The sequence below is a fragment of the Oncorhynchus mykiss genome, chromosome 10, assembly GCF_013265735.2.
Source record: "Oncorhynchus mykiss isolate Arlee chromosome 10, USDA_OmykA_1.1, whole genome shotgun sequence".
NCBI lineage: Eukaryota > Metazoa > Chordata > Actinopteri > Salmoniformes > Salmonidae > Oncorhynchus > Oncorhynchus mykiss.
Window position 1 is genome coordinate 19,204,146 of NC_048574.1, and position 288,358 is coordinate 19,492,503.

The 288,358-nt window shown below is 42.5% G+C and overlaps 7 protein-coding genes across 20 annotated transcripts; all 7 read right to left on the reverse strand.

The window, feature by feature from the left end:
• Positions 1 to 207: 207 nt before the first annotated feature.
• On the reverse strand, positions 208 to 114,883 carry arhgef12b (Rho guanine nucleotide exchange factor (GEF) 12b). Of its 4 annotated transcripts, none has more exons than XM_021617667.2 (41): positions 113,720 to 114,883; positions 59,291 to 59,311; positions 58,536 to 58,630; positions 52,323 to 52,382; positions 49,580 to 49,678; positions 48,002 to 48,051; positions 42,438 to 42,495; positions 41,902 to 42,077; positions 39,896 to 39,973; positions 36,588 to 36,707; positions 35,941 to 36,063; positions 35,514 to 35,639; positions 35,288 to 35,386; positions 35,019 to 35,129; positions 34,610 to 34,708; positions 34,098 to 34,140; positions 33,825 to 33,930; positions 33,319 to 33,456; positions 25,466 to 25,498; positions 23,837 to 23,951; positions 23,289 to 23,394; positions 22,163 to 22,396; positions 20,904 to 21,057; positions 16,401 to 16,436; positions 15,525 to 15,682; positions 14,534 to 14,680; positions 14,225 to 14,310; positions 13,873 to 13,998; positions 13,481 to 13,595; positions 13,277 to 13,377; positions 11,414 to 11,491; positions 11,181 to 11,256; positions 10,539 to 10,706; positions 9,719 to 9,806; positions 7,124 to 7,198; positions 5,370 to 5,464; positions 4,816 to 5,124; positions 4,279 to 4,650; positions 3,835 to 4,055; positions 2,620 to 2,692; positions 208 to 2,121 (listed from the first exon to the last, which is right to left on the reverse strand). In XM_021617667.2, exons 1-41 carry the CDS (start codon positions 113,749 to 113,751, stop codon positions 2,111 to 2,113), a joined length of 4,611 nt encoding a protein of 1,536 aa, XP_021473342.2. In that variant the 5' UTR covers positions 113,752 to 114,883; the 3' UTR covers positions 208 to 2,110. The 4 variants fall into 4 exon arrangements, with proteins under 4 accessions (XP_021473342.2, XP_021473341.2, XP_021473343.2 ...); XM_021617666.2 differs by having other exon boundaries at positions 41,902 to 42,101; positions 113,720 to 114,882; XM_021617668.2 differs by having other exon boundaries at positions 4,333 to 4,650; positions 41,902 to 42,101; positions 113,720 to 114,881.
• Positions 114,884 to 116,307: 1,424 nt separating this feature from the next.
• On the reverse strand, positions 116,308 to 119,680 carry tlcd5b (TLC domain containing 5b). The gene is made up of 3 exons (XM_021617671.2): positions 119,225 to 119,680; positions 118,594 to 118,791; positions 116,308 to 118,457 (listed from the first exon to the last, which is right to left on the reverse strand). Exons 2-3 carry the CDS (start codon positions 118,781 to 118,783, stop codon positions 117,925 to 117,927), a joined length of 723 nt encoding a protein of 240 aa, XP_021473346.2. The 5' UTR covers positions 118,784 to 118,791; positions 119,225 to 119,680; the 3' UTR covers positions 116,308 to 117,924.
• A 2,238-nt stretch (positions 119,681 to 121,918) lies between these two features.
• Positions 121,919 to 151,432, reverse strand: pou2f3 (POU class 2 homeobox 3). 3 transcript variants are annotated; one of them, XM_021617672.2, is made up of 15 exons: positions 150,648 to 151,432; positions 143,697 to 143,877; positions 136,794 to 137,789; positions 136,360 to 136,416; positions 131,898 to 131,932; positions 129,663 to 129,764; positions 129,205 to 129,316; positions 128,872 to 128,960; positions 128,304 to 128,480; positions 127,609 to 127,750; positions 124,690 to 124,823; positions 124,098 to 124,262; positions 123,791 to 123,830; positions 123,018 to 123,129; positions 121,919 to 122,777 (listed from the first exon to the last, which is right to left on the reverse strand). In XM_021617672.2, exons 4-15 carry the CDS (start codon positions 136,406 to 136,408, stop codon positions 122,735 to 122,737), a joined length of 1,200 nt encoding a protein of 399 aa, XP_021473347.1. In that variant the 5' UTR covers positions 136,409 to 136,416; positions 136,794 to 137,789; positions 143,697 to 143,877; positions 150,648 to 151,432; the 3' UTR covers positions 121,919 to 122,734. The 3 variants fall into 3 exon arrangements, with proteins under 3 accessions (XP_021473347.1, XP_036845736.1, XP_036845737.1); XM_036989841.1 differs by lacking the exon at positions 150,648 to 151,432 and adding an exon at positions 146,330 to 146,545; XM_036989842.1 differs by lacking the exons at positions 136,794 to 137,789; positions 143,697 to 143,877.
• A 23,588-nt stretch (positions 151,433 to 175,020) lies between these two features.
• LOC110533453 (high affinity cGMP-specific 3',5'-cyclic phosphodiesterase 9A) lies at positions 175,021 to 192,223 on the reverse strand. Of its 7 annotated transcripts, none has more exons than XM_036989846.1 (19): positions 191,001 to 191,309; positions 190,077 to 190,147; positions 189,458 to 189,535; positions 188,079 to 188,122; positions 187,902 to 187,956; positions 187,525 to 187,595; positions 187,263 to 187,350; positions 186,493 to 186,574; positions 186,333 to 186,407; positions 186,033 to 186,119; positions 185,775 to 185,879; positions 185,559 to 185,641; positions 180,545 to 180,701; positions 179,606 to 179,719; positions 179,302 to 179,406; positions 178,627 to 178,755; positions 177,869 to 177,964; positions 177,114 to 177,192; positions 175,021 to 175,489 (listed from the first exon to the last, which is right to left on the reverse strand). In XM_036989846.1, exons 1-18 carry the CDS (start codon positions 191,145 to 191,147, stop codon positions 177,142 to 177,144), a joined length of 1,638 nt encoding a protein of 545 aa, XP_036845741.1. In that variant the 5' UTR covers positions 191,148 to 191,309; the 3' UTR covers positions 175,021 to 175,489; positions 177,114 to 177,141. The 7 variants fall into 7 exon arrangements, with proteins under 7 accessions (XP_036845741.1, XP_036845739.1, XP_021473349.2 ...); XM_036989844.1 differs by having other exon boundaries at positions 175,021 to 175,699; XM_021617674.2 differs by adding an exon at positions 191,563 to 192,223 and having other exon boundaries at positions 175,021 to 177,964; positions 191,001 to 191,088.
• Positions 192,224 to 192,365: 142 nt separating this feature from the next.
• slc37a2 (solute carrier family 37 member 2) lies at positions 192,366 to 217,336 on the reverse strand. Of its 3 annotated transcripts, none has more exons than XM_021617681.2 (18): positions 216,631 to 217,336; positions 215,403 to 215,484; positions 214,295 to 214,385; positions 214,047 to 214,125; positions 213,821 to 213,956; positions 212,637 to 212,713; positions 212,199 to 212,365; positions 211,711 to 211,748; positions 211,232 to 211,348; positions 210,871 to 210,961; positions 210,646 to 210,708; positions 207,111 to 207,196; positions 206,532 to 206,580; positions 206,135 to 206,208; positions 205,685 to 205,763; positions 205,187 to 205,284; positions 204,182 to 204,246; positions 192,366 to 195,129 (listed from the first exon to the last, which is right to left on the reverse strand). In XM_021617681.2, the coding sequence occupies exons 1-18, from the start codon at positions 216,687 to 216,689 to the stop codon at positions 195,114 to 195,116; spliced, it is 1,467 nt and encodes a 488-aa protein (XP_021473356.1). In that variant the 5' UTR covers positions 216,690 to 217,336; the 3' UTR covers positions 192,366 to 195,113. The 3 variants fall into 3 exon arrangements, 2 of the variants coding, with proteins under 2 accessions (XP_021473356.1, XP_021473355.1); XM_021617680.2 differs by having other exon boundaries at positions 211,232 to 211,378; positions 216,631 to 217,335; XR_002474960.2 differs by lacking the exons at positions 192,366 to 195,129; positions 205,685 to 205,763 and having other exon boundaries at positions 211,232 to 211,378.
• Positions 217,337 to 220,136: 2,800 nt separating this feature from the next.
• ccdc15 (coiled-coil domain containing 15) lies at positions 220,137 to 229,707 on the reverse strand. The gene is made up of 10 exons (XM_021617683.2): positions 229,266 to 229,707; positions 229,028 to 229,177; positions 228,520 to 228,708; positions 227,677 to 227,793; positions 226,856 to 227,005; positions 226,370 to 226,489; positions 224,731 to 224,834; positions 222,862 to 223,056; positions 222,203 to 222,351; positions 220,137 to 220,819 (listed from the first exon to the last, which is right to left on the reverse strand). The coding sequence occupies exons 1-10, from the start codon at positions 229,446 to 229,448 to the stop codon at positions 220,644 to 220,646; spliced, it is 1,533 nt and encodes a 510-aa protein (XP_021473358.2). The 5' UTR covers positions 229,449 to 229,707; the 3' UTR covers positions 220,137 to 220,643.
• A 4,557-nt stretch (positions 229,708 to 234,264) lies between these two features.
• On the reverse strand, positions 234,265 to 240,774 carry hepacamb (hepatic and glial cell adhesion molecule b). Its single transcript, XM_021617684.2, has 7 exons — positions 240,547 to 240,774; positions 237,868 to 238,212; positions 237,014 to 237,295; positions 236,200 to 236,293; positions 235,828 to 235,922; positions 235,646 to 235,716; positions 234,265 to 235,387 (listed from the first exon to the last, which is right to left on the reverse strand). The coding sequence occupies exons 1-7, from the start codon at positions 240,632 to 240,634 to the stop codon at positions 235,055 to 235,057; spliced, it is 1,308 nt and encodes a 435-aa protein (XP_021473359.2). The 5' UTR covers positions 240,635 to 240,774; the 3' UTR covers positions 234,265 to 235,054.
• Between the last annotated feature and the right edge of the window lie 47,584 nt (positions 240,775 to 288,358).

A 288,358-nucleotide genomic window follows, 5' to 3' on the forward strand; every position in this document is an offset into this window, starting at 1 on the left:
CCAACATGTCCATGCCAGACTGTTCAAATGACCTTGACCATACCATACAGATACCCATAAAACCCCAAAAAGCAAGCAATGCAAGATGTAGAAGCACAGTGGCTAGGAAATGCTCATAAAATGAAACATAAACATTCGTAACAAGAAGATATACCAAAATATACAGCAGTATTTTCACATCCAAGCACAGAGAATAACGCTCCACCATCAGTGTTTCCAGCAAGCTTCTTTAATGATATTTGAACATTTTAAGTTGTGTAGTTTTGGCCGATATTCCAAAGTCTTATTTCCCTCCCTTTACACAGGAAGATTAACTTTCCTTTCATTTTAATACAATTGATCAGTCAAATGTAAATCTCTCACCTAAAATAACTATTTACGTTTTCAACAGAGCCAGAGACCATAATAATAGTGCTCACAATAATATAATACAAATATAACGTCTAGACAAAAATAATAAAAAGACAGATTACATGTAATATTTTAGGGATATGTTGCAGTCTTATTCTCTCCTGGTTTTAGTAGTTTCTGTCAAAGTAATACATGATTGTATAATGTAGAAAGCAGGAGAGAAATGTTTGTTTTTTTTTCTTTAAAGATTGCTCTTATTTTAAGAGATGCAGTGTTTTTCATAACTGTTAGTCATTTTTTAAAACATTTAAAATAGTCCATAGAAGTCCTTTTCATCCAAGTCTTCCGGCTGGTGAAAGTCATATATTTGTTGTGCCAGTCTTTTCTCAATCCAACCATGAAATTACACAGGTCCTGTGCTCTCACCCCAGAAGCTTATTTATGAGACTTCCTCAGTAGCTCGTACACAAAGGACGATGTACAGTAACGTAGAGAGTTTAGTTCCAGAACCAGAAGAATTGAAGGTATACGGAAACTGGGCAAAGAGCTGGGGGTGTTCCCCGATCCAGGAGGGTCCCTATCAATTAGGAATGGATGAATACTACATGACTTCAGAGGGAAGTCAATAACTCTAATGACAGACTGTCCTCTTGTATTTTGCTATATCACACCACGCGCTTCCCAAGAGCCACAACTCAAGCCAGAGGAGATACAGCCACACCAAAAGGTGAACAAATGGAGCGCTTACCGGTATACTGTTATCACCTCACCACTGGCAGTATATCACTGAAATATCTCTCAAGAAAATTGAGTTTGTCAATTTATTCTTTCACCATCTACTGTGAACAAGACCAAGGCTTCATGCTAAGGATGCGGGTTAGTGAGATCCACTAAATCACTTGAGGACCTATTAAAGGGAGAATCCTAACTTAAGGGAACATTTGACTTAAGTGGAGGTTACAATAGGAATCACCCCTAAGTGATTAAAGAATTACTTCAGGATGTCTTAAGATACCTAATCAAAATCTACAAGGCTTTCAATGTTGTAGGCATGATGGGGGGGGGGGGGGGGGGGTTCACTTAACATAGTATTACGTTTAGAAAAAACAGATTAAACTTGCCATTTTTTTTTCGAGTGGAATTTGATCAATCATGGAATGATTCCAACTGAAGAGGTATGTATATTGACCACCCTCTCCACCCCGCATTCTCACTCTGCTAAGCCTTTGTCATGGTGGTCCTCCAGGTCCAAACCATTAACCACAACACAGTTGTGCTTTAAGTTGGACTATAGCATCACGTACAGTTGTGTTTCTGACCCCCGATGGATATATTGAAAGTGGTGTGTTCCGAATGCTGAATGCACGTGAGCAATGGGAAGATGGCACTCTTATCCACAGGAGGAGAAAGAAGCGGGGGTTGAAAAATAACTTCAATCCCTATCTACTAATATCCTGATGGTGGTGGTAGCCAGTACACTTTGAGCAGCACTTGTGTTAATTTCCGAAGTGGGGTGTTTGGGGGTGGAATGGTCCTAGTGAGAACGCTGTGTGAGTTGTGGCGTTCTTTTCCCTGATTGCCATTTGTGCCGGGGGGGGGGGGGGGGGTCCCCTGATCGTTCCAGTCTCCACTGTGGGCCACAGCAGTATGGGAGGGGTGGGGGGCTGAGGTGGTGGGCCTCCAGAGGACAGGAAGAGGTGTCGTCCTCCGTGTCCCTCCTTCGTCCTCTTGTGGTGGAGGGGAAGGGGCTCTGTCATCACTAACTATTATCTGAAGAGCGAAGCGAGAGAGACAGAAAGAGAAATAATAAACACATATTTTGATTTTGCTTTCCTCATTGTGTTTTTCTCTTTGATATTTTGACCACAAAACCTATACTTATGATAACCAACAACACATCTGGTTTTAAGTTGTGATACGTATTCTGTTTGTTGTCCCGTGTGTACGGTTTACTCAAACTTCAATGCCTGCAGAAATAACTATGTATCGGTGGAGCACAAGATATATCTACGCGTATGTACTCCAAAGCCCTTTCAAGCATCCTGTGCATGTGAACTACTGTTGTATCTGTTCATGATAAGTATCAGAGTGCGTCCCAAATGGCACCTTCTTCCCTATAAATTGCACTACTTTTGACCAGGGCCCAAAGAGCTCTCAAAAGTAGTGCAATTTATAGGGAAGAAGGTGCTGTTTGGGACGCACCCGGATACTTTACTGATAAAGAGTACAGAGTGTCATATGGGATGCAGTATCAATAATTCACAGTACCTTTGTTCTCCTCTGTGTCAGTAGCTGTTTCAGTCAGCCTTTGGCGCAGTTCATTATACTTGGTCTCCACTTCCTGAAAGCAGATTTTTGACAGAAACTTAGCTCTGGTAGAACATATGAACATACAGATGGATAAAATTAGTGTATGGGTGGATGGCCCCATACAGTAAAACAAATATAATAGTATGAGCAAACAGGCAGATTGACAAACAGATGTCTTGATCATGCCGCGTGAGAGACTGCATGATAGACATTGAATAACTTTACCTATAAAGCCCTTCTCATACATTTCACTCAAAGCGCGAGTTCTGGGCCGAAGATGCCCTGGGGCGCACATCAAAGATCAGCTAAGAACATAAAACTGACCTTAGAATTTGAAGCCAGGTCTGATTTATCTGAAATCTTTCAAATACTTTAAAGCTGCAATATGTCAGTTTTTGGAAGATCTGACCAAATTCACATAGAAATATGAGTTATAGATATGTCATTCTCATCGAAAGCACGTCTAAGAAGCGGTAGATCTGTTCTATGTGCGCTATTTCTATGCTTACCATTGTTAAGTTTCGTTTTCACGTCTTTTACTTTCCGTTTTGTACACTAGGTTAAACAGCTGAAAATTTCACAACGGTTTAGATGGTACAATTATTCTTTACACTATACTTGCTTGTTTTGTCACAAACTGAAATTAGGCAAACTATTAGAATATTAGGAACCAGGAAATGGTGCAGCAATTTCTGCATAATGCACTTTTAAGCGCTTACTCTAGCCTGCCTGAAGTGCTAAATGGGCGTGGTTTGCCATTTTGGGACTCTTCTAATTGGTCTCAATCAACCACTTTTAAAGGGATACTTTGGGATTTTGGCAATGAGGCACTTTAACTACTTCCCCAGAGTCAGATGAACTCGTGGATACCATTTTTATTTCTCTGCGTGCTGTTTGACTTAAGTTGCTAACTAGTGCCATGCAAGCAGATAGCACAATAACTGTCAGTCTATGGCTAAGACTGATTAGCATTGGCGCGTGAAACTACCTCTAACCTCCTTCATACTGGACAGAGATATAAAAATGGTATCCACAAGTTCATCGAACTGTGGGGAAGTAGATAAAGGGCATCCTTGTCAAAATCCAGAGGTAATGATTTCAAATAGTATTTGAACCCAGGTCTGATCTATGGGGGGAAACGTCATGTTACTTAAAGGGGGGTTGATTGTGTACCTTCAGGTGCTGCAGGTTGGCCTGGAGCAGGCGGATGTGGGTCATGACCTGGCGTCTGAGTTTGGGGCCGGCACCCCCTGTCTGCGAGGACGAGGAGAGCAGCTTCTTCAGGTCGATGTCCGGGCCCCATTGGGCCCCACCCCCCCCGCCACTCGCCTGACCGTCATTGTCCGTGCTGCTCTCCCCCGAGGCCCCGTAGCCCTCCAGGACCATGTAACTGCCTGGGGAGGGAGGGAAAGAGAAATGGGGAGGGAGGGAGAGGGAGAGACGGTTGGAAATGGGTAAGTTATGCCCACCTGAGTACTTTAACTTCCACAATTAAAAAGGAACCTCAAACATGCTATAAAAACAACAGTATATCCTAACTTCCACTTAAGTAGAATTAGAACTTTGTCTCCTATTGACATCGACAACGATTCATGACTAAGTGAAATACTACTTCACCTAAGGGGTGAATCCCCTGCCGCTTTTCTGCCTTGAATGTCCCAGTTGGCTCACCGTATTCCTCGGAAGTCTCAAAGAAACCTGTGTCCCCAGACGGTAGTTCATTGGACCCCGGGGCCTCCTCCTCCCTCCCTGCCTCGGTCTTCTCCGAGGCGCCGTTCTCCGAGGAGCCAGTAGAGGGTGCTGCTACGCTGCTTGGGGCCGAGATACTGTTGTTGTCCTCTGGGCCCCTCAGGGACGTGGTCCTCAGCAGGCGGCCTCCAGGGGCTCGGCCCTTCCTCTGCTCTTTTTCTTTCCCCTTCTCTTTGTCCTTGTCGCTGCCCTCTGCTCTGCTCGTCATGTGGTTGAGAAGGACCTGCCTCAAGGCTGCCACTGGGATAAGGAGAGAGAGTCAGCGTGGCTACAGGGTCATGTTCATTAGGCTAAGAAGAAACACTCATTTTCAGTTTCCGTTGCAAAACATTTAGTGTGCCATTCAATGTGTCATTCTATCATTGTATGTGACATATTGGTCTAAGGCTAAGGCAGTGAACTCACAGGTTCTTAGGGCCTCCTCGGCTCTGGAGGGTGGCATGCCGAAGGCGTCATCGGGATCCTCGTCGTCGATGGTGATGCCCAGGCGTGACCTCTCCTGGAGGATGGGCAGACTGTCTGCCAGCTCTCCATCCAGAAAAGCTTCAACTTCCTCCTCATCTACCTCCTCCACTTCCTCCTCCTCTTCTTGTTCTTCTCTTCTGTCTGGCAGTGGCGAGTCCTCTTCTTCCTCGTCGTCTGATTTGACACCGTCAAATGGGTTGGTCGATGTGGGTGTGGGTTGCAGACCCGGCAAGGAAGTGACGTCTTTTTCTAGGGGACACAGATACATGGGTAATGAAGGCGTGTTACAGCTGCATGAAGAATAGTCAAACTCACATAGCTTTTCATAGGGTAGATGTTTTTTTTTTATTGTTAGATACTACTACACTGTTGGAGCTAGGAACACAAGCATTTCGCTAAAGCCGCAATAACATCTGCTAAATATGTGTATGTGACCAATAAAATGTGATTTGATTAGATTTTTGAAAATGTATTAAATGTCTAGATATTGATACCTGGGGACTGGGTACATCCCATGGAGGTGCGCTCAAGGTCTTTGTTCAGTTTGGGCACCCCCGTGCTGATAATCTCTACTGCGTCTCGCTCCACACTGCAACACACATGCCAAACGTATGCACGCATACACAAACGTAAATTATAAACTAGGGCGATGTGCCTTTTTTCATTAGAAAGCAGAGTGTATAAAAAAATAAAGGGAACACTTAAACAACACAATGTAACTCCAAGTCAATCACACTTCTGTGAAATCAAACTGTCCACTTAGGAAGCAACACTGATTGACAATAAATGTCACATGCTGTTGTGCAAATGGAATAGACAACAGGTGGAAATTATAGGCATTTAGCAAGACACCCCCAATAAAGGAGTGGTTCTGCAGGTGGTGACCACAGACCACTTCTCAGTTCCTATGCTTCCTGGCAGGTTTTTTTGGTCACTTTTGAATGCTGGCGGTGCTTTCACTCTAGTGGTAGCATGAGACGGAGTCTACAACCCACACAAGTGGCTCAGGTAGTGCAGCTCATCCAGGATGGCACATCAATGCGAGATGTGGCAAGAAGGTTTGCTGTGTCTGTCAGCGTAGTGTCCAGAGCATGGAGGCGCTACCAGGAGACAGGCCAGTACATCAGGAGACGTGGAGGAGGCCGTAGGAGGGCAACAACCCAGCAGCAGGACCGCTACCTCCACCTTTGTGCAAGAGGATCAGGAGGAGCACTGCCAGAGCCCTGCAAAATGACCTCCAGCAGGCCACAAATGTGCATGTGTCTGCTCAAACGGTCAGAAACAGACACCATGAGGGTGGTATGAGGGCCCGACGTCCACAGGTGGGGGTTGTGCTTACAGCCCAACACCGTGCAGGACGTTTGGCATTTGCCAGAGAACACCAAGATTGGCAAATTCGCCACTGGCGCCCTGTGCTCTTCACAGATGAAAGCAAGTTCACACTGATCACGTGACAGACGTGACAGTCTGGAGACGCCGTGGAGATCGTTCTGCTGCCTGCAACATCCTCCAGCATGACCGGTTTGGCGGTGGGTCAGTCATGGTGTGGGGTGGCATTTCTTTGAGGGGTAGCCCTCCATGTGCTCGCCAGAGGTAGCCTGACTGCCATTATGTACCGAGATGAGATCCTCAGACCCCTTGTGAGACCATATGCTGGTGCGGTTGGCCCTGGGTTCCTCCTAATGCAAGTCAATGCTAGACCTCATGTGGCTGGAGTGTGTCAGCAGTTCCTGCAAGAGAAAGGCATTGATGCTATGGACTGGCCCGCCCGTTCCCCAGACCTGAATCCAATTGAGCACATCTGGGACATCATGTCTCGCTCCATCCACCAACGCCACGTTGCACCACAGACTGTCCAGGAGAGATCCCTCAGGAGACCGTCCGCCACCTCATCAGGAGCATGCCCAGGAGTTGTAGGGAGGTCATACAGGCACGTGGAGGCCACACACACTACTGAGCCTCATTTTGACTTGTTTTAAGGACATTACATCAAAGTTGGATCAGCCTGTAGTGTGGTTTTGCACTTTAATTTTGAGTGTGACTCCAAATCCAGACCTCCATGAGTTGATGAATTTGATTTCCATTGATCATTTTTGTGTGATTTTGTTGTCAGCACATTCAACTATGTAAAGAAAAAAGTATTTAATAAGAATATTTAATTCATTCAGATCTAGGATGTGTTATTTTAGTGTTCCCTTTATTTTTTTGAGCAGTGTATATAAAAAGCCAACAAGGCCAGTGAACTCACTCGGTCTGAAGTAAAGGTATGATGTGTGTTTTCGTCTTCATGGTTTCTGCGCTCTGCGTTATCAGACACTGCCACCTAGTGGATGGGAGGAGTTAATGAGAAACAGACCAACCATATAAATAGAAAGTGAGCCCATCCTGTCTTCCTGGGAAGTGCACCATCTACAGTGACTTCAGAAAGTTCTCACACCAATTTACTTTTTCCACATTTTGTTGTTACAAAGCGGGACTAAAATGGATTTAATTTTCATTTTTGGCCAACGATCTACACAAAATCTATAAACTATTTATGAAAAAATATTAATATTTTATCTTGATTAGATAAGTATTCACCACCCTGAGACAATACAAGTTAGAAACACCTTTGGCAGCGAATACAGCTGTGATTCTCTAAGAGATTTGCACACCTGGATTGTACAATATTTGGCCATTCTTTTTAAAATTCTTCAAGCTCTGTCAAGTTGGTTGTTGATCATTGCTAGAAAGCTACTTTCAAGTTTTGCTATAGATTTTCAAGCTAATTTAAGTCAAAACTATAACTAGCTGTATTCCCAAAATGTCATTTCTTTGCCACATGTTTTACAGTATTATTTAAGTGCCTTGTCACAAACAGGATGCATGTTTTGGAATATTTTTATTCTGTACAGGCTTCATTCTTTTCACTCTATCATTTAGGTTAGTATTAAAGGTCCCCAAAGCACACACATCCCTGGGTCGCTCCTCTTTTCACTTCACTGCAGCTAGCGACTGGGACAAGCTGCAACAAACACTCAAACTGGACAGTTTTATCTCAATCTCTTCATTCAAAGACTCAATCATGGACACTCTTACTGACAGTTGTGGCTGCTTTGCATATGATGTACCTTCTTGCCCTTTGTGCTGTTGTCTGTGCCCAAAAATGTTTGTACCATGTTTTGTGCTGCTACCATGTTGTTGTCATGTTCTGTTGCTACCATGCTGTGTTGTAATGTGTTGCTGCCTTGCTACAGTATGTTGTTGTCTTAGGTCTCTCTTTATGTAGTGTTGTCTCTCTTGTCGTGATGGGTTTTGTCATATAAATACATACACATACAACAATTCAAAAGTTTGGGATCACTTAGAAATGTCCTTGTTTTTAAAAGAAAAGCAAATTTTCTGTCCATTAAAATTACATCAAATTGATCAGAAATACAGCGTAGACATTTTTTATGTTGTAAATGACTATTGTAGCTGGAAACAGCAGATAATTAAAAAAAAAATGGAATATCTACATAGGCAAAAAGAAGCCCATTATCAGCAACCATCACTCCTTTGTTCCAATGGCACGTTGTGTTAGCTAATCCAAGTTGATCATTTTAAAAGGTTAATTGATCATTAGAAAACCCTTTTGCAATTATGTTAACACAGCTGAAAACTGATGTTCTGATTAAAGAAGCAATACAACTGGCCTTCTTCAGACTAGCTGAGTATCTGGAGCGTCAGCATTTGTGGGTTCGATTACAGGCTCAAAATGGCCAGAAACAAAGAACTTTCTTCTGAAACTCATCAGTCTATTCTTGTTCCGAGAAATTGCCAAGAAACTGAAGATCTCATACAACGCGGTGTACTACTTCACAGAACAGAGCAAACTGTCTAACCAGAATAGAAAGAGTAGTGGGAGGCCCAGTGCACAACTGAGAAGGCCAGCATCCCGGAGTCGCATCTTCACTGTTGATGTTGAGACTGGTGTTTTGCTGGTACTATTTAATGGAGCTGCGAGTTGAGGACTTGTGAGGCATCTGTTTCTCAAACTAGACACTCTATTGAACTTGTCCCTCATGAGCAGTTTTCTTCCTCTCCGTCAGCTGAGTTAGGAAGGATGCCTGTATCTTTGTAGTGACTGAGTGTAATTAAGAACTTCACCATGCTCAAAGGGATATTCAGCATCAACCAATAGGTGCCCCTCTTTGCGAGGCATTTAAAAATCATTCTGTTTTTTGTGCTTGAATCAGAGCTTGAAATGCACATACTCGTTTGAGGGAACTTACAGATCATTGTATGTGTGGGGTACAGAGATCATGTTAACCAACTTATGTGATTTGTTAAGCACATTTTTAGGTCTGCCATAACAAAGGGGTTGAATATTTGTATTTATTATGGATCCCCATTAACTTCTGCCAAGGGGTCCAGCAAAATGAAGGCAGCTATACAATTTTAAAAACATTACAATACATTCATAACACATAAAGTGTGTGCCCTCAGAAAAACCTGGGAATACTTATTGACTGAATACATTTCATTTAATTGTTATTCATTTCAAGGGGTATTGTGTGTATATCAGTGACAGAAAATCTAAATTTAATCAATTTGAAATTCAGGCTGTGACAACCAAATGTGGAGAAATAAAGTGGTGTGTATACTTTCAGAAGGCATTGTATCTCTTTGAGAGCAACTTAGCTTGGAGCAAATCCAGATTTTTCGGTTGGAGGATTCTGTCCCTGCTTATTCTCCCCTGGAATCACTCATCTGGGATTTCTGGAAAACCTGGGAACTTTTGCAATCCTAGTTCCAGCCAGGTAACAACTGACTGGGATGCTTGAATAAAGTGACTTTGGGATGAACAGACAAACAGACTTACGTTCTTTGCTCGGACACGGTCTGGGCCATCAGCTCGTAGATCTGGGCTCCGTTGTCGGACATAGACAGCACAAAGAAGGACTTGTTGTCTGACAGGAGAAGAGACAATATCATTAGAACATACATTATATTGACAGTCTTTACTATTTTGTCTTTCCTCTCCAAAGTCCACTAGATATAGCCTGGTCCCAGGTCTGTTTGAGCTGTGTAGCCAACTCCAATTTCACGTCAGTAAAACAGAATGTGAGCTATTGCAAGATCAGGCAGGTTCCAAAAAGCTTACGCCAATAGTCACTGTCATGCCAAACATGGTGGTTGGCAAGACTGCACAAACAGATCTGGGACCAGGCTACTACAGACATGTTGCTTGAAGCAATTTGATAAGATATGATTCCAGGAGCCTTTTCAGTGGAATGCAACATTCAGAACAACACAGATGGAAACGTAGCAAATAGAGCAATAACTATTTATATCAGATTAAAAAAAATAATAATAATAATAAAATAAAATAAATAATTCACACTAAATAGCCCCCTTAATAAGCAAATAACAGTTGCTACATACATTTGATGAATTCTTCAAGAATAAAACTTAGAAATGCCTCATGAGCTTAGTTCAACTGTCGTACCCCTTCAAAACCCAAAATATAAGTTTGTGGTTAAAACTATAATGTTGATACAATGGATTGTCAGTCCTTGCATCTATAGCCCCTGTCTACGAATTTGAGGGTGGTTACATTTCTCAAGCCCCATCCCTTAGTGTTTTACTGAAACATAAACGAGGGAAAACGCTTTAATATTGTTAGAACTGAATGGACACACCGGTGGCTACCGAGCGCACCAGCACGGTGTTGAGGTTGATGATGGGGCTGAAGATGTGCTTGGTGTCGGCGGTGCCCGCCAAGTTCTTGCTGTGGCACTTGAGGACCAACCGCTCGTCCTGCTTCTGCAGCAGCACCAGGATATCCTCCAGGAGCAGCGTGTACAGCTCTGAGGGCACAGGAGGAAGTTCAAGGTAATACTTTTGTTTTTATAACCAAATGGCATCACAGACACTGAAATACATTGATAAACATCATTGAAATTCATGACAACATGACTCAAGTTGTTGATTCATTGGTATGGCATGGGGAACATTTTGTTTCTCTCAGTCCTGGCATTTGGTATAGAGAGAAGATGGTTTACAACACACAGAAAATCACTTATACTCAACAGGACAAGCTAGTCCTCATGTGGGCTAAAACTACTATAGCATGTGAACCCCGGGTCTTCTTCTCAGTCTTCTATTGTATGTTGTAGCCTACTTAGCTTTTCAGCATTGGATGAGGACAACTCTAGCGTACCAAAGGGCTAAGCTGAAAATGGAATAACAATTGTCCTAAAGGTAAAAAATAATAATTATTCTCTACATGATCAACATTTCTACACCGCTAAAACACATTCTGTTGAATTATGGGTACGTACCGATGGTCTTGTCTTTGTTGACCTTCCAGGAGAGAGGTCCCTCGTGCACCATCTTCTTCTTGGTCAGGTCTAGACTCTACACACACGCACATGCACACACACACGTCAGAACAGGCACCTTTCTACAGCTTTAAGCCAACGGTGGTTCTTGTCAATGAGAATCTGTCCAATTAACTTCCCTGGTCAAATAAAGGTAAATGCATGTAAATAAATGGAGACACAAGTAGTCTCACCTTGAACTCTGAGATCATTGGGTTCTCACTCTGTTTGAGAGAGGACAGGTCCAGGCGTCTCTGGTAGTCCTCTAACCTCTGTAGGGAGAGGAGCCCACACACTTACCAGCACTGGCTAGACAGTATACAGTTAGTACAGTCATTTAATATGGTGCCTTGCAAAAGTATTCATCCCCCTTGGTGTTTCTCCTATTTGGTTGCATTAAAACCTGTGATTTAAATGTATTTGTATTTCATGTAATGGACATACACAGAATAGTCCAAATTGGTGAAGTGAAATTACTTGTTTAAAAATAATAATAATAAAAATGGAAAAGTGGTGCGTGCATATGTATTCACCCCCTTTGCTATGAAGCCCCTAAATAAGATCTGGTGCAACCAATTACCTTCAGAAGGTGCATAATTACATTGCACACAGGTGGACTTTATTTAAATAAGTGTCACATGATCTCAGTATTTATACACCTGTTCTGAAAGGCCCCAGAGTCTGCAACACCACTAAGCAAGGGGCACCATCAAGCAAGTAGCACCATGAAGACCAAGGAGCTCTCCAAACAGGTCAGGGACAAAGTTGTGTAGAAGTACAGATCAGTGTTGGGTAATAAAAAAATATCAGAAACTTTGAACATCCCACGGAGCACCATTAAATCCATTATTAAAAAATGGAAAGAATATGACACCACAACAAACCTGCCAAGAGAGGGCCGCCCACCAAAACTCATGGACCAGGCAAGAAGGGCATTAATCAGAGCGTCAACAAAGAGACCAAAGATAACCCTCAAGGAGCAGCAAAGCTCCACAGCGGAGATTGGAGTATCTGTCCATAGGACCACTTTAAGCCGTATACTCCTCAGAGCTGGGCTTTACGGAAGAGTTGCCAGAAAAAAGCCATTACTTAAAGAAGAAAATAAGAAACACGTTTGGTGTTTTCCAAAAGGCATGTGGGAGACTCCCCAAACATATGGAAGAAAGGTACTCTGGTCAGATGAGACTAAAATTGAGATTTTTGGACATCAAGGAAAATGCTATGTCTGGCGCAAACCCAACACCTCTAATCACACCGAGAACACCAACCGGCAGGGACCAGGAAACTGGTCAGAATTAAACGAATGATGGATGGTGCTAAATGCAGGGAAATTCTTGAGGGAAACCTGTTTCAGTCTTCCAGAGATTTGAGACTGGGGCGGCGGTTCACCTTCCAGCAGGACAATGGTCCTAAGCATACTGCTAAAGCAACACTTGTGTGGATTAAGGGGAAACATTTAAATGTCTTGGAATGGCCTAGTCAAAGCCCAGACCTCAAGCCAATTGAGAATCTGTGGTATGACTTAAAATTGCTGTACATCAGAGGGACCCATTCAACTTGAATGAGCTGGAGCAGTTTTGCCTTGAAGAATGGGCAAAAATCCCAGTGGCTAGATGTGCCAAGCTTATAGAGACGTACCCCAAGAGACTTGCAGCTGTAATTTCTGCAAAAGCTGTCTCTACAAAGTATTGACTTTGGGGGGGTGAATAGTTATGCACTTATTTCTTGTTTATTTCACAATAAAAAATATTTTGCATCTTCAAAGTGGTAGGCATGTTGTGTAAATCAAATGATTACAAACCCCCCAAAAATATATTTTAATTCCAGGTTATAAGGGGGGTGAATACTTTTGCAAGCCACTGTAGACAGCCATATTAAGGTAGGAAGTGAATCCCATTGGTGCAGTCTGAACTGGCTTCGCTTAATTTAGCTTGCAAGTGTCCCACAGTTTTCAATTGAAACGTGGCTGCACCATGACAACTGTTGGTGTAGCCAGATGTGTGCATGTGTTCACCATGTGTCTAGTCCCAGTGGTTGTCCTCTCCATAGTCAGTTACCTGTTTGTTCTCTGCCTCTTTCACTGTCTGGTTGACATAGTTGAGGATCGTCCTGCAGCACTCCCCGGCCCTCTTCACCTTGTCCCTCTCCTCTGCATCCTCTGTCAGGCAAAAAAACAAACAAGCAGATGATATCAGTCTCATGGAGTGGACCAAATAAATGCACAACAAAACTGTGTTTTATAGTGGTGCTGTCTACTGTACCTGTGTACTTGGCTATGCTCTCCAGCAGTAGCGGATACTTGGTCAGCCTCTGCATCTCCACTGGAATGATATCCTTCAGCTGCAGTCTGCGACACAGACGGTTGCTCTCAGCCTCCTACGGGACGAGAGAGACACACTCGAGTCAGTACTACAGTCACTCACTCCAGATCAAATGGTCAATCTGACGACATCCCAATGATGACGAAAGCCAGTTTTTTTCCTTTAGAGATATCATTGTGTTTCCAAGCCACTATAATGCAAAATCTTCATTAGCGCCAACTGAGAATGCATGGAGTAGAATGCCCGGTCGTCAAGAGAACCTTCAGAACAATATTGTGACACAACATGCAACCCATGATCAGTAGAATATAGTATAGTATACTGTGTCGTACCTGCATAAAGGAGGTGAAGCGCTGGTCTTTCTTCTGCCGGGTCTTGATGAGTTCCAGGGCAAAGGGCTGGTTACTGCAGAAGGTGCCCACCGCCCGCTTGATCTTCTCCTCCTCATCATCACTGAACTACACACATGCACAGAGGGACATGGTAACATGCGCGCCCACATACGCACAGGGGGACATGGAAATGCAGGGACACAGAAAAGGACACAGACACACACACAGCAATGTTAGCAATGGCTTTTGGATATAATACTCCCCCTCTCCTGCAGTGACTGAAAATATATCCCAAAATGCCAATAGGGCTCTGGTCAAAAGTAGTGCACTATAAAGGGAAGTCTTCTCTTACCCAAGCTAGTAGATCGTCTCCTATCAGGTCTATCACTGACGTCTCGTTCTTCTTCCGAATGACCGTCATCTGTTCCGTTATCCACACTGTAGGGAGGAAGAGAAAAGTCAGGGAAAAGAGGACATTTGTTTGAGAATAGGTGTAATTTCAATGATTTAGGAAGTGAAAATTCTAGTTGTGTAAATTAGCATTATCCCTGAGAGAGGAGTTTGACTGTAGCTTTGAAGAGGAAGCCCCGCGGTGAGTATAGCTAGCATTGCACACACACAGAGACACACACACACACACAAACACACACACACAGTGTACCGTGTAGCTGGACAATCTCCTCTAGGTTAGTGAAGATGTGTTTAATGTCTCCAGGAGGCAGGATGCTGTCTCGGGTTAGTTTCTGGCAGAACACGTTATCCAGCACCTTCAACATCCTCAGGTGTGCCCGCTCTGTGTAGAAGAGCTCTGTGGAGACGCACACATTCAGACCCACAGAATTAAACAGAACACGATAGCTGCCATTATCAGCCCATTCTAAAGCTATGCAGGTCTATGACATCAGCCACTAGTACAGGGTTTCCAAAACTCGGTCCTCCAAGGTGTGCGCGTATTGGTTTTTGCCCTAACACTACACAGCTGATTCAAATAATAAACTCATCAAGCTTTGATACTTTGAATCAGCTGTGTAGTGTTAGGGCAAAAACCGAAACGTGCACCCCTTGGGGTCCTGAGGACCGAGTTTGGGAAACGCTGCTCTATCATATCTCTATGGTCAAACCGTCATAAGACAGGCGGAACCCATTGTCTTCTGACAGATGGTGCTATTCTAACGCACCCGCAGACGGCTGTCACGCTACCTGATGCAAGACAATGAGGTGGAACCAAGATTTTCATTTGGGATTGAGGCTTGCAGATTTCCTGGTATATCAGGATCTACGCAACATAGAATTTGGAGACTTTCCTACGGAAACGTCACACAAACCTTAGCGACTTGTGGTTTATTTAGCTAGCGGACCGACCATCGCTGATAATCATGATGAAAGAGTTCACCACTTGACTTGAATGGACACAGTAGGCTTGGTCATAGACATACTCAAATAGTCAATAAGGTTTAGGTGAGGCTGGGGCGGATAGGATATAAAGGTATAAAAATGTAAAGGACAAATTATAATACAGCGCATCATATTTGCCATCTCAAAGCTAAACAGTTAGCATGAAACTACTTTGAATATTCAACAGCTATCTATCTGTATGATTGATCCCCAGGCAGCTGTACAGTATGTGGAGCCAAAATGGCCACCGGCCTCACCGTTGATGACTTCCTGTCTTTTGATCTCCTGTGGAGTCAGGCCCGCCAGGACCTCTCGGCTAACCAGCGCCTGCCAGTTGGGAGGGTCCTGCTCGCACTCAATCTCGTTCCCCTGGTCGTCCTCACTCGGCACATCCCCACAGCCTAACCCGTCCATCCTGACATGAAAACAAGAAGTCTCTGATGGTGACACCTGGATTGTGTTGATTAGGGCATGAAGTAGCAAAATATTTTGCATCGGAACCCTGTTTCAGTTCATTTTCTTAAGTTTGTTTTAATTGAACTTTTATTTATCCGGGAAGTCCCGTTGAGATCAGAAGACCTCTTTTACAAGAGACCTGGTGCTTAATGAACACGGCCCTGGGCCCAATTAAACAACAGTAAAGCGAAACTCTACGATTGAGATTGGGAAAGTTACCGAGTTACTAAGTGCAGATGTCAAGCCTGTAATACATGGTAGAGAGAGGGGGACCAATAACTCAATCAATTATATTCAAAGGTTTTGCCAAAGTTAAGTTCAAGTTTAATCATGTTAATTGTGTTTAATCAATCACAATTGATTCAATTATGTGGGCAACACAAACGTTTTCAATAGCTGGTACTACCGAACAACTGGGGAAAATCAGTTATCATTCATGCCATTCATATGACTACAGAGACAAAAAAACAACAACCGGATCTGTGTTCAAATAGTATTTGAAATTATTTATCCGTACTTGATTGAGCTTGCCTGGCTAAATTGACCAATAGAACAGTCCTTAAACTGCAAACCCTGCCCATATGGCACTCCAGAACAGCTCGATTTCAAATTGTACTTGAACCCAACAACATCAGATGAAATAGACCCCAAAAAAATAAGAATAGGGAAAGACTCACCTCTGGGCTGGTTTGGGTGTGCCTCCCTCTTGAGCCCTGGGGAAAGAAGATCACGGTCCCTGTCAACACACTTTCTGCCATTCACCAAATCCCTCTTTTCAATCCTCCACATCTATCTGAGCAGAGGTCCTAAGGCATAAGTTGGAGAACTCCCCATCTCCAAGTAATACACCATAAGAGGACCTTTCTTTCAATGAGTTTCAATGAGGTCATGAATGATCGGAGAGACAAAGACAGCGATTCAGCAGTGCAGTGCTGTAGCAGCAGCACCCGAACAGAAACGGCTCCGAGGCCTTGAGCAGGACGGCTGGGTATGGGCTGTGTAACCCAACAGCATGGCTGTATGAGACTGCAGACTTTGCGGGCGACTGGTTGCGTCGGGTGAGAACGGATGAGCTTGGCAGTGGACCAACACGGCAGCAAAACATTCTGCCTTGGAAGGCTTTTCCCGGGAGAGCTTGCTCCCTATTCGGAACAATATTTCAGTGATCATGCAATCTCGCTCAGCATAAGATTTAGGGTGCATCCCAGATGCCACCCTATTCCCTATTTAGTGCACTATTTTCGACCAGAGCCCAAAGGGAATTGGGTGCCATTTGGGAGGCAGATTTAGTGTAGATTTGTGTTGACCCAGAGGACAGTCCTGACTCGGATTAAATAAGCCCTTTGAGGTGAAGGGATGGTATATATCAGAGTATCTCAACCCTTGAGCAGATTAGAATATTCACTATGTATTGCTGAAACCATCACATTTGATTACAGCAGATCTGCCCTCTGTATTTCTACGCTGTATATTACTAGCACATTACATGGAGAGGTGCTGTTACCAAGTCAATCAGCCTATCATAGTCACTATAACGTCACTATGTAAACAATAGTATTTTTGAGGGGGGGTAAACGCTGCTGCAAGCAAAGAGGTTATCAGAAATGATAATCATACAATAACTATTTCGTTCCCTTTTTATCCACCGTTTGTAAAATTCACTGACTGTACAAAACATTAAGAACACCTGCTCGTTTCATGACATAGACTGACCAGGTGAATCCAGGTGAAGCTATGATCCCTTATTGATGTCACTTGTTAAATGCACTTCAATCAGTGTAGATGAAGGGGAGGAGACAAGTTAAAGAAGGATTTTTAAGCCTTGAGACAATTGAGACATGGATTGTGTATTTGTGCTATTCAGAGGGTGAATGGGCAAGACAAAAGATTTTAGTGCCTTTGAACGGGGTATGATAGTAGGTGCCAAGCGCAACGGTTTGAGTGTAGAACTGCAACGCTGCTAGGTCTTTCATGCTCAAAAGTTTCCAAAGTGTATCAAGAATGATCCACTACCCAAAGGACATCCAGCCAACTTGACACAACTGTGGAAAGCATTGGAGTCAACATGAGCCAGCATCCCTGTGGAACGCTTTCAACACCTTGTAGACTCCATTCCCAAATTCAATTGTTCTGAGGGCACAAAAGGGTGCAACTCAATAATAGGAAGGTGTTCCTAATGTTTTGTACACTCAGTGTACATCGATGAATGTTCTTGCTTACCTCATAGTTTAGTTTTAAAATGTAACGCTTGCTAAACAAATTAATGTAAAATAGGTTGATTAAGTAAATTGTCCTCAATGGCCTCGTAGCTTGAATTTAGAATGACAATGGCCACAGCCTGAATTAGGTCAAATCAAATTTGATTTGTCACATACACATGGTCAGCAGATGTTAATGCGAGTGTAGCGAAATGCTTGTGCTTCTAGTTCCGACCATGCAGTAATATCTAACAAGTAATCTAACAATTTCACAACAACTACCTTATACACAAGTGTAAAGAAATGAATAAGAATATGTACATACAAATATATGGATGAGCGATGGCTGAACGGCATACGCAAGATGCAGTAGATGGTATAGAGTACAGTATATACATATGAGATGAGCAATGTAGGGTATGTAAATATTATATAAACTGGCATTGTTTAAAGTGGCTAGTGATACATTTATTACATCCAATTTTTTATTATTAAAGTGGCTAGAGATGAGTCAGTATGTTGGCAGCAGCCACTCAATGTTAGTGATGGCTGTTTAACAGTCTGATGGCCTTGAGATAGAAGCTGTTTTTCAGTCTCTTGGTCCCAGCTTTGATGCACCTGTACTGACCTCACCTTCTGGATGATAGCGGGGTGAACAGGCAGTGGAGGAACTTAAAACTTTCCACCTTCTCCACTACTGTCCCGTTGATGTGGATAGCGGGCTGCTCCCTCTGCTGTTTCCTGAAGTCCACGATCATCTCCTTTGTTTTGTTGACATTGAGTGTGAGGTTATTTTCCTGACACCACACTCTGAGGGCCCTCACCTCCTCCCTGTAGGCCGTCTCATTGTTGTTGGTAATCAAGCCTACCACTGTAGTGTCGTCTTTAAACTTGATGATTGAGTTGGAGGCTGTATGGCCACGCAGTCATAGGGGAACAGGGAGTACAGGAGAGGGCTGAGAAGGCACCCTTGTGGTGCCCCAGTGTTGAGGATCAGCGGGGTGGAGATGTTGTTTCTTACCCTCACCACCTGGGGATCGGCCCGTCAGGAAGTCCAGGACCTAGTTGCACAGGGCGGGGTCGAAACCCAGGGTCTCAAGCTTAATGACGAGTTTGGAGGGTACTATGGTGTTAAATTCGATGAACAGCATTCTCACATAGGTATTCCTCTTGTCCAGATGGGTTAGGGCAGTGTGCAGTGTGATTGCGATTGTGTCGTCTGTGGACCTATTGGGGCGGTAAGCAAATTGGAGTGGGTCTAGAGTGTCAGGTAGGGTGGAGGTGATATGGTCCTTGACTAGTCTCTCAAAGCACTACATGATGACGGAAGTGAGTGCTACAGGGCGATAGTCATTTAGCTCAGTTATCTTAGCTTTCTTGGGAACAGGAACAATGGTTGCCCTCTTGAAGCATGTGGGAACAGCAGACTGGGATAAGGATTGATTGAATATGTCCGTAAACACACCAGCCAGCTGGTCTGTGCATGCTCTGATGATGCGGCTAGGGATGCCATCTGGGCCGGCAGCTTTGCGAGGGTGAACACATTTAAATGTTTTACTCACGTTGGCTGCAGTGAAGGAGAGCCCACAGATTTTGGAAGCTGGCCCTGTCGGTGGCACTGTATTGTCCTCAAAGCGAGCAAAGAATTTGTTTAGATTGTCTGGGAGCAAGACATCGTGGTCCGCGACGGGGCTGGTTTTCTTTTTGTAGTCTGTGATTGACTGTAGACGCTGCCACATACATCTTGTGTCTGAGCCATTGAATTGCGACTCTACTTTGTCTCTATACTGACGCTTAGGTTGTTTGATTGCCTTGCGGAGGGAATAGCTACATTGTTTCTATTTGGTCATGTTTCTGGTAGCCTTGCCCTGATTAAAAGCCGTGGTTCGCGCTTTCAGTTTTGCGTGAATGCTGCCATCAATCCACGGTTTCTGGTTGGGGAAGGTTTTAATAGTCACTGTGGGTACAACATCATCGATGCACTTGCTAATAAACTCGCTCACGGAATCAGCGTATTCAGCAATGTTATTGTCCGACGCTATGTGGAACATATCCCAGTCCACGTGATCGAAGCAATCTTGAAGCGTGGAACCCGATTAGTCGGACCAGCGTTGAACAGACCTGAGCATGGGCGTTTCCTGTTTTAGTTTCGGTCTATAGGCTGGGAGCAACAAAATGGAGTCGTGGTCAGATTTTCCGGGGGAGGGCTTTGTATGCGTCTCGGAAATTAGAATAACAATGATCCAGGGTTTTGCCACCCTGGGTCGCGCATTCGATATGCTGATACAATTTAGGGAGCCTTGTTTTCAGATTACCCTTGCTAAAATCCCCAGCTACAATAAATGCAACCTCAGGATATGTGGTTTCCAGTTTACATAGAGTCCAATGAAGTTTGTTCAGGGCCGTCGATGTGTCTGCTTGGGGGGGATATACATGACTGTGATTCTAATCGAAGAGAATTCTCTTGGTAGATAATGAGGTCGGCATTTGATTGTAAGGAATTCTAGGTCAGGTGAACAAAAGGACTTGTATGTTGTTATGATCACACCACGTCTCGTTAATCATAAGGCATACACCCCCACGCTTCTTCTTACCAGAGAGATGTTTGTTTCTGTCGGCGCGATGCGTGAAGAAATCAGGTGGTTGTACCGACTCTGATAACGTATCCCGAGAGAGCCATGTTTCCGTGAAGCAGAGAATATTACAATCTCTGCTGTCTCTCTGGAAGGCAACCCTTGCTCGGATTTCGTCTACCTTGTTGTCAAGAGACTGGACATTGGCAAGTAGTATATTCGGGAGCGGTGCGTGATGTGCCCATCTACGGAGCCTGACCTGAAGACCACTCCGACCACTCCACTCCGTCCGTTTGTTATAACAAGAGGTACACTATCAAAGTGTATCGCCTCTGTGGCCTGTGTGGTCTAACAGAGTCTGCATGGGTTCGAATCCGCCCCGAGACCATGAATTTGTTCCCGCCCTTACCTGTCACTTTCACGCTCCTCCTCCTGTAATTGGTCCAGGGTGCAAGGGCTGAAGTCAAAGTGGGTGCTGGTTAGGTGGACCATCCCGTCCAGGGTGTCGCCCGAGTGGAGCCCGTCGGTGCTCAGTCTGGGTAGGGCAGAAGAGGGAGTGAGTCCTGGAGAGGAGAGAACAAAATAGGAGGAGAGGTCAGGGGTTGTAAGTAAAAAGTATCTCAGAGTAGGAGTGCTGATCTATGATCAGGTCCCCATTGTCCATGTAATCTTATTTTCGTTGTGATCTAAAAGACAAGACCGATCCTAAATCAGCATTTCTACTCTAAGACACTTGATACATATGACCCCAGAGGGAGGCTCTTACATTAGAACAATCCAAGGTTAATGGGCTAATGTCCAGGTGGATTAATAATGTTCCATTAAATTCGACCTAGGCTTATGTCCTTCTCCAGGTGGATTAATGAAGTTCAATTACATTTTAGCAGGGTGAATGTCCCTCTCCATGTGAATTAATAAAGTTATATTCTATGTCCAACCAGAGGCAATATGGTCCTAAGCAATATGGTGAAGGCTCACGTAAGTTTCTTCATTCTGAAGGTCAAACAAGATCTCCATGGAAGAGAAGTGCGTAAGTCAACAGTTGTCTTATCGTGCGGTGGAACAAGCTCAAGACTAGAGATACGCTATAGTCTAAAAGCAGTGCAAAAATAATATCTGCACTACACACAGCAGATGTTTCAAAAAGAAAATAGAGAGGGGTCGTTTCGACAGATCATATGCAGACAAAGCCTAGACGACGTTCTGAAAACAAGGCCTCCCCCCAATTAGGAATAAACAAGAAAAAGCCAAAGAAAGCAATTGTGTTCCAGAAGGCTGGGCCACTGTAAGCCGGGCTAAGCCAGTGTAAAAGAGTCCTGACAACAAAAGGCCAAGGAGAAAACATGTCTGAGAGGAGGGAAGTGGATGACAGAACAAAAGCAAACAGACAACGTGGGGAGGAAAGAAAGCGAGGAAGCCAGCTTGGAGGGAAAACATGAAGACAGAAAGAGAGAGCGAGAAAAGAGGTATGGATTATACTGAATGAGGTGAGTCCACCCATCAAATATATAGCTATTTGAGTATTTGGAAAAGCACTAAAGCGCTATACTGTATGACACAATTCTTTACCTTCTATCATCATTTGAGAGAAGTGGAGAGGAAAAGGCAGATATGAAGAAACAGTAAGGAGGAAAGGCATAGGTTGGGGGAGAGAGGAGGGGTCCTTACCCGAGTCAGAGTCGCGTCCCGTCGGGTCGGAGCCCTGGCTGGCTGGGGCACTGTGGGGGGGCGGTGCGATGTAGGCCAAGGGGTGGGTGGCCGCGTCAGAGCCTGGATCGCTAAATTGGCTGCGGGCACGGATGCCGCCTGCCGAGAATTCTGGTTGCTCGAAGACGCTGAGGGCGGGCTGGGAGAGCTGCTTCTGGGGGCCCCGATGCTTGTTCAACTCCATGGCCTTACTGACTACACACACAGATATAAGCCAAACGAGAGTCAGTAGCTCACACAGCCATGCACAGCCACACTATCTCCAAACCCAGAGCTCAGGGAGAAAGAAGGAGCAGCAGCTATGAAGAGGGAGGGGGCTTGAGACGAACCACAGTGGCTTGGCTGATACAATACAGATATAGATCAACTAGATCTACTAGATTGGCCAATTGGTTGACAACGGCAAAGTAGCAATGTTATGACAAAAGGGTCCATATCTTCCTCATTTCTAAATGGACATCTGATCAAATGAAAAGGAGCAGTATGGAAGTACAGATGTATTTATCTCAATATGAAATCATAAAAAAATGTAAAACATCACACTGATTAATTGCAATACTTATTATACTTGTAAAAATGTTTTAGTCGTGATATATAAATGTCTCCCAAGGCTCTTTGAACATGTAAATGAGTGTGTGTGCAAGTCTAATATGTGTATATCTATGGAGGGAGCAGCACAACGTAATGGGGAGCTGGCCCACACAACTCCAGACAGGCACTTCCTGTTGCGGAAGTCCACAATCTCCTTACAGAACTGGATGTGAGATGTAATGTGTCTGAGCCTGAACACAACACCACTAGCTTCTGTCCTCAGTGCAATACCAGGGCTATACATTCCCTTGAACTAAGTTCAAATATCCACACCTGCATACTACTGGTGATGTATTGGACATGCATATTAGGTAAATGCTAGTGTGGATATTGGCACATAGGGATGTTGTTATTTTTGTATATGAAAAAATGTGTCACTACAGAGCCTGTTACACATCTCACACTAACCATTACCGTTTTTTTTTGCGTTCCAAACTGGCACACTAGGAGGGAACTGTTAAGTGTACTACGTCCATTTGTACTCTTCCACACTTACTTGAAGCTGAGTCCACGCGGCTGGGCCGCCGAGGAGGGCCAAGGATGCTGGGAAAGCGAGGCTTCTTCACCTTCTCCTCCCCCTCTTTCTCAGGTTTGATGCTCTTCTGCTCCACAGAACAAAACACATACAAACTGCCCAGTCAGAGAATTTAAAACGGGGTCACTTTCAGTGGGCAAATGTTGTAGAACGTTGAAGATAGACATGTCATGAATAGAGCTGCCGTGATTCCTTATTATACATATTCTACATGTCAATGAGGCTTCTTTTTTTATGCTATTTTTATCTGGAAGTTGCACAAGATTGTTCCCTACTGAACGCTACCCTGGAAAGCTGCTAACAAGTGAGACACTATGTCACCATGCTTGTTACCAAGAAAAAACTCATACTAAGAAGTAAAACGGTGCCGCTGTGAGAAGAAACTGAATAATTTATGCTACATTAAATTAGAAGTTCCTACAAGCTGTAAAAGATGATGTATTTGTGCTCAAATACATCATTGATGCATCAAGCTGGTTGTGTACAGTATGTGTCTGTGTGTGTTGTACCTTGATCTTGGGCAGGAAGTTGATGCGGACTCGTTTGGGCTCTAGGCTACGTGGTTCCTTTACTTTCACCCCCAGGTGTTTCATATAGGTGAGGATGACATACTGCATAGTAGTGCTGCAACACAATACACTATTTATTCATTGTTTATATTACCATTAACCCAGTACAGCCCAATTTATCATTTATCATTTAAATCATCATATTGATGATATTATTATACTTAGAAAAACAGTTAAGTCATGACACATAAATGTCTCCCAAGGCTCTTTGAAAACAGTAATTCTAATAGGACACGTTATCAATCACTAGAAGCACATGTGAGGAAAATCGAATGAAAAGGTTAGGAAACTGACCTAATCAGTTTTTACTAATCGCCCTGTTCCATTCATATTGTCAGAACAGGGTCGTGTTAATTAGGGCGTGTAAAGGAAAACATTTTGCAACTAAAAACAAAAATATTTTTTTCACAAGACCAGGTAGTCCCTCCCCACATCGGTCTGTTTTCTACCATTTGGTACTAATAAACACCACCCTGGCACAACTCAAAGTGTGTAGTACCACAGATCTCCAACAGATGGAGGCAGATGACACTTTTAAAAACTTGTATTTAACCTTTTATTTAACTAGGCAAGTCATTACGCTATGACGTAATGGCAGACACAATGCGTCCTAAATGGCACCCAATTTGGTAGTGCATAATAGTGCATAATATAGAGAATAGGGTGCTAGTTAGGTTACTGAATATGTGTCCCATGTCACTTCAACAGCTCTTCTCACAGCATGGATAGAAACAACATGCTGATGGAATTCACATATTAGAAATATGCAGCCACAACATGAGCCATTCCCCAAATAGACCACACAACATTGTGCATGCACGCACGCACACACCATCTGTCCTAGCACAGAGAAGAAGACCCCTTAGTCAGAACAGAACGCCGGTTAGCCATATGGGATATGAACCACTATCATATAATCTGTGTGCTAACTACATGCGACTGAAAATAGTGGGAAGAAATGGTTTAGAGTATTAAACCAAGAGAACATAATTCCAATACGCGTGGACTTCCGATCAGGACTGTATACACAAAGCATCTGATAGTAGGTGTGGTGATCTAGGATCAGGTCCCCCCTGTCAATATAATAATAAACATCAACCAAAAGGGGAAATGATCTTAGATCAGCACTCCTACTCCGACAGGTTATGTGAATACAGGCCCAGATAGTGTGGGTGTTGTAATTGAACTCATACACAACCACTGTGTGACCACACACACTCACTTGAATTCATTCAACAATCAACACGCTACTTCCCCAGCAAACGTTCTATACTCTAGTATGAGAACAGACCTATCCTCGTCAAATTCTGACATGAAGTGGTTAGTTACTTTAACATCAGGGGTCGGCAACAGGTGGCCCGCAGGGAATTTTTGGGGCCCTCAAGCAAAACAGGAAATCTGTATCTCAGGTACGAAATAATCATTTTCAAATACAATCTCTTATTGAGCTTAGTTGTGGTCAATATGCAGTGTACAAATTATTATAATTATGTTGCCCCCCCCCCAACCATCCACTGACAAAAATCTAGTTGCCAACCCCGGCTTTAGATAAAAAAAATCCCCCCTTACCACTTCTCCTCTTCTGTGGGCTGTGACGTCAGCCTGGAAGAAGAGAAACAAATAATAGGGTTAAGTGACACACACACACGTGTAAGCGTGCACACACGCACACACACAACAATAAGCAGTTTCACTTCTACTTCAAATAGACACATGTGTAGTCTGCTTGTATAATGGTAATGCAGTTCTATTAGCCCATGTTTAATATCTCAATTAGTCATTATGTGATTCCTCACATCCTATCTCCTCGCCTCCTTCTCAACTGTATTGGAGGAGAAGATCCAAGGTCCCTTTATTCTGACCTTTTTCTCCAATATTTTTTGAGAAGGATGAGAGGAGAGAGGATGTGAAGAATCAAAGAAAGATTAGTTGAGAAACAGCCCATGACTGGCGAGCTTTCTGGCACAAAATGGCTGCCGTGCATCATCCAGGTGGGTGCTACACATTGGTGCTACACATTGGATCTCGTCACGGTATCTCTGTGCATTCAAATTGCCATAGATAAAATACATTTGTGTTCATTGTCCGTAATTTATGCCTGCTCATACCATAACCCCACCGCTGCGATGGGGCATTCTGTTCACAACGTTGACATCAGTAAACCGCACACAACGCTATACACATGGTCTGCAGTTGTGAAGGGGTGTTACTGCGAAATTCTCTAAAACAACATTGAAGGCGGCTTATGGTAGAGAAATTATCAATGAATTCTCTGGCAACAGCTTTGGTAGACATTCATGCAGTCAGCATACTAATTGTATGCTCCCTCAGAACTTGAGACATCTGTGGCATGGTGTTGTGTGACAAACCTGCACATTTTAGAGTGGCCTTTTATTGTCCCCAACACAAGGTGCACCTGTGTAATGATCATGTTATTTAATCAGCGTATTGATATGCCACACCTGTCAGGTGCATGGATTATCTTGGCAAAGGAGAAGTGCTCACTAACAGGGAATACGGTTTTGGTGCATATGGAACAATTCTGGTATCTTTTATTTCAGGTTATGAAACCAACACTTTACATGTTGTATTATTTTTTTGTTCAGTGTAGAATCATTTAGGATCTCTGTGATGCTTAGGTTTTTTTCTGTTATCAAACAAAACTCTAAAAGGCCCAAAATATTCACAAGGCAATTTCAAAAGGCCAAAATCTGCATGTGCTTGCACATGTCAAAACATTGGTAACTAGTAGCTACGGTCTATCCCGGAACGGCTTAAACCTTCACACTGGCATCAACACTAAACAGGTGAGTGCAGGTAAGAGAGACGGTCTTGGGAGAGTGAGATGATATCAGTGGTCTTGAAAGTACAAGTATGTGTCTCTGTCTGTCTCTGTTGTCTGTCTTTGTATGTCTGTCTGTCTGTGTCTGTGTGTTTGAGAGAGAGCGATAATATCTAACTTGTATCTATCTTAATCCCTGTAATCTGTACAGTTTGGCGTGTTTGAGGCCCAGAGAGCAGAGACACGCAATCACTCACTGACCTGGAAATAATTCCCAGAAATGGCACGTGTATGTGGTACAATTTCTTCTCCACACACACGGTAACTGGAACAACAGAGTGGTTCCATGTCATTTCAGTAAGCCATGACACCTAGGGACCGCACAGTTATTCTAATATTTTAATATCCCAACAAACATTAGATTTCGAATAATTGCGGGAGTATTCAGATTTATTTTTAATCATAAGTCTATTTCAACAAGGAAAAGTATTTGTCTAAATTATGTATGTGACATTGCTACACACAAGGACATACCATGACATTAGACATTATTAATTCAATGAAATAAAAAAACGTTTAAATTAATTTGTATGATGTGTGCCCCATAAAATGACATACCATAGTAGCCTACACAGGCTTCACATGTTGTTGTTATTGTCGGCCATTCAAAATGGCACTGTCTACAGTCAGTGGCTCCATGTGTACTAAGCAATGTGGGAGATCTCTAATCAATGCAACATGGAATTACAATGACTTTTTATTTAACCCTTATTTTACCAGGTAGGTTGACTGAAACCACATTCTCATTTACAGCAACGACCTGGGGAATAGTTACAGGGGAGAGGAGGGGGATGAATGAGCCGATTGGAAGCTGGGGATGATTAAGTGGCCATGATGGTATGAGGGCCAGATTGGGAATTTTAGCCAGGACACCTGGGTTAACACCCCTACTCTTACGATAAGTGCCATGGGATCTTTAGTGACCTATTTAACATCCCATCCAAAAGACGGCACCCTACACAGGGCAATGCCCTGGGGCATTGAGATTTTTTATGTTTTTAGACCAGAGGAAAAAGAGTGCCTCCTTCTGTCCCTCCAACACCACTTCCAGCAGCATCTAGTCTCCAATCCAGGACCAACCCTGCTCAGCTTCAGAAGCAAGCCAGCAGTGGAATGCAGGGTGGTATGCTGCTGGACAATTACAGTATTAAGTTAGTTAAATGAGATGGAGAAAGCTATAACTAAAAGAAACTATCAGGTAGGCTGTTGTTTAACAGCCTATCAGGCCAATCTTGATGTGATTGGCCTGACTAAAACATGGCTTAAGCCTGATGAATTTACTGTGTTAAATGAGGCCTCACCTCATGGTTACAATAGTGACCATATCCCCCATGCATCCCGCAAAGGAGGAGGTGTTGCTAACATTTACGATAGCAAATTTCAATTTACAAAAAGTTTTTATCTTTTGAGCTTCTAGTCATGAAATCTATGCAGCCTACTCAATCACTTTTTATAGCTACTGTTTACAGGCCTCCTGGGCCATATACAGTGTTCCTCACTGAGTTCCCTGAATTCCTATCGGACCTTGTAGTCATAGCAGATAATATTAAAATGTTTGGTGATTTTAATATTCACATGGAAAAGTCCACAGACCCACTCCAAAAGGCTTTTGGCGGCATCATCGACTCAGTGGGTTTTGTCCAACATGTCTCTGGACCTACTCACTGTCACAGTCATACTCTGGACCTAGTTTTGTCCCATGGAATAAATGTTGTGGATCTTAATGTTTTTCCTCATAATCCTGGACTATCGGACCACCATTTTATTACGTTTGCAATCGCAACAAATAATCTGCTCAGACCCCAACCAAGGAGCATCAAAAGTTGTGCTATAAATTCTCAGACAACCCAAAGATTCCTTGATGCCCTTCCAGACTCCCTCTGCCTACCCAAGGACGTCAGAGGACACAAATCAGTTAACCACCTAACTGAGAAACTAAATTTAACCTTGCACAATACCCTAGATGCAGTTGCACCCCTAAAAACATTTCTCAAAAGAAACTAGCTCCCTGGTATACAGACAATACCCGAGCTCTGAAGCAAACTTCCAGAAAATTGGAACCGAAATGGTGCCACACCAAACTGGAAGTCTTCCGACTAGCTTGGAAAGTTGGTACCATGCAATATCGAAGAGTCCTCACTGCTGCTCGATCATCTTATTTTTCCAACTTAATTGAGGAAAATAAGAACATTCCGAAATTAATTTTTGATACTGTCGCAAAGCTAACTAAAAAGCCGCAATCGCCAAGAGAGGATGGCTTTCACTTCAGCAGTAATAAATTCATGAACTTCTTTTTCTCTTGAAAAAGCCAAACCTTGACCCAGAAAATATAAAAAACTATCGGCCTATATCGAATCTTCCATTCCTCTCAAAAAAAATTGAAAAATCTGTTGAGCAGCAACTCACTGCCTTCCTGAAGACAAACAATGTATACGAAAAGCTTCAGTCTGGTTTTAGACCCCATCATAGCACTGAGACTGCACTTGTGAAGGTGGTAAAATGACCTTTTAATGGTGTCAGACCGAGGCTCTGCATCTGTCCTTGTGCTCCTAGACCTTAATGCTGCTTTGATACCATCGATCACCACATTCTTTTGGAGGGATTGGAAACCCAAATTGGTCTACACGGACAAGATCTGGCCTGGTTTAGATCTTATCTGTCGGAAAGACATCAGTTTGTCTCTGTGAATGGTTTGTCCTCTGACAATTTAACTGTAAATTTCGGGGGTTCCTCAAGGTTCAGTTTTAGGACCACTATTGTTTTCACTATATATTTTACCTCTTGGGGATGTTATTCGAAAACATAATGTTAACTTTCACTGCTATGCGGATGACACACAGCTGTAGATTTCAATGAAACATGGTGAAGCCCCAAAATTGCCCTCGCTAAAAGCCTGTGTTTCAGACATAAGGAAGTGGATGGCTGCAAACGTTCTACTTTTAAACTCGGACAAAACAGAGATGCTTGTTCTAGGTCCCAAGAAACAAAGAGATATTCTGTTGAATCTGACAATTAATCTTGATGGTTGTACAGTCGTCTCAAATAAAACTGTGAAGGACCTCAGTGTTACTCTGGACCCTGATCTCTCTTTTGACAAACATATCAAGACTGTTTCAAGGACAACTTATTTCCATCTACATAACATTGCAAAAATCAGAAACTTTCTGTCCAAAATTGATGCAGAAAAATTAATCCATGCTTTTGTTACTTCTAGGTTAGATTACTGCAATGCTCTACGTTCCGGCTACCCGGATAAAGCACTAAATAAACTTCAGTTAGTGCTAAATACGGCTGCTAGAATCCTGACTAGAACCAAAAAATGTGATAATATTACTCTAGTGCTAGCCTCCCTACACTGGCTTCCTGTTAAGGCAAGGGCTGATTTCAAGGTTTTACTGCTAACCTACAAAGCATTACATGGGCTTGCTCCTACCCTTCTTTCCGATTTGGTCCTGCCGTACATACCTACACATACGCTACGATCACAAGACCCAGGCCTCCTAATTGTCCCTCGAATTTCTAAGCAAACAGCTGGAGGCAGGGCTTTCTCCAAAAGAGCTCAATTTTTATGGAATGGAGACGCAGACTCGGTCTCAACCTTTAAGTCTTTACTGAAGACTCATCTCTTCAGTAGGTCATATGATTGAGTGTAGTCTGGTCCAGGAGTGTGAAGGTGAACGGAAAGGCTCTGGAGCAACGAACCGCCCTTGCTGTCTCTGCCTGGCCGGTTCCCCTCTCTCCACTGGGATTCTCTGCCTCTAACCCAATTACAGGGGCTGAGTCACTGGCTTACTGGTGCTCTTCCATGCCGTCCCAAGGAGGGGTGCGTCACTTGAGTGGGTTGAGTCACTGACGTGATCTTCCTGTCTGGCTTGGGTTGTGCCGTGGCGGAGATCTTTGTGGGCTATACTCGGCCTTGTCTCAGGATGGTAAGTTGGTGGTTGAAGATATCCCTCTAGTGGTGTGGGGGCTGTGCTTTGGCAAAGTGGGTGGGGTTATATCCTGCCTGTTAGGCCCTGTCCGGGGGTATCATCGGATGGGGCCACAGTGTCTCCTGACCCCTCCTGTCTCAGCCTCCAGTATTTATGCTGCAGTAGTTTATGTGTCGGGGGGCTAGGGTCAGTCTGTTATATCTGGAGTACTTCTCCTGTCTTATCCGGTGTCCTGTGTGAATTTAAGTATGCTCTCTCTAATTCTCTCTTTCTCTCGCTCTTTCTCTCTCTCGGAGGACCTGAGCCCTAGGACCATGCCTCAGGACTACCTGGCATGATGACTCCTTGCTGTCCCCAGTCCACCTGGCCGTGCTGCTGCTCCAGTTTAAACTGTTCTGCCTGTGGCACCTGTCCCAGACCTGCTGTTTTCAACTCTCTAGAGACAGAAAAAGCGGTAGCGATATTCTGAATGATCGGCTATGAAAAGCCAACTGACATTTACTCCTGAGGTGCTGACTTGTTGCACCCTCGACAACTACTGTGATTATTATTATTTCACCATGCTGGTCATGTATGAACATTTGAACATCTTGGCCATGTTCTGTTATAATCTCCACCCGGCACAGCCTGGTTCCTCTCTAGGTTTCTTCCTAGGTTTTGGCCTTTCTAGGGAGTTTTTCCTAGCCACCGTGCTTCTACACCTGCATTGCTTGCTGTTTGGGGTTTTAGGCTGGGTTTCTGTACAGCACTTTGAGATATCAGCTGATGTAAGAAAGGCTATATAAATACATTTGATTTGATTTAATCTGAATGGAATCGTTGTAGACAAAGACAGGAAGTGCAGAAAAGTAGGCTCAATCACTTTTAGCCTAGATAGCTAGCGAGGTAGCTGGCTAACATAGCTGGATATCTTAGCTAGCATCTTTACATCGATTTGATGCAGTCAAGACAGGCACTACCAGATGGGATGACAGATAACCTATGAAATCTATACATTTGTCTAACTAGCAGGAGTCTGTATTGCTACTCTCTCTCTCTCCCGCTCCTGTGTAAAACTCACCGGCATCCAAGTTGAGCAGGCTGCGCAGCAAGTCAGTTCCCAAGTTTAAACAAAGTTGTTTTTATTTTTGTATTATGTATTTCGTCTATCAGGATATTCCCCTAAAATCAGTTGTGGCTTTTGCCAATTTTTTGGGCCTTCCTAATTTCTTCCTCATTATACTTATTGAATATTATCTGAATCCTGTAAATTAAAATAGCCAATTTGGGTGCAATCGATTAGCTTGATTTCTCAGAGACCAAATTATATTTCAACAAAATAATGTTTCAGAAAGGTTATTTGTATCTGTTACAGAAACAGTGTTGTTGGATGTTAAAATCTTATGTCTTGTGCTTTTTGAGGCTGAACGACCCAACACTCCTTTCACCTCTAACCTACAACTTATAACATTACCAGAGTAGATAATCCTTATGGCGCTGATAACATCATCTTCCTGTGATTGTAATTGCATGTGTGTGTACGTGAGTGACAAAGAATGTGTGTGTGTGCAAGAGAGAGAACGAGAGAGAAAGAACGTGCATCGTGCACTACACTTGCCTCCTGTCTATCTCGAAGTGGAAAACAGAGACCTGACTCGTGTCGTGTTATCACTCAATCATCTTGATGATGCTGGTTTGTGTGTGTGTGTCTGATGAGGCAGCACACATGATGGAGCAGTGACTGTCTGTTGAGGAACAGGCTGTCTTACCATAGTGAGCTAGGTTATAGGACTACATCATGGGCTGGATAGAAGCAGTTTATCGTCTTCAGAACTGGATAATAATTGTTTTATTTCCCTCTTAAAAGAATACTATAATTTTCCCTTCCCGCATGGATCATTTCTTTCATAATAACCTTAAACCTGATGAAACTTGTCAATCGAATTTTTCTATAGGCTATTGATATTGTTTGTTCTCTCTTATTATTAGTTCTCTTGCTACACTACATGGCCAAAAGTATGTGGACATCCCTTCAAATGAATAGATTCGGCTATTTCAGTCACACATTGCAGACAGGTGTATAAAATCGAGCACACAGCCATGCAACCTCCATAGGAAACATTGGCAGTAGAATGGCCCGTCCTGAAAAGCTCAGTGACTTTCAAATGTGGCACTGTCATGGGATGCCACTTTTCCAGCAAGTTAGTTTGTCTAATTTCTTCTCTGCTAGCGCTGCCCTGGTCAAGCCTAGTGGTTAGAGCGTTGGACGAGTAACCGCAAGGTTGCAAGATTGAATCCCCGAGCTGACAACGTCAAAATCTGTTGTTCTGACCCTGAAAAAGGTAGTTCCTCGACCGTCATTGAAAATAAGAATTTGTTCTTAACTGAAGAAAAAAAAACTGTGAGTCATGTTTTTGTGAAGTGGAAACGTCTAGGAGCAACAACGGCTCAACTGTGAAGAGGTGGCTCAAGCTCCCAGAATGGAGTGCTGAAGCGCGTAGCACGCACAAATTGTTTGTCCTCGGATGCAAAACTCACTACCGAGTTCCAAACTGTCTCTGGAAGCAACATCAGCACAATAACTGCTTGTCGGGAGCTTCATCATCGTCGATACACGATGTTATCGTAATATCGCCCAAACCTAGTGTGCATGTATTGCAGGGACTTACAGAACCTCCTCTATCTTGGAGATGATGTGTTCGGCACAGGAGCGTTCTCTCTCCAGCGACACGCGGTCTCTCACCCTCTCTGTGTCCAGCTTAGCCAGCTCCCCTTCTGCCAGGGTCAGACCCATGCTGCGCTTCTGCCTGTAGACACACGCACATACGCACACACACACACACACACACACAAACACGCACACACACAAACACGCACACGCACACACACACACAGACAGATCCACACAGACAGATCCACATACACAGACACACGCACAGACAGATACACACAGGCAGAGAGAAGATTTTGCAATTTTATAATTCATGAGGAAATATGACATCAAAGCATCATTATGTGCACATCTTCTTTGAGAAGTGTGAGTTTGTGCACGTGTATGGTATGTGTGTGAGACCGTGTGAGTATGAGTGTTTCTGTCTGAATGTGTGTCTGTGTACGTATGAGTGTTTCTGTCTGAGTGTGTGTGTGTGTGTGTGTGTGTGTGTTTGTGTCTGACCTGAAGTCCTCTAGGTTCCTCTGGATGTCTGGTAGCAGTGTGTCCTGTAACAGCTGTATGTAAGGTCTGTGCAGTTCCTCTGGGATCAGCTCAGGTCTCCGCCGCTCTGGGAACACACAACAGCATGTTTGCCAACACACACACACACTCAGTTTGAAGCAGTCTCCCTTTTTTGGAAACATTCTAATCAATTACACTAGACAATACACTACTGCATTGCTAAAACTGTTGCTAAACTAATACAAGACATGAGAGGAGTGAGTAATAACTCACCTAGTTCAGAGGTCATAGACTCAGGCACAGCTACTTTCAGATTCTGCAAGGGAGAAAAAGAGTTCTCAGCTAAAAAAAAAAAGCTAGAAGAGAGACCTTCTGCAATACAACCACAACAATACCCTTTCCTCTCCTTCATCCACCACACCAGATAAAGAGTGTACATTTAAAATGATCCTAATTATCTGAAAGGAGATTAAAACCCAACAGACAGACTTCTTCCAGCAGAAGCACACCACTTGTGAAGGAACTGTCCAGACACACTCACAAGATGGTGCTGGGGTTTTAAAAAGTTGGTAGTCAATGCCCCAGACACAGACACACACACTGGTGTCACCTATCTATTCTATACCCATGTGTGCCCGTGTCAAATCCCATTTAAAATACTTTAGCTGAGCCAAAAGTTACAGTCTTCTTTGTGTGTGTGTGCCCCTTTACTTGCGCATATGTGTGTGTGTGTGTGAATGCATGTGTGCTTGTACATAATGTGTGTGCACAAGTGTGTGTCTTACCGCTGCTCGGTCCATAAAGAAAGTATGGAAATCCATGAAGATCCGTCTGGTCTCTTTGGAGTTGGTCTGCTTGTACAGGTCAGCATAAAGGTAGCATAGCTGGGAGAGAATCAGAGCCAGTTAGGTCTAAACGACTGACCAAAGCATTCTGGGGTCAAACCACCAAAGTGCTAAAGAGTAACTGCTGTACCCTAATTAGAAAATATCAGCATTCATTAGGGGCTGCAAAATGTGCCCACATTTCTGGAAAACCTGTGAATTTTGGGACAGTTACAGTAATGTTGCATGCCTAGAGCTCAAGCAGTAGCTACTATGGATGTACTTTATGAATGGTGTGAATGAGTGTAAGAGTATGTGTCTGTTAGGCAGGCATTTTGTTTTGGTGTGTGTCTGTGTGTGGTTGACTTACCAGAGGTGCAGGGTCAAACTGAGAGACCACGTGATGGAGGAAGGCGGCCAAGTGAGCGGGCCGAGACTTGAGCAGCTCTATACTCTGGAAACAACTACACTGACCGTTGATCTGAGAGAGAGAGATCAACAGAAAGGTAAAGTTGAGTAAGAGAGAGACATTGAGAAAATGAGACAGAAACAGACAGGAGAGAAATAGAGAGAGAGAGAGAGTATAGAGATACTCAGTCAGCCAATCAGACAGACAGACAAACAGTTGTCTAGCAGTACCTGCTCCTGCTCTGTGTCAAAGTAGTCGTCCTCTGCTCCGATTATCTGTGGGTTGAGACGGGAGAAGGGGCTGCCCACACTGGACTGGAAGTTACAGTTCTGATTCACATACACACACACAGAGAGACAAGGTGTTAGTGCAATGATGGGACTCACATGCACACACACACTCACGAACTGGGTTATTGCAAACAACAAATATACAGTGTGTGTGTGTGAGTCTCACCAGGTCCGCCGTGTCCTCTGCGTCAGGCGAGGGGCAGGAGTTGAGGCTCTCTCGGGGGGTGGTCTTTGGGCTGTGGCAGGGCGTCTCTCTTTGGCACGGATTCTCAGGGAGGGGACTGGGAGACACCTGACATAAAAAGACCCACACACCAGTCACATTTTACATTTGCCAGTCTCTGATTTTGAAGGGGCATTGTGGTATTGATTCCACACTTTCCAGTCCAATTTTCTCAAACAAAAGCATTGAGGAAAATAGGACTTGGAATGTCAGTTTCTTCCTGATTTGACTGAATTGAAATGGAAAACACCCCAACCATGGTTCCAGTACAATGGTATTCTGTTGAGAATACCAGTTCACATATAATTGTCATGGAAGGACAATCTGGTGGTGATAATAACAGACAGGCTAGTTGGCCAGGTTGACTCACAGCGTTATTGGTCCAGGGCCCGTCGCTGCTGCTTTCTCCCTGCGAGGAGGGGGTCTGCTCTCCATCGGCTGCCTCAATGCCCCCCTCCTCCACCTCACCGTCCTGGTGGAAGAGGGAGCCATCCTGAAAACACACAGAATCATGTGTGACAGGCCAGACAGTAACTGGGCTGTCCCTTTGAGAGTGTGTGTCCCATGTCAATAAAGCCCTTGACTTGAGAGAGAGAATGACCGTGTGAGAAAGAGAGACAGAGACAGAGAGACAGAGAGAGAGACAGTGAGAGAGAGCGAGAGAGGTAGAGAGACACAGTGAGAGTGAGAGACAGCGAGAGAGAGCGAGACAGTGAGAGTGAGCGAGACAGTGAGTGAGTGAGAGACAGTGAGTGAGTGAGAGACAGTGAGTGAGTGAGAGACAGTGAGAGAGAGTGAGAGAAACAATGAGAGAGAGTGAGAGAAACAATGAGAGAGAATGAGAGAAACAGAGCGCAGGAGAGACTGTGTGTCTATGAGAGAAAGTGTTTGTGTGTGCTCCTAAGCTTGATTATTTGAATCAGCTGTGCTATGGCAAAAAAACTAAATGTGCACCCCTTGGGGTCTCGAGGACTGAGTTTGGGAAACCCTGGGATACATACGTATGTGTGTGTATACCTGAGGTGTGCCTGTGGCTTTGCTGAGCTGGCTCTGCAGCAGAGGAATGTGTTTCTTGGCCTCCTGGATGTCCTTCAGTAGTTTCGCTGTGGGGTTCCTGCTGTACACCTCCTTCATAGCCTGGACATGACACACAGGACACATTTTAGGAGAGGACACAGGAGGGAGGCTGGGAGGGAGGGAGGTGTGTGTGTGTGTGTGTGTGTGTGTGCACATGTGTATGTGTACGAGTCTGCGTGCATGTATGTGTATGTGTCCAGTTGGCATGGTCCTAGTTCTATTTCATGGTCAGTCATAGGAGGAAGTGAAACTAAGAGGGTGAGATGTAGTCAGTGTTTGAGTGGTTACCATGGTAGAGTATCTGTTTAGTGGTAAGAATGATTGGCTTCGATGGTACAGGGTCGTATTCATTAGGGCACATGGTAGCAAAACATTTTGTAACAGAACACAAAAACAAGCGTTTCTTAATGTTCTGGTTGCCTCTCCCTGTTCAGTTCATTTTCTTCCATTTAGTGCCTGATGAACACGAACCAGAGGAAGAGAAGAAATGGCTCACGAAAGACTTGAGGATTGTGGAAGAACTTGTTTATTTTTGTCCATTCCTCCCTCACCCACCACTGCAACAAGGCTGTGTTCATTCGTCGCAAAACAGAAAACTGCTTGAGTTCTGGGGAGGTACTACCCAAAGACGTTCAATAAGCAACTCTCATCTCACATTCTGTTGCAAAACGTCTTGTTATGGTGTGTCCTAATAAACACGACCCACAAGACTCTAGCTACACCACTAAAAGCTACTTTAAAGTTTTGACAGCTAACCTGTTTAGCATTGAAATGGGAGGCAGGCGCTCACACTCCCCAGAGAGACAAAGCAGCCATCAATAGAGGCCCCACAGGGGACTTAAACACAAACACACTAATGAGAATGAATTAACTTTGCCTTCATTCAATGCTTTCCAGGAAACTCAGTGAGTATTCCACGCTAAACTGGAATGATGCCACTGCTATTGTCACGTTAGTCGTATGAAGGAGACCAAGGCGCAGCGTGGTATGCGTACATTCTCTTTATTAAAAGAATGAACACTGAACAAACTAACAAAATAACAAACAAACCGTGACACTATACAATATAGTGCTGACATGCAACTGCACATAGTCAATGATAAACAATGATAAACAGCTGTCTCTGATTGGGAACCATATCAGGCCAACATAGATATACAAAAACCCATAGACCTACAAAAACCCTAGACATACAAAAAAAACTAGATTACCCACCCTAGTCACACCCTGACCTAACCAAAATATATAGAAAACAGATATCTAAGGTCAGGGCGTGACAGCCATGAATGCTGCTAGGAAATGTAGTTTACGAAAGTTCAGTCAGTAAGGCTGGTCTGAATGGATCATCACTTTTCATTCATCTAACTCATATAATTCATATAATTCACATCGCTTCCTATCTCACTCATCAGCATAGCAGATATTTACAGGGTACAGCCAAAAGAGGAATGGCCACCCCTCAGAGCCTTGTTCCTCTCTAGTTTTCTTCCTAGGTTCCTGCTTCTACACCTGAATTGCTTGCTGTTTGGGGTTTTAGGCTGGGTTTCTGTATAAGCACTTTGTAACATCTGCTGATGTAAAAAGGGTTTAATAAATACATTTGATTTGAATTGATTTGATGTTACCTCATTAGCTTAGCGTCACATCTCTCCTCCTATCCTATTAGCAAGCATTCACCTATTAACTTCAGTCTATGAGCATTGAACACTAAGGTAATTTCACCACAGTTGCTGATTAACCTATGGGCTAACGTGTGCTATTATCACTTTCCTTTTTTTCAACCAATGGGAATGAATCTAGGGGAGTATTTACAGTGAGCTCCAAAAGTATTGGGACAGTAACACGTGCTGTTGTTTTGGCTCTGTACTCCAGCACTTTGGATTTGAAATGATACAATGATTGTGAGGTTAAAGTGCAGACTGCCAGCTTTAATTTGAGGGTATTTTTTATCCATATTGAGTGAACCATTTAGGAATTACAGCACTGTTTGTACATAGTCCCCCCATTTTAGGGGACCAAAAGTATTGTGACAGATTCACTTATATGTGTATTAAAGTGGTAATAGTTAGGTATTTGGTCCTATAATCCTAGCACGCAATGACTACATCAAGCTTGTGACTACAAATGTATTGGATGCATTTGTTTGTTTTGGTTGAGTTTCCGATTATTCTCTGCCCAATATAAATGAATGGTAAATAATGTATTGTGACATTTTTGAGTCACTTTTATTATTTATAAGAATGGAATAGGTTTCTAAACACTTCTACATTTATTTGGATGCTACCATTATTACAGATGATCCTGAATGAATAGTGAATAATTATGAGTGAGCAAGTTACAGACACACAAATACTATAGCCCCAAGACATGCTAACATCGCACCATTACAATAATAGGGGAGGTTAGCATTTTTTTGGGGGGGGGATATGATATTTGTGTGTCTAACTTTCTCACTCATCGTTATTCATGATTCATTCATTGTCATATTCACTGTATAATTTCCAATCCAAAGTGCTGGAGTACAGAGCCAAAACAACAGAAAATGTGTCACTGTCCCAATACTTTCGGAGCTCACTGTATATGTCAACGCAAACCTTGTGTCTCCCACCACAGTCTTCCAACGACCTTCTACCTCCCCACCACCACTAACTGAAGGTCCGTCATCGGATCCCCGTTCTCCCGGGAGGAGGGGGGGTTCAATGCCAGCTGCCCAGCATAGGGCAACCTGTCCTCACCATCTGGCTCTGAGGAGCTTTCCTCTGAGACGAGGCCTACCTCAAACTATTCAATAAAATTCTATATTGTATTCTGTATTTGTTGTTATTCAGTTAAGCCTGTACTTGATTGAACTGAAGCATGTTGCAAATTAACATAATGAATGTGCAGAAACGTGTAATGACATCATTAAGATAAAGCATTTATGGGTGATCCACTTCAATGACGAGCTTTTGATGACAATTTAATGTGTGAATGATTTTAATTTCATCTGGGCCCGTATTCATATAGCGTCTAATAGCAGGCGCGCTGATCTAGGATCAGTTGTACATTTTGATAATGAATAAGATCACATGTACAAGTACCTCATTCTAGATCAGCACTCCTACTTTGTCTGAGATGATTTATGAGTGTAGCTGCATAGAAAAACCGGCATTCACTCTTTCAAATCAAAGAAACAAAGTTTGACTGACTGTCTCATCTCCTCATGAAACCTTCAGAGTATGGTGACACTGTGTTTGTGTGTGTCTTGCCTGTAAATCCTCCTGCTCCTTGGTCAGCATCTTCTGTAAGATGTCCACCTTCTGGCTGTGAAGTGCGTTATTCTCCTCCTGAGGGACCAACCCCAAAAATGAATAATAAGAACTTTGTTCGCTTGGGGACTTCACTGGCGTGCAGCAGAGGGAGAATGGCAGCTTTGGCATAGGTTTAACTGGAAATAGAGGAAACTAGTGAGAAGAGAAAGTGAAAGAGGCAGAGTGAGTGTGGATACTGAGGTGGGAAGGAGAAGGGGGAGTGAAGAACGGAAGTGGAACTGTGGAGAGAGAGCGGGAGAGAGAGGACAACGAGGGTGACAGGAAAACAGAAAGAGAGAGAGAAGACAGAGAGGGGCAGATATAGACAGAGAGGGAGACAGAGGGACCAAGAGAAAAAAAATACATACAGTACCAGTCAAAAGTTAGGACACACCTATTCATTCAAGGATTTTTCTTTATTTGACTATTTTCTGCATTGTAGAATACTAGTGAAGGCATCAAAACTATGAAATAACACATATGGAATCATGTAGTAACAAAAAAGTGTTAAACAAATCAAAATAGATTTTGTATTTGGGATACTTCAAAGTAGCCACACTTTGCCTTGATGACAGCTTAGCACACTCTTGGCATTCTCTCAACCAACAGTCTCAAAGGAGTTCCCACATATGCTGAGCAGTTGTTGGCTGCTTTTCCTTCACTCTGAGGTCCAACTCATCCCAAACCATTTCAATTGGGTTCAGGTCTGGTGATTGTGGCGGCCAGGTCATCTGATGTAGCACTACATCACTTTCCTTCTTGGTCAAATAAACCTTACACAGTCTGGAGGTGTTTTGGGTCATTGTCCTGTTGAAAAACAAATGATAGTCCCACTAAGCGCAAACCAGATGGGATGGAGTGTCGCTGCAGAATGCTGTGGTAGGTATGCTGGTGAAGTGTGCCTTGCCTTCTAAATAAATCACAGACAGTGTCACCAGTAAAGCACCATCACCCTCCTCCTCCATGCTTCACGGTGGGAACCACACATGCAGAGATCATCCGTTCATCTACTCTGCATCTCACAAAGACACAGCGGTTGGAACCAAACATCTCAAATTTGGAATCATCAGACCAAAGGATAGATTTCCACTAATGTCCATTGCTTGTGTTTCTTGCCCCAAGCAAGTATCTTCTTATTATTGGTGTCCCTAAGTAGCGGTTTCTTTGCCGCAATTCAACCACGAAGGCCTGATTCACACAGTCTCCTCTGAACAGTTGATGTTGAGATGTGTCTGTTACTTGAATTCTGTGAAGCATTTATTTGGGCTGCAATTTCTGAGGCTGGTAACTCTAATGAACAGCAGACGTAACTCTGGGTCTTCCTTTCTTGTGGCGGTCCTCATGAGAGACAGTTTCAACATAGCGCTTGCTGGATTTTGCGACTGCACTTGAAGAAACTTTCAAAGTTCATTAAGAAGGAAATAAATTCCACAAATTAACTTTTAACAAGGCACACCTGTTAACTGAAATGCATTCCAGGTGACTACCTCATGAAGCTGGTTGAGAGAATGCCAAGAGTGTTCAAAGCTGTCATCAAGACAAATGGTGGCTACTTTGAATAATGTCAAATATTAAATATATTTTGATTTGTTTAACACTTTTTTGGTTACTACCTGATTCCATATGTGTTATTTAATAGTTTTGATGTCTACAATATTTTTCTGCAATGTAGATAATAGTAAAAATAAAGAAACACCCTGGACTGTGTAGGTGTGTCCAAACTTTTGGCTTGTACTGTATATAAAATGAGAGAGAGAGTGTCTGAAATGGCACCCCACTCCCTATAGAGCACACTACTTATTCTATGGAGTACACACCTTATCCTATAGAGTACACTACTTATTCTATAGAGTACACGCCTTATCCTATAGAGTACACTACTTATTCTATAGAGTGGTATACTATATGGTAAATAGGATGCCATTTCAGTTGCAGACAGAGAACCAATTGGCCGTCTGTCGTACCCAGAGGGGCAGCGGGGAGGTGATGTGGTCCTGGGGGCTGGTGGAGGAGGTGACGCAGCGCTCCCCTGTTCCCCCCGTTGGTCCAGGAGAGTGGGGCGAAGAGAGGAAAGAGGACAGGTCTCCCCCCTCGCCCTCCGACAGCGAGATCTGGGCCAGCCCCGGGGGCCTCCCCAGCACTGTGAGGGCCACATAGGAGCCCGCTGACACATAGAGACAATAGGGGTCACAGCTCTATTACTTGTATGAGTTTTAATTCTTATTATAAAAAATAGATCTTCATGTAATGTCTCTATGTAGCCAACATTCAACTTAAATTGACTGAAAACTTTTCACTCACAATGGCTAGCTTATTATACAGTATGGTCAGACTCATGAGATGATAATAAGACATTATACATCCTTATGACAAGTCTTACAGTGCATTATAAGCGCATATAGCCTACTACAGGTTGACTTTAAGAAAGTAAGTCTCTTGAAGAGCCTGTGATTTTTCATGTCTACGAATAATTGGATATAAAACTGTCACTTGAACTTACATTTTATTAGCTTGACGACTTCTACATGGTTTGAATGTGTTACTAAGGTCCCGTTAACCTGCAACAAAAACATAAACTACACCTCAAATCAACGTCATTCAAATTAAATACAACACTTTCTATAAGAGGACTATGTGTTCTGTCTAAAACGTAGCAAAAAATGACAAAAACAATGCAAATGGGAAGCCCCATATTAGTTCATGTTCAACAGGAGCATGTGTACATACCTCTTTCCAAGCGAAGAAACACCTTATTCATTTCTAAATGTTAATTCAAATCAAATACATTTTTTGTCAAATGCTTCGTAGACAACAGGTGTAGACTAACAGCTGACTTACAGGTCCGTTTTCACCAATACAGAGTTAAAGATAAGATAAAGAATGTCATAAAAAATAGAAAGTGACACAATTAATACATTTCCAGAGAATAACAAATAAAAATATCAAGTAAAAATAACATAGGTATACATAGGGAGTAGAAAATAACGTGGCTATATACAGGGAATACAAGTACAGAGTCGATGTGCAGGGGTACGAGGTAATTGAGGTAGCTATGTACATATAGGTAGGGGTAAAGTGACTAGGCAGAAGGATAGACAATAGACAGTAGCAGCAGCGCATGTGGCGAGTTTGAAAGTGTGTGTGTGGAGTCAGTACAGTATGCATGTGTGTGCATGTTATGTGTGTTTGGGCGTATGTAATATGTGTGTGCGTGTGTGTGAGTCCAGTCTGTGTGCATAGGGTCAGTGCAAGAGAGTTAGTGCAAAAAACGGTTAGTGCAGGTAGTCCGGGTAGCCATTTGATTAGCTATTTAGCACTCTTGTTTAGAAGTCTTATGGCTTGGGGGTAGAAGCTTGTTGGTTCCAGACTTGGTGCATTGGTACCACATGCTGTGTGTTAGGAGAGAGAACAGTCGGTGGCTTAGGTGGCTGGAGCCTTTGACCATTTTTTCCTGCTTCCTCTGACACCGCCTTGTATAGAGGTCCTGGATAGCAGAGATCTCTTTCCCAGTGATGTACTGGGCCGTACACACTACCCTCCATAGCGCCTTGCAATCGGACACCAAGCAGTAGCCATATCGAGTGGTGATGCAGACAGTCAAGATGCTCTCAATGGTGTAGCTGTAGAATTTATTGCAGATATGCCAAATATTTTCATCCAACTGAGGGGGAGAGGCATTGTCCTGCCCTCTTCACCACTGTGTTGCTGTGTGTTGACCATGATAGAGTCTTTGTGATGTGGACATCGAGGAACTTGAAGCTCTTGACCCGCTCCACTACAGACCCGTCGATGTGAATGGGGACGTGCTCGACCCTCTGTTTCCTGTAGTCCACGATCAGCTCCTTTGTTTTATTGACGTTGAGGGAGAAGTTGTTGTTATTGACCTCCTCCCTAAAGGCTGTCTCATCGTCGTTGGTGATCAGGCCTACCAATGTTGGGTTGTCGACAAACTTAATGATAGTGTTGGAGTTGTGCACGTCCATACAGTCATGGGTGAACAGGGAGTAAAGGAGGGCACTAAGCACGTACCCCTGAGAGGCCCCCATGTTGAGGGTCAGCATTGAGGATGTGTTGTTGTCTACCTTTACCACCTGGGGGCAGCCCTTCAGGAAGTCCAGGATCCAGTTAAAGAGGGAGGTGTTCAGTCCCCGGGACCTTAGCTTAGTGGTGAGCTTGGATGGCACTATGGTGTTGAACGCTGAGCTGTAGTCACTGAACAGCATTCTCACATAGGTGTTCCTCTTGTCCAGGTGGGAGAGGGCAGTGTGGATTGCAGTAGAGACTGCATCATCTCTGGATCTGTTGGGGCGATATGCGAATTGGAGTGGCTCCAGGGTGCCTGGCATGATGGTGTTGATGTGAGCCATGACCAGCCTTTCAAGGCATTTCATCTCTACAGATGTGAGTGCTACGGGGAGGCAGTCATTTAGACAGGTTACTTTGGCTTCTTTGGCACAGGGACTATGGTGGTCTACTTGAAACATGTAGGTATTGCGGACTGTGTCAGGGAGAGGTTGAAAATGTCAGTGAAGACACTTGTCAGCTGGTCAGAGCATGCTCTGAGTACATGTCCTGGTAACCCGTCTGGCCCTGCTATGAATCCTAACATCAATACCAACATCAATGCATGACTAACTGAAAATGTTACTGAAGTGAAAGTTTAGATTCACTCCCACAAAATAACAATTCATTTTCTTCACTGACACTATGCACAGCACTAAGCCATCCTGCCCTTTCCAATGACCCATTGGAATGCATTGCCATTATATGGTGTAGCTACTCAGCATCCCAGCAGAGGGCAGTGGTAAAGTATGGAGGGGGCCTAACCCATGACCCACGACCTACTGCAGTAGCCTGTAGGGTTCTCTTGTCTGAGACAGAATTGAGTTTTTCCTAAACACTGATCTTTGGTCAGTTTAGCATTTTCCCCACTAAGGGGCAATCCCCAGTTGCTATAGACACACATGATAACATACGCACTATACACACGTACGCATGGATTTTGTGTTATCGACATGTGGTAGTAGACTAGTGGCCTGAGGGCACACATGTGTTGTGAAATCTGATGTGAAAGGTAATGCAATGTTTTTAATTGTAAAGAACTGCCTTCATTTTACAGGACTAATAGGGATCCATAACAAATACAAATTTTTGTATTTTTGGAATTATAAAATAATTATCTGTACCCATTGATTCTTAAAGAATATAACTTAGAAATGGCTCATTAGTTTAACAGTCGTACCTCCATTTGAATCCTAAATAAGCATGTTTTACTCAAATTTTTGTAAAAATAAATAAATAATGTAAACAAAAACTACATAGCCTCAAAACATGGTTAAAACTATATCTTGCATCCATAGCTCTGTATGAATTTGAGAGTGGCTACATTTCTCCGGCCCCATCCCTCAGATTTTTACCAAAACAGAGGCAGGGATCAGGGTTTGTTATTGTTTAAATTGCGGATTGCCCCTTTAAAGATAAGGATTGGGGAGGGGAGACTGATCCTAGAATGGTAACTTGGGAAAACTTCACCTGGAGAGGTGTCTGTTTTAGAGATAGTGTCAGGATGAAGTTGCCCCCTTCACACTGATCTAGTGTCGGTTTCGCATTTTGGTTTAAATGCATGAGGTAAGATTTTTGGGAAAATAAACTGATCCTAGATCTGAGGCTAAGGGTAATCTCTGGAGAAGTGGCGGGAGACGTGTTAGAAAACGTAATACACGACTAGCAAGTCTCCACCCCTCCAAATGAAAACTCTCAGCCAGTTTCGGGCAAATCTATGTGCCAAATGTCCCCTCCCCTTCCAAAATTTGAAATATGCGAACACCAGCAAAATCATGATTTGTCCAAATGATCAGAGATTAAAAATCTGAGTACCGAAACAAAGTTCCTCGTTAGTCGTCCCGTCCCACAGTCTGTCGACAGATCAGACCTGGATTCAAATATGTTTGGGTATCTGATATATATATTTTTTAATGTTAGTGTATTTGAGTATTTTCAAATACACAGCCAAAAACAAGTCCTTTATTTGAGAATTTTAACAGTTATTTGTAAAAACCAAATAGTCTATAAAATTGTACATGAGAGTATTTTCAAATACACAGCCAAAACAGGTCCTTTATTTGAGAATTTTAACAGTTATTTGTAAAAACCAAATAGTCTATAAAATTGTACATGAGAGTATTTTCAAATACTATTTTCAAATACCTGGGTAAAATGCATGAGAGTGTATTTTTAAGTCAGTCTGAAGTTACATTACACCTTTAGCCAAATACATTTAAACTCAGTTTTTCACAATTCCTGACATTTAATCCTAGTAAACATTCCCTGTTTTAGGTCAGTTAGGATAACCACTTTATTTGAAGAATGTGAAATCTCAGAATAATAGTAGAGAGAATGATTGATTTCAGCTTTATTTATTTCATCACGTTGTCAGAAGTTTACATACACTCAATTAGTAATTAGTAGCATTGTCTTTAAATGGTTTAATTTGGGTCAAACGTTTCGAGTATCCTTCCACAAGCTTCCCACAATAAGTTAGTTGGGTGAATTTTGGCCCATTCCACCTGACAGAGCTGGTGTAACTGAGATTTTCTATGGGATTGAGGTCAGGGCTTTGTGACGGCCCTCCAAAACCTTGACTTTGTTGTCCTTTAGCCATTTTGCCACAACTTTGGAAGTATGCTTGGGGTCATTGTCCATTTGGAAGACCCATTTATACCAAGCTTTAACTTCCTGACTGATGTCTTGACATGTTGCTTTAATATATCCACATTATTTTCCTTCCTCATGATGCCATCAATTTTATGAAGTGCACCAGTCCCTCCTGCAGCAAAGCACCCCAACAACATGATACTGCCACCCCCGTGCTTCACGGTTGGGATGGTGTTCTTCGGCTTGCAAGCCTCCCCTTTTTCCTCCAAACATAACGATGGTCATTATGGCCAAACAGTTATACTTTTGTTTCATCAGACCAAAAAGTACGATCTTTGTCCCCATGTGCAGTTGCAAACCGTAGTCTGGCTTTTTTATGGCGGTTTTGGAGCAGTGGCTTCTTCCTTGCTGAGCGGCCTTTCAGGTTATGTCGATATAGGACTCGTTTTACTGTGGATATAGATACTTTTGTACCCGTTTCCTCCAGCATCTTCACAAGGTCCTTTGCTGTTGTTATGGGATTGATTTGCACTTTTCGCACCAAAGTACATTCATCTCTAGGAGACAGAACGTGTCTCCTTCCTGAGCGGTGTGACGGCTGCGTGGTCCCATGGTGTTTATACTTACGTACTATTGTTTGTACAGATGAACGTGGTACCTTCAGGCGTTTCGAAATTGCTCCCAAGGATGATCCAGACTTGTGGAGGTCTACAATTTTTTTTTCTGAGGTCTTGGCTGAATTCTTTTGATTTTCCCATAATGTCAAGCAAAGAGGCACCGAGTTCGAAGGTAGGCCTTGAAATACATCCACAGGTACACCTCCAATTGACTCAAACGATGTCAATTAGCCTATCAGAAGCTTCTAAAGCCATGACATTTTCTGGAATTTTCCAAACTGTTTAAATGCACAATCAACTTAGTGTATGTAAACTTCTGACCCACTGGAATTCTGATACAGTGAATTATAAGTGAAATAAAAAGTCTGTAAACAATTGTTGGAAAAATTACTTGTGTCATGCACAAAGTAGATGTCCTAATCAACTTGCCAAAACTACAGTTTGTTAACAAGACATTTGTGGAGTGGTTGAAAAACGAGTTTCAATGACTCCAACCTAAGTATATGTAAACTTCCGACTTCAACTGTATGAGTATTTTCAAATACTTTCCTAGTATTTTTCCAAATGAATTACAAATATTCAACTACTTGTCTTTACAAATAAAATATATCTGAATACTTACTTCGAATGTACCGTATGTGAAAGCAATTCAGATATTTGCCATTGTATTTGAACCCAGGTCTGCGACAGATGCTACTGCCATTTATGTTACATGCATCTGTCCACGAGAGATTAGGCTATGGGTAATGTCTAGGAAGAGTGTTATGGGCCCCAGAGAGGGAATGAGCCTCACCTTGATGATCCTATCACCCGTCTGGACACCCGCTCGCATGGCAGCGCCATCTGCGGAAGAGGACAGGACAGGCAAAGGGAGTGAGAATGATAAAAGGTTAGTGATATTACTGTATCTGACTGTATTGTGACACCTCCAGATATAAATCCAATATATTGTATCCTTGCCTTGGCTATCAAGACTGCATGAATATATATTTACATTGTGCTATGCTCCCAATTGAATATATTGTGCTAACGTCAGAGGTTTACACCCCCAAGATATACAATTAAATTACCTTGACATATAATAAATATACAGTTGAAGTCGGAAGTTTACATACACCTTAGCCAAATACATTTAAACTCAGTTTTGCACAATTCCTGACATTTAATCCTAGTAAAAATTCTCTGTCTTAGGTCAGTTAGGATGACCACATTATTTTAAGAATGTGAAATGTCAGAATAATAGTAGAGAGAATGATTTATTTCAGCTTTTATTTATTTCATTACATTCGCAGTGGGTCAGAAGTTTACATACACTCAATTAGTATTTGGTAGCATTGCCTTTCAATTATTTAACTTGGGTCAAATGTTTTAGGTAGCCTTCCACAAGCTTCCCACAATAAGTTGGGAGAATTCTGGCTCAATCCTCCTGACAGGCCAAACAGTTATACTTTTGTTTCACCAGACCAGAGGACATTTCTCCAAAAAGTATGATCTTTGTCCCCATGTGCAGTTGCAAACCGTAGTCTGGCTTTTTTATGGCGGTTTTGGAGCAGTGGCTTCTTCCTTGCTGAGCGGCCTTTCAGGTTATATCGATATAGGACTCGTTTTACTGTGGATATAGATATTTTTATACCCGTTTCCTCCAGCATCTTCACAAGGTCCTTTGCTGTTGTTCTGGGATTGATTTGCACTTTTCGCACCAAAGTGCGTTCATCTCTAGGAGACAGAACACGTCTCCTTCCTGAGAGGTGTGACGGCTGCGTGGTTCCATGGTGTTTATACTTACGTACTATTGTTTGTACAGATGAACGTGGTACCTTCAGGCGTTTGAAAATTGTCCCAAGGATGAACCAGACTTGAGGAGGTCTACAATTTTTTTTCTGAGGTCTTGGCTGATTTCTTTTGATTTTCCCATGATGTGAAGCAAAGAGGCACTAGGTTTGAAGGTAGGCCTTGAAATACATCCACAGGTACACCTCCATTTGACTCAAAGGATGTCAATTAACCTATTAACTTAGTGTATGTAAACTTCTGACCCGCTGGAATTGTGAGACAGTGATTTATAAGTTAAATAATCTGTGAACAATTGTTTGGAAAATTACTTTTGTCATGCACAACTTGCCAAAACTGTAGTTTGTTAACACGAAATGGTTGAAAAACAAGTTTTAATGACTCCAACCTAAGTGTATGTAAACTTCCGACTTCAACTGTACATACATTTTCATATGGGTGGCCCCAGTGGGAATCGCACCAGTGACCCTGCTGTTGCAAGCACCATGCTTTACCAATTAAGCCACACCATACCTCATCATAATTGAATTGACTAAAGAACAGGAAGGTGTAGATTAGAATATGATGGAAAAGGCCTTACCCTCTTTGACCAACTGCACAAATACAGGGTTGTCTCCGCTCACTGTCAACCCGAAGCCATTCTCATCTTTCTGGATGATCACACAACGCTGGACAAGCCCTACACATAGACAGACAGAAGAGAAAGAAATATTGTGTTACACACCATCGCACACACAAACAACACACAGACATACACTCGGGCTGGCACAGTTAGAGGAATCAAGGACAGTGAGTTGGGACAGGGTGTGCGTGATGGGGCACAATATGCAATGTGGGTGTCAAACGGTTTTCCTATATACAGGTATAAGGCAATGTGTCTCCTTGGTGACGGAGGCACTCACTCAATAGATCAGGTCTGTTTTGTGGCTAGTCGTTGTTATAAAATGATGATGATGAAACCTGAGGCTTTTGAAGCTTCTATTGAGTGGCAGCAATGAATGATTGATACCTCAAGGGTATTACCTGGTTTCAAATACTTAATACTACCCAGTTGTGAAAGTACTTCACTCTCTTCTTCAAAGGCCTTTAATAGATGGATGCATTTTGTTAAAGGGATAGTTCTGAAAAATTGCATCTTAGATATTTGTTCCCTGAACTTGAAGGCAGTCTATGAACAAAAAGAGACAAACAAAAGTATAGTGTGGATTGCAATCACTCCTTGTCCATAGACTGCTTTCAAGATAAGGAAACAAATATCGAAATAGTTTTGCTAAACTATCCCTTTAATGATGATATGATGCTTTGATAGGATGTTGTAAATAATGGCATAACACATGACCCTCTAGGAACCCAGTTTGATGCTCACATAAGACATGTTGTTTGTGGAACATTGATATCAGGACACAAGTGGCAACAGCACCCTCTGTCATGTTTGTTTGAACACAGATTGTGAGTTGTTTGACTTTCAAATAGAGAGAGACACACGGATTCACATTCGTAGATTGACATTGATTCACCACACCAGTAAACTTGCAGGTGAGTTTCACTAAGACAATAGTTCATCCAAAACCATATCATCATTATAAACAGCGAGTGCATACTGTAAACAAAGCCAAACGAAAAAGCAGATTAAACCAGTAGTCCAGGTTGCAGGTAGCCTCTCGTACGAACCATCCTGATCTCGCAAGCTTACATTCTGATTCGTTATCTGTGAAGCAAAACAGAATGTAAGCTCTCGAGATCAGGATGGATCATACGAGGCTAGGTTGCAGGAGATACAGTAAGAAATTGTGCAATGTCAAATAATGGCTAATGTTGCAACCCAGCAACAGATGTAATCATCAATGTATTACTCAAATTATTGCAAATGTGTGAGAAAATGTGGTGCTGTCTCACTTTGAAGCACTTTAATGGACAGTTCAGCCACAGTTGTTATTCACATATTTGTTTCCTTACCTTGAAAGCAGTCTATGAACAATGAGACTGCAGTCATTGCTTTGGTTTTGTTAAACTAGACACTGACACTAACTGATGTTATACAGCGTTTTTCTCAACATAGAAAAGTCATGGCTGGGCTGTACAAGTTTTTTTCGGGCCGCCTTTTTCGGGGAAATACTTTTTGGGATGGAAAAACGTTTTCAGTGTAAACTTAATATAACGTATGTAGAAAACATATTGGACCTATATATTTTTAAATAAGATATATTTTTAACTAACAATCACCAAAATAAAAGCAAAACAGTCAGGGAGAATCTACAATTGTAGAAAATTATGCATTCAGGAGTATTTTGGGCATGACATGGGGCCCCCATTGACTTTGTTAAGTCACTCAGATGGCATAAGAACACAGCATAAGCCATAGCAAAATCTGTAGAATTGCAGAAAATTCACTTTAAAACAGCAACATTTTGTCTCTGCGAGCAAGAGGAAGGCCTCCAAAAAAAGGGGTCGATGACCTTGCTAATGGCCCAGGCCCACTGCCACACCCCAGCCAAACCCCTCACCTAAGCCCCATTTTAATGCAGAAAAAAATCCTGCTGTATTAGCAATTTTATAGCCAAAAAACTAAGTAAATTCAATGTCATGCCAAAATCACATCAAAGTCACTTCAAAGTTATTGGGCTACACAATCCCTTTAAAAAATGATCTGGGAATGAAAATGAAAGCATGCTAACCGGGGGACATTGATTTACATTGTTTTTTTGGTTAGAAAATTATAACATTAACAGTTGGGGGCAGTAGCTAGCTTCACAACACCAAAGCATGGATTTCAGTCTTTCCAACCTTGAAAATGTTAATAAATAGGTAATTCGGCTGAACTCTCCCCTCAACATCTCCTGGTAGCATTCCGTCCTCAACCCAAACATCTTCCTTCTCGCTGCTCTGGCCAGGTAACACTAAAACACCCAGACAATGTTTCTCAACACTGTGGGAAAGTTCACTGCCAGGGCAATGAGAGGCAATGGTTCAATAAAGATTAAATAAAAGGAGAACGAAGGGGTGTAGGACTCATGTTAGTATGTTAGTGAACAACAGGGGGTCACATGGCAGAAGAACTGGGGACGTCGCAAAACAAAACAGCCCCCACACACGAACGGGGTGCATCTCAATAGTCTAAAACGGCAACTTCAACTTGACTCCCTTTGTTTGCACTGAACTTAACAGGTGGGATAGGTGCTATTATGGTGAAAAAAAGCCTAGTGCTGGTGAATCGGGTTTTCACCTGTCCACTGTCCTGTTCCCTCAGATCAAATGAAGGAGAGGAGACAAGAAAAAGAGAACACTTAGAGACTTTTGAGACACAGCCATTAAGGCCATCTTACCACAGGGTTCGGAGGGGCTTCCCTCGGCTACTACACAGCCAGACAGCTGCACAGGCGCGTCTAATACAGCACGACACAGTTCACATGGTAACGTAAAAACACAACCAGGACACACAGAGGAGAAAACAGAGCAAAAGACAAGAAAATCTAAAACATTGGGAGGAGAAAAAACATGGCAAAAAAAAGAGTGCGTCTTCTCTACCAGTGTGACTATAGACCTTACCTTACAGTGTGTGAGCAGTCAGTCTGAATTCTGTTGCAATTAGTAATTGTTTTATTGAATGTATGTACAATACCAGTCAAAAGTTTGGACACACCTACTCATTGAAGCGTTTTTCTTTATTTTTACTATTTTCTACATTGTAGAATAATAGTGAAGACATCAAAACTATGAAATAACACATATGGAATCATGTAGTAACCAAAAAAGTGTTATTTTATATTTGAGATTTTTCAAAGTAGTCAACCTTTGCCTTGATGACAGCTTTGCACACTCTTGGCATTCTCTCAACCAGCTTCATGAGGTAATCACCTGGAATGCATTTCAATTAACAGATGTGCCTTTTTAAAAGCTCATTTGTGGAAATTCTTTCCTTCTTAATGCGTTTGAGCCAATCAGTTGTGTTGTGACAAGGTAGGGGTGGTATCCAGAGCATAGCCCTATTTGGTAAAAGACCAAGTCCATATTATGGCAAGAACAGCTCAAATAAGTGAAGAGATACGACAGTCCATCATTGCTTTAAGACATGAAGGTCAGTCAATCAAGAAAAGGTCAAGAACTTGAAGAAAGTTTCTTCAAGTGCAGTAGCATAAACCATCAAGCGCTATGATGAAACTGGCTCTCATGAGGACCGTCACAGGAAAGGAAGACCCAGAATTACCTCTGCTGCAGGGGATAAGTTCATTAGAGTTAACTGCACCTCAGATTGCAGCCCAAATAAATGCTTCACAGAGTTCAAGTAACAGACACATCTGAGGAGGCTGTGTGAATCAGGCCTTCATGGTTGATTTGCTGCAAAGAAACCACTACTAAAGGACCCCAATAATAAGAAGAGATTTGCTTGGGCCAAGAAACACGAGCAATGGACATTAAACCGGTGGAAATCTATCCTTGAGTCTGATGAGTCCAAATATACCATTTTTGGTTCCAACCACCATGTCTTTTCGAGATGCAGAGTATGTGAACGGATGATCTCAGAATGTGTGGTTCCCACCGTGAAGCATGGAGGAGGAGGTGTGATGGTGTGTGTGCGCTTTGCTGGTGACACTGTCTGTGATTTATTTAGAATTCAAGGCACACTTAACCAGCATGGCTACCACAGCATTCTACAGTGACACGCCATCCCATCTGGTTTGCGCTTAGTGAGACTATCATTTGTTTTTCAACAGGATAATGACCCAAAACACACCTCCAGGCTGTGTAAGGTCTATTTTCCCAAGAAGGGGAGTGATGGTGCTGCATCAGATGATGTGGCTTCCACAATCACCCAACCTCAACCCAATTGAGATGGTTTGGGATGAGTTGGACCTCAGAGTGAAGGAAAAGCAGCCAACAAGTGCTCAGCATATGTGGGAACTCCTTCAAAACTGTCGGAAAATAATTCCAGGTGAAGCAGGTTGAGAGAATGCCAGGAGTGTGCAAAGCTGTCATCAAGGCAAAGTGTGGCTACTTTGAAGAATCTAAAATATATTTTGATTTGTTTAACACTTGTTTGGTTACTACATGATTCCATATGTGTTATTTCATAGTTTTGATGCCTTCACTAGTATTCTACAATGTAGAAAATAGTCAAATAAAGAAAAACCCTTGAATGAATAGGTGTGTCCTAACTTTTGACTGGTACTGTATCTATTTATGTATGGACATGTAGATAACGCTTCCTTGAAAACAACTAAACTGAAATAAAGGGAACTGAGGTTAAGAATGATTAAAAAAAAATCAGAATTCAAAAGAAGAAGGATTCTGAGGAAAGCCAAGCCTAAAATGGCTCTCAGACAAAGAAAATGAAGGCATAAAGATAAATGTTTCTTAACTTTCTTTGTATCAGCAAGCCATGTTCTTTCCTCCTTGCGGGACAGTTTACATTAAAACTAACTCTTTAGAACTCCCAGATTAAAGTCTCAGAGACCGGTCAGCATATCATGGACCAGCACAGGTTGAGCTATTGAACGATTGTTTCTTAACCTGTGAGATATACACTACATGACCAAAAGTATGTGGACACTTGCTCGCCAAACATTTCTATTTCAAAATCATGGGCATTAATATGTAGTTGGTCTCCTATTTGCTGCTATAAGCCTCCCCTCTTCTGGGAAGGCTTTCAAATAGAAGTTAGAACATTGCTGTATATATACAGTGCATTCAGAAAGTATTCACACCCCTTCACTTTTTCCACATTTTGTTAAGTTACAACCTTATTCTAAAATTGATTGAATCAGTTTTTCCCCTCATCAATTTACAAACAATACCCCATAATGACAATGCAAAAATAGGTTTGTAGAAAAAAAAACTATCACATTTACATAAGTATTCCGACCCCTTTCTCAGTACTTTGTTGAAGCACCTTTGGCAGCAATTACAGCCTCGGGTCTTCTTAGGTATGACGCTACAAGCTTGGCACACCTGTATTTGGGGAGTTTCTCCCATTCTTCTCTGCAGATCCTCTCAAGCTCAGTCAGGTTGGATGAGGAGTGTCGCTGCACAGCTATTTTCAGGTCTCTCCAGAGATGTTTGATCTGGTTCAAGTCCGGGCTCTGGCTGGGCCCCTCAAGGACATTCAGAGACGTGTCCTGAAGCCACTTCTACGTTGTCTTGGCTGTGTGCTTAGAGTCATTGTCCTGTTGGAAGGTGAACCTTTGTCCCAGTCTGAGGTCCTGACCGCTCTGGAGCAGGTTTTCATCAAGGATCTCTCTGTACTTTGCTCCGTTCATCTTTCCCTCGATCTTGACTAGTCTCCCAGTTACTGCTGCTGAAAAACATCCCCACAGCATGATGCTGCCACCACCATGCTTCACTGTAGGAATGGTGCCAGGTTTCCTCCAGATGTGATGCTTGGCATTCAGGCCAAATAGTTCAATCTTGGTTTCATCAGACCAGAGGATCTTGTTTATCATGGTCTGAGAGCGCTTTAGGTGCCCTTTGGCAAACTCCAAGCGGACTGTAATGTGCCTGTTACTGAGGAGTGGCTTCTGTCTGGCCACTCTACCATAAAGGCTTGATTGGAGGAGGGCTGCAGAGATGGTTGTCCTTCTGGAAGGTCCTCCCATCTTCACAAAGGAACTCTGGAGCTCTGTCAGAGTGACCATCAGGTTCTTGATCATCTCCCTGACCAAGGCCCTTCTCACCCGATTGCTAACTTTGGCCGGGCAGCCAGCTCTAGGGAGAGTTTAGGTGGTTCCAAACTTCTTCCATTTAAGAATGAGGGAGGCCACTGCGGGGACCTTTTTGGGGACCTTCAATGCTGCAGACATTTTTTGGTACCCTTCCCCAGGCTGGTGCCTCGACACAATCCTGTCATCAACCTCACGGCTTGGTTTTTGCTCTGACATGCACTGTCAACTGTGGGACCTTACATTGACAGGTGTGTGCCTTTCCAAATCATGTCCAATCAATTGAATTTACCACAGGTGGACTCCAATCAAGCTGTAGAAACATCTCAAGGATGATCAATGGAAACAGGATGCACCTGAGCTCAATTTTGAGTCTCATAGCAAAGGGCCTGAAAACGTATGTAAATAAGGTATCTGTTCTACATTTTTTATACATTTGCAAAAATATCTAAAAAACTGTTTTCGCTTTGTCATTATGAAGTATTTTGTGTAGATTGATGAGAATAATCAATTTTATAATAAGGCTGAAACCGAACAAAATGTGGAAATAGTCGAGCGGTCTGAATTCTTTCCAAACGCACTGTACCTCCTCTCTATAGGCTGACTCGTCACTGTTGTTTATCAGTTCTACAACTAGGGCTGGGCAATCTGGCCTAAAAATCTAACTTATGGCCAATTCACGATAAATATATTGATAAAAAACCTTAAAAGGTTAAATAACCATTGTTGCGCAATTAAATATCAATTCACTGCATTTCAAACAGTCAGGAATAATATAATGAATTCAAAGCTTGTAAAATTATACCTAAGCTAAATATAAGTCTTCCACAAACATAAGACCCACTCATCATTTCATTATTTTATCAAAATAGTTTAACCTGCTTTTTTGCAATTGTCACTGATCTGGCTTTCAAGTCAGTCTACGAAATTGTCCTTTTTGTTACAAATTAACCATGCACAATGCAGTGCAAATCCACTAATAATGCCCAACATCTGGTAAGTGTCACGCTCTGACCATAGTTCTGTTATTTTATTATTTGTTTTAGTATGGTCAGGGCGTGAGTTGGGTGGGCAGTCTATGTTTGTTTTTCTATGTTTGGTTTCTGTTTTCGGCCTAGTATGGTTCTCAATCAGAGGCAGGTGTCGTTAGTTGTCTCTGATTGAGAATCATACTTAGGTAGCCTGGGTTTCACTTTTGGTTTGTGGGTGTTTGTTTCCGTGTGAGTGTTTGGGCCACACGGTACTGTTTCGGTTTTTGTTTGTTTGTTCGTTCATTCGTTCACTTTATTGTTTTGTATTTCAGTGTTCAGTTGGTTTCATTAAATATTACATCATGAACACTTACCACGCTGCGCTTTGGTCCGATCCTTCTTCCACCTCTGAATGACGTTACAGTAAGAGGCATTACAGAAAATTAACACGGGTTTTTAAATATTTGCATTCTGTAAAGGCTTCCTTCTTTTCACTCTGTCAATTAAATTAGTATTGTGGAGTAACTACAATGTTGATGATCCATCCTCAGTTTTCTCCTATCACAGCCCTTAAACTCTAACTGTTTTAAAGTCACCATTGGCCTCATGGTGAAATCCCTGAGCGGTTTCTTCCTCTCCGGCAACTGAGTTAGGAAGGATGACCGTATCTGTGTATGCTCATTGCACATTCATAAAACACAGACTAGACCGCTAGCACCCTACAGTACGTGGCTAAAATGGGAGGGATTTTGGTGCTGTGCCTTTCTGAAGAGTAGACTACCTCATCACATGACTAGGGCTCAAAGCGCACTATTAACCAGTGTGTGTGTGTGTGTGTGTTTCATCCTCAGACTCCAGCAGCCATGATGTGTGTGCGAGTGTGAAAGTATTATTGCGACTGTGTGTGTTTGAATGTGTGTATGTACATGTGTGTGTGTTTGTGTTTCATCCTGCTGCCACTCCTGTTTCCCCAGCCTAACAGAAGATAAGCATCAGCCTGGTGCTGGCTGTTAATCTGGCTGTCAGCTGGGGAGCCACGGTGCTCCCATTTGACCCCCCCACCCCAGACCAAACATTAACCCCTAGTCTCCAGTGTGGACCTTTAATAACAGGGTCCTTATTCATTAGGTATCAAATGAAAAAAAAGAGGGAGGGAGTACGTGAACTTGGCCAATAAGAAACTATTGTTTTTGTTGCAAAACATTTTCCATTCCCAGGGTCGTATACATTAGTGCACAGCGTAGCAAAACGTTTTGCAACGGAAAACAAAAACAAACGTTTCCTATTGGACACGTCCAGGTAGTCCCGTCCTGCTTTGGTTTGTTGTCTTCCGTTTGGTGTCTAGTAGCTCCCTCCTAGGCTATAGCATGTCACCGCAGCATTTATCACATCGACACGCTGCATAATTTACATTCAATTATCTAATGTGTGTGAGTGAGTGAAGTCTGAAAGGGTCTAATAACAGTGATTGGCTTGAGCTTATATCAGACAATACAGTAACAGTGAAAGAGTTTATTTTCATTTTGAAACAACCCCAATGTGCATTAATGGTCGCTATGAAGTTAGGATTCGCCACTAACAGAAACTCTTTCCACTCCATTCCACTACTTAAGGAGCTGTTAATTACTATCCCCATATAATTTTGTTTATTTGGTCAGTAGCTAATATTGTGTCAAATGATTATTACAGTTATCGCCAGTAACTGACCGACAGTAATATACTGCACCAACCAAGTGGAAAATGAGATTAGACATTGAAATGGATTGAGGTGTGTATTATATTTTGTGCTTGCGCAGTTTGTTCAATGAGTGTATGTTGCAAGTGTGCGCAAGTCCTGTTTTCTGTTGTGTGTTTGTGTGTGCAGGACCTATGTTGTTTGTGTGTGTGTGTATGCTTGTGCGTGCACACTTACCTGTAGGGTCAAACTCATGCGCAGGTGGGACTGTGTTTTTGTCACTCTTGGGTTTCTTGTCTGGGGGGTGGTCCTTGCTGAGAATGCTAGGGGTCCTGGGAACACACAAACACAGATGGCATGGTGAGAAACACACACACACACACACACACAGGACACCAGATTTCGCACGTCTGTGCAGGTTTTTAACCAGGCTTTTAAATTTCAATATTGGTGAAAAATGTATACTTAAAATATCACTCTATTCATGGAACGACCCCATTATATTATACTTTTAATATTATCTGTTACAATACTCTCTCAGACATACTGTATATTAGACACCTGGGACTTAGACCCTTTACCAGACGAAATAGAGAGCCAAATCCCTGCGGCTTAGGAGGAAGACTGCACCATCAGATTCTAGATACGCGAGGTGTCATCTTAACATGCTTATCAGGGTGTCAGGCACGGTATGGCGTCCAAAAGCCTCATAATATCAGGCTAAATCAACTCAAATACAGGGCAGCATCTGAAATGGAACCCTATTCCTTATTTAATACAATACGTTTAACCAGGGCCAGGTCAAAAATAGTACACTAAATAGTAAATAGGGTTCCATTTAGGACGCATACCAGGTGACCCAACTCTTAGGGGCATATAATTTATTTTGTGGTAAGACATTATAGTTTTTGGTTCGTTTGGAGGTCATGATTGTAGTCCTTTGTGATTGACAATGTAGACAAAGATTTGCGAAGCAAGGAAAAAACTCTGACCTGGTTGCTTTTTTGGAAAACCTGTGAAAACAAAGACGAGAAAGGATTAGAATACTATTATACTATTTGTCATTGGTAAAACCCTGTTCTAAGTGTACAGTGCCTTCATACCCCTTAACTTATTCCACATTTTGTTGTGTTACAGCCTAAACTCCAAATGGATTAAATATACTTTTTTTCTTACCCATCTACACACAATACCCCTTAATGACAATGTGAAAACATGTTTAGACATTTTAGCAAATTTATTGAAAAAGAAATACAGAAATATCTCATTTACATTAGTATTCATACCCCTGAGTCAATACATGTTAGAATCACCATCAGACAGCCATTTTCTTTCCATAGATTTTCAAGACGATTTAAGTCAAAACTGTAACTAGGCCACTCAAGAACATTCAATGTCATCTTGGTAAGCAACTCCAGTGTAGATTTGGCCGTGTTTTAGATTATTGTCCTGCTGAAAGGTGAATTTGTCTCATAGTGTTGGTTAGCAGGTTTTCCTCTAGGATTTTACCTGTGCTTAGTTCTATTCCATTTCTTTTAATCCTAAAAAAAACTCCCTAGTCCTTGCCGATGACAAGCATACCCATAACATGATTCAGCCGCCACCATGCTTGAAAAAATGAAGACTGGTACTCAGTGATGTGTTGTGTTGAATTTGCCCCAAACATAATGCTTTGCATTCATTAAATAAAGTACATTTTACTTTAGTGCCTTATTGCAAGCAGGATGCATGTTTTAGAATGTATTTTTTTCTTTTCACTCTGTCATTTAAGTTAGTATTGTGGAGTAACTACAATGTTGTTGACCCATCACTGAGGGACCTTACAGTTAATTGTATGTGCGGGGAACAGAGACGAGGTAGTCATTCAAGAATCATGTTAAACACTATTATTGTACACAGAGTGAGTCCATACAACTTATTTTGTGACTTGTTAAGAACATTTTTACTCCTGAACTTATTTAGGCTTGCCATAACAAAGGGGTTGAATACTTATTGATTCAATACATTTTAGTTTGTTAATTTTGAAACATTTCTAAAAACCTAATTCCACTTTGACATTCAGAATAATTTTTTCAACACAGGTTAAATTTCACAAACTGTATGGAATTGGACCCCTGTGAGGTAAAATGTATTGTAGCTCTATGTAAGGTTCTGTATTTATTTTCATAGTCAATCTTTGTGTTCTGTTTCATTGTGTTCTTGATTAATTGATTTCACCTGTGTTAGTTACTCACCTGGTCTCATCAGCTCCTTATTTAGTTCAGTTCATTCTGTTTGTACCTTTGTGAGCTATTGTTTGTTTTGACTCTACTAAGCCTTATCCTAGCTCGTTTGTGAGAACCAGTTAAAGCCTTCAGTCCTAGTTTTGATTCACCTGCCTGTTTGCCTGCCTGTGACCACAATTCCTGCCTTCTGCGATAAACACCTCCCGCTCTGCGAGTGAATATACACCTTTTTCTCCCCGAGTATTCATTATACTCCAGAAGTGTTAATTCAAGCAAAAAGTTTATTGTTCTAGCAAAAATTTCACAGGCCTGTACCTAGATTAAAACACATTGAAGAGAGAATCTATTGAAAGTGCTTTTTGGTCCAGGAATATCCTTAATCTGGGTATCTGAAACCAGCCCCATGTTCAACCTTATATTCTCCATTTGCTACCATGTTTGTATTGTTATTGCATGCTACGTCAAGAAAATGACACTAGAAACATACATTTTATTAAAATATATGTATATAAATCAACAGTTCCGGGGTAACCTTATTCATTATGATCTAAAAGACAAAACTGATCCTAGATCAGCACTCCTACTCTGAGGCGCTTAATGAAAACATGCCCTGGTCTTCCTTGTCATTTGCATGTTTCTGTGTACTGAGTGACATCATCAGTCAGAGACAGCCAGCTTCTAACCCCCCCACCTCTAAACCCACCTTGCCGTCTGTCTCATGACATGCTGCTAACCAGTAGACTGCACTATCATAGGTACATCTTTCATCATCTGCTTACACATCACAGGATCACAACCACCACCATTACTCGAAGGGACCAAAAATGATGGAACACCAGACCCACTTGAATTAATTTCATAATCAAAAATGCGGTGGTGTGGCGATGCCAACATAAGCCCCATGTCCTCAGGCACTTTCTTGGTCCAAGTTGTTCCACTGGTTGGCATATCAAACATGCAGATCCCTACCCAGATGCCTAAGTCTGAGAGATAGGAGGTGGCTGGGTTCTTCATATAAATAGCACAGGCCCCTCTATCTCCACCTCCTCCCTTCTTCCGCGGGTGGTTTTTGGTTTTGTTGCTGTTCCTTCCCTCAGACAATGGGGCCTGCACTTTGAACAATGGCGCTCACGTCAAAGCCAGCTTACTACATTGCGGCATTGTGGGACAGATTCCCGGAAACAGAGAGCGCTTCTGGCAGGCCTCCCATTTCCTGAATGTGGGAGAAGGGGGGATGAGAGGGGAGATTGGAGAGGAAAAGAGGAGGGGGATGAGTGGGAGTGGGTATCTTTCAAAGAAGGCAGGAGGGGGCAGGATGGGGCAGGATTTGGAGAATCCTGTGTTAGTACCTAGGCTGCAGAGCTCGTACTTGGAAATCTCTTTCGACACAGAAAAAAACAGAGCTCAGTCTAATCATGGACAAAATCCCTAATATATAACATTTACCAAAAACACTGTGATACACCTTTCCACTGCTACCACCTTGGATTTAAGAAAAACACTTCTTAATAATTGAAATGGTAATTATTTAATTCAACCAAATAGCACAGTTGTTAAAGTAAATTAACATAATTCAATTAAAAAAATCGGACATCAACCCAGTCATATTGAACCCCTGCCAAAAAGAGAGACATGGGATTCACTACTGCACTGTCTCGGAACAGGAGGAGTTATTAAACTGGTTATCCTCTGATGTGCCATGGGGAGATTAGGAGGCAGGCCAGAGGATATACTGTCTGGGTGAGGACAGACATCAGTCTCACTGGGTGGTGGCTAAGCAGCTAGTGCAGCTAGCTTTGGGTAAGAAAGGGATTTAGCTGATATTTAGATACTTAAATGCAGACTCATTCAGAGTGGAGAAAAAGAGACCTAATGGGTACGTTGAAAGCCTGCGGGGAACAATGTGCTTGTTAGCTTACAAGGCAGATCAATGGGAAACACAAAGATTCAAGTGTAGTGAAATCGACTGCTAGCCTTTAACAATTAGCTGTTAGCTTTAACAGAGAGTTAAGTCCTGCCGCAAGTAGGTTTTAATTTATTCAGAGTTCATTTTGATCATGTTATAAAATGAATTCCTTAAATTAAATAATCTTTATCAATACTCCATTTATTGTCTACAAGCCAAGCTCACATCATATAGCAAGAGACCGCTCAGAAATGGGCAAGCATTTAGCATTGCTAAATGCTGAAAGGTGGTGGGAAATTGTTTTTACATTGTCTTCGAACAGAGAGAAATTTAACATTAAAAATGACTATGGTAATATGGTTATCTTGAAATAATTGAATGATCCTCTCAATTTATTACATGAAGTTCTAAAGAAAATGGGTCAATTATAAATGCTATAGCTTTGGCAGTGCAGCAATGACAGCCTAAAGAAAGTTTACATGGTAAGCAAAACATTATCACTGATGAGCCACTGCATGTAACATTACAGTTCTGTGGTTGTCACATCCCATTGCCTCCCTCCTGAATCCACTTATACGTTTCTCCTATGAGCAACGTCACCAAAGACGCGTATTACTAAGACAGAGAACACTTCCCATCCTCTTTGATGTTACTGACCTGACACAAGTGAACCAGGTAAAGGAAGGAAAACAGCACCAGAGTTCTACGGAGGGATGCACACAAGGAAGTTCATTTTGTGCCAGACCCACATGTAGAGAGTTGAACACCATTCCTGCATCACCTCAAACATGTCTATCTCACCGGTCTGAGACACATGTAAACGCTTTAACGCTTCACTGCAGTGGAGTCTCTAAAACTGTTACAATAACAAATGGAGTGCCAGAAAGTGCTCTCACTCAGTGGTGCCTGCTAAGCTAAATTAAGCTTTTTGGGAAGTGTGACTGAGGTAACAAGTTTGCCCAAGGGGCCTGGCAAGTGAACACTGCCATTTTATAAGATTTTTTTTCAAAACAATACTGAGAAGAGGGGAGAAAGTGATAAAGTGCATAGAGAGCAACAGCACTGCAGCAGCAGGACTCGAAAAGGGACGTCTTTGGGAACTGGCCTGATCCCTTTCGGTGTAGACAGGCTACAGGGCCAGAGATGCTTAACCCTTTTCCCTTGTGTTGGATCCAAAGCACACGATTTTCAGAGAGAAGCTTGTCGTGAATCACCAGTTCTGGCTACTTCTTTCATTTCACTCTCCGTTCCATATGAGGTCACATTTTGAGGAGGAGTGGCATTTAGAAAGAACATCCAGTTTGGGGGTAAACTTCATGCCTCCTCAAGTATCGCAACTGCTCATCGAAACTGATTCAAGTACACGTTGAGGGTCTCTATGTTACAATAGAAAATGGTCAACTTGAAACATCACATTTGACCTGTACTCAGCCCTAACCATAAAACTAATTGAAGTGGATTTGAGGTGAACTCTGCCAGCCTCGTAAATACCAGAATGATTACCGCTGCGCTATCATGATATCCGTGCAGCAAACATTCATGGAAGCTTTTGGGATCAGGCAGCTTGCGAGGCTAGAACTCTGCTGCTCTGCTCACAAGACAGGTGAACCTGGGCCTGTGAGATAAGACAACTAGTCTCGAACATATTGCCTCCTCCACTGAACACACCAGAGCACAGCACAGTCTGACCAACAGAATATAGCATTTGAAGAGATAAACAGTGGTGAATTTACAAGGGGGGAGAGAGAGAGAAAGTGAGCGAGAGAGAGAGAGAGAGAGAGTACACAGCCATAATATGACATTTGAAATGTCTCTATTCCTTTGAAACTTGAATGTAATGTTCACTGTTCATTTTTGATCGTGTATCTATTTCACATGCTTTGGCAATGTAAACATATGTTTCCCATGCCAATAAAGCCCGTTGAAAAGAGAGAGGGAGAGAGAGAGAGAGAGAGAGAGAGAGAGAGAGAGAGAGAGAGAGAGAGGGAGAGACAAGAAGGACAAGGCAAGGGCCTTCTACACCATCAAAAAGAACATCCTAATTGGGATGTCAAATTGTGTCTGTTTAAAAATACATTAATCAGTTATACAACCCATTGCCCTTTATGTTTGTGAGGTCTGGGGTCCACTCACCAACCAATAATTCACAAAATGGGACAAACACCAAACTGAGATTCATGCACGCAGAATTCTGCAAAGATCCTCTGTGTACAACGTAAAACATGAGCCATTCAATTCTACAACCACCTAAAATGAAGTTATTCCCAAAACTTCCATAACAAAGCCATCACCTACAAAGAGATGAACCTACAGAAGATTCCCCTAAGCAAGCTGGAACTGGAGGACAGCAACACAGTTAGACCCAACCAAATCACGAGAAAACAAAAAGATAATTATTTCCAATGTGTCAAGTAATTAACAAAAAAAAGAATAAAATGGAATGCTATTTGGCCCTAAACAGAGTGTAGTGGCAGAATACCTGACCACTTCGACTGACCCAAAATTAAGGAAATCTTTAACTATGTATAGACTCAGTGAGCATAGCCTGCCGTAGGAAGACCTGGCTCTCAAGAGAAGACAGGCTATGTGCACACTGCCCACAAAATGAGGTGGAAACTGAGCTGCACTTCCTAACCTCCTGCCAAATATATGACCATATTAGAGACACATATTTCTCTCAGATTACACAGACCCACAAAGAATTTGAAAACAAATCCAATTTTTATAAACTCCCATATCTATTAGGTGAAATACCATAGTGAGCCATCACAGCAGCAAGATTAGTGACCTGTTGCCACAAGAAAAGGGCAACAAGTGAAGAACAAACACCATTGTAAATTCAACCCATATTTATGTTTTTATTTTCCCTTTTGTACTTAAATTATTTGCACATCTTTATAACACTGTAATTATTATGACATTTGAAATGTCTCTATTCCTTTGAAACTATAACATTTACTGTTAATTCTTTATTGTTTTCTTCACTTTATTTTCTTAATCTATTTAACTTGCTTTGGCAATGTAAACATATGTTTCCTATCACAATAAAGCCCTTTGAATCAAATTGAGTAAACAAGGAAAAAGAGAGAGATCGAGTTCTGGAAAAGTACAGAGTACAAATCATTATTACAAGCGTCTAGAGTGAGAGTAGCCTGGAGTACATGCCAGGCATGTCTGTCTACGTTCAGAGAAAAGCTACCTCCAGGCAAAGACCTGAGAGAGCACAATATCATAATCAGATTAGTATGATCGTCATTTATCAAAGTTAGCCCAGTAAACCCTCCTTTCTCCATAACTGTATGTGTATATTATTCTAATAACTCCAGTACGTAGACAGACACACTTCATCACAATCAATCGCTGACCTGGATTACTGCAAGGTAAGCGTATTAACAAATGAATGGAGTGGGACTGTAGCACTCAGGAGAAGGTGATGCTTTGAGCTACTGGAGAAGCACTGCATAAATCAAATGTATTATATCAAAATGTAGATGCATCGTAGTAGCGCAGGAAGTCTGCCACTGAAACCCAAAAGCCGATTTATCTCAAGGCTGTCAATATAATAATGAACTACTGTACATTTATCACATTAAGCAATAAGGCCCAAGGAAGTGTGGTATTTGACCAATATACCACGGCTGAGGAAACACCCATTAGCCGTGGTATATTGGCCATATACCTCAAAGCCCAGAGGTTCCTTATTGCTATTATAAACTGGTTAACAATGTAATTAGAGCAGTACAAATATTTGTTTTGTCATACCATGGAATATGGTCTAATATACGGCTTTCAGCCAATCAGTGTTCACCACCCAGTTTATAAATATCAATAAGGATAGTCTGTAAAGATGATACAGTGGAGCAAAAAAGTATTTAGTCAGCCACCAATTGTGCAAGTTCTCCCACTTAAAAAGATGAGAGAGGCCTGTAATTTTCATCATAGGTACACTTCAACTATGACAGACAAAATGAGGGAAAAAATCCAGAAAATCACATTGTAGGATTTTTTATGAATTTATTTGCAAATTATGGTGGAAAATAAGTATTTGGTCAATAACAAAAGTTTGTTGGCAATGACAGAGGTTAAATGTTTTCTGTTCTCTATCCTCTAGAGCAGTGATGTTTTGGGGCTGTTGCTGGGCAACACAGACTTTCAACTCCCTCCAAAGATTTGCTTTGGGGTTGAGATCTGGAGACTGGCTAGGCCACTCCAGGACCTTGAAATGCTTCTTACGAAGCCACTGCTTCGTTGCCAAGGCGGTGTGTTTGGGATCATTGTCATGCTGAAAGACCCAGCCACGTTTCATCTTCAATGCCCTTGCTGATGGAAGGAGGTTTTCACTCAAAATCTCACGATACATGGCCCCATTCATTCTTTCCTTTACACGGATCAGTCGTCCTGGTCCCTTTGCAGAAAAACAGCCCCAAAGCATGATGTTTCCAACCCCATGCTTCACAGTAGGTATGTTGTTCTTTGGATGCAACTCAGCATTCTTTGTCCTCCAAACACGACAAGTTGAGTTTTTACCAAAAAGTTATATTTTGGTTTCATCTGACCATATGACATTCTCCCAATCTTCTTCTGGATCATCCAAATGCTCTCTAGCAAACTTCAGACGGGCCTGGACATGTACTGGCTTAAGCAGGGGGACACGTCTGGCACTGCAGGATTTGAGTCCCTGGCGGCGTAGTGTGTTACTGATGGTAGGCTTTGTTACTTTGGTCCCAGCTCCCTGTAGGTCATTCACTAGGTCCCCCCGTGTGGTTCTGGGATTTTTGCTCACCGTTCTTGTGATCATTTTGACCCCACGGGGTGAGATCTTGCGTGGAGCCTCAGATCGAGGGAGATTATCAGTGGTCTTGTATGTCTTCCATTTCCTAATAATTGCTCCCACAGTTGATTTCTTCAAACCAAGCTGCTTACCTATTGCAGATTCAGTCTTCCCAGCCTGGTGCAGGTCTACAATTTTGTTTCTGGTGTCCTTTGACAGCTCTTTGGTCTTGGCCATAGTGGAGTTTGGAGTGTGACTGTTTGAGGTTGTGGACAGGTGTATTTTATACTGATAGCAAGTTCAAACAGGTGCCATTAATACAGGTAACGAGTGGAGGACAGAGGAGCCTCTTAAAGAAGAAGTTACAGGTCTGTGAGAGCCAGAAATCTCGCTTGTTTGTAGGTGACCAAATACTTATTTTCCACCATAATTTGCAAATAAATTCATAAAAAATCCTACAATGTGATTTTCTGGATTTTTTTTCTTCTAATTTTGTCTGTCATAGTTGACAGACAGTGTCCCTATGATGAAAATTACAGGCCTCTCGCATCTTTTTAAGTGGGAGAACTTGCACAATTGGTGGCTGACTAAATACTTTTTTGCCCCACTGTATATTGTACGTTGAGACTATTGGGATGTTATTGCCGAAATACTTACTACAACTCCATTTGTGGTACTGCATGCACAGTGGTAAGATTATAATACACTTGAAGAATTCAACAACAACATTGGAACAGAGTACTGTGAAATCATTTATTCAATTGGGGCGGTACTCATTCAAAACAAAGCTGTTTATTTGGTGTGGCATGCACAGGAATGCTAACTGTATCTAGGAAAATTCAAGTTATTGGCCTTGAAAGGGTATCTGAAGACCCTCTAGTCCCACTCAACATAGGTCAGAACAGACCACACACTCACACACCCCGGAAACTCCCTTATCCCCGCACCCCCTCTTTCACCATCCCTCATTCTCCAGGGCCTGAAGGGAGGGAGCAGGCACTCCCCTCTCTTTCTGCCCCAATAAGCCTGATCAGAGTGTGCATACTGACGTGGCTTGGGGATGTACATTTCTTCACGCTACACTGTCTGTTCACGTTTTATTAGCGTAGCCAGGGACGGCTGGGGGTGTGGAGGGGGGAGAGAGAACGATAAATCCCCTAGATGAACAGACAACCAGCCAGCCCCTGAGAGAGACTAGCCAGCACCTCCATATCCACCATGTTTGATCCCTTTAGGCAGGCAGGGAAGGCAAGGCCTGGTCTTGTTTCCACATAGCTAGGCTGTAGGCTAGCCTACAGTGACACTGCGACCAACACAGTAGGTTTGGGGGTGAAATGCTTGAGGATAAGTCGTTTTTGTAGTGCCGGGACATTTAAACTGTGCTTTTATGAATAAATTAATGTAATATTTAACTTATCATTTAAGGCAGGTCATAAGCTTGGGGGGGAGAAGAAACATTGGAGATATGGCAATGAATAATGCGTGGCCCATTAGAACCACTAAAGTCACATGAGAAGTTGAACCTCTGTGGGATACACTGGAGGGGGCACGGACACATCCCTGCTACACCCCCAATAAATATGTATTGAATAGAGAGATTCATTTACGAGAGGAAAATGTGTTCCACCATTACAATGTAAAGCGCTTTGAGCACTTGGAAAAATATGTATTCTTTATTTATTTCAGAGTGACATAATTCATTCAGTTTGTGAAGCACGACATAAATCCAATCTATCATCATCCTAATAATCCATCCACCTGACAGGTGTTGCATATCAAGAAGCTGATTAAACAACATGATCATTACACAGGTCAACCTTGTGCTGGGGACAATAAAAGGCCACTTTAAAATGTGCAGTTTCGTCACACAACACAACGCTACAGATGTCTAAAGTTTTGAGTGAGCGTGCAATTGGCATGCTGACTGCAGGAATGTCCACCAGATCTGTTGCCACAGATTTGAATGTTCATGTCGCTACCATAAGCTGCCTCCAAAGTCATTTTATAGAATTTTGGCAGTATGTCCAACCAGCCTCACAACCGCAGACCACGTGTAACCACGCCAGCCCAGGGCATCCACATCCGGCTTCTTCACTTTTGTGGGAAAAAAAATAATTGTGATTGGCTGGGCCTGGCTCCCCAGTGGGTGGGCCTGACTGCCAAGGCCTATGCCCACCCATGGCTGCACCCCTGCCCAGTCATGTGAAATCCATAGATTAGGGACTAACACATTTATTTCAATTGACTGATTTCCTTAAATGAACTTTATCTCAGTAAAATCTTTGAAATTGTTGCATGTTGCGTTTAGGGTGGAAAATTGTTCAAATGAGTTTAAAGAGAATTACCAGGCGTGTCGATGTATGTTGATGCCAGGCAGAAAAAGGCATGTTGTTGCCAGGCAGAGAGATGCATGTTGATGCCAGGCAGAGAGATACATGTTGATGCCAGGCAGAGAGATGCGTGTTGATGCCAGGCAGAGAGATGCATGTTGACGCCATACAGAAAAAGGCATGTTGATGCCAGGCAGAGAGATGCATGTTGATGCCAGGCAATTCTGAGGCTACTGACGGCAGTGAACTCTTCAAAGTACTGCAGACCGACTGCTCCCCTGGTCAAAGTACTAGTGAGTGAGAGAGTGAGAGAGAGAGAATGGAGGGTTGAGATGGTAGGAGAGACTAGAGAGGGTAGAGAAGGTGAGACATCCCAAATGGCATCCTGTTCCCTATATAGTGCACTATTATTGACCAAAGCCCAATAAAGGAAAAATGGTGCAATTTGGGACAAGGGAGTGAGTATGCCTAGTAGTGGAAGAGGGGATGTTTGAAAGATGGCGCAGAAGAACATGGCTGACGTTTTACATTCTGCCAACAGATTGTGCTATTTTGTTTATTTTTTTGCGTTTTGTGTAACTTTATTTTTAACTTATTGTGTACAAAATGTTGCTACTACCATCTCCTATGACCGAAAATAACTTCTGGACATCAGAACAGTGATTACTCACCGCGGAATGGAAGAAACCTTTTCCTTTAACGAGAAGGATATCCTGCTTTCACTGGAACAGGCCCAGATCCCCGCCTTTTGGGTGAAGAAAACACGCAGGAAAATGGGCTGCAGATCGGGCATCCATCTGAAGATCTGTAGGCGAGCGAGTAAACTCTCCTGCCATCCGTTCTTCTTGCTAATGTGCAATCATTGGATAATAAAATTGATGACCTACAATAAATATTATCCTAACAACGGGACATTAAAAACTGTAACATCTTATGTTTCACCGAGACCGATGATACGGACAATATAGAGCTAGCGGGATTTTCCAAGCACCGGCGGTGTCAGAAGGTGGGTGTAGCTGGTGCATGAAGTCAGGCGCAGGAGAGCAGAATGAGTGAGCAACGTACTTTACTCAAAATAAAGGCACAAGGTAACCATACACTTGACCAACAATAAACGGTAATCAATTACACACGGGTGAAAACAGCACCTGTCGAAATCCAGCCATAACGTACCGAATGAACATGGAAACAATCACGCACAAAAACATGGGGGAAACAGAGGGTTAAATACATGAACAAGTAATTGGGGAATGAAACCAGGTGTGTAGAAAACAAAGACAAAACAAATGGAAAATGAAAGGTGGATCAGCGATGGCTAGAAGACCGGTGATGTTGACCGCCGAACGCAGCCCGAACAAGGAGAGGGACCGACTTCGGCGGAAGTCGTGAAAGGCTGAACAGAGACGCTACCTCTGGTAAGACGAGGGGTAGGGGTGTGTGTCTATTTGTCAATAACAGCTGGTGCACAATGTCTAATATTAAAGAAGTCTCAAGATATTGCTCGTCTGTGGTAGAGTACCTTATGATAAGCTGTAGACCACACTATCTACTAAGAGAGTTCTCATCTATATTATTCGTAGCTGTCTATTTACCACCACAGAACGAAGCTGGCACTAAGACTGCTCTCAACCAACTCTATAAGGCCAAAAGCAAAGAAGAAAATGCTCACCCAGAAGTGGCGCCCTTAGTGGCCGAAAAATTAATGCAGAAAACTTACAAAATGTTTACCAGCATGTCACATGTGCAACCAGAGGAAAAAATCCTTGACCACCTTTACTCCACACACAGAGATGCATACAATGCTCTCCCTCGCTCTACATTTGGCAAATCTGACCATAATTCTATCCTCCTGATTCCTGAATCCAAGCAAAAACTAAAGCAAGAAGTACCAGTGACTCGCTCAATACGGAAGTAGTCAGATGACGAAGATGCTACACTACAGGACTGTTTTGCTAGCACAGACTGGAATATGTTCCGGGATTCATCCAATGGCATTGAGGAGTACACCACCTCAGTCATCGGCTTCATCAATAAGAGCATTTACGACGTCGTCCCCACAGTGACTGTACGTACATATCCCAACCAGAAGCCATGGATTACAGGCAACATCTGCATCGAGCTAAAGGCTAGAGCTGCTGCTTTCAAGGAGCGGGTGACTGATCTGGGCGCTTATAAGAAATCCCGCTATGCCCTCAGACGAACCATCAAACAAGCAAAGTGTCAATACAGGATTAAGATTGAATCCTACTACACGGCTCTGACGCTTGTCAGATGTGGCAGGGCTTGAAAACTATTACGGACTACAAAGGGAAACCCAGACGCGAGCTGCCCAGTGACACAAGCCTACCAGACAAGCTAAATGCCTTTTAAGCTCGCTTCGAGACAAGAAACACTGAAGCATGCACGAGAGCACCAGCTGTTCTGGATGACTGTGTGATCACGCTCTCGGTAGCCGATATGAACAAAACCTTTAAACAGGTCAACATTCACAAAGCAGCTGGCCAGACGGATTACCAGGACGTGTACTCAAAGCATGCACGGACCAACTGGTAAGTATCGTCACTGACATTTTCAACCTCTCCCTGACCGAGTCTGTAATACCAACATGTTTCAAGCAGAACACCATAGTCCCCGTGCCCAAGGAAGTGAAGGTGACCTGCCTAAATGATTACCGCCCCGTGGCACTCACGTCGGTAGCCATGAAGTGCTTCAAAAGGCTGGTCATGGATCACCACAACAGCATCCTACCGGACACCCTAGACTCACTCCAATTCGCATACCGCCCAAACAGATCCACAGATGATGCAATTTCAATCTCACTCCACACTGCCCTTTCTCACCTGGACAAAAGGAACACCTATGTGAGAATGCTGTTCCTCGACTACAGCTCAGCGTTCAACCCCATAGTGCCCACGAAGCTCATCACTAAGCTAAAGACTCTGGGACTAAACACCTCCCTCTGCAACTGGATCCTGGACTTCCTGACGGGCCGCCCCGAGGTGGTAAGAATAGGCAGCAACACGTCTGCCACGCTGATGCTTAACACTGGGCCCCTCAGGGATGTGTACTTAGTCCCCTCCTGTACTCCCTGTTCACCCACAACTGGGTGGCCAAACATGACTCCAACACCATCATTAAGGTTGCTGACAACACAACAGTGGTAGGCCTGATCCCCTACAACAATGAGACGGCCTATAGGGAGGAGGTCAGAGACCTGGCAGTGTGGTGCCAGGACAACAAACGCTCCCTCAATGTGAGCAAGAAAAAGGAGCTGATCGTGGACTACAGGAAAATGTGGGCCGAACAGGCCCCCATTAACATCGACGGGGCTTTAGTGGAGCGGGTCGAGAGTTTCAAGTTCCTTGGTGTCCACATCACCAAAGAACTATCATGGCCCAAACATCCCAAGATAGTCGTGAAGAGGGCACTACAATACCTTTTCCCCCTCAAGAGGCTGAAAATATTTGGCATGGGTCCCCAGATCCTCAAAAGGTTCTACAGCTGCACCATCGAGAGAATCCTGACCGGTTGCATCACCACCTGGTATGGCAACTGCTCGGCATCTGACCGTAAGGCGCTACAGAGGGTAGTGCGAACGGCTCCGTACATCACTGGGGCCAAGCTTCCTGCCATCCAGGACCTATATAATAGGTGTGTCAGAGGAAAGCCCAAAAAATAGTCAGAGACTGTTTTCTCTGCTACCGCACAGCAAGCGGTACCGGAGCGCCAAGTCTAGGACCAAGAGGCTCCTCAACAGCTTCTACCCCCAAGCCATAAGACTGCTGGACAATTCATAAAATCCCCACAGGACAATTTACATTGACATCCCCCCCCCTCCCTTTTGTACGCTGCTGCTACTCGCTGTTTATTATCTATTCATAGTCACTTCACCCCCACCCACATGTACAAATTACCTCAACTAACCTGTACCCCCGCACACTGACTCGGTACCGGTGCCCCTTGTTTATAACCTCGTTATTGTTATTCTTATTTATTCTTACTTTTTATTTTAGTCTACTTGGTAAATATTTTCTTAACTCTTCTTGAACTGCACTGTTGGTTAAGGGCTTGTAAGTAAGCATTTCATGGTAAAGTCTACATTTGTTGTATTCGGCGCATGTGACAAATAAGGTTTGATTTGATTTGTATCAGAGAGACAAAGAAACCCCCCCTCTATCTCTCCATTTGGTATTGGATAGCTATGCGGGGAAAGGAGCTTGTGTATGGCTAGTGAGGCTGAGGGGCTATCTGCTCCTCAGTGTAAGTAACTAGCACTAAATATATAATGTTTTATGTACAGTAACCAGGAATTGTCCAAAACCAATTCCTTGCCAACTGTGGGTTATGATGTAATTTCCTACATCTATGCACACTTGATTCTAGAAATTATATAAATGTTTTTTCCGATGCAAAATTCAAGATTGTGAGTGTCTGATTATGCTTGATTGAAATGGAATTAATCCAACCCATTCCTCATTCTGTCACACAAACCCATGGAGTCAGTATACACAGCCTGATATGTGGGACTGTAGTATATTGAGTTGCAACCCCTTCTTAATATTGAGTTGCACCCCCTTTGCCCTCAGAACAGCCTCAATTAGCCGGGGCATGGACTCTACACAGTGTCAAAAGCGTTCCATAGGGATGCTGGCCCATGTTGACTCCAATGCTTCCCATAGTTGTGTCAAGTTGTTTGGATGTCCTTTGGGTGATGGACCATTCTTCATACACACTGGAAACTGTTGAGCGTAAAAAAACAGCGTTGCAGTTCTTGACAATCAAACTGATGCACCTGGCACCTACTGCCATACCCCGTTCAGAGGAACTTTGAACTGCCCATTCACCGTCTAAATGACACACATATACAATACACGTCTCAATTGTCTCAAGGCTTAAAAATCCTCCTTTAACCTGTCTCCTCCCCTTCATCTACACTGATTGAAGTGGATTTAACAAGTGACATCAATAAGGGATCATAGCTTCACCTGGATTCACCTGGTCAGTCTATGTCATGGAAAGAGCAGGTGTTCTTAATGTTTTGTACAGTCAGTGTGTATGTGTGTGTCACGTCAAGGTAACAATGCCCCCGTGACACTGCTTGGATGGGTTAATCTCCCAGGCTTTAGAGGTCTACCAGATGTTGATAGGATTTATGGCCATTACTGTAAACAAACAAAGACACACACACATATTCAGGGAAATACATTTGACCCTAAAATTATAATACCATTCCCCAAATTGTGTGCAATTGTTTGTGTCCCATATGGTACTCTATTCCCTTTGTAGTACTACTTTTAACATAAGACAGGTCAAGGGGATCATTTTGATCCAATATGAATTTAAAATTGAAATATCTCTGCCATTTCTTAAGTAATGCCCCCCTCCGACCTGGACTTTTCCTAAATATGTCTATTTATTGTTAGAATTTCATCACAAACAGAAAGTGTTATAAGCAGCTTTAAGGGAACATGTCATTTCTTTCCCCAGAGCGCCAGAAAGTGACTTTTTCCAATCCTTCAACAGAGTCACATGCAGGTAAGATGTTTTGATTTCTATATAGTGTCACAAAGAGCTGATTCTGAGGTTTCCAAAGCACTTACCATTTCCCCATAAAGATGAGCTCTATTTCAAAATATCCCTTTTTCCAAGAATAACCAGCGTTCCATGTGCTCCACACGTGAGCAGGCAGCCACAGACAGCCTACAGTAACATAAACTAATGAAAATGCTATTGTGTTCTTTAAATTTTACCCAAGACCTTCATAAACTCAACCAAAGTATTATTTTTCCGATAGCATATATGAAATGGATTTATTAGACTGTTAGAATGTTGAGGCAAAACGACTCCTCATTGGCCTGAAGGGGGGTCCAAAGAAGCAAGGCTTATCTAGTGTTAACCACGGCCCAATCTGGTCAAAAGTAGTGCACCTATTGGGAATAGAGTGCCATTTGGGACAACGTCCGTTTCCATCTGTATCATGCAGGGCCTGGAGAAAGTGGAGAGAGAAACCTACTTTACCCCTCCCCCTCACCTCTCCTCTCCTCCACCCACCACAGGCCCTGAGGCACAGCCAGAGTCTCTCACTCAATCTCCCTCTCCACTGGCCAGGCACTTTTAATGGCCTCCCAGCAACCACAGAATAAACATACAAAACACTGGCACACATATCCTTCCTTGTTGAACAATCAATGGTGTAGCCGTTTATGCACCTTTTTACCTTTTGTGCAAACGTTTACCAACCTAACGCAAAAAAAATTATGGAAAATATAGGTAGCAGTTCAGAACAGTTTTTGCCTATATTATGACAACATTTTGTGGCGTTTTTCTTAGTTTCGGACTTTGGCAAGGAGTTTTTTCGGCTGTTCGGGCACACTAAATTTTTTCTCGAGGCAAGCCAAAGCCGGTCAGTGAAGCCTATTCCTCCTTGTTGGCGACTGGTCAACAGTAGGGATTCTTCAATGAAGTCCCTGTTGTCATTTAACGAGACGACTCATCCTCATGCACATTTATTCTCGTGAGAAATACTGCACCAAACATCCTAGTCGGATGCAAAATTGCGCGACTAAGACCTCCTCGGTAAAAACATAAAAATGTATGACAGATTGCTTCAGTTATCTTAGATACATTTGGACTATTTTGAGGATGTGTATACTGGCTACAGTGTCTCAAAGTGGACAAACAGTACTATTGTAGCTTTTTTCTTGTTTTTCAAGCGAAGGTCTTTTAGGGGAGTATGCGAGCACACTGACGCCTTTAGTTTTTTCACAGCGAACAGTGATTTGGGTTTCCCCACCTATTTGTTTTTACCACTACATCACAAGGTTTTTTCTGGATCAAATGGGGCTTAGGTGGTGGGCGTGGCAGGGGGTGTGGTATGGGGGCGTGGCAGGGGCGTGGCATGGAGCGTGGCATGGGGCATTACAATAAGCACGGAAGCCCGTGTCGGAGCAGCAATCATTTTGTTACAATTTAAGAGGCCCCCATTTTAGTGGTGAAATGTTTGCTTTTTTAAGCCACTTTCCTGCACTTCTATGCATTTTGCCACGGCTAATGCTGTGTTCTTTTGCTCAAACATAATAACAAAATGGCATTGAGACCGACAACACTTGAGAGTGTGGGTCAGGTCAGGGCTACACTAGCTGCACAGCAGTGCTCTGGTCATGGGGAGGTGAGGGGTGGGGCTGGATGGAGACATGCTGCAGTCAGGGGAGCAGGGAGGGAGGCTTGGGCAAACAGATGATTCACCAGCAGCTGAGCTGACACAACACCGCCTCTGTCTGCCAACTACACTCTGTGTGTGTGTGTGTGTGTGTGTGAGTAGTGTGTGTTGTCTGCCAGTGTGTGTATGTATGTATGTATGTACAGTGCCTGGCGAAAGTATTCGGCCCCCTTGAACTTTGCAACCTTTTGCCACATTTCAGGCTTCAAACATAAATATATAAAACTGTATTTTTTTGTGAAGAATCAACAACAAGTGGGACACAATCATGAAGTGGAACGACATTTATTGGATATTTCAAACTTTTTTAACATATCAAAAACTGAAAAATTGGGCGTGCAAAATTATTCAGCCCCCTTAAGTTAATACTTTGTAGTGCCACCTTTTGCTGCGATTACAGCTGTAAGTCGCTTGGGGTATGTCTCTATCAGTTTTGCACATCGAGAGACTGACATTTTTTCCCATTCCTCCTTGCAAAACAGCTCGAGCTCAGTGAGGTTGGATGGAGAGCATTTGTGAACGGCAGTTTTCAGTTCTTTCCACAGATTCTCGATTGGATTCAGGTCTGGACTTTGACTTGGCCATTCTAACACCTGGATATGTTTATTTTTGAACCATTCCATTGTAGATTTTGCTTTATGTTTTGGATCATTGTCTTGTTGGAAGACACATCTCCGTCCCAGTCTCAGGTCTTTTGCAGACTCCATCAGGTTTTCTTCCAGAATGGTCCTGTATTTGGCTCCATCCATCTTCCCATCAATTTTAACCATCTTCCCTGTCCCTGCTGAAGAAAAGCAGGCCCAAACCATGATGCTGCCACCACCATGTTTAACAGTCGGGATGGTGTGTTCAGCTGTGTTGCTTTTACGCCAAACATAACGTTTTGCATTGATGCCAAAAAGTTCAATTTTGGTTTCATCTGACCAGAGCACCTTCTTCCACATGTTTGGTGTGTCTCCGAGGTGGCTTGTGGCAAACTTTAAACAACACTTTTTATGGATATCTTTAAGAAATGGCTTTCTTCTTGCCACTCTTCCATAAAGGCCAGATTTGTGCAATATACGACTGATTGTTGTCCTATGGACAGAGTCTCCCACCTCAGCTGTAGATCTCTGCAGTTCATCCAGAGTGATCATGGGCCTCTTGGCTGCATCTCTGATCAGTCTTCTCCTTGTATGAGCTGAAAGTTTAGAGGGACGGCCAGGTCTTGGTAGATTTGCAGTGGTCTGATACTCCTTCCATTTCAATATTATCGCTTGCACAGTGCTCCTTGGGATGTTTAAAGCTTGGGAAATCTTTTTGTATCCAAATCCGGCTTTAAACTTCTTCAGTATCTTGGACCTGCCTGGTGTGTTCCTTGTTCTTCATGATGCTCTCTGCGCTTTTAACGGACCTCTGAGACTATCACAGTGCAGGTGCATTTATACGGAGACTTGATTACACACAGGTGGATTGTATTTATCATCATTAGTCATTTAGGTCAACATTGGATCATTCAGAGATCCTCACTGAACTTCTGGAGAGAGTTTGCTGCACTGAAAGTAAAGGGGCTGAATAATTTTGCACGCCCAATTTTTCAGTTTTTGATTTGTTAAAAAAGTTTGAAATATCCAATAAATGTCGTTCCACTTCATGATTGTGTCCCACTTGTTGTTGATTCTTCACAAAAAAATACAGTTTTATATATTTATGTTTGAAGCCTGAAATGTGGCAAAAGGTCGCAAAGTTCAAGGGGGCCGAATACTTTCGCAAGGCACTGTATGTGTGTGTTGTCTGCCAGCAACTCTTTGTGTGTGTGTCTTTAACACCAGAATGGTGGTGAGCTAAGCTTGTACATGCCCCTATAGTGTGGACAGTCCCTGCGTTGTCTGCCATAGACCAGGCTGCTGTTCAACCTGCCACAGGTCTGATTCCATTGGTCGACCATGGTGGCACCACATACTGTATATGGGCCTGTCCACCCAAACAGAATACAGTGTACTCCCGTCTGTGTAGAGTACACATACAGCACAGAGACAAGACACAAAGAGACACACAAGCACACATGTACACACGTACACACAGGCACACCTCTACACTCGCACAAGGTGGAGGGAATGACACACAAGCCTCAGATTCCAGTGATTAAATTGAGGTTTGTAATACAATAACCTTGGATTAACCTCCAAGCTTAGGGCAGCTCAGTGAGAATAACTTAGCTCTTTAATAGTTCATTAGCCCGGAGTGTGAATTAAGCACAGCATAAGAGGGTTGAGTGTGTTTTTCTAACTTTTTTTCATTACCATTAGCAACATAGCTAGTTGTAGTGAAGAAGGTTGTAGAGGAGCACTAAGGATTTATCATGGTCCACACACACCAACACAGTCAAGGGCACCATAACGTTTCTTCCCCCTCAGAAGGCTTTAAAGATTCAGCATGGGCCATCAGATTCTCAAACAGTTCTACAGCTGCACCATTAAGAGCATCTTGACTGGCTGCAATCACCGCTTAGTATGGCAACTGCTTTGCATCTGACCGCAAGGTGGTACAGAGGTTAGTGCATAAGGCCCAGTACATCACTAGGGCCGAGCTCCCTGCCATCTAGGACCTCTATAGCAGGCGGTGTTAGAGGAAGGCCCTAAAAATGATCAAAGACTCCAGCCACCCAAGTCATAGACTGTTCTTTCTGTTACCGCACGGCAAGTGGTACAAATGCACCAAGTCTGGAACCAAGAGGACCCTAAACAGCTTCTAACACCAAGCCATAAGACTGCTAAATAGTTTGTCCGGGTAGCTATTGGTTAACTACTTAATTATCTGCATTGCCTCGTTTTGCACTAACTATTTTGACTCATCACATATAATGCTGTTACTGTTTATTATCTGTCCTGTTGCCTAGTCACTTTATCCCTACCTATATGTACATATCATCTCAATTACCTTGTACCCCTGCACATCGACTCAGTACTGGTATCCCGTGTATATAGTCAAGTTATCGTTACTCACTGTGTATTTATTCCTTGTGTTATTTTTTTTCTACTATTTCTCTGCGTTGTTGGGAAGGGCCTGTAAAGGAAGCATTTCACTGTTAGTCTACACCTGTTGTTTCACGAAGCATGTGTCAAATTTGATTTGATAGTCTACTATAAAGAGTTATTTGTAACCTCTAGTTGTCTGTATTGAAAAAACGATCCACTCTTTGTTCTGAAACACGATATGTCATTGGGGAGCAGTTGATAACTAGATCGCAAAAAATGAATAGCATAATACACAAAGTTTTTCTCTTTTTATGTTAGCCACTGATAGCCAGTCAATTAGCCCATGTCAGCTAACATTTTTTAGATTGATAAATGAGTTCAGTGGCTAGCTATCTAAACTTGCTATCATGGTCGAATTACTAGCTGGGGAGCCCCCATTGATTTTGTTAGTCAGACTCACTCAGATATCATAAAACTACAAACATTTCTCTCCACCCTATGGAAAAATGTGGAAAATTGCAGGAAATTTGTTGTAAAACATCAAATTTTCCTCTCCACTCCATGGCAAAATCTGTAGAATTGCACAAAATTAACATAAACATTTTATTTTATTGTCTCCGCTGTCAAGAAGGGGGCCACTAAAATGTTTTGCTCGCAATGTGTTATGGATGTGAGTAGTTCTTGCAGACCCGCGAGCAACTGCGGCCCCTCATGATGAGTTTAGATTTTTTGCGACCCCCACCCCCATCAAAGTTAGCCATCCCTGATATAGATCAAATTGCACTTATAATGGAACATTGAGTTTAATGTGCCAAAATAAATTTGAGCAGGCATACAACCACATCAGGTGGTGGAGAGAATGGCAAGAACAATCAAATCAATCCAAAACAGCGCTCATATCCAAGTTAATGCCGTTAGAGAGAGATGAATAGCGCCGGCCCCTCGTGTCATAACTAGAATGAGAGGTGGCAAGCCATGTCCTCGCTTCCTGGCTGTGGTAGCCTAATGACAATAGTGGAGTCAGTGTCACAGATTTGGCAGCTGAGGAGACAATTCTCCACGTCACTACACAAATCAATACCCCTGACATGCTCCAATTACATCGGTTTAATTATTTCAGTCTCCGCCGACCCAAAATGGCAGTTTGAACCAAATTGACTAGTCTTCCGTGAAGAGTACACAAGAAAACAAACTTTGATAGGTTCAACTAAACCCAGAGGGGTTCAGTAAAACTCTGGTATGTGTTTGCAATAGTAGGCCTGTGCATATTCCAAAAAGCTGAGGAACAATACAAAACTTCAATTTGATAGCGCCTATGGCCCATAACAAAGCCATTTCACGGTCAGTGTGTGTGTCATGTCTTGCCTGCTATACTACTGGAGGGTGCAGTGAAGTACAAAACTCTTGAAACAGTAACTCCGCACAGTGGTACTTCGAGCCCAGTTAATTGCAGATTTATTATAAACAGCACTGGGAAATGCTCCTGAGAGCTCTTAGGAAACACAAAACACCGGGTCGTTATTGTCTACAGAACCTCTGTGGTGGCTGAGCAGTGAAGGCCAGGGCATGTTTTTGGTAGTCTTCAATAGAAGACTGCCTGCCATTGAGAAAATACATACCAAGGCTACAGCGAGAACAGGGTTAAAGAGTTAAAGGGATACTGTGAGATTCTGGGACTTTTCCTACTTACCCAGAGTCAGATGAAGTCATGGATACCATTTTTATGTCTCCGTTTGCAGTATGAAGGAAGTTAAGGCGTCCGCATGCTTTTACAGCCGAAACATGTGATTGGCCTGACTGAAACATGGCTTAAGCCTGATGAATTTACTGTGCTAAATGAAGCCTCGCTTCCTAGTTAAACTAGTGACCGTATCCCCCGCGCATCCCGCAAAGGCGGAGGTGTTGCTAACATTTACGATAGCAAATTTAAATTTTTTAAAAAAACAACGTTTTCATCTTTTGAGCTTCTAGTCATGAAATCTATGCATCCTACTCAATCACTTTTTATAGCTCCTGTTTACAGGCCTCCTGGGCCATATACAGCGTTCCTCACTGAGTTCACTGTCATGGCAGATAATATTCAATTTTTTGTGACTTTAATATTCACATGGAAAAAGCCAAAAGGCTTTCGGAGCCATCATTGACTCAGTGGGTTTTGTCCAACATGTCTCCGGACCAACTCACTGCCACAGTCATACTCTGGACCTAGTTTTGTCCCATGGAATAAATGTTGTGGATCTTAATGTTTTTCCTCATAATCCTGGACTATCGGACCACCATTTAATTACCTTTGCAATCGCAACAAATAATCTGCTCAGACCCCAACCAAGGAGCATCAAAAGTCATGCTATACATTCTCAGACAACACAAAGATTCCTTGATGCCCTTCCAGACTCCCTCTGCCTACCCAAGGACGTCAGAGGACAAAAATCAGTTAACCATCTAACTGAGGAACTCAATTTAACCTTGCGCAATACCCTAGATGCAGTTGCACCCCTAAAAACATTTGTCATAAGAAACTAGCTCCCTGGTATACAGAAAATACCCGAGGTCTGAAGCAAGCTTCCAGAAAATTGGAACGGAAATGGCGCCACACCAAACTGGAAGTCTTCCGACTAGCTTGGAAAGACAGTACCGTGCAGTATCGAAGAACCCTCACTGCTGCTCGATCATCCTATTTTTCCAACCTAACTGAGGAGAATAAGAACAATCCCAAATTAATTTTTGATACTGTCGCAAAGCTAACTAAAAAGCAGCATTCCCCAAGAGATGGCTTTCACTTCAGCAGTAAAAAATTCATGAACTTCTTTGAGGAAAAGATCATGATCATTAGAAAGAAAATGACGGACTCCTCTTTAAATCTGCATATTCCTCCAAAGCTCAGTTGTCCTGAGTCTGCACAACTCTGCCAGGACCTAGGATCAAGAGAGACGCTCAAGTGTTTTAGTACTATATCTCTTGACACAATGATGAAAATAATCATGGCCTCTAAACCTTCAAGCTGCATACTGGACCCTATTCCAACTACATTACTGAAAGAGATGCTTCCTGTGCTTGGCCCTCCTATGTTGAACATAATAAACGGCTCTCTATCCACCGGATGTGTACCAAACTCACTAAAAGTGGCAGTAATAAAGCATCTCTTGAAAAAGCCCAACCTTGACCCAGAAAGTATCATATCAGCACATCTGACAGATCCACACCTCCCATGCTCTTGTTGTAGTCCTTCACAGCAGCTGGAATGGGGACATTTTTTGTGGTCCATGCCCCGGCACTGTCCTTCACACGCCTGACGACGTGATCTCCACTGAAGGACTTGTGGATACTGGAGCACATTACCACCTCTCTGGTATCCATCCACTTCACAAACAGTAGGCCATCTTCACGGATCTATCGCATGGTACGCCACTCAGCTCGCTTAGGCATGTCGTTCACCTTGGTCTTTGGAAATCCCACCCTGTTGGTACGAATGGTGCCACAAGCCGAAACCTCCCGCTTCCTCAGCTCTGTAAACAGGGTAGGGCTTGTGTAGAAGTTGTCCACAAACAGTTTGTAGCCCTTCCCCAGCAGTTGAAAATCCAATAACTCCATAATGGAATCATAACTCAGTCCATTACCGGTGGCAAAACTGTTTTTCCCCTCATAAACAAAAAAATTGCAAGTGTAGGCACACACAGAATCAGCCAAAACAAACAGCTTGTAACCCCATTTGGTTGGTTTGTTACGCATGTATTGTTTGAAGCTGATTCTGGCCTTTGAGGCTACCATCCTCTCATCGATGGACAGGTTCTGCTCGGGCTGAAAATAAGTATTGCAACAATGCTGGGATAGAGAGGTTTTATTTTACAGAGAGCCTATCAAATCTTGGTGTGCCTCTCTTCTTGTCATTCTCCCCATCAGCTTCTGGGTCACTGATGTGAAGCGCCCGTGAGATAGTCAGAAACCTTTTACAAGACATGTCTTGGGGAAAGGCAGTTGATAGAGAGCTGACATTTTCCAGTAGTCCCTTGGAGTTTTCAACTTCACCAGCCCCATGTAAATTACCATTGAAAAGTAGCAGAAAATGTCTGACATGGAAATGGTCTTCCATGCCTCTTTCTTTCCTGCCTGCTTCTTAGCCCCGTACTTATTGGTGTTCGCCACCAGGGAATCAACAACTGCCCTCTGGCCCTCTGTCTGCAGGTTTCTCTCTTCCCCACTTCCTCTTCTTTGTCACTGACTTCACAACTCAAGATGGCCGGGTAGGTGTGGAGCCGGAGACAGCGGGGGTCCGGCTGGATGAACCAGCAAATAAAATAAGAAAATCCCCCCCAAAATCTAAAATGAATAATATTTCATATTAACTTCAAACAATGACATTAGCATTAGAATTTACCAATCCAGCATGGCATCCTCGCCGTGCAGAAACATTTCTTCCGCCTCGGAGTCGAAACTAGCAAAACTAGCTTCACTGAAAAATTCATCTTCCTGAAGAAACTCGGTCTCGCAGTCTCGATCAATTTCCTCTATAATTTGGGTTAAATCTGTATACCTAGACTTTGTTTTAGCTTTTCCTGATTTATTCGCCATAATTTAAATATATAAACTTGTTGAAAATGCTATTGAATATGTACTGCTATGTGTAACACTCGTGGCTCCATCAAGTAGGATTTGCAATGGCGAATGAACCTCTTTTACGCCAGAGTTTACGACAAAGGATGGTCTTCGAACGTATAACCATTACATTTTGCCGTTTATCAATCAATGATAGACCGGTCCTACCATTGGTGCGCAATGAGGTCATTGATTGGTGTCTTCAAATCGGTGTGTTTCGGTCAATACGTCCCGGGAAAAGAACCATCATGTATGGTGGTGTTAGTAACAACCAGAGGATTGCAATGAAACCAACCATTACTGGATGGTCCAAAGTTGAATGAGAAAGGAAATCACGACGCAACCGGTTTACATGTTTTGTGTTAGGCTATAAAAATGTATTTTATCAAACAAAACAAACATTCAATGTGTAGTTAGGACACTTGGCATTGCCACCAGAGGAAGATCTTCAATGGTAAGCGATTTATTTTATTGTTATTTCTGACTTTCGTAATGCTAATGCTTGGTTGGAAAATGCTAGTAATACTTGTGTGTGGGGCGCCGTCCTCAGAAAATCGCACGTTTGCTTTTGCAGTAAACCTTTTTGAAATTTGACACAGCGGCTGGATTAATAAGACGTTCATCTTTTAAATTATGTAAGATACATGTATCTACAAGAATGTTTAATTCAATGAATGGTGTATTTAAAATGTTAACTCTCTGTAGTTTCACCGGATGTTGGCCTGGTGGGACGTTAGCGTCTCACCTACCCTAGAGAGGTTAATGGCGTCAGACCGAGGCTCTGCATCTGTCCTCGTGCTCCTAGACCTTAGTGCTGCTTTTGATACCATCAATCACCACATTCTTTTGGAGAGATTGGAAACCCTAATTGGTCTACACGGACAAGATCTGGCCTGGTTTAGATCTTATCTGTCGGAAATATATCAGTTTGTCTCTGTGAATGGTTTGTCCTCTGACAAATCAACTGTAAATTTCAGTGTTCCTCAAGGTTCCGTTGTAGGACCACTATTGTTTTCACTATATATTTTACCTCTTGGGTATCTAATTCGGAAACATAATGTTAACTTTCACTGCTATGCGGATGACACACAGCTGTACATTTCAATGAAACATGGTGAAGCCCCAAAATTGCCCTTGCTGGAAGCCTATGTTTCAGACATAAGGAAGTGGACTTTTCTACTTTTAAACTGGGACAAAACAGAGATGCTTGTTCTAGGTCCCAAGAAACAAAGAGATCTTCTGCTGAATCTGACATTTAATCTTGATGGTTGTACAGTCGTCTCAAATCAACATATCAAGACTGTTTCAAGGACAGCTTTTTTCCATTTACGTAACATTGCAAAAATCAGAAATCTTCTGTGCAAAAATTATGCAGAAAAATGTATCCATGCTTTTGTTACTTCTAGGTTAGACTACTGCAATGCTCTACTTTCCGGCTACCCGGATAAAGCACTAAATAAACTTCAGTTAGTGCTAAATACGGCTGCTAGAATCCGGACTAGAACCAAAAAACTTGATAATATTACTCCAGTGCTAGCCTCCCTACACTGGATTCCTGTTAAGGCAAGGGCTGATTTAAAGATTTTACTGCTAACCTACAAAGCATTAATGGGCTTGCGCCTACCTATCTTTCCGATTTGGTCCTGCCGTACATACCTACACGTACATTACGGTCACAAGACCCAGGCCTCCTAATTGTCCCTCGTATTTCTAAGCAAACAGCTGGAGGCAGGGCTTTCTCCTATAGAGCTCCATTTTTATGAAATGGACTGCCTACCCATGTGAGAGACGCAGACTCTGTCTCAATCTTTAAGTCTTTACTTACTCATCTCTTTAGTAGGTCCTATGATTGAGTGTAGTCTGGCCCAGGAGTGTGAAGGTGAATGGAAAGGCACAGGAGCAACGAACTGCCCTTGCTGTCTCTGCCTGGCCGGTTCCCCTCTCTCCACTGGGTTTCTCTGTCTCTAACCCTATTACAGGGGCTGAGTCACTGGCTTACTGGTGCTCTTCCATGCCGTCACTAGGAGGGGTGCGTCACTTGAGTGGGTTTAGTCACTGACATGGTATTCCTGTCTGGGTTGGCGCCCCCCACCTTGGGTTGTGCCGTGGCGGAGAACTTTGTGGGCTATACTCAGCCTTGTCTCAGATTGGTAAATTGGTGGTTGAAGATATCCCTCTAGTGGTGTGGGGGTTGTGCTTTGGCAAAGTGGGTAGGGTTATATCCTGCCTGTTTGGCCCTGTCTGGTGGTATCATCGGATGGGGCCACAGTGTCTCCTGACCCCTCCTGTCTCAGCCTCCAGTATTTATGCTGCAGTAGTTTATGTGTCGGGGGGCTAGGATCAGTCTGTTATATCTGGAGTATTTCTCCTGTCTTATACGGTGTCCTGTGTGAATTTAAGTATGCTCTCTCTAATTATTTCCTTCTCTCTTTTTCTCTCTCGGAGGACCTGAGCCCTAGGACCATGCCTAGGACACCCCGGCAGTCCTACAATCTAAGCTAGATGCCCTCAATCTCACACAAATCATCAAGGAACCCACCAGGTACAACTCTGAATCTGTAAACAAGGGCACCCTAATAGATGTCATACTGACCAATGGCAAAGGCCAGCTTCTTCAGGCAGAAATTTGCATCCTGTAGCTCCAACTCCAAAAGGTTCTGGGACACTGTGAAGTCCATGGAGAACAAGAGCACCTCCTCCCAGCTGCCCACTGCACTGAGGCTAGGTAACACGGTCACCACCGATAAATCCATGATTATCGAAAACTTCCAACAAGCATTTCTCAACGGCTGGCCATGCCTTCCGCCTGGCTGGCTACTCCAACCTCAGCCAACAGCTCCGTCTTCATCGACCTTGCCAAGGCTTTCGACTCTGTCAATCACCATATTCTTATCGGCAAACTCAGTAGCCTCGGTTTTTCTGATGACTGCCTTGCCTGGTTCACCAACTACTTTGCAGACAGAGTTCAGTGTGTCAAATCGGAGGGCATGCTGTCCTGTCCTCTGGCAGTCTCTATGGGGGTGCCACAGGGTTCAATTCTCGGGCCGACTCTTTTCTCTGTATATATCAATGATGTTGCTCTTGCTGCGGGCGATTCCCTGATCCACCTCTACGCAGACGACACCATTCTATATACTTCCGGCCCGTCCTTGGACACTGTGCTATCTAACCTCCAAACGAGCTTCAATGCCATACAACACTCCTTCCGTGGCCTCCAACTGCTCTTAAACGCTAGTAAAACCAAATGCATGCTTTTCAACCGTTCGCTGCCTGCACCCGCACGCCTGACTAGCATCACCACCCTGGATGGTTCCGACCTTGAATATGTGGACATCTATAAGTACCTAGGTGTCTGGCTAGACTGTAAACTCTCCTTCCAGACTCATATCAAACATCTCCAATCGAAAATCAAATCTAGAGTCGGCTTTCTATTCCGCAACAAAGCCTCCTTCACTCACGCCGCCAAACTTACCCTAGTAAAACTGACTATCCTACCGATCCTCAACTTCGGCGATGTCATCTACAAAATTGCTTCCAACACTCTACTCAGCAAACTGGATGCAGTTTATCACAGTGCCATCCGTTTTGTCACTAAAGCACCGTATACCACCCACCACTGCGACGTGTATGCTCTAGTCGGCCGGCCCTCGCTACATATTCGTCGCCAGACCCACTGGCTCCAGGTCATCTACAAGTCCATGCTAGGTAAAGCTCCGCCTTATCTCAGTTCACTGGTCACGATGGCAACACCCACCCGTAACACGCGCTCCAGCAGGTGTATCTCAATGATCATCCCTAAAGCCAACACCTCATTTGGCCGCCTTTCGTTCCAGTTCTCTGCTGCCTGTGACTGGAACGAATTGCAAAAATCGCTGAAGTTGGAGACTTTTATCTCCCTCTCCAACTTCAAACATCTGCTATCTGAGCAGCTAACCGATCGCTGCAGCTGTACATAGTCTATCGGTAAATAGCCCACCCATTTTTACCTACCTCATCCCCATACTGTTTTTATTTATTTTATTTTCTGCTCTTTTGCACACAATGTATATAGACTCTCCTTTTTTCTACTGTATTATTGACTTGTTAATTGTTTACTCCATGTGTAACTCTGTGTTGTCTTTTCACACTGCTATGCTTTATCTTGGCCAGGTCGCAGTTGCAAATGAGAACTTGTTCTCAACTAGCCTACCTGGTTAAATAAAGGTGAAATAAATAAATAAATAAAATAAATGATAACTCCTTGTTGTCCCCAGTCCACCTGGCCGTGCTGCTGCTCCAGTTTCAACTGTTCTGCCTGCAGCTATGGAAACCTGACTTGTTCCCTGTGATTAATATTATTTGACCATGCTGGTCATTTATGAACATTTGAACATCTTGAGTTTGAGTTTATTTTTACAGGGACAGTGCACATTAATCAACGTTTCAGTAAAAGTGCTAGTTTTAGCCAGCCGGCTAATTTTCAACCGCAGTCCCTGGGCAGGTTATTAAAAACAATTACAAAATAGACAATAGCAACATAGGACAAGCAAGACATAGCATACAGACAGAGCAACATAGGACAAGCAAGACGTAGCATACAGATATAGCAACATAGAACAAAAAGCAGCCGTACATCTTGGCCATGTTATGTTATAATCTCCACCCGGCACAGCCAGAAGAGGTCTGGCCACCCCTCATAGGCTGGTTCCGCTCTAGGTTTCTTCCTAGGTTTTGGCATTTCTAGGGAGTTTTTCCTAGCCACCGTGCTTCTACACCTGCATTGCTTGCTGTTTGGGGTTTTAGGCTGGGTTTCTGTACAGCACTTTGATATATAAGCTGATGTAAGATGGGCTATATAAATACATTTGATTCGTTTTGAAACAGTTCTGAAGATTTTGTGACGTTTTTGATTGTTTTTCACGTCGGTGAGGGTTTTTTTCGGCTGTTAGAGCAAACAACATATTTTATAGAGGCAAGCCGAAGTCTATGCCCCTTCGTCAGTGATTGGTCAACAGTAGGGATTCTTCAATAAAGTATTTTTTGTCATTCAATGAGAGATGACTCGTTTTCATGTACATTTTTCATTGAGAAATACTGCACCAAACATCACGTAATCAGAGTAATTTTAGATTTATTCGGACTATTTTGAGGACATGTATACTGGCTATGGCATCTCAAAATGGCCTAATGCCACTTTTTTCTAGTTTTTCAAGCAAAGGTATTTTAAGGGACTATGTGAGCACACTCTTTCGGTTTGGCTAGCCGAGGTCAGTTAGGCGCCAGTCGAACTGAAGCATGCAGACGCCTTTAGAGGTAGTTTCGCGAGCCAATGACTGGAAGTCTATGGGTACGCTAGCATATGCTTCTGTACCTGTAGATTTCGAGTCATTGCACTGACTCTGGGTAAATAGAAAAAAAGGCTTAATCGACAGAATAACGCAGTATCGCTTTAATGGGTTCTCCTACTTTGACCCTTATAATATCAAAACAATTTAATTGGTCACTGACGTAGCCAAGATTTCATGACTGACAATAGGGCATCAACGGGCCTTAGACACTTCTGCCTCAGTCTGAAATAAAGTTAGACAGTGCCGCGTTATTGGTTGTATTCACATGATACAGGACTACTGCCCACAAATTCAACTTGTGGGCAAATTCAAACTAAACTTTGTTGACATCTATTGATAGCTGCATTTCATCCTACTGTAGTCTCTCGAGCGTCCCACAAAAACCCTTGTAACTATTGTAGCCTAAGTACATGAACCTTGCTAAGGTTATATTAGGTTGAGTATCCTACCAAATAAGCAGTGGTGTAAAATACTTAAGTAAAAATACTTTAAAGTGCTACTTAAGTAGTTTTTGGGGGGTAAGTTTTACTTCACTACATTCCTAAAGAAAATAATGTAATTTTTACTCCATACATTTCCCTGACACCCAAAAGTAGTCATTACATTTTGAATGCTTAGCAGGACATCCAATTCATGCACTTATCAAGAAAACATCCCTGGTCATCCCTACTGCCCCTGATCTGGCTGTTGTGTTGGAGTGTGCCCCGGGCTATCCGTAAAAAAAATATATATATAAGAAAATGGTGCCCTCTGGTTTGCTTAAAATTAGGAATTTTAAACAATTTATACTTTAACTTTTGATACTTAAGTATATTTTAGCAATTACATTTACTTTTGATTCTTAAGTACATATAAAGCCAAATACTTTTAGAATTTTACTCAAGTAGTATTTTACTGGGTGACTTTCACTTTTACTTGAGTCATTTTCTATTAAGATATCTTTACTTTTACTCACGTATGACAATCTCTATTGCACTCCACACTGCCCTTTCACACCTGCACAAAAGGAACACCTATATGAGAATGCTATTCATTGGCTACAGCTCAGCGTTCAACACCGTACTGCCCTCAAAGCTCATCACTAAGCTAAGGACCCTGGGACTAAAACACCTCACTCCGCAACTGGATCCTGAACTTCCTGACGGGCCGCCCCCAGGTGGTGAGGGTAGGTAACAACACATCCGCCACGCTGATCCTCAACACAGGGGCCCCTCAGGGGTGCGTGCTCAGTCCCCTCCTGTACTCCCTGTTCACACATGACTGCACGGCTAGGCACGACTTCAACACCATCATTAAGTTTGCAGATGACACAACAGTGGTAGGCCTGATCACCGACAACGATGAGACAGCCTACAGGGAGGAGGTCAGAGACCTGACAGTGTGGTCCAAGGACAACAGCCTCTCCCTCAATGTGAACAAGACAAAGGAGATGATTGTGGACTTCAGGAAAGGAAGGACCGAGCACGCTCCAATTCTCATTGACGGGGCTGTAGTGGAACAGGTTGAGAGCTTCAGGTTCTGTGCAATCCACATCACCAACAAACTAACATAGTCCAATCTCACCAAGACAGTCGTGAAGAGGGCACGACAAAACCTGTTCCCCCTCAGGAGACTGAAAAGATTTGGCATGGTCTTCAGATCCTCAAAACGTTCTACAGCTGCACCATCGAGAGCATCCTGACTGGTTGCATCACTGACTGGTATGGCAACTGCTCGGGCCTCTGACCACAAGGCATTACAGAGGGTAGTACGTACGGCCCAGTACATCCCCGGGGTCAAGCTTCCTGCCATCCAGGACCTCTATACCAGGCGGTGTCAGAGGAAGACCATAAAAATTGTCAGACTCCATCCACACTAGTCCTAGACTGTTCTCTCTGCTACCACATGGCAAGCGGTACCAGAGCGCCAAGTCTAGGTCCAAGAGGCTTCTAAACTAGAAGTCGACCAATTAAATTGGCATGGCCGATTAATTTGGGTCGATTTCAAGTTTTCATAACAATAACAAAGGTAATCTGCCTTTTTGGCCGCGGATTATGGCCGATTACTTTGCAATAAACGAGGAAACTGCGTGGCAGACTGACCACCTGTTACGCGAGTGCAGCGTCAAAAGGACCTTGTGGCTGCAAGGAGACAAGGGAAGTTGCTAGCTAGCATTAAACTTTTCTATAAAAAAACAATCAATCTTCACATAATCACTAGGTACTCAAGAACCATTATTTGTTGTGTGACGTTCAACGTTCTTTGGGCTCCCCATAATCATTGTACATGACTGGCAGACTACACATGGTTGATGATATTACTAGGTTAACTAGCTTGTCCTGCGTACTCAAGAACCATTATTTGTTGTGTGACGTTCAACGTTCTTTGGGCTCCCCATAATCATTGTACATGACTGGCAGACTACACATGGTTGATGATATTACTAGGTTAACTAGCTTGTCCTGCGTTGCATATAATCAATGCGGTGCCTGTTAATTTATCATCGAATCACAGCCTACTTCAACTTTGCCAAACGGGTGATGATATAACAAAAACGCATTCGCGAAAAGAGCACAATCGTTGCACAAATGTACCTAACCATAAATATCAATGCCTTTCTTAAAATAAATACACAGAAGTATATTTTATTAAACATGCATATTTAGTTAAAATAAATTAATGTTAGCAGGCAATATTAACTAGGGAAATTGTGTTACTTCTCTTGCGTTCAGTGCAAGCAGAGTCAGGGTATATACAACAGTTTGGGCTGCCTGGCTTGTTGCGAACTGTGTGAAGACCATTTCTTCCTAACAAAGACCGTAATTAATTTGCCAGAATTGTACATAATTATGACATAACATTGAAGGTTGTGCAATGTAACAGCAATATTTAGACTTAGGGTTGCCACCCATTCGATAAAATACAGAATGGTTCCATATTTAACTGAAATAATACAAGTTTTGTTTACAAAATGATAATTTACTGATTTGACCATGTTATTGACCAAAGGCTCTTATTTCTGTGTTTATTATATTATAAGTAAGTCTATGATTTGATATTTGATAGAGCAGTCTGACTGAGCGGTGGTATGCAGCAGCAGGCTCGTAAGCATTCGTTCAAACAGCACTTTACTGTGTTTGCCAGCAGCTCTTAGCAATGCTTGAAGCACAGCACTGTTTATGACTTCAAGCCTATCAACTCCCGAGATTAGGCTGGCAATACTGAAGTGCCTATAAGAACATCCAATACTCAAAGGTATATGAAATACAAATGGTACAGAGAGAAATAGTTGACGCGTCATAATTCTTATAATAACTACAACCTAAAACTTCTTAACTGGGAATATTGTAGAACTGGGAATATTGAACCACCAGCTTTCATATGTTCTCATGTTCTAAGCAAGGAACTTAAACGTTAGCTTTTTTACATGGCACATACTGCACTTTTACTTTCTTCTCCAACACTGTGTTTGAGCATTATTTAAACCAAATTGAACATGTTTCATTATTTATTTGAGACTAAATATATTTTATTTATTTATTATATTAAGTTTAAAGTGTTCATTGTTCATTCAGTATTGTTGTAATTGTCATTATTACAAATAATATCTATAAAAACCGTCCAATTAATCGGTATCGGCTTTTTTGGTCCTCTAATAATCGGTATCGGTATTGAAAAATCATAATCGGTCGACCTCTATTCTAAACAGCTTCAACCTCAAGCCATAAGACTCCTGAACATCTAATCAAATGTCTACCCAGACTATTTGCATTGCCCCCCCCCCCCCTTCTACGCTGCTGCTACTCTCTGTTATTATCTATGCATAGTCACTTTAATAACTTTACCTACATGTACATATTACCTCAATTACCTCGACACCAGTGCCCCGCACATTGACTCTGTACCGGTACCCCCTGTATATAGTTCTGCTATTGTTATTTACTGCTGCTCTTTAATTATTTGTTATTCTTATCTCTTACTTTTTTGGGGGGTATTTTCTTAAAACTGCATTGTTGGTTAAGGGAGTGTAAGTAAGCATTTCACTGTAAGGTCTTTCTATACCTGTTGTATTTGGCACATCTGACAAATACAGCAGGTAGCCTAGTTAGACTAGTAACCGAAAGGTTGAAAGTTCAAATCCCTGAGTTGACAAGGTAAAAATGAATGTCATTCTGCCCCTGAACAAGGCAGTTAACCCACTGTTCCTAGGCCGTCATTGAAAATAAGAATTTGTTCTTAACTGATTGCCTAGTTAAATTAAATTAAAATGTGGGTACTTTTTCCACCACTGCAACTAGGATATGTAACAAAAAAGGTCAGGTGAGTCCGTTCCACAACAACATAAAACCGACTGAGCTAGCTCAACCACTGTATGACTAGGATTAGCGTCATAGCTATTAGCGTCATAGCTAAAATCTGCCTGCCTGCCTACCCCTTCATCAGTGTTCAGGGAGTGTCTCCTCTCTGGGCTATTTATAACCATACAGTTATCAAGAGGGCCATTTTTTTTTTTTACAACAATAGTCATGTCTCAGATACCAAAAATACCAGACAATTCCTCTGGGATGATCACAGCAGAGTACATGCTGAACTACACAGAGGGCTGGAGATAGCAAAAGGCCCAGGTTCCAGTCATTGCAGCCCTTTCCCCCCCAGGTGACTCATGTTCTCCCTACAAAACTAAGTCAAAAACATTTATCAACATGGCATGTTAGTTCACAGAAGATCAGCAGAACCTGAGCTTGTTTCTCATTGTCACAGAAGTTCATGTCTGGACTTCACACCTGTTTAAGAACTGAGAGGTAGGAAGAGTCCTCCATTGTACAAACAACTCCCTTTCACATCTAACAGCTGTAGAATTTCAAGTGGTTTCTTGGCCTGACAAAGACATCTCCTTTACTGAGTCCATTTAGACACAAACAGTCTCACTATAACTAGTTGGGCTCTACATTTTTTCCTACTTTGTTTAGGGAGAACAAAACGAAAAGCCCTTTGCTCAGCAGTTGTCTTTGTGGTAGGGTAACTAAGAGCGAGTGAGAACAGTGTGCAAACATTTCAATGGTCCTCCACACAGCTGCTGTCTATGCATGTGTGGGAGAATACCACACCTAGGCCGACAAACAGCACCTCAAACGCATGAACACAGAGGAGCTTTGCTGAAAGGTATCCTGCCTTTAACTAAAGGGAAAGACAGGATACCGTTCTTTGTCAGGCTAAAATTATCCTTGATACTGACAGAATATCAGGTGGGGTTTGTGAGTGTATGAGTGACTCACTATGCAAAATAATTAATGAAAAACTCAACATTAACATTTTTTTAAATTGAATGACAATATCAAACCTGTGCTAACTGTTCAGCAAAAAAAGCTATTTAAACTTTGCACTTCAAAAGTCTAGAGAACATGAAAAGTTGCACAGCTGTTTTGCAACCTTTTGCAACCGTTTTTTCAGTCAGCTGCAAGGGTCAAAAGGTACATTGCTTTGCATTCAGGCACACTTATCCCCAAGCTACTGCTGCTGACAATGATGCATTGCTGATGAAGACTTTTCTTGCAACAAAAAGTGCATCCCTTTCACCCAGGCTGTGAAGGATGCACCACTCCTGACTAGGATACCTACTCTATCTACCTGCACCTGACCAACATGTCAACTTGTCAAACTGTCTGTGCAGACAGTTGCATGTGATCACACACACACTTCCACAAACACCAACCCTCCCCCTCTCTTCCACACACACACCCACTAACTAACCTCTCTCTCACACGCACACACACACACAGGCAGCTCTGGTGATTTGGTAATGGTCCGTTAGCGCAGGAAGTTGGCCTACTGTGATTTGATGGCAGTGATAAAGGCGTGAAGGGGCGTATCTAGCGACCCCACCTCTTATCTGCAGCCAGGCCAGATGTTGCCAGCTGGGGTCATCCAGAGCCTGGCAGGGTGGGCTCGCATGGGTTATGTCTTTGTGTGCATAACGTGTTTGAGTGTGTGTGTATGTAATGAGTGTTTGTGTGTATGAATCAGATTGTGTATGAATCTTGTGTGTAGGTGTGTGCATTGTGCATGTGAGTGTGTGTGACGATAGCGGCGGGGTGGCCACGACTCTGCCTCCTGTTGAGACTCGCTCCAGTGGGCTTGAGAAAGCAAGGCATGTGGGGGAGCCCGGAACAGGAACTAGAGGCCTGCAGGTCCAGGTGCACTACCTAAAGCAAGGCTACATGGGTGACAGCAGTAGCAGCAGCGGTCCCCACCCCGACTCTCTATCTTTCTCTCCCTCCCTGGTGCGCCACATGTAGGGAGTTTTTCCTAGCCACCGTGCTTCTTCACCTGCATTGCTTGCTGTTTGGGGTTTTAGGCTGGGTTTCTGTACAGCACTTTGAGATATCAGCTGATGTACGAAGGGCTATATAAAATAAATTTGATTGATTGATTGATGTATGCCAAGCCAACTCACCTTGATGCATACGGCCTATTTCCTTCGCTTACTCATGCAATTCCTATGTTACATAAATAAAGTAGCTTAATTGTGGCTGCGGGGTTAAATGGGATTTGAAGCTCTAATCAAGTGATTTAAAAAAAAAAAAAAAAAAAAGCTAAATGAAATTAAATGACATAAGTCACCGACTCGTGAATGATGGCTAGTTTTGAAAAGCAAAAGAAAATGTGTGCAAAATTTGTGCAACAAATATGGCGGCTTATTGAACATGAAAACTAGATGAAATATACCCAACTGGTGCATATTTCTTTGCGGTCACAGTTTCCAAACACATCTATTTTTTTGCTCAACACTGACCTTCTCATCGAGAACACACCTCATGTTTAACACTATACATAAATCCATGAGAATTCAGCGGCCATAACACTTCTCTGGAATGTTTAGATTGGCACATCTCTCTCACTTTCTCTCTCCAGACACACTGACCCTGGCATCACTTCAGAGCACAGCTGTCTCTGAGGTGGGCTGCAATCAATCCAACTCACTTCAGGCCAACACAATATTGGGCAACATAAGAGCCATCCTGGACTGTAACATTCAGGTAATCGTTTTTCCCCAGCAACATGATGTGCCGTCTTACCCAATTACTGGAGAATTCTGAGGAAACAGATCATCAGCATTTCTGTTGTAGCTGCTATGAAATCAAGCTATTGAAGACAACAATATCAAAGGACAGAGTGCTGTGTTGCTAGTGATGGATACAATGCATATGTTTGGTTATGCTTCAAGAAAAATACCACTTTTTTCAAATGACCAATTGCTCATGTGAAACCAGTTGAAGGTAATCGTATGGCTAGGGCTATGAAGATTAGGGTTTTAGAAAAAAAACACAATATCTCCATACTGGATGGGTGATATAAAATGTCAAAGCATCTTGTGATTTGCCAAATGTGACATGACACTTTTGCCACACACTATATGGCATGTCAGTTACTAATGAATGATGTTTAAAACATCTACAGTGGAGCAAAAAAGTATTTAGTCAGCCACCAATTGTGCAAGTTCTCCCACTTAAAAAGATGAGGCCTGTAATTTTCATCATAGGTACACTTCAACTATGACAGATAAAATGAGAAAAAAAAATCCAAATCACATTGTAGGATTTTTAATTTATTTATTTGCAAATTATGGTGGAAAATAAGTATTTGGTCAATAACAAAAGTTTATCTCAATACTTTGTTATATACCCTTTGTTGGCAATGACAGAGGTCAAACGTTTTCTGTAAGTCTTCACTAGGTTTTGTTGCAACACACTGTTGCTGGTATTTTGGCCCATTCCTCCATGCAGATCTCCTCTAGAGCAGTGATGTTTTGGGGCTGTTGCTGGGTAACATGGACTTTCAACTCCCTCCAAAGATTTGCTATGGGGTTGAGATCTGGAGACTGGCTAGGTCACTCCAGGACCTTGAAATGCTTCTTACGAAGCCACTCCTTCGTTGCCCGGGCGGTGTGTTTGGGATCATTGTTATGCTGAAAGACCCAGCCACGTTCATCTTCAATGCCCTTGCTGATGGAAGGAGGTTTTCACTCAAAATCTCACGATACATGGCCCCATTCATTCTTTCCTTTACACGGATCAGTCGTCCTGGTCCCTTTGCAGAGAAACAGCCCCAAAGCATGATGTTTCCACCCCCATGCTTCACAGTAGGTATGGTGTTTTTTGGATACAACTCAGCATTCTTTGTCCTCCAAACACGACGAGTTAAGTTTTTACCAAAAAGTTATATTTTGGTTTCATCTGACCATATGACATTCTCCCAATCTTCTTCTGGATCATCCAAATGCTCTCTAGCAAACTTCAGACGGGCCTGGACATGTACTGGCTTAAGCAGGGAGACACGTCTGGCACTGCAGGATTTGAGTCCCTGGCGGCGTAGTGTGTTACTGATGGTAGGCTTTGTTACTTTGGTCCCAGCTCTCTGCACGTCATTCACTAGGTCCCCCCGTGTGGTTCTGGGATTTTTTTCTCACCGTTCTTGTGATCATTTTGACCCGACGGGGTGAGATCTTCCGTGGAGCCCCAGATCAAGGGAGATTATCAGTCCTGTACGTCTTCCATTTCCTAATAATTGCTCCCACAGTTGATTTCTTCAAACCAAGCTGCTTACCTATTGCAGATTCAGTCTTCCCAGCCTGGTGCAGGTCTACAATTTTGTTTCTGGTTTCCTTTGACAGCTCTTTGGTCTTGGCCATAGTGGAGTTTGGAGTGTGACTGTTTGAGGTTGTGGACAGGTGTCTTTTATACTGATAACAAGTTCAAACAGGTGCCATTAATACAGGTAACGAGTGGAGGACAGAGGAGCCTCTTAAAGAAGAAGTTACAGGTCTGTGAGAGCCAGAAATCTTGCTTGTTTGTAGGTGACCTAATACTTATTTTCCACCATAATTTGCAAATAAATTCATTAAAAATCCTACAATGTGATTTTCTGGATTTTTTCTTCTTCTCATTTTGTCTGTCATAGTTGAAGTGTACCTATAATGAAAATTACAGGCCTCTCGCATCTTTTTAAGTGGGAGAACTTGCACAATTGGTGGCTGACTAAATACTTTTTTGCCCCACTGTATATAAGCCTTTATGGAGTTTATGAAGAATTCATTTAGCGTCAAAAGTTGTAGTCCGTTAAAAGTTGGACCGAAGTTCTACAGTATGCTTAAAGCACCTAATGGACCTAGCCTGTGCTAAATTAAGGGCTAGATAGCAGAATGGGACAACTTTCTGTTAGAGGAAACTACTGGACCCACAGACAACAAGATCAAGGTAAAAGATATGTGAATGGAGTCGGTGGTGAGAAAACAGTCAGTTAGATATGAGTGGCCTGTGAAGTGATAGCGAGCATTCTCAATAAGTGTCGGCTGGTGGGGGTCACTGTGAGAGTCGCCAGTCAGGCTATCCTGAGGAAGTCATTTTCCTCCCTCTTCACTGTTGGCAGAGGGAGGGAGTGAAGAGGGGGGAGGGGGAGGATGGGAAAGCTGCCGAATATTACTGTTAGTTTCCATGGTGACTGATGCAGCTGGGAAAGTTGAGCGCTCCGTCACGTGTGTGGGGCACGAGGATCTGTGCTGGACTGCACTGCTCCTCGCACACACACTAATACAAGTGTGCGCACACACACAAACACACACACACACACACACACACACACACACACACACACACACACCACACCAAGCGAGAGGACAGACAGATAGAGAGAGAGAGAGGAGCCTGTTCCTCCCTTTTCAAGAGGGGTCTTTCTCTTTTTCTCCCTCTGTCTCTCTCTCTGCTACTTCCTGTGGGAACTGAGCACCAAGCAGGCCCCCCACACACACAACACAGCTCCATGGCTCCCACTGGCCACAAATACTGGAGACTTTTCGCATATTGTTGGTCCACAAAGTTTCTATCTCCTATTACACCAAGTAACATACAGCGGCAAGACAAAGTATGTGATCCCTTTGGAATATACATGGATTTCTGCATAAATTGGTGATCAAATTAGACATGATCTTCATCTAAGTCACAACAATAGAAAAACAAAGTGTGCTTAAACTAATAACACACAAATTATTGTATTTTTCTTGTCTATATTGAATACATAATTTAAACATTCTCAGTGTAGGTTGGGAAAAAGTATGTGAACCCCAAGGCTAATGACTTCTCCAAAAGCTAAATGGAGTCAGGAGTCCGCTAACCTGGAGTCCAATCAACAAGACAAGATTGGAGATGTTGGTTAGAGCTGCCTTGCCCTATAAAAAACACTCTCAACATTTGACTTTGCTATCACAAGAAGCATTGTCTGATGTGAACCATGCCTCTAACAAAAGAGAAGACCTAAGATTGCCTCGAACATCTCAGAAGACCTAAGATTAAGAATTGTTGACTTGCATAAAGCTGGAAAGGGTTACAAAACAAAAGTATCTCTAAAAGCCTTGATGTTCATCAGTCCACAGTAAGACAAATTGTCTATAAATGGAGAAAGTTCAGCAATGTTGCTACTCTCCCTAGGAGTGGTAGGTGTGGCTGTCCTGCAAAGATGACTGCAAGAGCACAGTGCAGAATGCTCAATGAGGTTAAGAAGAATCCTAGAGTGTCAGCTAAAGACTTACAGAAATCTCTGGAACATGCTAACATCTCTGTTGACGAGTTTACGATACGTAAAACACTAAACAAGAATGGTGTTTATGGGAGGACACCACGGAAGAACCCACTGTGGTCCAAAAAAAACATTGCTGCACATCTGAAATTTGCAAAAGTGCACCTGGATGTTCCACAGCGCTACTGGCAAAATATTCTGTGGGCAGATGAAACTACAGTTGAGTTGTTTGGAAGGAACACACAACATTATGTGTGGGGGAAAAATGCACAGCACACCAACATCAAAACCTCATCCCAACTGTAAAGTATGGTGGAGGGAGCATCATGGTGTGGGGCTGCTTTGCTGCCTCAGGACCTGGGCAGCTTGTTATCATCGACGGAAAAATGAATTCCAAAGTTTATCAAGACATTTTGCAGGAGAATGTTACCAATTGAACCTCTGTCCACCAATTGAACTTCAACAGACGTTGGTTGAAGCAACAGGCCAACGACTCAAAACTGAGAAGTAAATCAACAACAGAAGAAAATACGCCTTCTGGAGTGGTCCAGTCAGAGTCCTGACCTCAACCTGATTGAGATGCTGTGGCATGACCTCAAGAGAGCAGTTCACACCAGACATCCCAAGAATATTGCTGAACTGAAACAGTTTTGTAAAGTGGAATGGTAAAAAAATTCCTCCTGACCTGTGTTGCAGGTCTGATCCACAACTACAGAAAAAGTTTGGTTGAGGTTATTGCTGCCAAAGGAGGGTCAACCAGTTATTACATCCAAGGTTTCGCATACTTTTTTCCACCCTGCGCTGTGAATTTTTACACGGTGTGTTCAATAAAGACATGAACACGTATCATTGTTTGTGTGTTATTAGTTTAAGCAGAACGTGTCTGTCTATTGTTGTGACCTTGATGAAGATCAGATCAAATTTTATGACCAATTTATTCAAAAATCCAGGTATTTCCAAAGGGTTCACATACTTTAGCTAGATTTTAGTAGCTAGATTTTAGCTCCGTTATTAGCTACTTTCACTAAGGTGGCAAACTGCTTCTAAGCATTTTATTGTGTAAACAGATAATGCTTATTTCGCTGTTGTTTCAGAGGCTCAAAGGAACTAAAATCAAGTATAGGAAGTAATTATACTTTCTTTCACATGTAGCATAACCAGTTGATACTTTGTGGCCAAGTCCCTTCTACTTTAATAAGCTAATGTACTGAATTCTGAGGCAGTGGCAATAACCAAAGGCATCAATTTTTATTTATTTTACCTTTATTTAACTAGGCAAGTCAGTTAAGAACAAATTCTTATTTTCAACGACGCCCAGGAACAACGGGTTAACAGCCTGTTCAGGGGCAGAACGACAGATTTGTATCTTGTCAGCTCGGGGATTTGAACTTGCAACCTTCCGGTTACAATTCCAACGCTCTAACCACTAGGCTAGTGACTGTCGTCACAAAATATCACAGACATGATGAAAAGTAAGAACAGAAGTATAATGTTCTCTGAGAGCCATGTGACTTGCTGCTTCATCACATGTGGCAACTGGACAGCAGAGTGTAGAAACAGCTGGGCAGAGTTGTATGAGAAAAAAGTGTGTGTGTGTGTGTGTGTGCATGAGTGAGAGATTGCTTGGTAGGGATTTAGAGCAGTTGGAAGGCATGTCGAGAAGGGCCTGTGCCACCGCCAAGGTATCAGCACAGACCCCAACAATCCCTGAGTTGACACTGGTCAGAAAACCATGACATCTTGTCACTCTCTGTTACGTGGAGCCAACGTTTCTTAGTCCCATAGCAACTAGATATTGCATTTTTTTCCTAGACTCTGGCAGGATAAAGCCTGGCCTCTGGCTTGAGGACAAATTCAGCTGCGGTCAGGGAAATCTGAGGCACACGGAAACTGGACGAGCAACTGCAGCAACGTAAAGAGACACAAATAAAATTAAGAAACAACGTCGATGAAAGTCATGTTTGACTAGCTCTGCTTGACGTAAAGCATCCAGCTCCATGAAGTTGAGGACTGTCTATCTCTGCATAATACTGCTTGAGTTATGTGGAAAAGACTTTTGCAGTGCCTATATCAGTCCAAATGGACTACCTGGTTATTCAATCCCTGACTCCATTGGGTGTGGTTCTCATCTAGAAAAAGCTGTCTGTAGTTCAAGCCAAGACATGCTGAAAGTAGAGGAAAGTGAAGGGTGAAAAGAGAGAGAGAGGGAAAGAGACAGCTGATCACGATACTCAGAGGGCAAACAATAACCTAAGGACATAATTACTTCAGGTTGTAGCTGTTCGTGTAGACACTTGAAAAAACAAGTGTCTACACTTTTTTCGGTAAAAAGCTGAGGGATAGGGCTGGAGAAATGTAACCACTCTCAAATTCATAGATAGAGCTATGGATGCAAGGACTGACCATCCTTGATATAAAAATTGTAGTTTCGCCATGTTTTGAGGCTATATAGTGTTTGTTTACATTTACTTTGTTTACAAACATTGGAGTGAAAGAACTTATATTTGGGGTTTTGATGGGATACGACAACTGAAATAAGCACGAGGCATTTCCAAGTTCTTCAAGAATCAATGGGTACAATCAAACAAACACTAATGAAAATAGCTAGTGTGCCAGCGTAAGTGCTAGCCTGATAGGTGTAGTCCAGCAAGGCAAGTCTGTATGTCAGTCAAAGCTGGCAGGGCTAAGGCTGCATTTACACAGGAAGCCCAATTCATATATTTTGCCGATAATTTGCATCTGATATCCATTGAATATTTTCCCTAATGTGTAAACAGCAAAAAAACACATAGAATCTGATCGTTTGATGTCAGATTTACACCACCTCCATATGTGGATCTGAATCCTGATACAAACCTGATCCTATGTGACCTCTGTCTGTACGCTCTGATTTTCTTGCACATGACCTGCTGTTAACATGACAGCCCAAAATTAAAAAAAAAAAAACAGTGACAGGAATTGAGCATTGCATCTGTGTGCTACTTCAGAGGCTACATCAATGTGGATGTGCAAATCTGATATGGGTCACATGTAAAACTGAGTGTGGACAATCAGAAAAAAAGATTGAAAATAGAAAGAAAAACAGATTTGGGTTTTTAGGGTGGCTGTGTAAACACAGCCTTTGTGATCCATACAGACACACACTAAACAGGCAATTAATTGATTTAATTAATAAGAAGGGCCCATACAGCAAAGCAGTGATTGTAGTGGTGAGATGTAGGCTATCAGTGCTTTTTCTGTAGGTTCACCCACTAAACCTCTGCCAATGAGCACACTGAAACATGCAGACTAAAGCTGGTGATCGTCAGCTGACCGAACAGAGTAAAGCCAGTGTTGAAGAAGAGCTTCACTCAGCCAGCACACCCCTGCTATCTTTAAGGACCTTAATGATGTAACAAAGTGGCAGTTGAAAAGTTTAGCGCTAGTAATCATGCAAAGCTTAAAATGAACACATTTCTGACTATCGCCTCAGAGTAAAATGGACTGTGACCCTTGGTTGGAAAAGGGATCCCCTTTATTAACAGCCTAACCTAACGTAGCCTGAGCGGCGTTTCTTTCTTTCTGGTCCTGACGAGAAAAATATTTTAAAAAATGTAGGGGGGGGTTCTCTTCTGCACTGTTCAACCAATCTAGTAAATGTGGAGGAGGAGTTAAGATGGAGTGTCGTCTTGTTAACATCCAAACGCGGTAGTCGTGTCACAGGCTCTTTCCATTTCCCCTGAAAACCAGATGCTTCCGATTTCCCCGACCCTGTTGAGGGTGCTCACTGCCTGACAAGGCATGCAAGGTTTTGTGAGATCTACTTCATATTTTGGTGCTGTAGAAGCATTGACACATGGCCACATCAACAAAATGACTGGATTGAACTACTCTTCTTATTAGCTTAATAGCCTTTGACTTTCTTAAAGTAACTGTCCAGTGTTTGAAGATTTCTATGATATACAGGGCCTTGCAAAAGCATTCATCCCCCTTGGCATTTTTCCTATTTTGTTGCATTACAACTTGTAATTGAAATAGATTTTTATTTGGATTTCATGTAATGGACATACACAAAATAGTCCAAGTTGGTGAAGTGGAAAAAAAATTACTTGTTTAACAATTTTTATTTTATTTTTATAATAAGAAGAAAAGTGGTGTGTGCATATGTTTTCACCCCCTTTGCTATGAAGCCCCTATATAAGATCTGTTGCAACCAATTACCTTCAGAAGTCACATAATTAGTTAAATAAAGCCCACCTGTGTGCAATCTAAGTGTCACATGATCTGTCACATGATCTCAGTATATGTACACCTGTTCTAAAAGGCCCCGGAGTCTGCAACACCACTAAGCAAAGGGCACCATCAAGCAAGTAGCACCATGAAGCCCAAGGAGCTCTCCAAACAGGTTTAAGACAAAGTTGTGGAGAAGTACAGATCAGTGTTGGGTTATAAAAAAAATATCTGAAACTTTGAACATCCCACGGAGCACCATTAAATCCATTATTAAAAAATGGAAGGAATATGGCACCACAACAAACCTGCCAAGTGAGGGTCGCCCGCCAAAACTCATGGACCAGGCAAGAAGGGCATTAATCAGAGAGGCAACAAAGAGACCAAAGATAACCCTGAAGGAGCAGCAAAGCTCCACAGCGGAGATTAGAGTAGGAACACTTTAAACTGTGTCCATAGGTGTCCATAGGAACACTTTAAACTCCACAGAGCTGGGCTTTATGGAAGAGTGGCCAGAAAAAAAAACTGTGCTTAAAGAACAAAATAAGCAAACGTTTGGTGTTCACCAAAAGGCAAGTGGGAGACTCCCCAAACATATGGAAGAAGGTACTCTGGTCAGATGAGAATAAAATGAGACTAAAGCTATGTCTGGCCAAATCCAACACCTCTCATCATCCCGAGAACACCAATGTTTTTCATCGGCAGGGACTGGGAAACTGGTCAAAATTGAAGGAATGATGGATGGCACTAAATACAGAGAAATTCTTGAGGGAAACCTGTTTCAGTCTTCCAGAGATTTGAGACTGGGATGGAGGTTCACCTTCCAGCAGGACAATGCATACTGCTAAAGCAACATTTGAGTGGTTTAAGAGGAAACATTTAAATGTCTTGGAATGGCCTAGTCAAAGCCCAGAACTCAATCCAATTGAGAATCTGTGGTATGACTTAAAGATTGCTGTACACCAGCGGAACCCATCGAACTTGAATGAGCTGGAGAAGTTTTGCCTTGAAGAATGAGCAAAACTCCCAGTGGCTAGATGTGCCAAGCTTATAGAGACATACTCCAAGAGACTTGCAGCTGTAATTGCTGCAAAAGGTGTCTCTACAAACAATTGACTTTGGGGGGGTGAATAGTTATGCACACTCAAGTTCTGTTTCTTCCGTCTTATTTCTTGATTGTTTCACAATAAAAAATATTTTGTATCTTCAAAGTGGTAGTAGACATGTTGTGTAAATCAAATGATACAACCCCCCAAAAAATTCATTTTAATTCCAGGTTGTAAGGCAACAAAATAGGAAAAATGCCAAGGGGGTGAATACTTTCGCAAGCCACTGTATCACCTATTATTAATTACAATATAAGTGAAAAAGTTTTCCTTCCAAGAGATGGTAATCCATCCCAAACCACTCATTCCTATGAGTAACAATGTTTAGCAGTAACTCATAGTATCTTCACTCCAAAACCCAAAAGACTTACAAGGGTGATTTTATCTAAGTTGTTCCTTGGCCTAGCTCATACGGCCAGCAAGTTAATCTTAGGTCTCCACTGAGGATGACAATACACACCTGTGCACAGTCTTATCTGCTGATAATCATCTCAGCACAAGGAGGGTCCACCATCACGGCACCAGACACCCAAGCTTTTGTTTGAGACATAAAAATAAAAAAAACATTTACCCCCATTCCATTTCAGACAGGTGTTAAAATGACAAAGGCTTTCGCCATCCTGGCGTCAAGAAATGACAAAAAAAAGAGGTTATTAAATAAACCACCACTGGCAAAGCATTTTGTGTATGATAGGTTACATTTCAGATGCCCATTTGTAGCAAACTTCCTGTATCACTTATTTGATGAGTGGTTTGTATTCATGGATGCCAAGGGAAGCCAGGCTTCCTCAAAACATTTTATTTCTTTATTTATCATTAAATCATGTATTTTTCGTCTCTCTGTGTTTCATCATTTTCCTTCCAATTCGCAAGTGGCTGAATGTATCAGAGGAGAAAGCATCCGAACGAGGGAAACAGTGCCCCTCTGTCTCTACGTGTAGGCCATCTATCTGAAACTGTCTGGTCTAAACGAGTATGACATTGTTGCCGCCCGTAGCATTGAGGCAAGGGAAACCAGCGAGCATCTGGCCTCCCTTGAAAAAAAAAGTATAAAGAATTTGCCAATCAGAGATGAGCTAAACTGAGTGAGCTCAACAGAGAATGGTCCAGTGAATGTGTAAAGTGTAGCCAGCTTTGATTTGGAGTCACTCCTATCAAATCCCATTGAGAGCATACGTCATTGACAGTAAAACTTGAATTGTTGCATATCGTTGTGTTGTTGTCCTCCAGTGGCTAGCTAGCTAAAATGATCCCTTTCCTAAATTAGCCATGAATGGAAATAGGGATTTGGACTTGTGGTTTTAGTTCATTCTCTGTACTGACCAATGACTATAACGGTGATTCTGATCCAACCATAAATTCATACATTGTTGTGCCTCTGGCCTGAGAGGATGGAAGTTCAACATGTAGCTAGATGTAGAAGGCTAATGCTAACGAGCTAATGTTACACATGAATGGAAGTTAGGCTAGCGAACAAGCATTTTAGTCAAGTAGCCTATGACAACAAAAATATAAAAGTGTGTACTGTATGACAGAGTGATCGTCAGCATAAAAGAGAGGAGGAAGGCATTGCCGTTTCTCTACAAGTACAGTGAGTCAACATTTTTCTACTTGCACGAACGTACACGCACACACACAGAAATCAGAACAATGGACAGCCACATCATATTTAGTTTACAATTTAGTTTGCACTAAATTGTTTTTGGTGTCATTTAGTTGTCACTGTATTAAACTAAGCAGAGGTGATTTGATGATGTTGAAATATTGAAGTTGAAATGGTGCTGGAAAAGTGAAGGCAGCTCGTGTTTTCTTTGCGACTTGCAGTAACTCTGTGGTTCTAAATCAATAGTTGTTTAGTGGTCCGAAAATGTTGGAAACATTAACTTGCTTGACCATGCTGTAGCTCATGTAACTAACTGTCTGTCACTGTACATGCAATATTCTTTGTGGACTTCACTGGACAGAGGTTGCTATCCGGGTTTCTGATAAAACAAAGGTGTGGTTGAATTTATTCTGCCGATTAATCTGCCGATTTTTAAAAATGTATTTGTAATAATGACAATTACAACCATACTGAACGAACACTTATTTTAACTTAATATAACGCATAAATAAATGTAGCCTCAAATAAATAATGAAACATGTTCAATTTGGTTTAAATAATGCAAAAACAAAGTGTTGGAGAAGAAAGTAAAAGTGCAATATGTGCCATGTAAGAAAGCTAACGTTTAAGTTCCTTGCTCAGAACACGAGAACATATGAAAGCTGGTGGTTCCTTTTAACATGAGTCTTCAATATTCCCAGGTAAGAAGTTTTAGGTTGTAGTTATTATAGGAATTATAGGACTATTTCCCTCTATACCATTTGTATTTCATTAACCTTTGACTATTGGATGTTCTTATAGGCACTTTAGTATTGCCAGTGTAACCGTATAGCTTCCGTCCCTCTCCTCGCTACTCCCTGGGCTCGAACCAGGAACACAACAGCCACCCTTGAAGCAGTGTTACCCATGCAGAGCAAGGGGATCAACCACTCCAAGTCTCAGAGCGAGTGATATTTGAAACGCTATTAGCGCGCACCCCGCTAACTAGCTAGCCATTTCACATCGGTGACACCAGCCTAATCTCAGAAGTTGATAGGCTTGAAGTCATAAACAGCGCAATGCTTGACGCACAACGAAGAGCTGCTGACAAAACGCACTAAAGTGATGTTTGAATGAATGCTTACGAGCCTGCTGCTGCCTAACACCGCTCAGTCAGATACTTGTATGCTCAGTCAGATTATATGCAACGCAGGACACGCTAGATAAACTAGTAATATCATCAACCATGTGTAGTTAACTAGTGACTATGATTGATTGTTTTTTACAAGATAAGTTTAATGCTAGCTAGCAACTTACCTTGGCTTACTGCATTCGCGTAACAGGCAGTCTCCTTGTGGAGTGCAACGATAGGCAGGTGGTTATAGCTTTGGACTAGTTAACTGTAAGGTTGCAAGATTGGATCCCCCTAGCTGACAAGGTGAAAATCTATCGTTCTGCCCCTGAACGAGGCAGTTAACACACCGTTCCTAGGCCGTCATTGAAAATAAGAATGTGTTCTTAACTGACTTGCCTAGTTAAATAAAGATGAAATAAAGGTGTAAAAAAATCGGCCAAATCAGTGTCAAAAAATACCCATTTCCGATTGTTATGAAAACTTGAAATCGGCCCTAATTAATTGGCCATTCCGATTAATCGGTCGACCTCTAGACATGACTAAACTACATTCAGAACAAACATGTTCTAACATAGTCATAACACTGTCACAGAACCGAACATGTTCTAACATAGTAAAACAATGTAACAGAACCAAACATGTTCTAACATAGTCAAAACATTGTAACAGACCCTCTGCTCAAACAAACAGGGCCCTTGATGCTGTAATTTGTCAAGGGCGTAGAATGACAGGGAGGCTCAGCTCATTCCCATTCTGCACCGCTCTGGCCAGCGGCTCTGTCAAGAAGGGCTGGTGGCCTGGCCGGGCTGACAGACATTGTTTATCAGTGATGTCACCACTTCCCGTGAGGGCGGGTGGGGGGTGAAAATACCCAGATCAGCTAAACTCAGTGACAAAGAGCAAAGAGAGCCAGTCGCATGTCCCAGCCTTCATCAGTCATTCAAGCATGATACTTCCAACAGGCCCTGGACACCCTGGCCCTCTGTGGCAGTCAGTCATAGACATACAACCATAAGAGGTTTTCTGGCAATGAAACAAACTATACATATCAATAGTGCTCCGATATTCAACTGACAAAGGGCAATCCATTTGGTCTGTTTTAGTGTAATCAATATCTTAATTAAAAGATCAGTCTGTCAAATACAGTGAGGATCTCTAGACCTAAAATAAGACTTAGTGCGTTGCATGCAGGGTGTGGGAAATTCAGTTGAATTACTGTATCACTTACGTACTGTCCAAAACCATATTTGAATCTTTACTAACCTACATGATTGATTTGCTGCTTTCAACCAAAATGAAATGGAAATAAAACACTCATGCTCTTCTGTTGTGGACCCTCTGGAGAAATTTTTGGACAACCAAAAGGGGCCCAAAGTAGTAAACACTTCACAATAATAGGCAGGGACTCCAACAAAGCCGGAGCAGTGCTGCTCCACTGTGCTGGTGCTCTCTCCTTAAGCAGAGGCGATGGGCTAAGCATACAGAGGAGATGATGATCATGATGACCCTGCTTCCTGGCTTGGCCTATCAGCTCATGGCTGTATCCGGCCCTGGGTAGTGCATGTTTTCCTGGGAGCCTGCAAGAGTCCCTGCTTAATGCAGGGTTGTGCTGGGAGGTGGAGGAACTCATCTGCCTGGGCACCATGAAGGAACTCCACCCACTAGCATGCCTTTATACAAGTGGGCACCAGAGGTAGGATATACCGGCGCCACTGCCAACACAAAGGGCTTTTGGCTATAGGCAAACCACTGAAAATGTGCATAACCCACAGCGTTTTATAGGGGGCATGGTTGGATCGTTTAGAATGTTGATAATATTCCTCTAGTAAAGGTCAATGCATTTGGCCGATTCCAGCGTTATAGATGTTACATTTGCACGCAAAATCCCAACTTGTCTCATAGAATGGACAAACAAAATATAAATGAAACTGTTGATGTGTGTGTCTATAGTACACCTTGGGGGGAGTGTATATCCCAAAAAGCGGACTTGTAAATATTAGCATGTTGGAGAAATAAAGCAAATAAGAGGTGCTATGGATGTTACATGAAATGGATAAGCTTTTTGAGAAGAATGAACATATTCAAAAGTCTGTGAATTTGTCTTAGGTCAAAACATGGATAGCCATTTCGAAGGTAAGGATTGGCTGCACATAAAAATTATCATTTTAAAAAGATTGTCATTCCCATTAATACTTTAGGGAGGAAAAACTACTGTTATGGATGTTACAACCTCTGTTATGGATGTCACAGTCTGAAATAGACATTCAAATCTTAAAGATTTCTTGAACAAAATCTACAGTATCATAAAACATTTGTTATCATCTGAAATGTTTCTCAAATGTAGTATTGTAAACTTAAGATTTTCATGCTCCGGTGACTTTCCCACAATATAGCCCTTTTTTTTTTAGCAAATCAGCTTGAAGCAGGTTCTTGGGGCCTGGGACATGGCATTATCACATGTAATATATATATATATAATTCTATAAAAAGTAGAATATCAAAGCTGTAAAACATGATCCTAAATATAAACCATAAACTTAGGGAATACCATTGGTGTTTAATATGAGGATTTCAGCATTAATTACCTAAATTACTGAATATTCCGGAAGTTTTGCAAGCCTGAGTACCTTGACCTCTGGAAAACCGCATGACATGATCATGAAACCAGAAGCTACAGTCCTGGAAATAAAAATGTGATTGGCTTGGTGATACAAAAACATCAGATGCAAGCAAAACAATGTGAAGGAGGCAGTCGTTGCACAACAACTGTGCAAAAAGATAATAGCTTAATCTTGTTATCTGTATACAGATTATAGAGGTTAAAGACATCAAAACACTATTTGACTTTTGAGGCCAATCATGAGTGCCTCTAGCTTTTGTCTTTCCTTAGAAGAGTGTAGAGACAGTGGAGTGTCAAGATGGTACAAATAAATGAAGTACTGTGAATGTGCTGGAAACAAAACTGCTGAAATAAATGTATTTTCCATTCCCTGACATTTAGGCTAGGAAAGTGCAATGAAAGGAAGGCCAGCCGAAGCATTCGAGACTGGCACCAATGGAAAAAATGTACAACAGTTCTGAAAAATCCAAATGCTTTTGGGTTTAAGAAGACTCCATTTCATTCCAAAATTCCTTGTCATGACACAAATACGATGTCAAGAGCAAAGGAGGCATGGCTGTCTACTCTCCTATAGCATGTTTTGTTGTTGTCCAGATATGTTGGTGGGTTTATTCGATGGGGCAGACTATTCATGTTTCAAATAGGAATATATTAGACAGAGCTGCATGACTCTTTATTCCACATGATAGAGTGTAGTTTCTGTATTGTATTGTTTCTGAATTGTAGTTTCTGCATTGTATTGTTTCTGAATTGTAGTTTCTGCATTGTATTGGTAGCCTAGCAGTTGGAGCATTTAGGTAGCCTAGCAGTTGGAGCATTGGGTCAGGTAGCCTAGCAGTTGGAGCATTGGGTCAGGTAGCCTAGCAGTTGGAGCATTGGGTCAGGTAGCCTAGCAGTTGGGAGCATTGGGTCAGGTAGCCTAGCAGTTGGGAGCTTTGGGTCAGGTAGCCTAGCAGTTGGAGCATTGGGTTAGGTAGCCTAGCAGTTGGGAGCTTTGGGTCAGGTAGCCTAGCAGTTGGGAGCATTGGGTCAGGTATCCTAGCAGTTGGGAGCTTTGGGTCAGGTAGCCTAGCAGTTGGGAGCATTGGGTCAGGTATCCTAGCAGTTGGGAGCTTTGGGTCAGGTAGCCTAGCAGTTGGGAGCTTTGGGTCAGGTAGCCTAGCAGTTGGGAGCATTGGGTCAGGTAGCCTAGCAGTTGGGAGCATTGGGTCAGGTAGCCTAGCAGTTGGGAGCTTTGGGTCAGGTAGCCTAGCAGTTGGGAGCATTGGGTCAGGTAGCCTAGCAGTTGGGAGCATTGGGTCAGGTAGCCTAGCAGTTAGAGCTTTGGGTCAGTAACCGAAAGGTTGTTTGTTTGAGTACCTGGTGAAAAATCTGTTAATGAGCCCTTGACCAAAGCACTTAACCCTAATTTGCTCCATGGGCGCCATATTACAATGGCTGACCCTGTAAAACAACACATTTCACTGCACCTATATGTGACAATAAATTAAATATATATTTTTTTAGTTTTCTGGTTTGGTTTTGAGCTCTTGACACAGTAGCACCTGTTAATGTCCTCTCCCCTCCCCTTCTCGATAAACAGATGACTTAAAGTTGAATAAACTCCAGTACAAGACTCAACATGAATCTTTACACACCCACACCAAACTGAGTTGGGCACAGATTCCAGGTTATCAGGTTATCCAAAGGAAGTCCTCTTCATCCACGGGGCAGCAGGTAGCCTAGTGGGTAGCGCATTGGACTAGTAACCGGAAGTTTGCAAGATCGAACACCCAAGCTGGCATGGTAAAAATGTTGTTCTGCCCCTGAACAAGGCAGTTAACCAACTGTTCCTAGGCAGTCACTGAAAATAAGAATTTGTTTTTAACTGACTTGCCTAGTTAAGTAAAATAAGAAGTGCACAGGCTACTGTCACCACTCAAATCCCTGTGCTTTGCTATCCACTTTCACTGAAGGACAGCACATAGAATACCCATAATAGAATACCCATATCATATTTGGTATATGACATTTCTAGGATTTACAAGACATGCAATAATGTTCCTGGTACTAAGGCAGCAATAATTGAATAGGAGATGCCCCACACGGAGCATATCGTATTACTTATGGAGCAAATCAGACTAATCTAATCACAATAGAAAGGGGGAAAAAAGGGGTTCGAAAACAAACAACAACTTATTTGGTCCCGAGGGGTATACTACAAAGCGAGATCAATGATTCAGCTAGCCCAATAATGGACTAAAGGAGACTAACGTCACTCCTTGTAGTCCAAGGACCTTACATGCTCTGTTAAAAGGCGAATTGTCTCTCGCAACCAAAACAGCCATCTAAACGTGAATCAATTCTCAATGTCGGTAGGGTTCTAGAAACATTAAAAAACGCCCTATACTTTTATATCACATCAACATTAATTTCACAAATGCAAAATATAAACTTACTGTACACTAATTTAACCAGTTTTAACACAGAAGGTAGTTCGCATCTTTGAATGGGCTATGACTTAGCCAGCTAGCTTCCCAGAACATTCTGAAATAACTATGTATTGTTTAGGATGAGCATTAAATGGACATGGTCTAATGGATTCAACAACCAAAAACATATATCTAAGTTTAGCTTTCTTAATTAACCAGAAAATCAATAGTATTTTATTTATCAAAGTTAGCTGGCTCACTCGTTGATCCCGCTTTGTAGTACACCTCTGGCCTGAAAACATGACATGGCCAGATCACATTTTGTGCATAGCTAGTCTACATGACAATATACTGCTGGCCACAAAATACCAATACATAGCCTTGCGAAGGGAGGGACAAATACAACTGCAAAAGTGAAATGACATTGATTGCGACGCCCGTATAGGAGTTGAGCTACATCGTGGTTTTTAGATATGATTTACCTTTCAGGGAGTGTTGACTGTATGCCGCTCATTGGGCTTCCGTTATGTGTTTTTCCCCGACGTAGGCTTTTTTTTATCCAACTAGCATTTTTACCAAAACGACAACCTCTGTATTTTGGAGAATGACTACGTCTTGACCTTTTCAATGTCCGTCCAAGAGCGTTCCACAACGATAAAAAATATTTGAATCCATTAAAATAAGAACATATACATGGGCTATTCCACAATGTAGACTTGAATTCGTTGGCTTATTTTGTTTATTCCAGCTATTGATGTAAAAAATGTGGCCAGAGAGAGATATCAGAGGTAAGTATAAACATGTTCTTCTTTAAAACCATTACAGGGGCGTGCATGAAATAACGCAGTTACATTGATAACACTGAATATGGTGAAATGTTCCGAGAAAATAAAAAGTTAACCTCTCAATATCTTCAGGAGAAACATTAAATGCGAACACATTGTAGCCTGGGCATCGCCTGCCGCTGTCAGCAATAGTCTTTGTCAATGGACCACCGGGAAAATATTAGCAGACTGGCAACATATTTGTTTCCATGAGAAATGCCACTTCACAAAGTTACTCCTTTGAACAATATCTTGACAAGACTCGTCCTTGATCGTCGAGAAGACTCCTGGTCATAGTTTTCCTTTAATTAAGTTATCGCAAATGAAGCTTGGCTTCTTTCGAGTGTCCCTTATTTTTCCTTCCGAAATGTTTTCATGGTAACATTCCCAATTCGCCCCTAATGTTATCCCAGACGAAATTGGTCTTTCATGCCACGAATAATTTCCTAAACTTTGACAACAATGAAAGTGATCCTCGCCGCGTTCTAAAGGTTTTCCGAATCCCCAGTTAATTTACATGAGTGATCTTCACTTTCGAACAGGCCTCTCGTTCTTTACTGTACTGTAGTGCGGATGGAAAAAGGAAACGCTTTCCCACCCACACCCCCCAAAAGGGGGAAAAAAAGCTCCTTTCCTCTTGTCCGCACACAGCATTCGTAACAGCAACTTTTGAAAGCAACACACGGATCTCGACAAATTCCGTTTTCAGTAGCCTAACGTTATTTCCTATTTGACTACTTTTAATGGAATTACATGCATTGAAACTCAAACGAAAGAGTACATTTTCGGAATAGAACTTTCAAAACGCTGTCAGCAGCTAGTTTGGCTGGCCAGCAAATGGGATCGTCATGATTCTAAAGAAAATGCTAAAATACAGACCAGTAGATGGCCAATGTATTGCACATGATTTATCCAACGGATACATTAAATAAATGTTTATTCAGCTATTAATTTTGAGGTTATTCAGGATTACTCATCAGAGCACACCGTTTAAAGTAATTTTTCCAACAATTGTTTACAGACTTTCTATTTAATTTATAATTCACTGTATCACAATCCCAGTGGGTCAGAAGTTGACTGTGCCTTTAAACAGCTTGGAAAATTCCAGAATATGATATCATGGCTTTAGAAGATTCTGATAGGCTAATTGACATCATTTGAGTCAATTGGAGGTGTACCTGTGGATGTATTTCAAGGCCTACCTTCAAACTCAGTGCCTCTTTGCTTGACATCATGGGGAAATCAAAAGAAATTAGCCAAGACCTCAGAAAAAAATGTAGACCCGGGTAAGTCTGGTTCATCCTTGGGAGCAATTTCCAAAGGCCTGAAGGTACCACGGTCATCTGTACAAACAATAGTACGCCAGCATAAACACCATGGGACCACGCAGCCGTCATACCGTGTTCTGTCTCCTAGAGATGAACGTACTTTGGTGCGAAAAGTGCAAATCAATCCCAGAACAACAGCAAAGGACCTTGTGAAGATGCTGGAGGAAACAGGTACAAAGTATCTATATCCACAGTAAAACAAGTCCTATATCGACATAACCTGAAAGGCCGCTCAGCAAGGAAGAAGCTACTGCTCCAAAACTGCCCTAAAAAAGCCAGACGACGGTTTGCAACTGCACATGGGGACAAATATCGTACTTTTTGGAGGAATGTCCTCTGGTCTGATGAAACAAAAATAGAACTGTTTGGCCATAATGACCGTCGTTATGTTTGGAGGAAAAAGGGGGAGGCTTGCAAGCCAAAGAACACCATCCCAACTGTGGAGCACGGGGGTGTCAGCATTATGTTGTGAGGGTGCTTTGCTGCAGGAGGGGCTGGTGCACTTCACAAAATAGACGGCATCATGAGGAAGGACAATTATGTGGATATATTGAAGCAACATCTCAAGACAGCAGTCAGGAAGTTAAAGCTTGGTTGCAAATGGGTCTTCCAAATGAACAATGACCCCAAGCATACTTCCAAAGCTGTGGCAAAATGGCTTAAGGACAACAAAGTCAAGGTATTGGAGTGGCCATCACCAAGCCCTGACCTCAAAAGTTAAACAATTTAAAGGCAATGCTACCAAATACTAGTTGAGTGTATGTGAATTTCTGACCCACTGGGAATGTGATGAAAGAAAGAAAAGCTGAAATAAATCATTCTCTCTACTATTTTTCTGAAATTTCACATTCTTAAAATAAAGTGGTGATCCTAACTGACCTAAGACAGGGAATTTTTACTAGGATTAAATGTCAGGAATTGTGTAAATCTGAGTTGAAATGTATTTGGCTAAGGTGTATGTAAACTTCCGACTTCAACTGTGTATATGTATAGATAGATACCGTAGGTTATACAAGTATTAGGCCTAAATGACTCAAGTCTGAAGCGCTTTAGGCTATAGGCATAATTTGAGCACAAAATCCTTTGTTAATCATTTATAGCATCATACATTCTACATGACAGTCTGTTTTGTGGTGTATTCTATACACTGAAAATAACTAATGGTATTCCCTCCTTTGTCTCCCTTATCCATGAGCAGAGGATTTTATGTCTGGTAATGTATCAGACTTTCCACATCCTTGTCCATGCTATGGGCTAATCTAAGCACTTGGTCATTAGTCACGGTATAGCCTAGGCCTACCTGCTTAATAAAGCACTTTATCTGGCTGCATAACATACTATAATAAAATAAATTATCTCATCACAAATTAAAATCAATCAGGATTAGTTATTGGTTGTTACAGTCTCATTCATTATTTAGTCATAATATAACCAAGGTGGAGTGTAGAGGAACTTCCATCAGTGCAATTTCAATCTTGGGGGCACACTTCCTCATGACGCTCTTGGAAACAAAACATTAGCATATACTGTCACCCAGAGGACATATAATGTATTGCAAAACCAATTTAAAAATAGTTGCAATAGCAGTATATTAGTGAGACTTGCCTCGGCAGTCACACTTTAAATATTGTACAATATTGACCATACCAGCATATGATCGAAGTACAGCTTAGTTTTGGTTACTGATCCATGTAAACTGTGATGCAAGGATCAACTTTTTAACTTTAAGCAGCACACACAAACATCTAGTTCAAGCACAACAACATGGTCCAGAAAACCATATTGAATACCAAGTCTGATAATAGCATGATTTGTTTGTCAGTTTAAATTAGAAATAGTTTGAAATGTGAAATATTTAATTTGTCAAAACTAAAACACATTGACAAGGTATTAACTAACTTCACTGAGGTAGACAAAATGTTCCATCCTTTTAGCATTCCTATGAGATTACAATAAAAGATGTGCGCTAGAGTTTGTATTCAAACCACTTCAGTGCCACCGACATCAAACACTGATGTCAAACACTCCCTGTGAGGGAGTTCCACAATTAAAGTCAAAATGGGGTAGAGCTGCATTTGTACAAATGTTGATCAATTGTTCATCAGACATCAAACTCATCAGTTCACCATCAGCAAGTGGACGGACGCAATATCGCAGAGCAGCATCCAACTTGTACTGTAGTTCAGCCACCAAGGGTAAAAGCTGATATACACCAGGGAGACTGCTACTGCCTGCCAAAATATTTGAAAAACATTTTGTAGTTAAATATGCATTGGAACACACTGCCCAGGCTACAGCAGCTTATTTGCATTTCACGTCTGTTTTCGTGTGGGGAAAGAGCCCTAAGGATCTGATAGTTTCACACCCCTGAGCCAATCTCAGACCTCCATCCCAGATTTTCATATTGAACCTGGTTAGATGCCTACCGCTCACAACCACACAGCAGGTGATCCCTGGAACACAATGTCGGGACTGCAGCTGACGGTCGCCCAATGTGTCTCAGATTAAATACCTCCACCCCAGTCACCTCACTCTTCACTCAGTCTTCCCTGTGTGTCCATTCACCTCTCCCAACTTGCACATCTCATGCCACCTCTTGTACTTTGTCCTGCTTTTCTTGCAGGCAAACTTGGCAATGTCCACCATGAAGACCCAGGCCAGTGTGTACATGGCCAGGCCCCCTCCCTTCATGATGAGGCTGGGCCGGGGAGAGGTGAGCTCACAGTAGAGCATCATGCCACCAACGCCTACACGCACCAGGGCAAAGAGCAGGATAAAGAGCAGATCCACCGCGTCCCCCCACAGGCTGTCGTAGCGGCCCACCTGCCGGAGGAACCAGCGGGCCTGCAGCAAGGGGTTGGTGATCTCGCTGCCGAAAATCACGGCACATGTCTCCACTGCCGACTTGCCCAGGCCCAGCGCCAACAGGATGCCTGCGATGCTCATGGTGTGGTGGGCCAGCATGACAGGACCCTCGGTGCGGACGCAGATGCACCAGCCAAAGTCGAATAGGAAGTAGCCCAGACTAACCACCAGGGCCAGGATCTGGAGCGGGGTGTTCTCTGTACCTGAGGTCACAAACGGGACAGGTCAGTTAGTCAAGGTCAATCTCATGCTGCAATTCAAATAGTTGCCATGTATACTGAAATAAATCGAAACTTAATACACCTGCATGCTTTGCAGTAACACACATCCAAACCTCACCTGCATGTGTTAAAGGCCAGGGCCCATCGATGAAGCTAATGTATGCAGTAAGACATACTATGAGGATCCCATGTGTCAGTGTCACCAGCCTGCAGTTCCACTCCTTGCCCCGCTGGCCATTCAGGTAACAGAATGCAAAGTAGAGTGAAATCCAGCCAATCAGGCAGCAGCACACCTCCAAAAGTATCATTGTTGTTGCTGTACAGGGGAAACCAGAGTCAACTTGACATTACTATGTCAAACAGAGGCAATGTCATATCTAGGCATACACTAGTATAATCTCCTATTTAGTTTTATCCCCCAATAGCCTAAGCTACATAATATTCATATCACATAATTAAAATATTTAGTATTCATATTTTACAGTCATTGTTACATTTTGTTAAGTAACTAGGGCTACAAGGTGTCAATTGTAGTCAGAGAACAGGCTTATTAGTTCAATGCTTATGCTATGTAATTTCAAATCATGTACCATATGTCACACTTTTTTGCTCCAAAACCTAGGCTTTCTTAAGAATATGGTCAAACAACAAAACAATGTAATACTTGGGCCTTGTAGCCATAATAATAGGCTAGTAAAAATCAAGAAGATCATAGCCGAAATGCTAGCATACAACTATAGCCTACATACCTTTATCTTCTACTCTCCAGATGCATCCTAACCTGGTATTCAGATCTGAAATATCAACTCTAACAAATATCCACCATCTTCAGCCTCCATTGGTGTTGCTATGACCTTTCAGATCTGTCTCGAAAGTCATTCCAAAAAGGCCTGGCACATTTGAAACGGAGCGCATGTTAACTTTTTCACTGCAATAAAACGTCAAGCAAGCCTACTACAATAAATTAGTCCCCTAGCTAGTCTACATCCCTTGCCCCTGGTTCTCAAGCAGCTTTAGCCTCTTATGAGATTAGTCGATTCCCTCCAGCTACCCTGGCTGTAGAACAAGCAAGAGATATGCAGTCCTACATTTATGGTCTCCTCAACAGACTACATTCAACAGTCTCTATGACTGAAACTTTGATGATATGAGAATGTAGTGAAATATAGGACATTGTAGTGAATATAGACTAGCCTAGGAAGACAGGTAGCCTCAAAATCTAGACTGAACCACGCTATGTTTCAGTAGTGGAGCGTAACAAACTAGCAACAGAGCTGAACTCAGTCTGGATTTCTAGGTGACAGGCATTACAAGCATGGGAATTAAAAGTGAGACACAAGTGTGCAGGATCTACCAGCATCATAACACATTCTAGGGAACTGGTGTTTCCATGTATGATTAGGCTACGACATGCTCAATGGCATGGCGATAGACCGACCGGCTACCACATTTTCCCTCGGGGCTGTTAGTTAATGACACTTAGAGCTGTGTGTGAAGCAGACAGAAGCAGACAGGCAGCTTTATCCCGCATCCAGATTAACCATAATCTGACTGGCAGGACAGTCAGGACTAGGTTGTCTCTGGTTATTGCCCCAAAGTACTCCAGGTCATTTGAGGTGAATGACATCTTACATCTTTGTCTTCATGCTATCATCTCAACAGTAGTAATGACAATTACTCCATCTGCTAGATAAAAGATTAAAAAACATGCATATTCCATATCGATACATCCATGCCCTAGAGACTACACTAAAACTTGTTACAATGTAACAAAGTGTGTTTAATGAAAATAACAAAATGTAACAATGTATGCATTGGACCATTGATAGATCACACTGAAACACATTGGAGATGGCAAAACGTGATACGCTTCTGAAACATTCCTTAAAAAATACTAGTGCTGATTTTAAAATCTTTATTCTTTTTCCAAAGCTCTTTTCCCTCTATCATTTCGACTCATTTCACAACCTAAATATATTTAAGCAAACATGATATACAGTTGAAGTCGGAAGTTTACATACACTTAGGTTGGAGTCATTAAAACTCGTTTTTCAACCACTCCACAAATGTCTTGTTAACAAACTATAGTTTTGGCAAGTCTGTTAGGACATCTACTTTGTGCATGACACAAGTAATTTTTCCAACAATTGTTTACAGACAGATTATTTCACTTACAATTCACTGTATCACAGTTCCAGTGGGTCAGTAGTTTACATACACTAAGTTGACTGTGCCTTTAAACAGCTTGGAAAATTCCAGAAAATGACGTTATGGCTTTATAAGCTTCCGATAGGCTAATTGACATCATTTGAGTCAATTGGAGGTGTACCTGTGGATGTATTTCAAGGCCTACCTTCAAACACTTTGCATGACATCATGGGAAAATCAAAAAAAATTGGCAAGACCTCAAAAAATTGTAGACCCTGGCAAGTCTGGTTCATCCTTGGGAGCAATTTCCAAATGCCTGAAGGTGCCACGGTCATCTATAAACACCATGGGACCACGCAGCCGCCATACCGTGTTCTGTCTCGTAGAGATGAACGTACTTTGGTGCGAAAACTGCAAATCAATCCCAGAACAACAGCAAAGGACCTTGTGAAGATGCTGGAGGAAACAGGTACAAAGTATCCATATCCACAGTAAAACGAGTCCTATATCGACATAACCTGAAAGGCCGCTCAGCAAGGGAGAAGCTACTGCTCCAAAACTGCCCTAAAAAAGCCAGACGACGGTTTGCAACTGCACATGGGGACAAATATCGTACTTTTTGGAGGAATGTCCTCTGGTCTGATGAAACAAAAATAGAACTGTTTGGCCATAATGACCGTCATTATGTTTGGAGGAAAAAGGGGGAGGCTTGCAAGCCAAAGAACACCATCCCAACCGTGGAGCACGGGGGTGTCGGCATTATGTTGTGAGGGTGCTTTGCTGCAGGAGGGGCTGGTGCACTTCACAAAATAGACGGCATCATGAGGAAGGACAATTATGTGGATATATTGAAGCAACATCTCAAGACAGCAGTCAGGAAGTTAAAGCTTGGTCGCAAATGGGTCTTCCAAATGAACAATGACCCCAAGCCAAGCATACTTCCAAAGTTGTGGCAAAATGGTATTGGAGTGGCCATCACCAAGCCCTGACCTCAATCCTATAGAAAATGTGTGGGCAGAACTGAAAAAGTGTGTGCGAGCAAGGAGGCCTACAAACCTGACTCAGTTACACCAGCTCTGTCAGGAGGAATGGGCCAAAATTCACCCAACTTATTGTGGGAAGCTTGTGGAAGGCTCCCCAATATGTTTGACCCAAGTTAAACAGGCAATGCTTCCAAATACTAACTTAGTGTATGTAAACTTTTGACCCATTGGGAATGTGATGAAAGAAATAAAAGCTGAAATAAATCATTCTCTCCAATATTATTCTGACATTTCACATTCTTAAATAAAGTGGTGATCCTAACTGACCTAAAACAGGGCATTTTTACTAGGATTAAATGTCAGGAATTGTGAAAATCTGAGTTGAAATGTAATTGGCTAAGGTGTATGTAAACTTCCGACTTCAACTGTATAAAAATACAAACAGTAGGCAACATCATGATTTAGATTGCTGTCTGGCATTTTAATATATACACCTTCGCACATTTATTCTCACACCTGACCTCCTGATGAATATCAAAGGAAATGGGCAAATTAACCGCACTGTAAACATTAATGGGCAGTTAAATTCAATCCAACTCATACAGCTGCATAGGCTACATAGTGGCATACAGACATACTGTATCTTATTTTCCGGTGGTCAAATTAAATTGCAGTGATTTGGACTGTAAAGTCAAAACTTTAGAGTACAGTACTGTAAAATGCCAGGTAGACCCTGTTTAGGTCATATTGATCCAGTTGTCTGAATAAGCCACTTGTGCGTGGGCAGTAGTTTAACAGTTGCTGCGTCAACATATTCTAACGGCAGGTTTAACAGAACTCTGACCCTGACTCTGATGTTCCTATTCTTTTTTTTTTGTTGCTTCCAATAGTTTTACTCTTATAGATAATGTAGGCTCAAATTCAGTTTGTGCCTCATATGACCTCAGAGGTGCCCTAAACTGATGCTAGAAATATTGATTATGACATTTCACATTTAATTCCAAATGCATAGAGTTTCTCAATATAATTTTAAAAGGTCTTCACGTATGTCTGCTGGTTTGTATCTATTTCTGTTTCCATTCATTGACATCAATAGTTTTAGTTCTCTTCCACAACAGGCAGGCTTTCTCAGTGGTGATAGGATGTAGGGTTCCATGTGCGATACCACGACCTGTAACGCAAAGATAACAGGTTCATCTCTCATCTGTACAATACCATGTTGCCAAATACAGTGTTAGACTAATTCTGTGTATCTCCCAAATGGCACCCCATTCCCCATGTAGTGCACTACTTTTGTCCAGGACCCATAGGGCTCGTGTGAAAAGTAGTGCACTATATAGGTAATGGGATGCCATTTGGGATATAGACACTGTTCACATGTCCTTGGCTGTGGTGAGCAAGTGTCCCCTACCCTGGTGAGCTGAAGGACTGGTTGACCTGAGAGGTCAGAGCAGCGGAGCCAGACCGGAGTGTTCCGGGCGAAGGCCCACGACTAGGACTATTGGGAGAGGAACTCGATGACACTAGAGCACAGAGGAATACACTCAATTTAACATGCACACTGAAGAAAGCTTGAAACTTCATACAGTGAGTTTCATATGGAGGAAGGTTTTATAGGTTATTTCTCACACTGTCGATTTCACAGAAAATGTCTATCCCATTTACTTTTTCTAAGTACTACAGACTATATGAAGTAGTCTTAAATACAGGTCTTAAGTACTACAGACTATATGGAGTAGTCTTAAATACAGGTTTTAAGTACTACAGACTACAGAGGGGCAAAAAAGTATTTAGTCAGCCACCAATTGATACAGGTAACGAGTGGAGGACAGAGGAGCCTCTTAAAGAAGAAGTTACAGGTCTGTGAGAGCCAGAAATCTTGCTTGTTTGTAGGTGACCAAATACTTATTTTCCACCATCATTTGCAAATAAATTCATAAAAAATCCTACAATGTGATTTTCTGGACTTCTCATTTTGTCTGTCATAGTTGAAGTGTACCTATGATGAAAATTACAGGCCTCTCGCATCTTTTTAAGTGGGAGAACTTGCACAATTGGTGGCTGACTAAATACTTTTTTGCCCCACTGTATGTGGAGTAGTCTTAAATACAGGTTTTAAGTACTACAGACTATGTGGAGTAGTCTTAAATACAGATTATATCAAGTACATATGGTTACACTTGCCTCCTGAAGCAGGAGGGCTGTATGATCTGGACGTGGATGCCTGAAACAACAGTTACATGATGGCTGGTGAGACAAAACACAAGACAATGTACTAAAAATGTGTTGTAGCATAACTATACATTCCTATCACACTATTCTTTCATTATACAACTCTTATCATAACAATGAACATTATTTGAAAATATACTTTCAAACTGACTTGAAAATAGAGAGCTACTGTATGTATTCAGAGCTGGCCATTTCACCATCAGGAAGAAACATGCATAATTTAACCCAAAACGTTATAACTGAGAGATTTAAGGCTAACCATTCTGGAGTTGAAGTTGTGTGATTTCATTGGTGAGGTGGACACGGGGCAGTAGATCCTCTTCTGCTTCTGTCTGCGGTTACAGAACCACACCCGCACCACCTCCTTCTCCATAGACAGCTGCTCTGAGATCAGCATGATCTCCTCCGAGTTAGGCTTGGGGTTCTGAATATAAATATTGGTATTAGGTGCTATAAGCATGCATGAGGCTTTATAATGTCTTGTAATATGGCATATGATATGAAGCTGCTCTGAAATCAGTGTGATCTCTTCCGAGTTGGGCTTGGGGTTCTAAAAATAAATGTTGGTAGCTAACACTGTAAAGCCTGCAGACATAATGCGTATTACTTGTTATAAGCATGAATGAGCCTTTATAATGTCTTTAAAATAAGCCATATCATTTGTGTCAGCATTGCAACTAACTCAAATGGCTGCTATGTAGTCACTCAAGTGTCACAACAATGTGCATTATGGTGGATTGTTTTGCTCCCTGGAAAGCATGGAAAAGTGCATTTAAATACGACCTATATCAACAGTTCCTAAATTATTTTCAGCATTTATGATTGGAAATGGACAGACAGAGTTAACTCACGTCAAGGAAGCGTTTCTCCAGGGTGAGCTTTATGTTGGTTTCGATGCTTGTCCTCTTTTTTCTTTTCCTTCCATAGCCTTCCATCAGGGGGGGTAGAGAAACAGCATTGCTCATAGAGTCAGAGGGGCAATTCTCTGATTTGGAAAGAGCATGAACATGATTTACCAACGTACATTTCCTCTAAAATACATTTCCAGCCAATATAGCAAAATAAATATCCTCTTGACATAGAAATAGTGTGTAAATACATGCAATGGCACATGACGTAAATGACTGAGAAATACCAAACCATCTACAAAATATACACTGAGTTTATAAAACATTAGGAACACCTGCTCTTTCCATGACATCGACTGACCGACCAAGTTAATCCAGGTGAAAGCTATGATCCCTTATTGATTTCACCTGTTAATATCACACCCTGATTTCTCAATTTGGTTAGTTCAGGGTGTGGTTTGGGGTGGGCATTCTATGTTGTCTATTTCTTTGTTGTTTTTGCCTAGTGTGGTTCCCAATCAGAGGCAGCTGTCTATCGTTGTCTGTGATTGGGGATCATATATAAGTTGTCATTTTCCGTTTGGGTTTTGCGGGGTGTTGTTTTCCGTTTAGTATCTGTGCCTGACGGAACTGTTCGCTTTTGTATTCGTTATATTTGTTTGAGTGATTCTTGACAATAAAGATCATGGACACTTTCCACGCTTCGCTTTGGTCTCATTCCGACGACAGCCGTTACAGAACACCCCACCAAAAAAGGACCAAGCAGCGCGGCCAGGAGGAGCAGGGATCCTGGGCCCGTGAGAAAAGAGAGTGGAGGACATCCTGGACCTGGGAGGAGGTAATGGCAGGGGACAAGACCCTGCCATGGAAGCAGGTGAAGGCAGCGAAAGAGGAACGGCGACGATACGAGGAGTCAAGGCAACGACGGAAGCATGAGAGGCAGCACGAGAGGCAGACCCCCCCCCCAAAACAATTTGGGGGGCACACGGGGAGATTGGCGAAGGTAGGGTTTAGACCTGAGCCAACTCCCCGTGCTTACCGTGGGGAGTGTGTGACTGGTCAGGCACTGTGTTATGCAGTGATGCGCACAATGTCTCCAGTACGCATTCATAGCCCGGTGCGCTCTGTTCCAGCTCCCAGCAGTTGCCGTGCTAGAGTGGGCATTCAGCCAGGACGGATTGTGCCGGCTCAGCGCTCCTGTGTCTCTTCGGTCCAGGATATCCTGTGCCAGCTCTACGCACGGTATCTCCAGTTCGCCAGGACAGCCCAAAGTGGCCTGTTCCAGTTCCCCGAACTTGCTGTGCTACAGGGGGAATCAGCCAGGACGCGTTGTGCCAGCTCTGCGCTCCAGCTCTCCAGTGCGCCTCCATGGCCCAGCATATCCTACGCCGGCTCTGCGCACTATGCCTCCAGTGCGCCTTCATAGCCCAGTGCTTCCAAGGCCAGCACTCCACACTCACTGAGCTGGAGTGGGTATCCAGCCAGGACGTGTTGTGGCAGCTCCCCGCACCAGGCTTCCAGTACGTCTCCTCAGTCCGGTGAGACCTGTTCCGGCTCCATGTACGAAGCCTCCAGTGATGATCCATGGTCCGACGCCTCCAGTGATGATCCATGGTCCGACGCCTCCAGTGATGATCCATGGCACGAAGCCTCCAGTGATGATCCATGGCCCGGAGCTTCTAGTGATAATCCATGCCACAAATCCTCCAGTGATGACCCATGGCACGAAGCCTCCAGTAATAATCCATGGCCCGGAGCCTCCCGTGATAATCCAGTGACACGAAGCCTCCAGTGATGATCCAGTGACACGAAGCCTCCAGTGATGATCCATGGCACGAAGCCTCCAGTGATGATCCATGGCACAGAGCCTTCAGCGAGGGTTCCCAGTCCGGAGCCTCCAGCGACGGTTCCCAGTCCGGAGCCTCCAGCGACGGTCCACAGTCCGGAGCCTCCAGCGACGGTCCACAGTCCGGAGCCTCCAGCGACGGTCCACAGTCCGGAGCCTCCAGCAGTGGTTCCCAGTTCAGAGCCTCCGGCGATGATCCACGGCCCGGTTCCTCCGGCAACGATTTACGGTCCGGAGTCTCTGGCGACGATCCACGGTCCGGTTCCACAGAAGCGGAGGGATTAGCATAGGGAGCGGGGGCTACGTCCCGAACCGGAGCCGCCACCGAGGATAGATGCCCACCCGGACCCTCCCCTATAGGTTCAAGTTTGCGGCCGGGAGTCCACACCTTTGGGGGGGGGGGGGGGGGGGGGGGGGGGGGGGGGGGGGGTGTGGTTCCCAATCAGAGGCAGCTGTCTATCGTTGTGTCTGATTGGGGATCATGTATATGTTGTCATTTTCCGTTTGGGTTTTGTGGGGTGTTGTTTTTCGTTTAGTATCTGTGCCTGACGGAACTGTTCCCTTTCGTTTTTGTATTCGTTATTTTTGTTTGAGTGATTCTTGACAATAAAGATCATGAACACTTTCCATGGTCCACTCTTCCTTACGACAATGAGCGTTACAGTTAAATCCACTTCAATCAGTGCAGATGAATGAAATAATGATTTTTAAGCTTTGAGACAATTGAGACATGGATTATGTATGCATGCTTTTCAATGGGGTATAGTAGTAGGTGTCAGGCACACAGGTTTGAGTGTGTCAAGAACTGCATCGCTGCTGGGTTTTTCATGCTCAACAGTTTCCCATGCTTATCAAGAATGATCCACCACCCAAAGGACATCCAGCCAACTGACAACTGCGGGAAGCATTGGAGTCAACATGGGCCAGCATCCCTGTGAAATGCTTTCGACACCTTGTACAGTCCATGCCCCAACGAATTGAGGCTGTTCCGAGGGCAAAAGCGGGGGTGCAACTCAATATTAGGAAGGTGTTCCTAATGTTTGGTACACTCAGTGTATTGTTATACTGTATAGTACCTGCGTCACTCAGCCATTTCTCAAGTAGAGGCTTCAGCTTGCACATGTTCTTGAAGCTTAGGTTGAGGGCCTCGAAGCGGGAGATGGTGGTCTGGCTGAAGTCATTCCCATACAGCTTCCCCATAGCCAGGCCTACATCACCCTGATACACACACACAGTGAATATATTTGAATCTGATTATGGCAAACCTTCAAATTATAATCTCGTTTCAATCTACATCATGAATTCAATACCTGTATTACATTATTAATCTCCTTCAAGTGTGTTGACTACAAAAATGTTAAGTCACTTCACTCCTGCCTTTGCGCTATGTGAGTTTCAACAGTTAAATGATATCAGAATGAGCAAATACACCAAGTACAGAAGTTAGGTGGCATATCAGTAATCAGAGCGTGTGGCAGTAGCTTCAAGGTTAGAGAGGTGTGCCAGTAACTGAAGGGTTGCCATTTCAAATCCCAGGACTGACAGGAAAATATCTGGTGGTATTGAGAATCACTATATTAGGTGCCATATATTGCCATTGTGCCCTTGTGCAAGACATTTAACCCCTAACTCGTTCAAGGGGCGCTGTTCTGTGACATCTAGACACTTTTGTTAGTGTATCAGTATTTGTGGTGTCTGGGGGGTTGGGAAAAAACATAAAACGGCAAAAAGATAAAGTTGTATTGTATTTTGAGCCAGTGGCCCTCTGTACCTGGGTGAAGCCCAGTTTGATGCGTCTCTGTTTGAAGGCCTTGGCAAACTGTTCCAACTCCTCCAGGTCACTGGCCTCGTCCTGCTGGGGGGGGGCCATGTGTTTGGGGACCTGCAGGTGGGACATGTCCAGGTGGCCTTCCATGGACGACGACGTCAGGCCCGACCGACTCATGGCCTTTAGGGAACACAGTGGTGAGGAGGAATACTGTTAAATGGGTGACGAAAGTAATTGTGTATATGTTTAGCCATGTGAAAATTATAGCAGTGTTAGAAACCTTTTTCATGCAAAAATGGAAAATGTTTGTGTCTTATGCAAATGTCTCTCTTCATAATTCCTCATATTAATATATTTGACTGATATCATTGAAAGTTCTGTGATAAATCCTTGTCCCTCTCGTGGTCTGTCCTGTAAAGAGTTAATTCTGTTATCAAGTTCAAGGACCTGGATGCATGACGTGAAGTGTTGCCCTATTGTCTTCTCAGTAAACATGATAACTTTACTTACATTTCTCTGCCTCATCCATATAGCTAATCATGTCAACTGGTGTAAGAAGTGGGATTTTTACCTGAGGTGTCAATGCTAACCCAGGCTGGTGCTGGAGGAGGCCTGACTGGCTCTGGGTGGGAAAGCTGAGGAGGTTCTGCTGCAGAAGTGCTACACGGGGGAAAAAAAGACAAATTAACACAATTTGTTTAGAGAAGTATAATATATATTTTAACTTTCACACTTCCCACATTTTTCAGAAATCCTGTTTGAATGATTCCCAGTTGTAGGATTCTCTCCCTGCTTATTCTCTACTGATTTCGTGAGTCCTCAAACTGGTATAGCTAAAAATCCTGTGACTTTTGGGAAAGTTTCCAGAATATTGCAACCCTTTCATTTGATTGTCCATGTGTACCTTGGTGCCCCGTGTGTTGTGTCTGTGAGAGAAGGAAGGAGGAGGGGGGTGAGAGGTGGTGAGAGCCGGGCATAAGCACCAACTGCTGCATGGTGTGTGAGGAGGAGACTTCCTGTTGAAACAACAGAAACACAATCTTAGATTTTTCATTTATTTAACCTTTATTTATCCAGGTGAGTTGTTGAGATACAATCTCTTTTGCAGGAGAGACCTGGATCTAAACCAAAAAACAACAATCCAAATGCCCTCATTACAGAATGACAGTTTTCTCCCATTCTTAGAAAATGATAAATAATTATAGCTTGACAGGACATTAAACATGGGGCCAAGGGCTGTACATATCAAAAATATTAGGGTAGGAGTGCTGATCTAGGATCAGGTCCCCCCCATTCATATAATCGTATTAATTATGAACTTAAAAGCCTCTGATATATTGAGACAGAAGATGAGTAACCTACCCCTGATAGCTGGCCACCAGATATTGGGGCTCCTTGTGTCAGGTGACATGTCTTGTGTGATAAGACAGAATGGGGAGAGTCATTGAGGACCTCTGTCTTGATCTGGAAACCAATCACATCACAATATTTCTCACTTTTCTATTCCTACTTTTTGATGTTGCAATTGTCTTTAGAAGAATAACAGTACATAAACACGGTCTTGTCGTTTTCACTGGAAATGTGGATATAAATTGTGTGTGACCAATTGACGTAGAACAAATGTCAGCCTGGTTGTTCTATCTTGTCATCAACAGTATCAATGTTATTCCAACTCCGATCCTCCAGTACCCCCAACAGCCCAACTCCGATCCTCCAGTACCCCCAACAGCCCAACTCCAATCCTCCAGTACCCCCAACAGCCCAACTCCGATCCTCCAGTACCCCCAACAGCCCAACTCCGATCCTCCAGTATCCCCAACAGCCCAACTCCGATCCTCCAGTACCCCCAACAGCCCAACTCCAATCCTCCAGTACCCCCAACAGCCCAACTCCGATCCTCCAGTACCCCCAACAGCCCAACTCCGATCCTCCAGTACCCCCAACAGCCCAACTCCGATCCTCCAGTATCCCCAACAGCCCAACTCCGATCCTCCAGTACCCCCAACAGCCCAACTCCAATCCTCCAGTACCCCCAACAGCCCAACTCCAGTCCTCCAGTACCCCCAACAGCCCAACTCCAGTCCTCTAGTACCCCCAACAGCCCAACTCCAGTCCTCCAGTACCCCCAACAGCCCAACTCCAGTCCTCTAGTACCCCCAACAGCCCAACTCCAGTCCTCCAGTACCCCCAACAGCCCAACTCCAGTCCTCCAGTACCCCCAACAGCCCATCTCCAGTCCTCCAGTACCCCCTACAGCCCAACTCCAGTCCTCCATTAACCCCAACAGCAAACTCCAGTCCTCCAGTATCCCCAACAGCCCAACTCCAGTCCTCCAGGCCCGCCAACAGCCCAACTCCAGTCCTCCAGTCCCTTCAACAGCCCAACTCCAGTCCTCCAGTCCCTTCAACAGCCCAACTCCAGTCCTCCAGTCCCTTCAACAGCCCAACTCCAGTCCTCCAGTCCCTTCAACAGCCCAACTCCAGTCCTCCAGTCCCTTCAACAGCCCAACTCCAGTCCTCCAGTCCCTTCAACAGCCCAACTCCAGTCCCTTCAACAGCCCAACTCCAGTCCTCCAGTCTCTTCAACAGCCCAACTCCAGTCCTCCAACAGCAAACATTTTTGTTGTAGCCCCGGACAAATACACCAGATTTAATTAATTGAGGGTTTGATGATTAGTTGACAAGTTTAATCAGGAGCTACAATAAAAATGCATACTGTTAGGGGTACTTGAGGACTGAAGTTGGGAAACTGTGTGTGTGCGTGTGTGTGTGTGCATATGTGTGCTCCTTGACCGGTTGGGTTAGGCTGCAGGACTTGTTAAACAAGATACAAACTCTGATAAACACCCTCCCCTCAGGCAGTGTAGTATGCAAATAACCCCCAGGACTAAAACAATAAACCTCCCTTTAACAATCTCCCATTGCCAAATGGATAGACATAGTTTAGGAATAACTAAACTAAGATAATAGGTTTTAATAAGAGGTGGACATTTTGAGGTATATAAAGAGTGGTGTGAAAAAATGTCATGATCTTAGTGGAACTGTCCAGCACACTTACAATAAGTGGTATTGAGTTCATGTAATATGACACTAGATGCTCTTATTACATGATTTTCACAGACTAGAGTACCTTCAGTATTGACAATCACAATCAATATTTCTGTTACATGTACAAGACCAATCTTATTTACAATGACGGCCTACCCCCGGCCATACCCTAAACCGGACGTCACCGGGCCAATTGTGTGCCGCCCTATGGGACTCCCAATCACGGCCGGTTGTGACACATCCTGCAATTGAACCAGGGTCTGTAGGGACGCCTCTAGCACTGTGATGCAGCACGTTAGACCGCTGTGCCACAAGGGAGCCCATGTGGTATGAAGTAAAAATATATATTTTTTAAATATAAAATAAATGATTAACATAGTTTTCCTGTAATGTCCTACTATGAACTCTCTAAGAATTTGTTCTTAACTGACTTGCCTAATTAAATAAAGATTACATTTTTTTTATTTTTTTTAAAAAGTTGCTCACAGTTCAATTAATTCCCACTTATGGATCATCTGAAGTTAAAATGACATGTGTTTTCTATACTCACTTGTCTGGTGAAGTCAATTCCATTTTGTTCATTGTCTGCAGGAGAAAGTAAATATAAATGATTAAACAGTCATAAATTACAACGTCATACCTATCCCCAAGAATATTATGGCCACATTGTGGTTTTCTGTTTATTAGAATAGGCCTACACCTGAAGTAGCGCTCTGGATAACATTATGGATGATTTTTGATAATTAAGATAAATTCAATAATAGGCAAATTGCTAACACTTTATAATAACTTTCATGAATAAGTTATAAATGCTTGTAAATATATATAAATAGTTGCTAAATTACCATACATTTGATAAATTATTATAAATTGTAATGCTCATAATACTTTTAATTGTTAATACATGTTTACAAATGATGTAATAGTTTATAAATAGTTCATGCATTTTATTTCACAAAAGTGTTAAAACCACATATCGAGACGCCATGCCCACTGAAACTGAGAAGCCCTTGTGCCTCAGAAGTGTGTCCTCAATTTGTAGGATAAAAATACACAAGATGTAGTTTATTTCAACAGTTTCTTGGCACTGACCATATATATCCTCATCAGGGCTATAGTGTAAAAAAATCCAACACAGCCATATGGATGATTCACCACCATATGGAGTGAATGATTACAAAGGTTATGATCACATTAACCCTTTTAAGATACTGGCACCCTCCCTACAACACAACGATGCCATACGAGACAGAGAGTTCAAAGGTCTACTGTGTCAGGTAATCTTCCCTCATTTGAATTTCAAATAGGACCTCTGGGAGTTTGCGGCGAGTGATGTGCCTGCTCGACCCACAGTATGGAAATCTCCCCCCCACCCCCCCCACCCCCAGGCCAAACTTCCAGTATGGAAATGATGGTGCCATGCAAATCAGCTGCGTAGCCTTGACAACCTTTTCAGGCCTTTCCATGGTAATGTTTACAGACCCCCAGGTGCACTACACACATTGACTAACTCTAAACCCAGAACTATAATGGAACTGGGATAGCATTGGCAACACAGGATAGAACAAAACTTTGAACACTATGTATACTGTATTATTATTATTGTACTATCGTATTATACAGAATTGTCTGGCAGCATCCATGTCCCCTTATGTCAGTTCAATCTCATTTTAACATCGGAAGACTGGAGTTGATCACGTTCTGCATTCGGTCCCTTCGCAACTTCGCAACAATTAATTCCCTTGTAATTCTAAAAGCTTTGATAAAAAGTGTCTTCTGATTTTGTTTCCCGTAATATACAGTACCATGGTTGATAATGGTTCACTTCTAAACAAATTAGGCCAAGTGTGACGTCGGTATGAAGGATCGGGAGACAGACGCAGGAATGCGTAATAGGGGTTTTTATTTACCCAAATTACTGCGTGTCACGTAAAGGCACGGGGACGAAGACCAAACAAACACTATACAAAACACAGGGTTGAAACCCAAACAAAAGAGCAAGGAGTACCTCGAATAAATAACCAACAGACATTGTAACAATAATCGACAGGACAATGGTAAACCAAGGACACACTTGTACAATTATTCATCACTGGGAATAGTGGTCAGGTGTGCGTAATGAAAGTTCAGGAGGGATCCGTGACAGTACCCCCGCTGATGCGCTGCACTAGCAGCGCAATGACACCGGCCTCAAGGATGATCACAGGAATGCAGTGCGGGTCGTTCAGGACCTGATGAAGCTGCCGAAGTTGTGGGATCGTCGGATGGACCAGTAGCAGTGGCATCAGACGGACCGGTTGTGGCAGCGTCGGACGGGCCAGTTGCAGCTGCTGAAGTTGCGTCATCGGACAGACCAGTAGCAGTGGCATCAGACGGACCGGTTGTGGCGGCGTCGGACGGGCCAGTTGCAGCTGCTGAAGTTGCATCATCGGACGGACCCGTTGTGGCAACGTCGGACGGCCCAGCTGCAGCTGCCAAAGTTGAGGCGGCGCTGGACGGACCGGTAGCACCATCGTCAGACGGGCCATTCCCGCTGTCTTCCTTAATGGCCGATTATTCTGTCACGTTGGTATAAAGGGTCAGGAGACAGGCTAGGGTTTTTTATTTCATGTAGTTCTATGTACTTTTGTGTGGATATAATTTTTTTACGGACCGTACATGGCGCTCCATCGCTCTATTTGTGTGAAGTGTGTAAGGCCCTTTAGACCCTTAGACCAGCCCAGGCCACTGCCTGCATTATTCTAACCCGTATCCCGAAGAGACCATAAACCTTTAGTGGCTCTCTGGATAGTGCTTTCAAAAGTGCATTTGATTTGCACAGCAGCATATTCTAGATGATGGAAGGAGTTGACACTCAGAATAGTCTGTCTGGTTGCATGCTCTTGATGACTACTCAGACAGGTTTTCAGTCTAAACTGAACGGATCATGCCATGGGACTGCCAGTTTCTGAGTCATGTCAACACCTTCCATCCAGGATACACTGCTATGGAAATCAAATGCACCTCTGAGAGCGTTATCTGAAAAGCCATTTTCTGCAATTAATCATTGTAATTATACATTAAAAATATATTGATAACTCAGCAAATGGACTCTTAATTCAGTTTCGGGAAAGAATGTCATCAAAAGATAAAGGTTGTAATATATCATACAATATCAATTAGCTTAGGGGACATCTTCTCAAAGGGACATTTTTTAAAATGTAACCTTAATTTACCTAGGCAAGTCAGTTAAGAACAAATTCTTATTTACAATGACGGCCTACCACAGCTAAACCCAGACGACACTGGGCCAATTGTGTACCGCCCAATGGGACTCCCAATCACGGTCAGTTGTGGCCTAGCACTGAGATGCAGTGCCTTAGACCGCTGTGCCACTTGGGAACATGTACAGAACTCTCTTTTCTGACCTATATTTTATGCAGACCTTTCATTCACTTTTCAATTAGGGAGTCAAGTTGTTAGTTTAATTTTGGTTAAATGGTGTTGAAAAATAACACAGCAAGCTGTGTGAAAAGATGCATGATATCATTGCTATCAGGGTAAAATTATTGTGATAATTTCCTCTCTGACCTGACGGTCTTGTATAGTGTTGTGGCCATTAGTGCTAGATTATATGAAATCATATCTGGTGTGATCGTTAGTAGGATCCTTTGAGGTGAAGTTGATTCAACATAAAAGTTTAAGGCACCCAGCTGCTGCTGGACTGACTTCAAGTTTACTCAACTCTGGGGCAGGAAAGTTATACTAACATTAATTCCTACATTTGCCAAAGGTTTTATTCAGAATGTTTTCAAATTCTCCCAATTTTAAGTCCAGCCAATTTGGACATGTAACGTATTTGGACTTTTTCCAAGTTGTATGTTTTACAGTGATTTGCTTGAATGATAGCTGAGGCAAATGCATGATGGAACTTTAAAAGCCTATTTTGTCAGATTTTGTAAAAAAAATAAAACTTCCATACACTATGCTGGTCTATCTGAATCCAAGTTCCACATTTTCATTTAGTTTGTTCTGTATTTTACCACCTCGTCCATGTCGCCTGGGGCTGTGACAACTTCTCTGCAAACAGCTTGACACATTACATCCTGGTAGAGCCGCCAACTAACAGAATCAACACATCCAATTTTAGAAACACTTTCAGAAACACTTATTCCAGTTGTTGTTGGGGGGAGATGTTGGCTGTTGATAAAGTACTTTCAATCAGAAAGATTATACAGAGAAATAGTAATTCACTATTCACACTGTGGTAATCAACACACCCTAATGGCCCACTTATCAGCAACGGACTGTACAAGAAATGTTGAGACACATTTACACTGTTATTGATAAATACAGCCTATAGCTATCAAAACAAATGTCCAGACACACCATAACTTCCAAAATAAGGTTTTCTGAAATACTAAACCACCATAGCAATGTAAAACGTTCATTCTCAGCCTGGAGGCTCCACGTACTCTTGCATCCAAAATCCATGACAACATTTGAGTAAGAAAATCACACACACTAAAACATTTACTGTCAACAATTAGTGAATAATATTCATTGTTATTGGGGGTGTTCTGTTTCAGTAAATGTGTGTGTTTCAGTTAATCATTTATATTAAAAAAGCAAAATTTGCTTATTTTTCAGTACAAATCTGTATGTAAGTATGTACCACAGATCCAGGGATATTAAGCACACAATGATTCCTCAGAGATATTATGTAATTAAAAAGTAATAAATAATAACAAAATCATATTGTGCTACTAAAAGCTATCAAATAAAGAAATGTTGAAATTAAATGTTTGTAGGGTAATCTTAACATAAGAATAAGCAGAAATGTCTTTCTGTAAGTTTATTTTGTTTTTAACACCACTATCACCAAGAAATACATTTAGCAGGTGTGATGGAGGAGAAAAGTAAACATAATTTTCCAAGATATATGTCATCATAATTTTTTCTGATATGCCTGACAAGAGATAACGACAAACTGAGAAATTAAAAGTAGACATTGAAAGGTGAAACATCCTTACCTGCTTGTTCATGGTGAGCCTCTGAGTGTTCCACTCCGTCTGTGCTCATCTTAATATCTGTAAATGATAAATACTGCTGATTTTCCTAAAGGACTGTAACTTCGCTGGGACAATGCAGCACTCAGCTCTACCAGTAAAATGATATTGAGGTTATTCTAATGTGGCGTACTTTCAAATTTTCTCCCACATGTGATTGCTGTTATAATATTCATAAGTTGGAGGGTATCCCCATTCAGTATTCAGCACAGTTGTTCCAGCTCTCCTCCCTATCTGAACTCAGTCAAAACCAAATGGATCAAGTCAACAGACACTCACAAAGCATGGTGAAATGGCTTGACATTTTTTACTTTATATTACATTGAATATAAGAATTTAAAATGTGAACAGGTAATTTATAAATGTTTTATTTAAAAATATATATATAAATTACTTACCTGGATTTAACAATTGTTCCACTCACTGGTTTAGATAGCACTATGTGAATATGTCCCTTTTGTCTCTAAAAAGATGCTGGTATTGGGATGGAAATGTATAATATCTACTAGTGGTCATCTGCATTTACCTAAGTGGGTTAGTGGAGGAAAATGCACCTTTTTCAGTACCCCACACAGGCAGATAGAGAGTCATTTGCATAAGTCTCTCGGTGTGTCCTATCCAGTCTCGTTTTTTTTTTGCATAAAACAACAATGGGTTGACTGCGAACTTAGAAAAGTTGCTTTTCAGTGTATGTGTTTGTATAAAGAGATGAATAAGCGGACATCATGTTGCGATAATAACTTAGCATCAAATCAGGACAATTTGTGGAGAGAATAATAAGCTTTACATCATAGTTTTTTTTTTTACTGTGGAACAAGATTGAAATCTACCATTGGGCAGACAAAATGGGCAGACCGCCAAAATGGGGACAATACATTCTAGTATCTTTCATGAATCTGCTTTATTAAATAATCAATACATTATATTTCATTTTTTGTAAATATTTATAAACATGTGTTACTAGCATTACAATTCATAAGCATGTATAACATTTTATTAATGTATAAACCATGATGACAGGTTTGGTTCAAGTGTATTCTCATCTGTTTCTATTCACTACAAAATGTTGTGCTAGCATGTTTTGAAATGCAACAACCTCAGGTCTGTCTGCCTGAATGACATCAAAACATAAAGAAAAGATGATGCAACAACCATAGGTCTGTCTGCCTGAATGACATCTAAGCATAAAGAAAAGAAGGCATGGGACACAAAGACCTTTATGCAAATGAAGTTGATCAAACTTAAGACACATAAAGATAAGATTTATGTCCAGAGGGAGAATGGCACAGATGACTGAGTAAACAGCTGATTTACTCCTCTCTTTGGTTGGCTTGTTGAAACAGCATCTTCAACTGTCTTTCATGCCATTGGATACGCTCCTTCACACTTTGTTCCTACAGAAAGACAAACACACACATGCGTATGCACATACCATAGGTGAATTTACCATTTATGGTAAATTCCAAAATAAAATAAATAAATAAATAAAAGCCTATTTCGGCACACCCTATAATTATGATTGAAAAGTAAAACCGTGAGTCTATGATAGAAAGACAAGTGATGCAAAATGTATTATTTAGGCTAATATATTATTGTTGTCCACATCAAGTTCATAGATACTGATCAAACAACAATATTGTTAGGAAACAGGAAGTACGTTTTTAGGGCACAGGTAGACAGTACGCAACATGCAACAATTTCAGCAATTTTACCGAGTTACAGTTGATATAAGGAAATCAGTCAATTTAAATAAATTCATTAGGTCCTAATCTATGGATTTCACATGACTGGGAAGGGGCACTGCCATGGGTGGGCCTGGGAGAGCATAGGCCCACCCACTGGGGAGGGGAAGAAATTCATTTTTCTATATGTGCACCACAAAATGTAAATCTGGTCAAATGGTGCTTTTCATTAGCTGTCCGGGTGGCTGGTAGCAGACGATCCCGCACGTGATGAAACTGGATGTGGAGGTCCTGGAGGCAAGCACTAGGCAGAATAAATGATTGGTTTCCTCAGTGCCTATGTGGTCCAGTTTTTACAGCCACTGACCCTGCCACACATAGGTCAGAGTCGGCATAGGTTTGAATTCAGCCCACTGCCCTTTGACTCACAGATGTCTATTTTTTATGCATTCATTTTATGTGGTTACAGGGCTAAAACAGAAACAACTCAAAGGTTTACAGTTTAGGCATTAATTACAAGTGGTTAAGGTTAGGGCTATAGAAATAAATAATAATAATAAAAAACGACTTGCCTACAGTATGTATCATCAGTATTCTTCCTAGTTTTCTCAGTGCTTGTCTAAGCAGCGCGCTCCGGCTCCAGTGACCAGCCTGAGCCTACAAAAACTAAAATGTTCATGTCCTGCTTAGCATTCAAAATATAACGAGTACTTTTGGGTGTCATGGACAATGTACGGAGTAAAAAGTACAATATTTTCAAGGTAAAGGTAAAAGTAGTCAAATATAATAATAGTAAAGTAAAGTACATGTACCCCCAAAAAACGACCTAAGTAGTTTTACACCACTGGCGCAGCCATGGGTGGGCCTGGGAGTGCACTTGGGAGCCCGACCCACCCACTGGGGAGCCAGGCCCAGCCAATCAGAATTAGTTTTCCCCCACAAAATGACTTATATATGTGGACCACTAAATGTGGTTGTAGGCAAATCTGGTCAAATGGTGTTTTTAATCAAACTGCTAGATATTAAATGTTTGTTTAAGTCAGTTTAACAGCATAGTTTATATTTAACTGAGCTACAGGCTAAAGCTATTATATTAACTGTTAACTCTCCGAAATGTATTTAGTCAGGCAACCTTCAGTCCAGTCATCACCAGAGGGCAGTCAAACTCCACAATGGATGTTTGTGCATTATATGGATGGAACATACAGGTAACTGCCAAAATAAAGGAAAAGCCAACATAAAGTGTCTCAATAGGGTGTTGGGCCACCATGAGCCACCAGAACAGCTTCAATGCGCCTTGGCATAGATTCTATAAGTGTCTGGAACTCTATTGGAGGGACGCAACACCATTCTTCCAAAACAAACTCCATACTTTGGTGTTTTGTTGATGGCGGTAGAAAACACTATGTCTCAGACACCGCTCGAGAATCTACCATAAGTGTTCAATTGTGTTGGTGACTGAGACACACATTAGACTACTATTTTAAAGTCACTGAGATCTCTTCATCTAGCCATGGTATTTTTGTACATGACCTTAAGAATGATGGGAGGTTTTAATTGCTTATTTAACTCAGGAACCCCAAATGTGTGGAAGCACCAGCATCTTCACCATGAAGAAATGATGGAAGACGGGAGTGTTTTCCAAAGCATGGTTTTAGGCGCATTATGATGTTTATATACCCACAAATCTAATGAGCTTTGCAATATGATACCCATGAAGACAATTTAGGATTTTAATTTGTCAAAGTTAGACACACTTGTAGAAAACATTGTGAGCTTCAACTGCATATTTTTTTTTCATAAAACATTTTAAACCATAGAATTACTTTAAAACAAATAACACAGTGAAAAGTTAAAGGCACTTACCATATTCCAATGGTTTACATATTTCAAAAATAAAGTTTCATGTTTTGTTACTGTGTGTATGCATTAGGTAACTTTTGTTTGTAAAATCTAATCCCTCAGAGAGATAGATGGACTATAATTAGCATAATGTAATAAAAACATGTGGAACAGCAATATCCAGCACAAGCTTAATCACTGGCACTTCGGACATATAAGGATGACACAATAAGGATGACAGAAAGTTCAGTCCACTAGTTTCTTTCTTCAGTCTATCACAACAAGATGGTAAACCTGAGAAAATATTGTTGATCAAAGAGGGATATAAAAGGCTTAAAAATAATTGGATGTGAAAGGTTCCCACATGTAAGCTGCCTGATGAATATCTCATACCACCACGAATATGAGAGAACAGTACTCACAGTTAATCTGTGAACTCTACTTTATTCCTTATACCTATAATATAAACCCGACTTAAGTCCGTTTCTGCATTTGAAGTTGCAAGGCAGAGATTAGGCTACATGCTGATGCATTTGACAGCAATGGCAAAAGCCTCCCAGCCAGACAAATATTGGTCCCTACACTCAGAAAAAAAGGTGCTATCTAGAACCTAAAATAGTTATTTGGCTATCCCCATAGCAGTACCTTTTGAATAACCATTTTCTGTTCCAAATAGAAACCTTTTGGGGTTCCATGTAGAACCCTTTCTATAGAGGGTTCTACACGCAACCCAAAACGATTCTACCTGGAACTAAAAAGTGTTCTGCTATGGGGACAGTCGAAGAGAGTATAGTTCAAGTTAAGAATGTGTGGATATTGGTTACACACTGGATTGTTTCAATATCCTAGTTTTTTTTAACAGAATATCCCTAAATTAAATTAAAACTGCATCAGTTAAGTAAAAACAAAGTGTTATATAAAAAGAGTGTCTGTTTTCTCTGAGCAGATCCACCATTCACAGTCTCAACCTTAGGTGGCACTGAACAGTACTTTAACAGATGGCACCAAGTCAAAACAGAGACAGTAGAGAAAATGAGACACCCCACTCCCTCATTTTTTCAGGTCGGGTGGGGCTACTCTACTTATTGCCCCTGACCCACAGGGGGGGGGGGGGGGGGGGTGCCCCGGAGGAGAGACATCTCACTGGCAAAAATGTTCTGGTCGGGCGGGTGGGGAGAGCGGGGAGAGGACAACAAGTAGACCAGAACCACTGGCTTCACGCAGGAAAGCATGCTCATGTGAGAGAGGGAACACACACTTACATAGACAGGAACCTTGACCATTTTTTTCCAACGGTAAACTGCCTCAGTAAGACATATTAATTTATCCACCATCTTTGGTCAAAACATTCATCCATGCTAGCATTGGCACTTTCTTCTAGGTTGGGTGATATACAATCTCATATTGTTGATTTCCCCTTGTTAAATCTCATGGTAAGCTACTCAAGAATCAAGTCACGGGTATACAATAATATCATAAAATTGCCCAACCCTACTCTCTTTGTTCCCGTTAGGCTCCTGTATAGCTCTACGATTAAAGTACATGCTCTACTGTCTGGTTGAATCCAAACACCTTGGTGGTAAGTCAAGAGACACTGCTCTGTCCCACAACAAGAAATTGTGTAAATTAAAAATGTCTAACTTATGTCGGCAATAGGCAGGTCTGTTCCTTCACTCTAAGGCCACATACAGTTGGAAGTTGGAAGTTTACATACACTACGGTTGGAGTCATTAAAACTAGTTTTTAAACCACTCCACAAATTTCTTGTAAACAAACTATAGTTTTGGCAAGTCGTTTAGGACATCTACTTTGTGCATGACACAAGTAATTTTTCCAACAATTGTTTACAGACAGATTATTTCACTTATAATTCACTGTATCACAATTCCAGTGGGTCAGAGGTTTACATACACTAAGTTGACTGTGCCTTTAAACAGCTTGGAAAATTCCCGAAAATGATGTCATGGCTTTAGAAGCTTCTGATAAGCTTATAGACATCATTTGAGTCAATTGGAGGTGTACCTGTGGATGTATTTCAAGGCCTACCTTCAAACTCAGTGCCTCTTTGATTGACATCATGGGAAAATCAAAATATATTACCTAAGAATTGTAGACCTCCACAAGTCTGGTTCATCCTTGGGAGCAATTTCCAAAGGCCTGAAGGTACCACGGCCATCTGTACAAACAATAGTACGCCAGTATAAACACCATGGGACCACGCAGCCATCATACCATGTTCTGTCTCCTACAGATGAACGTACTTTGGTGCGAAAAGTGTGAATCAATCGCAGAACAACAGCAAAGGACCTTGTGAAGATGCTGGAGGAAACAGGTACAAGTATCTACTGTATATCCACAGCAAAACGAGTCCTATATCGACATAACCTGAAAGGTCGCTCAGCAAGGAAGAAGCCAATGCTCCAAAATTGCCATAAAAAAGCCAGACTACGGTTTGCAACTGCACATGGGGACAAAGATTGTACTTTTTGGAGAAATGTCCTCAGGTATGATGAAAAAAAAAATATAACTATCTGGCCATAATGACCGTCGTTATGTTTGGAGGAAAAAGGGGGAGGCTTTGCAAGCCGAGGAACACCATCCCAACCGTGAAGCACGGGGGTGGCAGCATCATGTTGTGGGGGTTCTTTGCTAAAGGAGGGACTGGTGCACTTCACAAAATAGATGGCATCATGAGGCAGGACAATTATGTTAATATATTGAAGCAACATCTCAAGACATCAGTCAGGAAGTTAAAGCTTGGTCGCAAAAGGGTCTTCCAAATGGACAATGACCCCAAGCATACTTCTAAAGTTGTGGCAAAATGGCTTAAGGACAACAAAGTCAAGGTATTGGAGTGGCCTTCACAAAGCCCTGACCTCAATCCTATAGAACATTTGTGTCCAGAACTGAAAAAGTGTGCGCAAGCATGGAGGCCTACAAACCTGACTCAGTTACACCAGCTCTGTCAGGAGGAATGGGCCAAAATTCACCCAACTTATTGTGGGAAACTCGTGGAAGGCTACCCGAAACATTTGACCCAAGTTAAACAATTTAAAGGCAATGCTACCAAATACTAATTGAGTGTATGTACACGACTGACCCATTGGAATGTGATGAAAGAAATAAAAGCTGAAATAAATCATTCTCTCCATTATTATTCTGTATTTTAACATTCTTAAAATAAAGTGGTGATCCTAACTGACCTAAGACTGGGAATCTTTACAAGAATGAAATGTCAGGAATTCTGAAAAACTGAGTTGAAATGTATTTGGCTAAGGTGTATGTAAACTTCCAACTTCAACTGTACGTGAATTCCCTGACTTGCTCAGTCTATACATGCAATGTAGGCTAAACACCTTCTAGGAAAGAACCAGGAGCCAAACAGGCTGCTTTAGGTCTCCTCGTCCCATGGGCAGAGCTTTCTATGGGGGACGTAGTAGTCGAAGCGGTAGCCCTTGCTGCAGCTCCTGATGCCACACTTATAGGGGTTGGCCCTTCCAGCTACGTCCAACCGGCTGTGGCAGTATTTGAGCAGGCAGGGGAGCCACTCCAGACGCAAGGCAATAACTGCAGACACAGGGCTGTCACAGATCCAGAGTGGAGGGGCATCGCTGCAGACCAGGGGCGTCTGCTGTTTGGGGCAGGGGTAGGGGCTCAAATTCAATGGCCTCCTTATGCAACACAATGGAAATGAAAGCTATGATATATAGAATTAAGAGGTTCCTTTCTTTAAACACCCAAACACTTATAGAGCATTTGAATGGAAGCCAAATTTACCTTTATCCAGCCAATGCTTGGTGTCGACTGTCTGGGTATAAAACCCCTCGTGTGCCTCCTTACACACATTGTGGATGAGTGTGTTGAGGTGCCCTGCACGACTCATGTTCACCACCATGTCCATGTGGAGGTGTTCCACCCCACACCTCTCCTCTGCCCTGCGGACCAAGTTGGGGTTCCTCTGTAGAATCCCAACACAGAACAGCTCCATATTATAAAGAAGGACTAGTAGTGCTAGTGTAATACATTGACCAATGGAAGTAAGCTCCACAACCTTTATGTTAGGGTTCAAACAGATTGGTGGTAAATGTAAAAAAGAAAGAAAGAAAAATGTACAATTCAGATAACATTGTGCAGTAAGGAACATTTGAATGGCCTACTACAATTACATTTTTACATGATGGATTGGTAGTCCTCGATGAAGAAACATGCTCAACGAAGATACTTTATTGAAAGTCCAGGATGAGGCTTAATCTGTGTCAGGGAAACTAGCGCAACAGATGTCGGATCTTAATTTGACCCCTTTCGTCGCAGGAGGAAAATAGTCCTGCAGCAGGAGGATTTGAATATATATGAAGAAATATTTAGATTCGGTGCCGAGGGGCAACTGGAAGCGGTGTTTGTATACAATGCACATGTAGCCGATGTGAAATGGCTAGCTAGTTAGCGGTGGTGCGCGCTAGTGGCGTTTCAATCGGTGACGTCACTTGCTCTGAGACCTTGAAGTAGCGGTTCCCCTTGCTCTGCAAGGGCCGCGGCTTTTGTGGAGCGATGGGTAACGATGCTTCGAGGGTGACTATTGATGTGTGCAGAGCGTCCCTGTTTCGCGCCCAGGTCAGGGCGAGGGGACGGGCGTAAAGTCTATACGGTTACATTGATGCTGTTGACCCGGATCACTGCGGAAAGAGGAGGAGGTCAAAAGGGGGGTGAGTGTAGCCGATGTGAAATGGCTAGCTAGTTAGCGGTGGTGCGCGCTAGTGGCGTTTCAATCGGTGACGTCGCTTGCTCTGAGACCTTAAAGTAGTGGTTCCCCTTGCTCTGCAAACCAAGGACGCTCTGCACACGTGTGGAGCGATGGGTAACGATGCTTCGAGGGTGACTGTTGATGTGTGCAGAGCGTCCCTGGTTCGCGCCCAGGTCGGGGTGAGGGGACGGATTAAAGTTATACTGTTACACACACCGTACCTACTTTATACCTTATGAAGGCTATAGCACGTCTCGTATTAATTCTTTTCTGGATTATTATTCATTTACATATTTGTATTTTTCATTCTGGATTTTTTTTTTTTTATCAATTGTTTTATGATTTGTTGAAGGCAAGCACTAGGCAAAATAAATGATTGGTTTCATCAGTGCCTATGTGGTCCAGTGTTTGCAGCCACTGACCCCGCCACACATATGTCAGAGTCGTCATGAGTTTGAATCCGGCCCACTGCACTTTGACTCATGGATGTCTATTTGCGACACATTCATTCCACATGGTTACACGGCTAATTCCATGTGGTTACAAGGTTAAAACCGAAACAACTCAAAGTTTAGGTGTTAATTCCGATTGGTTAAGGTTAGGGCTATGGTTTGAGGAAAATAATTAAAACGACTTGCCTATGCATCATCAGTATTCTTCCTAGTGTTCTCAGTGCTTGTCTAAGCAGCACACTGCGGCTCCACAAGTTAGTTGCATTTATTTCAATGTTTTCAAGAAGTAAAATGAATAGTCTGAACATTTACACATGAAAGAAAAGTATCTGAGCTCAACGAGATTGTCTATGGATAGGCTCAAATGCATAAACATCTTGACAGCTTTAAGAAATGAAATATTAAAGACACATTATACAAGCTTTCAATCCACACCAAAGACCAGAACTATATTGACAAATTATACATAGCCTAACTATAAAACGTGAACATTGTTTAACAAGGCAACTCTATGGCAATTACCTGACACTTTGTATGAATGGAAACTAACATTGGTGTAGCCTACTGTTATTATTTTATTAGTTTCCTATGTATGTTATTCAAAAGTGTCTAGTATGGTCATTTCTTTTCAAGATATTTGAAATGTGTAACTAAATCAAGTCAATCGGGGGGATTGAGTTATTTGTGCCAGAAGGGCGTGGGCCAGAATCGAATCAACGGCGATACGGAAGGCCTATATGTGTGCTCTGAAGGCAGCGGCCCTAACCGCTAGACCACAATTGAACAAAATGTTAGGATACACTGGACACTTACATGTCATAGCCTAGTGTTGCCAATATCAATCTTGTGTTATTAAGCTATATAAAACAACAGTTGTTGATGTGTATGGCTGCATTTCAGATACATTTTTGTACATTTGAATGTTGCAGTAATAGGACTTAGGCCTAGCGTTTGAGCAATCGAGAGAGACAATTATTTGCACTGATCCCAAAGACTCACGAGGTGCATTCAAATTTCCTGATGCAGCAGGGAAATTGTCTGCGACAAAAGAAGGATCAAGTTAAGATCTGACATCTGTATAACACGTTATTGTGACACAATGTCCATTGGTACTGTTCCTCCACATCCAAAACCTGTCCCTTGTTACCTCCTATACCCTATATGGGAATGGTGGCCCAGATTATGAGGGAAGGTGGTGGTTTGTTACAGCAGCTCACCTGTCTGAGGCGGGCCATGGACTCAGTGGGGGTGATCTGGTGGTGATTGAGCCGTGAGATGAAGCACCGGAAGTAGCGGGCTGGAGAGACGCACTGGAGGCCTGGTGCGTGGAGCCGGCACAGGTGGCACCGGACTGGTGACACGCACTTCAGGGAGAGTGCGGGGAGCTGGCACAGGACATACCGGACTGGGGAGGCGCACTGGAGAACTGGTGCATGGAGCCGGCACAGGTGGCACCGGACTGGTGACACGCACTTCAGGGCTAGTGCGGGGAGCTGGCACAGAACGTACCGGACTGGGGAGGCGCACTGGAGGCCAGGTGCGTGGAGCCGGCACAGGTGACACTGGACTGGTAACACGCACTTCAGGAAGGGTGCGGAGAGCTGGCACAGAAATGCTTACTTACAGGCTCTAATCAATAGTGCAAAAAAAGGTATTAGGTGAACAATAGGTAAGTAAAGAAATAAATCCACAGTAAAAAGACAGGCTATATACAGTAGCGAGGCTGTAAAAGTTGCGAGGTTACATACAGACACCGGTTAGTCGGGCTGATTGAGGTAGTATGTACATGTAGATATGGTTAAAGTAACTATGCATATATGATGAAAAGAGAGTAGCAGTAGCGTCAAAGAGGGGTTGGCTGGTGGTGGGTGGTGGGACACAATGCATATAGCCTGGTTAGCCAATGTGCGGGAGCACTGGTTGGTCGGCCCAATTGAGGTAGTATGTACATGAATGTATAGTTAAAGTGACTATTTATATATGATAAACAGAGAGTAGCAGCAGCGTAAAAAGAGGGGTTGGGGGGGCACACAATGCAAATAGTCTTATGGCTTGAGGGTAAAAACTGTGGTCTAGGCCTTTTTGTCCTAGACTTGGCACTCCGGTACCGCTTGCCATGCGGTAGTAGAGAAAACAGTCTATGACTGGGGTGGCTGGGGTCTTTGACATTTTTTAGGGCCTTCCTCTGACACCGCTTGGTGTGAGGTCTTGGATGGCAGGCAGCTTAGCCCCAGTGATGCACTGGGCCGTACGCACTACCCTCTGTAGTGCCTTGCGGTCAGAGGCCGAGCAATTGCCATTCCAGGCAGTGATGCAACCATGCTCTCGATGTTGCAGCTGTAGAACCTTTTGAGGATCTCAGGACCCATGCCAAATCTTTTTAGTTTACTGAGGGGAAATAGGTTTTGTCGTGCCCTCTTCACGACTGTCTTGATGTGTTTGGATTATTCTAGCTTGTTGTTGATGTGGACACCAAGGAACTTGAAGCTCTCAACATGCTCCACTACAGCCCCGTCGATGAGAATGGGGGTGTGCTCGGTCCTCCTTTTCCTGTAGTCCACAATCATCTCCTTAGTCTTGGTTACGTTGAGGGATAGGTTGTTATTCTGGCACCACCCGGCCAGGTCTCTGACCTCCTCCCTAGCGGCTGTCTCGTTGTTGTTGGTGATCAGGCCTACCACTGTTGTGTTGTCTGCAAACTTAATGATGGTGTTGGAGTCATGCCTGGTCATGCAGACGTGGGTGAACAGGGAGTACAGGAGGGGACTGAGCACGCACCCCTGGGGAGCTCCAGTGTTGAGGATCAGCGTGGCAGATATGTTGCTACGTACCCTCACCACCTGGGGGTGGCCCGTCAGGAAGTCCAGGATCCAGTTGCAGAGGGAGGTGTTTAGTCCCAGGACCCTTAGCTTAGTGATGAGCTTTGAGGGTACTATGGTGTTGAACGCTGAGCTGTAGTCAATGAATAGCATTATCACCTAAATGTTCCTTTTGTCCAGGTGGGAAAGGGCAGTGTGGAGTGCAATAGAGATTGCATCATCTGTGGATCTGTTTGGGCGGTATGAAAATGCCCGGATCACACGTCCTGGTAATCCATCGCAGCCTTGTGTATGTTGACCTGTTTAAAGGTCTTACTCACGTCGGCTACGGAGAGTGTGATCACACAGTCGTCCGGAACAGCTGATGCGCTCATGCATGCCTCAGTATTGCGTGCATCGAAGCGAGCATAGAAGTGATTTAGCTCATCTGGTAGGCTTTCGTCCCTGGGCAGCTCGTGGCTGTGCTTCCCTTTGTAGTCTGTAATAGTTTGCAAGCCCTGCCACATAAGATGAATGTCGGAGCCGGTGTAGTATGATTCAATCTAAGCCCTGTATTGATGCTTTGCCTGTTTGATGGTTTGTCGCAGGGCATAGCAGGATTTCTTGTAAGCTTCCAGGTTAGAGTCCCGCACCTTGAAAGCGGCAGCTCTACCCTTTAGCTCAGTGCTAATGTTGCCTGTAATCCATGGCATCTGGTTGGGGTATGTACGTACAGTCACTGTGGGGACGACGTCCTCGATGCACTTATTGATAAAGCCAGTGACTGATGTGGTGTATTCCTCAATGTCATCGGAAGAATCCCGGAACATGTTCCAGTCTGTGATAGCAAATGTCATGGTATTGACATTAAGGTCTGAAAGGCAGGAGTATTTTCGGTTGCCAAAAAATTTAATCACCTTTTTATACGCAGACATAGGGGGAGGAACCAGAAACAAACAACAAAGACGCAAATAGGACTTGAAAAAGAATCCCCACAATGCATCTGTAATTTTCAACCATTGGTAAATATTGGATTATCTGAAGCTTGCACAGTGCAGTTACTTATTGCATAATATTGATGTTATTTTCTAGTTAGACTCTTCCCCCTTTCTTTACCTCCATGACACACCATAGGAAGATAAATAACCCCTTCCTTTTATGCAACGCACCTTTTCAAGAGTTGCCTTTACAAGATGAACTGGCTCTCCTGTCTGTACAGTTACTCCAGTCTGGCAGCTTGCCATCAGACCGATTCCAACTTTCCATAAATCTGCGTAATTCCGACAGGAGTAGACCTGAAGCACATGTATGGAGGGAGGGCTGCCATCTAAATTGACTTGATCCAGACAGAAGAAAATATGTGCTGCTCCCCTGCAGCGTGTGCCTGTTAACTGTAACCAGAAAAGCCCACTGGGACTTTAAGACAGTTTTTCAACAGTCTGAGTAGAGCCAGTGGGGGACAACAATTTTATGACTTCTTGATTGCTCTTCACGTCAATACGATTTTAAATGTGTGTAATATCAGGATATCCTGGGCCACTGAAGGGAGTTCCTTAGCCAGGGTAATATCAGGAATAGTTCACCACATATCCTTGTTGAAAAACACCTTAGTCCCCAGTATCTATGCTGCAACAGCCTATGTGCCAGGGGGCTAGGGTCAGTCTGTCCTATCTGGTGCGATGTGTGATCTCAAATTCCCCTGTTCTATCTGGTGTCCTGTGTGATCTTAGGCATGCTCCCTTGAATGCTCCTGGGTGTCTCTCTCTCTCTCTCTGTCTCCCCTACGACCATGCCTCGGCGCCACCTGGCCTGACGGCTCCTGGCTGTCCCTAGTCCACCCGGTTGTGCCGCCGATCCAGTTCTGCTGCTTTTTGTGCGGCTATGGAAAACCTTGTTCCCGGACCTGCTGTTTCTGGCCTGATGACTCGTGTCTGTCAATTATGGAACACTGACATTTTTCACTGGACGTGGTACTTTGTCCTGGACATGCTGTTTCGACTTTCTCTCTCTCTCTCTGACCTGCTGTCTCGACCTCTAAATGCTCACCTCTGAAAAGCCAACTGATATTTACTCCTACGATGTTAAACTGTGGCACCCTCTATAACCACTGTGGTTATTATTTAACCCTGCTGGTCATCTATGAATGTTTAAATGCCTTGAAGAACGATCTGGCCTAAATGGCCGTACTCTTATAATCTTCACCTGGCACAGCCAGAAGAGGACTAGTTCCTCTCTAGGTTTTTTGGTAGGTTCCTGCCTTTCTAGGGAGTTTTTCCTAGCCACTGTGTTTGTACATCTGCATTGCTTGCTCTTTAGGGTTTTAGGTTGGGTATCTGTATAGCACTTTGTGACAACTGCTATCGTAAAAAGGGCTTTATAAAATACATTTGATTGTAATAATGGTCAATCCTAAAAAAAATGATGCGTCTATGTTAACAGACAATAACAATTAGGATCGAATTTCAAGTCTGTCCAAGAGAACTGTTTTTCTTAGCTATTTCATGTGAAAATATTTGTCTTTATACATACTGTATGCAATAAAGCAGCATATAGATAAATAGATATAGGTCTATAGAAAATGGATAGGCAATTATAATATAATTTCCAGGGTATATATATAATAGTAATGTAATAGTGTATGTGTGGTTGTTCATTGGTAGTAACATAATATGCAGCATATTACAGTTTTTTGAAATTGTTGGAAATATTTACATTTTAAAATATTGAGTTCACTCACCCGTTTGAAATCAAATACTGCAGTAATATGAGTACCATCTCCTTGCTTGAACTCGACTGTTATGGAATCCTTCTCGCTATCTGCCACCAAAATCTCCTCTGCAATTTGGCCATCACTTAAACGCACTCGTATTTTTTATTCTGAACAAATCCCAAGCGACCCAAAAAGATTTACCACTATTAGAGAAATCAGAACTGGTGCCACTGCCGATATCTCCCTCGCATACATTCCCAAACTCATTGAAAATGTGAAGTTTAACTATTTAAAAAAATCTGTCGACTACCATAGGTGTAAATAATCGTGAAATCGGTCGCAAATTTTTTCAAGTAAACGAAAAGTTCCGGACCGAAAAGGCTGCATTGAAATTCAATCTATGATCCACAGATTGAAATCACTGTTATTAAATCTCTGCAAATGTGGATGGGCTACCCTTGTGTAGCCAATCTAGTACGTTCTATATTATAAAACATTGTAGCGTTTCTGAAGTATATGTGAAGATAAAGTTGTTGCGCATAATCTTGGTTGATGAAAAGTTGAGGTCCTCTTTTGAGTTTACGATCCCGTCCCTGTCACGACTTCACCGACGAAGCAGTGATTGCTACTGCGCTCAGTGAGTTGTTTGCCTGACGACTCAAACTGAATTCTTCCAATGCTTATTCGTTAGCTACAAGAGAAATGTCCGTGCTGTCCAGAATCCAATTGGGACATCCCTACTCCATTGAAGCAGCATTTTAAATGGTTGAGGTTAGGGTTAGGTAAGGGTTATGGTTAAACTTAGGTTATGGGTTAAGGTTAGGGTTTAGGATAGGGACGTCCCAAGGATCCCAGATAGCACGTATCATATAAGAAATGTTCGTGGGCGTGACGTTTGGTCGGAGCAATGTGATTGTGTAGCCAAGCAAGTGCGCTGAAAGCATATAGGTGACAATTGCGGGCTCCCAAAACTTAAAAAAATATAATTCCACAAACAATACTCCCCGAGAGGCGACAAGGACACGATATGTTACATAACAAATTAACTAACAGATCCAATAGAATAGTTTGCACAATAATACATTTCAGTAAATCCATCAATCATGGGCATGCTGAAAGTATTCTATTCTATTCTAATCAAATACCCCAATGAATGATCTGTTCTTAGACCAAATTGCCCAATTGTTATCCTAAGTGTAGGGAAAGTAAATATGGAGCTTGACCAAACATTTCTAGGACACAGATCATGCCAAGCAAAGGAGAGGTCAACTTAAATCTGCCCCCCCCCCCCCCCCAAAAAAAACATTAAATTGGTATGATTTGGTAAGACATGTTTTGTAATTACAGTGTTATTACACATGTTTAACAGCAACTTAATGTAAACTAAGCTTGAGGAAATCAGGCAGCCTACTCTAAACATGTTGGTTTCAAGTTCAGAGCATAGTTTTGCCTACATGAACCTTTAACAAGAGAGCCACACGTCCTCTGAAACACGACCCTGCCAAGCTGCACTGCTTCTTGACACAATGCTTGCTTAACCCAGAAGCCAGCTGCACCAATGTAACAACGGAGGAAACACCGTACCCCTGCGACCGTGTCAGCATGCATGCACCCGCCCACCACAGGAGTCGCTAGAGCGCGATGGGACAAGGACATCCTGGCCGGTCAAACCCTCCCCTCACCCGGACGACACTGGGCCAATAGTACGCTGCCTCAACCCGGTATCGAACCAGGATCTGTAGTGATGCCACTAGCACTACGATGCACTCGGGAGGCCCTGTAGTAATTTTTTTGAATAGTCATTTCACAGGCTTTTTCACCTCACCTGCAAATTCTTTGTAAACCATACTTTACTTTTTCACTGCCTGTATTTCACCTCTTACAATTTGTGCAAAAAAACAAAACGAATTAGATTATATAGCGCAGCTTAAAGTGATACAGTCTACTGTGTGCTCAACCCACATCTGTTCTCTCTCCATCTGCCCTCTTCTGTCACTTTCTATGTGTCTTGTCTGTTGCATCTCAGATTCTTGTTTGATACTCTCTCCTTTGTCTATCCTCTTCTGTTATGGCCTGTTTTGTTCTTCTGGTGTCTCATCATATCCTATTCTTCTGTTGCTGTCTCTATGTCTTGTCTGGTGTGTTTCTTTAGTTTTGCAATCCAAAATGGTCAAGGCGATACTGGGATAGCATACATTTTTTGGGGCCTGTGTCTGGGTCCCTTAAATCATCCTTTCTCTTAACATTTGCCCCTGGCTGCTGCTGTTCTAAGTGCTCCACTGGCTAGTTAGGGACCGTCAATTTAAACGTAACAATGTAAATGAGACAATATTTACACTGTAGTCAATTTTGATTGTAGAATACATGTTTGACTCATTTCGATGCAACATAGGCAGGTAACAACACAACTCCAAACATGACAAATAAGAAGCTACATAGCCCCTAACCTATATGAATATAAAGAGACATGAACCAAAAAAATGTAACTGTTGAATGGAATAAGTTATAAGACCTCTATGATTAATTTCATTTCGTCAGTTCTACAAGCTAATGTGAGATGTTTAGATTACATAGCATTTGAGGACACACAACTTCATTACTTAAGTGGACTAAATCAGGGTCACAGAGACTGTTTCCTGATAGTCTTAAACAAAAGTACATTGAAACAAAAGTGTACACCTCACACACATGGTTACACATGGTACCAAGTCAGATATAGAGTTGAAAATGTATTAAATTTAGAGTTTGAATTCCAATATTACACTTTCTATACAGTACCAGACAAAAGTTGACACACCTTCTCATTCCATGGTGTCGTGGAAATTTCCTCTATTTACCAAGTCATGGGAGCAAACCACAACACAAGTCAGAGTTAGTTATCAAAGTAAATATTTTAATTATATGAGCTCTATCACAATCCTGTGACTCTCAGGCAATTCAGTGTCTAACCATGAATTCTCTGAGAGCCCCTTCCACATTTCAAATGAGGTCCTTTATAGCAAAGACACACACACAGGATAAGACAGCATCGGCATAATAAATCGTTCAGCTTTGTCTCCTTTCTCAAACCCCAGAACCATAAACCAACCCTCCATATCAACAGGCATATATCAAATTGTCATTTAGATACAACCAATTCTAAATACAACCAATCCTATCTTGACAAGATCACAGAGACACACTGACTGGCACACAGACATTGTGGAGCCAAGAGATATGTTTACACATGATGATACGTTGACCTCTCCCCTCTCTGCGGACCATGCAACTTAGTCTTGACATAGAACAGATACTGCAAACCCTGCCACAGTATTATACAAAAATAACATTCTTGATGAGAAGTAATTTACACACATTTGATGAATATAAAACATCTTACATATGTTACCAACAAATTCTGATTCTTCCACAACAATGGTTTAAAAAACAACAACTATTTTCTACATTGTCTAATAATAGTGAAGATAAACACTATCAAATAACACATATGGAATCATGCAGTAACCAAAAAAGTGCTAAACAAATAATCCACCCTTTGCCTTGATGACAGCTTTGCACCCTCTTGGCATTCTCTCAACCAGCTTCATGAGGTAGTCAGCTGGAATGCATTTCAATTAACAAGTGTGCCTTGTTAAAAGTTCATTTCTGGAATGTATTTCCTTCTTAATGCTTTTGAGCCAATCAGTTGTGTTGTGACAAGTTAGGGGTGGTATACAGAGATAGCCCTATTTGGTAAAAGACTGAGTCCATATTATGGCAAGAACAGCTCAAATAAGCAAAGAGAAACGTCAGTCCATCATTACTTTAAGACATGAAGGTCAGTCAATCCGGAAAAATTCAAGAACTTTGAAAGTTTCTTCAAGTGAAGTCGCCAAAAAGCATCAAGCACTATGATGAAACTTGCTCTCATGAGGTTACCGTTCCTACAGAGGAGAAGTTCATTAGAGATACCAGCCTCAGAAATTGAAGGCCAAATAAATGCTTCACAGAGTTCAAGTAACAGACACATCTCAACATCAACTGTTTAGGAGACTGTGTTACGGTGCGTGAATGAGGACCCAAAAGCGAATTAACGTAAACAGAGCTTCTTTACTAACAAAACAAAACGTAGGCTCAGATGGACCGGCAGGTTCCGACAGGACAGGACAAGGTTGCAGCAAACATGACGATAGTCTGGTTCAGGCATGAACAACACAAACAAGAATCCGACAAAGACAGGAGCAGAAACAGAGAGAGATATAGAGGACTAATCAGAGGGAAAAAGGGAACAGGTGGGAAAAGGGGTGACGAGGTAGTTAGGAGGAGACAAGGCACAGCTGGGGGAAAGAGGGGGAGAAAAGGTAACCTAACAACGACCAGCAGAGGGAGACAGGGTGAAGGGAAAGGACAGAAACAAGACACAACATGACAGTACATGACAGTACCCCCCCCACTCACCGAGCGCCTCCTGGCGCACTCGAGGAGGAAACCTGGCGGCAACGGAGGAAATCATCGATCAGCGCACGGTCCAGCACGTCCCGAGAGGGAACCCAACTCCTCTCCTCAGGACCGTACCCCTCCCAATCTACTAGGTACTGATGACCACGGCCCCGAGGACGCATGTCCAAAATCCTACGGACCCTGTAGATGGGTGCGCCCTCGACAAGGATGGGGGGGGGGGGGGGGAAGACGAGCGGGGGCGCGAAGAACGGGCTTGACACAGGAGACATGGAAGACCGGGTGGACGCGACGAAGATATCGCGGAAGAAGAAGTCGAACTGCGACAGGATTAATGATCCGAGAAATACGGAACGGACCAATGAACCGCGGGGTCAACTTGCGAGAAGTGGTCTTAAGGGGAAGGTTCTGAGTGGAGAGCCAAACTCTCTGACCGCGACAATATCTAGGACTCTTAGTTCTACGCTTATTAGCAGCCCTCACAGTCTGCGCCCTATAACGGCAAAGTGCAGACCTGACCCTCTTCCAGGTGCGCTCGCAACGTTGGACAAAAGCCTGAGCGGAGGGGACGCTGGACTCGGCGAACTGAGATGAGAACAGCGGAGGCTGGTACCCGAGGCTACTCTGAAAAGGAGATAGCCCGGTCGCAGACGAAGGAAGCGAGTTGTGGGCGTATTCTGCCCAGGGGAGCTGTTCTGACCAAGACGCAGGGTTGCGAAAAGAAAGACTGCGTAAGATGCGACCAATAGTCTGATTGGCCCGTTCTGCTTGACCGTTAGACTGGGGGTGAAAGCCGGAAGAGAGACTGACGGAAGCCCCAATCAAACGGCAAAACTCCCTCCAAAATTGAGACGTGAATTGCGGACCTCTGTCCGAAACGACGTCTGACGGAAGGCCATGAATTCTGAAAACATTCTCGATGATGATTTGTGCCGTCTCTTTAGCAGAAGGAAGCTTAGCAAGGGGAATAAAATGAGCCGCCTTAGAGAACCTGTCGACAACCGTAAGAATAACAGTCTTCCCCGGTGACGAAGGCAGTCCGGTGACAAAATCTAAGGCGATGTGAGACCACGGTCGAGAGGGAATGGGAAGCGGCCTGAGACGGCCGGCAGGAGGAGAGTTACCGGACTTAGTCTGCGCGCAGACCGAACAAGCAGCCACGAAGCGACGCGTGTCATGCTCCCGGGTGGGCCACCAAAAGCGCTGGCGAATGGAAGCAAGCGTACCCCGAACGCCAGGGTGGCCGGCTAACTTGGCAGAGTGAGCCCACTGAAGAACGGCCAGACGAGTAGGAACGGGAACGAAAAGAAGGTTCCTGGGACAAGCGCGCGGCGACGGAGTTTGAGTGAGTGCTTGCTTTACCTGCCTCTCAATTCCCCAGACAGTCAACCCGACAACACGCCCCTCAGGGAGAATCCCCTCGGGGTCAGTGGAGGCTACTGAAGAACTGAAGAGACGAGATAAAGCATCAGGCTTGGTGTTCTTAGAGCCCGGACGATAAGAAATCACGAACTCGAAACGAGCGAAAAACAGCGCCCAGCGCGCCTGACGCGCATTAAGTCGTTTGGCAGAACGGATGTACTCAAGGTTCCTATGGTCAGTCCAAACGACAAAAGGAACGGTCGCCCCCTCCAACCACTGTCGCCATTCGCCTAGGGCTAAGCGGATGGCGAGCAGTTCGCGGTTTCCCACATCATAGTTACGTTCCGACGGCGACAGGCGATGAGAAAAATACGCGCAAGGGTGGACCTTGTCGTCAGAGAAGGAGCGCTGAGAAAGAATGGCTCCCACGCCCACCTCTGACGCGTCAACCTCGACAATGAACTGTCTAGAGACGTCAGGTGTAACAAGGATAGGTGCGGATGTAAAACGATTCTTGAGGAGATCAAAAGCTCCCTGGGCGGAAACGGACCACTTAAAGCACGTCTTGACAGAAGTAAGGGCTGTGAGAGGGGCTGCCACCTGACCGAAATTACGGATGAAACGACGATAGAAGTTTGCGAAGCCGAGAAAGCGCTGCAACTCGACGCGTGACTTAGGGACGGGCCAATCAATGACAGCTTGGACCTTAGCGGGATCCATCTTAATGCCTTCAGCGGAAATAACAGAACCGAGAAATGTGACGGAGGAGGCATGAAAAGAGCACTTCTCAGCCTTCACAAAAAGACAATTCTCTAAAAGGCGCTGGAGGACACGTCGAACGTGCTGAACATGAATCTGGAGTGACGGTGAAAAAAATCAGGATATCGTCAAGGTAAACGAAAACAAAGATGTTCAGCATGTCTCTCAGGACATCATTGACTAATGCCTGAAAGACAGCTGGAGCGTTAGCGAGGCCGAAAGGAAGAACCCGGTATTCAAAGTGCCCTAACGGAGTGTTAAACGCCGTCTTCCACTCGTCCCCCTCCCTGATGCGCACGAGATGGTAAGCGTTACGAAGGTCCAACTTAGTGAAAAACCTGGCTCCCTGCAGGATCTCGAAGGCTGAAGACATAAGAGGAAGCGGATAACGATTCTTCACTGTTATGTCATTCAGCCCTCGATAATCTATGCAGGGGCGCAGGGACCCGTCCTTCTTCTTAACAAAAAAAAAACCCCGCTCCGGCGGGAGAGGAGGAGGGGACTATGGTACCGGCGGCAAGAGCTACAGACAAATAATCTTCGAGAGCCTTACGTTCGGGAGCCGACAGAGAGTATAGTCTACCCCGGGGGGGAGTGGTTCCCGGGAGGAGATCAATACTACAATCATACGACCGGTGTGGAGGAAGAGAGGTGGCCCTGGACCGACTGAACACCGTGCGCAGATCGTGATATTCCTCCGGCACCCCTGTCAAATCACCAGGCTCCTCCTGTGAAGAAGAGACAGAGGAAACAGGAGGGATAGCAGACATTAAACATTTCACATGACAAGAGACGTTCCAGGAGAGGATAGAATTACTAGACCAATTAATGGAAGGATTATGACAAACTAGCCAGGGATGGCCCAAAACAACAGGTGTAAAAGGTGAACGAAAAATTAAAAAAGAAATGGTTTCGCTATGATTACCAGAAACAGTGAGGGTTAAAGGTAGCGTCTCACGCTGAATCCTGGGGAGAGGACTACCATCCAGGGCGAACAAGGCCGTGGACTCCCTTAACTGTCTGAGAGGAATGTCATGTTCCCGAGCCCAGGTCTCGTCCATAAAACAGCCCTCCGCCCCAGAGTCTATTAAGGCACTGCAGGAAGCTGACGAACCGGTCCAGCGTAGATGGACCGACAAGGTAGTGCAGGATCTTGAAGGAGAGACAGGAGTAGTAGCGCTCACCAGTAGCCCTCCGCTTACTGATGAGCTCTGGCTTTTACTGGACATGAAGTGACAAAATGACCAGCAGAACCGCAATAGAGACAGAGGCGGTTGGTGATTCTCCGTTCCCTCTCCTTAGTCGAGATGCGGATACCTCCCAGCTGCATAGGCTCAGCACCCGAGCCGGCAGAGGAAGATGGTAGTGATGCGGAGAGGGGGGCAACGGAGAACGCGAGCTCCTTTCCACGAGCTCGGTGACGAAGATCAACCCGTCGCTCAATGCGAATAGCGAGTTCAATCAAGGAATCCACGCTGGAAGGAACCTCCCGGGAGAGAATCTCATCCTTTACCTCTGCGCGGAGACCCTCCAGAAAACGAGCGAGCAAAGCCGGCTCGTTCCAGCCACTGGAGGCAGCAAGAGTGCGAAACTCAATAGAGTAGTCTGTTATGGATCGAATACCCTGACATAGGGAAGACAGGGCCCTGGAAGCCTCCTCCCCAAAAACAGATCGATCAAAAACCCGTATCATCTCCTCCTTAAAGTCCTGATACTGGTTAGTACACTCAGCCCTTGCCTCCCAGATTGCCGTGCCCCACTCACGAGCCCGTCCAGTAAGGAGAGATATGACGTAGGCGACACGAGCAGTGCTCCTGGAGTAAGTGTTGGGCTGGAGAGAAAACACAATATCACACTGGGTGAGGAACGAGCGGCATTCAGTGGGCTCCCCAGAGTAACACGGCGGGTTATTGATTCTGGGCTCCGGAGATTCGAAAGCCCTGGAAGTGGCCGGTGGATCGAGGCGGAGATGGTGAACCTGTTCTGTGAGGTTGGAGACTTGGGTGGCCAGGGTCTCAACGGCATGTCGAGCAGCAGACAATTCCTGCTTGTGTCTGCCTAGCATCGCTCCCTGGATCTCGACGGCTGAGTGGAGAGGATCCGAAGTCGCTGGGTCCATTCTTGGTCGGATTCTTCTGTTACGGTGCGTGAATGAGGACCCAAAAGCGAATTAACGTAAACAGAGCTTCTTTACTAACAAAACAAAACGTAGGCTCAGATGGACCGGCAGGTTCCGACAGGACAGGACAAGGTTGCAGCAAACATGACGATAGTCTGGTTCAGGCATGAACAACACAAACAAGAATCCGACAAAGACAGGAGCAGAAACAGAGAGAGATATAGAGGACTAATCAGAGGGAAAAAGGGAACAGGTGGGAAAAGGGGTGACGAGGTAGTTAGGAGGAGACAAGGCACAGCTGGGGGAAAGAGGGGGAGAAAAGGTAACCTAACAACGACCAGCAGAGGGAGACAGGGTGAAGGGAAAGGACAGAAACAAGACACAACATGACAGTACATGACAGACTGCATGAATCAGGCCTTCATGGTCGAATTGCTGCAAAGAAACCCCTACTAAAGGACACCATAAGAAGAAGAGACTTGCTTGGGCCAAGAAACACGAGCAATGGACAGTAGACACATAATATACATGGAGTACACAGTGCAATGAAATTCTCACTTGTAGGTGAACCACTCAACAATGCAACAACAATAGAAAAAGTAAGTAGCTGAGTGACTAAAAAGACTAACAAAGCAAAAGCGCAATCAAATTATTTCACCAATTTAATAAATGGGCAGTTACATTTATATATATATATATATATATATTTCTACAAATAGTTACATAGCCTAAATGAAAATATCAGACATGAGCCAAACATGTTTACCTGTACAATGGAATAGGTTATAAGACCTCTATGATAAATTTAATTTAGTCAGTTCTACCACCTCATCATTGCTAATTTTAAACAGGGTTAAATATAATGGTGTAGTAAAGTTCAGCTTCCGTCCACACGGGGGCACTGTGTCACTGTCAGAAGATGTGCTTCAGTCAGAAAAACGTTCTCATCTCTTCGGTCTCAGCTAGCTAGCCTGCCAGTAGATACCAAAGTGGCTAGCCAGCCAAGCTAGCTACAGAAATGAAACCCATCAAATACACTCGCTGGAAACACTTTTCCTAATATCATGACTTATATCAACATCTTTAGCTTGCCCATTCACTTAATATACTGTTAAGTAACTCTCAGACACCAAATAGATTAAGGATGCTGATCGCTAACGCTCACTTATTAGCATTAGCCAACCCTTATGCTGAGGGAGGCTAACTACTACCAACCTTCCACAAACCTGCTGTTGCTGCACTTTGAGTTTCTGGCTGTTCTGCCCTCTCCACCTCATTCACTGCTTCCTCAACCTGCTTGCTTTTTTTGCCACTCTTTCAGAAGAAGTTCAAAATATTCATATTATCTCTGTGCAGGCTCTGACTGAGGGGAAAGGCATTTTGTTGAGTGATGACGTTGACATGTAACCAGTACCGGAGGGATCAAGAAAAATTTGTGGTCCACTGCATTGTGAAATCTCGACCAATCACAGCAAGCCATGCGTCTCTCCAGGAGCTTCTTGCAGTGCATGCTGCCTAGTGCAGTATAGTGTATAGTTTATTTTTGTCATATAATTTTGTCTGTATCTGTTTAATACTGCATTGATGTGTGGTTATGGAAGAAAAAATTAACACCGAAAGGTTCGGGGCTGGATCAGAAACATCCGGGGCTGCCCAGGTCTAACAACGCCACTGGGTTTTCAAGTCAAAAGATACATTTCTGTTCTATTGTCATTGAGGACATTCATCTGTGTTACTTCATAATGATTTGAATTAATCCATGTTTCGATTGGCCAAGATCACATTTTTCCATTATACAAAAGGAACAAACTGTAGCATCTTGTCGCTGTAACGGATCCTTTATGGTGACTATACTCTCACCAGAATCTCTGCTGACATCAGGGTTTTTCATTCGTGCTCAGTGATCTCATGTTTCTACCGCGTGTCGCAGACTCGGCGGAGTCTATACAAATATACTTTTCCTCAGAGGTTGAGACAAACAAGCATAGCAGGGGAGGGTTAGTCTGTCTACTCCCTGCCTCCCTCCCACCATTGCCCCCTCACCCCACTCTCTTCAGAAGACAAGGCCTGAACCTAAGACCAGAAAGGTCTTGGAATGTGAGTAGGCATGCATGTGCATACACACACACACACACACGTTTTGTTTCTCCATCCTCAGATTACTGCCAGCTCACATTGGATCCCAACACAGCTCATAACTGTCTGTTTCTGTCAGAGAGGAATAGGAAGTTGAGTAATAAGGCCCAGCCCTTTCTTGACCATCCAGACAGATTGACCTCATATTTGTTATTTAAAAAAAATATATTGTTTAACACTTGTTTTACCAAGTTGACTGAGAACACATTCTCATTTACAGCAACGACCTGGGGAATAGTTACAGGGGAGAGAAGGGGGGATGAATGAGCCAATTGTAAGCTGCTACCAACATGCTTGAACTACTGAGAGGTAGAGTGGAGCCCGTTCAAGGCTTATAATACTGTGTCATATAAAGAGATCGACAGGAGTGGACATGGTGATGAGTGTTGGTTTGGAGGTAATGATCAGTCCGGGAGTTTCGTTTGTTGTTCTATCTTTGTCTGTTCTTTCTACCACAATAACAAACAGACTGCTGTACATGTACCCAGGGCTTCCAGAGTACTAGGAGTGTACCTCTACCACAGACCAGGAACTCTGTCATTCTACAACCTCTCTGGCACAATGTCCCTCCTCCATGAGTCCAGACCACATTCACTCAGCCCTTTTATTCTGATTTCTGCATTGATGCTGGATTATCTGTGAAAATACTGAACCAATGATGAACTTTGTTGAGAATACAGTCATGTTCACGTATCTATGTTGTAAGATTTTAGCATTTTGAAAAGATTTGATCACTTTTTGCAATGTCAGTACATAGTTCTGAAAGAGTCTGAACCCGCAAGGGCAGAGTGCGCTCTTGCCTTCTCATTGAGTTCAGTGCCTTTGTGAACAGAATCCTAGAATCCTGTTGACTCTTGGAACTATGACCACCCAGGCCAATTGTTCCAGTCTGAGCTATCTGTACAGTGCATTCAGAAAGTGTTCAGACCCCATGACTTTTTCCACATTTTGTTATGTTACAGCCTTATTCTAAAATGGATTAAATAAACATTTGTCCTTGTCAATCTACACACAGCACCCCATAATGACAAAGTGAAAACAGGTTTTTAGACATTTTTGCAAATGTATTAAAAATTAAAAACAAAAATACCTTATTTACGTACAGTAAGTATTCAGACCCTTTGCAATGAGACTCGAAATTGAGCTCAGGTGCATCCTGTTTCTATCGATCATCCTTGAAATGTTTCTATAACTTGATTGGAGTCCACCTGTAGTAGATTCAATTGATTGGACATGATTTGAAAAGGCACACACCTGTTTATATAAGGTCCCACAGTTGACAGTACACGTCAGAGCAAAAACCAAGCCATGAGCTCGAAGGAATTGTCCGTAGAACTCCGAGACAGGATTGTGTCGAAGCACAGAAGGATACCAAAACATCTCTGCAGCATTGAAGCTCCCCAAGAACACAGTGGCCTCCATCATTCTTAAATGAAATAAGTTTGAAACCACAAAGACTCTTCCTAGAGCTGGCCACCCACCCAAACTGAGCAATTGGGGGAGAAGGGCTTTGGTCAGAGAGGTGACCAAGAACCCAATGGTATGACAGAGCTCTAGAGTTCCTCTGGAGATGAGAGAACCTTCCAGAAAGACAACCATCTCTGCAGCACTCCACCAACCAGAACGTTATGGTAGAGTGGCCAGACAAAAGCCACTCCTCAGTAAAAGGCACATGACAGCCCACTTGGAGTTTGCCAAAAGGTACCGAAGACTCTCAGACCATGAGAAACAAGATTATCTGGTCTGATGAAACCAAGATTGAACTCTTTGGCATGAATTCCAAGCGTCACGTCTGGAGGATACCTGGCATCATCCCTACAGTGATGCATGTTGGTGGCAGCATCAAACATGGGGATGATTTTCAGCGGCAGGGACTAGGAGACTAGTCAGGATCGAGGGAAAGATGAACGGAGCAAAGTATAGAGTCCCTTGATGAAAATCTGCTCCAGAGCGGTCAGGACCTCAGACTGGGGGTGAAGGATCACCTTCCAACAGGACAACGACCCTAAGCACAAAACTAAGACAATGCAGGAGTGGCTTCGGGACAAGTCTCTGAATGTCCTTGAGGGGCCCAGCCAGAGCCCAGACTTGAACCCGATCTAACATCTCTGGAGAGACCTGAAAATAGTGGCGCAGCGATGCTCCCCATCCAACCTGACAGAGCTTGAGAGAATCTGCAGAGAAGAATGGGAGAAACTCCCCAAATACAGGTGTGCCATGCTTGCAGCGTCATACCCAAGAAGACTGAAATGTTGTAATTGCTGCCAAAGGTGTTTAAACAAAGTACTGAGTAAAGGGTCTGAACACTTATGTAAATGTGATATTTCAGATATTTTTTTAAATAAAATTGCCCCAAAAATTCAAAATGCCTGTTTTTACTTTGTCATTATGGGGTATTGTGTGTAGATTGAAGAGGATATATATATATATTTTTTTTTTATTAATAAGGCTGTAACATAAAATGTGGGGGGGGGTCAAGGGGTATAAATACTTTCCAAATGCACTGAACACTGCACTGCATATGCATAATGCTCTTCATCTTTTGTATTTATTTCTTTATCCTTTCATTATTTTCAAAAATGAAAATAGGAAACCATTAATGCATGGCATATCTCAGTTGACCAGCATCACATTCTGTTCTATAGGTAGCGTTTCAGTATTTCCTGTGTTTCTTTTTAAACATAAGAAAAACACAGAATTGTTTGTTTCTCTTCTAATGGGAGAAATTGCACTTTTTATATTGGGAAACAGAAGAAAACTTTGGGACATAAGAAATCAGGGCAAGCTGCAGGCAGTGATAAAGATTCATGTTTGACAGAGAGGAACATTTTAATGGGATTCATGTGAGAGAAGCTGGATTCACAGGTGTATGTTGATCCAAACATAGTTAGAAAAAAAACAGGCAATGCTCTTATGTTTGGGAATTTCTCAGCAATAATATGCTCAGCGGAGAAGCATCCCCCCACATCAATAGAGAACGAGTCCCTAACAAACTGCATCACCTCTGTCAAAATTAGCTTTCAGTTTATCTAAAAACTCAGACATTTACATTTTTTATTTCACCTTAATTTAACCAGGTAGGCCAGTTAAGAACAAGTTCTCATTTACAATGGCGACCTGGCCAAGATAAAGAAAAGCAGTGCAACATAAACAACAGAAAAATTGGTATACAGTGTGTGCAAATGAAGTAAGGAGGTAAGGCAATAAATAGGCCATAGTGGCGATTTACAATTTAGCACTGGAGTGATAGATGTGCAGATGAGCATGTGCAAGTAGAAATACTGGTGTGCAAAAGAGCAAAAAAAACAAAAACAAATATGGGATGAGGTAGGTAGTTGGTTGGATGGGCTATTTACAGCTGCAGCGATCGGTAAGCTGCTCTGACAGCGAATGCTTAAAGTTAGTGAGGGAGATATAGGTCTCCAACTTCAGAGATTTTTGCAATTCGTTCCAGTCATTGGCAGCAGAGAACTATAAGGAAAGGCAGCCAAAGGAGGTGTTGGCTTTGGGGATGACCAGTGAAATAAACCTGCTGGAGTGTGTGCTACGGGTGAGTGTTGCTATGGTGACCAGTGAGCTGAGATAAGGCGGCGCTTTACCTAGCAAAGACTTATAGTTGGCATGGAACCAGTGGGTTTGGCGATTAATATGTTGCAAGGACCAGCCAACGAGAGCATACAGGTCGCAGTGGTGGGTAGTATATGGGGCTTTGGTGACAAAACGGATGGCACTGTGATAGACTGCATCCAATTTGCTGAGTAGAATGTTGGAGGTTACTTTGTAAACGACATCGCCGAAGTCAAGGATCGGTAGGATAGTCAGTTTAACGAGGGTATGTTTGGCAGCATGAGGGAAGGAGGCTTTGTTGCGAAATAGGAAGCCAATTCTACATTTAATTTTGGATTGGAGATGCTTAATATGATTCTGGAAGGAGAGTTTACAGTCTAGCCAGACACCTAGGTAAATATAGTTGTCCACATATTCTGATGCTAGTCAGGCGGCAGGTGCGGGCAGCGATCAGTTGAAGAGCATGCATTTAGTTTTACTAGCATTTAAGAGCAGTTGGAGGCCACGGAAGGAGTGTTGTATGGCATTGAAGCTCGTTTGGAGGTTTGTTAACACAGTGTCCAAAGAAAGGCCAGATGTATACAGAATAGTGTCGTCTGCGTAGAGATTGATCAAAGAATCACCCGCAGAAAGAGCGACATCTTTGATGTATTACAGAGAAAAGAGTCGGCCCGAGAATTTAACCCTGCGACACCCCAATAGAAACTGCCAGAGGTTCGGACAACAGGCCCTCCGAGTTGACTCACTGAACTCCATATGAGAAGTAGTTAGTGAACCAGGCGAGGCAGTCATTAGAGAAACCAAGGCTGTTGAGTCTGCCGATAAGAATGTGGTGATTGACAGTGTCGAAAGCCTTGGCCAGGTCGATGAAGACGGCTGCACAGTACGGTCTTTTATTGATGGCGGTTATGTTTTCGTTTAGGACCTTAAGCATGGCTGAGGTGCACCCGTGACCAGCTCGGAAACCGGATTGCATAGCGGAGAAGGTATGGTGGGATTCAAAATGTTCAGTAAACTGTTTGTTCACTTGGCTTTCGAAGACTTTAGAAAGGCAGGGCAGGATGGATATAGGTCTGTAACAGTTTGGGACTAGAGTGTTGTCATAGTGATTTGTGCTGCTGATGACTGAATATAGTTACACAGTGTATGTAGGGAAATGGAGCATTTTGTTTGTGCTCAAATCAGAGGACTGAAAAATGAAGGATTATTTTATCATGTCAATAACTCTTTTGTCCATTCCCAAGTCCATTTAAGTCACTCAAAAAAATGTACCTCTGTTCCGAACCCCTCATCAAGAATTTTCGCTAGATAGGCCTGTGTTGTCTTTATTGTGGCAGTAATCATGGAGAAAAGCAACTATATCCTCCTTATACTATCTTGAAAGCATTGCTACCCTTGCTTTGCTACCGAATATCATTACGTAAAAGTAGATAATGCTCAGCAGACATGTCTTTCAACAGACTACAAAACCAAGCAATGCTGATCCGATAAAGTTTAAGATAGCCATAACTGAGTCTGTTTTAGTTTTTTACTCACCACTGAGTTTAGCGCAAAGCAGGCCCTAGTGTATTAGGCAGTATTGTCAGGAATAAGAAGAGAGGCCCAACTAGGCAGAAAATCTGTCTCCCTCCAGCAGGTGGCGGTTTTTCATTGTTTCGCCCACCAAGCAACGAGTTTACGTATGGAGGCAGTGGCGACCCGTCATTCAGGGCAGGTGGGGATGAGCCCCACATTTTACAAACAACCCCCCAAAAAATTGGGGGGAAAAAAAATAAATAAATTGTGGGGCTAGCCTGTTTTCCATGTGATTTTGGCATTCATGTGTGCCACATATCAGAATAATGTCAAATATAAATATATCATTGAGTTAATAAAACCACATACACACGGTCTCTTTATTGTTTTCTTGAGTAAGGCAGATCCAAAATGCAGGTGTTTCAGCCTAGCTCAGTGCTTTCTGTGGTGGTGGGGCATGCCAGCAGAAAATAGGAGCATTGCGCCGTGATTGGCTCAGTGTTCTGTCTGCCAAGTCTAAGTCCTTAGTATGGGTAGATATAGAAAATGTAAGCCCTTTGGGTCCTGCCATAGAGTTACATTACAAGTGCCCTTCCATGAAGGCTCAAGGTCATTGGCCACAGATAAAACGTCAAATCACATTATATGTACAGTAGCTTTGATTGGACTGATCATGTCAACATCTTACCTTCAAAATCTTAGCCATTAGTCATCATCATGAATCAAGTCGACAATCTACTGGCAAATCCTTTTTAATCCTTGTCATATGAAGAGAAATAACGAAGGCAAATTATAGATGTGTCGGTGCTCATCTGCCATTGGACATAAACACTACACAACAAGTTGGAAATCGCAAATTCAGAGTGGTTTGGAAGGAATTGGTGACAGTGGCTAACTGCAAGCACTGCAACTCGGAAGTTGGGAAAATACGTTTTGAACGGTCATTCAACACTGAATTGTAAATCCAGCCTCTTTCTTTTTTCCCTTTTTTCTTTTCTTTTTTTGAATTTTACCCCTTTTTCTCCCCAATTTCGTGGTATCCAATTGTTTTAGTAGCTACTATCTTGTCTCATCGCTACAACTCCCGTACGGGCTCGGGAGAGACGAAGGTTGAAAGTCATGCGTCCTCCGATACACAACCCAACCAAGCCGCACTGCTTCTTAACACAGCGCCATCCAACCCGGAAGCCAGCCGCAACGTGTCGGAGGAAACACTGTGCACCTGGCAACCTTGGTTAGCGCGCCCGGCCCACCACAGGAGTCGCTGGTGCGCGATGAGACAAGGATTTCCCTACCGGCCAAACCCTCCCTAACCCGGGCGACGCTAGGCCAATTGTGCGTCGCCCCACAGACCTCCCGGTCACGGCCGGTTACGACAGAGCGGCCTCTCTCTTTCTTTGATGACAAAATCTGCTCACGAAGGACCGCCATGCCACCTTCCTGTTCAAGTGAGCACATCACAACAAGGTGAGCCCAAAAATGTATTGTATGCCACTGCATAAATTATGTAATATGCCAGGGGGATATGTAACTTATACTAAGTGTATGTTGTGTAGTAAACTGTTAGTAGCCCATGTGCCTCACTCTAATTATTTGGTCTATTTTGATCTCTTAATTTTGCCTACTGTTCTGACTTGGTGGTGCACATGTAGCATATAACCTGTTTTTGAGAAATGTGATCATTGAATATTTTAAGAGCTTTCATTGTCTGCTTGTATTCCCCCTTTATTTATCCTATGGTTCTGATTTGGTGTACAGAGAAAATACTCTAAGAACGGCCGGAATTCTGTCGCTGTACATTTCAAAAGTGCTGAACAAATAGTTATATTGACTACGTCCATCCTAGTTTGCTCATTAATGTCTTAATCGAAATATACGGATTGCTTCTTATAGGCAGTGATGCTCTCGATGGTGCAGCTGTAGAACCTTTTGAGGATCTGAGGACCCATGCCAAATATTTTCAGTCTCCTGATGGCGAATAGGGTTTGTCGTGCCTGCTTCACGACTGTCATGGTGTGCTTGGACCATGTTAGTTTGTTGGTGATGTGGACACCAAGGAACTTGAAGCTCTCAACCTGCTCCACTGCAGCACCGTAGATGAGAATGGGAGCAAGCTCTGTCCTCCTTTTCCTGTAGTCCACAATCATCTCCTTTGACTTGATCACGTTGAGGGAGAGGTTGTAGTCCTGGCACAACACGGCCAGGTATCTGATCTCCTCCCTATAGACTGTCTTCGTTGTTGTCGGTGATCTGCCACTGTTGTGTCATCTGCTAATTTAATGATGGTGTTGGGGTAATGCCTGGCCGTGCAGTCATGTGTGAACAAGGAGTACAGGAGGGGGCTGAGCAATCACCCCTGAGGGGCCTCTGTGTTTAGAATCAGCGTCCAGGATCCAGTTGCAGAGGGAGGTGTTTTGTCCCAGGGTCCTTAGCTTATTGATGAGCTTTAAGGGCACTATGGTGTTGAACGCTGAGCTGTAGTCAATGAATAGCATTCTCACATAGGTGTTCCTTTTGTCCAGGTGGGGAAGGGCAGTGTGGAGTGCAATAGAGACTGCATCATCTGTGGATCTGTTGGGGCGGTATGCAAATTGGAGTGGGTCTAGGGTTTCTGGGATGAAGGTGTTGATGTGAGCCATGACCAGCCTTTCAAAGCACTTCATGGCTACAGTTGTGAGTGCTACGGGTCGGTAGTCATTTAGGCAGGTTACCTCAGTGTTCTTAGGCACAGGAACTATGGTGGTCTGCTTAAAACATGTTGGTATTACAGACTCGGACAGGGAGAGGTTGAAAATGTCAGTGAAGACACTTGTTAGTTGGTCAGCGCATGCTCGCAGTACATGTCCTGGTAATCGGTCTGGCCCTGCGGCCTTGTGAATGTTGACCTGTCTAAAGGTCTTACTCACATTGGCTGCGAAGAGCGTGATCACAGAGTCTTCCAGTACAGCTGGTGCTATCATGCATGTTTGTGTTATTTGCCTCTTAAGCGAGCATAAAGGTAGTTTAGCTCATCTGGTAGGCTCGTGTCACTGGGCAGCTCTTGGCTGTGCTTCCCTTTGTAGTTGGCTTGCAGGCCCTGCCACATCCGACGAACGTCAGAGCTGGTGTAGTACGACTCGATCTTAGTCCTGTATTGACGCTTTGCCTGTTTGATGGTTCGGCGGAGGGCATAGCGGGATTTCTTATAAGCTTCCGGGTTAGAGTCCTGCTCCTTGAAAGAGGCAGCTCTACCCTTTAGCTCAGTGCAGATGCTGCCTGTAATCCATGGCTTCTGGTTGGGGTATGTATGTACAGTCACTGTGGGGACGACATCATCGATGCACTTATTGATGAAGACAATAACAGATGTCCTTTACTCCTCAATTCCATTGGTGGAGTCCCGGAACATATTCCAGTCTGTGCTAGCAAAACAGTCCTGTAGCTTAGCATCTGCTGATGTAAAAAGGGCGTTTACAAGTACATTACATTAATTGATTGAGAATGACTACGGTGAGGAACAGGATGACATGCTTTGCCAGCAACTGAGATGAGACTCCTCTGCTTTTTCCACAGTCTGCTTTGCACCTTTCATTTGAAAATGGTGACAATGTTGGTATCCTTCCACTCCTGAGGTATAGCTTAATAGGACCAGATGGTGTTTGTCGAGTACGGGCTCTCTAGGTCTCTCCTCTGATGAAGGCTAGGCAAGCCTTGAGTGCAGTAGACTGCAAATTCGCTAGGTTAGCAGTGAGGGCCTTGAATTGGAAGAGGTCGTTTTTTCCCGGTGTGTTCTCAATAAACCAGTCTTTTTTAAAGACATGTATTGTATCGGGGTAACTGACCAGTGATAATTTTGCTACCTATTTTTGATTTAGTCTTGGCACCTGGGTGACGCAAAGCAACTATTTGGTTCCAGTACGTTCACCATACATCAGCTATCTACTGCAGCAGATGTGAAGAGTGATTGTTAGTCTTTCATTTTTTTAAATACTTTTATTGCATCACAACATTTTCCTCAATGAGTTTAAAATGCAATAATCTTTCAAACTTTGTAAGTACATTGGTAAATCTCAATTTGTTTGATTATTCTACAATGAAGGTATTATCTTTTCATTATTTTTCTCTCAGCATTGTTTGGAAGGGCCAGTAAGTAAGCATTTCACTCTTAGTCTACATGTGTTGTTTACGAAGCATGTGACAAATAATATTACCTTTTTGAAATCTTTTAAAACTTCCCATCAAATGGGCACACACACACTTCATTGGGGTAACACCATTCCCAAATAAGGGAACAACAAGAATGTGTCACTTGATCTGAACATCGGTCATCAATATTTGGCTGAGCGTAACGGAGACACGGCTACTCAAATTCCCTGAACTCATTGGAGAGTTGAAGCATTTTTTTGAATGTGACAGTTGCAGTTTAAATACATTTAATTTCAGGCAGGGTGGTATTTCAGGGGAGCTGAGCAGAAGGATTGAGGAGTGATTTGTCACTGCTTTGTTGACCAAACAGATTAGCTATCCAGGGGGTTTTACTGAAAGTAACCTGATACTGTGTCTATGAGTTTGCAGTAGGTTACTTAATTTCCTCAATCTTCTTTGAGACTCAGTTTTAACGAAGACATTTTGCTGTAGACATTTTACCTTCCGTATGTATAATGCTGAACTAAGTGGCATTTGAGTCGTAAATCAAGTCAGAGAGTTGAGACATCCAAACCCCCATCATGGCTCAGTCAAGCGACTGCTTGGCGTCTCTTGTCAAGCAGGGAGGAAATGTGCAAAAGTTCAATGCCAAAATAAAAAGCCTCTTAAGCAATATAGTCCAAATTGAAATATGAAAACCTTAGAAAGAAGGTTGAGAAATCTCTTACGAAAGGGATTCCCAAGAGGATGAATATGGATCAGAATGGCTTTTAGCAATTTGAAACTTCTGGTCTCCTCTTTCTTTCTTTTTCTCTTTCTCTTTCATAGTCTGCTTATTACCAGGTAGTTACTATGGTTTCTTATGGATTCTTTAACATGGACTTTTTTCTGCAACCTTTAGGCCTTTATACAATTGAAGTAGTATAACTTTTATAATGAATAATTAAGGAAACAATGATGTTTATGCTGACGATAAATTACATTGAGGATAAAATCCAATAATCACGTGCAGTACCTGCACACTTGACTGAAAATCTAATAATAAAAAATTGGTCACATAAAAAACAAGCTTTATTTAGAGTTAGAATTTAGAGTTAGAATTAACGGATTACACAAATTGAAAACAAAAATGAATACGATAACATGAGTTTTCCATTCATAAAATGTGCAGTGTAAATAGCTGTAGAGTGAAATGCCTTTCTTGCAAGCTCTAACTACAACAATGCAGTAATCAATAACAATGTAATACTAAAAATAACAAGGTAGAACGAAAAACACACAAGATATAAAAATAAGAACACCATAAAGTAAGCAAGCATACTGAATACAGGGTCAGTTCCAGTAACATATTTACAATGTGCTGGGTTACTGGACCGATAAAGGTAGATACACTACATTACCAAAAGTTTACAGACACCTGATCGTCGAACAACTCATTCCAAAATCATGGGCATTAATATGGAGTTGGTCCCCCTTCGCTGCTATATGAGCCTCCACTCTTCTAGGAAGGCTTTCCACTAGATGTTGGAACATTGCTGCGAGGACTTTCTTCTATTCAGCCACAAGAGCATTACATGAGGTTGGGCACTGATGTTGGGAGATTAGGCCAGATTAGGTTTGTGACTTTGTGTGGCTCGCAGTCAGCGTTCCAATTAATCCCAAAAGTGTTCGATGGGTTTGAGGTCAGGGCACTGTGCAGGCCAATCAAGTTCTTCCACACCAATCTCAACAAACCATTGTTGTATGGACCTCACTTTGTGCACAAGGGCATTGTCATGCTGAAACGAGAAAAATCCTTCCTGAACTATTGCCACAAAGTTGGAAGCACAGAATTGTCTAGAATGTGATTGTATGCTGTAGCGTTAAGATTTCCCTTCACTGGAACTAAGGGGCCTATCCCGAACCATGAAAACAGCCCCAGACCATTATTTTTCCTCTACAAAACTTCACAGTTGGCACAATGCATTCGGGCAAGTAGCATTCTCCTGGCACCCGCAAACGCAGATTTGTCCGTAGGACTGACAGATGGTGAAGCATGATTCATCACTCCGGAGAATGCGTTTCCACTGCTCCAGAGTCAAATGGCGGCAAGCTTTACACCACTCCAGCCAACGCTGGCATTGCGCATTGTGATCTTAGGCTTGTGTGCGACTGCTTGGCCATGGGAACCCATTACATGAAGCTCCTGAGGAACAGTTATTGAGCTGCTGACATTGCTTCCAGAGGCAGTTTGGAACTCAGTAGTGATTGTTGCAACCAAGGACAGACAATTTTTACGCGCCATGCGCTTCAGCACTAGCCGGTCCCGTTCTGTGACTTTGTGTGGCCTACTACTTCGCAGCTGAGCCGTTGTTGCTCCTAGGTATTTTCACTTCACAATAACATCACTTACAGTTGACCGGGGAAGCTCTAGCAGGGCAGAAATTTGACAAAATGTGGCATCCTATGACGTTGAAAGTCACTAAGCTCTTCAGTAAGGACATTCTACCGACCTTTGTTTTTCTATGGAGATTGCAATAGTCAATTGGAGGTATACCTGTGGATGTATTTCAAGGCCTACCTACAAACTCAGTGCCTCTTTGCTTGACATCATGGGGAAATCAAAATAAATCAGCCAAGACCTCAGAAAAACAATTGTAGACCTCCACAAGTCTGGTTCATTATCGGGAGCAATTTCCAAACACCTGTACAAACAATAGTACGTAAGTATAAACACCATGGGACCACGCAACCGTCATACCGCTCAGGAAGGAGACGCGTTCTGTCTCCTAGAGATGAACGTACTATGGTGCGAAAAGTGAAAATCAATCCCAGAACAACAGCAAAATACTTTTTGAAGATGCTGGAGGAAACGAGTACAAAAGTATCTATATCCACAGTAAAATATCGATTTTTCAGTTTAGAAAGATTGAACATGTGGATTGATCAGTTTTGGATTTTGTCTGATTTTCTATGTGAACAGGTTCCAGTGTTCCAAAATCTAAACCGGCTAGTTGAGATTGGTCTAGATTTACTCAGAAGGTCTCTGAACTCAGCTTTAGGTGTATGGAATGATGGTCAAATAGAGTAGCCTTATCTGCCCGTTTCTGCTTTTTCCATAGATAATGTGCGAGCGTTGATCCTTGCTGGGGCTTCTGCTGGCCTTCTGATGGCCTTACTGGCAGCGAGATGACTTACTCAGGGAGATGGAGAGTGTGACAAAGGTGTTCCCCAGCCAGCACTCTGAGGAGTACAATCCACCTGGGGAGGCACCTCCAGACGGCCCAGCCCTCAGAGCCGGTCATCTTGATGCTGACAGCAAGGCGAAGAAGACATTGCACTGCCAGGCCCAGCGCCTGGCCTCCGCCTTCTCCTCCGCCCTCAATGGCTAGGTCTTCCACATTGACGAGGCCGACCAGGACGGCGACAGAACCTGAAATCTGTTTCACAGATTCTTCATAGTAGTGCTATTATCATCATCATATAGGGCAGGGTTCCCCAACGAGCAGCCCCCAGGTAATTGTATGTGGCACCCCAAATTTTCTGTGCAAAAAATACAATAAACGAAATAAAGGGTTTAAAAAAAACAATTAATTGTTGGACATAAAAGACTAAAAACACCAGCAAATCAACTACCAGTCCTTTTAATTTTGGAAATCTGTTACGAAGTATTCCTACGCATAATAAAGAGATATCGTGAGTGTATAGCGACGTTATCATTACTCATAGCATATCATTAAGTGTTGTTACTTTTCTATTATTTCTTTGGCCTGGTATTGTATCATTAATACAAGGTTGGTATCGTGAAAACACTACAGTGTTAGGCCAAGTTATCGTTACTCATTGTATATTATTAGAACTTTTACTATTTAGTGTCATTTTAGAATTCTATTATTTCTCTATTTTTCTTTCTTTCTGCATTGTTAGTCTACACCTGTTGTTTACGAAGCATGTGACAAATACAATTTAATTGGATATTGATTGGATTTATGTGATGGTATACAAATTTAAGCAAGGTTTGAAATTATGTTTTAGTCAAATGTTATCTTTTTTGGGCGTCTTGAGGTCAATTTTCAGTCTGCATTATTATTTGTATTTATGTTCTGGCCCCCTGAACATCTCTCAAGAAAAAAAACATTGTGAATGTTTTGCAGCTGGCTATTGCTTCTGGGTGTTTGTGTGTATAGTATATATGAGAGACCAGGTTGATAATGATGGATAACTTCTTTTAAAGAGGAAAACTAGTGTGAAAAAAGGTATAAGTTAGGCCTCAGAACGGAAAAGGTGTCCCAAATAACCAGCAGGTGGAGAAATAAAATGTAGTGTAATAGTTGTCACACAGTGACCTCTCCAGTTTCTCAGGAGACGCAAGTTTAAAATAAAGACATCTTCGAGATGATCGGCCAATAAGTATTGCAATTTTATTTTATTTGCAAAGTCATACACGCACGTGTCAAAATATACACTGGTAGAAATGTATTTGTCCCTTCACTGTAAATCATGTAGTGGTTTCTACAAAACTGGCTAACTTAAAATACTTCCGACCTGCTATATGTCCCTAATCTCCAACTTTGTCTTTAAAATTCCCATAAGGTGGCTGAGGTACAGTACACGTTAGCCCCATACAATGAAAAGCCCATTGTAAATACTATCCATATTATAAATACTATTATTTAACCTACCTCGCATACTAATTTAGAAGACACAATCTCTTCATATTTGTCCCTAAATGTTTCATCCTTCTCTACCAAAAGAAAACCTTGTGCAAAAGTAACAAGAAGAAACAAAACCAGCCCCAGTGTTGCCACCCATAAGGTCAAACAATATCACTGCCGTCTTCTCTCCTCTTCTCACTTTATGTTGGGAGGGGCTAAGGAGAGAGGGAAGGTGCTGATTGGTTAATTTGTATTTTTTCTCCACCCTACTTGCCTGGGCTGGCTACATAACTATATAACTACAGGAAGTTGTGGTATTAGGGGAGGAGTCTCCCTTTCTATGGCCAAAACCAAGCCAAGACGGTTGCTCAGGCTCAGGCAGACGCCTTGCTCCCCCCTCGGAATGGAAACACCATCCGAGGTCTCTAAAGCCAGAAAACAGAGGTGGGCATAACCAGTTAATTGGGAACGAGGGTTATTGTGTGATAAGACTATCATTATGAACAACAGAAGATCTACATTGTAAAGTGAGGTGTTATCGACATAGCCATCCATCAATGGGATCTTATTCAAAGGCCGATTAATATACAGATAATACATTTAACAGTGGAGGTTGGTAAAGGGAAGACGGCTCATAGCAATGGCTTGAATGGAATGTTAGCCATTACAATGAACATGTCCTTCGATTTAAAGTGACACCAGCCACCGCTGACATATCAAAACATTAAATTCAAGGGGGAGGAAAGTACATGATTAGGACACAACAGATCTCAGCCTACAGAGTTGTGATCCTGGATTATTTCTACTTCAGGTCAAGGGTCAAATGAGGAGAACAGGATAAGTGGAAAAGATTGCATAATATGCAACTGCTGGAGATAGTACCAAAGGTCACACAGAACTAGGTGTCAAAAGAGGGGGGTGGGGTGAGGTAGACCTATTACACACACACACACACTTCTCTACAATAGAACAGCCATGTCAATATGCCTTCTAAAATAGTTAGTATAAAAGCTTGACCTTTTATAGAATGTCATAACAATATCAATCATATGATAAATCAGCAATACTGCTATGTAACATGAGTTGATTTAAAGGCCCAGTGCAGTCAAAATTACATTTGTTGTGTATCATATTGTACAAGAGCTGAATAAACAAACATTGGTTTCCTCATTGGAAAAACATACATCAGTGTTATTTCCTGATAGTTTCTGGTTGAAAATATAATCTACACAGGGCTAATCACCAGGTTTGCATGAGCAGGGGTTTTGGCTTTCCGTGGTGACACAAAAAGCCATTTTCATGTAGCGAATACAAATCTGAAGTTCAATGTGTTTCCATTGCATTTTGAAACTCTACTGATAGTTTTGTAAAAAAAAAAAGTTCAGTTCAATAGCAAATGTGCCTACTCTGGTTTACCTGACAAGATTATTATGGATAAGAGCGAGAATGTTTATTTGTCAAATGGATGTCAAGCATCGATCATCATGTCAGCAGAATAAGACCCTCAATATTTATTGTAAAGCAGCATCAAAATCCCTTTGCACTTTCACAAGCCTGTGAAGTTCATACATTTATTTAATCTGAAGCCTAATAAACCATATGGTAACACTGGTATGACCACTAGATGGCACATGACACTTACTATTGAAACCAGTCTAGAGCCTGCCAATGCTGTATGGGCTGCATGTCTCAGAGTAGAAGTGTTAATTTAGGATCAGGTCCCCCTCTAAATATCCTGTTCATGTTGGGATAAATGTAAACTACATCATTAGTGGGATAAAGTTTGGTCAGAGAGTGAAAGAGGAGGGCACGTCACATCTATCTAACGTTTAAACTTACAAGGCACCAATGAGTTTGCAGGAAAAGCTTATTTCTTCTCTCCTCCTAATGACTTGCTCTCAGTTTTTTTCTTCTGTGCCTTGTAGAACAAAAGACACCTTTATGTTAACACAAGATGGCGGTGGAGGGATTTTATAGAGTAATAAAGCTGGTAGATAGTCTAAGGACCAAGGCCACAGTTATTGGGTGAAGTTACCCCTAGCCGCTGATCTTGGGTCAGTTTAAAAGTTTCCCCACTGGTGCTAAGGTTAGGTTTGAGGAAGCTGAGTCTCGATCTGCACATAGGGGAAACTTCACCCCTGAGCCAGTTATTATCATCACTACGCTGCTGTAGTAGTGCCTTGTAACAGGACATACCGCATCTACACACAATAAAAGGAAAGCAATGATGAGGCAGAGGTGTCATGCACTTAATTTTTTCAAGGGGGAACTGATGGCCAAATTCGATATCTTTGAGTTAATTATGCATTGAAGAAACATTTATTTTGTATTTTCAGCAAACAAATTTATAAAAGGACCCCCATTTTCAATGGCCATGACACATTCAGCTTAACTTCAGTCAATTCAGGAAAATAATTAAACACAATTTTAACTACAAATGCCCATGTTCTCTATTGTTTTTTTCTTCTCAAGAGTCTGTATAATGAGTCAGCCATAATGTATTCCATGTTTGTTCCATTTATTTTTAACATACAACGTAAATGAAATTTACCTCGATTCTTGAGGTCAACGAGGTGTGAGGAGAAGGGTTTTACCTCAGTCATGGCATCGTCAATCTGTTTAAGTTCTTCATAGTGGTCTCGAGAATCCCGCAAAGGCTGCACCATAATCTCCTCAATCTGGGGAAAAAGCTAGGACACACATTTAGATGTAGTCATTTAAGAGTGGCTCAGAACATGAAAGTTTGTCATCCCATTAGCTTTTTGTCCCAAAATAGTTTTCATCCATTATCCTACAAAAAAATTGTTTTAAGTCACCTGCCACCACTGATTTACATCCATAGATTAACCTCTACCGGGAAGGTTGAGCTAATGTGCGCTAATGTGATTAGCATGTTGTTGTAAGTAACAAGAACATTTCCCAGGACATAGACATGTCTTACATGGGCAGAAAGCTTAAATTCTTCTTAATCTAGCTGCACTGTCCAATTTACAGTTGCTATTACAGTGAAAAAATACTATGCTATTGTTTGAGGAGAGTGCACAACAACAAAAAACTAGTATCACGGCAACTGGTTTGATACATTCACCTCTGAAGGTAAATAATGTACTTACATTCAGTGATCTTGCTCTGATTTGTCACCCTGAGGGTCCCAGAGAGAAAATGTAGCATAGTTTTGTTTGATAAAATGTATTTTTATATTCAAATGTAGGAACTGGGTTCTAAAGTTTGAACCCCTGTCCAGGAAACCGCCCCACGGTGTTATAGCATACATTTTTGTTGGCAAACATTTTGGATTGTTGAATCTCACTCTGGATCTCAGTCACAGGCTCACTCGGGAACAGAAACACACCTTCATAACAGTCTCAAACATGGGAATGAGGACGAATTTGATGAAGCCAATCTGAGCGGTGGGTTTGGTCACTTTGTCCCGATCCATGAACGGAGCTACTGGGAGACCCTCAGATTTCTCTCTGTCACTCTGAACACAAAAACAGATAATGAAAGCCTATACAGAACATTTGCTTCTTTCCTCATTGGAAAGAAAGAGGCACACCTCCCCACACCCATTGGCAAATGCATATATAGTTTGCCTTAAACCAAGGATTTGTGTGATTTCATGAGATAAGAAATGTAAATATCTTTAAGGTGAAAATACTTCCTTGCAACATTAAAGGTTGGTCAAGACTCGTGGACATCTATCGTTGACAAATACACGTACCATAAATGGTAGTAACATCTGTTGACAGACTGTGGGATTCAACGACTAATGAGAACTTTGTTCCAGTACACAACTGTTTTGTCACTAATCGTTTGGACAAATCTGAATTTCACAGGCTCTCACATTTTGGAAGGGGAAGGGACATTTGTCCCATAGACATGCCCGAAACTGGCTGAGAGTTTTCATTTGGAGGGGTGGAGACTTTGCTACTCTTGTCTCCCCCCCAGAACTATTTGCACAATTTTTGTTCTGTGACCGAGATTAGTCAAGACTATACTTTTTCTTCACAAAAAAGCAGTAACTCACCTGCATAAAGTATTCCTCCAGCAGGCAGTCTAGCCAGGGCTCGGCCACCTCCGTGGGTCTCACCTCATTGGAGATGTCACAGCACTTGATCAACACCAGCTTTAGCTGCACAGAGACGCAACAACAATCCTCAATCATAACGGATGTAACACCTAACAACCTTGTAAAGAGGTTCAGACGTCTTGGCATTAACGTTAAGGTGCTGGGTTGTCCATTGCTAGACCCGGGTTTGGGCATCCCCCAAAGTCTCTGCAATACATTTGACACAACCTTGACTTGAGGATATACGTAATTGCATACATACACATGTCACATGCTTGTGGTTGGTGAAGTCAAAGTTGTCCACGTTCTGCTTGAAGGAGTCCAGTATCTCACCGTGTCTGGCCATATCTGTGGCTAAGATGAGAGTGATGATAGCCTGCCAAGGTCACAAATAATATCATTATACTACACTAGAAACCAATCCTGGCCAAAATCATAAACAAAAGCCATCCTCTGTGCAAAACTATCCCTATGTTTAGGTGGTGATGTGAAATACCATTTATTTTACAATAATGTTGGTTTCTATTCATGGTAGGCTATACACAGTGTACAAAACATTAGGAACACCTGCTCTTTCCATGACCTAGACTGACCAGGTGAATCCAGATGAGCTATGATCCCTTATTAAAGTCACTTGTTAAATCCACTTCAAATCAGTATAGAGGAAGGGAAGAGACAGGTTAAAGAAGGATTTTTAAGCCTTGAGACAATTGAGACAATGATTGTGTGTGTGCGCCATTCATAGGGTGAATGACAAAAATATTTAAGTGCCTTTGAACGGGGTATGGTAGTAGATGCCAGGCGCACCGGTGTGAATGTGTCAAGAAGTGCAACGCGGCTGGGTTTTTCATGCTCAACAGTTTCCAGTGTGTATCAAGAATGATCCACCACCCAAAAGACATCCAGCCAACATGACACAAATGTGGAAAGCACTGGAGTCAACATGGGCCAGCATCCCTGTGGAATGCTTTCGACAACTTGAACAGCCCATGCCTGATGAATTGAGGCTGTTCTGAGGACAAAAGGGGGTACAACTAAATAATAGGAAGGTGTTCCTAATGTTTTGTTCACTCAGTGTATAGTTATCCTAACTTAGCTAAACCCCATTTTTAGCTTCTGAACTATAATACATGCTACTTCACAAATGCTGTGTTATTCAAATTGCAGTGAGGTCCTTGCTGTGAGAAACCTGGTGCCTCACCTGTCTGAGGTGTTTGAAGGCCTCCGTTTCTATGTTGGCGAAGATGTTACACTCTGGCATGGAGATGATCTGGAAGGCCACGGCACAGTGATGGTTCTCCAGGGGCGAGATGTCGTTGTAGCGCACCGCCAGCTCTGTGTGAGCGTTAATCTGGTACCTGCCACAGGACATAGCATTAGCACACAAGTATATTCAGATCTCTCCAGATATGTTAAATCTGTTTCTAAGTCCGGGCTCTAGCTGGGCCACTCAAGGACATTCAGAGACATGTCCCGAAGCCACTCCTGCATTGTCTTGGCAGTGTGCTGAGGATCGTTGTCCTGTTGGAAGGTGAACCTTTGCTCCAGTTTGAGGTCCCCCTCTCCCTCCTCCCCTTTCTTATTTAGTAAGTTTAATTGTTTTCATTGCTGTTCTTATTATAAGTAAGTTTTCATCCAGGATTTTCTGTACTTTGCTCCGTTCATCTTTGCCTCCCTGAAGAAGGCCCTTCTCCCCTGATTTCTCAGTTTGGCTGGGCTGACAGCTTTCGGAAGAGTCTTGGTGGTTCCAAACTTCTTCCATTTAAGAATGATGGAGGACACTGCATTGTTGGGGACCTTAATGTTGCAGACATGTTCTGGCACCCTTCCCCAAATCTGAGCCTCAACATAATTGAATAATTTTTTAAATAATAGATGTGCAAATATTGTACAATCTACATGTGCAAAGCTCTTAGAGACAGATTCACAGCTGTAATTTCTGCCAAAGGTGATTCTAACATGTATTGACTCAGGGTTGTGAATACTTATGTAAATTAGATATTTATGTATGGATTTTTTATACATTTGCAAAAATGAAGAACTTATCCAATAACTTATCCTCTGCAGCAGAGGTAACTCTGTGTCTTCCTTTCCTTTGGCGGTCCTCATGAGAGCCAGTTAACTCTAATGAACTTATCCTCTGCAGCAGAGGTAACTCTGGGTCTTCCTTTCCTTTGGCGGTCCTCATGAGAGCCAGTTAACTCTAATGAACTTATCCTCTGCAGCAGAGGTAACTCTGGGTCTTCCTTTCCTTTGGCGGTCCTAATGAGAGCCAGTTAACTCTAATGAACTTATCCTCTGCAGCAGAGGTAACTCTGGGTCTTCCTTTCCTTTGGCGGTCCTCATGAGAGCCAGTTAACTCTAATGAACTTATCCTCTGCAGCAGAGGTAACTCTGGGTCTTCCTTTCCTTTGGCGGTCCTAATGAGAGCCAGTTAACTCTAATGAACTTATCCTCTGCAGCAGAGGTAACTCTGGGTCTTCCTTTCCTTTGGCGGTCCTCATGAGAGCCAGTTTCATCATAGCACTTGATGGTTTTTGCGACTGCACATTTTACGTATTGACTGACCTTCATGTCTTCAATCAATGATGGACTGACGTTTCTCTTTGCTTATTTGAGCTGTTCTTGCCATAATATGGACTTGGTCATTGACCAAATAGGGCCACACCTACCTTCTCACAACACAACTGATTTGCTCAAACTCATAAAGATGGACAGAAATTCCACAAATTAACTTTTAACAAGGCATAACTGTTAATTGCAATGCATTCCAGGTGACAACCTCATGAAGCTGGTTGAGAGAATGCCAAGAGTGTTCAAAGCTGGCATCAAGGCAAAGGGTGGCTACTTTGAAGAAAAATATACTTTGATTTGTTTAAATTTTTTTTGGTTACTACATGATTCCATACGTGTTATTTCTTCACTACTATGCTACAATGTAGAAAATAGTAAAAATAAAGAAAAAGCCATGAATGAGTAGGTGTATCCAAACTTTTGACTGGTACTATATATAGACATAAACAGTGGGGAGAACAAGTATTTGATACACTGCCGATTTTCCTACTTACAAAGCATGTAGAGGTCTGTAATTTTTATCATAGGTACACTTCAACTGTGAGAGACGGAATCTAAAACAAAAATCCCAAAATCATACGTGATTTTCTAAGTAATTAATTTGCATTTTATTGCATGACATAAGTATTTGATACATCAGAAAAGCAGAACTTAATATTTGATACAGAAACCTGTGTTTGCAATTACAGAGAACATACGTTTCCTGTAGTTCTTGACCAGGTTTGCACACACTGCAGCAGGGATTTTGGCCCACTCCTCCATACAGACCTTCTCCAGATCCTTCACGTTTCGGGGCTGTCGCTGGGCAATACGGAATTTCAGCTCCCTCCAAAGACTTTCTATTGGGTTCAGGTCTGGAGACTGGCTAGGCCACTCCAGGACCTTGAGATGCTTCTTACGGAGCCACTCCTTAGTTGCCCTGGCTGTGTGTTTCGGGTCGTTGTCATGCTGGAAGACCCAGCCACGACCCATCTTCAATGCTCTTACTGAGGGAAGGCCATCACGTGATACATGGCCCCATCCATCCTCCCCTACAATATGGTGCAGTCGTCCTGTCCCCTTTGCAGAAAAGCATCCCCAAAGAATGATGTTTCCACCTCCATGCTTCACGGTTGGGAGAGTGTTCTTGGGGTTGTACTCATCCTTCTTCTTCCTCCAAACACAGCGAGTGGAGTTTAGATCAAAGAGCTCTATTTTTGTCTCATCAGACCACATGACCTTCTCCCATTCCTCCTCTGGATCATCCAGATGGTCATTGGCAAACTTCAGATGGGCCTGGACAAGCGCTGGCTTGAGCAGGGGGACCTTGCGTGCGCTGCAGGATTTTAATCCATGACGGCGTAGTATGTTACTAATGGTTTTCTTTGAGACTGTGGTCCCAGCTCTCTTCAGGTAATTGACCAGGTCCTGCCGTGTAGTTCTGGGCTGATCCCTCACCTTCCTCATGATCATTGATGCCCCACGAGGTGAGATCTTGCATGGAGCCCCAGACAGAGGGTGATTGACCGTCATCTTGAACTTCTTCCATTTTCTAATAATTGCGCCAACAGTTGTTGCCTTCTCACCAAGCTGCTTGCCTATTGTCCTGTAGCCCATCCCAGCCTTGTGCAGGTCTACAATTTTATCCCTGATGTCCTTACACAGCTCTCTGGTCTTGGCCATTGTGCAGAGGTTGGAGTCTTATTGATTGAGTGTGTGGACAGGTGTCTTTTACACAGGTAAAGAGTTCAAACGGGTGCAGTTAATACAGGTAATGAGTGGAGAACAGGAGGGCTTCTTAAAGAAAAACTAACAGGTTTGTGAGAGCCGGAATTCTTACTGGTTGGTAGGTGATCAAATACTTATGTCATGCAATAAAATGCAAATGAATTACTTAAAAATCATAATGTGATTTTCTGGATTTTTGTTTTAGATTCCGTCTCTCACAGTTGAAGTGTACCTATGATAAAAATGACAGACATGCTTTGTAAGTAGGAAAACCTGCACAATCGGCAGTGTATCAAATACTTGTTCTCACCACTGTGTGTGTGTGTGTGTGTGTGTGTGTGTGTGTGTGTGTGTGTATATATATATATATATATATATACACACACATACACACAGTTGAAGACGGAACATACACCTTAGCCAAATACATTTAAACTCAGTTTTTCACAACTCCTGACATGTAATCCTAGTAAACATTTCCTGTCTTAGATCAGTTACGATCACCACTTTATTTGAAGAATGCGAAATGTCAGAATAATAGTAGAGAGAATGATTTATTTCAGCTTTAATTATTTCATCACATTCCTAGTGGGTCGGAAGTTTACATACACTCAATTAGTATTTGGTAGCATTGCCTTTAAATTGTTTAACTTGGGTAAAGCATTTTGGGAAGCCTTCCACAAGCTTCCCACAATAAGTGGCCCATTCCTCCTGACAAAGCTGGTGTAACTGAGTCAGGTTTGTAGGCCTCCTTGCTCTCACACGCTTTTTCAGTTCTGCCCACAAATGTTCTATAGGTTTGAGATCAGGGCTTGTGATGGCCTCTCCAATACCTTGACTTTGTTGTCCTTTAGCCATAACTTTGGAAGTATGCTTGGGGTCATTGTCCATTTGGAAGACCCATTTGCGACCGTGCTTTAACTTCCTGACTGATAATTGTCCTTCCTCATGATGCCATCTGTTTTGTGAAGTGCACCAGTCTCTCCTACAGCAAAGCACCCCCACAACATGATGCTGCCACCCCCGTGCTTCACAGTTGGGATGGTGTTCTTCGGCTTGCAAGCCTCCCCCTTTTTCCTCCAAACATAACGATGGTCATTATGGCCAAACAGTTCTATTTTTGTTTCATCAGACCAGAGGACATTTCTCCAAAAAGTACGATATGTCCCCATGTGTAGTTGCAAACCGTAGTCTGGCTTTTTATGGCGGTTTTGGAGCAGTGGTTTCTTCTTTGTTGAGAGGACTCAGGTTATGTCGATATAGGACTAATTTTACTGTTAATATAGATACTTTTGTATCTGTTTCCTCCAGCATCTTCACAACGTCCTTTGCTGTTGTTCTGGGATTGATTTGCGCTTTTCATAACCAAAGTACGTTCATCTCCAGGAGACAGAACGTGTCTCCTTCCTGAGTGGTATGGCGGCTGCGTGGTACCATGGTGTTTCTACTTGCGTACTATTGTTTGTACAGATAAACGTGATACCTCACCTTTTTTCCTGAGGTCTTGGCTGATTTACCAATGATGTCAAGCAAAGAGGCACTGAGTTGGAAGGTAGGCTTTGAAATACATCCACAGATACACTTCCAATTGACTCAAATTATGTCAATTAGCATATCAGAAGCTTCTAAAGCAATGAAATCCTTTTCTGGAATTTCCAATCTGTTTAAAGGCACAGTCAACTTAGTGTATGTAAACTTCTGACCCACTGCAATTGTGATACAGTGAATTATAAGTGAAATAATCTGTCTGTAAAAAATTGCTGGAAAAATTACTTGTTTCATGCACAAAGTAGATGTCCTAACTGACTTGCCAAAACTATAGGTTTGTTAGAAATTTGTGGAGTGGTTTAAAAACAAGTTTTAATGACTCCAACCTAAGTGTATGTAAACCTTCAACTGTATATATATATAAAGGTATATGTAATGTGACCTACGTGTTGTTGTAGCCTGGGTGATCTAGGTCGTGACACACGGCAGCTGTCATGAGGATGCACATGTCAGTCATGGAGAGCCTCTCCTGAGAAACACAGCTAGAGTCAGAGTGACACACACACGCACACACACACACACACACACACACACACACACACACACACACACACACACACACACACACACACACACACACACACAATGAGGTGTGTTCTCACTTGTAAGTTGCACAGGTGGATCATTCCATACATCATCTGACTGACACAGAAGCAGTGGCGGAAGTTATGGAACGGGTTGTTGCGGTAATTCTCCTGGATTCCCAGCTGAAACACAAAGCAAAAAACATCTTACAAACAAGAAATCAAGCCTTTTTTAATAGTGTACATATTTTTACTTTCACGAGATAAAGAATGGAAATCGAGGCTAATGACTACATGGGTAAAGATAGGGGTTTCACAAGTGTGGATCTAACTCACCAGCCATCGTTTCAGTGTGATGGGGTTCATATTAAATTCCTTCACCAGGCCCAGATCATGATACATGTACTCCAGACAGCTTAACATCTCCACATTGGAAACACAATACAGTAATGAGAACTATCAGAATATGTTTAATGCTACACATAGCAATTGGGACTAAGACGCTGATTAGCTATCTTTATAGATTGCCTTGGAAAAAGTACCAAAGCAAGAATAATCATTTGTCAGATAAAAATACATTTATACATACATGCAATGCATATTTGCCCAAATTAGGCTACATGAAATATCCCCAACCTCATTGTGCTCCCAATGCCAAACATCAAATGTAGGTTTCTTCAGAGCTTCTATGGTCTCCTGGGATAGAGTATACTGTAGACATAGTGCAAAGAGTAATGGAAGTCATTTATTCACCATTAACAAAAGGTGTACTGGTTATTATGCTTTAACTGTTTACCTTTGGGTAATTTGGAACGTCTCGTCTTGGGGAGAGTTTCTTGCCGTCCTCTGTGAAGCTATATTTGCAACCACAAGTCACTCTAATAATAAGAAGCAATATTGGGGAAAACAGAAGGGCGGAAGCCTACAAGTTAAGAATATATAAGAACATATTCATGTAATGGGCCTTCAATCAACACTGATTTAAGGGCAACATATGGCTTAGTCAATTTTAAGAGGCTCTTATTTGAATCATAATAGACCACACATGCAGTATTAATTAGACAATCTGCAGTTTAAAGAATAACAAACGCTATCTGACTATCCACGAGGAAACAATTCTGGTTTGAACCATGTTTTGAGGGTATACAGTGTTTGTTTACAATTACATTGTTTACAAAAAAGGTATTAAAACATGCTTATATTTTGGGATCTGATGGGGTAGGACAGTTGAACTTAGCTCATGAGGCATTTATAAGTTATATTCTTTCAGAATCAATGGATATCATTAATTTAACAATCCAAAAATGGATGTAGCAATTGCAGATTGCCCCTTAAAGGGAAATGTACTGAACAATGTGTTACTTTGGACCCTTAAAAGGCCTTTTGAATGAATCAACACGGATTTGAGTGTCTTCTATATAATATTTTCAACACTGACCTCACCAACATTGACCTTTTAAACTTAAATGTTGTAAATGTAGACATGTACATCTGGATTCTGTTTAATTCATTATTATTATTACTACTATCTGATATGATAATTTGGTTAATTTGCAGTTGTCTGACCTTCCTCCTCCCTTTGAGGTCATCTCATCCCGTAATTTCCTCAGGTCGTTCTTACACTTCTCAATCTCCACCATTTTAAGCCCCTCTACTGCAACAGAGAGTCAATGTATACAGTATTAAATATTTCACAACAAAACCGATATATTCTTTTTATATATTCCATTTTTATATTGCATATAAAAGTATATACAGTGTAGGTGTGAATATTCCCACAAACTAAAGCCAGTGGTGCCAATGTTAATACAGTAACACCATCACTCACACTCCACTCTCTTCTCCAACATGACAAGCCTATTGGTCACCTCTGTCTTCAACTCATTGATTCTAAAAGCCCTGAAACAGAAATGGAGGAAAACATAGCTCCTTTAATTGAGCAGAAATCTGTGTGAGCCTAGGCAACAGTGGACACGTATGCATTCTTAAAAATTTGACTTACAAAGAAAATCAATCAAATCAACACATTAGACTGAACAGATGAATGAAAAGAGACACAAATCCAGAAATTGGTGCGATGGCCACAGATATTTTCTCAGATATCATTTCTAACTTGATCAAATAAACTATACTAAACAAAACACTCTGGATAAGAGTTTCTGCTAAATGACTAAAATATATAAAAATGTAATACTTGTATATCACCTGCTAAATTGCTCTGCCACCTGAGACAAAACATTCTGGAACATGTCTTCTTTGTCTGAAAGGAGGAAAAATATGTATCGGTGGTTCTGACTTTGTTTCTGTATTATCTGTTTACCATTACTGTATGTGTGACTGTGAAAATTATAGAATTCGCAAATGCTTCGTATTGTAGCGTACCTCCCACCTGACCAGTCGACTGAGGCATTACCTTGTACTGGGAGCTGCGATGAGACAAAACAACAACAGATTTCAGTAACCACAGTAATTGCAGCTTGTATCCCACCCTCCAATTTAAGTGATTTAGCTTGAACCATCTGGAAAAACGTTTACCTACACAGTGTCACAATATTACTTTAAAGTATTGTTCCAGTTCATTTTTTGTTGTTGTTTACATTTGAAAATATATACACTACCGTTTAAAAGTTTGGGGTCACTTAGAAATGTCCTTGTTTGTGAAAGAAAATCATTTTTTTTGTCCATTAAAATAACATAAAACTGATCAGAAATACAGTTGTTAATGTTGCAAATGACTATTGTAGCTGGAAACACCTGTTTCTTTTAACGGAATATCTACATTGGGTGTACAGAGGCTCATTATCAGCAACCATCACTCCTGTGTTCCAATGGCACATTGTGTTAGCTAATCTAAATGTATAATTTTAGAAGGCTAATTTATCATTAGAAAACCCTTTTGCAATTATGTTAGCACAGCTGAAAACTGTTGTTCTGATTAAAGAAGCAATAAAACTGGCCTTCTTTAGACTAGTTGAGTATCTGGAGCATCAGCATTTGTGGGTTCGATTACAGGCTCAAAATGGCCAGAAACAAAGAACTTTCTTCTGAAACTCGTCAGTCTATTCTTGTTCTGAGAAATGAAGACTATTCCATGTGAGAAATTGCCAAGAAACTGAAGATCTCGTACAACGCTGTGTACTACTCCCTTCACAGAACAGAGCAAATTGGCTCTAACCAGAATAGAAAGAGGAGTGGGATGCTCCGGTGCACAACTGAGCAAGAGGACAAGTACATTAAAGTGTCTAGTTTGAGAGGCCTCACTAGTCATCAACTAGGAGCTTCATTAAATAGTACCCGCAAATCACCAGTCTCAACATCGAAGAGGCAACTCCGGTATGCTGGCCATCTAGGCAGAGTTGCAAGGATGACGCCATATCTCAGACTGGCCAATAAAAAGAAAATATTAAGATGGGCAAAAGAACACAGACACAGGACAGAGGAACACTGTCTAGAAGGCCCGCATCCCAGAGTCACCTCTTCACTGTTTAATGAATCTGCCAGTTGAGGACTTGTGAGGCGTCTGTTTCTCAAACTTTTCTTTAAAAAAAAAATGACATTTCTAAGTGACCCCAAACTTTTGCACTGTAGTGTATATATTGTAGGAAATAATATGGTAATAATGTATACTTCCTGCTACCATGTCTACACCAAACCAATGACTGATATAAGCTTATTACATATTCACAATGTATTGTCTGAATAAATACCAGGTTAAACAACGGACTGTAAAAAATAGTGTTTCCAAAAACACGTGTCATTACTTTGGGGTGTTGGTAGGCATTGTGGGATCGATGGAGACCAGCGCTCCCTCCGAGTCCACCAGCCTTATAGCAGTATTTCTGAGGACAAATCAAAGTATTCCACAAAGTATTAAATACATCAAAGTATTGTAGGCTGCATCATGTTAAGTGGGGAAAAGGGAAATGGTAAGTAAAAAAAAACACTTTGAAGCTGAGGACAGACAATGCAAACTTCAAAAGGCGAGGAGATCCATAATGCAAACTCAAGAGTTTTAGCATAATAAGTAATGTTAGACAGTTGGCATATTGATTTAACATTGTTGATAAGTGCAGGACATAAGGGTGTACAGATGTATGATCTTAATTTGACCACCCTGTTGCAGGAGAATTGTCCTGCAATAGACGAAATGTAAAACTAGTGTATTTGAGGATTAAAAAGGCTTCTGACGTTTGTAATTTCCACTTTGAAATTTTAGACTTGATTTCCCCTTACAAAAAATGTATCAACCCCAACCAAAATGTCCATTAATTATAATCCACATTTTCTGTTGCTGCAGGATTATTTTCCTGATGTAGCTAACTGGCTCAAATTAAGATGCGTTTGTGTTTGAGTGAAAAAGGGCAGTGAGGTGCCACTGACCTGGCTATGTTAGAGGAAGAACACAGCAGTTCTCGGATGTCACAGGGGCTGCAGTATCGACTGAAAATCACCTAAAAACAGAGGCAAGAACATTTAAAGATACAAATAGTACTGATGTTGATCAAACTGCATATCTTCATACTTAATAGTGCCTTGGTTCTGTATTTCAGGGATACTGAAGATAAATAATACTACTCAAGTAATGATGTTATTTATAACCCGTAAACTCCTAACAACTGAAATCAATAGAATGAATATCAATAATGATGACAGCATGTTCACTCCAGGTGTTACACCTGCCTTTGTGTCACAACCACCTGTGAATCACCTGTGTCTTATCTCAGCATCTCTTGACCTGACCAAAGCCCCCATACTTTCACAGGAGATGAACACAAGGTGGTCACATGTAAGGCAGAGAGAGTTCAAGTGGTTTGAGTTGTAAGCTCTATCCTTCAAACTACTTCACATTTACTACATCTAAAAATCCGCTAATGCAATCAACATCAAACATAAAACACATTTTCCTTCAACTTTCTTTCCATCCTCATTCATGACAATTACAAATTAATATAATTGATGTACCTCAAGCATCCATCCCTTCGATTCAGTTACACTACTTAAAGCTCCTCCTTATAAAGTGTTATATAATTCCTTAAAAACATGCATGTCATTGTTGTTGATATTATTTGCATTATATCAGCTGTAATGAACTGATAATGGCAGCTGGTGTACCAGGATCATAAGTTGTGTCACTCAGTCTCGCCAAAGAGGAAGAGGCAAGAGGTTTCACTCTTGCCAAAATCTGTCAAAAATAAGCGCAATGTGTTTTTATGAGCTTATTTGGGACCTAAGCTTGTCGCCTGCCTCCCCGCCTTTGGAACATGAGCATCTTGTCATTATATACAGATCGCTGGTCTCACTCACCTTCTGCATTTTCCCATCCACATCTAGGTAGACTGTCTTGGGGGCGTATGATGAGGAGCTGGTACCCATAGTGACCTTGTACCTCACTCTGTAAAAAAATGAAATGGGAACTGAGAAAGGCACAAATAACAGTTGTACTTTACTCATGTGGATCGTTGGTACCACGCTCACCGGTCTACAATTAATTTCATATCATTGTGGTGTACCGTGGGGTTGAGAATAAGTATGCAGGTACAGAAGGAAATACAAATGTTGATGTCTAGGATAAAATTAATTCAGAGCAGCTATTTATCCATTCCATGTATTACATTCATGCTGGATCATTACCATGAAAAGCAAGTAAAAGTAACCTTATTTATCATAATTTAAATATTAATTGCATATACTTTCAATAAATTAATTAATAGATGAATATAGATAAATACTACAATTTTCCTGTCAACCAGTTGCTACATAACACATTGAAATATAAATGCACTCCTGTAGCAAAAAAATAATATCAAGATCAAAAGTATCTCAATGCGAATTCATCTTGCAAAGAATCTAACGAAACTAGACTTACATACTTCCGTCAGTCACTGTCAGAAGCAAACCTCTCCTGCCTGTTGATATGCTGCAGATCCAGAACGAGTGAATACAACCTGTATGAAACCTGGGGGAGGGATCCACGACCAGCCCTTTAAATATCACCCATTAACTCTGCAGTTGCCAAGGGATCATGGAGGTAAAATCTCAATAGTTTTTAATTGATTCCTCACGTCCTCGCCTCCAACACAGTTCAAGGAGGCGGCTAAGAAAGAGGAATCAAGGAAACACACGAGATGCACCCATGGTGGTGGAATAGAATCAAATATTGACATCATGTGCATGTGTTTAGCTTTGATGGTCTCATTAGGTAATGCCTATTCAAGGGGTTACCTCAGATTTGAATGGTGCACGTCATACATCATTAATAAAGTGGGCTTGTTCTGATTAATTATTAGTTCACTAAGGGTCATGGAAATGAAAGGTCCAGATGGTGTTAGAAGTATGTGTGCATCCCAAATGGTACCCTTTTACCTATATTGTACACTACTATTGACAAGTCTCACGGGCCCTGGTCAAAAGTACTGCACTATAAAGGAAATAGGGTGCCTTTTGGAATGCAATGCAGACATGGGTGATGTGGTAACAGAATATGTTTTTGAGGGATATGGGATTTAGATAAGCGAGTATGAGCAGTTTGTGCCGTTAACAATGAAATATGACAAGATAAAAACATCCTGGAGCATGTTTACACCAGTCAACGGTTTATATATATATATATATATATATATATATATAATATGAAAAACATGCCCTTTTCAGGAAATGAAATACAGTTGGTCATGCTCAGATTTATTCAGCTTAAATCAGACATCTGATCTACATACACTACACTTCATCATTTAAATTTTTTCTAAATGTATTTGGAATATTAGTCATGTAACATAATACAGCCTGCCCTCTGCATAGCTTATGCATGGTATAACATCTGACTTTATTTGGGGCACTACAACTATCTGCATCCCTCCTCAATTATATTAAAAAAACATTACGCCCCCTCTAACAATGCCTCTGACTACAGCAAAGCAACAGGGTCCCTGAAGTACAATTATCACCTTAATAACATGGGCCACCGGCGAGGATGCTCAGTTGGTAGAGGATGATGCTTGTAATGCCAGGGTTGTTGGTTCAATTCCCATGGGGGACCAGTACAAAAAAAAATTATGCACTCACTACTGTAAGTCACTCTGGGTAAGAGTATCTTCGAAATAACTAAAATGTCAACCAAAAATAAATATCTACAAAGAAGAAACACCAATTCATTGAAAAAAAAAAAAGAATACCATTTGTGGACACTGGTAACCCTAGGTATTTACTTGGCCAGTGAAGCGAAAACTTTTAAATTCAGCTCAAAACTCCAGCATTTGGATTTGATATTAAATGTCTTATATGAACCTACAAGATAGAATGTCACCTGTTATTTGAGGGTGAATAAGGATGAGCGAGAAAGTTAGACGCACAAAGATCATGCCCCTAAAACATTCTAACCTCTCTCACCATTATCAACAGGGGAGGTTAGGGTATAATATTTATGCCTCTAACTTCCTCACTCATCATTACTCACAAATCATTCATGATTATCTGGAATCAAGCATCCACATTAATGTAGAAGTGTTCAGAAACATATCATATTCTTATTTACAATAGAAGTGACTCCAAAATGAAAAAATACATTATATACCATTACATTTCTATTGGGCACAGAGTAATCTGAAACACAACCTAAAAAAGCAAATGCATCCAACAAATTTGATGTAGCCATTGTGTGCTAGGAATATGGGACCAAATACTAAACTTCAAAAAATGTAATACACTAAGTGAATTTGTCTAAAAACGTGTGACACCTTCAAAAATGGGGGGACTAGATACATAAAATGCTTTCATTTCTAGATAGTGTTAAGGGATTTTTTTTATCAATAATGACTAATTATGTATACATTTCAAATCAGGACTGACTAATCAGAATACTATTATGTTACTGTATAGATGGATGAATATTATTTTAATCCGAGTACTGAATATAATGTGTGTAAATATAATCAAGAATTAGAACAATGACTGTCTGTTCCTTGGTAGAAACGAATGAACTTATTGTCAGACTGGCTAGAATGCTTATCTACACAGGAAGACCTTGGCTTGGTCATAAATTATCTAAATTGGTGGGAGACGATGTAGGAAGGCTTGAGAACTATACTGCCATTGTACCGGAGTGGGGGAGAGGCGGGACAGTTTGAAACCTAATGATGTCATTTTCCGTTTATAACCTGTTGTAAATTGTATCATGTTCAGTACTCTCAAAAATAAACGCTAGTGCTTGATTTTGAGACAGGTGTCTGCCCATTTTATGCAAATAAGTAAAAAAAAACACCCCAAAATAAAATAAAAATATTTTCGGCTCATTTGATTTCAAATCCAAAAAGCTGGAGTATAGAGCCAAATTACATTTTAGCTTCTCTGCCAAATAAATATGTAGGAGAGTAGGTAGTGTGCCACTAAAAGGGATACATTTACAATCAAAGTCACACGTGAAAACATTGGGTGAGCTCGTTTTGCATGGCTCGGTCCCCTGGCTGTTTGTCGCGTGGGAGGAATTGGCGCTCAACTTGCAATTTAGGAGCCCGACGGCAAAAGTCAAAGCCCCTGTTATGATACCGATGGTTTGTCGGGATAGATGGTTCCTACGATTGTACAGCTCCATCTAGATGTCGCGTCGAGGACAACAGTTGTTGACAAACGTTGACAAATCTAGCCACAACCGTAAAAACGTTTAGTCCAGACAAACCATCAGTATCATCACATACCCTGCTCAAAATTGACGACGAGGCCGGCTAGGAGGGGTGGAATCAAAAACAAAACAATGAAGTGCACATGGAGGATACAAACTAACTTCTAATCATTGATCAATAAACATTTCAACAAACATTTGCATCAGAGACAAATGGAATAATGTGATGGTGCAGTCTGAGAATTTTTTTGATCAGTCAGCAAACTTTTTGTTGGTGATGACATTCACCTCCACAGCCCTTGATTACCTTGAAACTCCTCCTTTACTGCTTATGTAGTTTGGCATCCCTCGGCTGTGCAAAATGAGCTCCCCCGAATTCAACTTGCCCAATACTGGTATGTGATGTCAACTGGAGGGGAGATTGGGGAAAGGCACAGTGTGCACAGAATTGTAATGATAAAACATGAAAGATGCACACAGCACTGAGAGGGGCTATAAGAGAGACAGTCAATAAAAAAAAATGTTTTAAAGTGTATTTTTTGGGGTTTAAAAGAGAAAGAGCTTTGCGGTCACTTGAGGAAGGGACATGTTTTCTCTGTCAGACGGTCCCAGAATATCAATGGCCCCTTCCTCCTTTTTCGGCTCCTTTCATCCGCTGGTGACGAGGTATGGATCCATTAAGGCTGAAGGATGAAAGGACCAGTACTGTATGAATCACGGCGTGCCTCAGGGATTATTACTGGGTCATTTTTCCTGCGCCCTTCCTCGCAGGTGTGATACGGTCTCTTGTCCCAGGCGGCCACTCAGATTTCTTTGAACCTGCAAACACAAGGTTAGATTAGCCTATTTCAGAATGGACCGAATGCAAACCTATTCCGGGTATTAACATAGGCACCAGATCATTGGATCTGATTAATTCAATGTCATTTCATATTTGAGGACTGGCGGTGTAGGAACAACCACAGAATCTTCAACTGAGTATATCTGGCTACCCGGATAAAGCACTAAATAAACTTCAGTTAGTGCTAAATACGGCTGCTAGAATCTTGAACCAAAATGTTTTATCATATTACTCCAGTTCTAGCCTCTCTACACTGGCTTCCTGTTAAGGCAATGGCTGATTTCAAGGTTTTACTGCTAACCTACAAAGCATTACATGGGCTTCCACCTACCCATCTTTTCAATTTGGTCCTGCCGTACATACCTACACGTACGCTACGGTCACAAGACGCAGGCCTCCTTACTGTCCCTAGAATTTCTAAGCAAACAGCTGGAGGCAGGGCTTTCTCCTACAGAGCTCAATTTTTATGGAATGGTCTGCCTACCCATGTCAGAGACGCAGGCTCGATCTCAAATTTCAAGTATTTATTGAAGACTCATCTCTTCAGTAGGTCTTATGATTGAGTGTAGTCCAGGAGTGTGAAGGTGAACGGAAAGGTACTGGAGCAACGAACAGACCTTGCTGTCTCTGCCTGGCCGGTTCCCCTCTCTCCACTGGGATTCTCAGCCTCTAACCCTATTACAGGGGCTGAGTCACTGGCTTACTGGTGCTCTTCCATGCCATCCCTAGGAGGGGTGCATCACTGACGTGGTCTTCCTGTCCGGGTTGGCGCCCCCCTTTGAGTTATGCCGTGGGGGAGATCTTCTTGGTCTATACTCGGCCTTGTCTAAGGATGGTAGGTTGGTGGTTGAAGATATCCCTCTAGTGGTGTGGGGGCTGAGCTTTGGCAAAGCGGGTGGGGTTATATCCTGCCTGTTTGGTCCTGTCCGGGGGTATCGTCGGACAGGGCCACAGTGTCTCCTGACCCCTTCGGTCTCAGTCTCCAGTATTTATGCTGCAGTAGTTTATGTGTCGGGGGGCTAGGGTCAGTCTGTTATATCTGGAGTATTTCTCCTGTCTTATCCGGTGTCCTGTGTGAATTTAAGTATGCTCTCTCTAATTCTCTCTCTCGGAGGACCTGAGCCCTAGGACCATGCCTCAGGACTACCTGGCCTGATGACTCCTTGCTGTCCCCGGTCCACCTGGCCGTGCTGCTGCTCCAGTTTCAACTGTTCTGCCTGCGGCTATGGAACCCTGACCATGTTCTGTTATAATCTCCACCCGGCACAGCCTGAAGAGGACTAGTCACCCCCCATAGCCTGCTTCCTCTCTAGGTTTCTTCCTAGGTTTTGGCCTTTCTAGGGAGTTTTTCCTAGCCACCATGCTTCTACACCTGCATTGCTTGCTGTTTGGGGTTTTAGGCTGGGTTTCTGTACAGCACTTCGTGACATCAGCTGATGTAAGAAGGGCTTCATAAATACATTTGATTAATTGATTGATAAAATTAACAAGTCAACAATGGCACCTAGCCTACTCACAATTTTGCTGGAGAGAGGCTAATGCTATTGACTTATTTTGGGAGGTGGAATAAATGGGGGGCAGCATAGAGCCATGAGGTGCACAATTGTTGTTGGGGATGGAGTCTTGCTTTATTTGAAAGCAACATTATTTCACAGGATGTGAGGGTTAGTTTGGAACTTGGAATGAAAGGGACAGCGTGTGGCCAGCGCGATGCGGTTGTGGATTATCCACCATACAGCTTCCTTTAACCTTCAACACGGTCTTGTAGCACAAAAAAACAGACACCTTGGCTGGTAGTGCAACTGTATTATGACAAACCCAAACACATTACACTGTGTATTATGCTATCATTTAATGGTGAAATGGTGCCTGAGAAATTGAAGCTGTGTGTCTTTTTGACCATTTGAAAACATAGTCAGGAACTTAAAACCTCTATAGGATCGGTGTTAAGCTAACATAGGCTAATGTGATTAGCATGAGGTTGTAAGTAACATGAACATTTCCCAGGATACAGACATATCTGATATGGGTAGAAAGTTTACATTCTTGTTAATCTAACTGCACTGTCCAAGTTACAGTAGCTATTACATTGTGCTATTGTTTGAGGACCGTGCACAATTAACTTAAATGTATTAGTAAACCAATTAGGCACATTTGGGCAGACTTGATACAACATTTTGAACAGATTGGATCAGTCTAAAACTTTGCAAATACATTGCTAAATCTAAATTTCAACTGGGCTAGAATAATATACTATGGCCTTTCTCTTGCATTTCAAAGACGGTAAAACATTTTTTTTTAATATATGTACACTGCTCAAACAAATAAAGGGAACACTTAAACAACACAATGTAACTCCAAGTCAATCACACTTCTGTGAAATCAAACTGTCCACTTAGGAAGCAACACTGAATGACAATAAATTGCACATGCTGTTGTGCAAATGGAATAGACAACAGGTGGAAATTATAGGCAATTAGCAAGACACCCCCAATAAAGGAGTGGTTCTGCAGGTGGGGACCACAGACCACTTCTCAGTTCCTATGCTTCCTGGCTGATGTTTTGGTCACTTTTGAATGCTGGCGGTGCTTTCACTCTAGTGGTAGCATGAGACGGAGTCTACAACCCACACAAGTGGCTCAGGTAGTGCAGCTCATCAATGCGAGCTGTGGCAAGAAGGTTTGCTATGTCTGTCAGCGTAGTGTCCAGAGCATGGAGGCGCTACCAGGAGACAGGCCAGTACATCAGGAGATGTGGAGGAGGCCGTAGGAGGGCAACAACCCAGCAGCAGGACCGCTACCTCCGCCTTTGTGCAAGGAGGAGCATTAGGAGCACTGCCAGAGCCCTGCAAAATGACCTCCAGCAGGCCACAAATGTGCATGTGTCTGCTCAAATGGTCAGAAACAGACTCCATGAGGGTGTTATGAGGGCCTGACGTCCACAGGTGGGGGTTGTGCTTACAGCCTAACACCGTGCAGGACGTTTGATATTTACCAGAGAACACCAAGATTGGCAAATTCACCACTGGCGCAGTGTGCTCTTCACAGATGAAAGCAGGTTCACACTGAACACATGTGACAGAGTCTGAAGATGCCGTGGAGAACGTTCTGCTGCCTTCAACATCCTCCAGGATGACCGGTTTGGCAGTGGGTCAGTCATGGTGTGGGGTGGCATTTCTATGGGGGACCGCACAGCCCTCCATGTGCTCGCCAGAGGTAGCCTGACTGCCATTAGGTACCGAGATGAGATCCTCAGACCCCTTGTGAGACCATATGCTGGTGCGGTTGGCCCTGGTTTCCTCCTAATGCAAGACAATGCTAGACCTCATGTGGCTGGAGTGTGTCAGCAGTTCCTGCAAGAGGAAGGCATTGATGCTATGGACTGGCCCGTCCGTTCCCCAGACCTGAATCCAATTGAGCACATCTGGGACATCATGTCTCGCTCCATCCACCAATGCCACGTTGCACCACAGACTGTCCAGGAGTTGGCGGATTCTTTAGTTCAGGTCTGGGAGGAGATCCCTCAGGAGACCATCCACCACCTCATCAGGAGCATGCCCAGGCGTTGTAGGGGGGTCATACAGGCACGTGGAGGCCACACACACTACGGAGCCTATTTTTGACTTGTTTTAAGGACATTACAGGCTGATCCAACTTTGATGTAGAGTGGTTTTCCACTTTAATTTTGAGTGTGACTCCAAATCCAGACCTCCATGAGTTGATAAATTTGATTTCCATTGATAATTTGTTTTATTTTAGTGTTCCCTTTATTTTTTGAGCAGTGTATTTTTAAATACAATTATTTGCATTATCTTTACCAGATCTAATGCGTTATATTCTCCTACATTAATTTCCACAAACTTCAAAGTGTTTCCTTTCAAATGGTATCCAGAACATGCATATCCTTGCTTCAGGTCCTGAGCTACAGGCAGCAGGATTTAGGCATGTCATTTTAGGCGAAAATTGAAAAAAGGGTGGAATCCTTAAGAGGTTTAATGCAATAGCTTCCCGGACCATCTACATTGAGCCTTTTTGCACTAACTTCTTTTACTCATCACATACGCTGCTGATACAGTTTACTATGTCACAATATCAACCTCAATTACTTCGTACCCCTGCACATCGACTAGGCACTGGCATTGTGTATTTAATATTCGTTTTTGTTTTTTACATTGCTATTATTTCTCCATTTTCTTTTTCTCTGCATCGTTGAGAAAGGCCTATATGTAAGCATGTCACTGTTAGTCTACACCTGTTTACCAAGCATGTGATGAACACACACAGCAAAAAAATAAACATCCCTTTTTCAGGACCATGTGTTTCAAAGATATTTGGATTTTTACAAATTAACTTCACAGATCTTCATTGTAAAAGGTTTAAAACACTGTTTCCCATTCTTATTCAATGAACCATTAATGAACATTCACCTGTGGAACAGTCGTTAAGACACTAACAGCTTACAGACGGTAGACAATTAAGGTCACAGTTATGAAAACACAAGAGGCCTTTCTACGGACTCTGAAAAACACCAAAAGAAAGATGCTCAGGGTCCCTACTCATCTGTGTGAATGTGCCTTAGGCATGCTGCAAGGTGGCATGAGGACTGCAGATGTGGCCAGGGCAATAAATTGCAATGTCTGTACTGTGAGACGCCTAAGACAGCGCTACAGGCTGGACAGCTGATTGTCCTCGCAGTGGCAGACCACGTGTGACACCTGCACAGGATCGGTACATCCGAACATCACACCTGCGGACAGATACTGGATGGCAACAACAACTGGCCGAGTTACACCAGGAACACACAATCCGTATCAGTGCTCAGACTGTCCGAAATAGGCTGAGAGAGGCTGGACTGAGGGCTTGTAGGCCTGTTGTAAGGCAGGTCCTCACCAGACATCACCGGCAACAGCGTCGCCTATGGGCACAAACCCACCATCGCTGAACCAGACAGGACTGGCAAAAAGTGCTCTTCACTGACGAGTCGCGGTTTTGTCTCACCAGGGGTGATGGTCGGATTCGCGTTTATCGTCAAAGGAATGAGCGTTACACTGAGGCCTGTGCTCTGGAGCGAGATCGATTTGGAGGTGGAGGGTCCGTCGTGGTCTGGGGCGGTGTGTCACAGCATCATCTGACTGAGCTTGTCATTGCAGGCAATCTCAACGCTGTGCATTACAGGGAAGACATCCTCCTCCCTCATGTGGTACCCTTCCTGCAGGCTCATCCTGACATGAACCTCCAGCATGACAATGCCACCAGCCATACTGCTCGTTCTGTGCGTGATTTCCTGCAAGACAGGAATGTCAGCGTTCTACCATGGCCAGCGAAGAGCCCGGATCTCAATCCCATTGAGCACGTCTGGGAACTGTTGGATCGGAGGGTGAGGGCTAGGACCATTCCCCCCAGAAATGTCCAGGAACTTGAAGGTGCCTTGGTGGAAGAGTGGGGTAACATCTCACAGCAAGAACTGGCAAATCTGGTGCAGTCCATGAGGAGGAGAAGCACTGCAGTACTTAATGCAGCTGGTGGCCACGCCAGATACTGACCGTTACTTTTGATTTTGACCCACCCCCCTCCTTTGTTCAGGGACACATTATTCCATTTCTGTTAGTCACATGTCTGTGGAACTTGTTCAGTTTTTGTCTCAGTTGTTGAGTCTTGTTATGTTCATACAAATATTTACACATGTTAAGTTTGCTGAAAATGAGAGGATGTTTCTTTTTTTGCTGAGTTTATACAGACTACCGTTCATAAGTTTGGGGATCACTTAGAAATGTCCTTGTTGAAAGGCAAAAAAAATTGTCCATTAAAATAACATAAAATTGATCAGAAATACAGTGTAGACATTTTTTATGTTGTAAATGACTATTGTAGCTGGAAACGGCTCATTTATGAAATATTTACATAGGCATACAGAGGCTCATTATCAGCAACCATCACTCCTGTGTTCCAATGGCACGTTGTGTTAGCTAATCCAAGTTAATAATTTTAAAAGGCTAATTGATCATTAGAAAACCCTTTTGCAATTATGTTAGCACAGCTGAAAACTGATTAAAGGAGCAATAAAACTGGCCTTCTTTAGACTAGTTGAGTGTCTGGAGAATAAGCATTTGTGGGTTCGATTACAGGCTCAAAATGGCCAGAAACAAAGAACATTCTTATGAAACTCGTCAGTCTATTCTTGTTCTGAGAAATTAAGTCGATTCCATGCGAGAAATTGCCAAGAAACTGAAGATCTGGATCTGGATCTTGAAGGAAGGCAGGCTATCACTCAATTTTACAACGTCATGCCATACCCTGTGGACGGCGCTTAACTTGAGCCAATTTCTTGCTACAACAGGACAATGACCCAAAGAACAGCTCCAAACTATGCAAGAAATATTTGGGGAAGAAGCAGTCAGCTGGTATTCTGTCTATAATCGAGTGGCCAGCACAGTCACCAGATCTCAACTCTATTGAGCTTTTGTGGGAGCAGATTGACCCTATTGTACATATGAAGTGCTCATCAAGCCAATCCAATTTGTGGGGGATGCTTCAGGAAGCATGGGGTGAAATCTCTTCAGATTACCTCAACAAATTGACAACTAGAATGCAAAAGGTCTGCAAGGCTGTAATTGCTGTAAATGGAGGATTCTTTGACGAAAGCAAAGTTTGAAGGACACAATTATTATTTCAATTAAAAATCATTATTTATAACCTTGTCAACGTCTTGACTATATTTCCATGGAAAACAAGGAAATTTCTAAGTGACCACAAACTTTTGAACGGTAGTAATATATATATATATATATATATATATATATATATATATACACACACATATACACACACAGTGCCTTGCGAAAGTATTCGGCCCCCTTGAACTTTGCGACCTTTTGCCACATTTCAGGCTTCAAACATAAAGATATAAAACTGTATTTTTTTGTGAAGAATCAACCAGAAGTGGGACACAATCATGAAGTGGAACGACATTTATTGGATATTTCAAACTTTTTTAACAAATCAAAAACTGAAAAATTGGGCGTGCAAAATTATTCAGCCCCCTTAAGTTAATACTTTGTAGCGCCACCTTTTGCTGCGATTACAGCTGTAAGTCGCTTGGGGTATGTCTATCAGTTTTGCACATCGAGAGACTGACATTTTTTCCCATTCCTCCTTGCAAAACAGCTCGAGCTCAGTGAGGTTGGATGGAAAGCATTTGTGAATAGCAGTTTTCAGTTCTTTCCACAGATTCTCGATTGGATTCAGGTCTGGACTTTGACTTGGCCATTCTAACACCTGGATATGTTTATTTTTGAACCATTCCATTGTAGATTTTGCTTTATGTTTTGGATCATTGTCTTGTTGGAAGACAAATCTCCGTCCCAGTCTCAGGTCTTTTGCAGACTCCATCAGGTTTTCTTCCAGAATGGTCCTATATTTGGCTCCATCCATCTTCCCATCAATTTTAACCATCTTCCCTGTCCCTGCTGAAGAAAAGCAGGCCCAAACCATGATGCTGCCACCACCATGTTTGACAGTGGGGATGGTGTGTTCAGCAGTGTTGCTTTTACGCCAAACATAAAGTTTTGCATTGTTGCCAAAAAGTTCCACTTTGGTTTCATCTGACCAGAGCACCTTCTACCACATGTTTGGTGTGTCTCCCAGGTGGCTTGTGGCAAACTTTAAACAACACTTTTTATGGATATCTTTAAGAAATGGCTTTCTTCTTGCCACTCTTCCATAAAGGCCAGATTTGTGCAATATACGACTGATTGGTGTCCTATGGACAGAGTCTCCCACCTCAGCTGTAGATCTCTGCAGTTCATCCAGAGTGATCATGGGCCTCTTGGCTGCATCTCTGATCAGTCTTCTCCTTGTATGAGCTGAAAGTTTAGAGGGACGGCCAGGTCTTGGTAGATTTGCAGTGGTCTGATACTCCTTCCATTTCAATATTATCGCTTGCACAGTGCTCCTTGGGATGTTTAAAGCTTGGGAAATATGTTTGTATCCAAATCCGGCTTTAAACTTCTTCACAACAGTATCTCGGACCTGCCTGGTGTGTTCCTTGTTCTTCATGATGCTCTCTGCGCTTTTAACGGACCTCTGAGACTATCACAGTGCAGGTGCATTTATACGGAGACTTGATTACACACAGGTGGATTGTATTTATCATCATTAGTCATTTAGGTCAACATTGGATCATTCAGAGATCCTCACTGAACTTCTGGAGAGAGTTTGCTGCACTGAAAGTAAAGGGGCTGAATAATTTTGCACGCCCAATTTTTCAGTTTTTGATTTGTTAAAAAAGTTTGAAATATCCAATAAATGTCGTTCCACTTCATGATTGTGTCCCACTTGTTGTTGATTCTTCACAAAAAAATACAGTTTTATATCTTTATGTTTGAAGCCTGAAATGTGGCAAAAGGTCGCAAAGTTCAAGGGGGCAGAATACTTTCGCAAGGCACTGTATATATATATATATATATATATATATATATATTTGTAATATATAAATAATTATGATCCAGTGTCTAATAACACCAACTCTAGTCATCCATTCAAAGACAATCACGTCTCAAGTCCTATGGGAACCTGGTGGAAATATACAACTCTCAAGACGCAATCAAGGTCCCAGGTTAATCGTGAATGACAACTTCTGATTTTTAAAAATAGCCTGAGGTGCAATTGCGATTTTCCCCTTAAAGCTAGCCAATTAATCAGCAGCCTGGAGGCCACTTTGGAGTAGAATAATGAGCACCCTTAACCTCTAGGGAAAGGCTAATGTATAAAGCCCTGGGGAGTAGCTCTATTTGTGGCTTTGACCTGTATTTAAAGGAATAGACATTTTAGTCCACACTCAAGTTCAATTGCATTTTGCCCCTTTTAAGTGGAGTAGCCAGTATTTGTTCACTTCTTGGATAAAATGGGTATGATTTTATGACTAACATGACTAATTGCACTTAGTAGCCACTTTATCATAAGAAAAGGAAACCAGCTTTGGGTTTCCTGTTTGGTTATATGATTCCCAGCGGTGTAGTCGTGAGCGGCTTACCCTCTATGTCTGGGGCTGTGTCCACACCAGCCCCTCACCTCTTTATACACCAGCCTGGACAGCAGCTGGAAAACAGGGAGACAGCACACTTAACACGGCTTACTAAAATAGATCTATGTTTTTACACATATAAATATAAAAAATATATATGTAACACAATTTAAAAACAGTCCCAGAACATTAATCCTCCACCAAACTTTACAGTTGGCACTATGCATTTGGGCAGTTAGCGTTCTCCTGGCATATGTCAAACCCAGATTCGTCCGTCGGACTGCCAGATGGTGAAACTTGATTCATCACTCTAGAGAACGTGTTTCCACTGCTCCACCCACCAATGGCACCCACCCCACTCCACAGTACGCTTAGCATTACACATGGTGATCTTAGGCTTGTAGGAGGCTGCTCGGCCATGGAAACCCATCTCATGAAGCTCCCAATGAACAGTTCTTGTGCTGACGTTGCTTCCAGAGGCCGTTTGGAATTCAGTAGAAGTGTTGCAACCGAGGATAGACGATTTTTAAACGCGACACGCTTCAGCACTCGGTGGTCCTGTTCTGTGAGCTTGTGTGGTCTACCACTTTGTGGCTGAGCCGTTGTTGCTCCTAGATATTTCCACTTCACAATAACCGCAATTACAGTTGACCGGGACAGCTCTTGCTTGCAGGGCAGAAATTTGACAAACTGACTTGTTGGAAAGGTGGCATCCCATGACGGTGCCACGTTGAAAGTCACTGAGCTCTTCAGTACGAGCCATTCTACTGCAAATGTTTGTCTCTGGAGATTGCATGGATGTGTGCTCGATTTTATACACGCGGCTGAAATAGACGAATCCATTAATTTGAAGGGGTGTACACATACCAAATTATACTTTTGGCCATGTAGTGTATCAAGGGTATCATTCATTTTGTACACAATCCACAGGTGTAGCACCTTCTTTGAACATGTGGCAAAAATCTTGCAGTGGTTTATAAAACATGTTAATAAAAACAAAGATGAAAAACTAACCAAACAGGCGAGGATATCAGCAGTGATCAGCATGTAAAAGACATTGTTCCATCCCGTCGGAGAGATCAGCCCTGCTAACAGAGGACCTAGGGCGGCACCTAGAGGAGAGTCAGAAAATAAGAGTCAGGGGAACCCAAGCACCTAAAACCAGGACTGGATATACAATCTGATTTGGGACAACAATCATAAAAAGTCTGCCTTTAGAACACTACATGATTTACAATAGAAAATCGTTTTGTATGAGCCATGGACCTTGTACATAAACTGTATACAATTTGTAATTGTCACATAACACTGCAATGACTGAGCATTGAAGTTAATCTCTCAAAACACAGAAAACCTAAAATAAAAACCTTCCTTCATGCATTGACACAGGCACACAAAGGCAACTTAGCACCACCAACCCATTACTAGTTACCATTACAAGCATCAAATCTAAAAACAACAATATCAAAGAGTACCAATCCCCCGTGTGTGTCCTAGAAATTCCCCACATACCTATTGACCCTGTGCCGTCAATAATTGCAGTGACCGTTGACAATGCTCTAGAATTTCCTCTCAGGCTCTCATGCGTCCCCTATGAAAGGAAAACCCTAATTTTGAATCAACATTCAGCATAAAAGACTTGGGCTCTTTCCAAATGTTTCTCTCCTCAATTCCTTGTGTTCTCTCTCCTCTGCCTCTTCTCAAAACGTATGGAAGGTGAAGGTCTGACGGGAGGGACCTTGGGATCTTCTTCTCCAATACGGTTTGAGAAAGAGGCGAGGGAGATAGAATGCAAGGAATCGAGGAAAGACGCTTTAGAAAGTGTCTTGGACTAACAGGGAACCTGGGGAATTTGGGGTGAGAGGGGCAATGACGGGCTTATCTCCTGTGTGACTTCGGGAGAGCTGAGGACTTCATGTGAGAAAGGCATGCAGCAGTGCAGTCTGGGGTGGATGTGCTTACCAGGTCAGCAGACACAGCAGTGGTGATGAGGGCGTAGGGTCCATTCACCAGGGCTCCGCACACCAACAGCATCCCTACAAGGCAGAGGAAAACAGCAACAAGTGGATCAGGCATGTACAGTACGCTAGCTAGCAGACAAAGGCTATTTTTAATAAGCTTTTCATAGTGATATTGTGGTTGTTATGTTGGTTGCGCCGATTGCAAGTCGTTGATAAGAGTGTCTGCCAAATGACAAAGTGTAAATGTGAAATCCACAGGCTACACAAACACAACCGACACACAGTAAAGACAATGTGTTAAATTGGAGCATTTATATAGTTTTCAGTAAGAGGCGTTGAAACCAAAATAGCTCCATGGCTTCAAAGTCAAATTTCATACAGAATAACTTAACTCTTACCGATTGTGGTTGCTAGGCTATGCTGTCCAATGTGGTTGTACAGGAACAGCTAGGAAAGCAACAAAAAACAAACATTTAGACTGGATCGTGGGTCAAATGTGTCACTTTTGAAGGATTTACTAACCCACATGCAGACCCAAAGGAAAACATTGAGCTATGCTGAAAAACGGATTGACACACTACTGTAAAGGAGCTCACGGACTAACATAAAATGTTTTCAGGCTTGGGCAGCGGGTGAAGTTCACTGCCAAATCCAGAGTTCCAAGCACAGCCAAATTCCTTTTTCTGTGTCCATAATGCAGTCATATTTACATTGCATATATGTGATTGTGTGATCAAAACTTTGACATAGAGAATTGCCTCTTTTCATAAGTGAATATAAAGTGTCTAGTCCACATTTATAATTCAGGCATTTGTGCAGGCCTTTCCTTATCTACAGTATATTTTGCCCAGCACCGGTTTTCTAAAGTCTGGAATGTACAGATTTCCCTGTGGGCGGCGCTTAGAGACACTATAAATGGCCCTGGTGTTACACATGGTTAAAAGCCAGTGATGTCTTATGTGTGAATGCACACTCACCATAGGGGCAGCCAGAATTAACATGACACAGCAGGTAGAGGCTCTGCCCCCAGTTTGGTCCGACACCAGTCCAGCCACGATGCCCCCTGCAGAAACACAGCACACACCCTTAACACACAGGGGGAGACAGCAGTCCTACATTAATGATCAATATTATGGGAAGTGCTCTGACACCATACAGTGAGAGCCATAATTGACCAATTCTAATGAGAACTCTTCTGGCAGACTACTACAGCAGTTACTTGTTATGACTATGGTCTGAATTGTGTTACAAAATGGGATTTAAAATCGATTTCATTGTAAATGTTATAACTAAAATATAGTTGTTGCATAAGTATTGAGCTCCTTGAGTCAATACATGTTAGAAACACCTTTGTCTGCGATTATGGCTATGCGTCTTCTTAGGTAAATCTAAGAGCTTTACACACCTGGATTGTGCAATATCCAAGCTCTGTCAAGATGTTGGGGATCATGGCTAGACAGACATTAAGACTTTCCATAGATTTTCAAGCAGCTTTAAGTCAAAACTGTAACTAGGCCACTCAGGAACATTCACAGTCTTCTTGGTAAGCAACTCCAGTGTAGATTTGGCCTTGTGTGGTAGGTTATTGTCCTGCTGAAAGGGGAATTCCTCTCCCAGTGTGTTGGAAAGCAGACTAACCAGGTTCTCCTCTAGGATTTTGCCTGTTTCCATCCCGTTTCTTTTTATCCTGAAAAATTACCCAGCATTTGCCGTTGTCAAGCGTACCTATACCATGATGCAGCCACCACCATGCTTGACAATAAGGAGGCAGTTCCTCAGTGATGAGTTGTGTTGGATTTTCCCCAAACATAAGGCCTTGAATTGGGCTAAAGTGTGTATTGCTTTGTGTTTTTTTAGCATTATTAATTTTGTGCCTTGTTGCATACAAGATGAATGTTTTGTAATATTTTTTATTCTGTTCGTTGTATTCTCCTTTTTAGGTCATTATTGTTGAGTCACTACAATATTGTTGATCCATCCTCAGTTCTCTCATCACAGCCACTGAACTCTAGCTCTTAACATCCCCAATGACATGGTAATATCCCTGAGCAGTTTCATTCCTGTCCTGCAGCTCAGTTCAGAAGGACGACTGTATCTTTGATGTGTCTGGGTAGTTTAATACATAATCCATAGCATATTTATTAACTTGACAATGCTTAAAGAGATATTGTAAGTCTGATTTGTTATTGTTACCCATCTACCAATCACTGCCCTTCTTTATGAGGCTTTCGAAAAGCTCCTTGGTCTTTGTTTTTTAATCTGTGCTTGAAATTCAATACTTGACTGAGGGACCTTACAGATGTACTACAGTTGAAGTCAGAAGTTTACATACACCTTAGCCAAATACATTTAAAGTCAGTTTTTCACAATTCCTGACATTTAATCCATGTAAAAATTCCCTGTCTTAGGTCAGTTAGGATCACCACTTTATTTTAAGAATGTGAAATGTCAGAATAATAGTAGAGAGAATGATTAATTTCAGCTTTTATTTCTTTCATCACATTCCCAGTGGGTCAGAAGTTTACATACACTCAATTAGTATTTGGTAGCATTGCCTTTAAATTGTTTCACTTGGGTCTAACGTTTTGGGTAGCCTTCCAGAACCTTCCCACAATAAGTTGGTTGAATTTTGGCCTATTCCCCCTGACAGAGCTGGTGTAACCGAGTCAGGTTTGTAGGCCTCCTTGCTCGCACACGCTTTTTCAGTTCTGCCCACATATTTTCTATAGGATTGAGGTCAGGGCTTTGTGATGGCCACGCCAATACCTTGACTTTGTTGTCCTTATGCCATTTTGCCACAACTTCGGAAGTGTGCTTGGGGTCATTTTCCATTTGGAAGACTCATTGGAATGGCAGTCTTCGACTTGCAAGCTTCCCCCTTTTTCCTCCAAACATAATGATGGTCATTATGGCCAAACAGTTCTATTTTTGTTTCATCAGACCAGAGGACATTCCTCCAAAAAGTGCGATCTTTGTCCCCATGTGCAGTTGCAAACCGTAGTCTGGCTTTTTTAGGGCAGTTTTGGAGCAGTTGCTTCTTCCTTGCTGAGTGGCCTTTCAGGTTATGTCGATATCGGACTCGTTTTACTGTGGATATAGATACCTTTGTACCCGTTTCCTCAAGCATCTTCACAAGGTCCTTTGCTGTTGTCCTGGGATTGATTTGCACTTTTCGCACCAAAGTACACTCATCTCTAGGAGAGAGAATGCGTCTCCTTCCTGAGCGGTATGACGGCTGTGTGGTCCCATGGTGTTCATACTTGCGTACTATTGTTTGTACAGATGGCCGTGGTACCTTCAGGCCTTTGGAAATTGCTCCCAAGGATGAACCAGTCTTGTGGAGGTCTACAAAAAAGATTCTGAGGTCTTGGCTGATTTCTTTTGATTTTCCCATGATGTCAAGCAAAGAAGCACTGAGTTTGAAGGTAGACCTTGAAATACATCCACAGGTACACCTCCAATTGACTCAAATGATGTCAATTAACCTATCAGAAGCTTCTAAAGCCATGACATCATTTTCTGGAATTTTCCAAGCTGTTAAAAAGGCACAGTCAACTTAGTGCATGTAAACTTCTGACCCACTGGAATTCTGATACAGTGAATTATAATTGATATAATCTGTCTGTAAACAATTGTTGGAAAAATTACTTGTGTCATGCACAAAGTAGATGTCCTAACCGACTTGCCAAAACTATAGTTTGTCAACAAGAAATTTGTGGAGTGGTTGAAAAACGAGATTTAATGACTCCAACCTAAGTGTATGTAAACTTCCGACTTCAACTGTATGTATGGGGGACAGAGGAAGGGTTAGTCATTCAAAAATCATGTTAACCTCTATTATTTCTCACAGTGAGTCAAATCTTTCAGTTAGAATTGTTCCACTTTGACAGAGTATTTTGAGTAGATTGTTGACAGAAAAATGCAACTAAATCCATTTTTATCCCGCTTTGTAACACAATAAACTGAATAAATACAAGGGATATGAATACTTTTCCAAGACACTGTATATGGTCTGTTTTGTTATGACTGCAGACATGACTTGTTATACCTGTTTTGTTATGACAGCAGACATTATTTGTTATGACTGCAGACTTTACTTGTTATACCTGTTTTGTTATGACTGCAGACATTACTTGTTATGCCTGTTTTGTTATGACTGCAGACTTTACTTGTTATACCTGTTTTGTTATGACTGCAGACATGACTTGTTATACCTGTTTTGTTATGACAGCAGACATTATTTGTTATGACTGCAGACTTTACTTGGTATACCTGTTTTGTTATGACTGCAGACATTACTTGTTATGCCTGTTTTGTTATGACTGCAGACATTTGTTATGACTGCAGAAACCACTCATTATTTCTATGATTTGTTAAAACTACAGTGCAAACAAAACATCCAGGTAATCAGGGAAGAGCTTCCTGGTTCCTCATATGATCTTACAGATTATTGGGCTATAAGAAGGTTAGATAATGCCATATAAAATCCACCACAAAACTGTTAAGGCTTACCAACAATTCCTCCTACATCAAATAGTGTTGACATGTCCCCAGCTTCCTTGGGGTCAAAATGGGCTGAGGAAATAAACATTGGGAATTTTAAGTGACACAGTACGCAATTGACAGTGCATCTCACAATGCAAAGCAAATCATTATCAGCTTATAAACATTGTTAGCATTTGAACCCTCAGGTGAAATGACAACTGGAAACAAATAGGCGCTAAACTGAGTACGTACCAACGTTAGCAATGTAGAGAGGAAGCCAGTAGAGGAAGGTGTAGCTAACGAGCTTAGCGAACAGAAGACAGAGGGAGAACTCCATCACGCCCTGTAAGATAACACACATATTACACAGTCATAGCAACTGTCATAACAACAGTCAACTGCATTCATCTGGGTTTGGAGAGTAATTACAAACAATGAGTCACAACAGAGGTGAAACAGGAATTCAAGGCTTAGGTGCAATGACATAAAATTACAACACATTATTATGTTGATTGCCTGTGTCTGTTTTGCCAGAGGAATACTTGTGTACCATTTGATGAAATTCAGCAACTGAAAGGGCTTGAAATGAAAGTAGATTGTGATCCCCACTCACAGGTATCCTGAGGGCCCCACAGAAGCTGATGGCCTTGGTGTGCTCCTCTGCTGGCTCAGAGGAGATAGAGTTGGACTGGCCAGGACTGCTGAAGATCTCCTCATTACTGGATGAGTTCTGTAAGAGAGGCTCCTTCTCATTGTCCTCCTGTACATACACAGCAATTAGCATGGTTCTAACCAGGGCTGCAACTATTGACTGTTTTAAGGTTGAATAGATCTGTTTGACATTTATTTTATTACTCTATAATATCAAGTCTTACAAAGGAAAGTAATGTAATGACAAAACATTGGTCATCATAAAACAAAAATAAGGTCAAAAACTGGGCATTGCTGGTAGCCTAGAGGTTAGTGAAGCAGGCCAGGCATCATATCTCAGGTGCAACCTGCACTTACTGCCCTTGTGGCCTTTAGCAAGGCAGCCCTTCTCTATACTACTAAGGGCACCAATTACTTCATCTGTTCTTTGGTTGTACTTACATGGTGTTGTGGAGGGCTGCAACCGATATCTTCTGGTTCTGTGACAGAAAAAAGGTTTTGCTCACAAATATATTTTCATGTCAAAATACAGTCTTGGGACAAGCCAACTCTCATTTTACATGTCATCTTAATGTTAACAGTCTAAGTTTAAGATGAAATGCCTGCAGTGAAAACTCTGATAAATGCAACATGATCCTTTTTTCAAACTAGCTTAATAAAAATGTCTCCTCCATAATAACTGTATAGTGGCAATGAACATGTTGACTATGATCTATCAAGCTTCAATAGGTTGTAATGGATTACAGTCAGCACTATTGGCATGTTTTGAACAAGGTCTGGGCATATCCTTAAAAGCGTCTCAAAGTAGGAACTCTGATCTAGGATCAGGCCCCCTCTGTCCATTCATTATAATCTCAAAGGCAAAACTTCTAGATCAGCAATCCTACTCTGAGACGCTTTAAGAATACGGGCCAAGAGGTCAGACTCACTCTCCACCAGAAAGAAGAAACAGAGAACGCCAGTGGAGGCGATGATGATGCCAGGCACGATGAAGGACATGCCCCAGGCCGAAGATACGAAGACGCCAGCGATGAGTGAGCCCAGGATGTTGCCTACTGAGGTGTGGGAGTTCCAGACGCCCATGATGAATCCTCGCCTGGAGGGAGAGGGACAGACACATACAGATAGGATGGAAATGAGAGGTGGATTTACCTTGAGAAACATTGTACATCTTGACGGTGAACAGTGAGACAGCTTACTAAATACTGAGGACAGTTTTTGGCATTGGACGCCTGTTGCTTTTACTTTCACATCATGTGCCTGACTGTGAGCAACAGATAAAAACCCTGCACGAGATGGAAAAGAGGGTACTGATACTGCGTAGTCAGCATTGCTGAACCAGTCTACAGTAAGGCTGTCTCACTCACTTCCCTTTTCCGAACCAGTTCCCAACGCAGGCCACCACAGCAGGCCAGCCTGTCGTCTGCACCAGTCCATTCATTGCCTACGAAAGTAAGAGGGAGATTGAGGTATTTAAATTCTCTTATTTCAACATTAAATATGTCCCTACACCAGACCCAATGAGAGAAAAAGAGGGAGATAGAGATACTTTTTGTATCCCAACAAGAAAGAGAGAAAGAAAGGGATACAAATAAAAATAGAGAAGGGGGGTGGGCTGGTTTCCTACATTACATTCCAACAAACAGCCTTGAGAAAAGTACTGGCATTGAAACACTTTCAGCCTCCCTCACACTATCGCTGTCATATGATACTGAAACAGAGAGGGGCTACCTGGACTTGTGCAATAAGAAATGCCTAGCCAGTTGTAGCTCAATCTTGGGTGCAATGATCACGTTCCCACACTGACTGACTGTGTGGAGGCTCATTGATTTAACGCTACGTTAGTCTACATGATACACTAGTAAAGTAATAAATATATATAGCTGTGGGTTGTATTAGCCACGACTTACTGTTCTTTGTGCAGCTTCAAATGTTGAACAAAGTTGGAAATTGTTGCACCTCCGTCTAATTTTATTCCCGCATGTTTTGCAAGTTACAATCCGTTTTTTGTTGATACAGCATTGTCTTTATATCCAAAAATAATAATTTTGGCTATCATCTTTCCAAGGGCTCTATCTGAATTCACCCGCCAACGTTCCTCTGCAATGCCGCGCACAACTTTCTCTCAGCTGGCACAATTTGATTGGCTGCTGTCCGATTCAAACTGTAATCCGTTAAATGGCGAGTTCATGCGCTGCACACTTTATTTAATAGCATCATTTTGATATACTTGGGCTTGGGGAGGGTATCAAGTCAGGTCGAGTCATGAGGCTAAAATCCAAGTCAAGTCACGAGTCATTGGTGTCAAAGACGATTTTCAAGTCATCATATTTGTGAATCGAATCTGACTAGAGTCCAAGTCATGTGACTCGAATCAACACCTCTGGCTGTAAGTAGCAGTAGAAGTATTTCCCGTTAGTTTACTCCAGTCAGGGTAGGGATGGTAGTGTATAGCGAAAAAAAGTATATTTAATAAAACAATTAAAAAGGTAACTATGCTGCAGAGTGTGAGCAAGTGACTGAATGGTTTTGGAGGAGATTTAACCCGTACCTGGAAGAAGGCGTAGTACCATATTGAGTGGATGTTCAAGTAGAAGCCCAGGCCAAACAGACATGTGAAGAGACCACTGAGAAGCATACCGATGGTCAAGTAGTAGCGCAGGGGCACGCGCTCTCCAAATATCCCACTGTCAAACCGCACAACATCATCTGGTCAACTGCTTGTAGTGAGTTAACACACATATACAAAACACAATCAAATACATCATTCGGCCTACCTGAAAAACATGCCAATGGCATAAGCAACCAGGAAGGAGTTGTCCACAGCTCCAAACAGTGTCTTGTAGTTGTCCTGGTCTGGACAGAACAAGAGGACACTGAAAATATCAAAATGAAATCTGCTGTCCCATTCTACTGACATGTTGTGCATTCTAAATATTTGTTTTGTAAGCACTCAGAAAACTTTGGAAGAATTTCTGTTTCTTCTTAAAATTAACAAAGAACTCGAGTCAAGCAGAGGACTCACCAAAGGGCGCCCAGTCACACCAGGTTTCATTGTCAGTTCCATTGAGGTTTGGAGGTCGAATGAGGGTGGAACAATTTCTGTGCAGCTGACTCTGTACATGCATGGGGCAAAAAGCAGAGATTACACACATGGACACAAAACACTCAGCCTTTAAGATAACCTGCATAAAGATGGTAAAGAACTAAACGTCTCGAAAGAAAAACTATGAAATAATTTTCTCACAAACTATACTGAACATAAACACAACAGGCAACAATTTCAAATATTTGACTGAGTTACAGTTCATATAAGCTTTCACATGACTTGGCAAAGGCACAGCCATGGGTGGGCAAAGGCCTACCCACTTGGGAGACTGCCCCCAATCAGAATGAGCTTTTCCCCACAAAAGGGCTTTATTAAAGACAGAAATACTCCTCAGTTTCATCAGCTGTCTGGGTGGCTGGTCTAACGATCCCACAGGTAAAGAGGCCGGATGCGGCAGTCCTGGACTGGCATGGTTAAATGTGGTCTGCGGTTGTGAGGCCGGTTGGAAGTACTGACAAATTCTCTAAAACGACGTTGGAGGCGGCTTATGGTAGAGAAATTAACATTAAATTCCCTAGCAACAGCTCTGGTGGACATTCCCACAGTCAGCATGCCAATTGCATGCTCCCTCAAAACTTGAGACATCTGTGGCATAGTGTTGTGTGGCAAAACTGCACATTTTAAAGTGGCCTTGTACTGACCCGAGCACAAGATGCACCTGTGTAATGATCATGCTGTTTAATGAGCTTCTTGATATGCCACACCTGTCAGGTGGATTGATTATCTTGGCAAAGGAGAAATGCTCACTAACAGGGATGTAAACAAATTTGTGCACAACAGAAATAAACTTGTGTATGGAACATTCCTGGGATCTTTTATTTCAGGTCATGAAACATGATACCAACACTTTACATGTTGTTTTTATATTTTTGTTCAGTATATAGTCTTAACCATTGTAGTGCGGCTCGAGTGTTCTAGGGATTTTGTGGTCTAGAACACCTAGAGATGTAACAATATAAAGCTGAACAGTGTGGCCATACATTTCAATAACGTATAATACAGGTTTGTGGAGTCAGTGTATCACCTTAATGATGCTGATGGGTTTCCGGGAGAGATGGTAGCTGGTATAGAAGAGGAAAGTGAGGAAGAGGGTGAAACCTCGGTACCTGGACAGAGAGAGTAGAAGAAGAGCTCATTCTAATGTTATCCAAAGCAAATACCATGCCATGAACTTCGTCCTCTTTGTAAGTCAAAGCACACCCTCTACAGATTTTAGGACAATCTCTTTCTTTCACATGGTCTAGACTAGAAGTCTCCAGGGATGTTAGCATCATAGGTTCTGGAAGGAGGGAGAGGGGAGAGAGACCGAGAGGCAGGCTTCAAACTACCATTCTGGAGAGGGTTCTGGGGAGAACACAAAACCATTGTTCACATGGACTTGTCTGTACAGTAGACAGTACACATAAGCGCTTTTTTTTGTGGGAACCTGACATGGAAACAAAACCGGGTATTCAGAATAGTTCTTCAGTGCTGGGACCAGTACAGGGACCTGGCTGCCTCATGACACTAGGTGCACACTGCACAGGAAGGCAGCTAGTTACAACCCACAGACACTGCATGCTCTGTACTGACTGTTTACTTTTCCTGGAGTGGAAAGGCAGGTTTTACAATGAGTTAGATTCCGTTAACACCTCACTTACAACCTGGTGTAACCTCCTCATCCCCAGGCTAATTGCACACAACACATAGAATTCATCTCAAATTAAACCATATTAGTCCTACTTTTGACCATGTGCTGTGGTCAAAAGTGGTACACTACATAGGGAATTGGATGCCATTTCAGACTCTCAGCCATTTGGGAGGAAGTATAGTGCCTGAGACTAAACCTGCTGTGACCTTTAACCCTTTACTGGATCAGTGACAGCAATAATGCAGAAGGTTTTGTTGATTGCCGAATAGTTACAGAAATCCAATAGCCTTCACCTAGGATGATTGCATGTAACATTCTATGATTGTATTTGCAAAAAGAAGCATTGACATATTTTAATATGGGGTTTAACTATACCTAATGAAACACTCAAATTAAATCTAGACGGTTGACTAATTCCTAACATTCCAGAATGTCAGTATGTCAGTAATGCATAGATAGAATGACACCAAATCTCTCGCCAATCATTGACATCTAGCTGATTAGGGACAAAACCGCCGTTTCCCCTCCCCCATCATCAAAGTACATACTGTAAAATTCAATGCATTTAGTTTTGTTTACATAAAGGGTGTCACAATATAATTCAAAGACAGTGTAAACTTACCAGCTGTCTCTTGAGAAGGACGTGATCAGTCTAATGCCGGGAGCCAAAGAAGACCTCATCTTTGGTGTAGTAGCCAAAACAACTTCGTAAAACTTGTTAAAAACCGCTTACAATTTTCTCTAAGACATGGCTTCAAAAGTTATATCGGGTGCCTTATATACACCCAATTGATGATATAGTATTTGTACAAAAACTAGGACTACAAAAAAAATCTCTAAAAGTAGCTAAAAACACATTTAAACGATTAAGTTTCGTTACATGGGACAGCTTATTCTCTCACAGGCTCTCGCTTAAAATTTCTTTCCACTTGTCTTTGATTAAAAACACACCGATTTTTATTTTCTTTAAAAAAAATGCATTTAAAATATAAAGAACAAAAACACTCCGAGCACTGATCAAAAAAGTTTGAGCCGCTTTGCTATTCCTGCTTCATGATGATGTGGGTGAATCTCCACAAACAATGAATTCCCATCGATTTCCATACTTGCTCGAGTCCGCTGATAGCGTTATAAAAACCGGTTCCTATAAATACTCTATGCACTTCTCTACCGTGTCACATGGAAATGTGTACATATGTTAACAGATTGTGTCCATAATAGTTTGAAGGCAGTCCTCCCCTAATGTTTTCCAAACTCAGGCAAAACGCCTCAACAAAATCTATATTCCGAAGTGTGTGGACACGTGTTTCCCGTGTCTGACGTCACAGAATTAAAGGAGCGATGATTGAATGGGAAAGTTCGTTTTACATGGCCCGTTGCCTTGGTTGGGCAGAGTTTGTATAGTCAGTCCATTCTATTGTACTATAATGTAATCGCCACTCAACCGGGGCACCGGGCTATAAAAACAATATCGTCCATTAACTCTTCAAATAGCAGAGAAGTACGGTTTGTCTTTCTTGATGTGTTATAACCTACTTACAGCAGAAAATGAAAATACGCAAAAATGGCTATATTTTTTAATGCAATCTCTAAAATTACAAATTTAAACGTTTCTTGGGTCATGTTGGGAGAGATTTTCAGCACAACACCGGCAAGGTGGAAAAATCAGCCGTTCTGCCCTTGAGCAAGGCAGTTAACCCCCCTAACAACACCTGCTCCCCAGACGCCGATGACATGATTGATGTTTTTAAATATCACTGATGAAGGATTTTGAGGCTGATTCCCTGACCTGTCAATGTTTTTAATTTGCTATTTTATACGCTTGTGAATTCAATGGTTTTTACTAGATTACTTGTAGTTTTTCATGTTGTCTGTCTGTATTTTTTTTTAATGACTTGGTGCTGCCCATCTTGGCCAGGGAGCTCTTGAGAAATAGATTTTAATCTCAATGAGCCCTTCCTGGTTAAATAAAGGTTAAATAAATAAAACAAAGATGTCAATTAAGGCATCTCTGATTTCAGAGGGGTTGGATTAAATGCATAAAACACTTTTCGGTTGAACGCCTTCAGTTGTACAACTAACTATATATCCCCCTTCCCCAGAAGTGTACTGAAAAGAACAGTGTGAAAATAAAATATTATTCATTACAGTTTGTGAAAAGGTTACTGATGCACAAACACCTTGTGGGTGGTCATGATGAGTGAGTCTCATGATTAGAGTTTATAAACTGTGTTACAGTTAGAGTGAAAAAACACAGCAGAATTTCAAATAAAATGTTGAGAAAACATTTAACTATTAGCCATCTTAACCATCAAATTAGAACTACACACATTAGCAATTTGTGAAAAAGCAGAAGAATATGTGCACTCTCCTCTCTAATAGCAATAGTTTATGGTAATGCTATCTCATTTACCAGGCTTAGTTGTGGCCTTGATGTTAAGACTCGCTTTTACCTTCTGGTAAGAATATCTGTCGTCTCTGCCCCTGAACAAGGCAGTTAACCCACTGTTCCTAGGCCGTCATTGAAAATAAGACTTTGTTCTTAACTGACTTGCCTAGTTAAATAAAGGAAAACATTTTTTAAAGAATGCCTTGGGAGTTTTTGGAAAGTATTCAGACCCCTGGACTTTTTCCTCATTTTGTTATATTACAGCCTCATTCTAAAATTGATTAAATATATATTTTTCCCCTCACCAATCTCCAAACAATAACCCATTATGACCAAGAAAAATGTGTTTTTGAAATTCTGGCAAATGTATTAAACAGAAATGCCATATTTACATAAGTATTCAGACCCTTTGCTATGAGACTCGAAATTGAGCTGAGGTGCATCCTGTTTCCATTGATCGTCCTTGAGATGTTTCTACATCTTGGAGTCCAACTGTGGTAAATTAAATTGATTGGACATGATTTGGAAAGGCACACACCTGTCTATATAAGGTTCCACAGTTGACAGTGCATGTCAGAGCAAAAACCAAGCCATGAGGTCGAAGGATTTGTCCCTATAGCACCGAGACAGGAATGTGTCAAGGCACAGATCTGGGAAAGGGTACAAAACATTTGTGCAGCATTGAAGGTCCCCAAGAAAACAGAGGCCTCCATCATTCTTAAATGGAAGAAGTTTGGTACCACCAAGACTCTTCCTAGAGCTGGCTGCCCGGCCAAACTGAGCAATCGGGGGAGAAGGGCCTTGGTCAGGGAGGTGACCAAGAACCCGATGGTCACTCTGACAGAGCTCCAGAGCTCCTCTGTGGAGATGGGAGAACCTTCCAGAAGGGCAACCATCTCTGCAGCACTCCACCAATCAGATCTTTATGGTAGAGTTGCCAGAATGAAGTCACTCCTCTGTAAAAGGCACAACAGCCTGCTTGGAGTTTGCTAAAAGGCACCTAAAGGACTCTGAGAAACAAGATTGAAGTAAAGATGAATAGAGCCATGTACAGAGAGATCCTTGCTGAAAACCTGCTCCAGAGCCCTCGGGACCTCAGACTGTGGCAAAGGTTCACCAGCAAACAGGACAATGACCCTATGCACACAGCCAAGACAACGCAGGAATGGATTCTGGAAAAGTCTCTGAATGTCCTTGAGTGGCCCAGACAGAACCCGGATTTGAACCCGATCTAACATCTCTGGAGAGACCTGAAAATAGCTGCGCTGCGAATCTCCCCATCCAACCTGACTGAGCTTGCGAGGATCTGCAGAGAAGAATGGGAGAAACTCCCCAAATACAGGTGTCAAGCTTGACGCGTCATAATCAAGAAGACTCGAGGCTGTAATCGCTGACAAAGTGCTGAGTAAAGGGTCTGAATAATTATGTAAATGTAATATTTCCATTAAAAAAATGACAAAACAAATCTACCTGTTTTTGCTTTGTAACGTAACAAAATGTTAGGCCTTAATGTAACAACATTTGGGAAAAGTCAAGGGGTCTGAATACTTCAAATGCACTGTATCCTACAAGTTTAGCTTCTCATTTTTTCATGAATAAACATGAGCATTTATCATATAGGAAGGCCTTTTACATTCATTCAGTTTTGGTGAACACAAAAAAAATCATTAAATCTTACCGTAATAGGAAACAGTAACAAATCACCCAAACAATGCAATGAGTAAGACATTAATAATACATTGATATAAAAAAAAATATTTAATCATCGGTCTGTTGCCTAGGACAAGTCACTCTTTCCCCATTTTATAGGAAATTAAACCAGCTGACATTTTCATCCCCCACTTTTCCATAGGAATGGAATAATAGGAAGGATTAGGACACTACCAGTGATTATGCCCACTGCTGCATCCAAAATACATTATAGGACTAACAAACACCACTGAAGCATCATCCCGAGGTTCAAAAGATATAATGTCAGGTTTTAAATCAGACATGTTTCAGCAATTAAGCACAGCGTAAAACCAAGTGTACATCTTTGACATAACTAAAAGACAGATAATTAAAATAAAACCATACAAAATAAAGGACATCACGTTTCAAAGAAATACAACTGATAAGTATTCGAGAGTGAGACGGCAAGGTTTGATTCAAAATCAATAGCATGACAAAACGACATGTCCTTTCATGGTACCGTTTAAAGGTCATTATTGATTTTAAAAAACAACGAGGGCTGAAATTCAAATGTCCTATTTTTTTTTGTTCCTTTGCGAGGTGGCTAACTTCCTATGAGCTGTGGTTTCCTTCCTGGGTGAAAGGGCGTGCATGGAGGCAATCCGGCGAGCCGAGGCTCGCTGGTGAGTGGAGTGGCTCCTGTCCTTCAGATCACAGCTCAAGAGCGCAGACCGCAGAGCCTGGACATAGGCTGGATGAAAGACAAACAAAATCATTAACACATCCACCCCATTCATAGCACATCATTCTGAACCTCTGGCTCATGTTCATCAGGAACCAAACGTAGGAGAACTGACTGAAAATAGGACTTGCCCAGTAAGAAAAACTAATTATAATTTTCGGTTTGGTATTTGGTATCTTAATAGGATCGCCATTAGCTGTTGCAAAAGCAGCAGTTAGTCTTCCTTGGGTCTACACAAAACATGAAACATAATACAGAACATCATTAGACAAGAACAGCTCAAGAACAGAACTACATACATTTTTAAAAAGGTACACGTAGTCTACATATCAATGCATACACACAAACTATCTTGATCAAATAGGAGAGAGGCGTCGCGCCACGAGATGTTGCTTTATCTGTTTTTTAAACCAGGTTTGCTGTTTATTTGAGATGGAAGGAAGTTCCATGCAATAAGGGCTCTATATAATACTGTGTGTTTTCTTGAGTTTGTTATGGATTTGGGGACTATGAAAAGACCCCTGGTGGCATATCTGGTGGGATAAGTGTGAGTGTCAGAGCTGTGTGTAAGTTGATTATGCAAACAATTTGGGATTTTCAACACATGAATGTTTCTTATAAAAAGAAGAAGTGACACAGTCAGTCTCTCCTCAACTCTTAGCCAAGATAGACTGGCATGTATAGTATTAATATCAGCTCTCTGATTATAATTAAAGAGCAAAATGTGCCGTTCTGTTCTGGGCCAGCTGCAGCTTAACTAGGTCTTTCCTTGCAGCACTGGACCACACGACTGGACTATAATCAAGATTAGACAAAACTAGAGCCTGCAGGACTTGCTTTTTGGAGTGTGGAGCATTTCTTTATTATGCCTAGACCTCTCCCCATCTTTGCAACCAGTGAATCTACATGTTTTGACCATGACAATTTACAATCTTTTTACAAAGTTTTGTACATGTTCTATTATATTGCGTGCCCTAATGAACATAACCCAAGTAGACTAGAATAGGGAAAATAGGAAATAATCAAAATGAGGGAAAAATCAAAATAGGGAAGAATCCAAAATGTGGAAAATATGGAAGGAATATGATTGTTTGAATGAACAGGAGGTAACTATATTGGGTAACTGATAAACGTCAGTAGGTTCATGTTGAGGGACCTTGACATAGTTGCGTTAATTACTCTTCGAGGCATGTTGCTACCAGAAACTAAAAAGTGAACATTCCTAACATTGATGAAAATATTATATGGGAAATAATACATCCTCTATATAGTAAACATACATCAAGGGTGCAAGTCACCTATCTTGGCTTGCAGCAGGTCAAATAATTATCATACTGTTCTTTTGGAGGTAGCCTATTGGCTTGTGGTTGAGACATTTGGTACCGTTTGTACCTTTAGGATTGTTGTAGAAGACACAGTTATTTGCGCAGGTGTCAGGATGGGAGTCCCAGAAACTGTCCCCGCAGCAACAGAGAGGGGGGAGCTCTGTATTCTCCAGAACTATCCTCTCCTTCATCTGAGCTCTCAGAGCCTCGATGTACCTACCACAAGACACAAAACAATGTGTATTGTTCAATTTTCTGTCAAAGTACCCAACGTGTCACACAATAACACGCACAACACAGGCTGGGACACAGGGCCTTATTCTCTAGTTGACCAGCACAAACATATTTAGGGCCAGCTTCCTGGACCAAGATTATTCCAGGACAAAAAAGTACTTTCAAAGGAGATTAATCATTCAGCATGCTTTCTAGTCTAGGGGTGGGGTCAGGGGTAGGATAGAATGTAGATGTGTATCTAAAGTATAAAAAATTGGTTGCCATGATTATCACGAGCAAACATCAGAATTTCATTTTTTACACTGGTATTTTATAGAAAGAATAAGGTCTTTCATATTTCCCAATGTGACTTTTGGAGGAGTAGTGCACATGATGTGTTGCTCAAGGACAAAACAATTATATATATTGGCAGAAGATTGACCCTTCATTCTATGTCAGTTACTGTACAATCTAGTCCATTTAATTTCAGATTGTATTGATTAATAAAGTTACCTTGTGGCTTCTTTATCTTTCTTTGCTCTCTCTTTCTTCTCTAACACCTCTGCCCTCTCCTCTTCCTCAAGCCTCAGTCGCTCCAGAATTAGAAATTCCCTCTCAGCCATTTCCAGTCTATCCTCCTCGAGCTGCCGCAGTCTCTCCAGCCTCCTCTCCTCTTCCAACCTAGTCTGTTCCTTTTCTGCTTTTATCCTAAAAGGAAATTCAGACAAAACTACATTTAAATGTGTTCCTATTTTGGAATGGAATGCTACTGTCTGCATTGTTAACAACACATTTTATCCATTATATTGTAGAGACCATGATGAAGGAGTATGAATGTTTATAAAGTACCAGTCAAAAGTTTGGACACACCTACTCATTCAAGGGTTTATTTATTTGTACTATTTTCTACACTGTAGAATAATAGTGAAGACATCAAAACTATGAAATAACACATGGAATCATGTAGCAAACAAATCAAAATATATCTTATATTTGAGATTCTTCAAAGTAGCCACCCTTTGTCTTGAGAGCTTTGCACACTCTTGGCATTCTCTCAACCAGCTTCATGGAGGTAGTCACCTGGAATGCATTTCAATTAACAGGTGTGCGTTGCTGAAAGTTAATATACGTTTGAGCCAATCAATTGTGTTGTGACATGGTAGGGTTGGAATACAAAAGACCAAGTCCATATCATGGAAAGAACAGCTCAAATAAGCAAAGAGAAACGACAGTCCATCACTACTTTAAGACATGAAGGTCAGTCAATGTGGACAATTTCAAGAATTTTGAAAGTTTCTTCCAAGTGCATTTGCAAAAACCATCAAGTGCTATGATGAAACTGGCTCTCATGAGGACCGCCACAGGAAAGGAAGACCCAGAGTTACATCTGCTGCAAAGGACAAGTTCATTAGTTACACGCCTTAGAAAATGCAGCCCAAATAAATGCTTCAGAGTTCACATAACAGACATCTCAAAATCAACTGTTCAGAGGAGACTGCATGAATCTGGCCTTCATGGTTGAATTGCTGCAAATAAACCACTACTAAAGGACACCAATTAGAAGAGACTTGCTTGGGCCAAGAAACACGAGCAATGGACATTAGACCGGTGGAAATCTGTCCTTTGGTCTGATGAGTCAAAATCTGAGATTTTGGTTTCAACCGCCATGTCTTTGTGAGACACAGAGCAGGTGAACGGATGATCTCCGCATGTGTGGTTTCCACTGTGAAGCATGGAGGAGGAGGTGTGATGGTGTGGGTGTACTTTGCTGGTGACACTGTCAGTGATTTATTTAGAATTCAAGTCACACTTAACCATCATGGCTACCACAGCATTTTGCAGCGATACGCCATCCCATCTGGTTTGCGCTTAGTGGGACTATCGTTTGTTTTTCAACAGGACAATGACCCAACACACCTCCAGGCTGTGTAAGGGCTATTTGACCAAGAAGGAGAGTGATGCAGCATATGACCTGGCCTCCACAATCACCTGACCACAACCCAATTGTGATGGTTTGGGATGATTTGGGCCGCAGAGTGAAGGAAACGCAGCCAAAAAGTGCTCAGCATATGTCAGAACTCCATGAAGACTGTTGGAAAAGCATTCCAGGAGAAGCTGGTTGAGAGAACGCCAAGCGTGTGCAAATATGTTATCAAGGCAAAGGGTGGCAACTTTGAAGAACATAAAATATATTTAAAAACTAGGGAAATTTATCATTTCAGTTTAATATCTCAATTGACTGCATTGAAATGAGATGTACCCCAACTCTGATATGAATGCAAATGTGACAGCACAGTTTACTAATAGTGAAATTTTTTGAAAACCAAAGGAGGAAATCCAGAGGAGGAACTAAATGTGTTTATTGTGGTTGTGCCAAGTCACCTTCCGATTCTCCTCAGGTGCTTCCTATGTCTCTGATGCTCCTTGACTTGTTCTCTCTCAATGTCCATGAATAGGCGTCGGTACATCAGAAACTGAGACTGACCCTACAAACAAACATTGTTAGAGTTAAGGTAAAGTTATTTTATGGTGTCAAGGGGTATATTTTTTATAAAATGTGCATATGGAGAAAAATAATGTTCCAGCACATTAATGCAATTGAAGCAGAGACCAAAGTTTAAAGCAAATTCACTACATGACCAAAAGTATGCTTGTCGAACATCTCATTCTAAAATCATATGGAGCTGGTCCGCCCTTTGCTGTAACAACAGCCTTCACTCGTCTGGGAAGGCTTTCCACTAGATGTTGGAATATTGCTGCGGGGACCTGCTTCCATTCAGCCACAAGAGCATTAGTGAGGTCGGGCACTGATGATGGGTGAATAGGTCTCTGCGTTCCAAATCATCCCAAAGGTCAGGGCTCTCTGCAGGCCAGTCAAATTCTTCTACACCGATCTCAACAAACCATTTCTGTACGGACCACGATTTGTGCACGGGGGCATTGTCATTCTGAAACAGGGAAGGGCCTTCCCCAAACTGTTGCCCCAAAGTTGGAAGCACAGAATCGTCTAGAATGTCATTGTGTGCTCGTCTAGAATGTCATTGTGTAGCATTAAGATTCCCCTTCTCTGGAACTAAAAGGGCCTAGCCCGAACTATGAAAACAACCCCAGACCAATATTCCACCTCCACCACCAAACTTTACAGTTGGCACTATGCATTTGGGCAGGTAGCGTTCTCATGGCATCCACCAAACCCAGATTAGTCCGTCGGACTGCCAGATGGTGAAGCGTGATTCGATTCATCACTCCAAAGAACGCGTTTCCACTGCTCCAGTGTCCAATGGCGGAGAGCTTTACACCACTCCAGCTGACCCTTGGCATTGTGATCTTAGGCTTGAGTGCGGCTGCTCAGCCATGGAAACCCATTTCATGAAGCTCCCAACTAACAGTTATTGTGCTGACATTGCTTCCAGGGTTAGTTTGGAACTCGGTAGTGGGTGTTTCAACCGAGGACAGACCATGCTTACGTGCTACGTGCTTCAGCACTCGGTGGTTCTGTAAGCTTGTGTGGCCTACCATTTCGTGGCTGAGCCGTTGTTGCTCCAAGACATTTCCACCTCACAATAACACCACTTACAGTTGACCGGGCAGCTTTAGCAGGGCTGACTTGTTGGAAAGGTGGCATCCAAACAACAGCCAATGTTTGTCTGTGAAGATTGCATGGCTGTGTGCTCGATTTTTATACACCTGTCAGCCACGGGGTGTGGCTGAAATAGCCAAATCCATTAATTTGAAGCGGTGTCCACATACTGTTGGCCATGTAGTGTATTTCACTAAATGCTAACTAGCTGAAAGTGTGTCTTGAAAATATGTGGTACTTTTTGGGCTGAAAATACACTGGGCCACCGTGCTGCATGAATCATTATGTGTCATACAGTGTTACTTGATCTCTAAAGGGGGGATTAGGTGGAGGGCTGTGTGTAAATATGGTCAGTGATAAGGGTTATTTAATAGCCATCTAAGAAGGGCCAGGGCGTATATTCATAAACACTAAAACCCTATTCTAACTGGCCTTAATCACCTGTCTCTTCAGTTCCTCCTGGTCTTCTTGGGGCCACAGCACTTGAGTAGCTCTATGGTCAGTACTCAAATCATTACTATGACCTGCAGGATAAGGCTCACTAAAGAGCTTCTGACAGACCTGCAACAAAGAAGGTATGAAAGATTGATTATTAGCTGTCACAACAGATGTGTTTTGGCCTTAAAGCAGTCTTTTTCATAAAAGTCAGGTGACTCCTGGACAAAAGAACCCAATGAATAATTTACAGAACTTAGTAAGAGTTGAGCACCTCTTGTTGCGCATTATGTAAGATTAAACCTTTAGGGTTGTTTAGTTGGAGTTAGAAAGGTAACTATATAGATTGATAAACAATTTGCTATAGCCTGACTAAAGGAATGTTAGGACAAGCATGTGAGTCACAGGACTATTGACTGTGTGGGGTTTGGGGAAATGGGAGCGTTTGGAAATTGGAGAAGTGTCAAAAAGAGAACACTTGTGGTGACAGACCGGATTGTTGTCAAAGGTGACAGTCTTGCTCCTGTGACCCTCGTGAGGATCAAAGTTCTGAAGAGGGGAGTCATGTTGCCCAATCAAAGGAATATCTTCCTCCTCCTTTTCATGATCCTCTTCTTCTCTTGTCACCCGATATACAGGTTTCTGTTTTGAGTTAGAAAGCACAATAATTCCTTTTACTAAAATGTTGACACAAATTTGACAGAAAATACAGTATTCCTGCAATTGAGAGTTCCAAATGATAAAGCTATAGCCAAAGAAACAGAATGAAAAATAATTTTTATTTTACCAGGTAAGTTGACTGAGAACACATTCTCATTTGCAGCAAAGACTTGGGGAATAGTTACAGGGGAGCGGGGGGATGAATGAGCCAATTGTAAGCTGGGGATGATTAGGTAGCCATGATGGTACAGTATGGAGCCAGATTGGGAATTTAGCCAGGACACCGGGGTTAACACCCTTACGATAAGTGCCATGGGATCTTCAGTGACCACAGAGGGCAAAGTCCCCAATCACTGCCCTGGGGCATTGGGATATATATATATATAAATTATAATTTTTTTTAGACCAGAGGAAAGAGTGCCTCATACTGGCCCTCCAACACCATTTCCAGCAGCATCTGGTCTCCCATCCAGGGACAGACCAGGACAAACCCTGCTTAGCTTCAGAGGCAAGCCAGCAGTGGGATGCAGGGTAGTATGCTGCTGGGCAAATCATAAGAGGTAAAATAAATAAATTATAATTCTATGGTTATCTGACATTTTTGTTAAAATTGACTTTGGCCTGTTAGAAAGGGTCAGTATAAACAAACTCACATCTCTGGTAGGATACACCTTCCATATTCCCCCAGGGAGCTCTGACATCACTTCTCCGTCACGGACCGTCTGACAGGATGCCAGTCTGTGTCTGACCTGCCTCGTGACTTTGCTGAGCTGAAATACCAAAACCAACCCATTTGATTATCTCTTTTATCTATAGCGCTAATGATAGAAGTAATGGCAATGTCACTGACTTAATATGAGCAAAATGGCTTTAACATCCGTGTAAATAATCTTTTGGCATTATTGAGGATAAAAAGGTTGGTAGCCTAGGTCTATATGGCGGCGTTTACACAGGCACCCCAATTCTGATCATTTGCCCAATTATAGGCAAAGGATCTAATTGGTCAAAAGACCAATTAGTGGCAAAAAGATCAGAATTGGCATGCCTGTGTAAATGCAGCCTTTGTTGCAGAGATCAATGACGGACATAGGTTGTGTTTACACAGGCTTCCCAATTCTAATCTTTTGCCCAAAAGATCTGATCTGATTGGTCAAAAGGCCTGTGTAAACGCATAGACACACGTTAGATATAGATGCGAATCAATAACAATATCCACTCAGTACTTGTGTGGCTTCATTCAATGTTTTTATAACAGATTTTTAAATTATTATTATTATATATATTTTTTTAAATACTACTTGCTTTTCCTTTACTGTAACAAGCACAGATTTTGCAAAGCTACTGGTATTTAGAAGTTTTTTTCCCTTGCAATGATCGAGATATGTGGTCGTTTTTCTTACTTCCATTTAATGCATGGAATAGAAGATGCCCTGGAGAAGAGCATCTTCTAAATGACTAAAATGTCAATGTAGATCGTCACAGATAAATTTTGCTACCTGATGCGTTTGCTGATCTGTCATGTTTTCTCTGTTGCTGCTATCATAGACCTGTGCTCGAACCCAGCAGGAGTTGGGGCTGCAGATGGCTAGCTCTCTCTCTGGGGAGTAGGGGCACGGATTCTTCCTGGGGGTCAATCTCTGCGCTGCATCGCTGGACTGCTGGAGCACTCTCCCCTCCTGCTCTGCCTGTAAAGACAAACAACGCAGGCTTTAAACTGGCTATTATGCTGTCATTAAATGAGGAGTTTGAGGACTCTGCATGGTATACCCAGGTTGTGTCACTAGCCTGTGACATTCTTGATAGAGGTGGTGCTCATTTACCCATAGTCCATGTCATTTACATGTGCAGTTGCTAGCTACAATACTTGGAAACCAAGATAACTGTATTCTTGCCATTTGTAATGCTTTGTTGTTTTATAATGATGTTGGCCTACTAACTGTCTTCCATCATGAACAGCAATTGTAATACAATATGTTAATTATCCACATTATATAGCCTAGTCACCATCTCGCATGACTTCTGAAGCTGCCACCTCTTGCGGATTTGAGCCTGTTGTGCCACGCGGCGGCGCACTTCTTCCTGAAACCGGCGAAGACTCTCCTCTTTCTCCCGTTGAATCTCCATCTGTAGCTCCTCAGTTAGCAGGGCACGAACCTGGCTCATACGAAAGAATAAGTCAACGGGTAAATATGCTAACTCGCTACCTGTTCAAGTAGAATAACTGATGTACGGCTACACTTACATTTGGATGCTCATCCTGGCAGTCTTGTCCACTCTCCACCCAGGCGCCCACAGGTGCAACTGCCTGATTCCTCTCGGCCAATACATTATTTCGATGACAATGTTTGCTTTGAGCATGTACTGTTATCCCACTAATTGAAACTTTGGTTGTGCCCTTTACTTTAGGATTGATAATAGAGGGCATGTTGCTAGCCAGATTGCTAACTATCCAGGCAACGTTTGCTAACTTCTGAGTTAACGTTAGCTAGCTACTTCTTCAACCAACCTAATACGTTTCACGATGTGCAACAGCGTTGGCATGAGTATGAATTGTCCGGAGGGCTATAAATTATTTGTTAGTATCTGTGAACATAACCTTTCTTAAATACTGAAGTGTGTTTGGCTTCTCAACTGCCACAGTAGACGCTTCTTGTTGTTGGAGACGTAATAATAGTGCGACCATTTTTGCTCCGCCCACTTAATTTATTTGGGTTTCTTCTGGATTAGAGAATCTGAGATCTGAATGGTCGTACCAGGTGTCCATCAAAATTTAGTTTGACTCAAACATGCGCAGTCTAGCCTGTTCAAAACTTCCTCTCTGCTCAGAAGCACCCTAGGCATAAAAGTGAGTTGATTCAAATTATATTTAGGCTGTTAGAATCTGTGGAACAGATGTATTCAACGTCTCCCGGTCTATTCCCTGCCCTCCACGATTAAAAGAGGGGCAATTATTTGATACATGGTAATAAAGCAGCAAAAAAGTGGTGGACAGCATACTACCATTACTACTAAAGGCCATGCTTTTGTTTAGGTTATAAACCATTGACTAAGCTTGCACACACACACTATACACACATCGCTGTCCTGATGCTCGTCTGGTGGGTCCACGGCCCGAGTCCACCTTCTCACCCGCTGTCGCAGCTGTCTATGTGTGTGAAGACACTTTTCCCAACTGCCTATGTGTGTGAAGACACTTTTCCCAACTGCCTATGTGTGTGAAGACACTTTTCCCGAGAGAGCGGGAATGTAAGCAGTGCATGTGCCAGTACCCAAGGCCCAGGTTTTGGTGTACCTGTCGTGACCATAGACGGTCTTCTCTGCGCTTACAGTCCCCCTCTTCAGCTGTGTTACTCTCTCTGCACTGGTCAGCTACTAATACATTACATAAACCTCATGTCAAACTCTTCTCCGGTAGCTGAATCAAGCTGGATTGGTTTGAAATATATTTGCAGATAAATTGCTAATTTCCATCTATGGAAATAGGCCGTTTGATTTAGGCCCACTGAAAAGTCCAAGTACACAGTGACAGTTTTCTCGTGAGAAAACATAGTAACAACACGAAATTGTTATCCAGGCATGTAATAATCTTTCCCTGTTCTGTGGACACATTTAGTAATGTCTTTACTCTCCAACGTATACATTTTTTGTCCATTAAAATAACATCAAATTGATCAGAAATACATTGTAGACATTGTTAATGTTGTAAATTACTATTGTAGCTGGAAACTGCACATTTTTTATGGAATATCTACATAGGTGTACAGAGGCCTGTTATCAGCAACCATCACTCCTGTGTTCCAATGGCACGTTGTGTTAGCTAATCCAAGTTTGTCATTTTAAAAGGCTAATTGATCATTAGAAAACCCTTTTGCAATTATGTTAGCACAGCTGAAAACTGTTGTTCTGATTAAAGAAGCAGTACAACTGGCCTTCTTTAGACAAGCTGCATCAGCATTTGTGGGTTCGATTACAGGCTCAAAATGGCCAGAAACAAAGAACTTTCTTCTGAAACTCATCAGTCTATATTTGTTCTGAGAAATGAAGGCTATTCCATGCGAGAAATTGCCAAGAAACTGAAGATATCGAACAACGCTGTGTACTACTCCCTTCACAGAACAGTGCAAACTGGCTCTAACCAGAATAGAAAGAGGAGTGGGAGGCCCCAGTGCACAACTGAGCAAGAGGACAAGTACATTAGAGTGTCTAGTTTGAGAAATAGACGCCTCACAAGTCCTCAACTGGCAGCTTCATTAAATAGTACCCGGAAAACACCAGTCTCAACGTCAACAGTGAAGAGGCGACTTCGGGATGCTGGCCTTCTAGGCAGAATTGCAAAGAAAAAGCCATATCTCAGACTGACCAATAAAAATAAAATAATAAGATGGGCAAAAGAGCACAGACATGGATTAGCTAACACAACGTGCCACTGGAACACAGGGGTGATGGTTGCTGATAATGGGCCTCTGTACACCTATGTAGATATTCCATAAAAAATCAGCAGTTCCCAGCTACAATAGTCATTTACAACATTAACAATGTCTACACTGTATTTGTGATCAATTTGATGTTATTTTAATGGACAAAACAATGAGCTTTTCTTTCAAAAACAAGGACATTTCTAAGTGACCCCAAACGTTTGAACGGTAGTGTATATATTGGGATAGGTAGAATAATCACTTTCTTTCTTCTCCATGCCCCAACTACACAGCTGTAGTGGTCACTGAACAGGCATACTATTGTCCTATGACTGTGAATCAGCAAACAAATTATCTGTGTGTGTGTGAGAACAGAATGAGGAGCATTTGACAAAAAGGAACAAATTACATAAAGCTTGTACTGTACATCGTTGAAAGTATGTCCCCTCTGTTTTATTGCAGGGCACAAACATTCTCTGTGGAGAGAGATGAAGAGATTGCATTTATGTCGACAACGATGGGTGCAGCCTACCACTGTCTGAAGAAGTCCCACATAAGCTAATGTTAAGGAAGTCACATTGCTTGCTTAGCGAATACTGTTTACTCCTGATTCGGCTCATACCAAATCTGGAACCCAGGACCTCTGCCTTGCTAACACCACTGACCACCTTCCAGAAGCATCTTACCCTGTTGCGCCACCTAAAAGCTACAGTGCCTTGCGAAAGTATTCGCCCCCCTTGAACTTTGCGACCTTTTGCCACATTTCAGGCTTCAAACATAAAGATATAAAACTGTATTTTTTTGTGAAGAATCAACAACAAGTGGGACACAATCATGAAGTGGAACGACATTTATTGGATATTTCAAACTTTTTTAACAAATCAAAAACTGAAGAATTGGGCGTGCAAAATTATTCAGCCCCTTTACTTTCAGTGCAGCAAACTCTCTCCAGAAGTTCAGTGAGGATCTCTGAATGATCCAATGTTGACCTAAATGACTAATGATGATAAATACAATCCACCTGTGTGTAATCAAGTCTCCGTATAAATGCACCTGCACTGTGATAGTCTCAGAGGTCCGTTAAAAGCGCAGAGAGCATCATGAAGAACAAGGAACACACCAGGCAGGTCCGAGATACTGTTGTGAAGAAGTTTAAAGCCGGATTTGGATACAAAAAGATTTCCCAAGCTTTAAACATCCCAAGGAGCACTGTGCAAGCGATAATATTGAAATGGAAGGAGTATCAGACCACTGCAAATCTACCAAGACCTGGCCGTCCCTCTAAACTTTCAGCTCATACAAGGAGAAGACTGATCAGAGATGCAGCCAAGAGGCCCATGATCACTCTGGATGAACTGCAGAGATCTACAGCTGAGGTGGGAGACTCTGTCCATAGGACAACAATCAGTCGTATATTGCACAAATCTGGCCTTTATGGAAGAGTGGCAAGAAGAAAGCCATTTCTTAAAGATATCCATAAAAAGTGTTGTTTAAAGTTTGCCACAAGCCACCTGGGAGACACACCAAACATGTGGAAGAAGGTGCTCTGGTCAGATGAAACCAAAATTGAACTTTTTGGCAACAATGCAAAACGTTATGTTTGGCGTAAAAGCAAAACAGCTGAACACACCATCCCCCCTGTCAAACATGGTGGTGGCAGCATCATGGTTTGGGCCTGCTTTTCTTCAGCAGGGATAGGGAAGATGGTGAAAATTGATGGGAAGATGCATGGAGCCAAAAACAGGACCATTCTGGAAGAAAACCTGATGGAGTCTGCAAAAGACCTGAGACTGGGATGGAGATTTGTCTTCTAACAAGACAATGATCCAAAACATAAAGCAAAATCTACAATGGAATGGTTCAAAAATAAACATATCCAGGTGTTAGAATGGCCAAGTCAAAGTCCAGACCTGAATCCAATCGAGAATCTGTGGAAAGAACTGAAAAATGCTGTTCACAAATGCTCTCCATCCAACCTCACTGAGCTCGAGCTGTTTTGCAAGGAGGAATGGGAAAAAATGTCAGTCTCTCGATGTGCAAAACTGATAGAGACATACCACAAGCGACTTACAGCTGTAATCGCAGCAAAAGGTGGCGCTACAAAGTATTAACTTAAGGGGGCTTAATAATTTTGCACGCCCAATTTTTCAGTTTTTGATTTGTTAAAAAAGTTTGAAATATCCAATAAATGTCGTTCCACTTCATGATTGTGTCCCACTTCTGGTTGATTCTTCACAAAAAAATACAGTTTTATATCTTTATGTTTGAAGCCTGAAATGTGGCAAAAGGTCGCAAAGTTCAAGGGGGCCGAATACTTTCGCAAGGCACTGTAGCTATTCGGCAGCACAAGTAGAGCCATTTCAGGCTGAGGAGTGACTATCACACATCGCCTTCTGCTACATTCACCCCCCAAACCCACTCCACAGCGACCCCATCATTGAGCTGAGCCCAACTGATGATCCGGAACACGGCACCATTGTAAAATACGTCACGCTGCTTGGTTAGTGGGTACAGCTTCCTCCTGATTCACTCATACCGAGGCTCGAACCCAGGACTTCTGCCTCGCTATCACACGTAACTGCCCTCTCGAAGGGTCTTATATTGTCGCACCACTGAAAAAATAGCTATTCTGCAGCGCAAGTGGAGGCACTTCAGGCTGAGTTTCACAGATTGCCATCTGCTACACTAACTGCATAGATAAATGGCAAAAATGCATGCTCACCTGAAGATGCAAATTGACAATATTGAGGATAAAGTGTTTGAAACATTCAAACATTCACTAAAGTTTCACTTTGAGTGAAACAAATGTATAAATGACAACCAATATTTCCTCCTCATCATGCCTTTAATAAACATATCTACTGATATGTACAATGTATCCTTTGATTTTCATAATAATTCTATGAATCTATACAAAGGAAAAACATTGAATGATTATTCATTTATGATACCCAATAACAAAGAAAATGATTAGTTAAATTACAAACATCCACACAATACAAAATGTACCAACATATGAATAAATGGGTATCTTTAAAGAGAGGTTTTATACATTTGAACAGGTCTTATGAATAGGACATAAAATAATTGAAGAAAAAATAATCGGCTCACTAACGTGTCATGACTTAAAACCTAAACCTGACTCATACAGTTGTGGAGGATGACAGTGTATTTACAAAAATATTGAGATGATTAAGTGCTGTGTTGGGTTCTGAGACAAACATTACTGCACTATAACTTCATATAAAATCTATTTACATATATACATACAGTCGCCATGTAAACACACAGATGCATGTCTCTCCACAGCACCAAGGCATGGAGGGGGGAAGAACATGTTGACCAGGGGTAGACAACAGGAGACCAGGGGTAGACAACAGCTTCACCACACCAGTAACCATATAACTTTTTACAAAGAAAAAAGAAAATGAATGTTTCTTTTGGAAAATTCCAGTTAGTCCATCACTATTTCAGGCCATTTTGTTCCCTTTTGTGCCTAATGAATACAATCCTTTCTCAACTAGTCAAGGTTTTCAATTTAGACCAGATGTCTTATTGCTGGGCTGAAACATAAGTCTGCACACACTTCATCCCTCCAGGACTTGTAGATAGACAATCAAGGCTGAGTTGTACCGTTGCTCTCCAGTGTGGGGGTGGGCTCTTCCAACTGACTGGCAGGCGGTATGCCCACTGGGGCGCGAACCATGCGCCCGGAGCATCGAGTGCGGGGTGGGGAGGGGGTGGAGGACTTGCTCTGCACCTTGTTGTGATGTGAAGGGGGGGAGCTGATCGGGGTGCGGGGGTACCTGCGAGAGGAGTGGGCGGGGGGTTCAGGGGAGCGTGAGGAGGGAGTCAGGGAGCTGCTGTAGCCGGGGGGGCTGCTGGGTGGTTCAGAGGAGGGGCCAAGGCCCATGTTGCCGGGTGAGTCATGGTCGCCCTGAGGGAAATCCTACAACGAGGGAAACCAAGTCAATACTCAGACACACACACAATGCTCTGAACAGGTCCAAAACAATACATACTGGCTGTATTTTTTTCTACATTGAGATATTGTAGTCATCTTAACACCTGAATGAGGGTTGAGAAATAAAAACCTACAAGTCCCCACAGTATCTCTGGGATTTTTATTGATTTATTAAATTAAAATGTCTTTTTTATGTTTTGAGTCAGATACTGATGACAGCTTTTTTGTTACTTAAAAAGGTACCTCTTTGAGGATGTAGAGTGCCACTGGATTCTTGCGTTCATGTTCAGTCATCATTTTTGGTACAACGTCAACTGTAGAGGATGAAGAATACATTGGATGAAGACTTTTGGTGTAGCACAACAATTTATAATTCTTATGAATAACTAGGAAATATAAATACAATTAATTATTAGGTTCCTTACCTGCATGATTGATTGGGGAATAATCAGGGTGTTCTATTAAATGCCTTGGCAGTCCTGCCAAACCTCTGGGCTTCATTTGCTGTTTCTGCCGCTCTCTGCACAATAAACATACAATATACTGCACGGGAGAATCAACTGTGTGCTTAAATTATACAGTATAAAACTGTTCAAAACAACATTGTTCATGTCAAATGTAGCATTTTGTCTATTTAACACTACAGTATATCAGTACAATTTTGAACAGAGCCTCGGGGGCCCTGGTCAAAAGTGTACACTAAATATGGAAAAGTATTCCCAACCCATAGGACCATGAAAAGACCAAAGCATCCAGAAACATGTAGAGAGTGAGACAAAAGTGTGTTTGGCTCTTACTTCTTGGACGGCCCCCAGCAGGCGCACACCGTAACCAAGGTGATAAGGAGGAAAATACCCCCGGTGGAGAGAATGATGTAGAGGGAACTCCTCCCTGTTGGGGGAGGGTCAGGAGGGTAGGAGGGTCATAGGTTTTTGTCCCAAATGGCACCCTTTTCCATATTTAGTGTACACTTTTGACCAGGGCCCCCGAGGCTCTGTTCAAAAGTAGTGCACTATATAGGGAATAGGGTGCTATTTGGGGCGCAACCACATAGGAAAACAAACAGCACAGTAGAACTACTTAAGAACATGTTGAAGCAGAATTACAGCATGTACTTCCTCCCCTGTCCTCCCACGCACACACTCATGTCTCTGTGATGTAGTCATGTACTGGATGTATAGCCAGTGATCAACTTCCCTCCCACTCATTATCTTTTTGCTGCTGGTACATTAGGCTACAGTTAGTAAAAAAAATATATATATATTGCTTGCATTTGCCTTTTTTTCACCCCTTCTCTGACATACAAGGACTTGCTTTTCAGTGAAGTATTTGTTGCACGCCCTGGGCTTGAACCAGTGACAAGAAGGACTTTAGGGGAAAAGCGCTCTGAGATGACATTATGAAAATAATTTCAATTGATTTAGTGTGTACTTTCTAAAGTTGCCTATATAATGGGTTAAATAGCCAGAGATTATTACAGGAGTTATCCAGCCTCATCCCTCAATTTTATAGCAAAGCATGTGGCAACGTTGCCGTTTGACCTAAAATCGGATTAAAGATTGTGACTGAATTGCCACTGGTTCAAGCCTATAGTGCCACTGTATAGCCTACTGTAGACAGTGAGTTTGATGGGCAGGCTCTTCATGCTCCCAATAGGGTTCTCGACCGCGCATCCATAGATGTCATCATCCACCATCAGCACCCGCACAATGGTCAAGAGCTTCTGGTCAGGTGACAGCTGCAGACGGGTCTCATTGGTCAACAGTTTCCCTCCTTTCTGCCAGCTGTACTTGGCATTGGTTCCGTTGTCATGGGAGCAGTTGAGGGTGAAATGCTCACTGAGCTCCAGTACTGAGGACGCCTCCATGTGGACGTAAGGTCTGGATATGGGCTCTATGGAGAATAAGTATAGTAGTCAGACACGTCAAGATATGTCTCTTCCTTCTGGGCCAAAGGTTGTACTGATATGATGTGTTAAAAAAATTAGCTCAGGTGTACATTAACAACTTCTCAGGTGACCCTCATTGCAACAATGCCTTTACAAGAACAACATGGTTTGGACCATTGTCCCCTGCACTTTCCTTGACAATTCAGCCAATGTTTCAGTCATACAAATGTGTGAGAAATATGTATAAACAAAAAGGCAAAAAATCCTTTGGTTTTATCACAGACAATCCCAGCAGTTCCTACAAGCAAGTCATGTCATAAAGGACAAGTAAACTTATACTAAAATATGCATCAACCATCCCAATTGCCTTGTGGATCGAGTGTCTTCCCTGAGATTGGAAGGTTGGGGGGTCAAAGACGAAAAATTGTACCCAATGTATCTCAGCATTATGGAGATGGATTGGGGGGTAAGACCCTGTTATAGACTAGCATCCTGTCCAAGGGGTTTACTTGTACATCAAGCTGCCTCTGCTACAGAATCAGGAGATAGGCTCTTGCTTACACTTTGGACCACATACCATCCACAGTCAGGTCGATACTCCCCTCTCCGGTGAAAGTATCATCCGTGATGGAGATCTCCACTTCATAGGTGCCCTCATCAGAGAGTTTGAGGTTGTGGAGTAGGAGGGTGCCATTCTCAAACACCAGGATGCGGTCCCGGTACTCGGGCCTCAGGTTCCCAATGATCTCGGTGCCAATGGACTGGACCACAGTGACGGGCTTGTCGTCCCTCTTCAGCTGCCACTTGATGACTGGCGCGTCGGGGCTGGAGCTGCTGTAACGAACAGAGAGGAGTGCCTCCCCGCCCAACGTGCCCCGGATCAGAGAGCCAGGGCTGGTGATGTTGACTCCCTTGACACGTCCTGGACCCAGAGGAGATGGAACGGAGTCTATTTATTCAGGTTATACTGTATATTTAGCAGATTTCTATTCTATACACGTCTCAGTTCATATGAATGGAACACGTGTTCCACCACTTACACGCATGTGTGACATGGATAAACTGATACATGCATTAAACTGCAATAGGGTACAGGTGTATCCTACCTGCAATGCCATTTCAGCTTGCTACAAGTGTATTTTAAATAGGCCTAGTGTAACAGTGTTGCTTCCATCTCTTTTCTCGCCCCAACCTGGGCTCGAACCAGGGACCCTCTGTCACCTCACCGATTGAAATGCTAGCCATTTCACACCGGTTACACTAGCAAGCCATCCAACAAACAAGCTTTACCCAGATCGTGTACTCAAGGACACTTGGCACACTTCCCTCAGAGGTTGGTGGCGCCTTAATTGGGGGAGACTGGCTCGTGGTAATGGCTGGAGTGGAATTACTGGAATGGTATCAAATACATCAAACACATGGTTTCCAAGTGTTTGATGCCATTTCATTCGGTCTATTCCAGACAGTATTATGGGCCGTCCTTCCCTCAGCATCCTCCTGTGGACCTTTCCTATTCCATTACACTGTGAAGGTTAGTATTCAGAAAAATATTGGCTGTCCACAATCTCCACACCACCAATACCACCATCACAGTCGTGTCTAAACCGTCCTTGATTAAATGACATGCTTCTATTCAAGCATTTGTGGCTAGAAGGCGTGACATTGTTAACAGGTCATGGTCTGGGTTATGCTAAGATTTCTCTTAGCCCCTTAGCTAGTTCAACAACTTCACTACAAGGCATATCTAAAATCGTCTAACTTATGGCCAACAGATTTTGCAGAAATTATTTCAGAGTTGATTGACCAGAGAATTATTTTTGATAGTAATAGCCTACAGTATGTGATCAGAGTGGGCTTATAAAGTGAGAGCCAAAGGACTGTAACTAGCTCTGCTGGCTGTTGTTGTGGGCGGCAGGCTGCTGATGACTTGACTGTGGGCACCGGGCCCCCTCCTCCGCCGGGGCAGAGTGCGCTGCATGGAGCCTGTGTGGCAGCACTGCATCACCGTGGTAACGGCTCGCAGTCCTTTTGGACGGCTGTGATGAGCTGACAAAAGGGGGGATTGTTTGGGCCAATTTCCTTCCTGGCATCCCATGAAAGAGGCCTCAGAGCAACACAAGCTCCCCGATTGGCTGAGCCCAAAGACAGAGGGCCCCAGTGATTCTGCTGATGACAACACAACCGCAATGACATGACACAACCGCACCTATAAAAGTACCAAGTATCATGTTTGACTCTGCACACCTTTTTTCTATATCTCATATACAATTAGAATTATATATGTACAAAATGATCAATTCCTCGTATAGCTTTCCATTTATGTATCTAGGTCACACCTCAATAGCCTGAGCTCAGGTTCTTCTCCAACCTTTGGCAAACCTGCTGAACCAACCGGAAGACATCTGAGTAGCATAGTTTCCACATGGGCTCTACAGAGATCAAATACCATTGATATGAACTAAACAGCTTTTTGTACAGACCGAACGCCTAAACTCTCTAAAGTCTAAACCCTATTTGCCGGTTTCCCAAATCCAGATTAAGCAGTCCTGGACTAAAAACCATTCTCAATAGAGAATGTCCATTGAAAGTACATTTTACTCCAGGATTGAATCTGGGTCCCATTGTGACTGCTTTCTGCCAAATACTATATCTTCATCAATCTATTTTTAAATCCACAGATTATGTATAGTTTTATGAGTGTCATCAGAGTGTAATTTTCTTTCTAGTAATTGAGCAATAGTAATAAAAATACATACTGTGTGGCATTGTGAAGTCAGTTTGAATGTTTTAAATAAAGTGTTTTTCAGAATATAAGCTAGTACACAACAAGGAAATGTTTATTTGCTTGTTTGACATGGAAATTGTGTTTTATGTAATTGTTTTTGTAATTTATATGGTACCTATGCAGATATGCTAATCAAATTAATTCAATAAATATTCTGAGACATTTAAATTCATAATAGGGGTCTTGTTGAATGATTGACCGTCATATTTTTTTATTGAATATATGAATTTACATGAACAAATTTACAAGCAAAAGTAGGCATAATTTAGTAGGACACAAAATGTATGTGTCCAACTTATCAGCCAAACAAATACGTCAGTCAGAAAACATGCATAAACCAACCTACACTTGCCCACTCCACTCTAAATACTTCCCACCCACATTGTCTTAGCCTTGCAAGTGTACACTACACATTCCTTTAATAAGTCAGTACAGATGTGTTTTCCAAAAACAGGGGAAAGTTTCCCTTACCTGACTGAGGTGAGACAAGAAGACACCAGAGCAGCAAAAGTTGAGGAGCGGCTATGGCTTTGGAGAGATCCTCCCTCTCTGCCTTCATCTTGGGTCTAACGCTCTGTTTCTCTCCAAGACAATTAGCATGATTTGTCCACTCTGGGCACGTCCCCCGAGAGAGCACACAAACATTCCTCCAAGGCAGGGCTCCACAAGGACTGGGTGCACTGCACAACAAAGCAACACAACAGCAGTGTGTGTGTGTGTGTGTGTGTGTGTGTGTGTGTGTGTGTGTGTGTGTGTGTGTGTGTGTGTGTGTGTGTGTGTGTGTGTGTGTGTTTAGTAGAACAATTGTACAGAAAATAAAGCACACATCTTGTTTATTTTCTGCACAATTCTGGATTTGTAGTTAGACTACTTTTAAAACGTGCATAGTAAGCTTCTAAGCATGAGTGAAATTCCAAGTGCAGCAATAAATACACAAATGTCCCTTTAGAACATCACTTAAGCTTATTCAAATACACTCCTGGAATGGAAATGGCCAAAATGCGCTGACAATGCCATGGCAAGACCTAGGCTATTTAGGTTTTACCCTGGCCACTGAACGCTTATACTTTGAATCAGTCTGAAGCCACTTGTTGTTACTCTGTTCTCAGTATTAGGGGCATAGATAGGAGGGCCCTTCTCTAATGGTCCTGCTGAGTAAGGTCTGCATCTTAAATGGCATCCTTTCCCCTATAGTGCTATTTGGGCGTTGGTAAAAAAGTAGTGCACTCACTATAAAGGGAATAGGGTTAGGGCTGTGGCGGCCATGAAATTTTGTCAGCCTGTGATTGTCAAGAAAATAACTGCCGGTCTCACTGTAATTGACCGTTAATTAGCACAAAAACATGTAGTATCTCCTGGCTTCCACGCATAGCCTACAAGCCACTGATGCAGACCTGATGCAGACATTTTAAAAAGTATATTAAATTAATTTAATATAGCCTACACCATCACAATAAATCCATTATTTATTTTAGACAGGTCTAAAGAAACAGGATATGAAGAAATGTAGTCTATTTCAGAACAACAGAATAGCATACTATGGGTTGTCCTTATCAAATCAAATGTATTTATAAAGCTCTTCTTACATCAACTGATGTCACAAAGTGCTGTACAGAATCCCAGCCTAAAACCTCAAACAGCAAGCAATGCAGGTGTAGAAGCACGGTGGCTAGGAAAAACTCTCTAGAAAGGCCAGAACCTAGGAAGAACCTGGAGAGAAATCAGGCTATGAGGGGTGGCCAGTCCTCTTCTGGCTGTGCCGGGTGGAGATTATAACAGAACATGGCCAAGATGTTCAAATGTTCATAAATGACCAGCAGTGTCAAATAATAATTATCACAGTAGTTGTCGAGGGTACAACAGTATCTCTACCACTCCTGCTGTCTCTAGAGAGTTGAAAACAGCAGATCTGGGACAGGTAGCACATCTGGTGAAAAGGTCAGGGTTCCATAGGCAGAACAGTTGAAACTGGAGCAGCAGCACGGCCAGGTGGACTGGGGACAGCAAGGAGTCATCAGGCCAAGTAGTCCTGAGGCATGGTCCAAGGGCTCAGGTCCTCCGAGAGAGAGAAAGAAAGAAAGAAAGAGAGAAAGAGAGAAAAAGAGAGAAAGAGATAGAGAATTAGAGAGAGCATACTTAAATTCACACAGGACACCGGATAAGACAAGAGAAATACTCCAGATATAACAGACTGAACCTAGCCCCCCGACATATAAACTACTGCAGCATAAATACTGGAGGCTGAGACAGGAGGGGTCAGGAGACACTGTGGCCCCGTCCGACAATACCCCCGGACAGGGCCAAACAGGCAGGATATAACTCCACCCACTTTGCCAAAGCACAGCCCCCACACCACTAGAGGGATATCTTCAACCACCAACTTACCATCCTGAGACAAGACCGAGTATATACCAACCTGCACTTGCCCACAAAGATCTCCGCCACGGCACAACCCAAAGGGGGGCGCCAACCCGGACAGGAAGATCACGTCAGTGACTCAACCCACTCAAGTGACGCACCCCTCCTAGGGATGGCATGGAAGAGCACCAGTAAGCCAGTGACTCAGCCCCTGTAATAGGGTTAGAGGCAGAGAATCCCAGTGGAGAGATGGGAACCGGCCAGGCAGAGACAGCAAGGGCGGTTTGTTGCTCCAGTACCTTTCTGTTCACCTTCACACTCTTGGGCCAGACTACACTCAATCATAGGACCTACTGAAGAGTTGAGTCTTCAATAAAGACTTAAAGGTTGAGACCGAGTCTACATCTCTCACATGGGTAGGCAGACCATTCCTTAAAAATTGAGCTCTATAGGAGAAAGCCCTGCCTCCAGCTGTTTGCTTAGAAATTCTAGGGACAGTAAGGAGGCCTGCGTCTTGTGACCGTAGCGTACGTGTAGGTATGTACGGCAGGACCAAATCGGAAAAGATAGGTAGGAGCAAGCCCATGTAATGCTTATGTTAGGACCTGATATGGCTATGCCATATGGCTGTGGGCTTCACTAGTTCCTTTAGCAGACAATAATTGCTTAGAATTCCGTGGCATTATTTTACAATAATTTTATAGTATGAAGTATATTTTCTCAAAATGATTTCAAAGGAAATGCGCACATGCGGCTATTGTGTGTTGATCGGTTAACAAAGAAACTGGTCCTATATGCTTAATTTAGAGTTATTAATGCAATTTAATTGTGATACAAATGTTGGGATAAATGTTTAGATTTTTAATACATTCTATGAGTCACGTCTGCTCCCGCTCCTTCCTTCCCCTGGCGCTTGAGGGCGCCAAGTGGCCTGCATCACGCACTCCTGCCATCCATCAAGCACACCTGCCTTCCCTCGTCACGTGCATCAGCGTTATTGGACTCACCTGGACTCACTTATCACCTGTTTTTTTTTCCTCCCCTATATTTTTCAGTCCCCCAGCTCTGTTCCACGTGGCTGCATTGTATTGTTTTTTTATTAGTTTGCTGATGCTGTTCCTGTCTCGTTCCATGTCCGTTATTTATTCAATGTTTTACTCCCCGTACCTGCTTCGTCTCTCCAGCGTGAACTCATGTGACACTAAGACTGCATGATTGGACTCTAATTATGATCTGAAAAAAGTTGCAAGCTGCACACACTTCATCAGTCTCTCATTCTGAGTCGTGCCTGGCCATGCAGTCGTGGATGAACAGGGAATACAGGAGGGGACTGAGCACGCACCCCTGGGGAGCTCCAGTGTTGAGGATCAGTGTGGCAGATGTGTTGCTACCTACCCTCACTACCTGGAGGCGGCCTGTCAGGAAGTCCAGGATTCAGTTGCAGAGGGAGGTGTTTAGTCTCAGGATCCTTAGCTTAATGATGAGCTTTGAGGATACTATGGTGTTGAACGCTGAGCTGTAGTCAATGAATAGCATTCTCACATAAGTGTTCCTTTTGTTCAGGTGGAAAAGGGCAGTGTGGAGTGCAATAGAGATTGTATCATGTGTGGATCTGTTTGGGCGGTATGCAAATTGGAGTGGGTCTAGGGTTTCTGGAATAATGGTGTTGAGGTGAGCCATTGCCAACCTTTCAAAGCACGTCATGGCTATGGGTCTGTAGTCATTTAGGCAGGTTGCCTTTGTGTTCTTGGGCACAGGGACTATGGTTTCTGCTTGAAACATGTTGATATTACAGACTCAATCAGGGACATGTTGAAAATGTCAGTGAAGACAACTGCCAGTTGGTCAGCACATGCCCGGAACACACGTCCTGGTAATCCGTCTGGCCCTGCAGCCTTGTGCATGTTGACCTGTTTAAGGGTCTTACTCACGTCGGCTATGGAGAGTGTGATCACACAGTCGACCCGGAACAGCTGATGCTCTCATGCATGCCTCAGTGTTGCTTGCCTCGAAGTGAGCATAGAAGTGATTTAGCTCATCTGGTAGGCTCGTGTCACTGGGCAGCTCACGGCTGTTCTTCCCTTTGTAGTCTGTAATAGTTTTTAAGCCCTGCCATATAAGATGAGCGTCGGAGCCGATGTAGTATGATTCAATCTTAGCCCTATATTGACGCTTTGCCTGTTTGATGGTTTGTCGCAGGGCATAGCAGGATTTCTTGTAAGCTTCCAGGTTAGAGTCCCGCACCTTGAAAGCGGCAGCTCTACCCTTTAGCTCAGTGCGAATGTTGCCTGTAATCCATGGCATCTGGTTGGGGTATGTACGTACAGTCACTGTGGGGACGACGTCCTCGATGCACTTATTGATAAAGCCAGTGACTGATGTGGTGTATTCCTCAATGCCATCGGAAGAATCCCGGAAAATGTTCCAGTCTGTGATAGCAAAACAGTTATGTAGTTTAGCATCTGCTTCATCTGACCACTTTAATATAGACCGAGTCACTGGTGCTTCCTGCTTTAATTTTTGCTTGTAAGCAGGAATCAGGAGGATAGAGTTATGGTTGGATTTACCAAATGGAGGGTGAGCTTTGTACGGGTCTGTGTGTGGAGTACAGGTGATCTAGACAATTTTTTCCCCCCTGGTTGCACAGGAACCAGGGGTGAATACAAAAACAGAAGTACCGTCTAAACATGAAAACAGGAAACAATACTACCTAATTCAACGGAGCGCTAGATAAAGGGGAAGTAATCAGGGAGTGATGAAGTTCAGATGTGCCTCATGATTATTGCCAGGTGTGCGTAATAATGGGTTGCTAGGACAGGTGGTTAGTAGACCGGCAACATCAAGCGCCAGAGCGGGGGAGCAGGAGTAGACTTGACACATTCACAATTTGACAAGCACTTGATAATATTCTCACCAGGTCTCAAATTTCCCTGCGGCATCCTTGTGTAGCCGTAATGCCCCTTAAAAAACATGCCTTTCGCGGCCAAAGTGGCTGTTGTGCACTTGGGCTAAATATAATAGGACATTTATAATTCCATTCCCCCGGCTGCCTTGCTCCGAAGCACCTCTCACCTCTCTTAAATCTCGTTTTTTAATCACCCCACAAATTTCTTGATAATTAACAAACTATAGTTTTGGCAAGTCGGTTAGGACATCTACTTTGTGCATGACACAAGTAATTTTTTCAACAATTGTTTACAGAGAGATTATTTCAATTATAATTCCCTGTATCACAATTCCAGTGGGTCAAAAGTTTACATACACTAAGTTGACTGTGCCTTTAAACAGCTTGGATAATTTCAGAAAGTGATGTCATGGCTTTAGAAGCGTCTGTTAGGCTAATTTACATAATTTGAGTCAATTGGAGGTGTACCTGTGGATGTATTTCAAGGCCTATCTTCAAACTCAGTTCCTCTTTGCTTGACATCATTAGAAAATCAAAAGAAATCAGCCAAGACCTCAGAAAAACAATTGTAGACCTCCACAAGTCTGGTTCATCCTTGGGAGCAATTTCCAAACACCTGAAGGTACCACGTTCATCTGTACAAACAATAGTACGCAAGTATAAACACCATGGGACCAAGCAGCCATCATACTGCTCAGGAAGGAGACACGTTCTGTCTTGAGATGAACATACTTTGGTGCGAAAAGTGCAAATCAATCCCAGAACAACAGCAAAGGACCATGTGAAGATGCTGGAGGAAACAGGTACAAAAGTATCTATATTCACAGTAAAATGAGTCCTATATCGACATAAGCTTATAGGCCGCTCATCAAGGAAGAAGCCAATGCTCCAAAACCGCCATGAAAAAGCCAGACTACAATTTGCAACTGCACATGGGGACAAAGAGCTTACTTTTTGGAGAAATGTCCTCTGGTCTGATGAAACAAAAATATAACTGTTTGGCCATAATGACCATCGTTATGTTTGGAGGAAAAAGGGGATGCTTGCAAGCTGAAGAACACCATCCCAACCGTGAAGCGTGGGAGGGGCAGCATCATGTTGTGGGGGTGCTTTGCAGCAGGAGGGACTGGTGCACTTCACAAAATAGATGGCATCATGAGTCAGGAAAATTATGTGGATATGTTGAAGCAAAATATCAAGACATCAGTTAAGCTTGGTCGCAAATGGGTCTTCCAAATGGAAAATGACCCCAAGCGTACTTCCAAAGTTTTGGCAAAATGGCTTAAGGACAACAAAGTCAAGGTATTGGCGTGGCCATCACAAAGCCCTGACCTCAATCCCATAGAAAATTTGTGGGCAGAACTGAAAAAGCGTGTGCGTGCAAGGAGGCCTACAAACCTGACTCAGGTACACCAGCTCTGTCAGGAGGAATGGGCCAAAATTCACCCAATGTATTGTGGGAAGCTTGTGGAAGGCTACCCGAAGCTTTTGACCCAAGATAAACAATTTAAAGGCAATGCTACCAAATACTAATTGAGTGTATGTAAACTTCTTACCCACTGGGAATGTGATGAAAGAAATAAAAGCTGAAATAATTCATTCTCCCTACAATTATTCTGACATATCACATTCTTAAAATGAAGTGGTGATCCTAACTGACATAAAACAGGGAATTGTTACTAGGATTAAATGTCAGGAATTGTCAAAAACTGATTTTAAATGTATTTGGCTAAGGTGTATGTACACTTCTGACTTCAACTGTATTATTAAGGTCAATTTTAATGGTGAAAATTATCTTCCCTAAACGTGAAACTCACACGCAGCCTATGTATGTCAGTTAGGCTCTACACCGGTTATAAAGCATATTAATGTTTTAATTTTAAGAAGTTATTGGGCCACTTTAGTTGTAATTACAAACCTTATCAAAACATATAGGCCTATGGACTATGATACATGAGGTATACAACTATGATTTGATAAAAAGTCGCAAAAAAAGGTGTGCTCTGTTTCTTGCCTTAATGCACAAGCTGGGCATAATTCACAAGTGATAATACATCATTCACAAGTGATAGGCTAATATTGTCACCCATCAGACTATTCTTCATTTAATGTTGTCTTTACATATAAAGAATATTATACAGTCAAATGTTTGGACACACCTACTCATTCAAGGTGTTTCTTTATATGTATTAATTTCTATATTGTAGAATAATAGTGAAGACATCAAAACTTTTAAATAACACATATGGAATCATGTAGTAACCAAAAAAGTGTTATATTTGCGATTCTTCAATGTAGCCACCCTTTGCCTTGATAGCTTTGCACACTCTTAGCATTCTCTCAACCAACAGTCTTAACTTCTTGATGCACCCATCCCGTCAGCGGGATCATTTATGTCAACATTCGCTGAATTGCAGAGCGCCAAATTCAAATTAAGTTACTAAAAATATTACATTTTCATGAAATCACAAGTGCAGTATAGCAAAACACAGCTTAGCTTGTTGTTAATCCACCTGGTGTGTCAGATTTCAATAAAGCTTTTCGGTGAAAGCATGCCAAGCGTTTATGTAAGAACATCTCTCTCAGTAGACAAAATATTACAAACAGCTAGCAGCCAAGTAGATTGGTCACGAATGTCAGAAAAGCAATAAATTAAATCGCTTGCACTCACGAGACTCCCAGTTACACAATACATTTGTAACGCGCCCTTTGTTTGGCGCGTTATGTTCAGAAATCCACAGGCTCGAGTGGTCACGACATCGCAGACGAAAATTCCAAATAGTATCCGTAATGTTCACAGAAACATGTCAAACGTTTTTCATAATCATTCCTCAGGTTGTTTTTTCAATATATAATCGATAATATATCAACCCAGACTTTAGCTTCTTCAATAGGAGAGAGAGAGACAATGGCTGCCATCCTACTGTTGCGCAAGCAAAACTCTGGGGACACCCAGCTATTCACTGATGCGATGTGATCTTTCTCGCTAATTTTTCAAAATAAAAGCCTGAAACTATGTCTTAAGACTGTTCACAACATGGAGAAGCCATAGGAAAAGGGATCTGGTTGATATCCCTTTAAATGGAGGGAAGGCATTCAATGAAACATGGAGCTTTCAAAATAGAGGCCACTTCCTGGTTGAATTTTCCTCAGGTTTTCGCCTGCAATATCAGTTCTGTTATACTCACAGACAATATTTTGACCGTTTTGGAAACTTTAGAGTGTTTTCTATCCTAATCTGACAATTATATGCATATTCTAGATTCTGGGCCTGAGAAAGTAAAATTTGGGTACGTTTTTCATCCAAAAATCAAAATACTGCCCCCTACACTCAACAGGTAGGAATTCCCGCATATGTATTTGTTGGCTGCTTTTCCTTCACTCTGCGGTCCATCTCATCCCAAACCATCTCAATTGGGTTGAGGTCAGGTGATTGTGGAGGCCAGGTCATCGGATGCAGCACTCCATCACTCTCATATAGCCCTTCAATAGGGTGTGTTTGAGGTGTGTTTTTGGTCATTGTCCTGTTCAAAAACAAATGATAGTCACACTAAGCTCAAACCAGATGGGATTGCGTATCACTGCAGAATGCTGTAGTAGCCATGCTGGTTAAGTGTGCTTTGAATTCTAAATAAATCACAGACAGTGTCATCAGCAAAGCACCCCCACACCATCACACCTCCTCCTCCATGCTTCACAGTGGGAACCACACATGCAGAGATCATCCGTTCACCTACCTAAAATTTCAGATTTGGACTCATCAGACCAAAGGACAGATTTCCACCGGTCTAATGTCTATTGCTCTTGTTTCTTGGCCCAAGCAAGTCTCTTCTTTTTATTGGTGTCCTTTAGTAGTGGTTTCTTTGCAGCAATTCGACCATGAAGGCCTGATTCATGCAGTCTCCTGGGCACTCATTTGCATTGATGTCAGCATGACTAGAGTGTTGAGTACCAGGCAGTTAGCAAGTTTGGTAGGCTACTAATGACCATCAGCAGTATCAGAGCTTGGAGAAGCCTCCTTACCGTGACTAAATGGTCATGTTGTCAGGTGCGTGAATGAGGACCCAAAAGCGAATTAACAAACAGAGTTTCTTTAATGATGAACACACGTGGGCTCAGATGGACAGGTAGATTCCGACAGGACAGGACAAGGTTGCAGCAAACACGATGATAGTCTGGTTCAGGCATGAGACACACAAACAAGAATCCGACAAAGACAGGAGCAGAAACAGAGAGAGATATAGGGACCTAATCAGAGGGAAAAAGGGAACAGGTGGGAAAAGGGGTGAAATGAGGTAGTCAGAGAAGACAAGGAACAGCTGGGGGAAAGAGGGACAGAAACGGTAACCTAGTACGACCAGCAGAGGGAGACAGGGTGAAAGGAAAGGACAGAAACAAGACACAACATGACAGTACCCCCCCACTCACCGAGCGCCTCCTGGCGCACTCGAGGAGGAAACCTGGCGGCAACGGAGGAAATCCTTGATCAGCGCACGGTCCAGCACGTCCCGAGAGGGAACCCAACTCCTCTCCTCAGGACCGTACCCCTCCCAATCTACGAGGTACTGGTGACCACGGCCCCGAGGACGCATGTCCAAAATCCTACGGACCCTGTAGATGGGTGCGCCCTCAACAAGGATTGGGGGGGGGGGGGGAAGACGAGCGGGGGCGCGAAGAACGGGCTTGATACAGGAGACATGGAAGACCGGGTGGACGCGACGAAGGTCTCGCGGAAGAAGAAGTCGAACTGCGACAGGATTAATGACCCGAGAAATACGGAACGGACCAATGAACCGCGGGGTCAACTTGCGAGAAGCCGTCTTAAGGGGAAGGTTCTGAGTGGAGAGCCAAACTCTCTGACCGCGACAATATCTAGGACTCTTAGTTCTACGCTTATTAGCAGCCCTCACAGTCTGCGTCCTATAACGGCAAAGTGCAGACCTGACCCTCTTCCAGGTGCGCTCGCAACGTTGGACAAAAGCCTGAGCGGAGGGGACGCTGGACTCGGCGAACTGAGATGAGAACAGCGGAGGCTGGTACCCGAGGCTACTCTGAAAAGGAGATAGCCCGGTCGCAGACGAAGGAAGCGAGTTGTGGGCGTATTCTGCCCAGGGGAGCTGTTCTGACCAAGACGCAGGGTTTCGAAAAGAAAGACTGCGTAAGATGCGACCAATAGTCTGATTGGCCCGTTCTGCTTGACCGTTAGACTGGGGGTGAAAGCCGGAAGAGAGACTGACGGAAGCCCCAATCAAACGGCAAAACTCCCTCCAAAATTGAGACGTGAATTGCGGACCTCTGTCCGAAACGACGTCTGACGGAAGGCCATGAATTCTGAAAACATTCTCGATGATGATTTGTGCCGTCTCTTTAGCAGAAGGAAGCTTAGCAAGGGGAATGAAATGAGCCGCCTTAGAGAACCTATCGACAACCGTAAGAATAACAGTCTTCCCCGCTGACGAAGGCAGTCCGGTGACAAAATCTAAGGCGATGTGAGACCACGGTCGAGAGGGAATGGGAAGCGGCCTGAGACGGCCGGCAGGAGGGGAGTTACCGGACTTAGTCTGCGCGCAGACCGAACAAGCAGCCACGAAACGACGCGTGTCATGCTCCCGGGTGGGCCACCAAAAACGCTGGCGAATGGAAGCAAGCGTACCCCGAACGCCAGGGTGGCCGGCTAACTTGGCAGAGTGAGCCCACTGAAGAACGGCCAGACGAGTAGGAACGGGAACGAAAAGAAGGTTCCTAGGACAAGCGCGCGGCGACGGAGTGTGAGTGAGCGCTTGCTTTACCTGCCTCTCAATTCCCCAGACAGTCAACCCGACAACACGCCCCTCAGGGAGAATCCCCTCGGGGTCAGTGGAGGCTACTGAAGAACTGAAGAGACGAGATAAAGCATCAGGCTTGGTGTTCTTAGAGCCCGGACGATAAGAAATCACAAACTCGAAACGAGCGAAAAACAGCGCCCAACGCGCCTGACGCGCATTAAGTCGTTTGGCAGAACGGATGTACTCAAGGTTCCTATGGTCAGTCCAAACGACAAAAGGAACGGTCGCCCCCTCCAACCACTGTCGCCATTCGCCTAGGGCTAACCGGATGGCGAGCAGTTCGCGGTTTCCCACATCATAGTTACGTTCCGACGGCGTCAGGCGATGAGAAAAATACGCGCATGGGTGGACCTTGTCGTCAGAGAGGGAGCGCTGAGAAAGAATGGCTCCCACGCCCACCTCTGACGCGTCAACCTCGACAACGAACTGTCTAGAGACGTCAGGTGTAACAAGGATAGGAGCGGATGTAAAACGATTCTTGAGGAGATCAAAAGCTCCCTGGGCGGAAACGGACCACTTAAAGCACGTCTTGACAGAAGTAAGGGCTGTGAGAGGAGCTGCCACCTGACCGAAATTACGGATGAAACGACGATAGAAGTTCGCGAAGCCGAGAAAGCGCTGCAGCTCGACGCGTGACTTAGGGACGGGCCAATCAATGACAGCTTGGACCTTAGCGGGATCCATCTTAATGCCTTCAGCGGAAATAACAGAACCGAGAAATGTGACGGAGGAGGCATGAAAAGTGCACTTCTCAGCCTTCACAAAAAGACAATTCTCTAAAAGGCGCTGGAGGACACGTCGAACGTGCTGAACATGAATCTGGAGTGACGGTGAAAAAATCAGGATATCGTCAAGGTAAACGAAAACAAAGATGTTCAGCATGTCTCTCAGGACATCATTGACTAATGCCTGAAAGACAGCTGGAGCGTTAGCGAGGCCGAAAGGAAGAACCCGGTATTCAAAGTGCCCTAACGGAGTGTTAAACGCCGTCTTCCACTCGTCCCCCTCCCTGATGCGCACGAGATGGTAAGCGTTACGAAGGTCCAACTTAGTGAAAAACCTGGCTCCCTGCAGGATCTCGAAGGCTGAAGACATAAGAGGAAGCGGATAACGATTCTTCACTGTTATGTCATTCAGCCCTCGATAATCTATGCAGGGGCGCAGGGACCCGTCCTTCTTCTTAACAAAAAAAAACCCCGCTCCGGCGGGAGAGGAGGAGGGGACTATGGTACCGGCGGCAAGAGCTACAGACAAATAATCTTCGAGAGCCTTACGTTCGGGAGCCGACAGAGAGTATAGTCTACCCCGGGGGGGAGTGGTTCCCGGAAGGAGATCAATACTACAATCATACGACCGGTGTGGAGGAAGAGAGGTGGCCCTGGACCGACTGAACACCGTGCGCAGATCGTGATATTCCTCCGGCACCCCTGTCAAATCACCAGGCTCCTCCTGTGAAGAAGAGACAGAGGAAACAGGAGGGATAGCAGACATTAAACATTTCACATGACAAGAGACGTTCCAGGAGAGGATAGAATTACTAGACCAATTAATGGAAGGATTATGACAAACTAGCCAGGGATGGCCCAAAACAACAGGTGTAAAAGGTGAACGAAAAATTAAAAAAGAAATGGTTTCGCTATGATTACCAGAAACAGTGAGGGTTAAAGGTAGCGTCTCACGCTGAATCCTGGGGAGAGGACTACCATCCAGGGCGAACAAGGCCGTGGACTCCCTTAACTGTCTGAGAGGAATGTCATGTTCCCGAGCCCAGGTCTCGTCCATAAAACAGCCCTCCGCCCCAGAGTCTATTAAGGCACTGCAGGAAGCTGACGAACCGGTCCAGCGTAGATGGACCGACAAGGTAGTGCAGGATCTTGAAGGAGAGACAGGAGTAGTAGCGCTCACCAGTAGCCCTCCGCTTACTGATGAGCTCTGGCTTTTACTGGACATGAAGTGACAAAATTACCAGCAGAACCGCAACAGAGACAGAGGCGGTTGGTGATTCTCCGTTCCCTCTCCTTAGTCGAGATGCGGATACCTCCCAGCTGCATAGGCTCAGCACCCGAGCCGGCAGAGGAAGATGGTAGTGATGCGGAGAGGGGGGCAACGGAGAACGCGAGCTCCTTTCCACGAGCTCGGTGACGAAGATCAACCCGTCGCTCAATGCGAATAGCGAGTTCAATCAAGGAATCCACGCTGGAAGGAACCTCCCGGGAGAGAATCTCATCCTTTACCTCTGCGCGGAGACCCTCCAGAAAACGAGCGAGCAAAGCCGGCTCGTTCCAGCCACTGGAGGCAGCAAGAGTGCGAAACTCAATAGAGTAGTCTGTTATGGATCGATTACCTTGACATAGGGAAGACAGGGCCCTGGAAGCCTCCTCCCCAAAAACAGATCGATCAAAAACCCGTATCATCTCCTCCTTAAAGTCCTGATGCTGGTTAGTACACTCAGCCCTTGCCTCCCAGATTGCCGTGCCCCACTCACGAGCCCGTCCAGTAAGGAGAGATATGACGTAGGCGACACGAGCAGTGCTCCTGGAGTAAGTGTTGGGCTGGAGAGAAAACACAATATCACACTGGGTGAGGAACGAGCGGCATTCAGTGGGCTCCCCAGAGTAACACGGCGGGTTATTGATTCTGGGCTCCGGAGATTCGAAAGCCCTGGAAGTGGCCGGTGGATCGAGGCGGAGATGGTGAACCTGTTCTGTGAGGTTGGAGACTTGGGTGGCCAGGGTCTCAACGGCATGTCGAGCAGCAGACAATTCCTGCTCGTGTCTGCCTAGCATCGCTCCCTGGATCTCGACGGCTGAGTGGAGAGGATCCGAAGTCGCTGGGTCCATTCTTGGTCGGATTCTTCTGTCAGGTGCGTGAATGAGGACCCAAAAGCGAATTAACAAACAGAGTTTCTTTAATGATGAACACACGTGGGCTCAGATGGACAGGTAGATTCCGACAGGACAGGACAAGGTTGCAGCAAACACGATGATAGTCTGGTTCAGGCATGAGACACACAAACAAGAATCCGACAAAGACAGGAGCAGAAACAGAGAGAGATATAGGGACCTAATCAGAGGGAAAAAGGGAACAGGTGGGAAAAGGGGTGAAATGAGGTAGTCAGAGAAGACAAGGAACAGCTGGGGGAAAGAGGGACAGAAACGGTAACCTAGTACGACCAGCAGAGGGAGACAGGGTGAAAGGAAAGGACAGAAACAAGACACAACATGACACGTGGAATTTGACTGCCATCATGACTGGTGACTGCTGGTGTGGCAGTAATATGGTCACCATAACAGCCCTAAATGGGCTGTAATTTGGGACGCAACAGTGTGTATGGTCAAAATACACTTCATGGTAAAGAGGGATTTTCGCTCATATCATTGTTTTTCCTATACAACAACCATAGATTTTTCATCACAAAACGGCATCTGTAGGATGATAAATATTATCTCTGGCATTTGGGCATCAACATGGTTTATGGGTGGTAGCGAGAGGTATACTATCAAAATCGGAAAGCCTGACAAAACTGAACAGGAGGCACTATCCTTTGTTGTTTTGGATGTTCTCATTTACATTTTGGAACTCAACTTGCCCATCATCTGTATAAAGAAGAGCACTTCTGTTAGCTCCCACATCCATTCTCACTAAAAATAGACAACAGCATTCTTGATGAATGGGGGATTGATAAGGGGGATTGATAGCATTCATGGTAAATTGGCATTTATTTGCTGAATAAAATAGGTTTAAATAAAATCTGGTTTTATTTGGATACCTTAAAGGGACATTTCACTCATAAATGGAAGTTTGCTCCATCTTTTCACGCCTCAAAATTAAAGTAATGTCAAGATGAAAGCATGTCCCATGACATTAGAGGTCTGAAAACATCTGACAAACTTTTAATGTCACTTTAAGTACTCATTGCATTAAGAACTCTAAATGATTATGTTAGTACAGATTAAGATCAGAGGTGGCAGAGGAAGTATAGAAGTGTTAATATTGCAGTTTCTCTCTCCTTAGGAGCTGCAAGGGCCTCAACTGTTCTCACTGATCAATCACTGATGCAGAAACTGATTGTAAGTGTCTCATTGGGTGTTCCATGAACACCTATTACGTCACCTTTCGTCATCCTTCGGACACTATAAAACTGCTAACTAAATGTAATTAAAAGAGCAGACCCCCTCCCCATTATCAAATAAAATAATTTAGCAAAGTCACCTCATTGATATCAACATATTCTTATATTGAGATATACTGTATCCAATAGGTATTTTTGTTAGCAGTTTACCTTCAGTAGATGAATTGAAATTTCACAAATAGATGAGTGTAATATGACCTCTGGGTTACTCTATTTGGTTGTCTCCATCTATCCCCTCTGGCACCAAACTGTTCTCAGGGCATTTCGTATTATTCTGTACATAAATTGGAGACACCATTTAGTATGATATGTTACGTTTCGTACGATATGTATTAATTTGTGGACGGATGTCCATCATCCATTTCGTATGATATGTTACGAATTTGCAAATGTGCAATATGTTACAAATCTGCTAAACTTATTTTATAAAAATAAAAAAAATGCACCTTTATTTAACCAGGTAGGCAAGTTGAGAACAAGTTCTCATTTACAATTGTGACCTGGCCAAGATAAAGCAAAGCAGTTCGACACATACAACGACACAGAGTTACACATGGAATAAAACAAACATACAGTTATGATATGTTACGAATTCCAATTTGTTGTGGCACTAACGTTAGCTAGCTGGCTAACGTTAGATAGGGGTTAGGGTTCAAATTAGGAGTTAGGTGAAGGGCTTGCTAAAAGGGTTAAGGTTAGGGGAAGGGTATGCTAACATGCTAAGAAGTTGCAAAGTAGCTAAAAAGTAGCAACTGGCTGAAAAGTTTCGAATTAGTTAAAATGTGAAAGTTGTCCGTGATGAGATTCAAATACACAATGTTTGGATTGCTAGACGTTCCCGTTATACGTCCCATCCACACCGACCAAGGATAGTTCGCGTTACACGCTCACCCATCCACCTCAGCCAACCACCCTACTTTTATTTTTGCCTGAAGTAAGCTTCTGTCTTATGTAACCATACCAAACGTAACATATCATACGAATTTGAGTGTCCTGGATTTACATTTACTATGTTACATCTGGTCTATGAGACCAGGATCCTGTCACTTGTCACAGTTGTTGTGCTCTGATGACACCCTCTGCTGTTCACTTTACACCACAGAAAGTTCCAGTGGCCACATGACTAAATCAAATCAAATCAAATGTTATTGGTCATGTACACATATTTTGCAGACGTTATCGATGGTGCAGCAAAATGCTTATGTTTATATCTCCAACAGTGCAGTAATACCTAGCTACAAGAATAGTGGCCAAAAAGGACAAAACCAACTGTTTTTATAAAAAATATCCCACAATGTGTCTCCTTACAAATGAATCCAGCTCATCAAATGTGTTTACACGAGTCAGCAGGGTAATTTTCATTAATGCACACCGTAGCAAAACATTTTACAACGAAAAATGGAAATGTGTGTTTCTTATTGGGCAAGTTCAGGTTTTTAAAGTGTGTGTGTGTCTCTGTCTGTCTGTCTGTCTGTCTGTCTGTCTGTCTGTCTGTCTGTCTGTCTGTCTGTCTGTCTGTCTGTCACCAGATCTCAACCCAATTGAACACTTATGGAAGATCCAGAATTCCAGACACTCTTAAAATCTATGCCAAGGCACATTGAAGCTGTTCTGGCGGCTCGTGGTTGCCCAATATCCTATTAAGACACTTTATTTCTGAGTTTTAACAATGTAGCTAGCCATTGACAGGCTCTTCCCAGTTGTAATAGTGATAGAGAGGGCTGAGATTGGACACCAATATAAATTGTCCCTGAGATGCCATCTGGCCGAGCTTAGAACCCACTTTATCCACCTTGACAAGTGAAAATAAGCACAATATTTAATTCTTATTTTTTTCATTAGGTTTAATACACACATCCATTACTGTTCAATGCTACTGTCAAATATTATAAGGGTCTAAACTCTATGGCGAGGGTGCAGTTGTGTTGCTCTACTCATTCCCCCTATGTTCTTCTCATTGCTCATCTCAACCTTCATGAATCCTTCATATGCCTGACCACATCTCGGCTAATGTGCTACAATGCATCTCTTTAAAACTGTGTTAATCTGCTAAACATAAGTCATACTCGTTCGCTCTCCACAGCTCCAAGTGGCATGTTTCAAACTGACAAGACCAGAGGGGGAGGAGGGCAACAACATTGGCGGTGGTGGGTTGCTATTGGAAACCCTCTGAAAAATGCAGCTTTCATAACTCCCACCTCAGTGATTTGAGCCTGCATTAGCATCCCAGAGCTGATTCCCACTCCATGGCAGGGAGACTGCGTGGGCGGCCGTTGGGCTCCGAGTGGCCCGAGTGCAAGTCTACACAGGAGGGTTCAACTTCAAGAAGTGCAAATTGAACAAATCTGATGTGCGGCTCCACAGCATACGGCTAGGGCTGTTGTGTCTCTGCTATTTCTGTATCTGAGGATGTGTGTTCAAATTCAAATGGCAAAACTGGCTACATAAACTATAGTTAGTAATGAGGATGTTTTAATGAATATGTTGTGCTGCTTAGTCTGCGGCTATACTACAGTGTCTGTTTCATGGTGGGGGTTCCGGTTCAGAAAACTGCACACTTGAGGCAATTTCACCAGCAAACTATTCTTATCCTTGAGAATAAGCAAAGAAACAGTTGCAAAGCTAGGTCACATATTTATGGTACAGCCAAGCATTCCTTGACCGAGATGGCAACTCCAAAAGAAATGCCGATAAAATCCCTACACAGTAGCTTGGTGTTTTTAGACGACAATCAACAACCAATCAACTAAAAAAAAAACAACCCCCTCCAGCAACTCCATAGCAACCATCACCACCACAATAAATAGCACCGTGATGGTCTGTCTCACTTAACAGTTGCTGATGTGGCTAATGTATGAATCCTACATCGGTAGCATGATTCAGCCTGTGCCCTTTTAGCTGCCGTTAAATATAACTGAGGTAGTTACTATCCGGAACGGAAGGCAGGATGGGATAATTACCACATGCTCCAGTTTCCCTTGTCCTCTCATGTCCATTGTGATTTGTGCATAGTGATTAAAACATAAGTGCTGCAAGTTGCACATAGTGTATTAGCTAAGGGAGGAGCCATGGAGGGTGGAAAGCAACTAGAATGTCAAAAGAGGACAAACTTGAAAATGGATGAAGGGGAAGGTGTTTAGGAGTGGGTTTTATCATTGCTGTTGTTGTGTGTTGGGAAGGTGTCTGTGTGTGGATGGGTGTGTGTGAGTGAGAGAGACAGGGGCAAAGAGAGAGAGTGATAAGGTGGGTGGGTGGGCGTGCATACCATTGGTACAGTAGATTACAAGTAATATCCTCCGAAAAGCTTTCCAAACAGATGAATCCAAACATTCAGTGTAAAGGTGTTGTAATGTGTTATTCTGCAAGACTGCACATAGTGAGTGGTGAGTGCATTTCACTGTATACATTTTTAGCATGCAATCAGTTCTACATGAGCCAAATTTGCCAGGTTTAAAAGATTGATTAGCCACAACACAAGGGAAAGAAATCACACTGTTAAGGGCCTATGGCAAGAAGAAGGTAACAAACTGAACACTGTGCTCATATTATTACTTCAATCGCTATTCCACTATTTATTTGTTTTTCACCACAATCAAACCTGCCAAACACCATACAGACTTCTACACTTAAGACATTTTTATTGAACCATGTAGATACTTTACTGTTATATATATATACATACATACATACATACATACATACACACACACACACACAGGGACAACCATGACAACCAAAGAAAGTCCCTAAATAATAAAACATTAACGTAATTGAATGTTATGTACTGAGCAGTCCTAACGATTCTATTTCAATGAATTTCTCTTTAGAGTTGCACAAAACACACACATTAAAAAAGTTTAACTGTCAGATCAGAAAAGTCATACTTCTTTATTGTAAAATGTATATGATTATATAGCCGTACGTAACGTACATTCCCCCAAATCATCTGCCCTCACCTTGCCATTACCTTGCTAACTTGTTATTACACTTGCTCTTCAAATCCATCAAAATGCACTTTCCACTTGAGTGCACTTGTTTTGTTTACAACAAACAAAATCATGCTGCAAAATGTTATTTTGGGTCATAGACATTTATCGACCCGATACTTGGGAAGGAAGGAGAGTGTGTTTGTGAATAAGAGAGTAAGAGTGTGTGTGTGTGTTAGAGAAAGAGAGTCTGTGGGGGTCTTCCAAACCTAGATCTAGTTCTATTTGTGTTATACGGTACGGTGACTTTTTTTCTCTTCATGAAAAGAGCTCTTGATGTTGGAGTGGCATGCATCTTTCTGCCAGGAACCACGACCTAACAGTTCAAGCTCTGACGCTTCATCTCTCTCTCCTCTACTTCTGTTCCCGTCGCTTCTGAAAAGCACACACACAGACAACACGGCATCACAGACTGGAATGGCAGGATATGACTGGTCCAAACTCACTAGCACAGTGATGGTCTAAAAGACAGCTTTTAAAGGGTTCACTGAATGATGAGAGCAAATTACCACCATTACTTTAGCAACTGTGAAAATGTTAAGAAAGAAAGCTTATTGGAACATCATTCCTACATGCACACTTTTAAATCTTTAGTGCTAAAAGTAGTTGTGTAGTGCTAAAAGTTGTGAGATCATCAAGAGTGCATCATGTCCAAAGTAGTATGGTATGCTAAATATCCACTATAACTAACCATCATGAATGATGTCTTATCAAATCTTATGAAGTAAATCATATTGTGTAGAACTGTCAGACAATGCTATAACAATGCTATAACAACTTATACATGTAAATGTAATTATAGAAAATAGGTACAAAACTCCTTGTCTACATAGGTATTTGACTGGTGTAAGTATTCATTGCTCATACAAAACACAGTCGAGATCTTGCACTCTCATGACATTAACTGGATACCATCTGTATTATTGCCTAGAAACACGGAATTAAGTCAGCAATGTTCTGAAAGCTTTTTTTCCTATCCGGGGGTTAGGTGATAGGAGGCTGGCTGGGTTACTGATTCCTGAGGGAACACACACAGTTTGCTAACACTCTGTTGAGAGTATTGAAACGATTAAGAGTATATTAGTAATATAAAGAGTAAGAATAAGACTAATGTTAAGAGTAATAGTAAGTAACAGCAACAAGACTACCTTAACTCTGACAGGAAACATACCTCGGCCATTGTGTAAAACTGTGGCAATTATTTTGTACTGATAAGGCAGCTAATATATGCCAGTCAACCCTACCGTGGGTATCAATGACATAACCTTTGATTTATTGGAATTTGGAACCTGAAGTTGTGTCCAATGAATGATAGACAGTAAGTGTTATTGCATATTAGCATCATGTTATAACATGGTCATTAATCCCTCTTGTGATCAATGTCACTACTATGTGACTAAATATTATTTTCCACTTTCTTTCTCAGTCCTCTAACATTACAAACAAAACTGTATACAAAGTTATTAACTTTCGTATGACCTCGTTACATTGTACAATACAGTTGATCACTAGAATGACTTCTTAAAGATCACAGTCTATGTACCAAAGCCCGTCTCTAAAAGGCAAACTTGTTGTGTATTCAAGTTATGTTTAAAGTATACTAAAGTTTGTAATTTCCACTTAAAATTGAAAAAAAATATATATACTTGCCTAAAGAACAATTTATGAACTCCTACAAAAAATGTCCATTAATTATTATCCACATAATAATTCACATTTCCTCGTTCTCTGGGATTCTTTTCCTGCTGTAGCAAACTGGCTCAAATTAAGATCCTACATCTGTAATACAAAAAATATGTTTCAGGTGCATGATAATAGAAAGGGGAGACTCTTATAAACACGATGGTGTAAATATATGTTTCTGGTGCATGATAATAGAAAGGGGAGACTCTTATAAACACGATGGTGTAAATATATGTTTCAGGTGCATGATAATAGAAAGGGGAGACTCTTATAAACACGATGGTGTAAATATATGTTTCTGGTGCATGATAATAGAAAGGGGAGACTCTTATAAACACGATGGTGTAAATATATGTTTCTGGTGCATGATAATAGAAAGGGGAGACTCTTATAAACACGATGGTGTAAATATATGTTTCTGGTGCATGATAATAGAAAGGGGAGACTCTTATAAACACGATGGTGTAAATATATGTTTCTGGTGCATGATAATAGAAAGGGGAGACTCTTATAAACACGATGGTGTAAATATATGTTTCAGGTGCATGATAATAGAAAGGGGAGACTCTTATAAACACGATGGTGTAAATATATGTTTCAGGTGCATGATAATAGAAAGGGGAGACTCTTATAAACACGATGGTGTAAATATATGTTTCAGGTGCATGATAATAGAAAGGGGAGACTCTTATAAACACGATGGTGTTCTCCGTTTTGCTTTACGACCCCCACAAGGTAACTCGGTACAGCTTTATGGAGGTAGTTTTATGCCAACCAAAAAAATGGGTTTAAATATGAGTCCAAAACACAGAAATATTTCCTGAGCTTTCTTTTATCACCTAGATATAGGACAGACACTTTTAAACCTTATGATTATTTTTTGAATGTCTGTTTTCCCATTTATGAATGTATTATTCATTATGTTTCTATGAGCGTGTCACGACTTCCGCTGAAGTTGGTCCCTCTCCTCGTTCGGGCGGCGTTCGAAGTCGCCGACCTTCCAGCCATCGCTGATCCTCCTTTCATTTTCCTTTGGCAAATTTGTCTTGTCTTGTATCACACCTGGTTTCAATCCCATTCATTACTTGTTGTCTATTTAACCCTCTGTTCCCCCTCATTGTCCTTGGTGATTGTTTGTTTGTAAGCATTGTGCAAGTTATGTTCTGGTGTGCGACGGGTTTTGGCCTGGTTGGTTCCTCTAGGTATCGAGGCAACAGGCTGGGCGCTCTGGCATCACCCCAGGTCGGCACCCAGAGCCCTCGGTTGCACATATGTTTGTCTGTCACTTTCCCCGAGTTTTCCCCGCATTCCCAGCATAAGGCGCTCGTCGATTCAGGCGCGGATGGGAATTTTATTGATAGAGCTTTAGACAATAGTTTAGGGATCCCCATCGTTCCCGTGGATGTGCCTTTTCCCGTTCACACAGATAGTCGACCATTAGGGTCAGGGTTAATTAGGGAGGTCACCGCTCCTCTGTGCATGGTGATGCAGGGGGGTCATGCGGAGATAATTTGTCTCTTCCTTATTGACTCTTCTGTGCTTCCCGTGGTATTGGGCCTACCCTGGTTAGCTTGTCATAACCTCACTGTTTCTTGGCCACATAGGGCTCTCACGGGGTGGTCGCGAGAGTGCTCAGGTAGGTGTTTAGGGGTTTCTGTTGGTGCTACTATGGTGGAGAGTCCAGACCAGGTCTCCACCGTGCGCATTCCCCCTGAATATGCCGATTTCGCTCTCGTCTTCTCCAAAAGGAAGGCGACCCAATTACCACCTCATCGACGGGGCGATTGTGCAATAGATCTCCTGGTAGACGCTGCACTTCCCAGGAGTCACGTGTATCCACTTTCACAGACGGAGACGGAGGCTGTGGAAACATATGTCTCCGAATCCCTGAGTCAGGGGTACATTTGGTCCTCCACTTCACCCGCCTCCTCGAGTTTCTTTTTTGTGAAGGAGGGAGGTCTGCGCCCGTGTATTGACTACTGGGGTCTGAATCGGATCACGGTGAGGTATAGTTACCAACTACATAGCCACAGCGACAGAATCAATGCACAGGGCGCGCTTCTTCACCAAACTAGATCTCAAGAGCGCTTACAACCTGGTGGGTATCCGAGAGGGAGACGAGTGAAAGACGGCTTTCAGTACCACCTCTGGGCACTATGAGTACCTCGTCATGCCGTACGGGTTGATGAACGCGCCATCAGTCTTCCAAGCCTTTGTAGACAAGATATTCAGGGATCTGCACGGGCAGGGTGTAGTGGTGTATATTGATGACATTTTGATATACTCCGCTAAACAAGCCGAGCATGTGTCCCAGTTGTGCAGAGTGCTTAGTCGCCTGTTGGAGCATGGCCTGTTGGAGCATGACCTGTACGTCAAGGCTGAGAAATGCCTGTTCTTCCAACAGTCTGTCTCCTTCCTAGGGTATCGCATTTCCACCTCAGGGGTGGAGATGGAGAGTGACCGCATTGCAGCCGTGCGTAATTGGCCGACTTCCACCACGGTAAAGGAGGTGCAGTGGTTCTTAGGGTTTGCCAACTACTACCGGAGGTTTATCCAGGGTTTTGGTCAGGTAGCAGCTCCCATTACCTCACTGCTGAAGGGGGGCCCGGTGCGCTTGCAGTGGACAGCTGAGGCAGACAGGGCTTTTAGTCACCTGAGGGTTCTGTTTACCTCGGGTCCTGTGCTGGCCCATCCGGATCCCTCTTTGGCGTTCATATTGGAGGAGGACGCATCCGAGGCTGGGATAGGAGCGGTGCTCTCTCAGCGCTCGGGTACGCCACCAAAGCTCCGCCCATGTGCCTTCTTCTCGAAGAAGCTCAGCCCGGCGGAGTGAAACTATGACGTGGGGGACTGGGAGTTGTTGGCTGTCGTCAAGGCCTTGAAGGTGTGGAGACATTGGCTTGAGGGGGCTAGACACCCTTTTCTCATCTGGACTGACCACCGTAATCTGGAGTACATCCCGGCAGCGAGGAGACTGAACCCTCGCCAGGCAAGGTGGGCCATGTTTTTCACCCGTTTTGTGTTTACCCTTTCTTACAGACCAGGCTCCCAGAACGCGAAGGCAGACGCATTGTCCCGGCTGTATGACACAGAGGAGCTGCCCATGGATCCCACTCCTATACTCCCCGCATCCTGCCTGGTGGCGCTGGTAGTGTGGGAGCTGAACACGAACATTGAGCATGCGTTACGTGCAGAGCCCGCTCCCGTCCAATGTCCCGCTGGGCGTCTGTACATCCCGTCTGCTGTCCGTTACCGGTTGATCTATTGGGCCCACACGTCACCCTCCTCTGGTCATCCTGGGATCGGTCGTACAGTGCGCTGTTTGAGCAGGAGGTACTGGTGGCCTACCTTGGCTAAGGACGTGAGGGTTTATTTCCTCCTGCTTGGTGTACGCCCAGTGTAAGGCTCCTAGGCACCTGCCCAGAGGTAAGCTACACCCCTTACCCGTTCCACAGCGGCCTTGGTCGCACCTGTCAGTGGATTTTCATACTGATCTTCCACTCTCACAGGGTAACACCGCGATCCTGGTCGTTGTGGATCGTTTCTCTAAGTCCGGTTGTCTCCTCCCTCTGCCCGGCCTCCTTACGGCCCTACAGACTGCGGAGGCCTTGTTTACACACGTCTTCTAGGCACTACGGGGTGCCTGAGGATATAGTGTCTGATCGGGGTCCCCAGTTCACGTCTGGGGTCTGGAAGGCGTTCATGGAACGTCTGGGGGTCTCGATCAGCCTTACTTCAGGTTTTCACCCCGAGAGTAATGGGCAGGTGGAGAGAGGGAACCAGGATGTGGGCAAGTTTCTACGGTCCTATTGCCTGGACCGGCCAGCGGAGTGGGCGGAGTTCGTGCCCTGGGCCGAGATGGAACAGAACTCGCTCCACCATTCCTCCACTAACATCTCTCTCTTCCAGTGCGTACTGGGGTACCAGCAGGTTCTGGTGCCTTGGCATCAGGGTTAGACCGGGGTTCCTGCGGTGGACGACTGGTTCAGGCGCGCGGAGGAGACATGGGAAGCCATCTGTGTCCACCTTCAGCAGGCCGTGATGCGCCAGAAGGTTAATGGTGTTCGCACCGGGGGACCGGGTCTGGCTCTCGACCCGAAAACTGCCCCTCCGTGTGCCATGCTGGAAGCTGGGTCCGCAGTTTGTTGGGCCATTTAAAGTCCTGAGGAGAGTGAACGAGGTTTGTTATAGGTTACAGCTTCCACCTGATTACCGTATTAACCCCTCGTTCCATGTGTCTCTCCTCAGGCCGGTGGTGGCTGGCCAGCTCCAGGAGTCTGAGGTGCGGGAGGTTCCTCCGCCCCCTCTGTACATCGGGGGGGGCCCTGGCGTACTCAGTAAGCTCCATACTGGATTCGAGGCGACGGGCAGGGGGCTTCAGTACCTCCTGGAGTGGGAGGGGTACGGTCCGGAGGAGAGGTGCTGGGTTCCGGTCGAGGACGTGTTGGACCCATCAATGCTACAGGAGTTCCACCATCAGCTGGAGCCGCGCGTCAGTGGGGGGGAAGTTGGTTCCTCTCCTTGTTCGGGCGGCGTTCGACCTTCTAGCCATCGCTGATCCTCTTTTCATATTACTTTGGTTTTGTCTTGTATCACACCTGGTTTCAATCACATTCATTATATGCTGTGTATTTAACCCTCTGTTCCCCCTCATTGTCTTTGTCGGTGATTGTTTGTTTGTTAGCATTGTGCAAGTTATGTTCTGGTGTGCGACGGGTTTTGTACCCACTTGTTTTTATTTTGTATATTTTGGTTTTCGGAGTTTGAGCACTTATTAAACTGCTCCGTTTATACCAAGTTCGATCTCCTGCGCCTGACTTCCCTGCCACCAGCACGCACCCTTACAGAGCGATAGTAGTAAATGCCAAATTCAATACTTTATTTAAAAAAATATATATATATTTTTTTATACCTACAGGGGTCCTAAAATTCCAAATCTAATATCTAAATGATCCATAGTATGACCATATTAAAACAATTCCATATGTTAGCTTAGTAGACTTGGGAAAGTTACCAGAATGTTGCTACCCTAATTCTGCAGAAGCTCTCACCTCCTCTCTGGGTTTGTCTTCCTTCATTCTCTTGCGAGTCATGTGACCACGGAAGCTGGCCTGGATCTTGGCAGCAGCCTTGTTGGCCTCGGGGTCATCCAGGGGGATATCCATGATGTCATCCTCGTGGGTCCTTGGACTCCCATCCTGAGGGGGACAAACACCGGGTTGGGGTCGGTTCCTTTTTCAAATTAATTTAACTGGAATTAATTTTTTTTTTTTATTATCTTTGAAACACCAAGGCCAATGTCAGCTGTTCTCATCCCATTCACTGACTGACTCTTGTACAATGTGAAAGCTAGCCTGGGTGCCATGTCTGTCTCTGCTTTAGCCAACTTGTTGCTGTCCAGCCAAACAATGGAAGGCAAATTTTCCATCATTCTGAATACAGTAACAGATACAGGCTCCTTTGATTTGGCCAACCATCTGTATATCTGTCTAGGGCAGATGTAACTTACTGTAGTTATATAGATAACTCATAAACTTTTAGGTTGCTATCTAGCTCTTATAACATGGTTTGATGGTCCGATATTGGAAGTTCAAAAATGTCTGGTCTGCATGTATGGCTATGAGTCAAGTGGACCAAATATGCTACTCCAAGTAATGAGGTATAATTTCCAAACAATTTGATATAAATGAAAGTGAAGGACAAATGGTGCTCAAAATTCACTGATAATAGAAAAAAAGAAAAGATTGACAAGGGTTAGAACACAGTATAGGTATAGTACCAGTTTCGGTTAGGATAATTTTTCCAACAATTGCTTACAGAAAGATTTCACTGTATCACAATTACAGTGGATCAGAGGTTTACATACACTAAATTGACTGTGCCTTTAAACAGCTTGGAAGTTTCCAGAAAATTATGTCATGGTTTTAGAAGCTTCTGATAGGCTAATTGACATAATTTGAGTCAATTAGAGTTGTACCTGTGGATGTACTCCAAGGCCTACCTTCAAACTCAGTGCCTCTTTGCTTTGACATCATGGGAAAATCAAAAGAAATCAGCCAATACCTTCACAAGTCTGGTTCATCCTTGGGAGCAATGCACATGAGGACAAAGATCGTACTTTTTGGAGAAATGTCCTCCAGTCTAATGAAACAAAAAATAGAACTGTTTGGCCATAATGACCATCGTTAAGGGCGGGAGTGGCAGCATTATGTTGTGGGGGTGCTTTGCTGCAGAAGGGACTGGTACACTTCACAAAATAGATTGCTTATTGAGGAAGGAAAATGATGTGGATATATTGAAGCAACATCTCAAGACATTAGTCAGGAAGTTAAAGCTTTGTCGCAAATGGGTCTTCCAAATGGTAAATAACCCCAAGCATACTTCCAAAGTTGTGGCAAAATGGCTTAAGGACAACAAAGTCAAGGTGTTGGAGTAGCCATCACAGAGCCCTGACCTCAATCCCATAGAAAATTTGTGGGCAGAACTGAAAAAACGTGTGCGAGCAAGGAGGCCTACAAACCTGACTCAGTTACACCAGCTCTGTCAGGAGGAATGGGACAAAATTCACCCAACTTATTGTGGGAAGCTTGTGGATGGCTACCCGAAACATTTGACCCAAGTTAAACAATTTAAAGGCAATGCTACCAAATACTAATTGAGTGCATGTAAACTTTTGAACCACTGGGAATGTGATTAAATAAATAAAGAATTATCTCTACTAATATTCTGACATTTCACATTTATAAAATAAAGTGGTGATCCTAACTGACCTAAGACAGGGAAGTTTTACGAGGATTAAATGTCAGGAATTGTGAAAAACTGAGTTTAAATGTATCTGTCTAAGGTGTATGTAAACTTCTGACTCCAACTGTAGGTATAGTACCAGTACAAAGGCTACCACAAAGACCTGCTTATCCCTAATGATCAGTATGCACATGTAAAATACGAGATAATCAATGTTAATAGACTATACACTAATAAAAAAATGTAAACAGAAAAAAACAAATGGCTTATAAGTCGATGTATCATTCTATACCAATAACATACAGTGACATTGGGCATTGTATTGTCATATCATTGCGGAGCAGATAAACAGTCTCGGAGCGCATTGTTCACCTCTAAGGAACAAAATCTCGTCAAAGAAAATAGCTTCCTGTGCTTTGTCTGTAGCTCTCCAGCCAGGTCTTGAGTTTCATCTGCACATCTATTTTTTTCTTGACTGTTAGGGGATGACTGTGTCCCAATTGCCATTCTATTGCATGTATAGTGCACTACAGATCCCTATTGGCCCTGGTCAAAAGTAATGCACTATATATGAAATAGGGTGACATTTTGGAGACAACTGATGTTTGTTATAGGTCAGAAGCCTTACTTGGCTAATGAAGCTTGCTATTACATGATGGTAGTTTAGTGAAATTAAAGCAAGATCCTCACGTGAATTTCATGCCAAGGAAAACAAGGGGATGTTATACAACAAGTGTGGCCTCGCAGTTATAAAATATTCCTGAAGCCTAAACTATCTGACTTTCACAGAGGTAAATCGATAGGCCACTCTAGTGGGTGATGTTTTTTTCCCATCTTTAGATAATGGCCTCCAACACTTTACCATTGTCTTACATCTGACAAGGTACAAATCTGTCGTTCTACCCCTGAACAAGGCAGTTAACCCACTGTTCCTAGGCCGTCATTGAAAATAAGAATTTGTTCTTAACTGACCTGCCTAGTTAAATAAAGGTACATTTTTTTTTTTTTAAACATTGGATTCTGCCTGCACGGATCTGTCTCGCATCTCACAAAAGGTAATGGGATAAATCAAAAGTAGTCTGGCTACAATGGGCTGCCATAACATTAGAAAGTATTACCATCAAATATGAATATGAGTTCCACGTTCGACAAGACAGATCAGTTTGACGGACGAGCGTCACGGAGGAGTGACGCCATCTGGCGTGAGACAATGAAACTTCACTTAAGGACAAAGGTCATAATTCATTATGATGCAGTAATAATGCATAATCATTATGCATTATTGACATAAGCACATATGACCTCGTATGATGTCTTACCATTATTCCTGATTCATCCTGAATAATCAGCCCTAGGCATTAATGAGTGCATAATTAAACATGATAAGGGCTCATACCTAATTACAACAAGTTATAATGCATTATACCTGTTGACCTGAGTTATTTCAATGATGTGGTCACAAAACAAAAACCAAAGACGAGGAGTGGTTTGCGAGGTGGTTACCACTGAAATACCTTGGTGGCAGTTACATTTGCCAAGACACACAGTTACATGTGCCAAACACATCTTAGGCAGTATACTATGAGCAGAAACAAGATTGAAGAGGGAATATTTAGGTCAAGTGGCACCCAATATCTTTTTAATATTCAAATAGAATACCATGTTGTTGGGCAGAAATGTACCCTGTCAAGATATATACTTTTTATGTAATTATCAATCATTGACCAAGTCATCTGACATAACGGATCTTCAAATTATGCAGATCAAATGATTGGTGAGAGTTAGTATACAAATTACCATCTGTCTACTCTATTCACAAGCACATGGTAGCAAGTCTTCAAATTATACACAGATAATGGAAGTTTCTTGAAAGTCTGGGGTCCACCTTCAAACACACAACTTTCAAGCCCACGCAGTTCAGCAAGGATGAGTTGTGTAACGTACCAACTGCTTCTATCCCTCCCGGAAAAAAATGAAAGCCAAACACTTTGCATGAAATCATCCACCCCAACTGAATATAGCTCTCTTTGCTCAAATCCCAATAGAATAAGTTGTCAATGTCGGATTGCTTTTGAAGATCTCCTTTTCTAAAATGATTCACAGAATGAAGTTCAGTGATTATGCTACACATTATACAGCTGCCATTGTAGCCCTTTCCTGCAGTCAAATGACCTTGTGACCTTATGGATGGAATGTTATTCATATTTTTCATAATTAATAAGAATTATTTTCGAGAGAAAAAACTACGAAAATATGGCGTTTCGATGTCAAACAGTTTTGTTATATTTCAGTCTTCTATGATACAAAGTATATAAAGTGTAATATTGGGATGCAAACTCAATATGTAATACATTTCAACTCTATATCTGTCACGCCCTGATCTTGGTTATCTTTGTTTTCTTTATTATTTTGGTTAGGTCAGGGTGTGACGAGGGTGGTATGTGTGTTTTTGTATTGTCTAGGGGTTTTTGTATGTCTAGTAGTTTTTCTAGTCTAGGTGTTTATATATCTATGGTTGCAGTAAAAGGTTAAGCTGTCATGTTACTATGCCATAGGAATCAAGAATCTACAACTGAACTGGTTACAGTACACAGGGCAGCCTTGCAGGTGAAGGCTTGTGCAGACACCAGGTTATGAACTTGGTAGTATTCAACTTAAATCCTGCAGGTTTAGTGCTTTATAACTTGTTATAAGAATGTATAAGCCTATATAATGTCTTATAAACAAGGGATGTGTTATGTCTCAATGTGTCCAAATTTCATTTAAACTGACTCAAAGTGGCTGGTATTTAGCCAAAGTCCTTGTTAGATAATAAGACATAAGGGGTTATATATGCTTATAACAAGTCTTACGATGCATTATACCTGTGTTACACTATATATATATACACACACAAAAGTATGCGGACACCCCTTCAAATTAGTGTGTTCGGCTATTTCAGCCACACCTGTTGCTGACAGGTATATAAAATCAAGCACACAGCCATGCAATCTACATTGGCCTTACAGAAAAGCTCAGTGACTTTCAATGTAGCACTGTCATAGGATGCCACCTTTCCAACAAGTCAGTTCATCAATTTATTTTTTGCATTGGATATATTTACCATATCATATGGAGACAGAAACAAACATTTTACCTTATCATAAATATATATAATTGCAAATTATGAAATCCTTCCAATAGAAATGTAAAAAAAAACAATTTAGTTACAAATTGAAATTTAATTAAATGAGTTGACTCTTCACATGGGATGATTTCACTGAATAACAAAAGAAAGGGAATATAGAAAAATCTTCAATGATCCATTGCATCTACCAAAAACATTTTCAACATTCATCTGTAAAATGAAACTAAAGCAGCTTTGGTTGTCTTCCTCTTAGGCTTCCATGTCTTCTCCCTGGACCTCCTCAATGGCCACCTCTTAAACATCAGACTTTGAGGCCTCATCTTCACTGTCACTTTCCAACCTTGTTGAAGATGGCTCGTTGTCAGCCTCAAAAAGCCTCAAATTTGCCCGGATGGCCACGAATATCCTTGTATTGGTCAGCCTGTTGTGTGCTTTGGTGTGTGTGTTCCCAAACAAGGACCAGTTGCGCTCTGATTCGGCTGATGTTGGTGGGATTTGGAGAACGATGGAGGCAACAGGGGAAAGAGCTTTAGATCAACAAAGTCCCCTCCACCAGGTGGCTGATGAGATACTGTATGTTGGCACGACTGCCATATTGCATCTCCATCCCAAAGCCCTTGCTTGAAAGTACACTTTGCCAGACTGCCAAGAACCTTGCCCTCATCCAGGCAAAGGTGGCAAGACACAGTAGTGATGACACCATAAGCCTTGTTGATCTCTGCACCAGACAGAGGGTCCAACATGTACGCTGCGGCATGTATGGGCTTCAGGCAGAAGACTTCACGCTTTTTGATGTATTTCAGAACTGCAGTTTCCTCTGCTTGGAGCAACAGTGAAATGGGCAGGGGAGTACGGGTTTCTTCTCTAACTTCTGCAAGCAGAGTCTGAACATCAGACAGGATGGCTTTGTCTCCCTCAATCCGTGCAATGGCTACTGCTATAGGTTTCAGGAGTTTCAGGCTGCTTTCCACTCTCTCCCAAAATACATCATCCAGGAGGATCCATATTGGCAGACCCCCCAATGGGTGTTGCTGGGTAGCTTCAATGTGGTGCTCTTATTCTTCTCACTTTGCTTGTTGAGGTAGATTGCTGCTATAACTTGATGACCCTTCACATACCTAACTATTTCCTTGGCTCTCTTGTAGACTGTATCCATTGTTTTCAGTGCCATGATGTCCTTGAGGAGCAGATTCAATGCATGATCAGCACATGCATTGAATCCACTTTAGACCAAGCAGCCTTCATGTTCGCAGCATTGTCTGTCACCAGTGCAAATACCTTCTGTGGTCCAAGGTCATTGATGACTGCCTTCAGCTCATCTGCAATGTAGAGACCGGTGTGTCTGTTGTCCTTCGTGTCTGTGCTCTTGTAGAATACTGGTTGAGGGGTGGAGATGTAGTTAATTATTCCTTGCCCATGAACATTCGACCAGCCATCAGAGATGATTGCATGCAATACATTCTGCTTTCTCTATGATGTGCTTGACCTTCATTTGAACTCTGTTGAACTCTGCATCCAGCAAATGAGTAGATAAAGCATGTCTGGTTGGAGGGGTCTATGCTGGGCGAATAACACTCAGAAATCTCTTCCAATACACATTGCCTGTGAGCATCAGAGGTGAACCAGTTGCATACACAGCTCGAGCAAGACATTCATCAGCATTTCTCTGACTACGTTCCTCCATTGTGTCAAGAAAACTTCGGATTCCAGAAGGACCATGTGCTGGTGCTATCGATAAGGTGTCTGATTCATAATTATCTCCTTGAATAGAAGTAGAGGGACTTTTGTCAGAGGCTGCTTGTTGTGAGCTCTGAGGGAACTTTATACACTTGGCCAGATGATTCTGCATCTTTGTTGCATTTGGCATAGTATTTGCAAATGTACACAGCTTTTCCTTCTACATTAGCTGCCACACGTGGCATTTTCCTGTAAAGATTAGGAAAAAAATAGTAAAAATAATAATAATACAATTCCATGTACAGATAAATAGTTAAGCAGTTAGATTAAACAACTCCTTTGTAAATGTTGTAAAATGAATCATGTATGGAAACAGGTGAATTAACACTCCTCAGTTAGCAGCCTCAAGCAAGTTAAAACCCACATGGTAGCAAAAACTAACTAGCAGAAATTGTTAACAAGTTAGAAATGATTTAAACATACTTTGCTGTAGGCTACTATTTACTAGTAAACACAAAAATTATGTCATATAAAATATATTCACCCCACCCAGTATTGTAATCAAAACTTACCAGAACGCATGTAGTCCTTGGCTCAGAAAGTGTAGTAGTGTGGGCTCAATAGCATCTCATTAGTGTGCAAGATCTTGAGAATCAGCTGTACATGTGATGGAAGAATGCACTGTGCATGCAGAGGGTTGCTATAGTTTAACCAAAATATGCCACAAGACCTAGAATTGCCTTGTGTATCCCACAAAAAAAAGATTCACTGATATAAGCTAACTTTATGATGAATTTAAGCTAAATTCCCGTGCTTAACTTCTCATGGAAAATATCCGGAAACATTCTGGACATTTAGCGGAAAGTTTCCGACACTTTGCAACACTAGTCCCAACTGTAAAGTTTGGTGGAGGAGGAATAATGGTCTGGGGCTGTTTTTCATGTTTTGGGTTAGGTTCCTTAGTTCCAGTGAATGGGAAATCTTAAAGCTGCAGCATTCAATGACATTCAATGCAGTTTGGGGAAGGCCCTTTCCTGTTTCAGCATTACAATATCCCTGTGCACAAAGCGAGGTCCATACAGAAATGCTTTGTCGAGATTGGTGTGGAAGATCTTGACTGGCCTGCACAGAGCCCTGACCTCAACCCTATTGAACACCTTTGGGATGAATTGGAACGCCGACTGCAAGCCAGGCCTAATTGCCCAACATTAGTGCCCAACCTCACTAATGCTCTTGTGGCTGAATGGAAGCAAGTCCCCACAGCAATGTTCCAAAATCTAGTGGGAAGCCTTCCCAGAAGAGTGGAGGCTGTTACAGCAGCAAAGGGGGGACCAACTCCATATTAATGCCCATGATTTTGGAATGAGATGTTCGACGTGCAGGTGTCCACAGTTTTGGTCATGTAGTGTATAATGCATTATACCTGCATTACTGCACAAACCAGTCATTGGAGTACAGGTAATACAGTATTTAACCAAATGTTTGTCCTCATTCTAGCCTGGATTTTCCTGAGTGATTTGCATGTGCCTGTGCTTATTATACCGAAGGTCAATAAGGTTAACGTTATCTGTTGGAACCAGTCCAAACACCTGCACAAGATATTTTCACCACCCTCAATCAAATGCTGGTACCGTGGCGATTTTGGGCAGTCTGGCAATTTCGGCAAATGCTAGAAGGGCCGGACCATCTTTTATTGGGGTGGGCTAAACGAAATATTAAATATATAATATTAAATCATTATTTTAAAAAAAACATTGACACTGCCGACAGCCCATGGACCTGCTTTTTTTAATGACATTTGAGCAATTTGTCATTATAATCTATATTGAGCATTTGGCTGACCATTGGGGTACAGGCATTGGATTGCGAGTGGCACCGATGAGATGTGGGCTGGTGTAGCTGAATTTTTGTCCCAGTCCGCCCATGGTTGGCATTATCATCCTGTTTTAGCATAGTTTTAAATCTTTCCAATAATTATTACGCAAATGTACATTGGACTGAAAATGACGTACAGCCGAAAACACAGTTTACTAAAACTGTAGTAAATGTAAATTACATCAGATGAGTTAAACACATCTGTCAACAGTTCTATGCACTACTGATTTGAAATCAATCAAATAATGCTAGTGTGAGCCTGCAGCTGCTCTCCCACCTCCATGATTAGAAGGCTAGCCGAACCAAATAATTACTTTGTCTCATCATCTCTACATGGATCCAAATTCTTTGTGCAATTTTGTGTTGAGTCTCTGGTCAGCTTTTGTTTTGGGGTAGTTTTCTTTTCATAAACGCACCAAAAACACATTGACTTTGGAACGTCAATTTTGTTGTACCCATTTGGGTGCCTTGGAACGTCATGTCAATGTCTGAATGTCGTTTTATCAGATTGATTTACTATATCCATTAGTTTAACCTGTCTCCCGTTATTCATTATGAAATACATCTAACAAAAGGTAGCCTAAAACGTAAGACTTTATGTTCAACATTTCAAATTTTGACAAATGTAACCTAGAGTTCAATACTTACATTTCGACGTTCCATTGCAAGAGAATGCAAAAGAAAAATCCTGTACTGAAACGTAACGTTCACTTCTCAGACTTTTTGTTTGATATTTTTGAAGAATAAACCTCGTCCTCTTCGTCACGTCTTTCCCGTAACTATTTTACTCCTATATGGCAGTATGCATGCACATCGGGATTCATTCTCCAATCAGCTGATAGCACATGAACGAGCTCTGACGTGATTCCTTGCCCTGCTCTCCCCGAAATCACAAAAAAAAAAAACATTACAGAAGTGTACGAAAAGGTTATGGCAATGACTCATGATAGCAATGACGGGTATATCTATTGTACAATGCATTTTCCCTCGTTATCTTCATAATATTACACACTGACAGCCTGTAAATTCCCCACTGGCCAAACCATGTCATTTCAACTTATAAATGTGGTTAATATTTGGTTGAGATGTTGAACAATGAGATTGCAACCTTTATTCAACCACTCAAAAAGACAGCCAGTAGTTGAATTCCCGACTTGTTATCACTATACCATCTAGAAGCACAACCAAATTCCAATGGAAAACAATGTCAGATTTTTGGTTTAGTTGTCATCAAAATGTCTCCAACACAATCATTAAGTTTGCTGACGACACAACAGCCTGATCAACAACAACACCCCTAATGTTACTTCAATACCTCAACTACCTCGTACCCCTGCACATTTACTCGGTACTGATACTCCTTGTGTATAGCCTCGTTATTATAGCCTCGTTATTATTTTATTACTATATTTTTTTTTATTTCACAATTTTTTTTAAATATATTTTTTCTTTTTTCTCCTTATTATCCAATTGTTAGTAGTTACTATCTTGTCTCATCGCTACAACTCCCGTACAGGCTCGGGAGAGACGAAGGTTGAAAGCCATGCGTCCTCCGAAACACAACCCAACCAAGCCACACTGCTTCTTAACACAGCGCCATCCAACCTGGAAGCCAGCTGCACCAATGTGTCTTAGGAAACACCGTGCACCTGGCGACCTGGTCAGCGTGCACTGCGCTCGGCCCGCCACAGGAGTCGCTAGTGCGCGTTGAGACAATGATATCCCTACCGGCCAAACCCTCCCTAACCCGGACGACGCTAGGCCAATTGTGCATCGCCCCTCGGACCTCCCAGTCGCGGCCGGCTGCGACAGAGCCTGGGCGCGAACCCAGAGTCTCTGATGGCACAGCTAGCACTGCGATGCACCACCCGGGAGGCCCGATTTGTATTACTTTTGAACTCTGCGTTTCACTGCTACACCTGTTGTATTCAGCACGTGACCAATACAATTTGATTAAATTTTCTATTTTTTGTTGAATTCTGGGTTGAATTGAAAAACAATAGCTGCTGATGACTTTGCAAATGCTATATAGGCCTATATGAGTGAAATTATCTATGGTCATACCATATTTCATTTGCTCTGTTAAACTTACCCTATGGAATGAGTTCAATAGGGTTAGGGTAGCAACAGTTAATTTATTTAATTTTTTAATTTTTAAGTGGAATTCTCTCAACAATCATTCTCAAGATAGCACATTGGTAATAGTCAGTGACAAATAGCATAGCTAAGCATGGCTTGGTTAAAATCCTGGATGGGAGACCAAAGGATAGCTGTAAAAAGATACATTATCCAGTAAGAGGTACTGCCCGGCCTATTGTTTTTCTGATAGTGGATATAACGTTGAAGATCTGACGTTGTTTCAAAAGTACAAATTTAACATATTTTATACAAGGTTTGTCTATGTTTAAATTTGGATACCATGATGACAACATCCTGTGGTTGAAATTACCCAGTTTAATTTGATGCCTTTTTAAAATCCAATGTATTTTCCACATCACAAGACATTGACAAATTACATTGAAACCAGTTGGTGTCTAGTGGTGTCTAGTGGGAAATGACTGCCAAATATTGTAAATGTTATCGTTAGGTAGGTCTATAACATCTCTTAATTATCATATTATTACAAAATACTAATGGATAAACAAAATATGTGGGACAAGTAACCATTTTAAATAGTGCCCTTTATTCATGTGTTCTTTATGCATCTTATTTGCTGATAAATAAATAAATACATTCTCCATGATATTGGATAATCTTAATAAACAGTTTTTTGTTGCCTTCATCATACTTATACCATACTGTATCTAACATGTCATACTTTGTTCAGGCAGAACAGTATCATAGCAGATGTGAAAACCTTGTTTCCTGTGGGATCTTTCCAGTCTCTGTAGGCTGTTCATCAGTGTTGGCCCTATGTTCCTCCTCTAACTTCCCTACCATGTGGTGTTATGATAATATGTTTTCACATCTTTGTTCAATTCTTTTCTTCTGTGGTGTTATTTTAAGAGCAATCATCACACAACTCCCTGAGACAGTTCAAATACAGTTTGGTCTGTCTGAGTGGGCAAATTGTCACTTTAACTTCTCACATAATGGAATAAATATTAATTAGAATTGCATTGCAGGAATGATATGCTATACAGGACCTATGCAAAAATCCAAAGCTTAACTGTGCATAATTAGCCTACAGTGCCTACTCTGTGTGCAAGCATATGCTTTTGTTGAATCGGTTTTCAATTATAAAACAATTTAAAAAAGGGTACACATCAAAAAATATTCTTATTTTTTACATTTCACCTTTATTTAACCAGGTAGGCAAGTTGAGAACAAGTTCTCTCAGCGAAGTAAATACAATATAGCGAGTAAAACACTGGAATGGTTGATTTGCAGTGGAAAAATGTGCTGAGGAGAGATAGAAATAATGGGGTGCAAATGAGCAAAATAAATAAATACAGTAGTTGTTTGGGCTAAATTATAGATGGGCTATGTACAGGTGCAGTAGTCTGTGAGCTGCTCTGGCAGCTGGTGCTTAAAGCTAGTGAGGGAGATAAGTGTTTCCAGTTTCAGAGATTTTTGTAGTTCGTTCCAGTCATTGGCAGCAGAGAACTGGAAGGAGAGGCAGCCAAAGGAAGATTGGTTTTGGGGGTGACCAGAGAGATATACCTGCTGGAGCGCGTGCTACAGGTGGGTGCTACTATGGTGACCAGCGAGCTGAGCTAAGGGGGGACTTTACCTAGCAGGGTCTTGTAGATGACCTGGAGCCAGTGGGTTTGGCGACGAGTATGAAGCGAGGGCCAGCCAACGAGAGCGCACAGGTCGCAGTGGTGGGAAGTATATGGGGCTTTGGTGACAAAACGGATGACAAAACGGATATAAATGGATAAAACGGATAAATACAGTGTATGAAATAAAATGGATAAATACAGTGTATGAAATAAAACGGAAGTGACAGGTTCATCCAAATATAGCATCCTCCCTTGAGAACGCAGACAGGCAATATCACTTGGTGATGCTCACGCAATCCCTAGAATTGTGTGAGTAAAGGGGATAGTGTATTGGTAGTGTCTTGGTCGCACAGTATAATATATAGTATACAATAGAACAGCAGCGTTGACTGTGTGTGTGTGTGTGTGTGTATGTGTGTGTGCTTGTGTGTGGTTGTGTGTGTGTTTATGTGTGGTTGTGTGTGGTTGTGTATGGCTGTGCTTGTGTGTAAGGGTTGGATGTGTGGAGAGTCAGTAGTGCAGATAGTCTCTGAGGTGCAGGTCTGTGCAGGTCGACAGCTAGGTTTACCTGTTTAGCAGTCTGATGGCCTGGTTGTAGAAGCTGTCTTGGAGCCTATTGTTCCGAGACCTGATGATCCGATATCATTTGCCAGATAGTAGCAGAGTGAACAGTCCATGGGTGACGGAGTCCTCAACAATCTTCGGGCCTTCCTCAGACGCCGCATGATATTGCTATTGCTTACTAGCCATTTAATAGTTAGAGTCCTACTTCATTAGACAGGAAAATGGCTTGTGGCAGTTAAAACACTGTATAAACAAAGTGTTGAGATTTCACTTCAGGAGGAATTTCTTCACTCTGCAGGTATCCATGGCAACATACTCACAAGAGTAACTCAGTCCCTCATTGTTGCCTGCAAATTTCAACAGAGTCTACATCAGATGCCTGGGAAAAATGTTCACATTTGAGAATACAAATTGGTTGAATTGGATGGTGTTTGCCTCTGTCTCAAAATGTCGATGTATGTGACAATCAGCACATCCACATTGAACTGTTAATGTGCCAGTGTTTGAACCACAAGTTATTTCTGAGTACACCTCTAGTTTCTCTTCATTTGGGTGTGAGCGAATCATATCAGTGATATGATATCACCCAATGCACCATGGGTTGTATATGTATCGATCGTCTCCAAGTAGGAGAGCTGTTCTTGAATTAGTTCCCTCCTGTCCATATAATTGTATCAATTGTGGGGTTGGCTTAGACTGTTGAAAACAAATACATTTGCACATTGAGCACTTGTTGTCTCTAAAATATGTTGTTATAGTTGTTGGTTAGCCACTAGTCAGCCAGGATCCGCCAGAGCCGCCAGTCAGCCAGGATCCGCCAGAGCCGCCAGTCAGCCAGGGTACTGTCACGTTCTGACCATAGTTCCTTTGTGTTTTCTTTGTTTTAGTGTTGGTCAGGACGTGAGCTGAGTGGGCATTCTATGTTGTGTGTCTAGTTTTCCCGTTTCTATGTTTGGCCTGATATGGTTCTCAATCAGAGGCAGGTGTTAGTCATTGTCTCTGATTGGGAACCATATTTAGGTAGCCTGTTTTGTGTTAGGTTTTGTGGGTGGTTGTCTTCTGTCTTTGTGTTTATGCACCAGATAGGACTGTTTTGTTTTTTCCACATTTGTTGTTTTGTATTTTGTAGTGTTCACGTTTATTGTCCATATTAAACATGTTGAACACTAACCACGCTGCATTTTGGTCCTCCTCTCCTTCAACAGAAGAAAACCGTTACACTCCCCATCCAACTTAACTGAGCTTGAGAGAATCTGCAGAGAGGAATGGGAGAAATTCCCCAAATACAGGTGTGCCAAGCTTGTAGCGTCATAACCAAGAATACTCAAGGCTGTAATTGCTGCCAAAGGTGTTACAACAAAGTAATGAGTAAAGGATCTTAATACTTATGTAAATTTTATATTTCCGGGGTTTGTTTTATGTAAATTTGCAAACATTTCTAAAAACCTGTTTTTGCTTTGTGATTATGGGGTATTGTGTTTAGATTCATGAGGATTTTAAAAAATGTTTTAGAATAAGGCTGTAACGTAACAAAATGTTGAAAAGTGAAGGCGTCTGAAAACTTTCCGAATGCACTGTAAAGTTTCTCCCTTTTCTCTTTCCCTGTCGCTCACTCAAACTCACACACGTACTCAGTTGCAGAGAAGAGGATGATATTTGCCAAATATACCCATTTCTAACAATGTTTGTTGCAGGAATGATATGACAGACATAACTTATTATTTTTTTGTCTCTTAATGTCTCATTACGCAAACAGTTTTTGCATTTACCTTTCTTGGGGGAACCGCTGTCTGGGACAATGTACTCTGGATTATGGAACTGTGTGTTTATACAAAAGTTGTATTTATATAGCCCTTCTTACATCAGCTGATGTCTCAAAGTGCTGTACAGAAACCCAGCCTAAAACCCCAAACAGCAAGCAATGCAGGTGTAGAAGCACGGTGGCTAGGAAAAACTCCCTAGAAAGGCCAAAACCTAGGAAGAAACCTAGAGAGGAACCAGGCTATGAGGGGTGGCCAGTCCTCTTCTGGCTGTGCCGGGTGGAGATTATAACAGAACATGGCCAAGATGTTCAAATGTTGATAAATGACCAGCATGGTCAAATAATAATAATCACAGTGGTTGTCGAGGGTGCAACAAGTCAGCACCTCAGGAGTAAATGTTAGTTGGCTTTTCATAGCCAACTGACATTTGAGATAATTGAATTTGAATTTCTCTACCACAAGTCGCTTCCAACATAATTTTAGACAATTTGACAGTACGTCCAACCGGCCTCACAACTGCAGACCACATGTAACCACGCCAGCCCAAGATCTCCACGTCCGGCTTCTTCACCTGCAGGATTGTCTTAAATCAGCCACCCGGACAGCTGATGTAACTGAGGAGCATTTTGGGCTGTAATAAAGCCCTTTTGTGGGGATTGTTTCCTGCTGATTGGCTGGGCCTGGCTAGCTAGTGGGTATGTCTGCCCCCCCCCCCCCCCCCCCCAGGCCCACCCATGGCTGCGCCCCTGCCCAGTCATGTGAAATCCATAGATTAGGGCCAAATGAATTTGTTTATATTGACTGATTCATTATATGAACTGTAACTCGGTAAAAAAAAAAAAAATTGTCACATGTATTGTGTGATATTTGGCATTTCATTAGGATCCCCATTAGATGTTGTGAAAGCAGCAGCTACTCATCCTGGGGTCCACACAAAACACAAACATGACATAATACAGAACATTAATAGAAAATAATATCTCAAAGACAGAACTACATAAAGGTAAAAATGGCACACAGCCTACATACATATCAATACATACACACAAAATATCTAGGTCAAATAGGGGACATGCATTGTGCCTGTTAGGTGCTGTTTTATCTGGGGGGTATTTACCATCTTTGCTGTTCATTTGAGCAATATGAGATGGAAAGGAGTTCCATGCAATAATGGCTCTATATAACACTACACTTTCTTACATTTGTTCTGGATTTGGGGACTATGAAAAGACCCTTGGTGGCATGTCTGGAGGGGTAAGTATGTGTGTCAGAGGTGTGTGTAAGTTGATTATGTAAACAATTTGGAATTTCTAGAACATGAATGTTTCTTATAAAAAGAAGTGACGCAGTCAGTGTCTCCTCAACTCTTAGCCAAGGGAGACTGGCATGCATAGTATTAATATCAGCTCTCTGATTACAATGAAGAGAAAGGTGTGCCGTTCTGTTCAGGGCCAGCTGCTGCTTAACTATGTCTTTCTTTGCAGTACTTGACCACATGACTGGACAATAATCAAGGTATGACAAAACTAGAGCCTGCAGGACTTGCTTTTTGGAGTGTGGTGTCAAAAAAGCAGAGCATCTCTTTATTATGGACAGACCTCTCCCCATCTTTACAACCATTGAATCTATATGTTTTGACTATGACAGTTTACAATCCTAAGGTAACTCCAAGTAATTTAGTCTCCTCAACCTGTTCAACAGTCACACCATTCATTATCAGATTCACCTGAGGTCTAGAGTTAAGGGAACGATTTGTACCAAATACAATGCTCATGAAAAAGGAATTTGTGGCGGAGTTGAAGTAGTAAAATGTGATTATTTCAAGCCCTCAGACAATCTATTATCTGTACACTACTGAAGTATTGCAAACACATTGGCCAAAATGGATGTATGGCCACCTAGTGGTATTAAAATGCATATACTGTATTTAAATGTGCCAAGAGAGGGCAAGTGTAAAGGCCTTCTCAGCAGCGGTATATTTGTTCAAAATAAGTAAAAATGCATTATAATTAACAGGGAGAGAACAACACAGAACTATATTAGACATTTGGTCCAAGGTAAACTACTGTTCAAAAGTTTGGGGTCACTTAGAAATGTCCTTGTTCTTGAAAGAAAAGCCATTTTTTTGTCCATTAAAATAACATCAAATTGATCAAAAATACATTGTTAATGTTGAACTTGACTATTGAGACCTTGTGGGACTCCCAATCAGAGCTGGTTGTGATACAGCCTGGATTTGAACCAGCGTGTCTGTACGGACACCTGTTCTTCAAGGAGTTCTGAAATGCAGTGCCTTAGACTGCTGCGCCACTCAGGAGTCTGAGTTACAACATAATAGTGAAGACATCAAAACTATGAAATAACACATCATCATGTAGTAACCAAACAAGTGTTAAACAAATCAAAATATATTTAATATTCAAGATTCTTCAAATAGCCACCCTTTGCCTTGATGACAGCTTTGCACACTCTTTTAATTCTCTTAACCAACTTCACCTGGAATGCTTTTCCAACATTCTTCAAGGAGTTCCCACATATGCTGAGCACTTGATGGCTGCTTTCCCTTCACTCTGCGGTCCGACTCATCCCAAACCATCTCAATTGGGTTGAGGTTGGGGGATTGTGGAGGCCAGGTCATCTGATGCAGCACTCCATAACTCTCCTTCTTGGTAAAATAGCCCTTACACAGCTTGGAGGTGTGTTGGGTCATTGTCCTGTTGAAAAACAAATGATAGTCCCATTATGCGTAAGCCAGATGGGATGGCATAATGCTGCAGAATGCTGTGGTAGCCATGCTGGTTAAGTGTGCCTTGAATTTTAAATAAATCACAGACAGTGTCACCAGCAAAGCACCCTCACACCATAACACCTCATCCTCCATGCTTTGCAGTGGTAAATACACATGCAGAGATCATCCGTTCACCCACACCGAGTCTCACAAAGACCTGGAGGTTGGAAACAAAAATCTCCAATTTAGACTCCAGACCAAAGGACAAATTTCCACCGGTCTAAAGTCTATTGCTCGTGTTTCTTGGCCCAAGCAAGTCTTCTTCTTCTTGCTGTACTTTTAGTAATTGAATCTGGTTGAGAGAATGCCAAGAGTATGCAAAGTTGCCATCAAGGCAAAGGGTGGCTACTTTGAAGAATATAAAATATTACTCCAAATCTTAAAGACGTGTTCACTTAAAAGTATATGCTTTTGCTCACTAAGATTAAACAGGACCTGATTAACTGGTCTACGCTACCAAACTCTCTGTTTGGCAGAATGAATGTCCTTCCTCTATTCCAAAATATCCCCTGCCATCTATCTCAGTACTTTTTTCAGGAAATGAATGCCAATATATCTAAATATATCTGGAACAATAAGAAACCCAGAACCAAATTTACCAAACTAATTAAGCCGAAGGATTTAGGAGCGGTCTCTTTTTCAAATCTGCAACTATATTACTGGTCTGCTCAGATGAAACACATGATTAGTTGGTACCTAGACAGACCACTTACTTTGGGGTTGGATGGAATCAATAGCATGTCATCCAAGTGCATTAGCCTTATCTGACAATTATCTGACAGTACACAATACACTCTTAGCTTTGGAAAGATGCAAGGACGTACTTGCAGATTCCAGACCATATATCACTCTGGTCACCGATTGCCCTTAATCCAGCTCTTCCCCCCAAATAAGGAGTATTGGACTTCTGGACTGGAAGACAAAGGGTATTGCTGACCTTACGCCTATATTTACTCAGGACACTCTGAAATCGTTCCAACAGATAAAAACTGAGTTTGACTTACCCAACAAATATTATTTTAGGAACCTACAATTTAGACACTTCATAGAGGGTCAGAAGAAAGTTGATTAACTATATTTTTTATCAAGGCAAAAGGCGAGACCCAAATGCAGACACAGGAGGCAGATGGTTGGAGTCTTACAATGTTTATTAATCCAAATGGGTAGGCAAGAGAATGGTCGTGGACAGGCAAAAAGGTCAAAACCAGATCAGAGTCCAGGAGGTACAGAGTGGCAGACAGGCTCGGGGTCAAGGCAAGCAGAATGGTCAGGCAGGCGGGTACAAAGTCCAGAAACACGCAAGGGTCAAAACCGGGAGGACTAGAAAAAGGAGAACGCAAAAAGCAGGAGAACAGGAAATCCGCTGTTTGACTTGGAAACATACAAGACAAACTGGCACAGAGAGACAGGAAAAAGGGATAAATATACTGGGGAAAATAAGTGACCCCTGGAGGGGGTGGAGACAATCATAGGACAGGTGAAACAGATCAGGGCGTGACAGTTTTCAAATGACTGAAGTTATAACACTATTTACGAATCCTACTGTTCGGAGAGGTTTAATCTCCAACATTTTATTGAACAGAAGTGCCTCATCCCATGATGTGTTGAGACATGTTTTGGAGAGAGACATTGGACATGCATACTATCTGCGAAAAGGTCTACTCCAAATGCACCTCCATAAACATCCAATAACCAATAACTACAATTTTTTAATAGAACCTACTTCACACCTGTCCGCCTTCACAGAATGTTTTCCAATGTATCATTTATGTTTCAAATGTAAACAGGATACTGGCACCTTCATGCACGTTTTTTGGTATTGTGGCAGAATCCAGTCTTGTTGGAATGATATTCATTTACACATCCAGAAGATCGTGGGTAGACAATTTGCTTTTTCACCTTATATTCACTCTACTTTGATTGTAACCTTGTGTTTTGACTCTGAACATCTGTTCAATACCCTTGTTTACTTAGCCAAAAAAATCATTGTAACTGTGGTCCACACCTGAAGTACCATCTGCGAGAATGCGGCTTTCTCAAGCTTCTGCTATTCTACCCCTAGAGAAACGCCTCTCTGGCGCTCAAGGGCACCAGGTTTCCCATCATTACGCACACCTGTCACCGTCATTACGTGTATCAGTGCTTCTTTCGACTCACCTGGACTCCTTCACGTTTTTGATTGAGTTCCCTATATCTGTCTATTCCTCAGTTTCATCCCCGTGTCAGCATTATTGTCATTATGTTTCCCTTGTCCAGACGCTGTCCTTGTTTCGTTTCATCGTTTCATTCATTAAATGTTCACTCCCTGTCCTCACAAAGACAACTCGGAATAAAACGAGATCAAATCATGACATTAGTTATCTTCAAGTTGGAAAGTCGGAGCTCTAGAAAGATGCCCAAGTTTCCAACTTCGAATTCCGAGATGGATGACCGTTCAAAACTATTTTTCCCAGTCGGATCAAAACATTTTCTGAGTTCCCAGTTGTCCTGAACTCACTGAAGTCAGCTATTTCCGACTTCCCAGTTGTTTTGAACATGGCATTCTTCTTCCACCTGATGGTGAAACTCAAGTCACACCGCATTTGCCTCATGCACAAATTCAGGTTGTTCCTATGACCAGAGAAAGTTAAATATGAATTGATAATTTATATGAAAATAGACATGACGAGCTGCTAATAATAATAAAAACAGAAGGCTTTCAATACACTTGTCTACTCATTCATTGCAGCTGTAGCGCGAGTGGAACTACGGAGAAGCTAGTTCTGTTTTGTGATAGTGTTGAAAAAAAGTGTTGACAGTAGAGAATTAGGCATGAACTCATTCATAAAAACAGCAGCTCTGCAGTATTCTTTGACAGTCTCTCTCTGGTCATTGTTTTAAAAGTTACAAAATCTCAGGCTAGTATTAAACTTTCCTGTGGCCGTGGTCCCTATAGGCACGGTGATTTGTGCTATCCGAATGGCCAGTGCAGTAGGTACACTCGATTTAGCCACAGATTTGCCAAGTAGGCAGAGTTTGTATTTCAGACAAATGAAATGGTTCAGAATGGGAACACTTTGCCTACCCTTAATTTTAGCATTAAAAGACTCCAAAAATGGCCAACAATTTCAGGTCCAGTACCATCGTTGGGCTGCGGGTGTGAAAGATTCAGCAGACTGCTGGCATTACACATCTGGCTAAAAGACTACTGTAGCTCTGCTGGAGTCACTTTTATTGATAACTTTGACACCTTCTGGAAACAGAAGATACTCTACGGGAATGACGGAGTCCATCCAAATCATCTTGGCTCCTGGACTCTGTCCACACATTTCAAGGCTGCGTTGAAACAATGACTGGTAAATGATCCAAGACCAGCTCAGTTAATCCCTACAATTGTGACAATTAGTTGTCATAATGCTGCATCAAATGTACAGTACATGATCTTAGGGGCATTGGCAAACACAATGTAAGTAATTTAATTGATGTACCCCAAATTGCACCAAATACATCTGTTTATCCCACAGCTATTGTAAGCAATAATCATGAGCCTATAAAACAGAGTTACACTGTTAGCACTGAGGCAGTGTGCAATAGTAGGAAGACCACTTTATGCAGCTCACCCTGCACTATCAGCACCAATGTAAATAACATGAGTAAGTCTATCTCTGATAAGCTTCCTAGTAGAGCATTAAAAACAATCAAGCAACCCAGAAAAGTGCTAAAAATAACCCATATTAACATATGTAGCCTAAGAAACAAGGTCCATGAAGTCAATAACTTGCTGGTAACAGATTCATATTCTGACTCTGAAACTCAGATAATACCTTTGATGTGGTAGCAATACATGGTTAAAACATCTACCAAAAAGCGGTTTTCGCTGTCTATATTCAGAACCACATTCCTGTAAAGCTTAGAGACAATCTAATGTTAAATACTGTTGAAGTAATATGGCTACAGGTTTGTCTGCCTCACCTAAAGCCCATTCTTGTGGGAAGCTGCTATAGACCACCAAGTGCTAACAGTCAGTATCTGGATAATATGTGTAAAATGCTTGATAATGTATGTGATATCAACAGAGAAGTATATTTTCTGTGTGATTTAAATATTAACTGGCTATCATCAAGCTGCCCACTCAGGAAAAAAAATACAACTGTAACCAGTACCTGCAACTTGGATCAGGTTGTCAGTCAACCTACCAGGGTTGTTACAAACAGCACAGGAATTAAATCATCAACATGCATTGATCACATCTTTACAAACACTGCAGATATTTGTTTGAAAGCAGTATCCAAATCCATAGGATGTAGTGATCACAATATAATAGCCATATCTAGGAAAACCAAAGTTCCAAAGGCTGGGCCTAATATAGTGTATAAGAGGTCCTACAATAAGTTTAGTAGTGATTCATATGTTGATGATGTAAAGAATATTTGCTGGTCTGTGGTGTGTAATCAGGAGCAAACAGATGCTGCACTTGACACCTTTATGAAACTACTTATTCCAGTTACTAATAAGCATGCACCCATTAAGAAAATGACTGTAAAAACGGTTAAATCCCCTGGGATTGATGAGGAATTGAAAAATTGCATGGTGAGAGGGATGAGGCAAAAGGTATGGCAATTAAGTCTGGCAGCCCAACTGATTGGCAAATGTACTGCAAATTAAGAAATCATGTGACTAAACTAAATAAAATAAAAAAATAAACTACACTATGAAACAAAGATAAATTATATAAAGAAGGACAGTAAAAAGCTTTGGGGAAACTTAAATTACATTTTTGGGGAAAAAGCCAACTCGGCTCCTTCATTTATTGAATAAGATGGCTCATTCATCACAAAGCCCACTGATATTGCAAACTACTCTAATGACTTTTTCATTGGCAAGATAAGCAAACTTAGGAATGACATGCCAGGAGCAAACCCTGACACTACACATTCAAGTATATCGGACCAAATTATGAAAAACTGTACTTCTGAATTCCGTAAAGTCTGTGTGGAAGAGGTGATTTTTTTTTGTTGTCTATCAACAATGACAAGTCACCAGGGTCTGACAATCTAGATGGAAAATTACTGAGGATAATAGCAGACAATATTGCCACTCCTATTTGCCACATCTTCAATTTAAGCCTACTAGAGAGCGTGTGCCCTCAGGG

Coding starts and splice junctions, on each gene's coding strand:
- arhgef12b (XM_021617666.2), bottom strand. CDS start 113,751: ATGAGCGGCATACAGTCAACACTCCCTGAAAG. Junction 49,679..52,322: donor AAGCCCCTCCGAACCCTGTG/GTAAGATGGCCT, acceptor GTCTATGTGTAG/GGCTTGTCCAGCGTTGTGTG. Junction 35,640..35,940: donor GGCCCTGGACCAATAACGCT/GTGAGTCAACCT, acceptor TTTTTATGTCAG/GTGTCTCCCAGTCCCCTCCC.
- tlcd5b (XM_021617671.2), bottom strand. CDS start 118,783: ATGATACTTTTGGAGGTGTGCTGCTGCCTGATTGGCTGGATTTCACTC. Junction 118,458..118,593: donor CTGGCCTTTAACACATGCAG/GTGAGGTTTGGA, acceptor TTGTGACCTCAG/GTACAGAGAACACCCCGCTC.
- pou2f3 (XM_036989842.1), bottom strand. CDS start 136,408: ATGAGCACAGACGGAGTGGAACACTCAGAGGCTCACCATGAACAAGCA. Junction 129,765..131,897: donor GAATTGACTTCACCAGACAA/GTGAGTATAGAA, acceptor ATTGGTTTCCAG/ATCAAGACAGAGGTCCTCAA. Junction 123,831..124,097: donor ACAACTTCAACTCCAGAATG/GTTAGCCTTAAA, acceptor CTGTTGTTTCAG/GCATCCACGTCCAGATCATA.
- LOC110533453 (XM_021617675.2), bottom strand. CDS start 191,147: ATGAGTAAAGTACAACTGTTATTTGTGCCTTTCTCAGTTCCCATTTCA. Junction 187,351..187,524: donor GTTGGAGAAGAGAGTGGAGT/GTGAGTGATGGT, acceptor TCTCTGTTGCAG/TAGAGGGGCTTAAAATGGTG. Junction 186,575..187,262: donor ACCTCAAAGGGAGGAGGAAG/GTCAGACAACTG, acceptor TCTTATTATTAG/AGTGACTTGTGGTTGCAAAT.
- slc37a2 (XM_021617680.2), bottom strand. CDS start 216,689: ATGAGGTCTTCTTTGGCTCCCGGCATTAGACTGATCACGTCCTTCTCA. Junction 212,714..213,820: donor GGTACTACGCCTTCTTCCAG/GTACGGGTTAAA, acceptor TTACTTTCGTAG/GCAATGAATGGACTGGTGCA. Junction 210,962..211,231: donor GTGGGGCCCTCAGGATACCT/GTGAGTGGGGAT, acceptor GTTATCTTACAG/GGCGTGATGGAGTTCTCCCT.
- ccdc15 (XM_021617683.2), bottom strand. CDS start 229,448: ATGCCCTCTATTATCAATCCTAAAGTAAAGGGCACAACCAAAGTTTCA. Junction 226,490..226,855: donor TCACCTTTGACAACAATCCG/GTCTGTCACCAC, acceptor TCTTTGTTGCAG/GTCTGTCAGAAGCTCTTTAG. Junction 222,352..222,861: donor AAAGATAAAGAAGCCACAAG/GTAACTTTATTA, acceptor GTCTTGTGGTAG/GTACATCGAGGCTCTGAGAG.
- hepacamb (XM_021617684.2), bottom strand. CDS start 240,634: ATGAAGGCAGAGAGGGAGGATCTCTCCAAAGCCATAGCCGCTCCTCAA. Junction 238,213..240,546: donor TCTTGTCTCACCTCAGTCAG/GTAAGGGAAACT, acceptor CTCTGGGTCCAG/GACGTGTCAAGGGAGTCAAC. Junction 237,296..237,867: donor TATCGACCTGACTGTGGATG/GTATGTGGTCCA, acceptor TATTCTCCATAG/AGCCCATATCCAGACCTTAC.